The sequence below is a fragment of the Carassius auratus genome, chromosome 12, assembly GCF_003368295.1.
Source record: "Carassius auratus strain Wakin chromosome 12, ASM336829v1, whole genome shotgun sequence".
NCBI classification, from domain to species: Eukaryota; Metazoa; Chordata; class Actinopteri; order Cypriniformes; family Cyprinidae; genus Carassius; species Carassius auratus.
Window position 1 is genome coordinate 13,820,266 of NC_039254.1, and position 288,358 is coordinate 14,108,623.

Genomic DNA, 288,358 nt, shown 5'->3' on the forward strand with positions numbered 1-288,358 from the left:
TTAACCACCATGTGATATGTACTGTATGTGGGTAGACAAAAAAAAAGTTGTCTTTGGAAACTAAACTGAAGTCACTCTGCAGGCAAATTGAGGCAAAGCAATTTGTCATGACCAAAAAATTCAAGAGTAGGCTGAGACCAGATGCTATTCCCACAATCTTTGTACATCGCCCTGTGGTCAAAAACAGGAGGGCCCTGCTCCACGATGCACCCCAGACCTGTGAACATACAAGAAATGGCTGCTGATTACAGCTATGTTATTTCAGGTGATTCATATATAATATGTACAAACTCGTACTAGTTGAAGTAATGTGATATTTTCAATATTTAAAATTAGCAATACCATGTATTCTGCCTCTATCAGTTTCAAAGGAAAAGAAGAAGGAAAAAAGAACGAGGACACTCAGAGAAGGTAAAGTGACAGTGAAGAAAAAGGACATGGCTAGAGAGGAGAGACAGGGACAGGTGACACTGCCCAGTCAACCAGCAGCAAGTCAATCAGCAGCCAGTCAGCATTCCAGTGAACCATCAGCCAGTTACCTGGGTTTATTAAAAAAATTAAAGAGACAAGAAAAAAAATATCAAACAATGCAAAGGGAGCACTAAGAAAAATAAAGATCATCACTGATGCTCCATCCCAGAACAGTCCAGTGGCACCACTAATCCACCCCACCAGCACCCACAGTATGTTACTTTTATACACTAACAAGTTTAAGTATATAATACAGTTATTATATTAATTATTATATACAATTATTATATAATATAGACAGGTAATAGTCAATGAATCACAATGACTAAAAACACTCCACCCATGTTTTTGCAAACTAAATTCACTCTAAATTTATATCAATAGGGTGTATTTTATTATTAAGGAATTTAATACGTGTAATAAGGAACAAACGTTATAACCTCATTTTTACCACTTCCACTCACCGCTGTCACACGTTATATTGAACTAACGTAATAGGCTATGTAACGTTAGCTAACTTTCCCCACCCTGCAAAAAAAGATGTTTATACTCCTTTTTTTCTAATTCCAAACACGATGGATGAAACTGAATTATGAGAACAGATTTTACAATTAATAGGGTGTTCGTTACTAACTTTATTCAGCTCCAATCCTAGCCTAATCTGTTATCTGTTATCTGATAACATCCCTTAAATCTACTCATTTAATGAGTAAAAATCTACTAGAAGGTTTTAACTTACAATTTATTGTTATCTAGATGTACTGGTAATATACAAGCGTATTATTTTAACGTCTTACCTTTTAAAAGTGCGTCGCAAACGGTTTGTTCTGCTGCATCTCTACGGCACGGCATCGGTTTGCTGCTACTTCCAGGTACTATTTAGAGGCTCCACGAGCCGCCATTGCTGTAAAAAAAGCGTTCCATTGGAGTCAATGGAGTTGTCGCAACTCTCACTCTATATGGCTCTGGTTAGGTCATAGCACAAACAGGGGTGCGGTAAAACCTCCTGGAGATTGATTTTTTTTTGTCTCTCTGTAATGGGACCATTGGCCACTGCTCATTATTTGACCGCAGGCCTCTGGGAGGCATGCACAGGAGAGAGCTGTGGTAGGGGTGTGGAGCCCATGGCAGTTCTATAGGCTCTAAACACCAATGATATGGGCTCTTTTGGGTGCAGTGAAAACAAGATGTGTTGCCTCATTTAAATCATCTGCAGAGGTCTGATTGCACATATTTGGAGTCCAGACAGAAGAGCACTGCAATAGTCCAGTCTAGAAATGACAAGGGCCTGGCCAAGAAGCTGTGTTACAAGGTCTGTTATGGGTCAGATCTTCCTGATGTTGTGTAGTGCAAACCTGGAAGATCCTGCTGTGTTCCAAGCAGGTACCATTGGATCATCTGGTTGAAATGAGAGGCAGAGCTGCGTGTCATCAGCATAGCAATGGAAAAACCATGTGCCTGAATGATGGTTCCCAGTGCTATATGTAGATATTTGTAGAAATCACATCAGTGACAAGAAACACCAGAGCTGTTGGAGGATCATCTGTGTCAAGACAGAAACCTCAAGGACCAGAACAGCTTTAGCAGGAAACTCTGAGACCAGGGAGGCTGAGGAAGGAGCTCTGGGACTGGAGCAGCCTTCGACAAAAAGCTTTGGCTGAGGCTATGACAAGAAACACAGGAACAACCATTGATGAAACTTTTTTGGCAGTGTAGCATGAATTTCTGCAACATCATGAAAGGACGCTTAGTGGTAGACGTGATGGACATCAGCCAGTCATGTCAGGAAACTAGAGCTGCTAGGACCCTCTGGAACTGTAGTGGGTTTCTGGTGTTGCAGCAGCAGGAACTTTTGGGCCATGGCCAGAAGCTCTAGAACAAGGACAGCTCTATAAACCATGTACCCTATCAGGTAACCTCTATGGTGCCTATGATCTCAGACCTCGATGCCTATTACTGTAACTCTTTGTACTACAGTATATTTAGAAGATGCATTTAAAATTAAACAACTGCCTCTTGATCTTGGATCAAGACACAAACCAGCATATCTGAGAAAGAGAGCATCACTTTGTGTTGTCACTGATACCAAGAGAATAGCATCACATTTGATTTTACATTATTATAAAAAATGTGAAACTGTGAATGTCCCGCTGTAGGATTTCACTTCTCTTCTGCACAGATACAGATTCTCCCCAGATCTCTTCAGTTTATGGCATTACAGTGGACAACGAGGACCAAGAACTTACCAGAGACCTGCTCAAACTGCTGAGACCTCTGATTTCTCTATACACCCTATATGTTTATATGTTTCATTATTTAATTCTAATACATGTATTTTCTTTATTTAAGAAACTTGTTCTATCTTTATTTTAAATAAATGACACTTGATTTAATATTTTTTTAATGCAAAGACATATTCCTAAATGTGACTTATGGTTTTGGTTAATGTTGTGTGAAATATCGTCAAATGATGGGGTTTCAACCACAAATGGAGTCAGATGGGCTCTCCCCTGACAGTCTATGTCTGGGAACCACTGAGAAAGTCAACAGGGTCAACAAATCTTGCAGAGCACTCGGAAACAACTGCTGAAGGATCGACAAACTGCACACCATCATTCAACATAATTCACAGAACAAGCAGAACTATCCAAACACAACAAAGGAAATGGGAAAGGAAATATAACACAAGGAAGATAGTTCTTATGGAGGGAGGATAACAAGACACCACAAATATTCAGAGAAAAACATGGGAACAAATTAGAGAACTCACTGAGATTGAGAAGTTGTCAAGTTTATGGGAATTTCAATAGAATGTTCAAGGGAACCAGCTATGAAGCAGAGCAGCTCCTCTTAACTTTTTATTGTATGCATTAAGAAAAGCAATGATGCACTAAAAAGGTTTGATTTGGTTTTCTTGCACAAAATAGACCTGGTTATTTAAATGAGTTTTATATATATATATATATATATATATATATATATATATATATATATATATATATATATATATATATATATATATATATATATATATATATATATAAATATAAACATATATAACTCATTTAAGTAACCAGGTCTATCTTGTGCAACCAAATCAAACCTTTTTAGTGTATATATATATATATATATATATATATATATATATATATATATAGTGAATGAACAGTGCTCTCTTCCACCCTCTGTACCCATGGCTGAAGTTCCCTTGAGCAAGGCACTGAACCCCCGGGTGCTGGATATATAGCTGTCCACTGCTCTGGGTGTGTGTTCACGGTGTGTTCACGTCTCACTGCTGTTTGTGTGTGCACTTGGATGGGTTAAATGCACCAATTCTGAGTATGGGTAACCATACTTGGCAAGTATCATGATTTTCACTTCACTATATCTATAAAATATCTATATATATTAGTCTTTCTAATTTCACATTTAATTCAATATAATATACTTGCCATTTATTTTTAATTGTGAAAATTACTAGATAATAATGTGATTGTAGTATGATCATTCTTTTATTCATTATTCATCATGATCATTCTTTTCTTTTCTTTTTTCAGTGAAATACGTTAAAAACAGATGTGCTGTAATAATGTTTGTTGCTAGTTAGTGTTTTTAGAGAATCAAATCAAAAGGGCCTTTTACCCAGGGGGCCCTTTGGTCCTGTTTCGCTTTCCTACAGTATGTATCTGCAACATCTGTCCACATTATGTACAAAACTGTCATAGTCGTGAGAGTTAAGACAACAAAACCAATTCATGACAAAAACCAGAAGACATTTGTTTCCATTTCTCAGGTTCTTTTTCTACTCTTAATTTGATCCAAGGGTGTCTGAGAACATTACTTTTTTTCTGTACAGCAATAAGTATTGCTATCTGGTTGCAGTTTCAGTATTTTCTGTGCTGTGTAAATGCTTTTAAGCTGTCAGAGTTATCTAATGGGATGTTTTCTCTTTTCTTTCAGTTTTATTCTGTTTTAGACTAATTTAGTGTGAGTCTGGAAGTAACTAACACACTCTGGTCTATAACAAGAACAAGAAATGTGTTAAAACACAGATGTTTCATACACTCGTTTAGAATTTATGAAAGAACAAGATTCACTATTTGGACTTTCGTTATATATAATTGATACCTTGTGTATTCTGGAAATGCACATTTGACCTGATTTTGCATATACATTTCTATTTTATTGTATCTTGATTAAAAAATAAATAAAATAAATAATAAAGCAGCCAGATCATAATGGATGCTATTGACCCTGTGACTGCATGGAGAATGATATGAGACAAGAGGTGAAGCGGAGGAGAAGAGGAGAATGTTCCTCAAGCAGTGCTCTGTTCATAGAGATGTTGAAGGTGAGAGGAAACTAGTGTCACACACTGTGTAAGTGTGTGTGTAGGTGACACCTGCTCTATAATTGTGATAAGATACCAAGAACACACACACACGTATGATCTTTCCAACCAGTCCACAGTTATCAAAGGCATACTGTTTACTGCATCAATATTATGGGTGACTTCAAGAGCACATCGTCTTGGGTGTGTTTGTGTGTATGTAAGAAGAAGACAAAAGGAGATATGGATACATTTTAATACTTTAATGTATCTGTAAATGTACATACAGCCAGCCTAAAAAGCATAACAATACTGTAAAGATATCAATGAAAAAGTGACATCTACAAAACAAATACTGTTTGTTTGTTTGTTTTAGTTTTTTTATTATTATTACTTTAACCCTTTTTGTAATTGTATCATTGATTTTTAAGAAACTAGTGTTTTATCATTTAAAACCCAACATTTACAACCTAACCTTACAATCTGAATATTTTCCATGCACGCACAAAAATCATTCTATAAAATAACTGATAAATAAAACACATATTTTGATATTTTGTTTTCTAATGCAATGACATTCATATGTTTTGGGGTCAATGTATGCATCTGAAGTATTTAGATCAGTGTCTGCAGGCATTTTAACCATGCATGTGTGTGTGTAGAGGTGTGTCTGATATCTGCAGGTGTACACAGAGTTTATAAAGGTCTGCGCACTTTTGTGAGGGGCTGTGACAGAGAATATTGCTTGAAAAGTTGGGTCAATTATTGAATACATAAGGTAAGTGCAATTAGTTTCACTATTATTGCTTTTAAATGGTAATTTAGTTGTTTTGTTTTTGTCATTTTTTTATTTATTTTAAACTGGGTTATACTGTTATAGATATATATAGTAATATTTATAAAATTATATCCACAGTAACTGCAATTACATGTTAAAATGATATGTTTTAATTTTACGATGAATTTTCATTGAATGCTTAACAGAACTGAATACAAAATGCATTACCTAATGCATTACCTGAATCCAAAACTAAAATGATAATTGCTATAAAACTATGCAAAAAGCATACATAATGATTTATAAATGACTGTTGTATCAGTTTTGAGCACAAAAACAATAACACAAATTATTGACTAAACATAAATTATTATTCTTGTTCAATTTACTTTATTTACATAATTCTCAGGTACAAGGGTCAACGCAAACTAACCCCAAACAGACACACACACTCATACACACACACACACACCAGATTTAGTGGTTAAATGTATCACTCAAGATATACAAACAGCAACATAATGCTAATCCTTTAACAACAGAAGTCAGAAGGTTAAGTATTGTACTTTTTAAATGATTGAATAATAATAGCTTATACATAGTACATTAGTTTGCAGCATTGCTAGATCAAAATTGCTTGCATGTTATAAAAAAGTTTATGTTGTTTTAGCTATCTACAGTAATGAAGAAACACAAAATTAATTAGGTTTATTGTTGGGGTTTTCATTTCACCTGCATGTTTGCTTATAAATATTATTTCTAGGTGATACATTTCATACGTTGTGTTGACTATTTTGCATGCAGTATCAAAGAAATAAAATGTGGAACACACACCTATAATAAAAACAACAGATTTGAAAGGTTTTAAAGATTTAAATTATTAATTTGTCAATTGTATTGTTTCATGACTGCTCTGAATGGGAACATCTAGAAAGGAAACATGCCCGCATACATCCATATTTCAATTCAATTACAGTTTACCATGATTCTAATGTGATTGTTTGTGAAGTTACTTTGACGTGACTTGATTAATATGACACACAAGCACACAGACACGCTCACTGATAAGTTTCCACATTTGCAGTCTGGCTTGTGCCACTCACACTCCTGGTGTTTAAAGGGTAAACATGAGCTTTAATTTATCAGTCATCAGTGAACAGGAAACACATACTGTACACACACGGTCACACCAGAGGTCCAGCCATCATGTTTAAATTGTCTACACCTCTGCTTTGAATTATATCCTTCAGTAGAGCAAGAAAGACACTTACAGATATTAGTACATGACATCAAGTTTTAACATGCTGTTGTTACCTAGAGAATAAATTTTAACCTTCAAAATATGCAGACATAATTATTAATCAAACTCCTATACTTAAGATTCATTGTGATGTTTAGTGTACTGTACTTACATATGATAGTAACACAATAGTAATAGTTTATTGTTATCTGTGGTCAGGCATATATAAAAATGAATGAGTCGGTGAAGAACCCAAACCAGCAGAGTTATTGGCAGGAGATGGGACGATGGGTGGGCTTTGAGGAGACCTATGATGTCGAAGCGGGCTGCTGGGGCCCGTCACACATCTCCTACCTCACCTTCAAGAGCCTGGTGCAGATACGCAGGACAATGAACACGGGTAAGGTCATGGGGTCAAATCTCAGCTCAGACTTGCTTCCAGTAGGCTGTAAAGTCTGTGTGTAGGCCATACCGACCCAACATTATTTAAGTAATGTGTTAAGTTTATGAAGTTTATTTTAGTGTAATTTAGTGTAAATAAGTGTCATTTTTAGAACAGCTGAATTTTCAGCATAACTCCCGTCTTCAGTGTCACATAATTCTCCAGAACTCATTCAAATATATGGTGAAACATTTGTTATTATTATAAATTATCAACATCAAAATCAATGATCAAAATCAGGAATATTTGATGAATAGAAAGATCAAAACAAACAAAACAGATTTTTTTTTGTAACAATGTAAAAGTCTTTACTGTCACATTTGATCAAATGGATGCATCATTCATTTTTCTTATGTAAAAATAATAATAATAACTTACTGACCCCAAACTTCTACACCTTAAAGTATCTTCATTAAATAGTTTATAGACCGGACACACTTCTATTTTATCCAACATTTTAGTAGCTTCCATAAACGTAATCTGTCCAACATAATCAACAGAATGATGTATATGTGTTTGCTAATGACTTATTAATGAAAGTTAATGAAGGTCCCAGTCCTGTTCTGACAGGGTTAGCATGGTTATTAGCTAGTGTGGAATGTGAGCAAAAATGTAACTTCATGTGCACGCTCAGATGAGATGGTCTCACAGTCAGATAGTTAGTGTCTTGAAAAACCAGCTCAACCAGAGCTCTTTAGCGAGTCCTTAGTGTTTATGTTTACTGTAGTATAGCTCAAGCTCAGAGTCCTCTTCTTCTCTTTTTTGGATCAGGTTTAATGATGCTAGACAGAGAGGAGAAGACGCTCTCCAGTGTTATTGAGAAGATTGTGGATACCCTGGTTAGCAAAAAGGAGATTCAGCCAGGGGACAGAGATAAGGTTCTTCAAGCATTAATGCGCAAACAGAGGTACTACACACACCACACATTTTGACATAGAAAGAAATACTTAAATACTGAGCCCTAATACATACATAAATCAAGTCCATCTTGGAGAGTATTCATGTAAATGCAGTTGGTTTTGTCTTAAGTGAAATACACTTAAAAAAATAGTCATCAAAATATTTGATCTGTGCATCAGAACTTAAAGCAACAGCATAAACCTGCAGCCACCGACTGTCATAATAATAATCATCTATATTTAATGTATACAGTGAAGCTTATTTTTACATTTATTACTTCATGAAATGTATTTAGTAGGTTATTTCTAAAAGCCTTTACTAGGCTACTATCTAAAAAAAACTATTTAATTGTTATTTTTAAAGTAATATATGTATTTACCAATTAGCTTGTAAGTAATACTTGGAGTGTTTAATTGAACTCAGTAAGCTTGAGAATGTTTTATTACATTAGTTTATTATTTTTTGCTTTTGTATTAGTGGCAGTTTCTAGCTTCAAAGAAAAATAATTTTAATTTCAATTAATGTTTTTATGGGTCCAGTATCACCTTGGGTGTGAACTGTTTTCTAATAATTCAAGGACCCATCATCATTTATTCCTTAAATAATGTAATTTATTGTAATTAATGTAACTAATAAAACTAAATAAGACATGTGTGAGTTGCCTGTGACTTATGGAAAGTATAGGCTAAATGTAGGGCTTTTATAGACAGTATGTGCCATTAGACTAGGTTTATTGTCATAAACATCATTATCCTCATTTTCCTCTAAGAAAAAAAATTCAGAATTCGCTTTAGTTCTTGAAATGGGTTTTTTTTTTTTAAAAATTTCACCCTTTGGAGTTTTTATGTTTTATGTCCATACATAAACAGTACACACTGACTAAAATTCAAAAAGTGTAAGAGCATATGGGTACCCCTTTAATGCATTTGAGACCTGTTTTCGCTATCGTTTCTGTCCCGGTAAATGTTCGAAAGTATTTCAGTTTTGCACAAAGGTTTGATCCTCCTGAAATCTAGCAAGTCTCTATTAAACTAGAAAGCACAGAATAAGTTGCTCTTTTGGCTATCAAATTATGCCACCATATGTTTTAATAGAAGGTAGCAAAATCTGACAGGGTAGCAGAAATCGTCAGAACATCGACGGAGCACAATAATTGTGACTAAAATACTGGCTACATTTTTGTTAAATATTTTAGATCCAAAAGTTCTCCCATTTACAGCACCATTAACTGTAGGACGTAGAGTGCTTTGCAGTCTGTTGCAGCATGACCGACATTATTAAGACAGAACTATAGTTAGTTCAGTAGCCTAATCAAAAAGAAACAAGAAGCAATTTTGTGTTGTTTTCCCCTCTGTTGTACTGAAGACAATGAACCGTGACCAAGATACGTATCGAATCATAATTTTTGTGCAGGCCTACACTGCACTCCTATTGTCAAGAAGCCAATGACATACAAGAAGACTTTCATTTACTGTACAAGTGTAACAGTCCCACATTTTATGAGGTGTCTTTAGCTTAAAAGCCTGTTCAAATTCAAAACCAAGATTTTTTTTCTTTCTTTTTCTCTTTCCAGCCAGTCTGTAGAGACCCAGCCTCTGACCTCAGGTGTGGAAATTGAGAAATTCTCTGTCACAGAGAAAGTGAGCACAAGTTTTTTTTTTGTTTTAACTGCTCTGAGTTTAACTTCGATATGTTCATGTCATTTTATTTTATAATACAATAATACAATACAAATATAATAAAAAACATTTTTGTAATACAATAATACATGTCATTTGACATTTTTTGACCATATTCTCAACTGAAGAGGGACACAACTGATACTGCAGAGGCCTCGATGGTGCTTGTAGGTGAGAATAACATCCATTTCCAATGCATATTTTAATGAAGACACTGAGTTTAACGTTTTATAATGTTTACATTGAAAAGTTTGATTTTCATATGTTTAAGTTAGCAAGCATTGATGGTATTTTTTACTCAATAATGTGCTGGTTTGTGTGTGTAAGGTGCTCTGGAGTTCCTGGAGAGGCCTACGATAGCATTTGTGCGTCTACGGGATGCTGTGGTGCTGGAGTCTGCTCTGGAAACTCCTGTGCCTGTGAGGTTCATCTTCATCCTGATTGGCCCAACCGCAGCTGACATGGACTATCATGAGTGTGGTCGAGTGATGGCAGCACTACTTGCTGACAAAGTAAGAGAACTGACAATTTCAGCCTAAAGGAAAAGAGTAATAAACACTGCATTTTCAGATTTATTTTAAATATTAAATTTTTTGTTTTGCCTACACCTGTCTTTCACAGAAATTTAACCAGGCAGCCTTCCAGGCTCAGAGTGACGGGGAGCTGAATGATGCTGTGGGAGACTTCATGGACTGCTGCATTGTGATTCCACCCACTGAGATTCAGGATGAGTCCATGCTAACATCACTCATCCCCTTCCAGAAGAAACTACTGCAAGAGAGACTCCATCCATCTGACCCCACACTCCACCTGGATGTCAAACCTTGCACGCGTAAGGATATATACAGTACAGTACACACACTCCAACACATGCTTAATATAAGTATATAATAACTGTATAAGTGAATATACTTGCAGCAGGTCTTCTACAGCACATGCAATAGATCAGTATTTTCAGTTAACAAATGAAAAGAAGTGCAAGTACTCAAGTGCTTTCAGGCAAACACAAATTTTATGATGATAAATGTGTTCATTATGTAAGAGTATTAAAATTTTAAAATAAATTGCTAAATAATTGTAGTATAAAAGTAGTGAATTTTATTTTCTTGAAATAAGTGACTAGAGAGGTTTTTTTTTTTTGTTTGTTTGTTTTTTTGATAAGGATAAAATTGACCATGATTATTCTGGCTTTCATGTGCACACAATTTTAAGCTAGATGTAGGACTGTGGAAATATTGCTACAACCAATAAATTCATTGGCTCATATCTTCCAATTGACCCAATGGAACAATACAGTTTTTGGCATGACTGTATCTAGATAGTACATTTGAATTTTGTGTAAATTGGACCTGTAAGCTAGGGCAAGTTTGGAAAAGTATGTAGATTTCAGGAAAATAAAAAATTGGCGGAAATATTCCCCTAGCAAAAACTGAAAAGCTTGTTATTCAGGAGTATTAAATATAAATAAAAAAAATTTGATCATAGACAGGCACTGTATACACTAACAGTACAAACATTAAGTGAAAATGTAAATTAAATTTGGATACAATAAAAATTTTACTAGATTATTTCATTCTGCAACATTTCCACTATTTTTGTATAACGACACTACACTATAAATCTCCCAGAATTTTTTTTTTATTTGGTTGTGCTAGTTTCTTAATGAAAGCTAGACAATAAAATACTCATATTAATATTGTGTGAAATAATGTACAGTCATTATCACAAAATGAACCCCTTCAGGTTGATAAAAGTCCCTTCACTGTCAGGGTTTATTTTAGGGAAAAAAATCTCACTGGTCACAAAAGCAAAGCACAGACATCTAAAATTAATCGATCTTCCCACAGCTTCAAAATCCTCAGGACCCCCTCCAGAAGATCCACTAGCACGTACTGGTGTTCCATTCGGTGGCATGATTAGAGACATGAAGAGACGGTATCAATACTATGTCAGCGACATCACTGATGCTCTGAACGCTCAAGTTGTTGCTGCTATCATCTTTATCTACTTTGCTGCTCTCTCACCAGCCATCACCTTTGGCGGTCTTCTTGGTAAGTTTAGCCTAAAGAAGGCTTTGTTCAAGGTGCACACCAGTCCCATTCATTTCCCAAATCTGATCTTTATGACTGAGCATTCACACTGTCAGGCGGTCACTGTCACACTGTCAGTGGAAAGATGTTGTGTAAATTTTGTAAATATTGTAAAGCTTTTAAATTCCAAACTCAGAAATCCAGGCTGAAACAAAAACTAGATCATATTATAATCGAAATTATTAAACTTGACTAAAAATGTTGAGGAAAAAAAATAAAAAATAAAATAGCTATACAATATGCCAAAAAAACAATTAATTTTGTTACATCTAGATATCTTATTAATTCAAATTTGACAAAAGACTTGAGAAGGTTGCATTACTGGATTTTACTGTTTGTTGTTTGACATTTCTATTTTAAAACAGTTGTCAAATATTAAATGTTTAGCTACTTACATCTCGCACCTTTTATTATTTCATACCTTAAAATGTAAGCACTGTTATGTCTGCTGTCTGTGAATATTTAGGTAATAATGAAAAATGATATCTTCAAGTTTTCCACTCCAAATACAGATACTTTTAAATGGCTCATATGATGTTGCTAAAAAGGACATTATTTTGGGTATTTTTGGTGTAATGTATTTCTAGTCTGATTTCTAGTCATGTCCTCTTTCAAAAGGCCAAACAAAGTAGATTCGCTTACACAATGAAACAGAGCATGTCCACGAAATGGCGGCAACAACAATACTACAGCAAGAATAAAAATGACACCTTCTTTCTTTGCGTGAACATTTGGGCGGCGTTATGCAAATCTTCCCACATAGTGATGTAGACATGGGGGAGTGTTAGAATGAGACATTTTAGGTAGTAGGACTTATTGACTCTTAAATTAATAAAGAATATATTTTTGGATTTGAGACTTAACTCTTTGCAACAGATCTTCTTTATTCACCAAGAGCTTGTAAAACTCCAAAGAGAAAGGAAAATTGAAATCGCATCATATGACCCCATTAAAGATATAAAATAATTTTTCATCTGTAGTATATACTCACATTATATACTTTTACTTGGTTCTCTTATGCTTTTCTCCTCAGCGGATAAGGTGGATAACATGATGGGGGTTTCGGAGCTGATGATCTCCACGTCAGTACTAGGAATTATCTTCTGCCTGATCGCTGCCCAACCTGTACTAGTTATCGGCTTTTCTGGGCCACTGCTGGTGTTTGAAGAGGCCTTTTTTAATGTTAGTGTTTCTCTCTCTTTACAACATCTATTTGAATACAGCATCAACCTTGTGTAATTGCTGGTCAGTTCATTTAAATTCTCCCATCATGCCTTTCCTCCTGACTGTAGTTCTGTAAGTCTCAGGACATTGAGTACATCGTAGGCCGAGTGTGGGTTGGTGCTTGGCTGGTGGTCATTGTTGTGGTCATTGTTGCCTTTGAAGGAAGCTTCCTGGTCCGCTTCATTTCCCGCTTCACTCAAGAGATCTTCTCCATCCTCATCTCCCTCATCTTCATCTACGAGACCTTTGCCAAACTTGGCAGGGTACACACTTTTTTATTCGATATTTTCTTCTGTATTCTACTGCATCTTTAACATGCAACCATTACTGTACTTTTGTATCTTTTGGCTTCGTACGTTTTGCCTCATTTCATTTATTTATTTATTAAATTTATTTTTAGGAATTAAGTTAACCAGAGACAGAGACCATGATCAGCTCATATCACATGCACAATGCAAACGACCTAGAGAATATAATTTAATTTACTTTATCAAAATGTATGTGTCCTAATAGTTTTTCAACAGTAATTACTCTAATAATAATACTAATATTTCTCTGGTTTAATTGGACCAACAATTGGGATCTTTTGCCTTGGGGGAGTAATAACCACCTAGCAATTTGTAACCACTCAGAACACTAAAGCAACTACGTAGCAATGAGTTTGCATGGACAAGCGACTTTCACAAAATGATAAACTTTCAATATTTTGAGCGTACAGTACTGGTTAAAAAGTTTGTAATCAGTAAGATATTTTTATGTTTTTCTTATTTTCTTACTAAAGGCTATATTTAATCAAAAATACAGCTAAATATGAAATATTTTTACAATTTCAAATACCTGTTTTCTGTTTTATATACATTAAAATTAAAATCCTTTGATACAAAGCAAAATTTTATATAGTTATTTCTCCAGTCTTTAGATCACGTAAACCTACTCAATTTTTGTTGCTGCTCAGTTATTAATTAAAAACCTTTTAGATGCTTAATGTTTATGTGGAAACCATAAAACATATTTTTTAGGATTCTTTTCACATAAGAAGAAAGTTCAAAAGAACAGTATTTATTTGAAACGGAAAACATTGTAACTTTTGATCGATTTAATGTGTCCTTGCTGATTCAAAATATGAATTTCTTACTCCAAAACTTCTGAATGGTAGTGTATTATGGCTTCTACAAAAATATATGACAGCTAAAACTGTTTTTATTATTGATAATAATAAGAAATGTTTCTTAAGAACCAAATGATTTCCGAAGAATGATGTTACTTTTAAAAATAGCTCAAATAAAAAAATTATTTGAAATTGTAATAAAATTTAACTGTGTTTTTAATTAAATAAAGCAGCCTTGGTTTACTTGGGTTACTCACTCAAGACATTAATTTAATATACTATAATACTGTATAAACTTTTATCTCCATTTCATCCTTAGGTTTTCAAAGAACACCCTCTTATCCTGAATTATGAGCATGTAAACACTACAGCTGAGGACCCCTGGAACTATCAGAGACTCCTGAACAATGTTACAGGCAATATGTCTGTTTTGAGGACCATTACACAGCGGCCTTATCCCAACACAGCTCTTCTGTCCATGTGTCTCATGTTTGGCTGTTTCTCTATTGCGTACTACCTACGCATGTTCAAGAATGGCAAATTCCTGCCAGGCAAGGTAAACAGACTGTAGCAGACTGTGATCAAAATTTGACAAAACTGACTTTATAGCAGTCTTCACTAAGTTTGTTCCATTAATGTAAAAAACGGAATGTTTGATGCATAGATTCGTCGTTTGCTTGGTGACTTTGGAGTTCCCATTGCAATTTTTCTCATGGTTGCTGTCGATATCAACATTGATGACACATACACTCAGGTATGCTTGTAAATATGATTTAATTCTAAAAGAATTCTAAAAGAGAATTCTTATTTTAATTTCAGATTCCTTGTTATTTTTGGTTGATGATGGGTAATGGCTGGTTTTAGACAGATGACACTTTTATGATACCAATTCAGTTCCAATCTTATAAAGTTACTGTCTTGACCTCTCTGACCTTTGACTTGTGTCACAGAAACTGGTGGTGCCTAAGGGTCTTCAGGTGTCCAACCCTAAGATGCGTGGATGGTTAATCAACCCTATGGGTGAACACAAGCCCTTCCCCATATGGCTGATGTTCGCCTCTGTTATCCCAGCTGTGCTGGTCTTCATCCTCATCTTCCTAGAGTCCCAGATTACCACGTGAGTGATGTTTTCTGAAGGAAAATGACTGAAGGTTCCGTGAAGAATCAACGAAGCAAAGTTGAAACAAAAGAAATTGTCTCTGAATAATGATATGATTTATTGGTAACACTTCAGGCACAAATTCTCACTGTTAACAAGTTGCTCATTGCAACATATTGGCTGTTTATTAGTAGTTTTATGAGGCACATATTCTGCATGACCACATTCTACTTCCCAAATCTTAACAACTACTGGTTACACTTCATTCGAAAGTGTCCTTGTTACAGTTTAATTTTACATTGAAGTACTGAGTAATATTAATTGACTTCATCTAGTTATATGGTTGGGTTAGGATCAGAGTTTGGCTTAGGGTTACTTGCATGTAATTATGCACAATATATTGTTATAATTATAGTAAGTATGTGTAACAAAAACACCTTAAAATAAAATGTTACCCAACAACCTTACTATTAATGAGCAGCAAATTAGGAGTTTGTCGAGGCAAAAGCCATAGTTAATGGTTTGATAATAGTGAGAATCAGACCTTTTAATATTATGATTATATTTATAAACGAATCTTTTCACTTGTCTCTTGTTTTTCAAGACTTATTGTGAGCAAACCAGAGAGAAAAATGGTCAAGGGTTCTGGCTTCCACATGGATCTCCTCATCCTGGTGTGCATGGGAGGTCTGAGTGCCATATTTGGCATTCCTTGGTTGAGTGCTGCAACTGTTAGATCCGTATCTCACGCCAATGCCCTGACTGTCATGAGCAAGGGCCCAAAACCTGAGATTGAGAAGGTTCTGGAACAGAGAGTCAGCGGTGTAGTGGTGGCTTTGCTTGTTGGTATGTTGACTTCTATACTTCTTCTAAACATGGTTCTCACAATCCTGCACTTTCTTAAGGTACATTAACATCTTCATTGTCTGTCCTTTTGCAGGACTGTCCATTTTAATGGAGCCCATTCTCAAAATGATTCCAATCACAGCTCTGTTTGGAATCTTCCTCTACATGGGAATCACATCCCTCAGTGGGATTCAGCTTTGGGATCGAATGCTGCTCCTCCTTATTCCCAAAAAGTATCACCCAAATGAACCTTATGCTACAAAAGTATGTGTCTCACAGGAGTTCTCTATTACTCTGTTGGAGTACACTGCATTTCAGTTGTCCTTCTTGTAAATGTTACATTCTCGAGGTTGTTAAAAAACCAATTGATCCTGGTCTCTGTCTCCCTCTACAGGTCAGCACCAAAAAAATGCATGTGTTCACTGCGATCCAGATGGTGTGTCTGGCAGCCCTGTGGATGGTGAAATCGAGCCCTGTGTCACTGGCTCTACCGTTCGTCCTGATCCTCACCATCCCTCTGCGCATGTTCATGACCGGAAGACTTTTCACTGAGCAAGAGATGAAATATGTAAGTATGCACTGACTGAAACAAACACAGAAGTTAATTGCAAGTTAAAGGCAAAGTATTCAAGTATTCTCTGTTGAATAGAAAGTTCACAGGAACAACAGCATATATTTTAACATTAGAAATGAGTCCCAGATGCATATACAGTATTCGTTCAATTATACATTCACTCTTATTCAAAAGCCTAATAAAATGTTTATCAATTAACTATCAATTAACATATCTCAATCTTTTCCTTTCTACCTAATATCTTCGATACAGCTTGATGGCGATGAGACAAAGGCAACATTTGAAGAAGAGCCTGGAGTGGATATGTACTCTGAAACCAAGATGCCGTTATAGACCATTTTCCTGGAACCAAACTCAATGTTTCACAATCAACTTTTTAGAGTGCATCCAATACAATTTTGAAAAGATGATACCCAACTTCAACGCAATTTTAATGCAACTTTGACCAAATCAAGTTTTATCGTTTTTAGTGTTTTTTGGGAGAGGGGCTCTCTGTTAATTGTCGTTACAATGGTCCATTACAGTTCTTACAAGATGACATATCAGCATGACATGCAAAATTGAATGTATATTCAAGTTCCTTTTATAACATTTGCACTGACCTTCATTAGTGCATTATGAAAATACACAGATAACCAGCACATCACAAAGATATGATATTGTTCTTGCATTATAAAGAAATATTTTTTTTAATAAATACTTTGTTTTTTGGAGGAGTAGATACACTTCTCCCTAAAGATGTGCTATTACCAAGCAAGCAATATCAAACAAGCTTATTTCCTTCCCATGTTACAGGCAAATAAGACAAACAGCCAAGGTGACAGCATAAATGTGAAATATTTAAAATATATATATTTAATAAATTCTGAAATAATATGCCTGATAGTTTGTTGTTTTGCTGTATTATCAAAACAGTCAAAAATGATATAACTTATTGGAGCCTACAGTTACCTCAACATTTCAGGTGCAGCTTGTCATTCACACGAACAAACCAATGAATTTTGTATTGAAAAACCACAACATTGTACATTCTTATGGTTGTAAAAAACATAGAAATGTATGGTAGGGTACTCTGATGAGCAATAATATTTAGAAGAGCTTTAACCAATATTATTTAATTATCTACAATATGCAGAATTATAAGCATTAATGATAAACTAATTCATGTAAAAATCAGTTGCATATTATATACAGTTAAGCTTTGACAGGCCTTTACTGAAGCTGACTTCAGTAGTTGTTTGTTTGTGGGTCAAGTGCAAGTGATGCAAATGAAATGCATTCTCAATCGGGTTGAGATCAGGAGATCATTATATAACTGTAACTTTAATATGTTTTGGGCAGCAGCTGTAATAATTAAAATTGTGCCTGTGTCCAAATATATATGGACACTTACTGTAGATATTCTCCATAGGTTGCCAATACAATAAATAAATAAATAACAAGATAAAATAAATTAGCATAATGCAAATCAACTTTTAAAGGAAAAATCAAATACAAATCATTGAAAATTTTTAAAAAGTATACATTAGTGAATAAATAAAATTAAACAAACAAATAAATAAGAAAACAAACACAAAAAAAAGTAAAACAAAGGCATTTTCAAATGACAAAAACAAATCTCCTAATGTAATTATTTTCAGTTAACTTAATTTTAATGGAAATTAGATTTCAGTCAGCATGTTTGATATGTTGTTAGTATATTTGATGTGCTCTATGTATGCGTATTGTTCCAAATGTAGCTATATCTAATTAAAAGGCTAAGTTAAATCTGTTCATTAGGCAATTGTGTCCGTGAGACATTCGATTCGTAGGTCTTTTATGTCTTTATAATATTTGTGTAATGGTCTTTCAATAGAATGACAGAAGTTTATTTTAGGGTTCATTTAAAATATTTAACTTGTGTTTTTCGAAGATGAATTATCTTTTTATGTGGGTGGTTTGGAAAGACATGAGGATGAGTCTTTGAAGAGAGGTTTTTTGATCTCTTTTAATTTCAGATAGTTCCTTCACTTATTTACTACAAAATCTAAATACACCATGTTTCGATTATAGTTTTACATAGAAGTCGACATTATTATGTGTATTGTTATATAATAGCGAAGCAAATAGCTAATTTTGTGCAAATTCCGAATTAAACCTGACCAAATTACGAATACAGGTCAAACTTTTATCAGTTTGTTTCAATTTTCCTTCTATCAGACCTGGCTAGGAGATTAATCGGTGAGGCGTTCGGAGTAAATTGAGCGGGGATCGATTGGTCAGGTCTGGGTAAAGGGAAATGGAAGTCCGCAGACGGGGATAAGAGATTGAAATCCGAATGTGGAACTTTTTTGTTTTTGTCTGTGAGGAAATACTTTTAGGGAAATGTCTCTTCGGACCTTTTGTGTGTGATACCTTTCATGTGCAGACCATTAATTGGACAAATAACTAGTAGATTCCTATCAGATTTGTTTATTGATTTGATCAGATGAGCAGCCTCAGTAAGTGCAGTGAACAGACCGACAACAGAAACAGCCTCCATTCCAGAGCTGGTGAGTGACAGTAGTGAACATATAATGCAGATAAAAAATATAGATCACGTCAAAGCATGTGTTGGGATTTTCGTAGTCGTTTTTTTTAAGTATAAATTCGTACGACTTGATTTCAAGTCCGCTAAATCCACTAACGTTAGACGCAAACCTTACCTTGTGAACTTCCTCATAATTATACAGTTTTTGCATCAATCATCTTTAATTATCTTATCTTGTTTTTTATTATCTTATTCCATTAAAGATCTTTAGTTTGTGTTAAAGCTACTGAACGGAACCTGATATTTCAGTATGTACGTTAGGCGAGAGACGGGGTGTAATCTTACATGTTATTGTGATCTGTTTGATTTATGATATGATGTTTCTTAAAGCTTTTACTATGAAACAGAATTTATCATTGCGATAGTCGTGTGTTTGCAGTGTAAACGTCTGTTATTCAAGGCAATGCAATGATGTATCATTGGTTCCTCTAGCTGCAGTTGGTTTATACAGTAGCGTGTATCGTTGATATATTCGGTTATTCATAATATCACAAGCAAATGCAGAACTACATGGTCTGGACTTTCGTTTTCTATTACTTTTTAAAGCCAGGCGGAATCATACATTGCTGTCTCATGCCCTGCCTGCGTCTTCCTTTGTTTGGGTTGTTGTTGTTGTTTCAGCCTCTCCTCAGCCCAAGACTGCTGCACTACAGCATGTAGACTGCAGTGCTTTCTCCTGGAGCTTTTGCAAATGAAAATGGAGGACGTGTCTCTGTCCAGTATGGACAACAGTAAGATGGAGGTGAGTGGGTACGCCTTTGTTTTCCATATGTTATGTTCTGCATAATTAGATCTGTGTTGAATAAACGAACACATGTGGGTGTATCACCTCTGCGTCATTAAGCCCCGTGTCCCGTGGTATACATTTTACACACATTTCATTGGTGTCCCCAGCTGAAGTGTCTTGTGAGCGCATTGTGAATGTGATGTTTATCCTTCTGAAGGTTACAGTGTGTTTCAGTGTGTTGTGGCTTCTTCCACAGGGCGTTGCTCAGGAGATCCTGTCTGACCTGGTGGAGGATGCCTGTTTGGGGCTCTGTTTTGAAGTTCACAGGGCTGTCAAACAGGGATACTTTTTTCTGGATGATACAGACCAGGAGAGTATGAAAGACTTTGGTGAGAATCTCACGTTTCTTAAATATGACATTGAATTTGCATTCAGGGTTAGTTCACCCAAAAATGAAAATAAGCCCATAAATTACTCAGCCTCAAGTTATCTCAGGTCACCTAGGATAGGTGAATGTAGCCCCTTTCACACTGTGATTCTGGAAAATTACACGGGTAATGTGTCCTGGCAATTGTGTCCTGGCTAATCGCTAGATTTTGCCCCTTTCACACTGACAGTGATTATGCAGAATATGTGCGTGCGTTCACACACAAACCGTAAAGATCCTGTAAAGACACGTGACATCAGGATGTTACGTGTACAGGGCTTCAAGCTCTCTGGTACCGTGCCACATCTCCTGCGTGCAGCGTTTGTCTGTGGAAAAAAATAATGCTACGTTTAAAAAAAAAAACTTTTGAGGCCATGTTCGAATGGTATGAGAGAAGCAGCTTTCACTCTCAACCAAACTAACATTACTAGCCAATCAGAATGTTTTGCTTTTATAAACACGAGACGTGCATAATGGTATCCAACTGCACTGTCGCGGCCCTGATGAATGGAGAAGTGTGACAAAAAGCTGCGAGGCGCAATCATTAAAGATGTCCATCTAGTGCATATTTATATAGAATAACTAATTAAAAGGCAGCAGAGCTTGTAAACAGCTCAGAATAATCATGTCATCTCCATAAAAAAAATATGATTGTCAGAACATATTTATTGGGATTTTTTAAATGGTCCTGTTCACAAAAGATCTATTAATAGTAATTTACCATAGACTGTATAATCGAAAATGGGCAAAAAGGTGGGAGCTGGTTGCTGAAGCCACAACCACTCTGTCACTCAAGTGACCACGCCCTTAATTATGCAGAACTTTAAGGCTTAATATAATTTAAATGGATGAGTTATAAAAAAAATTCACCCTCCTCACAGTTGTCATCTAAACATGTTTTATCCTGCTGTAAAGCTGGCCATTTTAACATGGGGAGTTTAACAATAGGATTGACTCCCTTTTGCAGCCAGCCTCAAGTGGCCAGTCGATGAATTACAGTTTTAGCCACTTCCTTGTTGGCTTCATAGAGAGAGCAGGAGGTTGCTGCTTGTAACTTACAGGCGGCAAGGAAGTCGACCGGAAGTTGAAGTTGGCCGCGTGCCGCCATCTTGTAGCAGAACTTCACTTGCGTTAGCATCCCATTGACATCCTATTCATTTTGGCGTCACTTTGACAGCGAATAACTTTACATCAGAGGCGTTTAAAGACTCAATTTGTCCATTATTTATTTCTAAAGATGCACAACAATGTATAAAGGGCTCCATTACCTTCTATGTTACATTATGGCCCCGTAGAAACAGTTTTTGTAAAAATAGGCTAACGATTGCGTCATAACCACTCGACTCTCTGTCGCAGAGTAGAGAAATTACCGTACAGACAGGAGGAGAAGCTCGCAGGCAATTAACTTAATATGGCGTACTGGCGTTACATTTTAAAATACTATACAAAATAATTAATCAGAATACTTACTCCTGCTCACTCACGACAAAGAACTCCCTGCTCAAGCTCGCCGTCTCTGCAAGATTAACGATGGCAGTTTGCACGCACAGCTACTAGAAGATTTACATCTGTCAGACAGGTTGCTGACGTCACGTCATCAAGCTTAGTTTGAGTCTGCGTGTCAGAAACGGAAGTGCTAAAAAAACGCGGTGATTTAGCTCATAATTTTCCATGTGTATGATACAGTTTTCAATCTTTAGGTCAACCATATATTAATGAAAAAGAAAATCAGTTTGAATAAAGAAACCAATAACTTTACCATGGTATCCTTTCAAATGTTAAAGTTGTCACAGTCATTGCATGTATTGCATATGCTGCCCCACCCCGTTCTGCACCCGGAGGAAAGTTCAGGCTCAGGATTTTTCGGGTCCAACATGCAGTGTGAAAGGGGCTTATGACTTTCTTCTTTCAGACGAATCCAGTCAGAGTTACATAAAAAATTGTCTTTGATCTTTCAAGCTGTTAAATGCAACTCAGTGGGTGTTGTATGTATCTGTCCAAAAAACATTAAATAAAAAGCGCCCATCCATAAAAAGGGTCTCGCACAGCTCCAGGGGGTGAACAAAGCTCTCCTGTAGCAAATCGATGCGTTTTCGTGAGAAGAATATCCATATTCAAAACATAATAATCACTTTAATAAACTAAATAAACTTTGCTTCCTTTGCTCATGTTAATAAACATTGGTTTTCATGAGACTCATCAGCACATGTGCAACGCTGACCTCAATACGTCATTTCCCTTGAGCTGCTTCCATGTACAGCTGTTAATGCTAGATTAAAGTGCTTATGATTTGAATATGGGTATTTTTATTACAAAAATGAACCGATTTGCTACTGAAGACCTTTGCTCACCCACGGAGCTGTGTGAGACCCTTTTTTTTTATGGATTGGTGCTTTTTATTTAATTACTTTCGGGCTGATGTATGCAAAAACTGGCACTTAACAGCTTGAAAAATCAAAGACAGTTTTTTAAATAACTAATGCCTGGATTCTCTGAAAGAAGAAAGTCATATACACCTAGGACGACTTGAGTGTGAGTATTTTATGGGCTCATTTTCATTTTTGAATGAACTAACCCTTTAAGGCCCGTTCACATAAAGAATGCTAACTAAAACAACAGCTTTTAGTGTTAACACAAAGACACAATAATATCCCATCTATTATAAGCACTTTGCTTGAGCTCTTTAAAGCAGGACGGATTCTGTCAAGTTCAGTGATATCAAGTTTAGTTATAACTTTAAGGTGTGATCACAGCTAAATTTTTCATTTAAAAATGTCCATTGTCTACTGTCATTATTATTCTAGTGTGGGGATGTATAAATCACAGCTCACACAGAAGTCACTTTCAAACTAGTCTTGTGTAGCCAGACCATTAGACTGGCAGCTTTCATTGGCCAAGTCCCACCCATGAGGCTGTTTGACCAACATGTCAAATAACCAGTCACAGTTAGTTTCATTCAGCTGAGACTATTTTCAAACTAAGCAGCTTTCAGTTGGTCAAAAAACAAAATGTATTATTTTATTTTGAACCTATTACTACTATTATTCTGTGAACCACAAAAACGTTGTTTTGAAGAATGTTCACGCTGCTCTTTTCCATCAGAAGAGTTGTGCATCCGGGTTGGTTTGGATGAAGTGAATACTTCCGTTTTTCAAACTCTGATGCACACTTGTAAACTCAAAAACTGTTTGCCAAACTCACATTTATGGCATATTGACATTAACAACCCCATAAACATTATCGTCAGATTGTGTTTAAAGGCATATATTTCATATATTAGTTTAGCCAATGTGTATGTGCAGGACCAAGGGCAAGTACTTTCTCCTGTTCATTGGAATATGAGAGAGCCATCTTGGTATATGCAGCTTTTTGGAAGAAGCCACCTTTAATCTTGTTTCCCACTATTATTTGTAGAAATCGTGGACCAGCCTGGAGTAGACATTTTTGGGCAAGTGTACAACCAATGGAAAAACAAAGAGTGTGTGTGTCCCAACTGCAGCCGGAGCATCGCTGCCTCACGATTTGCTCCTCACCTGGAGAAATGCCTTGGCATGGGCCGCAACAGCAGTCGTATTGCCAACCGCAGGTATTATGACTGAACATTGCCATAAGAAAAATTGAATGTAGATGTCACATGAACTCAAGGCAAATGTTCATGAAGGGTTGGTGCTTGCCTGAATGTCTGGGATCCGTTTTTGATAATGCTGGTCATGTAACTGCTATTTTGGAACATGTGAAGGTAATATGTGTAAATGTATATTTAGAATTGCGAGCGGCAACAACACGAACAAATCAGAGAGTGATCAAGAAGACAACGATGATGTCAATGACAATGACTGGTCTTATGGGGCAGAAAAGAAAGGTGAGTCTGTTATATATCACCTTTCTATGCAATATTTGTTATATGATCAGTAAACCACTCAAGTGATTTCACTGCATAAATATTTATGAATGTATGCATGTTGTATTATTTTAACATTTAATATTTTGCTTTCTAGCCAAGAAGAGAAAGTCAGATAAGGTATTTTTACATTGTTTGAAACAACCTGTACACTTGGTAAGTTTGTTTTAATGTTACAGATGTTCTGTTTGCTCTTAGATGGCCTCTCAGCATTTGTAGCCACAGGATCTGGTGCAAGTTAGATGTAGAATTAGTTTATTAAAGGACGTAGAGTTCTTACCCACAATTCCTGTCAACAAGAATGCTTTAGCTACTAGCTGTTCATAGATTTGCTTTCTAAAAAGTGTTGGACTGTAGCATATTGTACCTGCCTTTTACCATTACTTTGTCCTTTTAATTGGTTTAATTTGCATATCCTGGCTACAGGCTAATGTTTGATTGTTATTTTTCTGCTCAGAATCCAAATTCACCAAGAAGATCCAAATCCATGAAACATAAAAATGGTAGGTATCTGTTTGAAAATTGTGTGTGAAATTGGTAATATTACATTCAATTTAAGGGCCCGATATACTCACTGCAAAGTTCTTTTTCATTCTTCGGTTAGAGGTTAAAACAAGTTTGAAAAACTTGAGCAGCAGTGGTAAACTGTTATCAAACATGCCAATGCTGCCCACGCTGCTGCTGATAGTGGCATTTAGATCAATATGTAAATATGTACTGCATGCTTTTCTCGCAAATTAAAAAAATGAACACAACAAAAACAACAGCAATGCGGGGAAGAAAATCTGATCATGTTGACGTGAATGTCAAAAGTCAAGTAAAATTCATTATAAAGCATTTTATACAACAGATTGAAGTGAAAAGCTAAGCGTTGGTAAGAAATTCGTCATTAAGACATTTTAAACATCAGACTTTTGCTTGTGGCTAAAATATGAGTCCTTTATCTATAATATTGCTTTCTCTCTTGAAAATATTGTCTTTTGTGAATCAAAAGAGAAATATGCACTAGGGATGCACGATACTCGATTTTGCCGATATCTGATATACCGATATTTTTCAACTAATTTTGACCGATATCGATATATTGGAATTAACACCTAGTCTCTACTTTGCAGAAAACAAAAGCAGAATATTTTTTACATTTTGGTTAGTTTTTTAACAAGAACTTATTTGTTATAATTAAATAAACCGTAGCTATGTTTCCATTCACCTATCTCTATGCGTATTTTGGATTATTGCACAAAATAACGCTAGATGGAAATGCCAATATGTGCATAAATTCTAAAAATGTGCATAACTGAGTAGGATCATATTTTTAATCCTATTAGAAAAAATGTGCATAAACTACGATGGAAACACATTTACCAATTTACACATTTGGACCACATTTATTGATATATATCTCTCTGAAGCGCAAGTAATCTATTACATATAAAAAATATTATATTCAGTGGCTTCTTCTAGTTTTCGTAGAGATATTTAGTGCCAGTTTATCAGGAAGTGATGTTTTTGTTCTCTTTAACTCGTTGGATGGAAATGGTGCTTAATTCACAAAAATTCATGTTTTGCGCATAAGTTAAATTTGCATATTTGGATGGAAACATAGCTAATAATAATTTTTTTTTTTTTTTTTACAGTACACTGAAGCTTTCAAAATAACTAAAAAAAAAACTATATATCAATCGCTGCATTTTTTTCCCCCAGAAAGATGCAGTGTTAACCCTAACATTTTATTTTGATTTAACATTTGTACTGTAGATGGTGTAAAGTAAGAGTTGTAAAAATTCTGAAGCTATGATTTGTTTAAAAAAATAAAACGTATTACACGTAAATTAATAAATCAGTATATATAAAATTATTTACAATTTACAATTGTCATGTTTTTTTTTCATGAAATATATAGCTTTTGACCTTTTAAATCAAAACATACTCATTATTTTATGACATTAATTACTGATTTAAATAATCATAAACAGTTTAAATGTTATTTGTGTAGGCTATTTTAAGTTTCATTTAATTAGAAGTTGGCCAGCAGCGCAACCTTCAGATTAAAGCTTCAAGAATGAGTCACACTGCTGAAATGATCTAATCATCAGCACACCCTGAGCACATACGAGTTAACATACTGCTCTTATCAGCAAGACATATCGACACAATTTTAAATATCTGGCTGATGCCAATATTTATATTTTAAAGCCATTATCGATAATGCTTATATCTGCTGATTCCGATATCACACAGATCAAGTACCATTTGCAACAGTTCTAAACATTAATATCAGTGGGTTTTGATTTGAGAGGACAACTGGAAATTGACTTTTTTACTGGAAGAAGAGTTATGAACTTTTGAATTATGAATATTCTTTGGTGAACTATTCCTAAAATGTCCACTGTGTCAGTGTTGTTTACAATTTCTGCTATAAAGCAGCTCTCCAGTGTGATCATGTATTTACTCACTTCTAACCTCGACAGACTGAACAGAAGAAAACAAACCGGAGAAAATTTCATCATCAAAGATGGCGGAGCAGCAGAGTGCACCTACTCATTATGTAATCGTCACGGACCATTGGTAGTTCGAAGGTGTTTACCAGCCTGAGCAAACTTTTCCAGAAAGTTGACTTTGGATTTTGTTCAAAATGGCATCACAGCAGTGCGTTCTTCAATTTCGCTTGAAGTATACGGGGCCTTCAGGGGCCATTCACACAGCGTGTGTTTTTGCATTGAAAAACATGAAGTGGGAAATGGGGAAAACGCAAAGAAGTTTTTCTTTAGCTCAATTATCAAATATCCATCTAGTGCATGTTTACAAAGGAAAACAGTGGAACGCAAAAACACAGTCCGTGTGAACGGCTCCTTAAGTTACATTCAGCAAGTTCGAGGTCCATTTTAAATGATATACAATGCCAGTTAAAAATATTATAAGCGATAATGTATGCTAACAGTCAACCGTCTTTAAGACTTTTAAAGTTGACAATAATTTAAGACATTTTAATTAACTGTCTGGTGAATGGATTTCTTGAAGCTTTGCTGGGTCCTAAAAGATGTGTGGAGAACCAGGACAGTTTGTGCGTGTTGCTAAGGGAGGAGACATTCTCTCAGTAACACTGTGGGTATCAGGAGTCACTCACTACCCACAATGCCACACTGTTCACCTTATCACGGGATTATGCTAATCAGTGGAGGAGATGTGGACTAATTCTTCTGTCATTCAGTTTACATAATTTTTTTTTACATTTTCAACTTCAGAATTTTTTTGCACAATCTCTCATATCCTGCTCGTGCAGCTTTAATGGCTGGTTTAAAAAACGACACATCTAGAATAGAGGAACTTGCACGATTCTCTCAGGGAGGAAGTTAGAACTCATCATATCGGCAGACAGACGCTGGGCCAGTTGAGCTCTCCCATCACTAAGGTGCAGGATTCTTTCTAAATGAAATTGAAATGAAATTCTCATTCTGGGAGGATTTTACAGCAGTTAATAATGAAATCGTTAAAGATTTAATAGCAAAAAAATTAAGATCATAAATCAGTGTGAACAGTGTTCCGTCGGGTAATTACTACACAGTTTCTTATTACAGTGTTTTGGAGAATCATGATCCATTGAGTATTTTCTTTTCTCCGTAGTTTAATAGCCAAAGTGTGATACAGTTGTACTGTATTATGTCACTAGTTCTATAGCACATTATCATACTACATTTTTTTTTTTTCCTCAGTAGTAAGTTATTGGTTACAAAGAGAGGACAGACAGTTTAGCATAGACCTCCAAAAATAATTAAGGCTTCAGAATATGTTTATCATTGTATTTTTTTTTTTTCTTTTCTCAATTTTTCTATGTACTAGATGTTTACAGTGTAAGGTGTCCTGTGAGGTCTCACTTTGTGACAGTGTATATTTGACTAGGTGAAAGATGCTGCTATCCTGACCATGAGCCATACGCTTATGGGCATGTCATCAATGTAATAAAATATCAGAACTCTGAACATGCTTCATGTTGGGCTGCAAATAGTTATTTCTGAAATATGGGTGTTGTAAAGGCAAAAAAGAAAAAAAAAGTTCCAGTCACTTCATTTGGTAAAATGCTATGCTTGAGGCTTTGGCTTCTTTTGGAACCTTCATGTGTTGGCCGACTGTATGAGCTACCATCCCAAGACTCCTGATATTTAATACAAGATTAGGGCAATTGTAGGAGGAATGCAATATGTCCAACAATGGCAACATTGCAGATGTCGAACATCCGTAATTCATTACTACTACTCATATGCATTTGTTTTAGAATGTATGCTTTTTATCAGCCACAAAAGTCTTTATGTAATGTAGTACCTGCTCTGTCTGTGATTTTGAACGCAATGTGAAACTTTTCACTGATCAAGGGAAAAATGTAATATGGAAAAACATCGCTTTTGAGTAAGAAGGGTAGGACAGATACCCTTAGGAAAAATGTGTTTGTTTGTTTTACTGGTCCCAAAATATATAATAACCACTACAAATTAGGAAAACTTAATTTCTTAATAATTATATTATATTTCTTGACAATATTTAATTACTTAATCCTTGTGCGAATATTTTTGACGATGTTTTGAGTAACATTTGAGTAAGTACAGACTGAAATAAATGGTAAAACACCTGTTTATTCAACCTCTTTATGCCAATTTTTTTTTTTAATTCTGCATAATTTTGCATGCAATAAAGAAAGAAGCACAGTAAACGCACAAGAACAAAAATATTTTGTAAAATAATCATTTGAAACCGTTTGCCAGTATTTTATTTTAAAATAAGCACACATTTACACTTGTTCATATCCCTAGAATGTCGATTCTCTAACTAAATTAAATAGATTTACTTGGCACTGAGACAGACCAGATTAAAAATTTTACTCTTAAAAAATTGTCAACAAATTGAGCAACACCAAGAACTGAGCGAGGAAACTACACACTACACAGCCGCGTTTTCATGTTCAAAATATCTTTGTATACTAAATTAACCCGTTTACGAGTATAGAAGCCTGGAGGATTTGAGGGAAAGTTATTTGGCAACCCAGAGGGAGGAGATCTGAGAAGGCACACACACTGATGACTGTAGACATTGGTCAGGATTTTAAAATGTTGTTGAAAGGAAACCATTATGATAAATGGGTGGTTGATATGCTTTTTGAGGACGAGTTGACACACTCAACCGACATCGACCGACACTTAGCGACAGAAGAATATATAGAAATTTGAACGCTATGCGGAAACACGGAACTTCAAAAAAATAATTGAGTGGCAGTAACAATTTTGGATTAGTTTCTTAATTATTAGAGGGGCGGAAATAATATAAAATGGCTTCTAGATCGGTTTTGTCAGGTTTCCCCGTTAACCCCAGTACCCCGATAAACCCCATGACCTCGGGTCACAGCAGCGCCATGAGAATGCCAGCAATGCCGCAGAATTCACTCTTCAGAGTGATGAGCAGTACCCCAAACCAGTACCACCAGGTAAGTGAAGGGACCATTCTTTATTTGTTCTTTGAAGCGTTTAGCATCACGCCTTAGCTCCAAATCCCTTCTGCCATATATAGGAAGTGTCATTGCATTAGCAACAATGACGATATTTATGAAAGTAAACGTTGTCATAAAATATAAGGATGCTCCTTTTGTTTCGTTTTTTACAGAAATATAAAGAGAAAATACTGAAATTTTGAATTCTTTTTAAGAGCTCGAAGAACAAACATCTACTTCCGCGTTTGAGTCACACCATGAACACAACACGCGTGCTTTACTTTGAATATAATACCTGCAAACTATCGGTTCAGCCACTGACAAAAAATTGGCATGGTAATGCTATTACATTTTGTAATATAAAGTGGTGATACTTTGGACTGGACATTGTAATAAGGTGTTCGAACGTAAACCATGTAATAGTATTTACTGCATTGAGTACCATGAGTATCATTAAAGTTATCTAACTATCCCATTAACTTAAAAAGTTAAAAACCATTTGTTATCATTACTGTACCAACCAGGTATTTTGTAAGTTTCTATTACTTAACAACTAAAAAATCAACAAAAGCGTATTATGTTTCTTACAGTATTACTCTTTGTTAAAAATTCTATAATAACTTTGTTCTTTGTAAGAGGCCTAGTTCACTCATACATGGAAATGTTGCCATCATTTTTTTTCACCTACCACTTGATCCAAACCTGTATAAGTTTTTTCCTTTTTCTGTTGAACACAAAAGAAGATATTTTGAAGAATGATGGTAATTAAACAGGTGACGGTAACCACTGACTTCCATATATTTTAAAGGGCTCATCGGATGCACATTTTCCACAAGTTGATATGATTCTTTAGGGTCTTAATGAAAACTCTGTAACATAGTTTGGTTTAAATTTCTCAATGGTTGTGTAAAAACCACCTTTTTTACCTTGTCAAAAACAGCTCTCTTCATAGCAAACAGTTTTTAAGCTTTTTCATTTAAATGTTAATGAGCTCTGCTGGCCTCGCCCCTCTCTTCCAAGCTGCTATCAGAGGCACGGTTTACTTTAGCTGCATTCATCGTGAAACTTGCTAATTAGCACATTATTAGGAAAGGTGATTTGCAAAGATGTATTTAAAAAAAATTATACTCACTTAACTGTATTCAAAGCTGGACCACGAATAATTTGCGCGAAGATAGACACATTTTGGTAGATCAGGGGCGCATTCCCTTCAGAAACAAATATAATCCACTGCATCTTCAGCGGCTCAGATGTCAGGAGTCGATGATGACTGCTATGTTCATTATTACATTCAACAACGAAACACCTCAGTCGCTTAGCAGACATTCTGGTCTACATCTGCTCTGGCGGTGAAACAATGGCAATATAATTTAAACTGAGGAGTTATAAAAAAAAAGTTCACCCCCCTCACAGTTATAAATTAGCTATATAGGGCAAAATTAGCTGGGGGGGGGGGGGTTCTTTTGGATTGACTCCCTCTATCGGCCAGTTCACTTCCGTGTTGGATTCACAGAGAGACCAGAAGGTTGCCACTTGGCTACAACGCTACTGTAAATCTAATTATCATGGGAGGGGCCAGTCTGTGTGACATCATGACATGAGATCGGCTCAATTTGAGAAAGGGGTAAAGAATTTAGTATATTTTAACAAAAAAAAAAAAACTCTGGGTGGATTTTTAACATCATAGGGTGGTTGTGTTCACACACTGCCAACACACATTTCAATTTAAAGGTGCTGTATGGAACTTTTGTAAAAAAAAATATTTTTTACATATTTATTAAACCTGTCATTATGTCCTGACAGTAGAATATGAGACAGATAATCTGTGAAAAAAATCAAGCTCCTCCCAGTGGTCCTATTGCCATTTGCAGAAAGTCATGCGCTCCCGGTAAAAAATAACCAATCAGAGCTGCGGCCCTTAACTTTGTTTGTGTTCAAAATGTAGAAAAATGAACATAATAAGCGAGTACACCATGAATCCATTTTCCAAACCGTGTTTTTGGCTTGTCCTGAATCACTAGGGTGCACCTATAATAAGTGTTTATATTCAGACTATTTTAGATTGCTTCTGGGGTACCGCGGCGGAGTAACCCAGTACCATTGTGATTCTTCATAGACATAAACAGAGAGAAGTAGCTCCAGCTACTATGTTCTTCCGCAAGAAGCAAACAGTTCTGTTTATTAACCGCTAGAGCGTCAAAAGTTCCCTACTGCAGCTTTAAATAACTTGTAAAAGTGCATGTAGCATCCGATGACCCCTTTAAGTCAGTGGCTACCATCAGCATTCTTCAGAATGTCTTCTTCTGTGCTAAACTTGATGGTGAGTAAATTACAGAATTTTCATTTTTTTAGGGGAACTATCCCTTCAGGTAAATTATGTAATTAGCTAATTTAGTTAGCTCTTTCTTGTTAACTTAATGTTGGCAATGTTAAAAATGGGTACATTGCAAAATTATGGGTGTAATTGTCATACTTAAACTATGATAAGTCTGCTATTTGTTAGTGTCACAGTAGTAATCACAACAGTAATCCTCAAATCCTACAGCCGTACCCACAGCGCTCGAGTATGTCACCCAACCGAGGAATGCCAATGGGGGGCATGGGGTCTATGGGTTCCCCTCTGCCCGGTCCGTCTTATAGTGGAGCCATGCCCATGCGACCCGGGATGCCTCAAGCTGCGATGGACCCTGCACGGAAGAGACTCCTTCAGCCGCAACAGCAGCAACCCGGGGGTCTTATGGGTCCAAGGAGGGGGTTAGTACATTTTGTATCAATATTTGTGCATGTATGACCACACATTTAAAGATACAGTATAGGGCCGGGCGATATATAGAATATTAGCGATAATATTATAATAATTTTGATGATGATGAAAAATGTGAAAATATTGTGAATATAGAATATTTCAAATTGAAGCATACTTTCCAAAAAGAAAACGCCAAATGTCCAAAAAAGGGAACATGTTATTGCGGACTGCTCTTCACTCCTCTATGTGAATGCTCATACGTGCGGTTGCCAGATATCAAGAGTTAAAATCCCTGAATCAGAGCTTCGCTGTTTTGCATGTTTTGCTTCTTTTAAGCAATCTGGCAACCATGCACACACAAACGCTCGTCCCTCACTGCAGAAGCGCTGCCGCTATATATATATATATATATATATATATATATATATATATATATATATATATATATACATATACATATACATACATACATACATATATACTTATCCCAGTTTAATTATTTCCCCCAGTTTTTGTATTGTTTAAATGCAAACATATTTTGATAATATTTGACAATATCGAGATATAATTTGTTTTCATAAATCGCCCAGCCCTAATACAGTAGCATTCATATCACTTCAGAGTTCCCATTGAAGTCTGGGTAATGAGGCCTTATAAACAAAGGAAGGTTTCAGTTTTGGAGCCCTCAGTAAAGTTTGTATTAGATGATGTTAATAATGTCGCATAAAGTGGTCTGGTTCTACTATAGAGCAGGATGTCAAGTATGATATTAAATATAAGCAATACTGAAGCCAAAAAGTGTCATCTGCCAGGGCGGTTAGGCATTTGTCTCTGAAGACCAAAGACTTCTTTGTCCTTCTATCTGAGAGACTCATTTGTTTCGTTTTGCCAAAGAAGCATGGCATAGCTGTGAATTTAAAAAATGGTTTAAAGATTATATTAGAAAAAAATGCTAATGCGCAGGGCAGATTAATTTCATATTATTGATGTTTGCTGAGGCATTTTGAACACCCCAAATGGTAATGTATTAGTTGCTCACCCTCACTATGTTCCAAACCTGCATGACTTTTTTTATTCTGTCAGACATAAAAGAAAATGGTTTAAGAAATGTCTCAACGTGGTCACCAAAACTGTTTGGTTACCCATATTGTTCAGAATATAATCTTTGTGTTCTCCAGAAATAGTCATAAAGGTTTGGAAAGACATGAAGGTGAGGAAATGATGATGGAATATTTATTTCTGCGTTAATCATCCCTTTAACCATAAATATTAAATTTGGGGATTTGCGATACACACATGAACAACTTGCATTTCAAATTAGTATCAAGTTGAGGAAAGATGGGCTGTTGTTGATCCAAGCAGTTAAATGATTTTTGGTTTCCACAGATATAAGGAGCATCTTGAAAAAATTTAGCAGACAAAATAATCCGGTCACTTTAAAAGGAATCCATGGGATTATCAATTTCGCATAAGGCCAAGGAAGTTGCCTACCAAATTTTGCTCATTCAAGTTGGTCTCACAAAATCTCTGTATTGACCAACATAAAAATACTTGTTTTGAAAGAAACATTTGTGAAAAGTGACATGCATCACCACTTTAGTGAAAGTGGCAGTGGACCACTATAGAGTAGATGTGACCACACCTTTACAATTATGGGTGGACCTGAGGATCAATTGTTTTACTTTTTTGGTTATTAGCAGGCCAAATGGAATTGGTTAATTTGTCTCTTTCTTGTTTTTTGTTTTGTTTTGTTTTTCTTGGTCCGGAGAATTATTTATAGATACAAAACATTACTAATTTAGACCAAAATATTTAATAAAGTATTTCTGCACATTTAAGCTCAATCAGAACTTAAGGAAAGATGCAGAATAATAATTGTTTCACTGTTAAACTTAAGAGGACAACATTATATTTGTTTAAGAGTATTCATGTGGCAAACATTTCAGTACTTTAAACTGTGCACACTGTAATTGAAATAATGTTTTAACATATGTTGTTGTTGAGTCATGTTTCTTACACATCTGCTCTACATTTTCAGGGTGAAGAGGCGTAAGATGGCTGACAAAGTTCTCCCACAAAGGGTGAGTTTAACCAGAATAGTACAAGTCTGTTTTTTTGTGATGCTGAAGTACATAGTTTCTCATGATTTTGGTGTTTTTCAGATCAGGGATCTGGTCCCAGAGTCTCAGGCTTATATGGACCTTCTGGCCTTTGAGAGAAAGCTGGACCAGACCATTGCACGCAAACGAATGGAGATCCAGGAGGCCATCAAAAAACCCATCACGGTATATGCAGTGTAGTAATTCAGAAACCCATTCTTAGTTACATTATACATTATAGTTGTTCCAAAAACAATTTCTGTCATTTACATGTATGCCTCACATCACTGTCATTATATACTCAACCTCATATCATTGCAAACCTATATGGTCTTCATTCTTCCGTGGAACATAAATAATTTAAAGAATGTTGTTAACCAAACCACATTTTAATGACCCATGACTTAGAGTGACATGGGTTGAGTAAATGATGATAGAATGTCCTTTACCACTCACATTTTTATAGGAAAAGTAAAAATCTATTTATTATTTAAATAAATAGATTTATTATGTATTTATTACCTCACTGCTCTTTGTTCTACTCTTCCAGCAAAAACGCAAACTGAGGATATATATTTCTAACACCTACACGCCAGCCAAGCCAGAAGGAGAGGAGGCTGAAAAGGTTGCATCCTGGGAACTTCGAGTGGAAGGCAAACTCCTGGAGGATGTATGTAATGAGTTTGATTATGTGTGTGTTTATTTGCATGTGTGTGAAACAAGGTGAGGATCACACAGTAAAGAACTCCATGTACAGTGTTTCATGGCTAGTTAACAGTGTTCGATAAAGCTGAATGTGCCGCCCCTATGCTTAATGCCTTTTATTTGGCAGTCTTGAGTGTCTTGGTCTGTTGGCCCGCTTAACTGCACTGGCTCATGTCCTCTGCTCACTCCTTCAAACCAGATGTACTGTAAGCTGTTCCATGTTCCCAAACTCTGAGGAAAAGCAATTGAAACTTTTGGCCATTTCGTGAAATTAATCCAAAAAAGGGAGGGACAGGCAAGGCATTGTGCAAGCACCTACTGATGCAATAGCTGTTTGTGACTAAGTGTGTGCTGCTTCTAAAATAACTTCCTCCAGTGCGGTCAGCTCCGAACAATGCAGTATCAATCAATAGCATGAACACATTGAAAAAAGATCTTGTGTTCTCTCTCCCATTTTCTCTACTTATTTATCTTTATCTTTGTCTTTATCCTTAGCCTGGAAAACAGAAAAGAAAGTTTTCATCCTTCTTTAAAAGCCTGGTTATTGAACTGGACAAAGAACTTTATGGCCCAGACAACCACTTGGTAGAGGTATGATATAATTGAGTTATATGCTCTTATTTTATATATTACAAGTCTGAGTTAATATGTCCCACAATATGAGTAAATCTACTTGAATCCCCATGTTCATGATGACCTCATCAAACACAACATGAAAAATCTGGCATTATTTACTCACCGTCATGTACTTTCTTACAGTAAATTCAGCCGTTACTTCTGAAATCATATCTTTTTCTGTATGTTTTAGTGGCACAGAATGCCTGCAACTCAGGAGACAGATGGATTTCAGGTGAAGAGACCAGGGGATGTGAATGTGAAATGTACTCTCCTTCTCATGCTAGACCACCAGGTATATCATACACACACACTTATAAAGTCTATTTATCAGGCTTGGGTCTAAAGATGCCATCAAAATGAACACAAATGCTACCCAAATTCAAGATAAGGGCAAAAAGGCAAAATATGCCCATGCATAGTTATATGACATGAAATGTATTAATAAGGTTCGGAAGGAGCGCATCAGATGCTTAGCCTAATTAGCACAGGGGGAGCGCACTTAAAGGGTCACTTCATCCAAAAATTAAAATTATGTCATTAATGACTCACCCTCATGTAGTTCCAAACCCGTAAGATCTCCGTTCATCTTCGGAACACAGTTTAAGATATTTTAGATTTAGTCTGAGAGCTTTCTGTCCCTCCATTGAAAATGTTTGTACGGTATACTGTCCATGTCCAGAAAAGTAATACAAATATCATCAAAGTAGTCCATGCGACATCAGAGGGTCAGTTGGAATTTGTTGAAGCATCAAAAATACATTTTGGTCATTAAAAGTCATTAATGACAATTTTAATATTTGGGGGAACTAACCCTTTAAGTTAATCAACACCATGGTATAAATACAGCTGACTTACCTCTATCCATTGACGGTTTGTCAGTATCCATCCTCCGCCCCATCTTCTCACTTCGAATTCATATTTCACTTATATGGGGGGTACTCTAGGTCCGGCCATTCCTAAGTTTGGAGCCCTTTGCAGACAGCACGCCAAATATGCATTACCATACTTCAGCTAATTATATGTAAGTGTGAACTTGTGAAATTTATTGTGATGGTTGTGCTTGAAGTGAAATTTAATGAAAATTGTTGATAACGAGATTACATTCAGTTGTAAGTTTTTGAAGTATAATTTTGACCATTAGAACACAGTAAAAAATATGAATGCAATGGCAAATCAGAGCTATGTAGTTTAGTCATCAATTATGATTTTCTATTTGAGGGATTTAATAAATGTACATTTTAACAGCTAGACAACAAACTCTTAAAAAAAAAAAAAAAAAGTTACTTTTTCAGACACAGACTAAAAGCCAAAAAACTAATGGGGACTTTAAAAGAAAATCAGACTTCAGTTTTATTCATTTCCTAAGTTTTTTTGTTACAAAGTTTATAGCTACATCTCTAATGACATGATGAACTATCATCTTATTTCTCCTTCTACTTGACTTAGCCTCCGCAGTATAAGCTGGATCCACGCCTGGCACGACTGTTGGGCGTGCACACTCAGACCAGAGCCAGTATCATGCAGGCCTTGTGGCTTTACATCAAAAACAACAAGCTGCAAGACTGCCATGAGAAAGAGTACATTAACTGCAACCGATACTTCAGACAGGTACCAACATTTTTAGCCCTCTTAGCAAGAAAGTACATTTAGCTTATTCACACAATTAAAAATTTCTTCACAAAACCCAAAACACTAAAGCTCAGTTTAAAACTTATGAGAAAAGAAAAACTCTGCTGAAACCCTATATCTAAGCTTTTTATTTGGCACTGTCTGACACAACTTGCTTTCACTTGCCTCTAAGCCATTGGTATTACTGGAACAGCTGTGCACTGGTTCACATTGTACCTAAGTGATAGATAGCAATTTGTCTTTTTCCAGAAGTAGAAACTTTCCACTGCTACTGTCCAGTCAACAGAGGCATCCCCCAGGGCTCGGTTCTTTGCCCACTTCTCTTTGTAGTCTATTCACTTCCACGTAATCAGAATTCCTTGAAACCAAGGAATCCGATTACTTGTTTTCACTTTCCCATGTTATGTTTACACTCAAATCTGCAGTAGTTCTTGTCTTACCAACTCCTAATTCAGAATCTTATTTATCTTTAGAAACCATGATCATTTCCCTTTATGAATTGTTTTTATTTTTTAATCTTATGTAAAGTGAATTATGATAGGAAGTTTCTGTAAAACAGCTCTTGAAATTAATGAAGACTTGGTAGGTCCCACCTAGCAATTCCCCCTTCTACTTTATTGAAACACCTTGTTTAGTGCCAGTAGTTTTGCTCCACTCTCATTGTCTTCAGAATTCCGTACCAGTTTGGCTATACCCGCTGTAGAATAGGTCATTCCAGGATGATATTCTGTTTTTAATACTAGCAGTAGATCCTCAAACATGTTCTCTCTGCCAAAACCCTTTATCTCTAAAGCATTTTCTATTAGATTGTGCTGGTTTTAACCCTGTGAGAAAATGTTTTTTTTTGTTTTTTTGAAAATAAATTTTGAAAACCTAATATAATTTGTTATAATTTTATTTCTCCATGAAAATAGCCACAGAGGCTGGCATGGCATTAAACACAAACAACCAGACAAACTTCAGAATCAGGTTTAGTACTTGATATGACATTATTATTGCATTCCTTATGCAGAGGCAACAAAGGGAAAGGTGGTTATACTCGGTGGTTATACTGCGTCATGAAACTGAACCGAACTGCTGTAATCCTGCAGATTTTTGGCTGCCACAGGATGAGATTTTCGGATATCCCCATGAAACTTGCCAGCCTCCTTCAGCACCCTGAACCCATCATCATCAATCATATCATCAGGTGTTTGTACAAAATATCTAAATATTTAAGTCCGGTGTTCGTTAACATTAATGTTTCTGAATACAGTTTGTATCTCTATATGAATTTCTTATAAAGAGTAAAATTTTGTCTATTTTAACATGTGAACATGTGAACTCTTTTAAGAAAAAACTTTGTAAGAAATGTTTATTTGTTTAACAGTTTTGGTATACAACTGTCATATAATTCCCATACCTTCATCTCATAGTTTTAATGACTATTCTAAAATCTAAAATGTGTAAAATTGTAAGGTATAGATTTGTAGATTGATCTGAATGTTGTTGTTTTTTGTCAGTGTGGATCCCAATGATCAGAAGAAGACTGCATGCTTTGATATCGATGTTGAGGTGGACGACCCTCTGAAGGCTCAGATGACCAGCTTCCTGTCATCCACAACTAATCAGCAGGAGATCAGTGCCCTAGAGATGAAGGTGTGTGTGCAGGAACATAAAATAGACCTAATGTTAAATATCTGACACCAATTCTGATGTTACTAACATATATAGTTTTTACCTAACTTTTTCATTCTCCATAAGATCCATGAGACCATTGAATCCATCAACCAGTTGAAAACCCAAAGAGACTTCATGCTCAGCTTCAGCAACAACCCACAGGATTTCATCCAGGACTGGCTCAAGTCTCAGAGCAGAGACCTCAAAGTACTTTCAGTTTCCCTCAATGGATTTCCTTCAGGCTTCTTTTATTTGCCATCTGAAATTCATGGATGTTTTGTCTTGGTTTATGCAGTTAATGACAGACACTGTGGGAAATCCAGAGGAGGAGAGAAGAACCGAGTTTTACCACTCACCCTGGGTCAAAGAAGCTGTTGGACGCTATGTATTTTCAAAGGTGAGCATTACAAGACACATCGGTGGTCAGTTGCATAACCTGGTTAGACTAGTCTTAAAAAGTTGGTCATCATTTTTTACAAAGAAGTAGATTGGTGTAATGTGACTGGTCTTAACATAGTTGCTGTGTTTATGCAACTGCTATAGCATCTATAATAGTGCAATGTTTGATTTCCAGGTCCAGCAGAGGAGACAGGAATTGGAGCAGGTACTGGGAATCCGACTCACTTAAGAGGACTTAAGATCTCAAATCAGCAGTCAGCCGAGGAATTGGCTCAACAAATACAGATGCGAATGAAGCTTTCTGTTTGAAAACCAATGGAGGAACTTCATGTAGAAGTTTGAGTGCTGGCATTGTTTAGTATGTTGCTTGTCAGTTTTAGCACTTGTACTATTACACATATCTGGCCATATACATTTCAAATGGTTTTACAGTAACCGGAACTTCAGTACATACTATGTATTTTTCTCTTTGCATTCATTTTCTGATCTTTTCTGATATATTATAAAATGAGGCATCATTTTATATCACACTCATCTTTGCTGTTATTACATATTTTGTATATTTTACAGTAAGATATACAGTACTGTAGCTTGTTGGCTAAAACCCCTATAGGTAGCTAATGCAACACAACTCTTTGTTCATAAATGTTGTGTTTATAGTAGGAATTGCCAAACTCAATTAACATTTGCCATTTAGTTTTTGAAGGTTTCCAATTCTGACTGCAAAGGGTATTTTTTACAATTCAATTGCACAGTTTTTGAGTTTAGATGCAGTTACTTTTAAATAAGTATACTAGTAATGAAATGCTGTTTTTCTTCAATTTTCAATATTGTGGAGTGTTCCATTTGGTCTCTCAGGAAAATATGTGCTGCACTGCATTCAAGAGCCATGTTTTTGTATTTCCACCCCAGCGGGAGATCCAGCACATTTGGTTGTCCAGCTGTTTTAGTTCATTGTACCAGACTTTCTGTCTTCATCTTGTTGGTGTGTTTACAGAATTTTTTTTTTTTTTTGCGTTGGAAGTCCGCTGAAGTTGCAGAGACCATACAGCAGTGACCGAATTTGTGACATTTAGTGCATGTGAACCATCAGCATATTCTTATTTCTTTCAAGTATTCAAGCCATAATTTAACTTTGCTAGTAAGTAGTTCAGTTCAGTTCAGTTCAGTTCAGTGTATACTTCTACATTCCATACAGCTAATGGAAAGTTTCTCTTTAAGTTGGATTGAATATGTGTATGCATATTGGTGGAGTCATTTGTGTTTTAAAGTATCATTAATGACAGCAAATTAAATTTTCCTTTAAGTAATATAGCAGGTTTAAGCTGATTACCACAGAAAATACTTTCAGTTCATAAAGCGGTCAAAAACAAAATGTGTTGATATTTATGTTATTAAAATGAAATTCTAACTTTTAAATGCATTTCTAAGGAACGGGTTGAAACAATTCTGTGTTAATTGACAGCATGTCACAGGTGTCGTCCGTAGAGCTGTTCTGAAAGGCAACACACTCTTGTTCGTTTGATTTTTGTATAAATGCATTCTTACAACTTTAGTTCTGTTTTATATTTTTGTATCAATCAAATGCTTACCTTTTGTACTGGGAAATCAAAGTATTTTAATAAAGTTTCCATAAAGGGGAATTCACAGGTGAATGCATTTTTTGTATAACATATTTTTATTATATGTAATGTTCTGAAAGACTGTTAACTTCAATTAATTTTAAATGTTATCATCAGATAAAATATTGAATTCAAAAGTAAGAAAACCAGGTGTGTTTCTGTCTACTTGAAGGTAGACCATTTGCTGAAGCCAAACACTGATCATGTTGATGCATGTAGCGTCTGGTTAATCTGGTATTACCTGTCTCCATTAATACCTCACCTTTTCTACAGATTTGGAGTGGTGCATTTTAGAACTGTTTGGGGGGGTACTCTCATAGTTACTGTACATCTTGTAACACAAAACGAATATGGGAGACTTATTTTGCCCTGACCCCATTCAGATTGATATGTCATGCACTGGAGACAGTGAAGGTAATTTCACCAAGTACATGTTGCGGTAAAGGATTTGTGTGTGTGTGTGTGTGTTTGAAGAGCAGAGAAAAGCATTTGACAGCTATTTGTAGACAAAACACTTTTGTACGTTTTAAATATCCTGTGCATGTAGTGCTTCATCATTTATATCATGACATTTGGGCCAAGTGTATTAAACAGCACCCATATACAGTAGCTATAAGAAATGTTACAACTTGTAAATTGAGGAAAGCATAATGCTATGTACTTACTGCCTCAGCGCTGATCATAGCGATGATTGGTTACGTTCAATAGACAGCATGCACATGCTGAATGTAAACAATGCTCAATATATTGATTGTTATATATTCAGTTCAGTTCTGACTAGTATACACACACACAGAGATTTTTGACAGATCCCCATAGAAGTCAATAACAAACAATGGAAGTACTAGTCACTATTGACTAATTAACTACTATCTAGTAGTAACTAGATACCATTTCACTATTGAGTAACTAATTACTACTATCTACTGTACAAAAACATATTTAAAAAGTAACTAATAAAAATGAGCTCTTCCTTAAGAATAAGCACTAGTATCTATCTAGTAGCCTACCCAATGAAATAGATAAGCAAAAAATAAGTACTAATAGTATAAAATAGCATGCAAATGGAAACTAGTACATTTCAAGAATTAAATGTTAAAAATGCATGCCATAACTCTGACTGGCCACTTACCGTTACCAATTCTGCATTATTCATCGTGGTTAATGAAACGTCAGGAAAACTCTCCAGCGTGACGATGGCGCTAGAGGGCACATCCTTCAGTCGGAATTCTGCCCGAGGAAAACAAAACGGAAATAGCGCAATTGACGGACGGAAGTTTGTATGTTCAAGATGGCGCTGGACGGAACCGAGCAAGTAAGTGATATTTTTCTATTAAATCGTAAAATATGAACAGCAAAGTTAACTGTGTTTTATAAATCAGCATCAAATATTACATATTAGGAACCTGCTATAATTGTAATGTTTGGAAATGTAAGATAAAACGGCTGACGTTCAGACGCGTTGAAGCAGAGTTTGCTGTCTCATTGTGTCACACTCACTGAGACTGATCATAACATGGTATCACTGGTTATAACATAACATATGTTTGATGCATGTTTTGTTATAGCACGCGAAATCACTAATTAAAACAAAAGAAATACGTTATGTCTTGTGATAAGAGAAGACATCTCCGAAAATCACATACCTGAGTCTAATCATCTTCACACAGAATCGAAATCAGTTCATAACATCATAACCGAAATCTCGAAATTACTTTCGAGGCATAACATGAGAAATCTCAAATTACTGATCATAACATGTTAAATGGATCATTTCTAATAAAACGTCGTGAACAGTCACATTACTTTACCTGGCACTGACTATTATTAATATTATTGTTAATATTTTTTTACAGATGGATATTGAGGACAGTAAAGGAGGATCTGGTCTCCGACAGTATTACCTGTCTAAAATTGAGGACCTTCAGGTAAGAATTTAATCTGTAGATATTAAGGGCTTTTCTTTTATGTTTATTACGAAAATAGTGTAATTTTAAAAGAATTTACGTTAACTGGATTTAATGTTTTCAGGCACTTAATTGCATGTTATTTTCATTTTAAATGAGAATGTTTTATATTTTAAATGTGGGTAGTTTTTTTTAAGCCCAGTTAAGTATATCTATGTATTTTCATAATTATATTGTTTTAAAATATGGTTCAAATGTGTTGCTGAATGTACTAACTAGCATTTATGATAAACTAAAATATAGTTCAGTGTCATATATTTAAATATTATTGTAATTGCATGTTTGGTAATGATGAACCTAACATTTAGAACATTTAAAATATTACTTTTCAGTGATGTATCAAATAAAATGCTAATCAACAGCTTTACATGTGCTTTGTTATTCAACACATTAAAGTTCTTTAAAGCACAACAGTGATTTAAAACAAAACGAAAACTTTAAAATCTCCTTAAGCACACTTAACTGGCCTTTTATTAAATTTTTTCTACAACTAAAAAATATACTTTTGAGATCTGAAGTATACAATTAAGCACATTTCTTTTTCACATGGGTATTTTATGTCTGAATGTTCCTTTCTCTTTACTTAGTTGACAGTGAATGATAAAAGCCAAAATCTCAGACGTCTACAGGCTCAAAGGAATGAGTTAAATGCCAAGGGTAAGGCCTTTTTAACCAACTTTCTCATGAATGTCACTTTGTGGGGTTCAGTTGCATATGCCGAATAGAATATGTTAAGACTGTCACCAGTATGACATGACCTGTTTCTTTCAGTGCGCCTCCTGCGTGAGGAGCTTCAGTTGCTGCAGGAGCAGGGCTCTTATGTAGGAGAGGTGGTGAGAGCCATGGACAAGAAGAAAGTGCTGGTCAAGGTTGGACAGCCATTGTTTACTGCTTAATCACATGAGTATGATTTGTGTTGACATGTTGCAGTGCAGTTTTGTTAATAATTCGTATTTATGCTATGTTTTTAGGTGCACCCTGAAGGAAAGTTTGTGGTGGATGTGGATAAGAACATTGATATCAATGATGTAAGTGTTTTGTTTTGGATTAGCTGTTTAAACTGATGACCATGATTATGTTTTATTACGCATTTATAATCGCAATTATTAATTAAGATTATTCTGATTTGAGACATCTCTTTTTGCGTTTCCTCACAATTATTGCACTTTTACGTAAGCACAAATTAAGAGAGCGTCAGCTCGTACACAGGGTTTATTTGACCTCATCTGTTTTCTTTGTGTGTTCTTTTTAATCATAGACATTAACACGTTGTCTACTTTATAAAAACTTGAAAAACAGTAAGAAATATCTCTCAAAAGATAAAACCATAAAATTCCATTTAATCATTTATTAAGAAACTATGTTAGCATTTTTCTCTTAAAATAAAGACTTTATATTGTGGCACACTGAGGTTGCATAAGCATTCATTCAGCAACCACAATTGCAAACAATATAGTTGAGAATCATGAAAAACAATATAGTTGAGATTAATATATTGTATAAATTAGTTCATCACTTTTGCTTGCAGATTTAGTCACCACAAAAAGCATGCATGTGTGTGTGTGTATATTAGTGGTGGGCCGAGACTCTTATTTGGCGATAAAAAAAAAATATCGCCGTTAATCTATTCTCAAAGTTGGGTTGGGAGCTGGGTCTATACTAAGCAAGCTATGATGACTTTCACGTTGATATTTTATATAACCGACCGGCTGAGGCCAGCCTAAAAAGATGCTCAGGACAGTTGACGGGCCACTGCTGCGCATCGCCACGAAAGCTTATCTTTTTCACGTGTTGTTAAGCCTTGTCGATTTAAACATTAAAAACATCCAAACACAAGATTTGGAAAAGATGAACAGAGTAGCTGTTACTCGCGTGCCGTGTTTGGTGCAGAGAGAGAGAGAGAGAGCCGCGTATCACGGACAGCAACACTGAACCGAGCTCTCTAATGTATATATATATATGCCTGTATGCCTTTTATTAGAGCAGAACATCACAATTTGATTTATTTTTATTGTATTTATTTGTTTGTTTTTTTGCAGTGCGATAAGAGTGCATGTGTATGGTTGTCAAATTAAGAAGATAAAGTAAAAATGTGTCCATTTGGACGAAAAGTTCTAATTGGAGAATTTAAAATCTTAACATCTGGCAAACCCAGTATAGAATAATAAGTATTAATTTATCATAAACAGCCAAAATCTTAATGTCAAATTACAGTTTTTGCATCCTAGTTTTTACAGTCATACACAATGCCTCAGAATTTAAGAAGAGGATGCAGTTTTTGCCTGGTGGCTAATAAAATAGAAAACAAATTCAACCTTTACTGATATTGTAGCTATTTTGTATTAATGTTGATAGTAAACTAAATCCTCACTTTCAACAGGTAACTCCAAATTGCCGTGTAGCACTTCGAAATGACAGTTACACACTTCACAAAATCCTGCCAAACAAAGTTGACCCGCTCGTCTCACTGATGATGGTTGAAAAAGTGCCAGATTCGACGTATGAGATGATCGGAGGGCTGGACAAACAGATCAAAGAGATCAAGGAAGTGATTGAGCTTCCAGTCAAGCACCCAGAATTGTTTGAGGCTCTAGGAATTGCACAACCCAAGGCAAGTGATGGCATAATTAATTATTTTCAGGATTATTATTATCATTTATTATCATGTAAAAGAGTGCTACCTTTTCAATAGTTGGTCTATTGGCCTACCAGATCTGCTTCATGTTCTGTGATGTGTTGATCTGCAGGGAGTGCTGCTGTATGGACCTCCTGGAACAGGAAAGACTCTGTTAGCCAGAGCCGTGGCCCATCACACTGACTGTACCTTCATCAGAGTGTCTGGATCAGAGCTGGTGCAGAAATTCATAGGAGAAGGTTTTTATTTATTATTATTTTATTTTATTTTTTTATTTTTTTGTGTAGCCCAAAAAGAGATGTTTAGTAGAATGTTCCTACTGCTCTTTTTCTTATTATAAAAGCATATATTGACCAGAGCCTGTCATGCTCCAAAAAGCTCTGAAAGCTTTTTTTTTATTATTGTTAACATTTTTCAAAATTGTTCTGATATGTTCTGGTTTGTCTCTGTGTGTATTCCAGGAGCACGTATGGTGCGAGAGCTGTTCGTCATGGCCAGGGAACACGCGCCCTCCATCATCTTCATGGATGAGATCGACTCCATCGGCTCATCTCGGCTGGAGGGAGGATCAGGAGGAGACAGTGAGGTGCAGAGAACTATGCTGGAGCTCCTCAACCAGCTGGATGGGTTCGAGGCCACCAAGAACATCAAGGTGAGAAGCAAACATCTGTAACCTATTTGCTGATGCTTACATGAGAAGTCTCTCATCTCTGGTTTTAGAAGTTGGTAGCTTTTGATTGAAATCTTAAAGTCCATTTGGTTTTCTGTTAGAAATAAAATCTCTGTAGTTCAACATTTGAAAGAAATTTGCAACCAAAATAAAAAGTTATAAAAAAGTATTATAAATAGTGTTTCACACAGACTTATATATATATATATATATATGTATGTATGTATTGTAAATATAAAACCACAGGCTTATTGAAAATGCAAGTTCATTCTCTGCCAGCAGGAGGCGCTTAAGAAGCGGTAGAAATAGTGTTTTCTCCTATAACGGCTGTAATCAAAACAGCACTGCATTACAGGAAAGATGAAAGGAAAATGACATCAAAACTTTTCTGAAGACAGTCAGTTCCCTTCAAAGATACTTTCAAATAAAAACACACGTGCCGCGTTTTGAAACGTGCAGTGCTCGTTTATTCAATGAAGCCAAAGCATTTTGGAAAATTTATTTCTGGCTGTCAGTGTTGATATTGTGGCAGGCCGCCACAAATAAATCAATGTTTACAAATCACTGAAATACTTAATTTACCATTTAAAATGTATATCTATAATAATAAAAATAGTATTTATTATTATTATTATATTACTATTCAAATGTGATCATTTAAATAAAAAAAAACTTAAGCAGCAATTAAAAACCATTTAATGACAATTATTATTAAATGCTCTGAATGAGATTTGTTTAGAATTTAATTTTTTTTTTTTTTTTTTTTTTTTTTTTTTTATAGTCATACTAAATAGAGAGCACTAAGCATGCTTTCCTTCTTTTTTTGTCTTTTGCTGATTACATGTCCTAGTACTATATAAAGTTGTTTGCAGTTAGCACCAACTGGTCAAAGGGTATGATTACCATTGCTAGGTATGGTTACATTGCTCATTCAACTGCCTTTCCAAACATCACCAACAGGGGTGCTGTGACAAATCAAAACTACTCGATCTTCTATTAATACTTTTTCTGTGCTTGGCTCCAGTTGTATTTTTATCCTTTTCTTTAAGGAAAGTCTGAGTTTTCCTAATGTTCTTTTTCCCCTCAGGTTATCATGGCAACAAACCGTATTGACATTCTGGACTCAGCGCTTCTTCGACCAGGCCGCATTGACAGGAAGATTGAATTTCCCCCTCCTAATGAAGAGGTAGGCTGGAATTGTTATATATTTTTAAATTTTCGAATTACACCCGACTGTATTAGTCTGACTCTCTATTATTGAAAGTGTAAATGCAAGCATTAACCTTGTAGCATTATGTTGTTCTGCTCAGGCCCGTTTGGACATTCTGAAGATCCACTCCCGGAAGATGAACCTGACGCGTGGTATTAACCTGCGCAAGATTGCCGAGTTGATGCCAGGAGCGTCTGGTGCTGAGGTCAAGGTGAGGTCACAGTCTCAACCTGCGCATATTTCCAGGCATTACGTATTCAACAAGCTGACTTTATTTGTGCTTGTCTGACAGGGTGTCTGCACAGAGTCAGGGATGTATGCCCTGAGAGAGAGGAGAGTCCACGTAACCCAAGAAGATTTCGAAATGGCAGTAGCAAAGGTACTAAAATCATTTTCTTATTTGTGACCCTGGACCAGCAAATAGCCAACTTTACATTTTATGGGTCAAAATTATTGTTTTGTTTTTTTATGCTAAAAATCATTAGGAAATTAAGTAAACCATATGTCAAAGGAAAACTTATTTATTCAGCTTTCAGAGGATGTATAAATCTCAGTTTCAACAAATTGACCCTTATGACTGGTTTTGAGGTCCCGGGTCACATTTGATTGTGCCCTTGGTACAAATGATATACAAACATACCAGTTCTTATAATGGGAGAATGTTTGTTTTCACTGGATATCTCTAATTTATAATTTCCTGAATGTTTATAGGTTATGCAGAAAGACAGTGAGAAGAACATGTCCATCAAGAAACTCTGGAAGTAAACATTACTCCATAATCTGTTCTTTTTTTGTGTCTTTAAGTTGCTTTGTCACCCAAATGTATTCAGAATAAATTGATTCTCACTTCGAACTATCTGTTTTTCTTGCCACTTATTGTAAAAACACATCAGTAGAAATCCACTTACATTAACACATGTTGATTGTCACATAGACAATGTATTTTTTAAGACTAAGGACAAGAAACAAAGCGCAGAATCATTGAAGTGAAAGTAACCTCAACCTGAATTATAACTTTTTTGGAAGCTTTGTGACTACATTTGATGATTAGGAGTATGCATTCGTTATGATTTAGTTTGTTTCTGCTCTCTCTGGGGCATCATTTTTGGAATGATGCGTTTGCTGGGCTTCATATGAAAGCATCTATGCATTTATCAGAGAAGAGGAAACATTACCCTTTTTCAATTAATTGGTCTGAATTGTTTCATTAGTCCAATGCTAGTTTTATGGTAAAACATTAACTATTTGTTCTCAATGAGTTCAAAATTGTGTAAATCATTAACACTGTTCTCCAAACACATTTTTATTTCCGCATAGAGTAACAGAAATGACTTTTACTTGGATTTCAGATTTTAAAAAGGGTCAATATTGATTGCATAATAACTAAAGCATTGTGGGAAATGAAGTCTCCTTTAACCATAATGCTTAAAACTAAAAGAAATGTTCATACAATCTAAGCGATACATAATTACAATTTTTCATGGTTTAAAACTGTTATGTAATAGAAATTAAAAATTAAAGGTATTATATGAGACACCAGATGTATAACTTAGTTCAGTTGATTCTAGTTCTATTGATTTGAATTAAAAGTGCACTGGAAATGAGGTGGAATTGGAAGTCGTTGTCAGTTGTGTATGGTGTAAAGCGCTGTGTTTACAAACCCAGCCCTGGATGACGGCTGCCAGTCAGTGTCCAGCTCAAAGTCCTCTGCAGAAGTTCCAGTCACTGTTAGAAAACACGTACAGTCTTCCACTTCCCTCTGCTCTGGGTCTGATGACATAACAACGGTGAGTATATCATTTCTACAAATACTACAATGTGAAAACCTAGTACGTACTTTTACTACATAGTTTTAATTTGACATATCTAAGTTCTTGAGGGGAAAAACCCTTTCGAATAAATAGAGGTTCGGCTGTAAGGAACTTGCTTGAGGTTATGTAAAGCACATGTAGATTTAAAATGTTTGTTAAACTGTATTTGATGTCCACACCAACTCATTCATGTGTTATTTAAATTAAAATGTTAATTTTATGAAACATTTCTCCTGTGGACAGTTTATGTTCACCGACAAGCTAAAATAAAATAGAAGCCTTTTGGTCAAAAAGGTTTTTAAGATCAAGACACAAATTCAGTCATGTAGTTATTTAGTTTAAAACACTTTTTAAAAACATATTTCTGACATTTGACAACCTGAACTAAATGGGCCCTACATATTACTGTACTCTGTGTGTGTGTGTGTGTGTGTGTGTGTATATTATAATTTTTTTCCATATATAAATATATATATTTATTTTTTTACATTTATTTTTACTATTGGATCTTCACAATTGAAAATATATAGCTGCCTTTTCAATTTCAATTTTAGGATCCTTCACACAAACATTGATTTAGGATTGATATAATTTTAATAGTTTTTTTTATTAAAATATTAATTTTAGGGATGAAAATTTGCATTTGTTGGAAGTTAAGGTAACTTGTCTTGATCATTTACAGATGCACATTAATATAGCATTTTTCTCTGCAGAGATTCCTGGCCACTTCAATGGCTGATTATATGTTATATTATATCCAGTAAGTACGACATTCATAAAATCTTCATAAGATCTTTCTATACCCTAGTAAAAAAGTAATATACTTCAAATACGTTTACTTCATACTCAGTAATGTTCAAGTCTATTACTACATTTACTGACATATTGCTTAAGACTTATTGATATAAAACTTACTTTACTGGCCTACTTGTGCACAATGCACATTTATTAATATCAAGCCTTAAATGTGTTTTAATATCACTATTGATAAGGATTCTATGATCTATTAATAACATCTGTCTTTAAATGCTAAAGTGTACCTGAAGTATAGTTCCACTTTAACACAGTCACATATACTTCAGCACTACCTCCACACAGTTACAGTGCATTAAGCCCAAAATCAAACAGACTTTAGGTAGCCTATATTCCTACCAGTTTACTATAGCAGAAGTACGATTGCAGGGTGTTTTTATTAATGTTAATGTATTTGTAATATACTTCGCTTTAAATAAATGTATAGTATATTTATTTTTCACTAGGGTATGTAGGTAATAGACTGAGGTAAAGGTGGTATGTCTGATGATGTGCAGGACGTGGCTGACGCCGCTGCTGGTTCTGACTGTGAGTCTGTGCTTGCTGAAGTACTGCTGCAAAATCTGCAGTAAATTCTCAGACGCTGACTCCGATCTGGACCTGTCAACCAGCGACCATGTCTATGTGATTCCCAACCCCATTCACACGAGAGAAGAGAGAGACGAACAAGATGAGATCAGCTCTCACGATGATTCCGAGTTCACACCACCACCATATGAACTAGTGTGTCCACCACCGTCATATGAGGTAGGCCTACATGTATCTAAAAAAGCTGAACTGCTCTTAACTAGTCTACTGGCTTATTTTTGCAATATTGGGTACATTTCAGCAGGTCAGAGTTGCTCAAACCAGCTACGACCTGTTTAGGACAGCTTCAGCTAGTTTTATCTAAACAATATATCACTCTATGTATGCTGAAATGTTGTTTCAACGGTCTTCTAATACGGTTGTTGTTTTGTTTTTTTTATAGTCCAGCTTTAAATTAGATATTTCTGACGTTCGAGTGACTCCAGGCTCAGAGATGGACTCTTCCAGCATGCCACCGCCACCGTACTGCCCACCTTTGCCCACCGCATCCAGTCATCAACAATAGACACTTCTGAATATATATTTTTGTTGGTGTAATGACTAGTATTGATAACTAATTCATGTTTCATAACTGGAGTCGTGTATGTGAAAGTTCATACCAAATAGGCAGGGCTATAAGGATTTTCCCTTGAACTTGGAACTTCAGTTTTCCAGAATAATCATTCAGCACTTTCAACATCAGACAAGATAAGATGCTGCTTCGTATTAATGAGCAAATGAACCTAGGTCTGTCATACAGTTATTCAACCGTCTAAGAGCTTTACAGTTTCTACGTCAGAGATAAATCTTATCATAAGAACAAAACGTTTACTGCTTTTGTGAACCATGCGAGAGAAGGGGCTGAAATCTAACCATATTTCCATTTATCTATGTAAATCCCGAATTAGTAAAATGCCTAAAGTGGACTATTGGAATAAAATGCAACCAGATAAATTCTAAAATGATTGCTATATATTAAATATACACCTCGTGGTTAGTGCATCTGTAAAGCCAACTGCACTCATGGCGACCCGAGCTCGATTCCCGTCTCGAGGTGCTTTGCTGATCCCGTTCTCCTCACAGTAATTTCTCCTATATGAATAAAAAGGCCTAAAAATAACTTTTTTTAAATAAATGTAGCACCATGTTAAATTATGTACAATTGAAGAAATTCTTTTAGCTTCATTTTGGATATATTATTTGTTCCAGGACTGAACAGAACGGTGCTTTCATCTAATTAGGTATTGCTTTGTTTGTATTAATCATAACTTGAACTTCATAAAATACCCAAACCATTCTTTGACACACACAATGTTGAATGCAACTTCTGTAAATTATTTTGTATTGTTAAATCACTATGTGAAAAAAGTGAGGTGAGAGGAGATGTGAATACATGTATTGTGAATATTTTGAAAGGTGTTTTGAAATATCTTCAGGAAGACAGGGTCTGCTCCATGCACTTAAATGTGCTGCTGATTTTCAATAAAATATTGTATCTTCTGTCAAATTTTTGGATGACTGTGTATGCTGAATAACATTCTGTTACAGTAATTGAATAACATGATCTTTGATCCTTGGGAAGAACTGACCAATATATCCTTGTGTCTTCTACTACTGCATAGCAGTCTCTCACACAAAAGCTCACAGAAACAAAGGCAATCATGGAATAAAATAATAGGAAAATGTTTTTTTTGTCTTTCGCTATGGAAGCATATGGGTAGCATTATTCAATTTGGGATGTAATATGCAAAATGACAATGCAATATGTAAAATGACAATGTATGCTTCCATATTTCGCAAAGTATCTAGTTTTTTAATACATTTTTATTATAAATATAACTTGAAACTATATAAAAATCTATATGTGCACATACTTGTGAGGGAAAATACTTTTAAGAGCACTATATAACAATTTGGCTACTTGTCAAATGAATAAATAACTAATGATTTCAGTTGATAATATTTTATTATGTGAGGAGAGTGTGGAAGTATGAAACTAGTACAGCCACGTCATAAATCACTTTCCTGGGCAAAGGTCAATTATACAGTGTACCATCGCTATAGAAAAATATATGACTGCAGAACGCTGCGATTGATTAGTCACAGTGAAACATTTTACAATCCTTGTACTGGAATGATAAATTAATAAGTCGTGTGTGTGTGTGTGTGCGCGCACGCTTTTGTTTTTGTGACATATCAGAACACAACTCTGTATAATGACATGGGTATGACACAGGTATTACAAGAAGAGGGTGACTTATGAGGAGGACACAACCCATGTCCCCATTTTTCAAAATGCTTATAAATCATACAGACTGAGTTTTTTTTTTTTTTTTTTTTGAGAAAGTAAAAATGCACAAAGTTTCCTGTGAGGGTTAGGGTTAGATGTAGGGTTGGTGAAGGCCGATAGAGTATACAGTTTCTAAAGTATAAAAACCATTACGCCTATGGGGCGTACTTTTTACAAAAACAAACGTGTGTGTGTGTATATATACTGTGTATATATATATATATATATATATATATATATATATATATCCTTATATAATGCAAAAAGACTAATCAACTTCAAATGACATATCGTGACACATTTGTCTGTTTTCATTTTCTGAACTGAAATGGATTTTGTACTAACGAATCTTACAAGAAGTAATGCAAACGAACCAAACATGCACAGGAATATGACACGCCATAACACTCATCAAAACTAAACAATCCCTGCAAAACACTACATAATCATATAGCATTGATATATCCAACATTATTCTGAATAGCTTTATTGTAACGTAAGGGTGCTAAAACATATTCTACAGCTTCTATACAAATATACAGCCCTACACTCACAGGTATAACCAACGTACAGCACTGTACAGAACTTCTTCAGAACAAATACAGATATACAGATCAGCTTCGTTTCTTTACAAATTAATAAACTAGCTTTGTATCATCGTGTTTTTCTTGTGCAAAAATCTACAGAACAGGCAAGTTCACATAGATTACAGCAGACTCCTAGCCACTTTGAGAAATGCAGACTGAAGAAGCCAACTGCTCTCAGAAGACCCAGCTGACAGGAACCCACTGGTGGTCTGTGTTGAGTCTGTCCAGCGCCCTCCTGAGGTTGCGGTACGCTCCGTCCAGGTTGTCATTCAAAATGCTCAGGTCAAAATAGTGACTGTACGCCCTCTGGATCCTCTCACTCTCATCCACTGTTCGTTTGAGCTCTGAGTCCTAGAGAGAGATAAAATGAGAGAGACTTAAGGAATATAGTCAACATTCAAGGAACTAATCATTCTGAGAGTGTCAAGAAACAAATTACCGTCATCTGTTTAGTCACAACACCAGCCTCGATGGCAGATCTGTTCATGTCTTTCAGGACCTCAAAGTTTGGGGCTTCGATGAATACCACATATGGAAGAAACTCAGCTGTTCGCAAAACTTTGAGCGCCTGTAGGAGAACAATGAACCAAATGAAATGAGGTGATAACTGTAGAACTAAGTATTTGAATAGAATTTGTAAAATTGCCATTTAAAATACAAATAATCTGCATCAGGTATTAGTAGTATTTATATATACACATAGTCAAATTTTGTAACTAAAGTGCAATAGTTGGGTTCCAGAAGTGGAATGGACATAAGGGAGATTTATATGTCACAATTAAGCTGAATACATAGGCTTTCCTTTGATATTTGGTTTGTTAGGATAGTGGCCGAGATACAACAATGAAAATCTGGAATCTGAGGTTGCAAAAAATTTAAATATGGAGAAAATCTATTTTAAATTTAATCTCTTAATTTTGGCATAAACTACTTAGACTGGTTTTGGGGTCCAGGGTCACAAATTGTTTTATATTTCTCCAAAACACCCAAGGAGGCTTGAAGAACACAGATTTGTTGTGTTTATTGTCTTCGTGTTTGATCAGTTACAACAGTTGGACCCCTTTGTCCATATTAGTGATTTCCTGGAACATCATAAGTTATATTACTTTTGTCAGGTATATTTGGAGTTTCTGCACAAGGACGCATTACACTATGAATGTAACATACATTAAAGGGGTGGTTGACTGGGTTTTTTCTAGGCTTGATTGTGTTTACCGGGTGCAGTCTAACGTGTTCATGCTTAATTTTTTTTTAAAAACAATGTTTTTCACATATTTTTACCTTTATTCCACAACGATCTGTCCCTTCTCTTACAGGCGCCTCGAATATTTCCTGTTTTTATGAAGCCCCTCCCTCAGAAATATGCAATGGGCTGAGATTGGTCAGCTGGCTCAGTGTGTTGTCATTCGCTAAACCGCCTTGAGCGCATCTGAACATCCCGCCCCCCTCAAACTCAGAATGTGCTCAAATGACATCCTCTGTATTGCTTATCAATTTGATCCAGATTGAGACGCAGAGAATATTAATGAAGAGGATCAACCTGTGCAAGCACGGCTCTTAATGGTATGTTTATTTGTTGTTGTCTTATACTGTTAGATACACTGTTGCTTGTAAAATTCACGGCATCTTTGCTTCCAGACAGAACGTTAAAGAACGTGACACACGTTTTTGCGCCCCATATGCATCAGATGTTTAGCCAACAGTCCATGGGCGTGACATCTGAGGCTGAGACTAGGCAGTCCCCAACAACAGGTTGCCTTTCATGCAAGGTCAAAAAACACTCATTGTATTATAATATGCCATTATTCTTACCTTACTTGCTCAACGACTCTTAAACGATTCGCTCAATGATTCATTTTTCTAAACCCCTCCTTTGCGTGATGCTAATCGGCAGTAATTTGTCCGATTGGTCTCATTTTATTGTCATCATGCCTGCAATGCCTTAAAAAGCAGCATTTGTGAGCGCAGTGCTGCTTTATGTACAGCATTACCAGGGAAACTGCTATTTTTAACGCTGTAAAAGCATCACCTAGTGGCAAAGAATGAATTTGCATTTTCAATCAGACCAACACGAAAAGACTAACAAGTGGGTGGGCAATATGCTAATGTTTCATGTTGACATCAACATAAAACAGCTTGGGATTCGTTATAAAAATGACTCGTTTCAATGATTCAGAGTCGACTCTTTTTTTTTGAGAGACAATGTGTACTTTCATATTTATAACTTTGCAGGTTGTTTTAATTGACTTAGAGCTGTGTTACACACTGCTTGAAAGATAATTTTCAAAAATCCATAATAGGAGCACTTTAAAAATCTAATTTTATGCCCTTAATGTTATGGGAGTTTTTCCCTTTGGTATTGAAAACGGTATGTAATATATATATTTTTATATAGTTATTTAGATTTGTAAAAATCTAGTACTTTGTTGCTTTAAATCAAAGTTTGCATGTGTTTGAATGTTGCGATTCACATTTCCCTATGGGAAAATAAAAGGGAAAAATATTTCAGGAAGCAGCACAGTTGAAAAAGTGGCCACTAATGCCCTCTTTAGGATATTAAAGAGCACCTGCGGATTGACATCCAGAATGCAAATCTTGCCGGAGTCCACAACTTCATGAATGGAGTCGATCTTGGTGCCGTACAGGTTTGCGTCATATTCCCCGTGTTCAAGAAAACGGCCACATTTGATGTCGGTTTCCATCTCGCTGCGAGACATAAACAAGTACATCTGCCCCTCCTTCTCGTCCACCTTGGGTTTACGAGATGTGTCTGTCCAGAGGGACAAAAAGGTCTGATTAACATTCCTACTGCAAATAATCAGATGTATGTTTTATTTCTTAATTATAAAAACATTTGTAATATTTAAATGTAATTTTTGGATGGTTCTGAGTTGGTTGGTTGTTTCTGTAGGGATTGCATTACTGATAAAATATAATAATTTTAATAATAATAATAACAGTATATGTGGCCCGACTTTAATTACATCCAACATAAAGTCAATTTGAATATTTAATGAATAAATATTAAATAAAAATATTTAAGGTGTGGCACTGACATGGTGTGGTGGTTCCGTAACGGTGTGGGTCCGACACCAAAAGTTTATTTTTCAAGCTGCGGCGGCCCACACCCTGTGCTCCAATCAGAATCAGTGTCTTCCTGCGGAACGGAGGCACCTTGGCCACTTCCTCATAGATCCTCAACTCATGTCGGTCGAACTCTGGTATGGTGAAAAGATCTCATCTTTTGTTAGTCTGATTTAGTCACTATATTGAAATGTACTGTATCATTTGTCAGTTCCAGTTCAGCGTGTCAGATAAATATGGCTTTTAGTGAGGTTCCATTTACTGTATTTCCCTGAAATGGAACTGACTACAAACTCATTATACAAACAAACGACTGCCATTTATTAACATGAAACAAACTCAGAGAACTGACTTCAACAACAACATTCACAACAGAGAGCAAGAGTACTGGACAGCAGCCATCTTTACCGGCATTCTTGGTGGTCAAGTACATCATCTTCTTTTTCTTCTTACCCCCAATCCCTGCACACAGAGGCCCTGCGGACATCAGCACACATCCTGGTAGTATAAACACGCAGAATGACTCCTGTCTACTACAGGAGACACACACATCACTGTCCATTTAACCTCAGGTCATACTTATGAAATCTTTTAGATCCTTCCAAGGTAATTACTGTATAACAGCATTTGGAATAATTTGAGGATGAATAAATAAAGGCCTTTTCCTATAATTAACAGCGAAGGGATCTTCTTTATTACGTGAATCATGCTGATATTCCTCCAGGGTGCACTACTCTGTAATAATTAGGATTAAATAGGACCATTTTAATGAACCTTTAGACAAAGCATAAAAGAAAATCTTTTTTATAAGTATGCATATGTGTTTTACATTTGGTATCATATTTGATATACCAGGTTTTTATGATTCATATAGTAGGATACAGGTGAATTTGGAGCTCTTACTCAAGGAGAAAAAAAAACAGATTTCTTCAAAGAATAATATTCTATTTGGTGCATATGTCACTATTTATATCTCAAAAATATTAAAATTAAATTTTTATTTGTAATGTAAATTAATTAGTTCTTTACAACAGTGTAACGGACTACTTACATAAAATGCAAATAAATTTAATTTGTCGCTCTATATTTCTCAAAAATATGCCTTATTAAAATTACATTTATTTTGTAGAGCTCTGTAAATTTTATTGTGAGGGCAAAACATATAATGCAATGCAATACAATGATGACTGCGAGAAAAACCCTCCACAAACGCCTCACTTTTTAGATGATGCTCATGATTTTAAAAACAATTTATGATAATAAATTAAACTTAAGTTGCTTCAGTCCAAAAAAATGTTCGCTTAAAAAATATTCATACTAACAATATAAAAACTATTACAAATTTTACAGCATTATATATTATATATGAATATCTTTAGTGCCCTGTGTCCTACCTGTGCTAGATAGCTCCAGGTCTCTCTTGACAAATGCTTTTCTCTTCTCCTCTAGCAGCTGACTGGGGATCAGGCCTGCACTGCCTCCTTCCAGATGACAAGCCTGCAGGTGAGACCAGAGTCAAGGAATCACACCATACAGAGCTTAAAGATCACCAACATATATTCACACACACATGTGCACGCACCTGCCACCAGTTGGGGTCCTCCTGGTTGAAGATCTGAAGGATGTCTCCACTGCTGAATTTGAGTCCAGCTTCTTTACAGGGGATCAGGTTGTCGTGAGAGGGGTCATAGTCAAAGTGACACTTTACATAGGCCTGCAGATAGACAGACAGAGAGAGAGAGAGAGAGAGAGGGAGAGAGAGAGAGAGAGAAGAGTAAAGACATAGAAACACATGGTTTTTATTATTGAATATGTCCATCAATCTGAGTGTCATACTGACAGCCTGTTGAAAACTTTAGAGGTGTATGTCTAGCATAAATGAAAGTAGGCACATCTATCTCTACTGATTACGTATATTGTCAATGTAAATATACACTCTCTATTCAACGAAAGGCACTTTCATGTTGATTTTCAGTTTATGTTGATTTTAATACTTTTTTTCCCTGTTACATGAAGGTCAAAAAAAAAAAAAAAATATATATATATATATATATATATATATATATATATATATATATATATATATATATATATATCATGCCATAATACTAATTATTAAAAATTTATAACAACAATTTATAAAAAAAAAAATTTAAACATGAACTATGAAAAAAGTAAAATTTTACACAAAAAGATTAAACATCTCCTCATTTGTGCAATCATTTGCTTATACACACACACACACACACACACACACACACACACATAAATATTCCCAATGAAATTATGTCCCATAGAAGGGATGTTTTTCCCCAAAAGTTAGTAGACAAGAGTGTCAGTATCAGCATGAAATGAAATCTAATTTGTCTGAGGGAAAAATAAATCGATATCATTAGATATTTTATTGCCATTCAAACTGTAATCTGTCAAATTAATTGTGAAATATTATGTTCATAATTAGAAATTATAAAGTGAATACTAACCCTGGTGAAAAAGAAGTGGGCTACTCTTTAAAATGTACTGCCAAAATACACTGACAATCATTTATATTAAATAAAATAAAGGCCTACATTAAATATGATTTTTCAAATAACACACTACAGTTAAAATAATCAAATATTTACAATTGCTTTAGAATGCCAGTCAGCGCATTAAAATAAGTGCACTTCTGTAAAGAACAACAAAAGATACCTAAAACGTAATTATTTCAAATGTACTTTAGGGTAAAATATTTTAATTTGACATTATTTACAATTAATAATATAAATTACATTTTTTTTCTTTTTTTTTCGTATATACAGTATACTTTTCGATTTGAAGATTTGACGTACATACAATACAAGTAAACATTCTATATAAATAGGCACACCTCTTTGTCATGTAGATGTAGGAGGAGAAGACTTTCAGCAAACAATTCATAAAGAAACTCACATGGGTTTAAAATAACAAGCAGGCGAGTAAATTAAGATAGGATTTTTATTTTTGGTTGAACTATCCCTTCAAGAGACATTTCAGTGCCTAAAATCCTGTTGTCATGGCAACTGTAGTCACCTGCAATCCAGTGGAATGTTTCTATTATGTGCTGGAACGTCAAGACACTGAAAATATGCTTGGATTACATCATTCAGACAGTCAACAACAAGCATCTTCCACACACAACACAACACAACACATGCCAACAATACTATCTGCCAGCACAAACACCTAAAGCAGATCGCAAAAACATGAATATTCACATCATAGAAGCGTGCATCACATTAGTAACATGACACTGTGATGTCCAGTCCCATATTGGCAGCAGGCACAGGAAGCTGTTCATTTATTTTGGGATCAAATAAAGACGGAACGCACAGATGGAACGCTCTGAATATGGCACCATATGGGCAGAGAAACAGAGCTTCACTCATTTTATTCTCATTTAATAAGATGGAGATCTCAGAAAAGCAGAAGGCGGGAAAGATACGCAGTATAACACAGCTGAAAATGTGAAAGGACAGACTTGAAGATTGTCAGTGTCTCATCTCATTAGGTGAGGTGGCACAGCATCAAAAACAGGAAGGGCTATGGCACTATGCACCAAATCTCCCAGCATGCTTTGGCAGAGAGACAGGTACACGAATCCGACAGTTTGATCTCAAACATGTTGAAATAGAGGCATTTCGAATCAAGGTTATTGCAGTAGATGTTAGTTACATGTGTGTTCACATGTTTGTGTCAGCATGTGAGTAATTTGGTTCCATGACATCAGGTATTAACATCCATCTGGGTCAGATTAATGACTGACAACCTAAATGGCCAATCAAATCACTGTGACAGGTCTCGTTTTTTTACATTTTTTTTGGCAAATTCCTTTGACTGTTCTAAATACCTTTGTAATGGCACATTCATATAGAAAATATAGCAGGATGGATTCAGATTGGCTGTCAAAATCTGCTTGAAAAAAAACAATATAGTTTCTCTCTGTCTTCATGGTTATTGTTGTGGTGTGAACTGCTATTCTTTAATACGGAGTATGATTTTTAGAACTATATATTTATCATTATTTTTATAATTATCTTGCTTGGTATGAACAGGGTTTAAGGGGGGAGGGGGGTACAATGCTGTTTCATGCATTCAGAATTGTTTACACTGTTAAAGTGTTAAATTTGGATTCTCATACTAAGTATGAAAAAATTTTCAAAAAAAGAAAAAAAACTTTTTGGATGTGTGATGGAGTATTTCTTGCCAAATATCTTACTTATAATTTTGTTCTAGTTTCAGAGAGTTTTTTTCGACTGTTTCTCTTCATGACGTAGACAAGGGTGGAACTCCTTATATGGGCTTTTCTCCTGGAAACACGTGCCCGCGTACTCATTGACCAGAGTTAGAGCGAGAGCGAAATCGCACCCATCAATCGCTTCATCCGGCGGTAGCAATGCAAGGGACTTGCTCGGGAAGAATATATATCCAAAGAAGTGTGTTTTTGGTTGTAAGGGAAAGATAACTTTGTTCAGCTTCATGAAGAACCCAGTGTACTGTAAACAGTGGATACAGTTTGTTTTTCCGTGGCAGCAGAGGAGTTTCACAAATGTGTTTGTTTAAGAATGCTGGATTTGCCCATTGTTTTATACTGAAAGACGGAGCGGTCCCAGCTATAAAAAGATTCCGGTCATGATTCAGAACTGCAGACAGTAAGTGATGATCAAATGTCTGTTTTGTTTTACATTGTTTTTGGATTGTTTTTCTGAACCATTCTAGTTGTAACATTCGTCTAACATTTTTAAAACATAAATTAGAGAACATTCAAATGTAACATTTCATATTTGCAAAATAAAAAAATTGACTAATGCCTTTCTGTTGTCTTTAACATTCACATTAACAAGTAAAAAACATTTAAACATTTAAAAACTGGACATTTTAAGCATTCAGACAACATTCAGAAATAACTGGAAATTTAGGTGATAACAAGAATTTTTTTAATAGCGGTGTGCTTCATTGTAAGAATATTTAAGAACAATTTTGGATTTTAGATAGGGTAAACATCTGTGTACTAAATGCACATGGGCTTCATCAAGAGCTGTTTATGACAAGTCGAATGTCTGACTTGACTGTGAAACTTAGGTAGATTTTCCCTTTTATTTTCTCGTCTTCTACCATTATAATTAGTGTTTCAACATAATAACCTGATATACAAGCTTGTGATTTCTGATTTATTCCAAATCATTAGGTACATCAGCAAGTGAGCTGACTCATATTATCATGTTTTTGTTTGATGGCCAAATATAGAAAAGTGGTAAAGTAACGGCTGTTTACACCTGGAAGTACAGTACAGTTTCTCAAATGTGTCGTGTGACCACTTGTATTGTGATTGCATTGAAGGTCTCCGAACATTTATTAACAGTCACTATGTTTTGTTGGTTATAGATCAAAAATAGATCTGAATTTTGCTCACCCGTCGTGGTGTGTGTGGTTCTTGGTAACTGGGGAGGATTTTGAGGACCACGCTGCCGCTGGACTCTTTTAGCATGTTCTGAAGTACCTTCGGGTCACTCCCCACCTCTTGTCCATTCACCTCTTTGATGATGTCACCCACATGCAGCAGGGCCTGCTGATCTATCATGCCTCCGTGCAGGATCCGAGCAATCACCAGCTCCCCACCCTCCACCCGAAATGTCACACCCTGGTAGAGTGAAAAGAATGTGATTCAAACAACATCATGTTCAAATGTAACATTTTCATATTTGCAAAATAAAAAATTGAATGATGCCTTTCTATTGTCTTTAACATTCAGATTACAAAGTAAAAAACACTTTTTAAACATTTAAAAACTGGACATTTTAAGCATTAAGACAACATTCAGAAATAACTTATTAATAGTTAGTAAGGTAGTTGTTAAATTTAGGTATGAAGTAGGAATAATGGATCTAAAGTAAAGTCATGCAGAATAAGGCACTAATAATTTTTATTTATTTATATAAAAATATATACATAAAACTATAATTATTATATTTACAATGATTGGCTTTGTCACTGTTATTTTAGTATACCTTCTATAATAATATAGTTTTTATTAATATTTAGAATTAGATAAAATTTTTATCGTTTCTTTTTATACTTTATTCCTTATGCTTATAATTAAAATCCCATAATAATTGTAGTTTTTCTTTTTTTTCAGTTTTAGTTTTTATTTATTTTCGGTTAGTCATTTTTGAACTTCAACTTATTTCAGTTAGTTGCCAAGGCAGCATTTTTAATTTTTTTCTTTTAGTTTTTAATCTTATATTCATATTTATATTTTGTTTCAGCTTTATTTCATTTAACAATGCATTGTTTTTAACTGATTTAGTTAATAATAATAACCCTGGCCCATGTACCTGGCCATGTTTCACTGTGTACAATATGTACAATATCTATTTTATGAAGGGTAAATCATTCCTCACTTAATTAAATATTCAGTTTCAGTTCAATTTAACTACAAAGCACTTCTCACATGTCATGCAGGTATAAAAACAGAATAAAAACAAATAACAGCAAACAGCCATTTTTCTGCAGTTCAGGTCTCACCAAGTGCTCTCCAGACACTTTGCGGATGCCCACCATCCTGACAGCATCCGGAGGCACAGGCTGGTTGTTGAATGCAGGGTCCATAAATGCACAGGGGCTGGGAGGTGGAGTCTCATAGCTTTTGGAAGCTACAGAGTCATGTGTTTCAAGTAAAGACTGTAGAAAATAAAACAGGCATTGAAAGATATTTAAAAAATTTTTGAAAGATATTTTATATTTTTTTATTTTTTGCTCAACTGTTTCTGCTTGTACCTGAAAATGCGGCTCTTTGAGGATACAGGCGAGCTCATTTGCTGCCTGACTGTGAGATGTGAGAGTGGTGAGGTCTCTCAGGATATCCTGCACTAACTCCACATTATTGTCCCTCACCGCCTCCAGCTTCGGCTCTTCATAGTGCTCACGAGACTGCACGCCCAAAATATGGGGGGAAAACATGAATTTGCATGAACATGAGGGTGGGTAGATAAGGTCTGAATTTTCACATGACCTCTCAAGGTGTGATTTGATTGGACAGACCAAATTCAGACATGAATGATTTTTGCCATTGTGGTGAACATTTTTAAAACATTATGAATTTTTAATAGCTTTAACACAGGTAAAGTTGAACTAAATGAGTTGAGCTACTAACTACTGTACATTTTTCAGTAGCTTTTCTAGTTTTTCTAGAAATTATGGAAGCCAGCAGACAGAGTCCATGGTGAAGAAGGGCTGACGACTCTAGGGAGCCAGCCAACAGCGGCGGAGGAGGTGGCAGAGGAACCTATGGTGGAGACGAAGAGCCCATGAGCCAGGGTAATGAGAAAGATCCAGAGGGCCAAGGTGGAATAAATTACTCAGGCGACTGAGGTGGAGTCAGGGGTCTGGAAGGCCGCAGTGGAGCCAGAGCGACAGAGGAGCAAGGTTGAGCTGAAGGGAAGACGATCCAGACAGAGCCAAAGAGGGGAGGCACAGCCGGAGAGGTGGAGTCCTGAGGTGACAGATGGTTGACAACAGATCAAGGCGGGGCCGTAGGGACGAGGAAGTCTGGCGGAGCCAGTGGACAGTCGGGCCATGGCAAAGAGGTGGGAGCTAGGAGCCATGCTGGAGTCGTTAGGTCAAAGGATCAAGGTGGAGTCCTGGACTCAAAGGCTGAAGATAGGGGAACCTCCAGCCACGACACCGATGGAGACTGGCAGACCTTCGATGATCCCACTGCACAGATGGTGGGCTAAGGGTGAGAAGAGGGGCTGCCAGATGACAGCAGGGGAGGAGGCAGGAATGGACGGACTGGTGGCTGGGCATTTGTGAGTATCCAAGCTCTCAGTGCTGTACTCCAGAATAAAAGCCCTTCCTGCGCTGCCCTTGGGAACAGAATCTCTCTCCTGCCTGGAAATGGGGACACAAGTCTTGTCGTGGGGTGGACTCGGGAACAGAACCACTTTCTGGACCGGGCATGGGAACAAAAGCCCTCTCCACGCTATACTCGGGAATGGGAGCCTTGTCTTCGGCAAACTCAGGAACAGGAGTGCTCTCTGGCCTGGATATGGGAACAGGAGCCTTCTCAGTGCTTAATGTGGGAGAAGGAACCCTCTCTTGGCTGAACTCAGGAACTGAGGCCCTCCCTGAGCCATACGTGGGAACCGCAGTCCTCCTTGGGCTAAACTCAGGATCTGAGGTTTTTCCTGGGCCAGATGTGGGAATAGCAGCCCTCTCTGGGCTGGACTCGGGAACTGAGGGCCTTCTTGGGACATACGTGGGAACTGCAGCCCTCTCTGGGCTGGAAACGGAAAAAAGAGCCCTCTCGGGGCTAGCTCTCGGGCACTGAGGCCCTCCCTGGGCCCTCCCAGATGTTGGAACAGGACTGACAGAGGGCTCCTACGAAGGAAGGAGGAGAGGGTTCAAGTCTGTCCATAAATCCAGTTCGGGATCTTATTCCGCTTTCCACATACCCAGATCCACAAAAAGCTCACCCTCATCCATGGTGCAGTGGGCAGAGCTCCTCTCGGCGATCTCGCTGTCCACTGCTATTTTCCTCGTGGCAGCCATTGTAGCTGGCTCTTGCACCTGGTCAGACATCATAAGCAGCTCTGGCTCCATGGCAATCCTCAACTCTGTAGCCCAATACTACTATGGTTCATCAGGTGCAGCAGGCTTGGGCTCTCCGTCATTGATGGGCTAGGCTTTAGCTCCGCGCAGTGAGGTGAAGGTGAGCTGGGCTTTGGGTCTGGAGTGAAACTGGCGAGATCATCCTTGGAACAGGTGGTGAACGGCCATGCCAATATCCAATCCAAAAAGACTGCAAAATCATCTTTGTACAATGGCAGAGCAAAATATCCATATTCAAAACATAATAATCAATTTAATCTTGCTTGCACTCACTGTTGTAAATGGAAGCAGTTATGGGTGGATGATGTATGAGTTTGGCTTTGCGCATGCGCCGCTCAGAAGTGATGCACACGGAATGCAGCAGAGAGATTAAACAAAACAAGACAAACATTGAACATGGAACTCGAGCTGCGTCGAGTGCTTTTGGGGAACGCCTTTGGCAAGAACAACTCTGAATATCGTGTGCAATCAGTTCAATGGAAGAGCGTGACGTCACAGACGGGGTGACGTAGCGACCAGGAAGCTATAAAGGCACGTGCCACGCAGCTGGCCTCAGCTTCGCGTCTTTCAGCAAGCGCTCTGTGTGTGCATGTTCATAAGTCTGTCTTGTAAGTCTTATTTACTGTTGTCTGTCCAGTATTATTAGACTAAGATGCCTAAGTCTAAAGCGAAGACCAGACATTTGAAGGGCGAAACCAAATCGCACTATAAACTGTGTGTTCCTCCATGCCAGCGCTACATCACGGCTGGAGACAAACATGATTTATGTGTGGTTTGCCTGGGGTCGAAGCACGCTGAGTCGGCTCTCGAGGGAGACAGTTGGTAGGGATTCGCCACCCCTTTCACTCCAGTATGAGGATCTGCTGGAGGTGGTTACTCGCGCAGTCGAGAAGTTAAAAATAGACTGGCCCCCAGAGAAAAAACATGAACCGCAGAGAAGTAAACTCGATGAGCGGTATCTCAGGCCCAGACAACCACCTCCAGCCCGGAGCATTCCCTTTTTTCCCAACCTCCACGATGAAATAGCGAGGTCGTGGAAACGACCCACGAGCGTCCCTCCCAGTTATTTCCGCCCGTGAGCTTAGCGGAGCTGGGAAGCTCGCCTCCCCTTTGGGGGCCTCTTACACCAGAGATCAATCTCGAGAGACTGATTCCCTTAGTACATTTTCGAGCAGCGTGGAAACTTCTGCCAAATGTATCTCAATGGGTCCTGCACACAGTAGAAAGAGGCTATGCTATTCAATTCGGCCGTCCACCGCCGAGATTCAATGGGGTTACACCGACAGTCGTCGGCCCCCAGCAGGCTCTGGTTATGGAACAAGAAGTGAATATCCTATTAAGGAAGGAGGCCATCGAGGTGGTCCCTACTCTAGACAGGGAATCCGGGTTCTACAGCCGGTATTTCATAGTTCCAAAGAAGGATGGGGGGGTTGCGTCCGATCTTAGACCTACGTCAGTTAAACCTCTCAGTTATGTCACTGAAGTTCAAAATGCTTACTGTCAAACAGGTTGTAGCTCAAATCAGATCCGAGGACTGGTTTGTCACGATAGATCTCAAAGATGCATACTTCCACATATCCATCCTTCCACAACACCGTAAGTTTCTAAGGTTCGCTTTCGGGGGCAAAGCTTATCAATATCGAGTACTTCCATTCGGCCTTGCACTCTCACCCCGCATGTTCACGAAATGTGTAGATGCGGCTCTGGTACCCCTCCGTATGCAGGGCATCTGCATTCTAAATTATATCGACGATTGGTTGATTCTAGCTCAATCAGAGCAGATGGCGGTTCGACATCGAGGTGTCGTTCTCGCCCATATGGGGGAGCTGGGTTTGAGACTGAATGCCAAGAAGAGTGTACTTTCTCCAGTTCAGAGAACCACCTATCTAGGCGTAGTATGGGATTCGACCACGATGCAGGCACGTATGTCTCCTGCTCGGATCGAGTCGATCCTCACATCAGTCAAGAGAGTCAGAGAAGGCCAGTCACTCACTGGGAAGCAGTTTCAGAGACTGTTAGGGCTCATGGCAGCTGCGTCCAACGTGATACCTTTTGGTCTCCTGCACATGAGGCCCCTTCAGTGGTGGCTCAAGACCAAGGGGTTTTCCCTGAGGGGAAATCCTTTCCGAACTATTCAGGGCACGCGGCGATGCCTTCGTGCCTTAGACATATGGAAGAAACCTTGGTTCTTGAATCAGGGCCCGGTGTTGGGAGCTCTTGGTTGCCGTGTAACGCTAGCGACAGATGCGTCCCTCACCGGTTGGGGTGCGGTCATGAGTGGCCACCCTGCCCGCGGTCTGTGGAGCGGTCGCCATCTGACATGGCACATCAATTGTCTAGAAATGCTAGCAGTAAATCGAGCTTTAAAATATTTCCTCCCAGACCTGAGAGGCTGTCATGTGTTAGTGCGCACCGACAACACAGCGGTAGTCTCTTATGTCAATCACCAGGGGGGTCTGCGTTCACGCCCCTTGTACAAGCTGGTGTACCAGATCCTCCTGTGGTCCCAGGGCAAACTCCTCTCGCTAAGAGCAGAGTATATTCCTGGGCGATTGAATGTGGGAGCAGACATGCTGTCGAGACAGGGGCCGAGGCCAGGGGAATGGATGCTTCATCCCGAGGTGGTGAAGCAGATATGGCAAATATTTGGCAAAGCTCAGGTGGACCTCTTCGCGACTCGAGAGACATTGCAATGTCCCCTCTGGTTCTCTCTAGTTCACCCAGCTCCACTGGGACTAGATGCCATGGCACAGACTTGGCCGAGGCTTCGTCTGTATGCCTTTCCCCCCATCGCTCTGCTCCTGGGAGATCTGGCGAAAGTATGCCGGGACGGGGTCAGTCTGTTGTTAGTAGCCCCATTCTGGCCGGGCCGAGTATGGTTCGCAGATCTGATTTCTCTCCTCGACGGCTCTCCATGGCAGATTCCGATCAGGACAGATCTACTCTCTCAGGCGCAGGGCAAAATAATTCACCCTCGCTCGGAGTGGTGGAAGCTGTGTGTGTGGCCCCTGAGGGGGCACATCTGTTAGCAGCTGGTCTCTCAACCGAGGTTGTTGAGACCCTACTCCAATCCAGAGCTCCCTCCACGAGGAAACTGTACACCCTGAAGTGGAAACTCTTCACTTCATGGTGCAGAGATCACCACCTTGACCCTGTTAACTGCCCAGTTGGTACAGTTCTGGAGTTTTTACAAGCTAGGCTCTCTCCGGGGTTAACCCACTCCACCTTAAAGGTGTACGTGGTGGCCATAGCTGCTTACCACGTCCCTTTCAGTGATCAGTCACTGGGTAGACACTCCCTTTACACGTTTCCTCCGAGGTGCACTGAGGCTGAGACCTCCAGTATGGTCCCGTATTCCCCCATGGGATTTGGTTGTGGTGTTAGAGGCTCTCTGGAAAGCTCCATTTGAGCCAATTCAAGAAATCTCAGACAGACATCTGACACTTAAGACTGCCCTATTACTGGCTATTACCTCTCTAAAGAGAGTTGGAGATCTTCAGGCCCTCTCGGTGGCCCCTAACTATCTAGACTTTGCCCCTGGTATGGGCAAAGCATTTCTATACCCTCAAGCGGGTAACATTCCTAAAGTTCCCTCTGTCACACCACAACCTGTCGTACTGCAGGCCTTCTGTCCTCCTCCCTTTCGGGAGCCAGACCAGGTGAAGCTAAATTGTATGTGTCCAGTGTGAGCATTGGACGCATACATCCACAGAGCTCCCCTGTGGAGAAAGTCTGACCAATTGCTTGTATGCTACGGTCCTCCTAAAAAGGGTTCTCCTGCCTCTAAGCAGACCCTTAGTCGTTGGATAGTCGAGGCTATCAACGTCTCCTATGAGTCCTCTGGTCTTCCCCTTCCTTTGGGAGCCAAGGCTCACTCTACGCGGAGTATGACTGCCTCTAAGGCCTTTTAGCAGGTTTGTCCCTCTTGGACATCTGCAACGCTGCGGGGTGGTCCACACCCTCTACATTCGCCAGATTTTACAATCTTGATATGCGAGCCTCTCCTGGCTCTTCTGTCCTCTCATCCTAAGCTGTGCTCTTCGGATACACACTAGGCAGGGGCTTGGTAGTCTGGAAGCGTTGGCACATCGTTCCCCAAAAGCGCTCGACGCAGCTCGAGTTCCCAAAGAGGAACGTCCCTAGGTTACATATGTAACCCTAGTTCCTCGAGGGAACGAGAAGCTGCGTCGCCGAGCCATACTCCCGGCACCCCTGCCTGCGCTTGCTTCCCAACTCGAAGCTGAGGCCAGCTGCGTGGCATTTGCCTTTAAAGCTTCCTGGTCGCTACGTCACCCCATCCGTGACGTCACGCTCTTCCATTGAACTGATTGCACACGATATTCAGAGTTGTTCTTGCCAAAGGCGTTCCCCAAAAGCGCTCAACGCTTATTGGGCGTGTTTGCATTGGGAAGTGACGTCACTCACAGTCGATGTTAATAAGCAATTATTAATAGATGATTTTGAAAGTAAATGGAAGTAATTGGTGAAATTGTGGAGGACATTTTAACACTCGCAGAGCAACTTGACGACAGTTCATACGGTACAGATTTCCTTTTACTCAGAAGCCATTTGGTTTTGGACAACAGCTTTTAATACAACAGCTGAGGTAGTGATAGCAAATATTATATTTTTCTCTCTTTTGATCACCGTAATCAATCTCTTGAATCTCTTATCGTTCACTGCTGTAGAAGTTTGATCATCTATGACAACTTCTGAGAACCCCAGAAATTTTAAAAGGGTCCATAGGTTTAAATTTTGATAAATGGATTAAATATAACTTTCACAAAGAGGGTCCTGTTGACAGACTCATAATTAAAGACCCATGTGGACACCTGGACATCAAGTTAAGAAAGCCGATAACTCACCACTGGACTCTCCATGATTCCTTTGAGGAAGATGAGGTCCAGGTCATTGGCTGTGGTGGAGCTAGTGCTGTCACTCAAGGTGTCTAGAAGACTTTGCATTGCTGAGAACGAAAAGACAAAAGGGTTCACATATTACAAAGAAGACATTTCTCCATCCTTTCATAAAGAAACAGGCCACTCAAATGTACAGTAGAAATGAGTCCATCTCAAAAAATTGAAATTGTGACAACCAAAAATGTGTGAATAAAACATGATGTTGAGATTATCATCTTTATCATTTCAGAAGCACTCCGCAATAAGCTGTTCAAATGACGGAAATGTTAATGGGAAATAAATGTATTGTTTTCAACTTTTGCCCACTGATCAAAGACAAATATTTTCTTTTCAATGCGAAACAAGCAAATTATCTTTTAAAAGAAGTCTCGTTAAAGCCCGTTTTACATCATGTTCCGGAGCAGATCAGAGAGACAGAGGATGATTTATAGTCTTCCATAAATCGTTTTGCAAAAATAATGTTTTTGGATTGCTTGAATAGTCCCCATTATTTATCCATTGAAGTGCTTGTTTGTACATATTTAAGATTGCTAGAAAAGAAAAGGTTATTTTCTTACTTTAGAAGCACTCAAATATACATGAGAAAAAAATCAGAGCAGTGGAGAAGCATCAAAACTGAATCTCCTAAAACTCAAACAGAGTTTCATGAAAGGAAGTTTCTAGAAAGATTCATGAGTCCTCCATGGCTCCTGTGTAATAGTTCTCTTAAATTCCCCCTGCAGCAATCTTCATCACTCGCACAGAACACGTTCATGTATTCCCTTGTATTGTATTCCCTTGTTCAGTTTTCAGACATGATGCATAGTCCTCTTCCAGCCAGAGTGTAACATAAAATGATGTGTGACAAAGCAATGATTGCTGGATAATACAAAAAACAGATTATGAGGAAATCCAGAGATGTACACATTATTTTTTTAAAGAAGAAATTAAGGTGAAACTTTGGATAAAAAAGTGGAACCTACTTCAGTTTCTCGTAATAATTTTTTTTAAATAAAAGCATAAGTAGGCTAATTTAATTGTTTGTTGTAAGGAATTTAATATATACATTTTTTATTTAAATTATAAATTGTTTATGTATTTATAATTATTTTTATTTTTTTACACAAAATTAGGTATTATTTGAATGTCAATGCCATCATAAAATATTAAGCATTGGAATTTAAAATATTACTTTTAAAAATTCACACCCGAGTCTCCCTGCACATATTTTATTCTTCCCTTTTTCAAGGACACTGAAAAAAGTATACCTTGAAAGCTATATTGCTTTGGGTAAAAGAAGCTGCTAAAAGCATAACTATCAAAAATAACATTACTTTCAATGCAAATAAGAAATGTGAAAGAAAGGTGTCCATCCTAAAAAGTTATATATTTAAAAATACATTTATTTTCAAGTACAACATATTTACTGACATATTGCTCTGATATACTTACTGGGATAAAAAATATAATTACATTTATCTGGAGTATTTATTTATTGCACAATACACATTTCTTAAGATTAAGCCTAAAAATGTGTTTTGATGTAGCTATTGATGAGGACTTTATGATCTTTGAATAATTGTCTTTAAATACAAGATATTTAAAGTGTACCAGAAATATCCTTGCAATAATTCCACTTTAGCACAATAAAAAGTATACTTCAGTATGTCTTTAGTTGTACTAAAGCACTACTTCTGCACAATTAAAGTGCATTAAGTACAAAACCTGTTGCTGCAATTTAGCAGGCATTAAAGGGGGGGTGAAATGCTATTTCATGCATACTGAGTTTTTTACACTGTTAAAGAGTTGGATTCCCATGCTAAACATGGACAAAGTTTCAAAAATTAAGTTGTACGTTTGAAGGAGTATTTCTGTTCCAAAAATACTCCTTCCGGTTTGTCACAAGTTTCGGAAAGTTTTTTTCGAGTATGGCTCTGTGTGACGTTAGATGGAGCGGAATTTCCTTATATGGATCCTGAGGGCACGTCTGCCGGAAGAGCGCGCGCTCCCGTATAGCAGAGCACTCAGAGCACAACAGGCATTCACTGATCAGAGCGAGAGCGTCGCGAAAAGTCACAAAAGGAGTGTATTTTTGGTTGCCAGGGCAAGACAACCCTGCACAGATTACCAAAAAAAAAAAAAAGCATTAAGGGACCAGTGGATGGAGTTTATTTTTACAGAGCATCAACGGAGTTGTGCAAGTGTTTGTGTTTGTTCCCTGCATTTCAAAGATGCTTGTTTTAAACACAAGGCCCAGTTTGACGACGGATTTGCGTATCGTTTATTTCTTAAGGAAGATGCAACCCAAGCGAAAAAGGGTCACGATCGTGTGTTGGAACCGCAGGCGGTGAGTAAAACTGCTTCAAATATCTCTGCCTTCTTCTTAGTGCGTCCCCTCTCATGCCGAGACCCGGGTTCGAGCCCCGCTCGGAGTGAGTCGTTGCTGCTGCTGCTCTCGTTCAGTTTCAGCCTCTGGATCTGATTCTGGATCATAAATATACGCTGAATCTGACTGTTAGCCATGGTTTGTTTTGGATGATGGTTTTTTTCCTCAAGGTAATGTCACAGCTTCCAAACGCTTTCAAGCCTACTGGCGCTTGTGATTCTTTAGCTCCGCCCACACATCACGCCTCCAGCGGTTCGTGTTTTTCCGGGATAAATTGGTACTGACTATCTTTCTCTTATGAATATAATAAAACTAAAGACTTTTTGGAGTTATGAAGGATGCAGTACTACTCTATAGGTACTCAAGATTAACAGGATATTGAGTGAATACGAGCATTTCACCCCTTTAAGTATATCAGTTTAGTATACAAAAAGTAGAATTTCAGGATATTTTTATTAAGTACATAATATATAAATGTAATTGTAGTATACGTAACATGAAATATATGTATTTCAAATACATTTTAGTATATTCATTTTTCAATGATGGTCTTTTGAGTCTTCATATTGTGTTTAAAGGGAAAGCTCAGTGACTATCAGATAAGCTAAAACCTGTGTTTGACAATTAATATGTAATAATTACAGCATGCAGTAAATATGAATTTATAGACCTTGTAACGCATATGCAGGTCATCGATTCATCGGTTAAATTCAGGGATATAACATGAAACCTTTTTCCACTAAATACCTGAAACCCCCACCCAAATTCCTTAACACACACAAAAAGAAACCTTTCTTAAAGTTCCTTACTTTTGTAAGTCCTTATTAATATGTATTGTGAATGTTTGTGTATTGTATAAAAATGGTTAATCCTGGGTAAATGGTTAAAAGTGCTGACTTATAAATTGGAAATGTTTCTCCTCATTTTAACTTTTTCAAAGAGAGCCATGTTTCTGCAACCCCCACTCCTAACCAGGTCGTGAAGCTTTATGACCCCACTGGGCAACAGGACAGGAAAGAGTCCATTCACTGGTACCTTTTTGTCAATGTATCCTAAGCTATTACTTATTCAATGTGGTCTCAATGTGTGAAGTATTGTTTTTGGTGTATTAGAGATTCCCCATATAAATTGGAGAATCTGCAGTTTTAATCGTGTGCTAATCAAACGTTAAATGTGTGTAATTCTGCATTTGAATGTAACTTCGTGTTTCTATCAGTTATATATGTACTGCTTGGTGTTTTTGTAATCGTCATGCTTTGACAGACCCATTTATCTAAAGCAAAGTAATGAAAAATTTATTAATCTTGAATTACGAACTTGCTAGAATATCACTGCTGAAGTCTGATAAGGCTAAATCATTAGGGTGGGTGTTTCCACAGAGACAAAGGAACTTTTCCCCGCTTCAGATTGCGGACGTTCATTGGTTGTTCACGCGAAAAGAGGCGTGAACCATCCCAAGCCATAAGAACCGACCGAACAAGGTCCGCCTCGCTCTTCTTACGCTGACTCCCTTCCCTCCTGCATCGACCCCGTTCACTCCCGCTCGTATCTCTGCGTGGACTTGGGCCTTTACTAAGTTTATTCAACTATTCGCCTCTCCACACAAGGAAGACGAATTCTGGAACATTGTTTGTTGAACCTTACAAATACCACGCTGACGCCAAGATCCAGCGATGCTCCAGCGCGTGCCGGTCTCCAGCACGCACATGCAGGTTTTAAAAGACCTGCGCACAAAGCGTCACGAAAAGACCACACTCACGCACACTGGACACTTTGCAAGTATAATTTTTCTATGGAGATTTAAATGCTGCATTCTGTGACGTCATTCATTTTCTCTCTCTCTCTCTCTCTCTCTCTCTCTCTCTCTCTCTCTCTCTCTCTCTCTCTCTCTCTCTCTCTCTCCTTTATTTGGATTCCGTTATGTCTTGTAAAAAGTTTACTGTCTGTATTGTCGTACGCATATTTACTCTGTGTGACTTGTAGTCTGATGTATTATTAGTCAATTATTAAAAACCCATATATTCATGATTCTTGTCTCCACCACCCGCTCACATTACGCGTCACTGAGATGTCTGATCTTTAGCTACAAACTTTAAATTTAGAAACTAAATTTATCATAAGGATAGGATAATGTTTTCATGGCCAAGAGAATATTTTTCCTTGAATTATAAGAATTGATAACTTTATTGAAAATTGATTGGTTAATCTTACGGCCGTTTGCTGGACAAACCACTGTTCGATTTGCAGTAATTTACAGTAAGAGATATCACAATAAAATTTAGTGTAACTTTCATATGAGATAGATATTAATCATATTCCTGATTAATTATTCAAATTCCCTATATATCATTTGAGTTTATTATTCTGTACAACTCACTGTTGTTACAACCTATACTGTAGTTTTATTAAAAGTGTTATTCCCAATCCTGGTCATGGGCATAATTGGGATGCTTGGATATGTCTAGGTGGGTTCACCTGATTCATCTCATCAGTAAAGTGCTCTCAGACTGAATTGGGAATGTCAAATAGGGGACATATACGAAACAGTGCTGGAGGAGCTCCAGGATTAGAATATTAAAGTGTATGCGTAGGTGTCTATTCATTCACATGAATACATTTCAGCATTGGAAAACACAAACAATCTAATTTTTTATTTCATGGAATTAAAGCTGCAGTAGGTAACTTTTGTAAAAATATATTTTTTACATATTTGTTAAACCTGTCATTATGTCCTGACAGTAGAATATGAGACCGATAATCTGTGAAAAAAATTAGAGCCCAACCGATATATCGGCCGGCCGATATTATCGGCCGATATGAGCTAATTGCATTTAAATCAGCATCGGCGTTTATAACGGCCGATGAAACTTGAGAAACAGTCTCACGCTTCACTCATGTTATGAGTGTTGCATAGTTTGCCCACCAGAGGGCGGTCTGCAGCTCCAGAGTTGCAACAGCGCCAGAAATCCACAAAGAAGAAAGCGATCAGCCAGCCACCCAGGTGAGTCTGTCATTCGTCATGTGAAATGATTGTAGATTTAGTTCATACACTGTATATAAAAACGGTGTGGTAGTTCTAGTTAACAGTCCTATCATTATCACTTCTAAATATTCTGTAACATCAATTAACAGCCGCTAATGCATTGCTATATTAGATTAGCCACAAAGCTAATACCATGTTTATCAGTGGAAGAGCGCGAACGTTAATAAGAGGTCGAATTATAACGTTAGCGTTTAACTTATTCTTATTCTATTGCGGTGTGTTTCCCACATAATGACCGCGTAATGGGCCTTTCACACAGGACACGATATGCACGGCGCTTGCCCGCTGGCTTTAGCGTTGCCCTTCAGTCACAACGCGATTTGCGCTGCGCTGCGCTATGGCGTAGGCGGAGTTTTAAAAACTTTTAGCGGGAGCTCTTTCATAGTCTGTTGTTCCTCCTTTCGGTCAGCAGCAAACATGTATCTGTCCAGTTGTAAGAAGCGAGTGATAGCGCTAGTCCAGCTGATGAGAATTAAGAGAGAAGCAAGAAAGAAGAGGCTATACCCTCAGGTCCAAGGAACAATTTGGTGAATTCAGGCTGGTTACGTTACTCTAACGCTAATATAGCTTCCTTTTTAGCAGGCCCCTTGAATGCTTGCTATTAACTTGTTTGAAGGTGGTTCTTCTCAAAATTGACAGCGGTGTGTTCATGACACTAACGTTAACCATTCAACTTCGAATGGATTCCATAATCTTCCGGTAACAGTAGGCTAACTTTACGTTCGCCAGCGCATGACGATGTTTTGATTCAGACTGCACAAAGAGAAGAGGAGAAGATATACGGGTCCGTTGTGAATGTGTCTGTGAGAGCAAATGTAGTGTAGTTACAGTAACTACAGTAGGTGCGTCAGAACAGATTAAACCAGAAGGGACATGTAAATAAATGTGAGCTGAACAAGCGTTTTTTTCTTTTCTTTTTTTTTTCTTACATATTGTTTCAAAGCAGCTTTACAGACATAACAGGAAAATGTTGAAATAATATTGTTAAATATAAGGAGGTTAATACCTATTGCTTGACAAATAAATATATATATATATTTCTCATTTTTGCCTATGTAGGAGATCCCTGTTTATTCTAATTCTAATTCTAATTATGACATGAGTAATGATACATGTGTCACGGTTGGGTTTGGGAAAACACAAAGAGAGGGTAGATCCAAATGCAGGTAAGGGTTTTTATTTAAACAGAGGGGTAACTACAAAAATAAACAGTCATGAGAGACAAACGTAACCAAAAGAGGGAACCGGATGAAACGGGGAACTCGGAAGAATGAGAAGGTAGAGGAAGTCTCGGGGGAACGAGAGCATGAGACACATAGGGTAAGGACTCCATGATGACAACAGAGAACGACAGCTTTATATAGGGAAACTAATGACAGAGTATTGTCAACACCTGTGCGATTCTAATTGGAGTGCAATTACTGTGAAGACACAACCAGACTAGCGGAATTAAAGTGCCTATGGTGAAGTGCCTAAGGGGAAGTGAGCTCACTAGGGAACACCCAGGAAAACAAAGACTGGCAGCGTGACATTACCCCCTCCCTACGGAGCAGCTACCAGATGCTCCACCTAAACCCAGGAAAACCCCAACAGAAAAAGAGGCAGGAGGGAGGTGGAACGGCGGCGGACCAGGGGGAGGGACGGAGGGACAGAAAACAGGGACAGGAGCAACCAGGAGAAATGGAAAGGTGCAACACAAAACAAGGAGTCCAGGAGGGAGGCGGACAGGTGGAGGCTCAGGGGGAGGGAAGGAGGGCCAGACTAAACTAAAAGGAACAGACAGAAACAGAACTCAAAAAACACAAAACATAAGTCCATGAAGGGCATGTTGAGGCGTCCACCAGGACGGAGCAGATGACCACCACATCTTTGTGGTCGAGGCCGGAGTCCACCAGGGCGGAGCGGAAGACCACCACGGCCTTGTGGTCAAAGTCAAAGCCCTCCAGGGCGGAGCGGAAGACCACCACGTCTCTGTGGTCGAGGCCGGAGTCCACCAGGGCGGAGCAGAAGACCACCACGTCCTCATGGTCACCGCCGGAGTCCCCCAGAGCGGAGCGGACGACCACCACGTCCTCGTGGTCACCGCCCGAGTCCCCCAGGGTGGAGTAGAAGACCACCACGGCCTTGTGGTCACCGCCTCGGGAACTGTATCGGGCACCGCCTCTGGAACAGCCTCGGGCACCGCCTCGGGAACAGCCTCGGGCACCGCCTCGGGAACAGCCTCGGGCACCGCCTCGGGAACTGCATCGGGCACCGCCTCGGGAACTGCATCGGGCACCGCCTCGGGAACAACGTCGAGCACCGCCTCGGGAACTGCATCGGGCACCGCCTCGGGAACTGCCTCGGGCACCGCCTCGGGAACTGCATCGGGCACCGCCTCGGGAACTGCATCGGGAACAACATCGAGCACCGCCTCGGGAACTGCATCAGGAACTGCATCGGGCACCGCCTCGGGCACCGCCTCGGGCACCGCCTCGGGCACCGCCTCGGGAACTGCATCGGGCACCGCCTCGGGAACTGCATCGGGCACCGCCTCGGGAACTGCATCGGGCACCGCCTCGGGAACAACATCGGGCACCGCCTCGGGAACAACATCGGCCACCGCCTCGGGAACAACATCGGCCACCGCCTCGGGAACAACATCGGCCACCGCCTCGGGAACAACATCGGCCACCGCCTCGGGAACTGCATCGGGCACCGCCTCGGGAACTGCATCGGGCACCGCTTCGGGAACTGCATCGGGCACCGCCTCGGGAACTGCATCGGGCACCGCCTCGGGAACAGCATCGGGCACCGCCTCGGGAACTGCATCGGGCACCGCCTCGGGAACTGCCTCGGGCACCGCCTCGGGAACTGCCTCGGGCACCGCCTCGGGAACTGCCTCGGGCACCGCCTCGGGAACTGCCTCGGGCACCGCCTCGGGAACTGCCTCGGGCACCGCCTCGGGAACTGCATCGGGCACCGCCTCGGGAACTGCATCGGGCACCGCCTCGGGAACTGCATCGGGCACCGCCTCGGGAACTGCATCGGGCACCGCCTCGGGAACTGCATCGGGCACCGCCTCGGGAACTGCATCAGGCACCGCCTCGGGAACAGCCTCGGCCTCCGGAGCAGCAGCGGGCACCGCATCGGGAACGACCTCGGCCACCGCCCCGGCCTCCGGAACAGCAACGGGAACCGCATCGGGAACGGCTTCGGCCACCGCCTCGGCCTCCGGAACAGCAGCGGGCACCGCCTCGGCCTCCAGAACAGCAACGGGAACCGCATCGGGAACGGCCTCGGCCACCGCCTCGGCCTCCGGAACAGCAGCGGGTACCGCCTCGGCCTCCAGAACCGCAGCGGGCACCGAATCGGGAACAGCATCGGGCATTGCCTCGGCCTCTCGAACAGCATCGAGCACCTTCTCGGGAACAGCCTCGGCCTCGGAAACAGCATCGGGCACCGCCTCGGGAACTGCATCGGGCACCGCCTCGGAGACTGCATCGGGCACCGCCTCGGCCTCCGGAACATTAGCGGGCACCGCATCGGGAACGGCCTCGGCCACCGCCTCGGCCTCCGGAACAGCAGCGGGCACCGCATCGGGAACAGCCTCGGCCACCGTCTCCGGAACAGCAGCGGGCACCGCATCGGGAATGGCCTCATGGACGGCAGCCGCCCGCTCGGGAACGTTCTCCGGGTCCTGAGGAACAGTAGCTGCCTGTCTCCTCCTCCGTCCTCTACGATGGAGAGTCGGTGGCGTTGAGTCAGCCATCTTGTGCTGTGGTGCTGGGCTGGCGGCCATCTTGGGCTGTGGGGCTGGGCTGGTGGCCATCTTGGGTTGTGGGGCTGAGCTGGCAGCCTTGTCTGGAAACTCTGGTGTGGTTGTTGCATTCCACTGAGCACGATGGTGCAGGTAATTGGTAAACCCCCAAAAGTCCAGGATCTCTAACCCCTTCATCTCCCATTGAGGTAAAGGATCATCCAGGCAATTATTAAACCAATCCTTTAGTGCTGCATCATTGTAACCTAACCCGACTGCCAAAGTCCAAAACAATTGCGCCAGGCCACCCACCTCCCTTCCCTCTTGATGAAGGGTGGTTAAGTTCCGGAATCTCCCCCTCCGTTCCTCCATGGTGGCTGGGGAACCGATTCGAAATCTCACACCGCTGGATCTAGGCATGATGGAGTCCTTCTGTCACGGTTGGGTTTGGGAAAACACAAAGAGAGGGTAGATCCAAATGCAGGTAAGGGTTTTTATTTAAACAGAGGGGTAACTACAAAAATAAACAGTCATGAGAGACAAACGTAACCAAAAGAGGGAACCGGATGAAACGGGGAACTCGGAAGAATGAGAAGGTAGAGGAAGTCTCGGGGGAACGAGAGCATGAGACACATAGGGTAAGGACTCCATGATGACAACAGAGAACGACAGCTCTATATAGGGAAACTAATGACAGAGTATTGTCAACACCTGTGCGATTCTAATTGGAGTGCAATTACTGTGAAGACACAACCAGACTAGCGGAATTAAAGTGCCTATGGTGAAGTGCCTAAGGGGAAGTGAGCTCACTAGGGAACACCCAGGAAAACAAAGACTGGCAGCGTGACAACATGGTGATATTATTAATACACATGCTTATTCTTTCTATGTCTCTCTTTCTGCCCTACCGATGGCTGAAAAAGGTGAATGCTGTAGCAGCAAAGTGTGGGACTACTTCTGCAAATACTTTAACTTTAGTATTATAATTTATTTACAGTACACACACAGACTGTTAAAACCAGCTTCAACTGGAAGCCAGACTGTTTTTTGATCATTAAGAAATATATACTTTTGATGTGCAATTGTTTAGTGATTTAGACCGTAATCTAAGGCTTTTTTCTTAACATAATCCCTTCTAGAAAATGGTTTATACAGCCCACATACATAGAGCAGGCAGATATTTTGCTATTGAATGTTGTGTAAGTGCAGCTTATAGGAAATGGGTCTAATATCCAGTTTATTTTCAAAATCAAAATATCGGCTTATAAATAGGCTCTTTTCGAGTTAATATCGGCATCGGCATCGGCCCCCAAAAATCCATATCGGTCGGGCTCTAAAAAAAAATCAAGCTCCTCTGGCTCCTCCCAGTGGTCCTATTGCCATTTGCAGAAATTCATCCGCTCTCGGTGAGAAACAACCAATCAGAGCTGCGGTCCGTAACTTTGTTTGTGTTCAAAATGTAAAAAAATGTATTTAATAAGCGAGTACACCATGAATCCATTTTCCAAACCGTGTTTTTAGCTTGTCCTGAATCATGCATTATAATTTTTTTCCTTCTTGTTTTCTCGTTATCTCGACATAAAGTCATTTTCTCATTATAACGACTTAATTTTCTTGTTATCTCGACATAACGAAAGTCGTTTTCTCGTATAACGACTTAATTATCTCTAAGAAGTTACAAAACTGCGCCAGCAGGTGGCACTGTAGAACTGAATATAACTGATGGGGTACACTATCTATGGGGTACACTGTACACTATCTACTTTACTGTATGCTGACCTTCCTCGTGATCGCTATAATTTGTGCAGTGTTGTTCATTACTGATAATTAATTCATAAATGTTAAATGCTTGAATCAATCTGATTATTTTGTATATTAAGTTCTTGCTAGATGCATGAGTTTCACCAATGCGTTCTGTGTCTGTGTATTCTGTTTGCATCTATATCTTTATTTGTGCTTCTTTTAGGCACATGATTAGGTAGTTAATAAGCGGAGATGTTCTGTTTATCTACAGTAGGATGGAATTTAACGATGCAGGCTATTTGTGATCTGCTTCTTTTCCTTATTATTAATCTTTATTGTTAATCATATTGATGAGAAATGTGATGTATATGTAAAGTGCATAGGCTAATTTAATTCAGTTTTGTTCTATGTCTAATGTTGTAATACACACACACACACATACCATGTTGCCATTTAAACATGTTAATTACAAAAACAAAACGTTTGGTGTACTGTCTCTGGAAAAATCAACAGTGATTGGTCAGCCTTTATTTATGTACAGTATTGTAGATGTTATTACCTAGGCGAAGCAAAATTTGCTGAAATATAGGCTACAGTAAGAGCACCTGCATGGTTGTCCATCAGATGCCTGTCAAAGTTGAGTTGGTTACTATAGCAACAGTAAAAACTGTCATGTCGTTATAATGAGAAAACAAACTTCCGTTATGTCGAGATCACGAGAAAATTAAGTCGTTATAATGAGAAAACGACTTTGGTTATGTAGAAATCACGAGAAAATTAAGTCGTTATAATGAGAAAACAACTTTGGTTATGTCGAGATAACGAGAAAATTAAGTCGTTATAACGAGAAAACGACTTTCGTTATGTCGAGATACCGAGAAAATTAAGTCGTTAAAATAAGAAAACAAGAAGGAAAAAAATTATAATGCATAGCCGCTTAGAACTTCCGTAGAATAAAAGAGTTATTAAACAATTTATATTTACGGGAGGCGGGGCTGATCATAAAGGGATTATTATTTTTAGGGCGCACCTTTTTATCAGTTCCTTTTAATATAAACTATTATAGCAATTAACATGCATTTTAACATTTAAAAACTTCAAATCAGTTAATTCAGACTGCTCTATAGTATATTGTAAAGTACATTGTTTCCATAATTAGCATTCTTTTAAAAGTAGCTAAAGTGTAGCAACTGATTAGTCTTTGAAACAGAGTTTGTGATCTTGCGTCAAATAAGACAGTGATGCAGGAAAAAAAAATCTAAAGCAGCGATTGGAGTTTTGCTATAAAAAAAATTTATCAATTGGTGCCACATACTGTGTTTTGTTGTTGTTGTTGATATTAAAACTAAAAAATCCCATAAAAAGTATGCCCATGAGCTAAGAGGTGGCAAGTAGGTTGCATATTTCGAGCAACTACCACTGGGATGAATGGAAGCGCTAACGAATAGCTCTCTCCAGGTATTATAGAACTCCTTGCTACAATTAATACATCAGGAAGCTTAATGTATATCTCTATGGAAACACATGTACAACTGGTCTATCTCTGAGCAGCAGGATTAAGCTCATTACTAACTCTGTGTCGACATCCTGTCGAGACTGAGTGACATTTAAGCTGAAAGCACACACCAAAGATACACACAGACATGTTTTTGAGTCTGACCCCTAAGACCTTTAAGCTATGATGGATTCGAATTCTGAAACATTGTTTGCATTGACTGTATATGTGACTAATTTTGCCACATGCTCTGATGTTCAGCAAGCATCTGCCACTGTATATGTCTGTTTCACACTGAAGCAGCTCATTGCTGGTCACATTAAAGTCTCAGATTCCTGAAGTGCTTATCTTGACAAAAGAGCTGCATTACTGTTTATTTTCCTAGCTCAGGACTCAGGACTACCGCTGAGTGTTTGGCTTCTCACTCATTTCCATTCCACCCCTCCTTTAGAAACACTGAAAGCCTGTAGTATTTCATTTTCACTTAAGTACAACACTCATTTCCTGAACATCTTGCACTAACACTAATTCAAGCTTTGCATGAACCCTGTTTGACAAAACAAGTTTAGTTGCAATTTGACATTTGTTACTTCAAAATCTATTTCTTCATTTATTAAACTGAATTATCCTATGACTTTAAAATGTCAAATTGTGCCAGAGACCTTAGTTTACCATAATTTTGGCCTTCATTTGTTTTTCATTGTGAGGAAGTTTACCCTGCTGTCACACTCATTTTCTCACCTGGAGCTCAGACTCTGTGACTGATTGTTTCTCCTAATAATATACAGCCAGTAATGCTCAACTCATTTCCGAGCATATTAGCTCTTTATACTGCATAAGTAACCAAAGTTGAGCTTAGCAATCAGTTAATGATATTTAATATATGTATACATTTTTAATCTTAAATGACTAAAAAGTGCAACTTTTAATCCATTTATTGCTACCAATCTTTGCTTAAAGCAAAAGTAAAATATAGTAATATATATATATATATATATATATATATATATATATATATATATATATATATATAGGGTAATAATAATGGCTTGCTATCAACAATTTTAATAACAGCTTGGATTATTATTTTATTCATAAGTCTTTAATTCTGACTTTGCTACATCAATCAGGCGCTTCTGAGTCAGCTACTTTAAGTATGTTGTTAGTTTAAGTTTTTGTTATTGACTGTTCAAATGCGGAGTTTTGCACATTGTGTGTGTGTGAGAGAGAGAGAGCGAGAGAGAGAGACAGGGTCACACAATGGAGTCAGCTGTCTTAACGGTCCGTGGCTTGTGTACTGCAAACACATACGAGCTTCGTCATTGTGTCTGTCACACCACTCTGTTCCCCTTTCAGACTTGAACTGATGGTAAAAATAAGGACATTATTATCTGTCTTTACATTTATTTTGAAAGAAGAAGCTTGCGATTATGGAAAGGTTAGTATTTCCGACGAGTGCTTGCGGTGTTCGGCCAATCACAATCCACTGGGTCAGTTGGCCAATCAGAGCAGACTGCGCTTGTCGGAAGGAGGGACTTTGTAGAAAATGACACGTTTCAGAGAGGCTGGGCATAGAGGACCTACAATACTGTACAGTATTTGAAAAATAATGTGTTTTTTTAACATTAAAACATCGTATACACAAAATAATGAGATTTAAAAAGCATCATATGACCCCTTTAAAACTGTCAGAGAAAGATGCAAAAATCATTACAAGCACCGACAGTGAGAGACCGTTTAATATGGCATCTAATGTCTCAGATGAAAAATGGTTGTTGTTGGTTACTGCATGATGATTAAAATGGCCTTAAATCAGACCCGTAGCCAGCTATGAGGCCAATGAGGTCTGGACCTCAGTAAATTTTTCATGTTCAAAAATAAAATTTGTTCTCTGAATGACTAATTTGCTGTTAAGCTCCTCATATTTAGCTCCTCATATTTATTCAGATTTAGCTATTATAATCATTTTTGGACTTGCCTTTTCCACTTAATTTAACCCTTTAGAAAGTTAATAAAGTAGGAAATTACAGTTTAGAGTCAGCAATATCTTTATCTTATATTTGCCTGGAAACTCTGTTGGTATAATGTCTGCTAAAATGTAATAAAAAAAATTCAGTGCATTGTTTTGTATTGGTGTACAATGTTTAAAAATAATAATTTATTCAATATAGTGTCCATTCATTTCACATTTAATATTGGAGGCATGTAAGTTATTTGAAATATTTGATTATTTATTTATTATTATAATTTTTTTTTAAAGTAATGCAATAGCTACTTTCACTGGAAATTGGTTACTTTTATAATGATGTAACTCAGTTACTATTTGAGAGAAGTAACTAGTAACTATAATGAATTACTTTTTTTAATTAACTTGCCCAACACTGGTCACTACTACTGCACTATAATGCTGCTTCTGCCACATTTTGACAATAGATTTACACTTCAAGTCATTAAGGATGGAAAATGCACTTCATTGTGTTTGCACTAATAAATGCTGCTGCCTGCCAACTGCAATCATCAATAAAACGTTGTTCCATGCTTTTTTCTGTAACGTCATAAATATCATCACAAATATTCTTGGAATATTGTTATATAATTTTGAGGATATATCGCCCACCCCTATTCAGCATATCAACAAAGTATATTAAAACTGAAATAACTTAAACCTGCACCTCATTTCTCCAAGTGATCTATTAACTGCAATCTGTTCATTCCCTGGAGCCCAAATTATTTCTCAGAATTTTTCCTGTTCTCATTTACATAAAGATGCCTCAACTCAATTTCTAATTACATATTTCCAAACCCCTCATGGGTTTTAATGGACGCCTTGTAATCTTTCGGGCTTATCAAACGTTTCTTTGCTTTAATGGTTTCCGTCTTATCTTTTAGAAATGATCATATCTTAGTTTTTGCATTTGGTCCTGTTCACAGTACACACTCACTCATAACAATGCCTACCTTTAAAAATCTCAGAAAAGCCCTGAAATTGCATATACTAATATCTATCTATCTATCTATCTATCTATCTATCTATCTATCTATCTATCTATCTATCTATCTATCTATCTATCTATCTATCTATCTATCTATCTATCTGTCTATCTATCGAGTTATCTTACATGCAAGGTTACAGTCATTCGGAATGTTTTTATGCATTTCTCCAAAAATAATTTCAAAATCATTCCACAAACTGTCCAACAATGCAGAGACAGACAACATGGTAAAACAAGGGTAAACACTGGCTGTGCTTTTAAGATCTAATTTTTTTTGTAAAGTTTGTTGTGCTTTTGGGAAATAAAATAATATTTGTACATTTTTTTTCTACGATCTGCTTATGATGCTTTTGGGAAACTCTGCCCTGTCAGTCTTTCCTCTCATATTCTCATATTCTCAGGAAATGAAGCATGTAATCAACCTTCTTCTAAATCCCTTTTTACCCTATAAACCTCATAGCATACAAAAATGTCTGGAGAATATTGCATTATAATTAAATTAATGCAAACATGGGTAGATCCAGTCATCTGAATTCTAAATATACCATAATAAAATTTTACACTGCAAAGGTGGCATGGGAGCACTTCTGAAGTGGCATTTAGGCATCTTTTCAGAGGTCAATGCTACTGTGCCTGCTCAAAATTCAGTGTAAATGTGCAATCATGCATAAAGCCAGACTAAATTATGCCTGCTTTGACTCACATCAACCTTTAGCATCAAAATACGCAGATATAACTGCAACGTAATGCATTTATGTCACCTCTGAACAGCAGTCTGTGTAAAGACACATAAATAACACTTCAGAAGCACTTCTGTGCCACCTTTGCAGTGTAAATTTGGCAATGGACTATTGAATGCTAATCAGAGGTACAGTAGCATAAATACATTTACACAGCAAATATAAATGTACACTTTGATGCTTCATGGATCTGCAGGCTTAATTTAGTCTGGATTTTGTGCTGCATTACATTTGATCAGGCAAAAAGCAGCATTTAATTGGCTGTGTAAACATGCCTTAATTCACCTAATCACAGACCATTACAACTATCCTTACTTGTTTTTATTTTTTCTTGTTTATAAATCATTCCATAAAAGCATGTGCTAAATGAATAAACGTAATGTAAAGCCCCATTCACACTGACAGTGATTTTATCCACTGAATAAAACACACACAAGCTTTCCACACAGCATTTTGTTATTACATTTCTGCAAGTGTGAAATCACATATCACCACTAGAACAACTGATCAAATCACCATCACTCCGTACGCAATCTCACTGTAGTAATGAAATACAATCTTTGCGTTCCTTAGACACAATCTGTTATTGCACCCATAATTCTCTCAACAGCTTGTATAAACAAAGGACACATCGCACCTACAATATTAAAAGCTAGTCTCTCTTGCTCATGTTTTGGATTGGAGATGTCATCCCTGCTTTTTTATTGCAATATACACAGCTGTCCTACAGGTGTGTAAGAGTGTGATTGAATGTAATCATGCATTATTCAAAAAGAAAACTGAATATTCATGAGGCTGACGTTGCTTACTGTGTTCAGGAAAGATATGTCGTCGTTATATATTGTCAGCCTCTCAAGTGAAATGGGAATAGAAGTTGAGCGGACAGTCCTATGAGACTGCATTATGGTCAAGGAAACTGCGCTTTTGTGAAAACATGCAATGGAATGTATTTCACTTGACTGTAGTTTGAACCTCAAAGAAAGGGAGCCGAGAGAGAGAGGTGAAATCTGAAATTAAAGGAAGTTGTCAGACTCATTCTGTCCAGGCAGCTGTAACAAACACAGGATGTGCACTCATGCACAAAGCTAATTGGACACTGGTTTGTCACCTCTCTTTCAGTGCACCCCTCCTCATCTCTTCTCTCCACATGCACACACACATTATGTGCTGGAGGTATGCAAAAATAATAATTATGAAGCCTGTATGTATAAGTTTATTCTTAGTGCATTCTTAATGTCAGTTGTATGTTAAAACCACACAATATACTTTTCAATTTTAAAATTGCTAATTTTTTAATTAACACTGGAAATAGTATTCCCTGACCATGTTATCAACTACAGTGATAATATGATGCTTCTTAATAGGCATATCTAACAGTTCTTCCATCATTACATTCTGTTCTAACTGCAAAACCACAGTAAAAATAGTCAAATCACAGCATGCTTTTAAAGATCTTCTGCTCTCTGTGTCTTACCTCCTGGACCCTCTAGAGAGCTGATCGATCCAATCTCCTCCAGGGACATTCTGTTATAGATACTCCCAGCCATAGTTCAATCTCTCTGAAGCCTCTTTTCCTGCCTCTAATTCACATGCGTTCCTTCCCTCTTTTCTGTTCCTTCACTTTTTTCACCTCCTTGACGTCAGCATCGGTTTTCAGAAAGCCTCCCCACCTCTCATTCTTCCTCTCGCGTGTCCCTTCCTAGATCTTTCATTTCTTGATTGTTCCCTCCCTGTTTTGTGACACCTCAGGCTTCCTTGTTATTCCCATTTTTGTCTTCTCTCTTCATCCCCCCTGTTGTAAGTTTAAAGGCAGTTTGAGGCAGTATAAATGGCTGGGCTTTCTGCCTCCTAATTTCCTTCTATCTGACTCTAACAACACAGATTCCAGACACACAGGTTGGCAGAGAATTTCAGCCTCCTCCCTATCATTCCCTCTCAGCTGCTGAAGACTGTGACAGACTCACCAAGAAAGCTCAACATAACCATAAGATCGAACACAGAGACCTAATAAGAGGAGACAATGAAAGAGAGAGAGAGACAGTATGGAGAAAAAAGGAGGAGGAAGAGAAAATGTCTCATGCGAACAAAGAGTGAAGAGGAAATTCTCCTTAGGAAAGAAGAATCACTTGAGAGCTCTCTACAATATCTAATCTCCTTAAATGTGTCTCCTATGAAATTACATTGAAAGCTGAGGCTTATTTAAGACTCTTGGATCTCTGTGGTTTTATTCATGAGAAAATGTTTTAGGTGAGCTTTAAACAATGTCTCAAGCCCTGCCAAGATACGTCTGTAATGAGAGATCAATATGAAATTTCTATTTGAAATATTTCTTGTGAGGTACCTCCAAGTTGATCTGAATGATCCTATGCACAGGTAATATATTATTTTATAAACAGTTAAAGTGGTGGAGTGTTTGCAGTGGTGGTTGTTATCGCTGGTGACCTTTTAACATAAGCTCAGGCATGCAAAAATACCAACACCAGGCATTGATTTAAATAAAAACAGTAACTGATGTTAATTTATACAACTTGAAATATTTAAATTCCATAAGTAAATTAGTATGCATTGGTCACTAATGTCAAATATACCTTGTTGTAAACTGTTACCCAAGTAACTTAAAGCGACAACAAAAACCGCTACAATAAAATAAACCAAGAGGCAGAAAACTGTGACTGTGTACTGTATTGATCCTGCAATGCATGCTGGGAACCCAAGTGCCAGTTAGGTACTGGGGACATCACACTATTACAGTTAATCTGTAAATAAACACAAGATGTCCGTAATACAGACACAAATAAACACTGAGATTCTACAGCGCAATGCTGCTACATCAATTATTCCGTTTCTGTTCAATGTCAAGACACAGTAAACTATTTATTTCATTTTAGATTTAATTGTAATATAGAAATAAAAGTACAAGAACTATAAATTCATGCAAATGTTATACAGTCTGCTTTGTAAACACACACACTGTAAACAAACTCTTTAACTCTAACCTTGTAATAATGAATAAATGCAAAACAAAGTGGAGAGTCCCTATTTGTGCACATTTCTAACAGCTGGTTAAAGGAGTTGTATGTATGATGCTCAGTTAGCTGTAATAATGTCTGCAGCTTGTGCTAACCTGTGGCTAACTGGACCTCATTATCACAAGTGTCAACTGAGGTGAAATGAGCCTTGTATCCTTTAGACAGATCTAGATGTGTTCATGTTCTGCTAAATTAGGACTCTGGATGACAGTGTTGGCGATCGGGTCAAGAAAATGCATGAGATGGAAGCTAGCACGTCTTAAGGGTGATGATGTACTGAAGTCCTGAAGGACAGTGCTCACAAGCTAAGTGGAAAGTTGTTTGGGCTCTTGAAAGGGCTATTGTAAGTCCTTGCTAGTGCCATTGACCAAGGACAGGCACCAACAACTGGAGTCACTTACATTCCCTATAATAAAGAGCCTGGACAGTCTTGTCTAAACCCACTTTAGAACCTGGATCAGCTCAAGACATTCTGTCCAAGCACCACTTCACTCAGTAATTGAGTAATGGAGCAGACCTTCTGGATCAGCATGTTTAGGTGCTTACAATCTGCTGAAATGGCACTGCTCCCTCAGCAGAAAGGCAGGCAGGATACTACAGACTAGTAAAGCTACAGGTTCAAAAACTAAGCATCTTAAAGTACAGGCACATTTCTAGAACATCCTAAAATAATTATTCTAATCTGTCTGTTCTGAGAGCTGTAGTCACTTTGTCACTTTGGATAAAAAGCATCTACCTAATGGGCACTTGGGTCAATGACATGCCAAATTCTTAAAAATGTGCACTTTGTATTCATCTTGGCTTCAGATTGTTTCTAAATCTTTTATACCATTTTCAAGTTTAAAAATAATGACTCTAATGTCATATGTTTTAATTATTAACTAATTAACATATTTTCCTCACAACTTGATGTGTATCTTATCTCATCTAAAAGTCTTTACATATATTTTCAGAGGTAAAAAATATATTTTTACACAATTCTTACATAATTGTTATTGTGTGTGTTGCACCACATGAGATTTTACTATCTGAACTGTAAGGTCCAGGCACTCGGCCCAAGGAAGGTATCCGGTGCTGGATGAAGGTTTGCTGCGTGTTCTGTCTTTCACCGCGTAGAGTTATTCATTTTAGGTTAAACTCAAATCTGACTCCATTTTATCATTTAATCTGACTCCATTTTCTTATGATCTCGAATTTAGGTTGAAGTGCAAATTGGTTGAATGCCTTTTTAATGAATATTCTTCTGACATTTGATTATTCTAGTTAACTCTGTTTTTATATTAACTCGTTCATTTGGGTGCTCATGTTGCTAACAAGGATACAATGTAATCTACTAGTCAATAATTACAGAATAGAATCAAAATGTAACAAAATGTAACAATTTATTAACAGTCAGTTAAGTCAGTTTTTTTTTTTTTTTTTTTTTAAAGGGACAATGCACATTAATGAACATAAGGACAATGTCCAAATGTAAATGTGCCAGATATAGCCGTACAGACTAATTTTCATCTGGAGTCCCTGACTCTTCGGATCGGTATTATCTTCTAATCTACTTTTGTGAGAGTGAGACCATTGTACCAGTTGCACTGAGACTTTTCCAATGATACTAGACATGAGTGTTAGTTCACTTGCATTGACATTTTCATGTAATCATTTTGAGCAGACTGAGTAGAAGTAAGAATGGGTGAAGGGATTTAAAATGAAACAAATGGCCAGAAGGGGAGGTGGTCTCCTGCTCCTCCACTCTGTGGGGTGTCTCGAAGATGCCTGTGTATGTTTGTATTGTCTGTTTCTCAAGAGATCAAAGTATCTCAGGTTATTTCGTCCTTACAGAACTAACCTTGCTTTGTCATAAAAAGGTGTGAAATGATCTGATATTTTAAGAGACTAACTGACCTTAACACACAGTCATGGGGGTCTGCTGTTTTATGTTTTTCTGCATGATGATGAATATATATTTATATATTTAGAATTTTTTTCTTTTCAAGAATTTCATTCATTTAATGAAGCTTTTTTCATTTCCTTGATGTTATTGTGACAGGTTGTATCAAGCTGACGTTTTTTATTTTAAACATATAAAATGCATATTTTAATTCATTTTAATTCAGAAAGGTCGAAAAGCTCATCACATATAGGAACTGCTCCAATATCATGTCTAAAGTCCTTTTTTCTCTTATTTTACAGTCTACAAAACCTCCTGAGTAGACATCAGAGGACAGATAGCACATGGCCTAAACAAATGTCCTGAGGTACTGTAGGTAGAGGGAGTAACTCAATATTTGGGTCACTAACCTATGAATAAGAGTAAAGTGTTCCAGGTTGCACCATTTATTATTCACACAAATGAGAAGTTCACCTAATTTATCTTTTTCTTTTCTCTCTGTGTGCACAGTCCATTCAGTGCCATCAAAGAGCTGAAAGTAATTTAAAAAATGTTACAAATATATTAGTATAAATTAACATTCAGTAAAAGTAATGCTCATTGTTAAGTGCATTACACATAATTAATTAACTAATGTTAACAAATTAAACTTAATTGTAAAATGTTGCAAATTAAACTTTTAATTTATAATTTTATTTTCTCTATTCTAAAGTCCTTTGATGTAATTAAATGGAAGAAGAAAAAAATTAAAGTGACATGTAATATCTGCACCATTAGAGGCACAAACTGAGCTGCAAAAACACTTAACCATCTTTCATTGTTCAGAAAAATACAATCCCACCTCAAACTAAATAAAAATTGCACACTACTCTTTTAATTACGATAAGAAATTCTGATTACACTTTATTTTAAGGTTTCCATGTTAACAGTGTAATTATACATTTAAGTACTGAGTAATATACATGTACTTAGTATATGTTTAGGGTTAGGGTTTGGTTAAGGGTTACTTGCATGTAATTATTATATTAATCATAATAATTAATTGTTATTGTAATAGTAAGTACATGTAACGTGTAACAAGGACACCTTAAAATAAAGTGTTACAGAATATCTAAAATCTAAACTATTGAATACCTATATACTTTTTACTCTATAATATAGTCTTTATACTTTAATATATTTTTACTTTTTCATCATCCCTTCTCAACACCAACTCCCCCATTCTCAGAATAGTTCTTGTACAGGAGGATGTGATCATCTCTCAGATTTTGTCTTTGTTTCAACAAAAGTTGTACATCATAACAGAACAACGCATTGATTTCAGTCTGTGTAGCTGTCCAGAGAAATACAATGATATTGACTCAAATGTCTCTTCAGTGAAAGCTAGGTCTGAAGCTTGGCAGATATGTGGATGTTCAGTGAAGCACAAACATTTAATCCCGGTTCATTGTGGGGTTTCAGCCAAAAATGTCTGACTGGCTTGTTATGGTTGTCACTGACATTCCCACCTCATTATATCACAAAACCCTTTTGTGGATTAACAAGGTTTTGGACTGGTAACAAACTCTAAATTCAGTAAATCATTAAGATAACGCATCTTACCTGAGTCAGAGCTGGTGGATGCTACTGGCATTTTCGTTTTCTTTGAGCGTCTGTCCACGTACAAAATTTGTCAGAGGAAACTAGAGAAAGAGAGAGAGAGTTTCTGTGTAAAAATCACATGATCAGCCCAAGTATTTACTCCAAATCCACCCTCTCTGCAAAGAGCGGCAATACATTCAGTCCTCGTTAGATTACTAACAAATTGTAGCTCGTTACTGAATACAAATTACATGACAAAAACTGTAGTTAGTGGCATAATTGTCACGGTCAGTGAAAGAAACAAGGAGGAAAGATCTAAATGCAGATTTTGTTTTAATAATCATCTTTAATAAGCAAGATACTCCAATAAGACCAACCAAAAATCGCTTGCGGCAGGATTGATAAATACAGGAAACATAAACATAAAATGAAACCAGACTAGAAATGGAATATAACCATTATGGTAATATAAACATTTTAGGTAATGTATTCTGATTACTTTTAGATTACTTTTTATTTGTGCTTTCAAAACAATTAATTACGATTAATCCAATCCGAAATAAAAGTTTTTGTTTAAATTAATTAGGGCCGGGACTCGATTAAAAAAATTAATCTAATTAATTAGAGGCTTTGTAATTAATTAATCGAAATTAATCGCATTTTAATCGCATATAAATATTTGATCCGAGAACAGTGAGGAGTAATTTTTTTTCACATGGATTTATAGTATACCATTGAATAATGACTGAATACATAAGCTTAAGCAACAAAATATTGTTTATTTTTGTTCAACCAAGTCTAGCAGACCAGTGCAATTTTTGCCATGAAGTGTAGCAATAGAATATTTAGAAACAATTTATAGTACATTTCAGAAATTCAGGAAGCTTATAGGTATATATATATATATATATATATATATATATATATATATATATATATATATATATATATATATATATATATATATATATAAAACATTGGAAACACTGACTATTAGAAAACATCTCTCTGTTGCTTCCGAGGCCATAACTTACTAAGTCCAACTCTCAATAACCTTGGCCAAAACAATAAAGAGTTCAACATAAACTGTTGCACCAACAAAATAATACATAGTTCAACATAAAGTGTAAAGTCCACGCTAGCTGCTATATGTTTTGCGTTGAGGTGATAATTGAGGCTCGTAGATGTGCTGCGGTGATATGCGAACACTAGTTGGTGCTTCAGTATAATCGGTCCGCCGAAACTCATCCAGTGAGAAACGTTCCGCGGTGCAAAAATAAGTTATTAAAAATGCGGGAATTTTTTTTTTGTGTAATTAATTAATCTTAGTTAACGCGTTATTTTTTGTGTAATTAATTAATCTCAATTAACGCGTTAAAGTCCCGGCCCTAAAATTAATATATGTATGTGTACTCTATATATTTATTAAGTATATAGAAATACACACATATGCATATAGAAAATTATGTTATGTTTATATATGAAATATATTTATATATAGAATATAAAATATAATATATAAATGCATATGCATGTAAATATTTCCAAAAAATATACTGTATGTTTGTGTATTTATATATACATAATAAATACATAATATACTTAATTATCAACAACACGAAGTGCCAAGGTTTCTCAGGGACATTGTGATTTGATAATAAAGCTTACTATTTCAGTCGTGCAAATGTAAATTTAAAAATAAACATTTTTAGAGTAAAAATAATACTTGAACACTAAAAACACTGACATTAGAAAAACATGAATATGCTAATGCATATAAGGTCATCGTGACTTGAAATATATCTTTGAGGTCAAAATAATATGTAAATATGTAATTATGTTATCCATAAAACACAAGTGTAATCTAATTACAAGCATTTTATAGTCTAATTATAAATGTTTTGACAAAATAATTGTTAATTCTACATGAGAAACTATCAAATCATAATTTGAAGCAGAAGGTAACAAGCATTTATTCTAGACTTTCCCATAAACATAGTCTCTTGTTCTCTCTTAAGAAAGTTTTCCTAGTGGTAAAATATATGTGTGATGCCATGTACAAATTTGGCCACTCTTTCACACTATTTTAACTCCACACGTGGATACAAACAAGGTTAAATGGCACTTTATACAGAGGAGTTTAAAGGTGCTATCTTACGGCGTGACACATCTACACACACAGTGAGTTAAATATAGCTCTCACTGAAACTGTTACACTCTGACTGTGCACCTCAGCAAGACTTTGCATAACCCAGCGGAATGTGCGTAAAAGATAGAGAGATTGTGTAAGTGTGTGTGTGTGTGTGTGTGTGTGTGTTATGCTCCAATGCTCTTTACCAGTCTCCTTAGCTTATTGTCAAAACCAAACCCTAAGCACAAAAACATGACAGCATTTGAGCATGGAGAACTACTAACGTGGTAATACAGAGTTTCTGGAGACCATGACCAGGGTGTAATATTAATGATAACATCAAAACATAAATAAAGAGGTTTCCCTTTGGTTTACAGGCCCACCAAAAACACAAAATCACAGTGTTGCTCTCATTGAATAGATGCTATTTTTGTTTTCTTTGTGTATTCTTGTAGCTTTATAACATCACGGTTAAACCACTGATGTCACATGCACTATTTTAACAACATCCTTACTACTGTTCTGGGCCATAACATTTTTCAGTTTCATTGCTGTCTATGCAGGGTCAGAAAGCTCTCGGATTTCATTAAAAAAAAAACATATTTTTCCTGAAGATGAACAAAGGTTTTGAACGACATGAGGGTGAGTAATTGACAGAATTTTCCTTTTCAGGTGAACTTTCTCTTTAAGACTGAGTGATATACCTCTAAGTTATCTCTGTTCCCGTCTCTCTCTCCCTCTAACTTGTCTGTTGTGACATTGGCTTCCCTCAGTGGCAGATAACCCAGCAATCAGCACAGAAGCCTGAACACAGCTGTGTGTTAGTGACAAGTGAGAGATAAGACACAGGAGTGATAGACAAAATTACATCTCTTAACACAAGAGAAGGACGAGAAAAGCATCTCTTACTTAAAGCAATGAAAGGACCCAAAATAAAGGCTTCGTCCTGAAGCAATTCTCATCTCAGTAAAGACAGGCTCTATTCATTCGTAACAAAGCTCTGTTATCTCTACAAAAATGTTGAGGTCTGTGCCAACAGTGTCACTAAATGAGATTCCTGGTCTTATTGTTCTAGATAGATTCATCAACGTAAATATCTTGCTTAACACAATCTTATGGCAATTCATCACTTTTTTACCTTTTGGCCTCATTTTCATACAAACAAGTTGAGCTCCACTGATGTTAATGTTTAGATATAGATTGTGGTGAAATCTTTTTCCAAAAGTCCTACATTTTCTGTACAAATTCCATCATACATATTGCATAATAAATCACCACCTCTTAAAATATATTTTCTTAACTAACTAAAACCATAAAAAGCATTTTTTTATACTTAAAATAAACATTAACTGAACAAAAATGTAAATAAACTTTTTTTCTCATTTTCTTGTTTAACTTAATGCATCAAAACTAAAATAATGAATAATGAATAATGAATAAAAACTATGTATACACATTTCATTTTAAAACAGGAAAGGTTCCAAACAGTCTACCCAAACCGACCCCCTGCATTAAAAAGTATTTACTTCACATTATGTAAAATGGCCAAATTTCACACCATTAACAATCAATTTTAGCTCCGTTTAAGAACACAACTCTAAGAAGCCAACATTCAAAAAAGGCACAAACCCACAGGTATGATGAATCTGGGCTAAAAATAGCCCCTCTCAGCTCCCTCAGGTTGGGCTTCTCAGTACTTTACATGGGGGAATGGTTGTAACCAAGACCATAAGCGCCTCTCACACACAGCCTCTATTTTTTTGCTTTTCTCCTTTGTGCCGGTTCGGTGTGGGGTACCGTTTCTGATATAAATAAGTCCCTCCTTCTGATAAGCACAGCCTGCTCTGATTGGCCAACTGAGCACTCGTCGGAAATGCAAGGCTCCTTTCCATAATCGCGGCCTTCATCTTTCAAAATAAATGTAAAGACATTTAATAATGTCCTTAGATTTACCATCAGTTCAAGCCTGAAACAGGAACAGAGTGGCATGACAGACACAGTGATGAAGCTTGTATGTGTTTGCAGTTCACAAGCCATGGACGGTTAAGACAACTGACTCCACTGTGTGACCCTGTCTCTCTCTCTCTCTCTCTCTCTCTCTCTCACACACACACATATACACACGCGTGCATGCGTGTATGCACAAAACTCAGCATTTTAACATTCAATAGCAAATACTTAAACTAATAACAAAACATACTTACAGTAGCGGATTCAGAAGCATCAGATTGTCGTAGCAAAGTCAGAATTACCTCCTCTTCTAGGTTCATGAAACAGTTGTCCATCAAATACATTGCTGTTCTGTTGTAAGTAATCTTAAAGATTCCTAAAAATGCATCTACTTTCAGAAGGCCAAATAAAGTGCTTTTGCACACAGCAAACAGCATCTCCCTGACATGACTGCTTCAACACTAACTGCGGTTACTGAAACCACGCCTTCTTTTTGCATTAATATTTGGGCAGCATTACGCAAATATTTCCACATAGTGATGTAGACATGTGGCGGAGTGTTGAAATGAGACGTTTTAGGGGTGTGTGGCAGAGTCTTAACTTTGATAAAGAATATCTCTTTGGATTTGAGACTTTAGTCTTTGCAACTTTACAGATCTTCTTTATGCACAAAGAGCTTGTAACACTCCAAAGAGAAAGTAAAAATTGAAATGGCATCAAATGACCCCTTTAAAGATTGGTGTTCCAAAAGAACACTTATTCCTAATCACAACTCAGGAAGGAGTTTGTCAAATTTGGGACAAGTAACCAAGATTAATGTTCAAACAGATGCACATCATGACCATCGCATGTAAATCTGTGATAGAAATCAGGAGCTGAAGACTTCCTCGGATTGGTTTCCAGACCTTTTAACCTTATTGTTCCTCACAAAGCACATCCTCACAATATCCCCAGAACTACAGAGAGACGTCTTTTACAGATATAAGTGCACCAAAAATGATCTCAAAAGGACTTATAAATGAATATTAGTCTATTGCTTAACTCTATATCATGTATGCAACTCACACATTTGACTAGCAAGTCCAAATCGCTTATTGTGTATTTATTTTGAATAACTATGGTATAGTTTATAGGATTATATTCATGTTGGGTATGTATGAGTTGTATGAATTTTTATGCTTTAAATGTTTATTTTAATCAGCACTTTGTAAAATGTATTTTATTCTTGTTATAGAAATCATACCCAAATTATACTCTGCAAGAGAGGGAAATTTTGGACCATGTGACTGATAAGATAACATGCTGATTTATGTATTATGAGGAGAAACAACACCCCAATCTAAGACGATGTCTAATTGGTCAAGACACCACTTGGGATGTGTCCAACACCCCGGTTTAAATAATCAAATTAGGCTTTTAGCCATGCTTTTTGCCTTGTCGGCTTTTGGCCATTGCTTTTTGTATTAGGGCTTTTAGCCATGCTTTTTCCCGTACATTCTTTGAGCACCGTTCCAGCGTGTTCTGGCTTACATGCCCGTAGTTCCTCTAAAACTATGAGTGGAAACGCCAGTCTCATCAAACTTTACTTTTCTTTCTTTTATTTTAATTTCTTTATTCTCCCATTGAGAGTTTTGTGTTCAGATTTAAGTTTTGCCACAAGGCTGTCTCCGAGTTCACCTCAAGTCTGTGACCGCCTCAAAACTTCAACCAGTCCACAACTCCACATCTTCAGCCGACGCCCAACTATTGGCTTCCCAAGACATCACTTCAATGACTACTTCCAGCTAATCAGCAACCTTGGGAAACCCCTTTCTGCAAAGACTACAAAAAGGGAACCCCCTAAACAAGCAATGCAAGCACCTTCAGATCCTAGCTGAACTTAATGTGAGGGTTAATTAAGTGATTGACGGTTGTAATAAATCGCTGGCTGATTCAGTTGATCAGCCGTAAATTCCCTATTCTGTTCAAATTCCCTTTAAAATAAAAAATAATTCTCTTTGAGCTAAATTGACCTGTTTCCTGTTTACACACACACACACAAAAACTTTTTTTGCATTTGGCCATTTATTTACTTGACAGCGGTGTTTTGGGAGCCTGAAAAGGCAAGCTCATCACTTCATATAAACTACAAAAGTGGCAGTTTTTTTTAAATGGTGCTGTCGTGCCTAAATATATTACATGTTCAGTCTATAGGTATATGTACATGTGCAGGTGCACAGTGTTTCTTTACAATGCAACATCACTAACTGTTTTCACGGATATAGGAATGCAACGTACACTAGATTCACTTAAATATTTAAATTCACATGTTTTTTTGTTGTTTTTTTTTACTTTACAGTATTTCACCAATATCCTGATGTGATACAAATCACATTCATACAAACACATTCAGACAAGCACTGATTTCCTACAGTAGTTGTGTTTCATCAATAAGAAACACAGATGACATATATCAAAGAACTATAGTTTGTAGTTTAGAACACTAATTGTTTTATTTTAGAACAGTAATTTAGAACGTTACTTGATATTTTAAATTTGAACATAAAAAGCAACATCTTATCAACCAGCATATTGCTGGAAAATTACATAACTAATAAACTTTTGAGCAGCCAAATACACAATGACAACAAAGGATTTTCTACTAGCTGCTGTTAGCCAAAGGTAGGGTAGTATATATCAATAGTTGTCCGATAATTTATTGTGAATTTACTCATGACTAGTGCGCAAGTGCTTCTGAATTACTCAGATACAGCTGTGTTAAAGATACACAGTTACACACATAATCTGAATTAGCTTAACCAAAGGCAGTCAGGACAGCAGATGACAGTAGGAGGTCAGCACTAACAGCACTGTAGCATTAGCTCTCCGGCTGCGCAGCTGCAGCGATGGTTGCCAGGCAACACACAAAATCCCAAGAGCCTCTACAGTAGGGTATTTGAATGGAGCAAAATAACTAGGAAATTGGAGAGTAAATCTTGTTAATAGTGCTGCTCCTTGTTTAGGGCATGTCATTTAGAAATGTAATTGATGTTCTTTATTATGTTCTTGCGATGTACATTACTCAAGTAAGCGGTTTCAGGACAAACTGCGGTCAGAAGTATTCATGGTTTGGCTTTGTGTGTTTACACACAGATAATTAAATAAGCAAATTTTCTTCTTGGGCAGCTGTTGTGCCACCTGGTGTACAATAATGTGCCAAATGAGTGACAGAAAGCCTCTTTTCATTGCACATTGATGTGTCACAGTATAGCAATATTCCAAGACGTAGACGTAGATTCGAAGACGTATAAACCATAAATTACCTTATGGCTTAACTCAGTTTTCAAATCAAAACATAAACAATCGAATCAGAAATATGAAACATGTTAGACCTTTTGAGGTCAAAGAAGACGTCTTACAATGTCACTCCTTTTTATTGAGTGCACAGATACAACACTGGTTTTCATGGAAACAGTCCCTGGAGCTGCACACATGGGTAAAGCTGTCACACACAGTGAGTGGAAAAGAAGCTGAGAGGGCATGCCATGTCTTTGAATGAGAGACACAGAAATGAACGTGGGAGTTGAAGAGGTGTCGACTTTCCCACACAAAAGCCAGAAAACACATGTTAAAAGAATAAGATATCTAGGAGAGGAGCTACAACTAGCAATCAGATAAAGATATACAAATCAAATAATAAGAATAATAAATAATAAGAATAAATTAAATAGTAATAGTAATATAGTAATAGAAAAACAAATCTGTGGTATTTTAGTATCAAAGACCAATCATTGTTATTTTAGTATCACTGAAATATTAGTAAGCCTATATATATATATATATATATATATATATATATATATATATATATATATAAATCTAAGTGGTCGTAAAAAAAATAGTCACACTCATGATCTTCAATCAACGAATGGGAAATGGGAATGACTAATCGAAAATAGTTATATTTGTTTGTGTACAATCTACAAGTCCCTCACAATGCAGAAAAAAAATCTAGAAAAAATAATGCGCTGATTCACACTTGTACTTGTTAACACGTACACACACACACACACTAGGGCTGTGCGATATGGACAAAAAAAAACCTATCACAATTTTTTGCTAAATTTTGCGATTTCTTTTTTAAATCGATTTTAAATCGATTTTTACACACACAGGCATGCTTTACAGTCATAAATGCATTCAGTATAAATTTGAAACATATTTCCAAAAGAAAACCATTGAGAGCTTTATCAAAAAGTTGTAACATGTCTCTAGAACAGACTTCTGTAGTCAAAATAATCACTAAGTAAAGATGTCAAACAATATCTAGACATATGGCAATTAAAAAATTAATTAAAAAAATTAAATAAAACCCCTGTTCAGGGAGTTTTTTTTTTGTGTGCCTTGCATAAACCTCACTGTAGCAGTGCTTCAGGTGTTATGTTTTGCCCAATATATTTATTGCCCAAGGTTCACACGTACTCTGTCTGCAGTGCATATACAGTAAGTTATGTGTACGCGGTTCAGAAGCAGCAACGTTACTGAATTAAAATAATGCATGAGCGCGAATCTATCCGCTCGCACGCAGATTTCCTTTGCTCTGCTAACAAAACCAGATGCACATGTTTAGATCATAGACTGTATAAGGCTCAGATACACGCTGCCTTACAACATGCCTCCTCTCGCTCAACCAGTGTCCTTTGCCCACACAACTCTCTCTGTGCTCATGTGCAAGATATTAAATCTTTTCACACCATTCTATTTATAACCTTTTCTGTTCTCATCTTTTACCATGTGCAGTGTGAACGTTCTGTTCCGTTAACATGGGCTTGAAAAAAAAAAGGCCACGCATCACAGACAGAGTGTGTGTACCTGGAGTTAGGCTTATGCCCAGTCTGCTCTGTTCTCGCGCTCCACTTAGGTGCGCTGCATCCTGATTGGTTCAGATATCATAGGTTGGGGCTGCGGAAATTCGTGCTATAAAAGAAATCGCACACACTCTAATCGTGATTTTATTTCGATTTCGATTAATCGGACAGCCCTAACACACACACACCTATGAACTGGTGTGACTGTAAACTATGTGCAACTATGTAAAATAAACACAATAATTTGACTACAATGCAGTAAAAAAGTGAACAGCAAGGAAGAGGTTACACTCTAAAACATCAAGTGTAAAACGGGTAGATTCACCCCCACACACTTACTTACACACACTCACAGACACACACATACAGAATTATACATACTCTGAACTGGTATGGCTATAACCATATAGGCAAGGCAAGTTTATTTATATAGCACATTTCATACATAATGGTAATTCAAAGTGCTTTACATGAAATAAATTAAAATAATAATAAAATAATCACTACAATAAAACAAGAAATTAAAAAAAATTTGAAAATGATTTAAAAATCGATTTAAGAGGTTTTAAATGAGTTTAAATCAGTTAAGAATAGAAAATGATTATACATAAAATACAGTGCAATCAGTTGGGACATCGCACAGTGCTCATTCAGTAAATGCACAGCTAAACAGATGAATTTTGAGTCTGCAATTAAACAGCGAGCGGCATTAGAACTAAAAGCAGACTCCCCTTGTTTAGTGTTAACCCTTGGTATGTTTATGTTTTAGTTAACTAATAATAATAATAACTAGACAGAAAACTTCGTTAAGACAAACTTTAAGTTTTTTAGAAAAAAAAAAATCCATCAATAGAAACTTTGGACTAAGCATCATGCATTGGCCTACAGCTGCATTTTTGCCATTTACAACAGCTCATCGTTTTCTAACCACTTGTGAAGTGAAAACAACTAAAATATAATAAAAGCTCATAAAACCAGTGTGATAAAAAGAATCTGACAAAGTCTTCATAATAGGTTACGTCATTCGGAATTATTCGAACTGTTAATTAGCCAACTGCAAAAATATAGGCCGATTATATCAATCTACTCAGCACAGCATGATTTTCCTTTAAAAATAACCTAAACACATTTACCTATGCAAGGTATGGTAATTTACAGTGATGGAATCAGACAGTAAAGCACATATTTCAATGGTAGCCTACTGAATAATTTCCATTTTCTAGAAACGTTAGTCTTCTTCTTCAAAAAAAAATATAATCTAATATTATTACGGTACCAGAAGAGCCAATGTAATAGCCTACCATGGTATTTTTGTGCGAGCATCTTAGATAAGCACTAATATTAGTAAAATAAGACTGAAATTCAGTCCAAATCAAACTTAAGTTACTTGAAGTACGTTATAGCCTACGTTACTTGTTTGTCGCGTCGCGTCTCATCGCATCGCGTCGCTCGCAGAAAGGGCTGTTATGTATGGAAGCATATGGGTAGCATTATTCAATTTGGGATGTAATATGCAAAATGACAATGCAATATTTAAAATGGCAATGCATTTCTGTATTTACATTTACATTTTCCAATACATTTGTGCAACGTTTGTTGCAAAATGAAAATGAAAATTAAATTACATAATTTTCATTTGCCATTTCCTACACCAGTTTTAATATGTAAAATGAATATTAATTTTAACGCTTTATAAGTTGCAAAATTAAAATGAAAATGTATTACAGAAATGATTAGATATGTCTAACATGTTAAAGCAAAAACTGTGGCAAAATGATCATTTAAATGCTATTTTTCTTAATTGCATTAACACTCACAGTCAAGACACTTACGATTGCATTTTCATTCGGTGTCCCGCAATGAATGTAGCAAAACTCAATGTGCACATTGAAAATGCATTCCGAGCCGATCACGTGTCCCCGCCCTCGCGCCACGTCAATCATTGTGTGAACAAGGCGGGGCTTACAGAAGGTCAGAGACTCAAGTCTCAAGAAGAGGATTCAATCAAGTGAGACAACATGGACAAGACAGTTGGTCCGTGTATGTATTGATCCTTTCGGTTTATGGCTTCAATATTTCATTCGGACTTATGGGCGGAGCTGAAACGCTGCTTTCATCTGATTGGTCGAATCGGATCGGTTTTCATCTGACAGCCTTCATCTGAAATGTCTGAAACTACACTCACTGTTAATTAGCATAATATTTGAATCAGATGTAGCTGGGCACATAATTCGTGCTGCTGAGACCTGCAAATTATTTCTAGGTTGTAGTATTGTATGAATATTGTCCCACTGATAAAAACAGTGTAAATAGTTCTTTCCCTTTGGATAACAGTAAAGTGGAAATAAATATAGTTAAATTTATGAAATAAAATTAAATAGGATATTTTGGGAAGGTAAGTCTGGCCAGTTATACAAGCAACACGAGTCGGACGAGTCTAAAGATATGAGCTGAATTGGGTGAAACATTAAAGTTCTAGTCTGTGTCAATTACTCTCATAATAAATAATAATAATAATGTTAACTGTATTTTTCGGTATAAGTTGCATCAGTCCAAAAATACGTCATGACGAGGAAAAAAACATATATAAGTCGCACTGGACTATATGTCACATTTATTCAAGACCAAGAGAAAACATTACCGTCTACAGCCGCGAGAGGGCGCTCTGGGGTAGGCTACAGGAGCACTGAGCAGCATAGAGCTAATTTTACTATTTTTATTTAGAAATGTAACTATATTCATTTTTACAATTATTTATTAATGTCTCTCACACACACACACACACACACACACAAACATACCTAGTGCCTTATGACTTAAAAGATGAGAGTGGTAAATGTTACAGACATGGAACTGTTCAGTCTATTATTGATTCTAATTTCCACTTCACTGTTATCCAAAGGGACAGAACTATTTGCACTTTATTTATCAGTGGGACAATATTCATACAATACTACAACCTAGAAATAATTTGCAGGTCTCAGCAGCACGAATTATGTGCCCAGCTACATCTGATTCAAATATTATGCTAATTAACAGTGAGCGTAGTTTCAGACATTTCAGTGCTTCACTTGCACTGACTCTTATTTTGCCTGAAAGAATGACAAGACCGAGCTGAAGGCTGTCAGATGAAAACCGATCCGATTCGACCAATCAGATGAAAGCAGCGTTTCAGCTCCGCCCACAAGTCCGAATGAAATATTGAAGCCATAAACCGAAATGATCAAAACATACACGGGACCAACTGTCTTGTCCATGTTGTCTCACTTGATTGAATCCTCTTCTTGAGACTTGAGTCTCTGACCTTCTGTAAGCCCCGCCTTGTTCACACAATGATTGACGTGGCGCGAGGGCGGGGACACGTGATCGGCTCGGAATGCATTTTCAATGTGCACATTGAGTTTTGCTACATTCATTGCGGGACACCGAATGAAAATGCAATCGTAAGTGTCTTGACTGTGAGTGTTAATGCAATTAAGAAAAATAGCATTTAAATGATCATTTTGCCACAGTTTTTGCTTTAACATGTTAGACATATCTAATCATTTCTGTAATACATTTTCATTTTAATTTTGCAACTTATAAAGCGTTAAAATTAATATTCATTTTACATATTAAAACTGGTGTAGGAAATGGCAAATGAAAATTATGTAATTTAATTTTCATTTTCATTTTGCACCAAACGTTGCACAAATGTATTGGAAAATGTAAATGTAAATACAGAAATGCATTGCCATTTTAAATATTGCATTGTCATTTTGCATATTACATCCCAAATTGAATAATGCTACCCATATGCTTCCATAGTTATGAGCTGTTTAGCTTTCATCTGTCATGAACGTATTTGACTCACCTGTGATGTCTGTCAGGGAGAAATAAACCAGCAGTGCACGTCTTTCACTTTTTGTAGACGGTGGTCATGATGCTGGTCGCTGAATTAACGCGTAACGTTATAACGTTAATCCATCTGCTCTCGAACCGTTAATAAATTTAATAAATTCACGTCTTATTTACCGCAAACACACCTGATAACACAGCAATCAGTGAAATAGTCAGCAAAATTATCAGAACAGAACACTGTTAACTGGATAATCTACTCAGTTATTATCTCATCACCTGATGACTAAACGAAGATTTAAACAATCTGTGTAACCGCTTTACATCACGTCTCTAACCGGCGGCGATGCGCTTTTGTTGTATTGAGAGGCTGTGAGTCTTAAAGGGGCAGCACACTCCACGCCTCTCTGCGGACCCCACCACATCACCTCTTCTACCCAGTCTCAAATCACTCAGACCTTTACAGCTTTAAAAGCAATTCACCATATACCGCAATCTCTGTCTTTTCCCCTTACTATTACATTATATTTATTCTATTAGTAAACACTCTAACCAACAGCAAGTTTGATTCTTTTTCCAAAAATATACTCTTGAGGCGGCAGACTTCTTGAAATAAAACCATATATTACCATATATGTCCAAATATATGATCATAGCATGGAAGATTTTTAGTCCTGGACTATTTTTATTTATAAAACTAGTGTGTGTGTGTGTGTGTGTGTGTGTGTGTGTGTGTGTGTGTGTGTGGGCATGTTTTTGTGATATATCAGGACACAACTTTGTATAATGACATGGGTATGACACAGGTATTACAAGGAGAGGGTGACTTATGAGGACATAACCCATGTCCCCATTTTTCAAAACGCTTATAAATCATACAGAATGAGTTTTTTTGAGAAAGTAAAAATGCAAAAATGTAAAAATCCTGTGAGGGTTAGGGTTAGGGGTAGAGTTGGTGAAGGGCGATAGAATATACAGTTTCTACAGTATAAAAACCATTACGCCTATGGGATGTCCCCACTTTTCACAAAAACAAACATGAGTGTGTGTGTGTGTGTTTTTTTTTTTTTCAGCGCAATATGAATAGTATAGCTAATTATATAAATTATTTTTATTAATTATTATATAACAATAAAAAACTAAAGGTTTCAAACCGTGATTCATGAAATAATGAAGATGGCCAAATATTTCAAATATTAAAAATATTGTTGATTTCCCCCATCTAGTGGTCTACATATGCACTAGTTTAGACACAATCTCACTTTATTTAAGAAGAGGTATTTAAGAAAGAAGAAGAAAAAAAAAACATGTAAGATGTATAAATGAAGACAGGAATCAAGAGTTCAACATCCAGTAATTTTTTTATTATTGTCAATTTTGTCATTGAATAATAAATTATTTACAATTGTCTTTCACAAAGCATAAATCAACTCATAAGAGAAAGAGAGAGAAGAAAGTAAAGAAAGAAAGAGGCTGATAGAGATGTATAGATCATGAGGTGTTTTCGGAGCCTCATTTTGATGAGGGTTTGGCTTATGCTGGTTTCTGCTGTTCAGTAAACTCATTTATTATCATAGAGATTAATGAATGAATAAAGCCACTGCAACAGCCACAGAGAGGAGTCACGTCACCATAACAAGTCTTCCACACTGCACAGAAAAAAGAAAAAAAATTTTAATATCTCCACCAGGGGTTTGTCTGATTCTCTCGCGACTGACATTTGTATCTATGTGACTAGATATAACATGCAATGATACAAAACTTCAGAAACTAGATAGATATTGTAGTATGTTCTTTCACTGCTCACCGGGGCCTGACGTCCTGTTCATTTTCACCGAACAACAGTTCAGCCACGGCTTCCTCAGGGGTGGATCGCTTCCCATATCTGAAGAATGAGAAGATGATTTAAGCCTGTAGCACATTACATGCTTAGTGTTTGTTAATTTACATTACTCTAAGTATGAACATTAGTATTAATGATGCTGGCTTGAACAGACAGCACCAAAAATAATTACAATGCATCTTCCCGATTCAACTAAAAGAAACTGATCTTCCATATAATTGTACATCAATTCACAAACATAAGGAAATCAACAAGAAACAAACCCAAAATAACACATGATCGTCGTTTAATTGTGGCCTTTTAAGGTTAAACTTGTTGCAGAAAATATCAGGGTACATCTCTAGAATGCATCATCAGAGACAAAACCAGACATGTTAATCCCACTTAATAACAATCTATCTTAAGGCACAGCACAATAATGAGGGGTTTCATACAGGTTGAAGGATATCTGGCAACTCAGCCCACCCCTCGCAAACATGTGAGTGTTCGGGTAAAACCAAAGCAATGCACAATTTGGTAAAATCATTAACACACCCACTAAAGTGATTTTGTTTAAACTGTAAACTAGAATGAGTTCATTCGCCTGCATGGGAACCTTTTTGAATTGCTCACTGGGACTAAATGTAAATCAATTCAATTTATTTGTTCAGGGCTTTCGCAATACAGCATTCATAATAGCAGCTTACAAATAAAAAAGCCTTATAAACAATTCTAATATATATTTAATTAATTTAAAGTTGTTGTTTGTTTTATTTATTTTAGTACATCAACTAAAATAAAATGTATGTCTCCTTGGCAGCTAGCTGAAATAAAACATATTTATTTGTCTCTAAAATATAAAAAAACAAAAAGAAAAAAAAAAGAAAGAAAAAATGCAACACAGTGTTTCAGGAAATTACATCAATATGAGAGAGATGTGCTAGAAATAGTGCCATTAGTATAGCCATCATACTCTCCATTATCATCTGAGAATCATGTTTCAAGAATCATCTGAATGGGCTTCAAACATAAAACATGAGCAGAACAAATTTGTGTATAAATTGTTTGTAAAACCATCCTTACATGTTTTGTCACATTCAGTCCAGTGTGGTCATTTATGCAAGATACTTTTACAAACAATTTACACAGAAATACAATCTACTGACTTAATAAGTATTAATAACTTATAATGAGACACGAACAAACATGATTTATCTAGGTTAATGTTAATTTACACATACTATTTTTCAATGTTTAATGTTTATATTTAGTAGATTAACTAATGTTAATTTATAATATAACTTAAAATGTACATATTTATAATTTATTATCAGTCTATATTAACCAATGCTGTAAAAGGTTTTTCATTAATAATTCATGATGACTAATGTATTAAATAATGTGTTGCCAAACATAATTAAATAATAAATTATGTAACATTAGGCCTTTTTTGGCTGTGTTATTAACATAAGTTATTATTAAGTAATCAGTGCTACTATTAGCCTCTAATACTGATTTATCTGACAGAATCAGCCTCACCTCTGTCGTGTGATGAGGTTGATGTAGTGTCTTAGAGCCGTGTGGTAGTTGGCCATCTCCTCTGGACCCACATCTCCCGCTGGAGGTTCTGGTTTTGGCGGGTAAGCTTCAGCCAGGCTGCTGAGACACACGACGACACACAGCACAAGAGCCAGCGGCACAGTCCAAGATCTCAGTGCACTCGCCATCTGATTACACACAAACAACAAACCTTTCGGAATTGGGATTCATACATGTAGATTGCACTTTTGATTCAGATGGACTTTGAAGAACAAGTGCCAAAGTCTACAGAACCTTTAAACCAATTAATAGAAGGTAAACTCAATGCTAAACAGTTCTGTCAAGTTCACTCGATGCACTTTGTTATGGAGCTATCCATGGTTCTGAATCCAATGTCATTATGTTGAAGTTATCATCTACTAAAGGCTATTTGCTTTAAACAGTGAAAGAAGCAGAATGCTACTTACTCTGCAGTAGACGTTCAGGCCCAGAAGGATTGTATAGAGCTGATGTTGGCTGTTGGCGTTGATCTGCTCCTCTCTCACTAGACCAGGATGCTTTTATAGCTTGTGAGACCCCAGAGGGAGGTCCAAACCCCACCCAGCGTTTACACACAACCGGAGTGTTAATGATAAACTAATGAGTCACTGGCACAAGCCATCCAACCATATGACCACAATGGTACTCTGAACATTAACAAGACTACTGCAGAATATGGATTAAAAATTGAATGGACAGAGAGTGCAGCCAACGGTTTTATAGTATAGTCAATTTAACACTGCTAAAAAATTCAACAAAGTTAAATACTGATTATCATTGTAATGGACACTGGTTAAGTACAACACATTTAGCTCAACATGCATAAGTATATTCATAATACAGCACAGCCTTAAGTGCCTTATTGTTGATATAACATGCTTGGAAAATAATAAACACACTACTAACACAAAATTTCATTCAAACTGATTGGTTCAGCTGTGTTTTAAGACACACATCAGTCGAATTTTACAATAATGTAGGCTTTTTGCTATGGAAACAAAAATTTTACTACAATTTCAATACTTGTTTATTCTGATTATTAATAGAAATTAGTGCTGTTGAACAATTAATTGTGATTAATCGCATCCAAAATAAAAGTTTTGTTTACATAATATAATGTTTGTGTACTGTGTATATTTATTATGTATATATAAACACACACACATACGGTATAGATATATATATATATATATATATATATAATAAAATTATTTACATGTATATACATTTATTTATGTACAGTATATTTTTATATTTTATAGTATATACCTGTATTACCTTTTTCATGCACCAATTCATATTCTGTAAAGGAAAATGGCTCTTTGAGGAACTTACTGTCTTAATTTTCAAATATAACAATCTTCAAAATAAAACACATTTCCCGAGCTTTAAGCAGCCAGATTAATTCATTAGCCTACTCAACTTACTTACTTAATTGAAAGTTGTAGGCCTACAGTAGGCCTATTTTCATGAGTCAGAAGAATGATCAACACCTAGACCTTCGACAAGTTCAATACAGCGACCATTGAAAGATTTCTGAAAGAAGGGAATGTGTACTGCAAATAAGATTTATAAATCGCATTGGATTGAATAAAATAGCAAAAGTAAAACGGTTGTAAACCTGCTAGAGGACGAGCAACGTGTAATGAGTGTATGTGGCTTGACCCCAAATTGCGTCTGACAGAGTTAAATTCCAATCTTTGTACACTATTGTCTTAGACATTAAACCAGTTGTACAAATGAAGTGATAAGCTAGTTTGTTTGGATAAATACCTGATCTTTTGTGTGTGAACGTGTCCTGTCGCACTGACACAACTGCTATGATGGGGCTTTTGATTAAAAGATTTTCTCTGAGAGCTGGAAATGTTAATTATACCTCATTGATTACTAACAAAGACAGGGGTGGTTAATCAATACATGGATCAGTTAACTAGCCAGTGGAATTAATCTTCGAGTGTTTTTAATGAGACCACCCTAATTATCAGATCCCCCAAATGACAAATATTGACAAACAATTCAATTCTGTTCTATCGTAATTGTTGGGAATTTGGGAAATTTAATAATAGACTATGCAAATAGCAGCCTATGGAGGAATAGACAAATCAACACAATCTCATGGCAGTTTGATTCTTGTACTTTTTGGTGAATTGGTGGCTAATTTATATGAATTTGTACAATCTCATTTGTTGGTTTTCTTATTATTTTCAGCTTTCACCCCTGTGATGGTTATGTTTACGAAATTCCACCTTGTGTTCCTGTGAGATCTGTCTGGACAAATCCCAAATTTGTCTTGGTAATTCATAACTATTTTAAGTTTTGGGTGAATTGGTGGATAATTTGTAGGACTTGCTTACCCCACTGACGATTAGGACCACCACGCTTATGTTTTTCTAAAATGGCACAATTTCATACAATCACATCATACAAATTCATTTTAAATCACCACCTTGTTAAATAGTTACATTTGTGATCCGGTTGGAGTAAAAAAAAAAAAACTATATATATATATATATATAGTTTTTTTAACTCCTTGCTTTGATGACATATATTTTTTTAAATCAACCCGGAAATTACTATCACCTTGGTTTCCTCTTCAAAACCTAATATGATTTTGCTCTGTGGACAGCAAAAGTTTATGATTCTTACATGTTTTGTTCATCATGATAATGAATACAGTTTTATAAATTTTGAAGCCTAAAATCGAAGTAAATTTTCACAGTAATTCATCAAAGTGCGTAATTTTTTCAATGGATTCATATGAAAATGCCACCTCATAAAATAGTTAAGATTTTCCTGTTAAATCAGGTTGTATAGTTGTATTTAAAGGTACGTGGGCAATTTTGCTCTGAGCTCCCATAAATGCAAGAATAGATTAAAGTATAAATCCTTGAGTCCTGGCCGCTAATAAAAGGCATAATAGACTACAGATTATATAAATGTCAGTGGTCTTCTGCACATTGCTGTTTTTTCTTGTGGACATTTTCTTTATCAAATATAAATATGATCAGCCTAAAATGTGTAAGAACTCATCTGCTGGTACAAATCGCTCATTTCTATGTTTATATTACGCATACAGTTTACAGGAACATTTACTGAGGCTTCTGTTTTTAGGATTGTCTCTGTGGCTGGAGTCGCTCGCTCCTGGTCGCTCAACCTGTGCAATAAAAGTCAATGAGGAGACACAACACACAGTATACTGATACACAGTATACTCACACTTCAGCTTATCAATCTGAACAAACACTGAGAAAGCCACGGCTGATAATACAAGCACAGACTCATTGGAAGAGTGTTTACGCTATGATAACTCTCCAAATAGCGGACAGTGAATAATGTCCTCTGACGCAGTGATTGTCGCGCAGATGAGAGAGAAGCTCAGCTCATCCCAACAGAACACACTTTTTGATTAGAGAGGACGGTAGATATTTATGAAAATGAATGGTGTTATATTTTCTGATCAATAATAGAAACACCTTTCTAGTATGGAGCATGTAATTGAATTGATTTTAGGTTTTGTGTGTAATAATTCCACTAGGTGTAAAATTAAGTTATATGAAGTATCATAAAACTATACTTGGGGAAGAGGAGAGGCACGCAGAATAGACATGACAGAATAAACAGATTACAACAGGAAAACTAAATCAAGGAAGTAAAATGTTTCACATGGCAATTTGTTTGTTTGTTGCTTTATTATTTACATTATTCATATGTCATCATTATTTAGAGTTTGAGTTGAATCTTTTCCTTTTGCTATGACTTAATCTTTTGTCTTTAAAACATACAATGAAACATATGTCTAATTTGAATGAACGTGTTTGATTAAACGGTTTTAAACAGTTTACACCGAATGTTTAATTGGTGCTTTTTAAGGGTAACTGACATATGTTGTGATGAAGCATCTGTACTGTCCTGAAATGCTACACTATAGTGTGCACACCACTTGAAGATTTTCGTATTGCTTTCAAATTTTATGCAGTTTTATGACTTAATTAATTCAATCGACATGTATTATTTGATATCTGAAAAATGCACAGTGCTGATAAACTAAGGCACAAACACTATATCTTAATACATTTGTATAGTATAATAGATTCCATTCTGAGGAAATGGCAAGAGTTTTATTGTCACTTTTTAAAAAAGGTTACAACTGAAAACTATATTTTCCCACCACATTCAAACTACCATTTTTTAAGTTCTGATTTTTTTTTAATTATTATTTTATAATTGCAATTTTGTCACAGTTGTATGGAACTGACGTACATATTCCAAAGAGGGAATGAATGAATATATATATTCATTATATATGGATTATATATGAATTATATATGGAATTATATATAAGAAAACTCTTTGAATGAGAAGGTGTGTCCAAACTTTTGGTCTATACTATGTATATATATATATATATATATATATATATATATATATATATATATATATATATATATATATATATATATATATATATATATATATATATATATATATATATATATATATATATATATATATACATACATATATATATATAATGCTTATGGGAAAAATAAATTCAGTCAAGTTTCAAGTGCGTTCAAACCCTTACCTTCTCTGTTAAATTTACAACACACTCAAAAAGGGTATAAAAACAAACTGATGTTAAATGTTCAAAATCTTTGTAAAATGAACATGTATTATATAAGCCATGTTTGTATAAGGCTTTGTTTGTGAAGAAGCCTATAGCAAACACATGGCAAACAGACACACACGGACAGAGGCAAGACTGCCGTCTCTCAGACAAAAAGGAGCCGAAGAAGAGAACTCTACAGTAAAAAGCCATTTATGACCATCTATGAAAAGGTGCAGTCGTTCATTATTTTAACTTTGCTACCGTGCGCCTGCCATATACACGCACAAAATCCTGAAACTTCCTGCATTTATGGCTGTCCTCCTGTCTCAGGGATAATGTAACAGGGAATCAGAGGAAAAAGATGGAATTATTATCAGTCTTATCATGCGTTATGGCCTCGCTAATGTGAGCAGAGTGCTTTGGTAGCAGCCTAGCATGTTTGCATGAGCTGATTCACGACCTGAGAGACACAAAGTATAAGACTGATAGCATAATGTCTAAGAATAAGACATTAGAGACAGTGGGAACATTTCCAGCTAGCGCTTTGAATGACTTTAATGGACATTTCAGATGTGTGAAACTTAACATAGGCTTCAGTGAGTGGCCATGTTGTAATAAAGGCTGCTAAACATGCTCAAATTAAGAAGGCCATAGTGAAAATTGATACTGTTTTAGTGCTGAAACTTTATAAACCCATTAGAAGTATAATGTAGTCCTGCACTGATTTGATTTCCTCTTTATTAAAAGTTCTAATAATAAACTCCATTCTCAGGAAGTTTTATTATAATTTCTTTAGAAAGGGTTACTGCTAAACTCTAAACTACAAAGACAGTAACCTCCATCAAGGGACCACATTATTGGACACATCAACTCAAATATTCAAATTACCAGTGAACAAATGTGTTTTTTTTAAAGTATTAAAGTCTAAAGTATTATTAATAAATTTAAATGTGGTAACAGCCTATCAAATGTTATTTTATCCTAACACTAACATATTTACTTTTCAAAAGGTGCCTACATCTTTTATGAGCTTGACAAAGCCAATATACATAAACTTAATTAAATACTGGTAAACACTGCAAGATGAACTAACCATTGTTTGAACAATGATGTCACATCTTTAAATATGTCATAATCGTCAAACCATTGTTATTGTCAGGTTGAACAGAAATTACAGAGACAAAGACAAATATATATATATATATATATATATATATATATATATATATATATATATATATATATATATATGTATGTATGAACGTATGTATATTAAGAGTAAATTCATATTTTATGTAAATTTAAAATATTTAAATAACAGTTACAACAATTAATTTACAATTATATTATTTTTAAGTAAATTACACTATTTACACTACATACCTCAGTAAAAAGAAATGGAGATAAATGGGGCTTTCTTATGAAAAAAAATAATTATTATCAATTTCCATCCATTGTATATCAAATAATGACAAGTATTATTATTATTTTTTTTATTTTTTTTTTATAAGATTAGTAGTAACACTGTCATTGTTAAACTGCACAAAAGTAAACCACAAAATATATTTGAAAAACTTGTTTTGGAGGCTGAGAAAGGCTCTACAAGTGTTGCTGAAGACACTGGCTACTCACAGTAAAATGGCGAATAAATGTCCTCTTCACACTTCTAAATGCTTGCTATCAGGTAGCTGTTTTATTGACATATCTTAATTCTTCCTCTGTGAGATAAATAACAGTGAACAACAAATCTGCTGTGTACTGAGTCAAATGCATACATAAATTATATAACCCCTCATGCAACACATTCTAATTTCCCAAGAGAATCTACCTCAAGTTACAGGACCACGCAACTCTTTCTTCTTCAGTTAGCATCTAATTAAAACAAATACATACCAGTTGATGTGCCATTAAAGATTTACAGGTTAAATGTGTTTTTGTGACTGGTCCAGGATCAATAAGTTGTTGCCATTAAATAATTATGAGGTGCCTCCACTTTTAAACAATAAAATACATCAAGACAGACACTCTGAAGTCTGAAGTGTTTTTTTTTTTTTTTACTTCCATTGAGACTTTATTTTAATATGTATAAACCTATTTTTATGTAAAAAGTATCCCTACATGTAACTAATAAAAACTGAATGCAGAATTTTTTTTATCAGTGTAAATGTGAGGTTAAATCTTTAAATGTTCTGCCTCATTAATACTGATTGCAAAATACTAGCACATAAACCTAAAGTTCCGTATTCCAAATATATGAAACAGATCCAATTGGATTCATTTAATCATGATACACTATATGAAATTTTATAATACGTTATCAATTCAATTTAAAGTGGAAGATTTAAAATAAACTTGAAGATTTGCTGTTAATCGTTTGACGGCACTAATAGCAACATAAATGGTTACCGTTCTGTTCAATTACTGTTTTTATTTAATATTTAAATATGAGTTAATTTATTTGAAAATAAATCTAGTTTACTAAATGATTTGGTAACACTTTATTTTGATAGTTCACTTTAGACATTCTACTAACAGTAAGTAACTTTGCAGCTGTCAACTAGAAAGGGAGGAAGTCGTGGCCTAATGGTTAGAGGGTAGGACTCCCAATCGAAGGGTTGTGAGTTCTAGCCTCGGGCCGGACGGAATTGTGGGTGGGGGGAGTGCATGAACAGTTCTCTTTCCACCTTCAATATCAATACCACGACTTAGGTGCCCTTGAGCAAGGCATCGAACCCCCAACTGATCCCTGGGCGCCGCAGCATGAATGGCTGCCCACTGCTCCGGGTGTGTGTGGGTGGGTGTGTGTTCACTGCTCTGTGTGTGTGCATTTCGGATGGGTTAAATGCAGGGCACAAATTCTGAGTATGGGTCACCATACTTGGCTGAATGTCACTTTACTTTAGCGGTTAGTAAAGTATTAGTAGACTGTCTGCTTAATATCTTCTAACACTCTCTGTCAACTTATTGTCAATTTATACTAAGCCTAAACCTACCCCTAACACTAACCCTGAGCCTACCCTAACAGTCTACTCTGAGAGTTAGTAGATATATATTGCAAATTTAGTCGATATGTAGTTGACATGTAGTAACAAAGTTACTTATAGTCAGTAGAATGTCTAAAGTGGAGTATCGAAAAATAAAGTTTAACCAATGATTTTAATGTTTATTTAAACCGCTGATAGTCTTCTTCCTAATTTGACACTCTGATGCAACCTCTAAAGCCAGTCTTTCAATTAACAGAAGTCACAAATGACATAATTTGTAATGCACTATAAAAAAAAGCAGAATGCATGGATCTATAATTGCTCAATACCAGCTAATATATTTTGTGTATCACTCCTACATTTCCCACAAACTCTTTTCCAACAATACAAAAAAAAAAAACTCATGTAAGTTTTTACCTCCTTTATTTTATCTTTATTAATTACGTTTGCATGCACATCAGATTGCATGAAATAAAGCAGGATGTGCTGTTCATTTGTAACTAATCCTTCAGTGTCATATACAGCAGCTGTAATGAAGCAGCATGCCTCATTGTGTAATTACAGTCATTTATCTCTGCACACGCCTCTTAATTCTCATTCCAGGGCACTCTCAGCTTTCCCATTCTAAGCATGTCTTACAGCCATGATGTCCACCATATAGACAGCAGGCTGATGGGTAGAACAGGTCCTGAACCTTAACATGAAAAAGAAGCTGCAAAAAGTTATTAAGGGGAAAGGCCACAATGAGGTGTGTTATTGATTTTACAACAGGTGAGTCATTTCTGTTATAACATACATGTACGTTTTCATGTCACCATCAAGTCTTATATGTTTTTTTTGTTTTTTTTTTTAAATCATATTAGTCACATTTCTTATCCAACATCACACTATCACTGCTAAGAGCACATTTTATACCATATTTGCCATTCCCCTAGATTCTAACATTAGAAATTGTATTAATTAATGTATTTTAATTTATTACGTGTTCTCTTTCTTCTTTTAAAATAAAAGCTTCAACCAAAATGTGTTTTTATATATTTTCTGTTATAAGTTTCTGAATTTTTTAACCATCATCGAGGAAGTTACCTCTTTGGACATCATCAAATCAGTACAGTAATTACAAAATATCTCAAAAAACGGTAAGAAAACAAAAAAACAAAAAAACATTCCACACTAACCATTGAGATATAAGAACTGTCATACAAGCTTTATAATGTATTGATATGGAGATGAAGTTTAAGTTCAATTCCAGGTAATTTTATACAATTTATAACAAATATATACAATTGTCAAACCAAGATACATGTATATAGTTTACAAAAGCCACTGTAGACTTCAGCCAGTATTTGGTGTATTAAACAAGGATATATTCAGCATGCACATGCAAATTTCAGTTTCTTTAAACAAATCATCTGCAACAGATCTTATCAGATTTTAAAATCATAACTATGTTTAATAAAGAGTACAAACTTTAATGTGAGTGTTCACATTTATTATATTTACATTATGGAGAGGCAAACATGCCAAAATAATGGGACGATTTTTTTTAAATCAACAAACACCTTTAGAAAAATAGATGTGTGCTTTAAAATCTGATTATTAAGCACATATTTTGCATGACTATATTCTACATCCCTTAGCATACCCAATACCTTAACAACTACTTACCAAATATTTATAAGCAGCAAATTAAGAGATTGAGGCAAGTCACATTTAATGGTTTGTTAATAGCAAGAAATAGACCTTAAAATAATTTGTAAACCATATATTTAACTATATTTGGATAGATAAATTCTATATTTCCATTAAGATAATAGGCAGAAGGGCAGTCCCAGAGGAAACAAGGAAACTTCCCCACAAAGGATACATGAAATGCTGTCTTTGATTTTGATAACAAGGTAACATCAAACTAGCTCAATTTTGCTGCTTCCTGCTGTTTGTTACAGCCTTTGTGTTGGAGGACACCTGTGATTATATGTAGGTAGGGAGCACACTAGGGTTTGTAAAAAAGCAAATGAGATACTGAGCATGTTTCCAGGCTCATCAGTATGCTGACGGGTACAAAAAAACATCTAACATCAAAACAAAGAATATTTACCATAAAGATTATCCAACAATGCAAATTTCGATGTTAAAGCAATAAAAAGTATTCCAAAAATCAAGAAACTTGCATGGACTTGCATTCTACTATGTTTGCAGTTTCTAGAGATGCAGCAATGGGTTTTTTACTCTAGAACTTCTCCATCTGCTGCATGAAAACACAGTGTACAATTTATTGTCTCATCCTCTATTGACTATCGTGAAACACAATTTTGTCTGGATGTGAATATATAGTCAGATGTGCACTTCAATAAACATTAGTCAGGGTAGTGTTATATTTATTTTTTGACAAATAATGCGTCAAAGATGTGAGGGTCAGAAGTACAGTGTTTTTTATTGGTTTCATAAAACATTTTTGAAGGTTGAGGGTCTTGAAAATTATTCACCTGCACTAAAGTCTAAGTACAGAAAGACAGTAAAGGGGTTAACATGACGGAAGAATGGTGTTTTTGCTGGGTGGTACAATACAAGGCTGACAATTCCATTCCTCAATAATACACTCTTCTTCCTCACCTGCACAAAAAAGCCATTATGAGTTTGGATCTCAGGCTTTCATGACAGATATGGTTTAGTCTGACATCCTCCTGTTACATCTACAGATAATACTTCTTTAATAAAAAGTCAACAAAAATAATTCATAAAATAGAGAGAAAAAAAAGATTGAGGAAGTTAAATAAAGATTAGTCCTAGTTAACACACAGGCCATGTTCTTTAGCTGGTTCACAGAGGGAAGCACAGGAGGGTCTCGATTCTACATGTGAATCGCACCAAAACTGTCAAGAAATGTGCAGGGCATTCATATAACCCCAAAATCAAAAGAATATTTTGAGTTAAAAGTTTGAGTCTAACACTTAACACTGGAATATAAACAATGTAATAAATTATTTAAATCGTAAAAGTACAGTTCAAAGCATACATAATGAAGGTTCTGCATTCCTGAATAATTTTATTAAAACATTATATTTGAAGATTTATTACTGTGCTATAGTCACATCAATTTACGGTCACAAATTACTTTAGAATTATAACTATTAATTTGCTGACAAAAAAAACTTTACAGCCCTAAATAGAAGAATTCATGTGGTAAAACACAAAAAAGCAGTCATTTTTTATCTGATATTCACAATTTAAATGTCATGGACAACTTTATTACCCACTAATTGTTTCTGCTTGGCCCATAATCAGATGCACTCGTCTTTTCTGGTTCATGTTTTAGTTAAGAGAGAACCTAGAAAGAACACTGTGAAGATTTCCTGTAGCAGCTGAACTAGAAGATCTCTCACTTTTTTATCATTGTCTTTCAACTCGAAACTCTCCACCACCTTCACCATCTGCTCATCAACCTTTACACACAAAAATGAACATAAACATAAAAAAAACACATTTCATTGCGCTGTCTGAATGTGAAGCGCGCTCTTACAGATGTAGCCTTGCAGAGCTCACAGTTGAGTTTGTCCAGGCAGATCTGACCCTTCAAGTTAGAGGGTCAAATAAAGATGGAAGAGATGTGTTTTAAACCGATTCTTGAAGATGGCTAAGGACTTCAAAAAAGATTGAGTTGGGGAGTTTATTCCACCAGAAGGGAACATTTAATTGAAAAGTCCGTAAAAGTAACTTTGTGCTTCTTTGGGATGGCACAATCAAGCAACGTTCACTTGCAGAACGCAAGCTTCTAGAGAGGGCACATAAGTCTGAAGTAACAAATTTAGGTAAATGGGTGCAGAGCCAGTGGTAGTTTTGTAGGCAAAAATCAATGCCTTGAATTTTATACGAGCATGTCTCGGTGTTCAAAATCTTCCAGCTCATGTAGCACATATGAAGTCAAGAAGTTGCGAGCAAAACCATCACATACTTCAACTGCACTGCTGAGGAATTGAGGACATCAGTCAGGTTCTTGGACACCATGCGGACACCAGTCTCCTGAATGACCACGTGATACCTGACGGAGAAGTTCAGACGTGTCAAATAAGATGAACAGGTGACGCATTAAGAAGAATGAAGTGGATGCTCAGATGCTCACTGTTGTTGGGCAGCTTTGAGTTCCTCCTCGGCTTCCTCACATCCCTGCGTCATGTTCTTTTCCAAACGCTTATTGTGAGTTTCAGCAGAGTCCACCTTAGCTGCCTACTTCTCGTCGACTTTAGCCGTTGATCGACTCTGCGAATTTGTTCCTTTAGATGCTTGATGTTTTCTCCATTCTCCTTATCAAAGGTGTTGGACTTCACCTAATAAACAGTTGGAATGGTGATATGCACTACGTTACAATGCGAACACCATAAATGAGTGGAATTTATTGCGAACCGCTCTGACACTGTGGGACTGTAGAACATGAAATTGTGCTGCGTTTGACTTGCAGCACTCAAGCAAGAGTGTGATTCCTGTTCCATCCACAAACTGAATACCATTAATGCTTAAAAGATACTTAAAAGAGGTCGCATGAAAGTCTCGCACCTGTTCAACAGTCTCTTCCAAACTCCACTTCACATTGGTGAGTCTGCTGTATTCGTCCTCCACATCTACCATCATGTTGTTCAGAGGGTTCTACAAGAGTTAAGAAAAGAAGAATTAAAGTCCTTAATCATTACAAAAATGAAGCCTCTTTGATGGACAGCTGTAGTGACAGTACCTGTATCTGTGTCTCGTACTGTGTGATGGTTGTGGAGCTGTAATCTGTTCTGATCTCAAAGTCATGACCGCAGGCGTTTTCTGCTGGCTGTGGGATGAGCTTCAGCTTACGACCCAGCAACCTTCAACTCCACCTGCAACAAAATGAGAAAAATTCTAATGTTTACTTAATGTGTTAGCCTGCATTTTAACTGACTGATTTATGTATTCAGCACAAAAAAACACACAAAACAAGCTCTAATCTGATTGGCTGGCTCCTTAAAATGATTAATAGAAACCAAGCAATTGTCATCAAATCTTTAGAACAGATTCTTTCTATTTGATACTGTAAGATCTAGTTCTACTATGTTTTCTTGAGCCACTAATTTCTTCCCTTATAGTTTCTGCTGGTTTATTTATCATCTTTTCAGATTTATGTACATGGCAAGTAAAAGCAAACTGTGGATGGTCACTTTACATTCCTCGTTAACCTCATTAACCCTTATGCTGCACTGAAGATCCTTTATCTAATTTGTCCGCGATCAAAAAAATTACCAGACTTTTAAAAAACTGCTCGTATATTTCTCATTATGATATATTAGTTTGGAGGTGAGTAATGTCATGGCCTAGTGGTTAGAGAGTTTGACTCCTGACTGACTCCTGACTTGTTGGGGAGGAATACTAAAGAAGCCAATGGCTACTAGGAACTGTTTTGTTACCCACATTCTTAAAAATATATTTGTATATATGTTCAGCAGAAAAAAGAAATTGCTGTGCCTTACATTATTATTTTAAAGGGGGGGTGAAATGCTTGTTTTCACTCAATATCCTGTTAATCTTGAGTACCTATAGAGTAGTACTGCATCCTTCATAACTCCAAAAAGTCTTTAGTTTTATTATATTCATAAGAGAAAGATAGTCTGTACCGATTTTTCCCGGAAAAACACGACCGGCTGGAGGCGTGACGTGTGGGCGGAGCTAAAGAATCACGAGCGCGGATAGGCTTTTGTTGTTTGTTTAGGCCTTGTTTGTAAAACAAGCATCTTCGAAATGCAGGGAACAAACAAAAACACGTGCACAACTCCATTGATGCTCTGTAAAAATAAACTCCATCCACTGGTCCCTTAATGCCGTTTTTTTTGTATCTGTGCAGGGTTGTCTTGCCCTGGCAACCAAAAACACACTTCTTTTGTGACTTTTTGCGACGCTCTCGCTCTGATCAGTGAATGTCTGTTGTGCTCTCAGTGCTCTGCTATACTGGAGCGCGCGCTCTTCCGGCAGAAGTGCCTTAGGACCCATATAAGGATTCCGCTCCATCTAACGTCACACAGAGCCATACTCGAAAAAAACTTTCCGAAACTTGTGACAAACCGGAAGCAGTATTTTGGGAACAAAAATACTCCTTCAAACGTACAACTTAATTTTTTAAACTTTGTCCATGTTTAGCATGGGAATCCAACTCTTTAACAGTGTAAAAAACTCAGTATGCATGAAATAGCATTTCACCCCCCCTATAATTTATTATCTTTATTATGAACACTGGTTTGTAGTAGAAACAGTTATACTGTACATTTTTATTCTTCTCGTTATTTCCCTATAGCGGCTAATGAAATGGAAGTCTCGCACATAGTCTGCGTTGAAGAATAAGGTGGATAAGTGTATCCCTGCAATATTCTTAATGTACACATAATATCATACTTCACAAAGCTGCTTGATACACTGTAGGACAAAAGCTTTGTCATGTAGGGGTCTTGGGTCCTTCATCTTCTCTGGGTCCCTGGGTCGTATGGCATTATTAAGGATTACAATGCACAATGACAAATCACAAAATCACGATCATGCAACATTTGTTTAACTTTCACAGTCAGACTCACTTTCCAAAAAAGCTTGTTCATCTCTCAGATGTGGTAGACTGAGGTTTAGGTATGTTCAGCTTGCCAAAGACATTATCCTTACTGTAATGAAATCAGAGTTAGTATGTTATATAATGTAACATAACTCATGTATCCCGCTGCAAGCATTTTAGGTCAACAAAACAACATCAATGTGTACTCAAGAATACCCTCAAGTCATATAATAGAAAAAATATATTGGTTGTACTATTGAGGTGTGCCATTGACCAAACTTGTCCTGCGGTCTGTCACACAGTATACAGGGCATCTCAGTATATCTGCTGCTGGTTCGCAAACTCATTTTTACTTTTATAAACACTCCCTTCACATATAAGAGAGAAAATGACATTATACCTTAATTATACTGATAAAATTCAAGATTCAAGAGAGCTTTAACTATTATCTATTAACTTATAGAACATGAATGTTTAAAAACTGAAGTACGCAGATTCACTAAATACTTGATGTTTTTCAAAGCAAAACTATACTGTAATTGTACTATGTGCCTAATATGTTAGCAATATAAAAGTGTAGCTTGTTTTCACATGTGGAAAATAAGCAATAAACACACACACACAGAGAGAGAGAGAGAGAGAGAACAAAACAGATTAAAACCTAACTCGGTTCACAATACAACAGACTATGTGTTCTAGAGTCAACCATTAAAGAGTGCCAGAACACACTATATTATCCTGTTACACTAGCTGAACTGTGCGATAATATACAAACAATTGAATCCCAAAAAGCATGTGGTATTGATAGAATTCTGAATTTAATAATTATATGCACCAACCAAAAATTCAAACTGGCCCTTCTTAAACTGTTTAATATCATCCTTAGTGCAGGTGTATTTCCCAGCACCTGGAACCAAGGCCTCATCACCCCAATTCATAAAAGCAGAGACAAATTCGACCTTAATAACTATCGCGGAATATGGTTAAACGGCAACTTAGGTAAACTCTTCGGTAACATCCTAAACAGCACACTCCTTCATTACCTTACTGAGAGAAATGTCCTAACCAAAATACCACACATCAGACATATACACTCCATTTACCCTAATTGGCAAAGAAACCAAAAAAAAATTGTTTTTTAATCTTTTCATGCGTTGTTGACTTCAGAAAAGCTTTTGACTTCATTTGGCATGAGGGTCTTTTAATTCAATGAATCCAAAGCGGCATCAGAGGAAAAACATATGACATCATCAAATCCATGTACACTAATAACAAATTTCCAGTTAAAAAACAAACACAAAGAGTCATGACGTAACCCTACTACTACTAGACACCAAAGTTAAATGTCTTCTGTTTGCGGATGATTTAGTGCTGCTGTCACACACAAAAGAGGGTCTACAGCAGCACCTGGACCTCCTGCACACCTTCTGTCAGACATGAGCCTTGTCAGTTATACCTCAAAAAGACTTATGGTATTCCAAAAAAGGTCAAGTTACGAAAAGCAACATCACTGTTCGCCCTTAAACATACTCTTAGAACACACTAAAATTTAAACGCACCTCGGAATAAACACAGGAAACTTTAACAAGGCTGTGGACAACATGAGAGACAAGGCACAAAGAGCTTTTTACACAATCAAGAAAAACAATCCCAATTGGAATCTGACTAAAAATAATCCAAATTAGTTACAGAACTAATCTATGGATGTGAGGTCTGGGGTCCACTCACAAACCGAGACTTCACCAAATGAGACAAACACCCAATAGAGACTCTGTAGGCAGAATTCTGTAAAAATATTCTCAGTATACAACGAAAAACTCCACACAATGCCTGTAGAACAAAATTAGGGCTCACCCACTAAATAATTAAAATGCCATTAAATTCTGATCCCTCAGAGGACCCCAGATGATGCTAACCCTGAACCCTTGCAATAAAGAATTAAATCAGAATTTTGCACCGAACAAAACTTCCGATATAAACTTCAGCTGGGGGACGATTCTCGGTTTGTATTTTAGCATACCAAATGTATAAGGATATAAAATATACTACAGTCAATGGGGGAGATATATATATATGGACATATATATATACATACTAGTACATTCTTCCATCGATACTTCGGTTGGATTTCAAAATATTCCGCGAACGAATATACCGAATATATTGGATTACGTCACCGCTTCCGTTTGAGCGGCTGAGCGCCACCTGCTGTTGAGGCGGATACTGTGCGGCAAGACTGACGGTTCAACATAAAATAAACAATTTTATTTTTACTGGGTTGGGTGAATTTTGCACCCAACTCAGTGGTTTCACTAACTTTTCGCTTTAAAATGACAAAAATACATCACTATACATAAGTAAATGAATTACTGTGTCCACAATATATGTAAAACCTATTATTACTCAACGAATGCAAAGATTTACAAAAACATGATTTCTGAGATCATTTATGCTGTTGCACATTTGGTATTGTAGCATTTTTTTTTTACAATATACCATGGCAATTTAACTGCTGTAAATGCAATGGATATGGACATACAGTTTTTCGTGTAACAGGTGCCCCCTGCCCCCACACAAAATATGGTACTATTGACCTACTATTGTCTGTTTTCTGGCACACCTTCATTGACAATGTGTTACAACCTATACAATAAATGGTCTCAACAACTTCGCAAGTGACAGACTAATTTAAAAAACTCAGGAAAAAAATAAAATAAAATCAAACATGAGGTGACAAGAATCTTTTATTTGAAAACTTTCAAGCATGTCACATGTACACTATCTACTACAGCATATTACACACTCTTGGACTTGGAATTGTGATCGATTAAGTCTGGTTTAGCACCCCTCACTTACTTTATTCTTTTAATAAAATAAAAAAATATAAAAACACAAAGGAAGGGAATATAGAAGATAAATGTTTTTGAGCGACGTTAACAGTTCAAAAGTAGAAATTCTTTAAACATTTTCTTGAAGTAAAAACAAGTCTGCATGTCTCAATGCCCCTTTCCTCTTGAGTTTAAGAGAACACATCTGATAAATCTACACAAACAGTTTTCCCTAAGATAAAAGCAGCTAAAATTACACTGGAAAAAAAATATAGAAAAAGGCATGAAATATTACAAATATATAAAACTAAACCTTTTTAAGAGATTATAGAGAATTGATAATTAAGACCACGCTGTAAGATCAGTGCTTTACTTCCTCCTGGTGCGTCTAACAGGAGCTGCCTCTGTAGGGACATCTACTTCCTCTACTTTTTTCACACTCCTTCCTTTTCGAGTGGTGGTTCCTGTGTGAACAAAACGTTACCATTACACTCTCAACAGGTGAATAGTACAGCATAGCATGAACACAAAACAGAAAATCTAATTATTACATATTCTTAAACATAAGACACAGGTCTAAACTTACCAAGCCCATTAGTTTTAGTGTCACCACATTATTGATTTAATCAACCCCAAACTATGTTAGCTCTACGCAAGAAAATTTAATACATTATTTGAAGGCTATTACCAGGCAAGACTGAAGTGACTAATTCACTGAACGATATAGCTATATCTGAAAAAAAAAAACTTATCCACAAACTACTTAATAGTCCCATGTTGCACAATCAGGTTCACTGAACATCTACTTCTTAACAAACCACAATGTAAAGTTCTTGAACCCTTCAGGAATACAGAGAACAGCATTTACATAATGCTTACCTAAAACAGACTCTTGAGCCTTGGCAGGTGCCGGATCTGGTTCCTGAGCTGTCCTTTTCTGTCCTCTTGCAGCTCTATTACCAGTTTTCTTGGGAGTTGGTTCAGCCTTTTCTGGTTCAGCTTCAGATATTTTCTCTTTGCTGGAGACCTCTGCTGCAACTTCAGCGCTTTTGGCCACTCTGCCTCTTCTCTTTGGCAAAGGTTCCTGGTTTACTGACTCATCCGTTACCTCGATAACCTCATTCCTTTTCCTTTTGAGGGGAGTTGATGTCTTGCTATCAGTGGGCTCTGATTTGGGTGCAGAAGGAGCCACTGCCTTTCCTCTTCTCAATGGCTTGGCAAGTACCGGAGCTGCTTCTTTAGAGTCTTCAACAGGAGGTTCTTCTTTTTTCGCACCCCTCCCTCTGCGGCCTCTGGATGGCAGATCAGCTGATTCATTTGATTCTGTGGAGGTTGTCTCAGATGGCAATTTGCCTAATCTTTTAGATTTCTTCATTAGTGGTTCTTTTACATCTGTAGAAGTTTCAATATCTTTACCGATGACCAAATCGGGGCCCCAGTTAACCGTTTTTGAGGGTTTCATTTCATTAGCTTCCTCAACTGCAGCAGATTCTTTGATTTGGTTTTTAGAGATGTCCTTAGTTAAATCCTTCTGTTTTTTGCCACGGCTCCCTCTTTCCACTTTAGCCAGTGCAACAACTGTTGTATTCTCAACAGCAACAAATTCAGAATCTGCTTGTGTCATGGTACTTTCTTCTTTCTTTGATTCGGGTGCTTTTGCTGTTCTCCTGGTATGTTTTACAGGCTTAACTGGCTCTTCTGATGAAGCCACATCCTCGGTAACCTCAGACTCTGCCTTGGCAACTGCTTTACGTGCACGGCTAGATACTATAGCAACTGGTGGTGCAGGGTCTGCAACAGCACGGCGACCCCTTTTGACAGAAACATCTGCTACCATTTCAGGTTCCTTTGCAATTACTGCCCTTTTTCGACCAGGTTTTACAGCAGGGGTTTCTGCTTGTTCAACTGGACTGACAATGTTCTCCTCAACTGAAACGGTCATCTTTGACTGCTTTGTCTTCCTATTGCCTCTCACAGATTTGACCAACATTTCAGTGGGTTCTTCAGTCACAGGCAAATGTGTGCAGGTTTCTATAGCAGTTTGCTCAACAACCTCTTCAGCTATTTGTGGTTTCTGCAGTTTAGCCTTTCTCCCTCTGCCAGACTTGACCACAAGTGTTTGAGTCTCCTCTTTGTTGTCAACATCTGCCTCTGACACAGCTTTGGAAACAACAGTGATATCATCCAAGGGTTGGTCCTTGACAGTTTCTTTTTTACCTTTCCTTCCACGCCCTGACTTTGCCACAGGTGTCAGTGGCTTCTCAGCCACTACAACAACATGAGTGCTTGGGATTTCACTTTCTGAAGCAGGGGTTGGCTCGGTTTTCAAGTGTTCCTTCTTTGTTGGCCTACCCCTCCTAGCTCTAGTTGTAGAGACAGTTTCAGTACCTAGTGAAGTCTGCAACTTCACATCCTCTGATGCAACAGCATTTTCTTCACAAACAATCTCAGTTTTCTGTTCAGGTTCTTCTGAAGGTTGGCTTTCTATTTTTTCCATCTTCTTTCTTCTCCCAGGTTTCACAACAGGAGCTTGGACCTGCTCTTCGCTGGCATCAGGACACTGTGGGTCAACAGCATTTGCATCAACAGTGGGCACAACTACAGCATCATCTTGTTTAGCTTTCCTTCCTTTCCTGGTTTTGGTAACAACAGGCAGGTTCTCTGGTATCTCAGTATTTATGGACTCTACAAGTACTTGGGAAGCCTCAGTATTCTTTGCCTCTTCTTCCACAAAGCTATGCTTGGGAACTCTACCACGGGCTGATTTTCTGACTGGGCTGGCGGCCATTTCTGGAACTTCAAGAAGTATCTTGCCTCTCCTTCCTCTGGCAGGGCTAGCAGGAATTGGACAACTCATATTTTCCTCTTCAATTAATGACAACACAGCAGGTGCTTTGACCATTTCATTTTTGGATTTCTGTGCTGCTCTTCCTCGACTGCCACGCTGAATTTTGTTGGCAGGTGGAGACTTGATTAGCTCCTCTGGCTCAGCAGTTGGGGTAGCTCCAACTGTTGCATTGGTATTATCAGATACGCATACAGCTTCTTCAGACTGCTCCTGGGTTTTCTCATCTGCCCCAAAAGAAAAGACATCAACAGCTTCAACTGAAATTGACTCTTCATTCTGGTCAGGGTGTCTTTCCTGGGGAATTACAGTCTCAACCTCTTGATCACTCTGATTAGATTCAACTACTTTAGCTGTGCACTGAAGATCCACAGATTTTACAACTTCAGTCTCCATGGTTTTAACTGGACAGACATTTTCTTCGTCATGTTCCTCATCCAAACCTATGAGTCAAGACAAATTCATTTAATACAACTAGTTAACTGTCAAGAACAATAAAATAGATGGGAATTACCCAGATTTAACTTACCTTCAACTGGTATGAATCCAGAGCCACTTTCCACTGATTCTTGTATCTAAAGATTAAAAATACAAGGTTTAATTAAATTAGAAGGAAATAAAAACAACTCCCACTTACTTTGGATTAAAACAGAATGAAGTCAAACATTACAAAATGTTTAGTGCGTTAGTAAAGCATCTATCCAAAGAAGCATTACATTTCTACAATGCAAATAAACAGCATGACAAAACTCACATTTGTCAGCTAAATTATCTACTGAGAAAACATGGTATGAATGTTTAATGGGGTAACCTGGCCATTTACCTCAGTAGGCTCAGTCACTCTGCTTTCTGTTGTCAGGGAAGAGCTATTCTCTGACTGAAATTCTTTAAACCCAGAATAATCCTCTGCCAATGATTCTTTAAATTGAGGGGTCCTCATCAGGTCACTGATTCCAAACTGACTGCTGACAGGATCTTCTTTTTGTTTGGGAGTTTGAATTAACTGCTTCAAACCAGAGATTTCTTCTACAGGTACATCTTTCTCTTTGGGAGTCTGCATTAGCCTTTGTACACCCATTTCATCTTCAACTGGTTCTCCTTTGTGCTTAGGGGTCTTCATCAGTTGTTGAACACCAGTTAGGTCCTCTTCAACTTGATTTCTCTTCCGCTTAGGTGTCTTCACCAATCGTTTTGGCCCTAACTGATTCTCCACTTTAACTCCCTCTATTTTTGGTGTTTTCATCAGTTCTTTCACACCAGTCAGGTCTTCATGTTGCTCAACCTTTTCTTTGGGTGTTCTCATAAGCCTCTGAAGACCAGCTGTGCAGAGTACAGGTTTGCTTTTCTCTTTTGGTGTCTGCATCACTCTTTTCACTCCAACCATGTCTTCTACTGGAGCTCCCCTGTATTTGGGAGTCTTTAAGAGTTCCTTAACACCTTCTAGACTTTCATGCTGGGAAGGTTTAAATACCTTGGGGGTCTTGAGCAGCTTTCCTCTTAAGTCCTCAATTGGTTCTGCCTTCTGTTTGGGTGTCTTCATGAGTCGCTTGACTCCAGTGAGGCACAAAGATGGTGCTGCTCTCTGTTTTGGGGTTTTGACTACTGCTTCAGGTGCAGCAGCCTCTTCCTCCATTTGTACATCAGAAGGTGTCTCTACGTCTGGAATGATGTCATGGAAACTTGCCTCATTTGAGTTCTCAGGGAGCTGAGAAAGACTTTCGTCTTCCAACAAACTATCATCCTGGTTGTCCAAAAGAAGTCGTGTCACTGCTTCATTGTTGTAGCCACCACGTTTGGCAGTGGAGACCACACTTAATGGTGAAACCATCATTTCACCTGCATGGGAAATGAAAAACAAGGGCATGAAATCAGAGTTATATCAAAACAACAATCTGTAGATCACTTGTGACAAAAATCTGAAACATTTACCCAATTCCTCTGGTGTTTTCATCACTGAAATCTCATTCAGAAGAATCTCTGGACATTCATTATTCACAAGAACTCTATTCTTAGACCTGGTGTTGGCAGGTGTTTTGAAAATCTCTGCAACACCTAACATTACACAAAACGTATAGAATTTGAATTACAATTTTTTCAAACATTAATTGCATACATTGTTTTCTTCAACATTGAACAAACCTGTCAAGTCCTCATCCATTTTCATGTCCTTCTTGAACAGTGCTATGTTTGGCACTATTTTAGGTGCAGCACCAACAGACTGGTTAGTCTTCATATGGGCTTTGCCAACAACAATGGTAAGTGGAGATGCTGCATGCCCAGTGCTGACATCATCTTTCAGCCTCCGTGCAGGTGTCTGTATAGGTAACCAGTTAAATGCAATTTGTAATGGTCACAAATTAATGATCCATTCATTGAATAAAAACATGAACAGAAATTTGAGCATTTCAGAACAAAAAAAATTTTTAGACTGATAATCTTTTGTATTTTACCTTGGGTTTTGGGACTGCAGTTTTCTTCACTACTATGCTCTTCGTAGATTTTTTCTTAGTTGTAACTTCCATCTGAGGTTTGGTTTGACCAAACTTCACAATATCAGCCCAAGAGGTCAACACTTCAAACAAAGGAACAAAAAAAAATTAAATATTTCAACTGATGAAAGATTTACTATTCGAAAAAGTAAAGCACTGACATAACCAGTTTAAATGTTTCACCTTTTAGATTAGCCCGTGATGCTCCACTGCGTCTTGAACGCATGACATCAAGTGCACTTTTAATTGCACTTTTGGGTGTTTTTCTTGCAGAAAACTTCATGCTCTTCCTCCTTAAAGGTATCTTTGGTGTTACACATTTCTGGGGCACATCTACAATGGTTGACTGTGGTTCAGACTCGTCCCCTTGGTCCTGGACAGGTGATGGAGTACTGATACGAGAGATTGAAAACCGCCCCTGCACCCTAGGTGTCACAGTTAAAGACATGTCACCCACAGACTCAATCGCTGAAGATGAAGCTCTCTTAGCAGAAGAAGGTGTCCTGGGTGTAGCAGGAGAAGAGGATGGTGTTGGAGCCTTGGTTGAAGCAGATGGTGACTTTTGAGGTTTAGGTGATGGAGTTTTAGCTTTGGAACATGGTGACTTTTTGGCAGGAGATGGAGTTCTAGCCTTGGTACTTGGTGACTTTTTACCAGGTGATTGAGTCTTCGCTGGAGATGCTGTCCGTTTGGGTGAAGCTCTCTTTGGAGAATGTTTTTGAGCCTCTGGAAAGGTTTCTGCAAGTCGAAGAGCCTAAAAAAATAAGTGGGAAAACGGATTGGATTAATGTTTAAAAAATGTAATAGTCCTAAAAAAAAAAAAAAAAAGCTGTTTTATGCATTACCATAAGACCGATGGTGGATGCTCGTCGTAGGAGAGATTGGGGCTTTTGGGAAAGACCCAAACTACGTCGTGGGGCTGCCCCACGCCGAAGGGGGGAATTTGGAGGCAGGCGTTTATCAAATAGCTCTGGGCTTAACTGACCACCAAAGGACACTCGCTTTTTCTTTGATTTTGGAATGGTTACTTCATTGTAAGATTCATTACCATCACATAGCTCATTACCTGAAGTGTCATCTGTAGGACAAAACAAAAGAATGATGAATATGACTTAAATAGGCACATATATTTGCAACATTTTCCTAAATGCGGAATTCAGAATGCAGACACTTCTAATACGCTACAAATTAATCAATAAGGAGAAAATCAAGCCATCTCACCTTGCTTCTTAGAAGCTGATGTGGTAGCCGTAATTTCAGGCAGAACATCTTGGACTTGAAACCTTTTGCCAGCATTTGCTCTTGGAGATGTTCTCTGTGACATTTTCACTTCAGTGTTTTTATCCTCAGAGCCTGGAGTCTGAGGCTCGACTGAGGGTATTTGATGAGAAAGGCTTTGATTCTGTGATCCACCACTTCTCCTTCCTTTTGGGGATTTAGGAGTTTTCTCTTCAGGCTGTGGCTCTTTGACAATCTGCTGGACTACGTCATCAGCACTGAACTTCTGAGGTGATTTCAAGGGTGTTCTCTTCTTCTGGGAGACAGGAGTTATATTTTTCTCCGTCACTGAGGGGGTACTGGGCCCTACAGATGGCATATCTTCAGTGGGTTTTTCTTCCACATTTGCATTCAATGAGCTCTGAATAAGAGCTGGTCCAGTTGAATCTTCAGATTTGGATTTCGAAGATCTTCGCTTCTTGGTAGATGTGGTTGGGACTGGTATCGGACTACTTTTAACATCTGCAGCAAGAACTTTCTCGTGACCAACCTGAGGTCTTGCAAGAGGTGTTTTTGGTAGCTCAGACTTCCATGGTGATTTTGCAGCAAGGTCCTGTTTGACCATTTGGTACAGCTCACAAAAAGGTGACATACTGTCTTTTTTAAGTTTGCTGCCTTCTGGTTCAGTCTCAAAAGTTTGTTCCACAGATGGTGGCAAATTTGACCCATCTTTTAAACAAGTGTCTGTAAATACAGTACACATAACCATCATTGATATGAAATCATTTTAAAAACAATAGTAATTAATATTAATATTATTCTACTTCTAATACAACAGAAACAGGATAAAGCCTCAAATCTCATGATCACTAACCAAACGAATGCTCTGACTTCCTCTTGTCCACAGGAACAGGTGTGCTTTTTTCCTGCTGCTCCTGCAAAGCCTATAGGAAAAAAGAAACAATTAAACAAAGAAAAATAATAAATGAATAAAAAATACCAATCATCTGTCTCGCAAGACTTGCATAAAGCACACACCTGAACTGCTTTGTCTTTTCCAGGTGTGGACAGCGTCTTCTTCGGTGTCTTAGGAGGTGGGTACTCAAACCTGACATTTTGACAAGAACAGAACACATAAAACAAATTCTACTTAACAAGGATTGTCCAAGAAAGACTTATTTCCCAGCATTGAACTAATATCAATAAACATCTGACTCACCTGAAAGAACGATCAATGATTGTGATGAGATCACCATGCTTTAAACGTTCTGATTGATTAAGAGCTTGTCCATTAATACGTGTGGGGTTCACAGAGCTCAAATTGGTCAAAATGAGCTTAAACAAGAGATACAAGTCAATAAATAAATAGCCATAGTCATTTGTGTAAATAAACATTTTTCAAAAACAAGACGTTAAACTTAGTTTAACAAAAATATAATTACCTCCTTGTTCTCATTCAGCTCAATTTTGCAATGCTCTTTAGACACCTGCGGCAGCTGAATCCGAATATCACAGTCCAGCTTCCTAAAGCAATAAAAAGAGTCCACATTAGAACTATGCCCATTTGCCTTACTGGTAAATATGAAATATGATATGTAGTGTAAGACATCAAAGACATGGATCTCTCTCAGATTTATTGGGTCATTCTAGTTCAACTACACAATACTCAAATATACATCATTACTCACTCAAAGTATACATTAATCATTTGTTGTTCAATTTTTTTTTATTATACACACTAAAACAGGCATATTTAAAAATGTTTAAACATCAATTCAGGTTGGTTGAAAGTTGAGTTCCATCAAAATGATTATATAATAATAAAAAAAGACATCAGTGCTTCTTTATGTTTTTTTCTAAGTGTACTTCCACTGATAATAACACTTTATTTTCTTCTATTTTGCATAACAGATCTATAATTTTAACAAAGACTCATACAGGAGTTATACTCCGTCAATGAGCATGAACGCATGTCATTTAGAGTAACATATTCTGATTGGCTAAAGTGGTTGCTGCGTCAAATTTGACATCAATGAAAAGCCCGCCTGGCAGCAATCGAGCTGAACAGCGCATGCCCCAAATATTTATAGTTCTTTGTATCAATTGCAATTAAGATGATGACAAAATGTTAATCTTTTTAAGCAATTGCACTTAAATTTTACTTGCAGTGATTGTGTGCATGTTTTATAATAGTAGTCTTATACTTTTTATTCATTTTACCATGCACCTCTGCATTTAACTTGGCATAACTTTAAGTAAAAACCTTCACAGCCATATAACGTTGAGTTATGATTACAAAGAGTGTTACTGACCTTCCGAACAAACAGGACGCTGTGAGGGGAAATTCAGTGCCATCTCCTCCATTTCTTTTGATCACCACGATCTTTCCAAGCAAAGGCATTTCAAATCAACTTACCTTATTTAGAAAACAAAAACAACAAAAAACCGTGACTGGTGTGAATTTTTCATCGACGTAAATGCAATATTCACTGTAATGTTTCATGGAAATCTATCTCGAATATCATCATTGATGTTAAATACAATATAAAGTTACTATACAATAAAAAACCATGTTTAGACATCAACATCTACATTAATATATACGGTATTATGAATTAATGGATAATATTAACATTTTTCGATCACATTCATAATTGAAGACACGAGATCAGCACATGGCCAACGGCATTTAAAACACTAACCTTACACAACATGCAAAAAGCTCAGAAATAAATCAACATTTACAACAACAAAAAGTGTTGACCACATTCACTGAAAATAATGTTACCGATTTGTTTTGTTAATTGTAACTAACTGTTACGCATCTGTCGATAGCACAATGCGTCAATAATGTTTGAGAAGTTCCTTTGTATCCTTGAAATGAAAATAATCGAGGATTTAACTTAACGTTACCTGAGGTTGCGTATATAAAAACGATCAAATATATTCCATCGATGTCTAACCCCGGCTTTTAAAACTAGTTTAATCCAGCATTTAGATAACTGTCCAGTTGGCTCCCGCCGTAACTAACTCAAACTACGTTACTACCAAACATCAGCGCGTGTTTCCGTCTTGACTGACGGCATATATCCCTCCGCGAAAAAATCTAAACAACTGCTAGTTTTTTACACAGATATAATATAATGTCGCATAAAAGATGGAGCCAGTGTACTGGAGCCTTGTTAAATGGTTAATTAAGCGTGTAATGCATTATAAAAATGAAGAACTATTTTCTTTGTCAATCGGCGGAGGGATATAAGACGGATACCTACCAGTGTTTGAAAACCATTCAAAATTCCGCGCGAAGGCTTCTGGTTGGTCAGTAGTAATACTTTCTACTTTCATAGCCAATAGGATTTTGTGTCGACACAACCCGACAGAAAAGGTGGCCAATTAAATCACGTTAAATGTGCAACCGCTCTTTTAAACTAGATACGATCCGCCCTAAGCTCAAGACGGCGGAAGCAATATTGCCATGAGTATGAAAAACTAGTGAAGCTGTTCGTGCGCCCAAATAGTATTATGGCAACACAAAATCACTTAAGTATCCTATTTAAAATACATTAGTGTATATTATAATACAATATTCAGGGTTTTCCCTTTATTTTTAATTATTGTATAATTTACAGTAACAAATCCAATATTGTGGTGTACATCGGGAGTAAAAGACGTAATACAAATTTAGATCAAATAAAGGACCTACCTGTGTACAGTAAAGAACATAAACATGGATAAATTAATATACAATACATTAAATTATTACAAAATATACAGAAAAGGCAAGCGTCAGTATTTGGTCCTATTGTAATAATATTAAACATAAACCTAGGCGTTTAGTACAGTTAGGTTTAGGCTAAAAGTTTGTAATTGACTCTAAACCTAATTTTATTTCACTCCAAAATTAATTATTGAGGCAGAATTTAGCAAGTAGGTCCTATAGGTCTCTGTAATGCATAGTCAAATAAGATATTTACAGGGATTGCTATAATACACCACTTTCAAAATTGTAAAAAGAAGAAAACTTAAAAAAATAAAATAAATAAAAACTAATTTTGCCCGGCGTCTCAGTATAAACTAAAAAAACAACATAAAATTCGGGCTAAACAATGTGTAATGAGCCATTTTTAAAAAATAATTTTATTGTTTCTTTGTAATCTTGTCACCCTTTGAAAATAACCTTTAAAAAAAATGATCACACTCACTTTTGCACTTCTTGATTATGATAAATTATGAAAGTTTTTTAACAGTCAAAACAGAACAAGTTAAAAACTCAGCAATAGATATTGATGCTTAATATTCTAAGACAATACTAACAATAAATTTTACAGAAGATCAATCATCAGTAATGTTATTTTTTTTTCACAACAGTCACAACATGTTTATTAAAGATGCATCCTTTTGTTCTTTTAGAAACAAGAGAAATAAATTATTGCCAAGTAATACAAGTATTCCCATCAAACAACTTGAACAAGTCTGCAGACAGTGCAACTGTTCTCGTTTAAAAATGAACCAGGATAGTATGCATATTTAGCACCTCAGTATACCACTGATCTGGAATCAGCACATGCCCTTGTCTCATTCATTAGAAAACTGATCTAATATCAACATTACTTCGCTTAAGTCAAAGGGACCCAAGGAAAACAAGGCATTGAAAACAGCATGTAAACAGAGGCTGTGTGAACAATAGGAACCGTTTTCATGCTTTTTTCCACACCAGCACTTTCATTCTTCCATAAAAGACCATGCTTCCTCTGCTTTCATGTAGTACTGATTGGCCAGTCTGCCCTTCATGGCCTCCATAGCTGCATCAGCAGCCTCATTGAAAAGATCACCTACAAAATATAAAGACATTATAACTCACACATGTATACAATTCCAATTTAAACTGTTACAACAAATTCAGGACACATTTAGAAAGCAAAACTGCCATGATACTGTAAAGGAGCCAAGATCCCTACACTAACCTGTGTTTGTCATTTCAAGAGTTCCCGAGAAACACTCACCTGCTCTTTGAGGGTCTGCATCCAGGTTGTGCCCTCCCTCCTGGTACATCTCAGCCAATCGTGCCAACAGAAGGTAGCGCGGCTCATCCTTTATCCCATCAAACTCTCCCCCCTCATCGTAGTCTGTCATCTTAAGGGCAGAGTCATACCAGTGCACGGCTTGTTTCCAGTCCATAACCCTGCATTTTTAAAGTCCAAAATGAAAGTTTCAGCTCTAAACACATCTTGGTCCAAAAAGAAAAAAACTTATCAATGCGTTTCTCACCTATCAGAAGGGAGGCTCAAACCCGTGTCGAATGCTCGTGCTACTAGAATCATACTCTGCCGGTCTCCTGCCTCAGCACCCTGCAGCAGAAAGCGGAAACCCTTCTTGCTGTTTTCCTCAGATGCCTGAGATGAAACAACACGGATATGACAGAAGAAGATAAGCAGGACCACCAAAAAAGATAATTAGAAACACAACAAGATAATTAGTAAAAGAAAGCACCTCTAATTCGATTTCTGGTAGAATGTGATGTGGCAGCTGAAGGTAACATTGGCCAAGGGCAACTATGGCCTCAAGCTCCCCACACATGGCAGCCCTTTCCAAATGGTACATTGCAGAAAGCTGGTCCCATGGTTCATCCTTCTCACAGAAGCGCCCGCCCTCATGGTAGTTAACCACGGCTAGATGAACCTTAAAGGAAAAGTTCACACAAAAATTTTTTTTTTTTTTCCTTATCTACTTACCCTCATGTGATTCAAAACCCATTCTGTTCATCTTCAAAACTCAAATGAAGAAACCTGAGTGGTTTCGGTCCCTCTATTGAAAGCCTGCACAACCATAATTCTGGAGAGCATAAGAGGTCATAAATGCATTGTAAAACTAATCCAAAAATGAATGGTGTGGTTTAATCCAAGTCTTGTGAAGAAATACAATCGCTTTATATGATTAACAGATTTCATTCAGGTTAACTTTTATTAACCCTGACAATAACGAAACAAATAAATAGAGCACATCAATTATGCTAAAATTGGAAGCTTAAATGTACATTATAGCATGTGACAAGCACATCTGAGCTTCTGTATCATATAAAGCAAACATATCTATTCAGAAGGCTTTGAATAAACTGCTTTATTCAATATGGATTAGTTTTAAACCACCTTTCAGATGTTTTTGGATCTTCAAAGTTTTGTTTGCGTAGACTTTGATTAGAGGGACAGTAATCTCTCAATTTTAAATATTTTTTGTTGTTTAAATAAAGGAATCATTTTATATTGTCAGTTCATTTCAAGATCAGGTTTATAAAACACAGTTTCTTACCTTGCCTAGGATGGATTGACCAATTTTCTTTTCGAGAAGCATAGTGTTAAGTCTCTCTACTTCCATTGCCACACAGGAGGGTCTGTGTATGTGGGAGCGAGATGAATGGTAAAAACTCCATTTTTCATCTGTCAGCTGAGAGATACAAAAGAAAAAGTATATTATTAAGCAAACAGAGTAATGACTGGCAAAAAAATGCATCATTATTAGCTGGGTTTCCATCACCCTGCTTTTATGCACATTTTTAAGTACTGCATTAGAAACTAAAAAAAAAAAAATGCCTTTTTGCGTAAAAAAATGTTTTTACGCTCGCTTGAGGTGGTTTTAGACTTGTGCGAAAAAGGATTACGAATGAGTCATGTGACTTTGTGCTGTGGGATGGCAAAACCAGACTAACCAGCAGACCGATCTCGTCCCATAGCATCTGAAATTTTATGGTCATTCTGAAATCCCTGAGAAAAGTCTATCATCAAAGTATTCCTGTATTATGGTCTTACATGACTGCGTTCACAAACAGCAGGCATCCCACTCCGAAAGCAACGACCACATTTACGTTTTTTTATCTGCTCGCTCAAGTAATTTATTATATATGAAATTATTATATTCAGTGGCTTCTACTTTTCTTAGTTTTATATGTAGTGCCAGTTTATCAGGAAGTGACGATTTTGATCTCTGTGACTCATTGGATGGAATCCGTGCTTATTCGCAAATGTTGTATGCAATATTTCAATTTTGCACACAAGTTAAATTTACATCTTCCAAATTTACATTTACATCAGCTTATGATATTGGTCTGTTGTGACATCAAATAGAGTGCATAGCTGATCTGAGAATTGTTCTTGTATTGTCAATGAAAACAGATTGTCATTTGAAAAACTGCTTTTATATGTAACCACTTTAAATCTAAAACATTTCTATGAGAAGCAGTAGAACTAACATTTTTTAGGAAAACCAGAAAAGCAAACACTTTAAATATAGCTGCACAGAAAAAGCAATGCATGCAGGAAATCACACGCAGGGTTCTCACAGTTATGGACATAGGTATTCATGATTACTAGGAATTTTGAAAGTCATTTCTAAAGACTTCAAAGCAATTGCTAGTCAATTAAATTTTTTTTTTCAGAGAACAACTACACACATTTCATTGAGTTTTACATGCCATTCAAAATCCCTGACATTAACATGAGAACCCTACATATGGGTTTGTGGGAAAGGAGATCTTGCCACCGGTAAGAGTATGAAAGTGAGATGAGATTAGGGTTAGACATTAAATGAAAGAAGAATGAGATGAAAAGGTTTAGAGGTTTAGATAACAGGTGGATCACAGAAGGGCACCACTCTATCAATGATCTATGAGAAGAAAACAGATTAGGAATCAATGGGTGATGGGTGACTATCATGATTAGATACAGGGAGTTCATCAATAGTTTTGTAGTTACCCGACGAACACTGTCCTCATCCGATTCTGAGTAATGTCCGTTGTAGTAGGGACGACCCTAAACAATGGTGTAAAAACCTATCATCACGAATCTCAGGAGACCAAATGGCTGCTGCATTTCATGTTGCATTTAGGCATAGCACACTACAACAAGAAGTTTATAATGCACTCTAACAGAAAGGAAACATTGCCGGGGGAGTAACAAAGAAAACAAGCAAGATTAGCTTTGCATTTAAATTTCTTATTTAAATACACCATTTTAAATTCTTAGTTCAGTTTAAAATGTTCTGTATTTACTTGGGTTTAAGTCTGACACCCTCAAAGAAATGGCTCAATCATCAAAAACCTTCACTGTTTTTGTGCCAGATACAAATAATGTTTTGATATAATACATTTTTAATTTGCATTGTCTAGCCAGTTGATAATCTGTACCTGACTGTGATGTTCAACTAAGTCTCCTTCACTGCGTTTTTCACTGGGGCATCCACTGTCTCCTCCATTCTCTGAATCCTGTTAACGCAAGTACGGTTCACAGTACAAAACAGCTTTGCATTGCTGCTAAAATCAACTTACATTTCCACAAAATATCATTGAATTAAATGTCACTCTTAATGGTGGATATATATTCTTCTTCATAAACTGACCTTGTGATCTGCGTTAGCTCGATGTGCCTCATTCATTTCATTCATGAATGACCAGCCTGTAAACACACATAGATAGAAAGACATAGTAGTGGTGACATGAATAAAATGAACGCTCAATTGTCCAAAAACAAAGAAATGCAGTGCTAAATCTGTATGAGCTTGGCATACGAGCACAAGCTTTACATTTCAGCTAGAATGTTCGAAGAGCTGTCAAGTAAGAGGACGAAATTCACAAATAAAATTTGTTGTGGTTGGTTTAATTTGTATACATGAATTGAGAAAAAAATTATTGTGTATTAATTGAACAGAATATATAAAACTACCAATCAGAATGCTGTTGATATTAATTGCTTGAACACATTTGTTAATGCTGTTTCCGATCGTAATATTAAATACTCAACATGACAGTTTTGATGTTTCAAACAAGTATATACTCCACTGAAGCCTTATACGGTCATGGCCAAAAATATCGGCACCTTGGTAAATATGGTCAAAGGCGGCTGTGAAAATTAATCTGCATCCTTTTGATCTTTTATTAAAAGAATTAACAAAAATGTATCCTTTCATTGGATAATAAGAATTTAAAATGGGGGGAAATATCATTATGAAATAACGTTTTTTCTCTAATACACATTTGACAATTAACGGCACCTTTTATTCAACTTTTTTGAAAGTTTAACAGGTCTAAACTTTCTCCTATAATGCCTGATGAGGTTCTGTTCTTCAGAAAAACCTTTATTTCATAATGATATTTCCCCCCATTTTAAATTCTTATTATCCAATGAAAGGATACATTTTTGTTAATTCTTTTAATAAAAGATCAAAAGGATTAACAATGCAGATGAATTTTCAAAGCCTTCCTTAATCATATTTACCAAGGGTGCACATATTTTTGGCCATGGCTGTATATGCAAGTTAGGATGTGTTTGCTTATAATTCTAAACAAAACAATGAAAGGGTGGTGTACACTGATCTATAATAAATACAGATCAGTGGTGTTCCACACTGGCCCAGGTTACCTAGCAACTTCAACAACAGCTAATTAATATTCATGCAGTAAGCCATAGATACACCATCAACGTGTATCATACTCTTGGCAAGAACATAATTGTGCATTAAGGAAAACAAGCACTTATTCCCATAGTTACTATTCTGTCTATAGGGAAATTAAAATATGGCTATATTTAGATAAGCCACACTGCTGCAGAAATTCATGTTTAAAGGAAACCCTTATTTTAACTACCGTTTTCTGTTATCCATATTAGTATCAAAATACAAAAGGATGATTCTGGATTTTTGCTTTATAAGTGTCAAACAACACACTAAACTATTAAGCATTTTGAAAGTACAGAGAACGTTCGGTCTAAAAATAGCCAAATGCACTGAATATCCATTTATGCTTTCCCAGTGAAAAGAACTGGTAATTTTAGTAACATCACAACCAGCCAGTCAAAGGTCTACTTAAGTTCTCGGCCAGCTGACAACAAGTGGAAGGACTTCTTGTACTTTACTGTACAAATATTTATATTTGAAAAAGTGTTTCAAGATGGTTACAACATCCTGACAGCCAACAGACCATAAGAGATGTCATTCATTATTTTGTCTGTTTTCTCAAGTTGGGGGTAACTGTAACACATTCATATAACCATAGACAGTATGTGGAAGAGATTGACAACTGTATTAATATCTTTAACTAAATCTTTAGGTTTTGATACCTAAATGTATGATACCATTGTTGTCAGACTGTATGGCTCACTATAGATGTTTTTTTTAATACCAACTTTTTTATCCTTTCAGTCTTTCTCCATTCAAATAGGTTGTGACTGTATACTTATCTAGTAATCTAGTATTATTACCTACATAGAAAATAGAATGTTTCCAAAGTGATTGAGGCGTTCTGTTGTTGATGTAATAAAAACATAGCAGTCGTCATTTACTCCCTACATCTGAGCCGCTGAAGACACAGTTTGTTTCTGAAGGGAATGCGCCACCGATCTACCTAAATGCGTCTATGTTCGCACTCATCAGTCGCGATCCAGCTTCAGCTACGGGAAAAGTGAGTATACGTTTTTTTTTAATGAATCTTTGCAAATTGCATTTCCTAATAATATGCCAATTAGCAAGTTTCATGATGAATGCGGCTAAAGTAAACAGTCTCTCTGAAAGCAGCTCAGAAGAGAGGGGCGGGGTCAGCAGATCTCATTTGCATTTAAAGGAAAATGCTACAAAACAGCTTGCCCTGAAAAGAGCATTTTTTGAAAAAGTAAAAAAAGTTTTTTTTTTTTGCACTACCACTGAGAAATTTTAACCAAACTATGTTACAGAATTTTAATTAAGACCCTAAAGAATCATATCAAAATGGACATCCGATGACCCCTTTAAAAGGGATCCGATATTACTCTGCTGGGTCCCTCAGGTGCATTCACACATAGTACCAGGTTAGTATAGTATTACCCATGGATGATCGGCCTGCGGAGATGCCCGAAGTAAGTGGAGAACAGGGAACAGAGTCTGTGTCACTGCTTTCATCAACCAAGGAAGTCTCAGAGAGCCGGGAGAGGAGCACAGGTGTGTGGCCGAGAGAGGTCGTCCGGACCCTGGGCGAACCACAATGCTCTTCACATCCACGGACGACAGTCTGAGCTGACTGCTGCTTAGAAAAAAGAATTTATTTAGAAAACCTGCAGAAATGAATAAAGAGTTGCAACAGTTTGTGAATGCAGTGCCAAGCGATAATTTTACTCTGTAGGCCTGATCAGGCGTGCGTTTCCTAAAAGCAACTATGGTTAGTTCCATCAATACCCATAGAGTTTCTCATGTGTTTCTATGTGAGCACTTGGCAAAGAGCGTGAAGCAATGATCATTGAAAACAATCACAGACATATCTGATGAGCGCATGAACACAATGACCAATCAGTGCCGTTTAAGAATTTGCTCAGCAGCGATCAAATCTTAGCAGGAAATTGACATTTTTTAAATTTCAGTACCGAACATTAACACATTATCACTTTTAACAACACTACATTGGACCCAAACAATTTTATCCAATCAAAATGTTCGGTCATTCAAAATTCTCTCATTCTGTAATTCAAACCATCAAGGAAAACCATCAAGCACTGACTACACTTACATAAAGATTTTTTTTAATTATTATTATCCGATACAAACCAGCATTTTGTTGGTGCGGTCCAATCGTGCAATTTCAGAAGGGGACAGGTCAAAGCGAGTGAGGCTCATACTCCTACAGATCTTATTACACAGGTGAGAGTGGAAGAAAAGAGCCATGCCACGCACACCTGAAACAAACCCACAGATAATAATTACACATTTTTATCATGCTTACATTAGCCAACCTTAAGACAAATCAAGTTTCTAAGGAGAAAAAGAATGCAGGATGTTGATAAATACCTAGGTTGCCATCTCCAAAGTCGGTCCCCTTCTCAGTGTGGATCTGAGGGTCTGTGTAAAGGTCCCCAACACCCTGAATGTCCACCACTATCAGTTGGTGTCCAGAGCGCTCAAATGTGAAATGACTGAATGCCTAAAGCCACAAAAGAATAATTGCCAATAAATAATCACACATCATTTGACTGAGACAACAGATTCAGATTTGTTACGTCTTTAACAATACACCTGGGGAGTAAGCCGTATGTTATCGTCCCTCACAAAACCAGAGTTGGAGTTGTACTTTGTGTACTTCCCCTCAATGTAGTGTTCCAGGTGAAACAAAGGGCTCCCAGGCCGACTAGTCATTTCCACAACACACATCTGCATGATGTCAACCTAATAATGATGGAATACATTAAATAAGTATATAATTCATATCTGGGGTGATTGTTCAAACCTAGTTTACACACAATAAAAATTTCAATGTTTTCTGAACAAACAATATCCAATGAAGTAGTACCTTTTTGGGAGGCCTGTAGCGATTGAACTCCTCGCCCCATAATTTAGCCACCATTTGTAACTTCACATCCTCAAAGTAAACAGTTCTGTCCACGGTGTCCATGTATCTCTTAGCCACGTAGTTTGAGGCCGATTTCCAGTTGCTGCTGTGGGAAAAGTTAGACAACTTCTTCCTGTGAATGAAAGACAACAAAGCCACAGGTCAAAAAAGAACAAAACACTTTTAAACCAAGATGAGAGCTGTAAAATTACCACTTGAAAAATGGAAGACATACCACTAAAGCATTTAAAAAAAAATTGTTATAAAGCATAATAAATATTTGAAATTAAATGTTGATAGGCTGGTTATTGTGGTGAATGTGCCTTCAAAAGTACAAGAGTGTCAAGCAGCGTCAGTACTGTCATGCAGTGTAAAACTATTATAATATAATTTTCTAATGCTTTTAATATTATAATGTGCCATTTTGACAGCAATTGAACAATTAGATGGAATAGTTGTACTTTTTTTTTTTAATTAACTACAAAAATGAAATACTTTACAAGAAATGGTACAATGTTTTTTTTACTTTTTTTTTTTTTTTACTTAAAACCAATACTCATTAGGTTATATTTATCTAGTCTAGTGTATAAACTGTATGCTTAAATTGGCTTGACTTACGCTCTGTAGCATTCCCTCATTGCTCCTTTTCCAAATGGCTGTGAAAGAAATAGAATAAAATAAATACATTTAAATATATATATACATAAATAATAAGTATTAACACATTAATGTTGTTGTTACTGACACAAAAAAAAATTGTATTATTATGCCAAAATACCTGAGAGGAAACCTTGATAAATATGTCATCTTTTGCCCATTCACCAGTAATCGCATTGAATCTAAAGAGCAAGAACACACGTTTACAAATCAATCACTCTCAGGAAGTAGTTATCAAACCTTTTTCACAGCAGCAACTAGAAATTAGCCTCAAACTATTTGGCTACATGGAGATGCAAATGTAAACACAATTTACCCTTAAAAAAAATATTTCTACATTGTGAAGAAACCAAAATACACAAAAGTGATTATTTGTCTTCATTAGGGTAGTTAATAAAAAGAGTTAATGGAGCAGATACTGCACAATGGACACAGCCGGAAAGCAAACGCCCAATATTTACACAACTAAGTGCTGCTTTTTTCCCCCAGAACAACCAGAACACTGTGTACCATGCAGACCGGGGCCACCAAACATAGTTGTTTAATGGCACACTCAGCAATTGGCTGGAAGTCAGGGGATATTTTAGAGGTGTGAAGTTACAAATGTTTAAAATTAGGCTCTAGGATCGAGGAGCGGATCTAATTTTTGTGTCCAACTGATATCATCCTTACAGTGTCTCTTATGCAATGACATGTTCTGAAATCATTCAAGAATGATTTAGAGTTGTGTCAGGTGTCTGTTAGGTGGCAGCATAGTGGTAAAATCTTAAGACTGGTAACAGGAAAACACCAAAGTTCAGTAATTTCTCAGGTTTGTTCTCGTGCATCAAGCAAGTACAGCTGAGCTTCTGTTTACCATATTTATTATGCTCCAATGTATGCGAATTGATCAATATGCTAAATTAAATCAGTTCATCATATAAAAGACATGTCTCTGGATCTTATGGATTACAACCACAATCGCTTTATGAACTTTTTAAACCACCAAGGGTTTGGTCGTGTGGACTTTTTAAATGGAATTTCAATTGTGTTTTAAAGATGAATGAAAGTCTTATGGGTTTGGAACGTTTAAACCCAGAGATGCTTTTTGCTGGTAGGCTGTAGTGTAGGAAGAGAGTGTAATGTGTGCACATCCAAAAACTTAGTGAAGGGTTTCATATAATCAAGCATCTGGCCAGTCAATAAACAAAAATCGGCACACTGCCACTATTTCTCTCAAAAATGTCAATTATTTTCCAAAAGAATAGCTTGACCTAGCTTGTAGCTTGGCTGTCTAAAGATTCAAATTAACCTCTCTAACATGGCTTATGTGTTGCCTCTTGATGGATTCAAACCTCCACTCCTTGAGCAGTAGGTTAACAATTCAAAAGGCCTCGCTTTCACTCACCTGTATCGAGTGCAGCGCTCTTTCTCAATTTCTTCCAGATGGAACTCAGCCCAAGGATCTGGCATGGCTTTAGCTTTCTCAATAGCATGTTTCCAAGTTGCCTGACCAAAAGAAATTTAAATTGTTTGAAAAACTTCAAATGGAAGATCCACATCATATTTTAGGGTGGTGTGCAAGCACAAAGCAATGGTTGGGAAAAGGAAGGTAGGTGCTGGAGGAAAATCGGTATGCTGCAATAATGGTCATGCAAGAATAAAAGGACAAAGAAAAGCTTGAATCAATTCTGAGAGCATTCAGTAGACATTAAGTTATGGATCCCAGTATTTAAAAAAAAAAAAGTAAGAAATGCCATCAAAAAAATGGTTATCAAGACACCTTGTTCCCTTCAGGAATCAGAATTGGAACAAGATCGGTTACATTCCTTGATTCCCATTCCTGTTGGACAGGTAGGTTTACTCCAACAAAAAGTTGCTGTTATGTGATCTTGGTAAGCATTTGTCAGGAGCAAACACCAGGCTATTATTTGGTTATTTCCTGAACTTTGTGCTTTGCAAATTCTAAATAACAGCTGTAAGAGATATAGTTTACTGTACTAGTACTAATCTCATCATGGACCAAGCATCATCAGTGAAGTAACACTGAAGTGCGGAATACATGACAAATTATCTCAAAATAACCAGTAAACATAGATCCTGTGGACAAGTACATTCAGCAAATTATTTATTTCTTTTCGAAAGGTCAGTGAGATGGCGAGTAATAATATACATCAGATGCCACCAAAGTGTGGGCTCGTCTTTACAGGGAACCCTGTAAGTATGGAAACATTATCCATGTGTCATAAGACATAGCGTGACATAGCTATCCATAAGCCATGGGCATCTCCTAAAGAGTACGCACGTAAATATAAAAATTCATAATTTTTAAAACAAAAATGTTAATGCCCATATTAATATTAGACATGAACAGTATTTGCATTGGTAGTTTCTTAACTTGTTTTTTTTTTTATTTCTATTGAAGTAGAAAGTCTTACTATGCTAGGTTACAAAAACACTAGATATTAATAGATATCTAAAATGCATTTATAAACTATAAAGTAAAATGTAAAAATATTATTGTCTGTACGGCATCAGACACACATTCTTTGCAACCATTATAGATATTATTTTTACAGTGAGCAAATGCAAGGAATGAAAGGGAAAATAAGGTGATAGGAGAAATATTGAAAGAGTGTGTATTCCAGCCTAGATGCTACAATGACTCAGGGTAAGAGGGGTAAACAAATTCTGGGAGAGAAAAAAAAGTAAAGTGGAAGGGTAGAAACTGAAACGTTTCTAAACATACCCGGCCTTTCTCAGTTAAAGAGCCAACCCTGACAGAGTGCCCATCCTGCTCGGGTTCATTTTTGTTCTATATTGAAGGAATAGACAAGACCCACTTTTTTTAAGCACAAAAATATTAGTAGAAAGGCAATCTGACTTATTTACAGTAATAATTACAGTACATGAGATCAAGGAAGTCCCATCGTGAGAGCTTGAGAGAGCTCCATATATGGAAGTTAGTGTGTCACGGAGATGGAGAAAACTATTTTTGCATACTGCATATTAGTTCACTGCTTCTCTTGGTGACAAAGCAAAAAAACTCTGTGGTTAAGAAAAAACATTCCTTCAGTAGTTCTCTGTGGTACAGGCAGTCTCTCTCACCATTACAGAGAGGTCATTGTCTAAGTGGACATAAACAAGATAAGGACATTGTTGGATTACCACCAAAATAGGATTATGAAATGGATAGTTCCAGTTCTGGATAATGATACAGCATTACAGTCATGCTAAAACACACAATGTATTCATCTATGATGTAAAACGTAGCTACTGTAATAGTAAGATTTGTAACCGTATGAAATAGTCTGTGAAACATTGTGCATTAAGCAATGATGAATGTTTCAAACACTAGTATGCCACATTGTTCTCACGACTATTTTAATAATTTGTAATTCAAAAATAAAAACCTATTACACCTTTTCCTATGTAATTTGTTTCAGAGGCATTTACCACCATTTAGCACAACTGCTGTATACTGCACCTTTTTGTAAATCTGTAATTCTTTTGTAAAAAAAAATGTAAGCAAGTACCATAAAATTCTTATACTACACACAATAAACATGCTGTGTACTACAGATATAGAACAAATACTGGTATGCTGGTCCAAAAATAGCTTTTGTTTACAAGCTAGGGAGTACATTTGTCTAGGAAGATGCTTCTCAATGTATTGGCTTAATACAATAACATTGTAATGAATGTTTGTGTCCTTAATATTTTTACTATGTAGTAACAGTCTTATAAAATAAATATGGCACTGGAAGTCATGCTGTATTTTACACATATGGCTATACTCAAAATCTAGCAGAAGAAATTTTTTCAGTAAAGTGTTACAGCTGCAGATTAACTGGGAAAGACTCACCCTGTACGTGAAAGAGTTTTTGGGCAACGAATTTGAAAGCTGCTGGTTGCAAATGACGTTCTTTTGGTAATTAAAGCAACCTTTGGTTGGGCTTATGGGGTCGTCAGTGATGGGGCAGATACGGAAGTCATCTTCATCATCGCTTGCATTGGAATCTTGGAAAGACTGTGTACTTTCAGAACATCCATTCCTAGGTCCATCCCGAGCACTTCCCACCAGCTCCTCCATACTAAACATGAGCTCCTCGTCAGCCATGATGTCCCACTGTGCTGTGCACCAAAACTACAAACAAGCACATTAGAATATATGTCAAATACTGCTACACCAGCAGAAGCATTGCAATAAATAGAAAAATCAGTTTTTGTTGTTGTTGTTTTAGATGAACGAAGAACAAATGATCCAGAACGTTGGTCAAATTGTGAAGGTATTCGTTAATGTCAGTCCGAGATAAACCTGTTCCTGTTCATGCATTCCATTGACCCATCAAACAGTTGTTGTGCCAAATAACCTTAAAACACAGGATTGCAATAGCAAACTCATTTCATTTAAATACGTTAAAATGCAACGTCATTCATTTCAAGCTTACAATTTACATTTATCGAATGCAATTTGTAGCAAATTACTCAAACCAAAAACGCATAACAGCTCAAGGTGTAAACAATACAGACTACAATAAAGAATAATCAAAAGTGCAAGTAGCATACCTTACTCTCGAATCAATAAAGCTGCTAGAATGAAGACATAACGACAACAGTAAACAGATATTTAAACCCTTTCTAAAAAGGAAGCCAATTCAACAATGAATTGCGCGTTTGAACGGAAGTTTCAGCTGCGGCAGTTTCTCAAGCACACTGCACAGTGACAGGTTTACTGTGCCTCTGCACAAATGTGTACTACGTGTCCTGGAAAGCAAGCAATGTTCCCTCGTGTTGATTCCTCCAACCGCGCATATCTCCAAGGAACAACACCCTTCGCCATAACTCATCACAACGTCAAAGCTGCTTATTCAGCCCTCTAGTGGTCTTTATCAAAAATACATGAATGTATCTGATTATATGGAAGTAATACACAAAACAAATTTGTATAAGGAATAAAACGTCAAAATATTTTTCGAAGACAGCCATGTGCCATGGTCAATCACGTGGCCTTTTTATGGGGAGCGCATGATGTTAATCAATTTCAGCGTAATGTTTCGAATCCTACTAAAGGCAGGGGCATGGCTCATGAATATTAAGTTATTCATGCTGACGTTTCCTGTAAATAAATATTTATAAGCCAAGCCTTCAAAAGCGCCACATTCCAAAATCAAATCAAATGATCGCACTAGATGAACGTCACGTCAAGTAATTAATATTCATTAGAGGGGCCTTGGCCATAGTAGAATCGCGAGTTGTGGGGGCAGGGCAGTGCTCCACTGCTAGCTGCACGTAGCCACTGTGATGAAGAACAGACCTGCTCATCCAGTTCTGGTTGCCTGCAAACCAAACCGAGCGGATGTTTTCGTGTTTTTCACTTAAATGAAACTTATGACACTTAACAATAGAACGTGAAGTTGTTAAGCGCGAAGTAATGTAATAATTATTTGAGAGTAATTATGTTAGCTATGTATGCTAATATGTAGCATATGTAGTTTTATGGTAGCGTGGCCGAGTGGTCTAAGGCGCTGGATTTAGGCTCCAGTCATTTCGATGGCGTGGGTTCGAATCCCACCGCTGCCAATACATTTTAGAATTTCCAAATTTTTTCCTGAACGCGGAAGTGTCGCCCGACTGGAACAATAGTGGCCCTGTCCCAAATCGCACCCTAAACCATCACGGTCTTGCTCCGAGTCAGCACTTTCGTGATTTAATACAATCAGAACTTATACAGAACGTTATTATTAGGTTATTTTTATAACCCTGTAAAACTATTTTTCCAATTAAAACGTTGTAGATGTTGGGGTGTAATGACCTACACAAAGCCCTGAAATTCGTTTAATGCAGAATTTATTAAGATACAGAAATCAGATCAATCAAAACTATTGTTATTATAGATGTCTCTCTTGTTTATATTAATGTATCAACCTTATTTTTCCCGTAAGAGCAGGCATGGCCATTTATAAATGTTATGAGTCTGGCTTCCAGTTCCATTCGCTTTCAGCTATTTTAGCTGTACAAAACAGCTCGCTCTGCTGCTTGAGAATGCAAATTGGTGTCTCAACATTATTTTAATATATTATCTGAATTATGAACACATTGGTTTGTAGTGCAAACAGTCTTACCATTTACTGCATGTTGTCTTAAACATTCACAGAAAACAGCTTACTTCCACACAGAAAAATAAGGTCCTGAAGGGGTGGATCTCCCCTGACGCACCTGTTCCCTCTATCTCATTACTCAACCTATTTATTCTGCTTGATTTTCACCCATCCTTGTCAGTGTGTTCTGTGACCTTTTGGCGTTTGGCTTCAGTTCTGTTCTGTCCTGTTCTGGTCAGTTCGCTGGTTGGTTTGTCTGCCCAGTTAGTGTAACCTGTGCTTTGCCCTCAGAGGATTTCGGACCGCTCTTCTGGTTTTCGACCTGGACTGTTTTTGACTCTGATACTGCCCGCCGTTCTCAGCCCTGTCTGCACCTCGCTTGACCCCTTGTCTGCCCGACTATTCTCCTGCCTGCCGTTTTGGATTTGTTGCTCCCTCTCTCCTGGCGTTCTCGGAGGCTGAGCGCACGACCTGCCCGCTGAGCAGTGTGAAGTCAAGACTGACCCCCCCCCCCCCCCCCAGAGGGGTTTTGTTGTTTTTTTGACGCTAAGTCGTCCTCTTTAATAAAGCACTATTCTTCAGCCTCATTCCGCTCTTGGGTCCTCATCTGTCCTGACACCACACACCGACCAAGAATGGACCCAGCGGAGAGCTCAACTTGGCAGGCGGCTTTGGAGCATCAAGGAGCGATGCTGGGCCATCATGAGATGGAACTGTCTTCCACCCGTCACTCTGTGGAGGCCTTGTCGGCTCAGATCACAGATTTAGTGGGTCGTCTCGATCGTCTCACCCGACAGGAATTCCCTTCACCGCCTCCCGGGCCTCTCCCGTCTGCTTCCTCCTCTGAGCCGAGAGTGAACAACCCCCCCGTGTATTCCGGTGAGCCTACTAGTTGCAAAGCTTTCCTTATTCAGTGCGAGGTGGTGTTTTCCCTTCAAGCTCGAACCTACACATCAGATGTCTCCAAGGTGGCGTATGTCATATCCCTGCTTTCTGGTAGAGCACATGATTGGGGGACTGCGGTATGGGAGTCACAGGCCACGTGCTGCTCGGACTTCAGTTCCTTTAAGGAGGGGATGGTCAAGACCTTCGATCAGTCTGTTTTTGGCAAGGAGGCGTCCCGACTGTTAGCGCGCCTTCAACAGGGCAGGCGTTCAGTGGCAGACTACTCCGTGCAGTTCCGTACCCTGGCCGCTACCTGTGGATGGAACACCGAGGCCCTTATCGCTCGCTTTTTAGAGTGTCTCAATGACTCATTCAAGGATGAACTGTTCTCCCGCGAGGTTCCAGAACGCTTGGACGATGTTATCAGCCTGTCCCTCCGCATAGACGCTAGGAGAGAGCTTCGCCGTCGAGTTCGAGCAGACTCCGAGCCTGTCACGTTTGTCCCTCCATCCCAGGCTACCGAGGAGTGTGAGCCCATGCAGGTGGATCGCTTGCGCCTCACGCCCAAGGAGAAACAGTGCCGCCTGTTGGAGGGTCTCTGCCTGTATTGCGCGGCTCAAGGACACCGAGCCCACTCCTGTCCAGCTAAGACTGCTCGTTCGCCACAGAGGGTTAATCTGAGTGGTACTGCCATTTCCCCTGCTCACAGGTCACGCACTCTTCTGTCTGTGTCTCTGTTTACTAAACACACTTTGTTTAAGGCTTCAGCACTCGTTGATTCAGGAGCAGAGGGCAACTTCATAGATGAAGAGTGGGCTCGCGTTCGGGATATACCCATCCAATCCCTGCAGTCACCAATAGTCGCTCACGGACTCGATGGCAGGCCACTTATGCAGATCTCTCGGATCACTGATTCGGTGAGTCTTCTTACCTCCGGGAACCACCGGGAGGACCTCAGATTCCTAGTCTGTAAATCTCCATCTGTCCCTTTGGTATTGGGTCATCCTTGGCTCGTTCGCCACGGGCCAAACATTAACTGGGCAGACAATGTAGTTTTGTCATGGAGTCAGTATTGTCATACACATTGTCTTCTGTCTGCCTTCTCCCCGGTCTCTGTTTCTGTTTCCCCACAGGAGGAGGAGGCGGATCTTTCTCGAGTTCCTGCTTGCTACCATGATCTGCGGGCAGTCTTCAGCAGGTCCCGGGCTGTGTCTCTTCCTCCTCACCGACCGTACGACTGTGCCATCGATCTCCTCCCTGGTGCTTCTCCGCCTCGCGGGTGGCTGTATTCTCTCTCCGCGCCAGAGCGCGAAGCGATTAAGTATTTAAGTGATTCTCTGGCAGCCGGTATTATTCATCCCTCTTCTCCGGCCGGTGCGGGGTTCTTTTTCGTGAAGAAGGATGGCTCTCTGCGCCCCTGTATAGACTATTGAGGGTTGAATGACATCACAGTTAAGAACCGGTACCCTCTGCCGCTGATGTCTTCGGCCTTTGACCTCTTGCAGGGGGCCGAGTTCTTCACGAAATTGGATCTTCGCAATGCTTACCATCTAGTGCGGATCAGGGAGGGGGATGAATGGAAGACAGCGTTTAACACGCCTCGCGGGCACTTTGAATACCGGGTTCTACCCTTCGGCTTATCCAACGCTCCAGCTGTCTTTCAAGCACTTGTCAACGACGTGCTGAGGGACATGATCGACAGGTTCGTTTTTGTTTATTTAGATGACATCTTAATTTTGTCCTCCTCTTTTCAGGATCATGTCCAGCACGTACGACAGGTGCTTCAGCGGCTGTTAGAGAATCAGCTGTTCGTTAAGGCGGAGAAGTGCGAGTTCCACGTTCAGTCAGTTTCGTTCTTGGGCCACATCATCTCGGTGGGGGGGATTCGCTGCGAAGGTGAGAGCCGTCTCCGAATGGCCGACACCTGATTCCCGCAAGGCGTTACAGCGGTACCTGGGTTTCGCAAATTTCTATAGCCGATTCATCAGGAACTTCGGGCAGGTGGCGGCCCCTCTGACCGCGCTAACCTCCACCAAGATCAACTTCCGTTGGTCAGCGGATGCCCAAGCGGAGTTCGATGAATTAAAACGCAGATTTACTTCAGCCCCCATCCTGGTAACTCCAGAGACTTCCCGGCAGTTCGTGGTGGAGGTGGATGCGTCAGAGGTTGGTGTCGGTGCCGTGCTCTCCCAGGTGTCCCCCGTGGATAACAAATTACATCCTTGTGCTTTTTTTTCACACCGTTTGTCTCCCACAGAACGAAACTACGACATCGGTGATCGCGAGTTGTTGGCTGTTCGACTGGCTTTGGGGGAGTGGCGCCACTGGCTGGAGGGAGCGGCCGTTCCATTTCTGGTGTGGACTGACCACAAGAATTTGGAATACATTCGGTCTGCACGCCGGCTAAATGCCAGACAGGCTCGGTGGGCGCTCTTCTTCGGGCGCTTTGACACCCTCTCTTATCGACCCGGGTTCAAGAACCGTAAACCCGATGCGCTGTCTCGTCTTTTTCGCTTCTCCAGGCGATCCGCCCCCCGACACTATAATACCTCCGCGGTGCGTGCTGGGGGCGCCTATTTATGTTCTTGGAGGCTGAGCGTATGACCTGCCAGTTGAGCAGTGTGAAGTCAAGACTGATTCAACCTCCCCCCCCCCCAGAGGGGTTTTGTTGTTTTTTTTGACGCTAAGTCGTCCTCTTTAATGAAGCACTATTCTTCAGCCTCATTCCGCTCTTGGGTCCTCATCTGTCCTGACATTGTAATTATTTTGATGGTTTATAGCACCATTAGATGATGTTAAACTATGATGGAAAAACATGTAGAAGTTTGTGTCAGTGCTCAGTTCCATTAATGTGCTGCAGTTCAACCTTGATGGGAAAAGATGCTGTTCTATCTAATGGTGTATTATGATAGGCATGTGACCATGCCAAAGGAGCAGTATCCAGGAGTATCAACAGCTGCTCAGATGAGAAGATTAATGACTCACCTATGACCCTTACAATAGTTGCTTACAAATGTAACTTAGTGTTGCCAAGATACTGTCTTTAAATTAACGTGAAGAAAAAAACACGTTTGGATGTTGCTAGAATTATTAGTACTGCTAACCCTTCAGAACCTGTAGAAGTGATGTAATATGATCATCCTGAAGGATTCTTTCTAGCAACCTGTGTGTGTGTGTGTGTGTGTGTACACTTGTTTATGCTACATTGTGGGCACCAAATATCCCCATAAGGATTAATTTTGGAGGATTGGACATTTTGGGGACCGGTCTGCTGTCCCCACGAGGCAAATAAAAATATAAATGAAAAAATAGTAAATTATGTTTATCTGAAAGTGTAACAATTCAAACGGGCTTTCTGCAATGCTTAGGGTTAGGGGATAATACAATATTTTTTGGTAAAAGTAATAGTAATCTATGGAAAGTCCCCACAATACACAGAAACAGATGTGTGTGTGTTACTTCAAGAGACCATACATTTGTGTTGTTTTACATTCTTTTATTTTCATTTATTCATTCATTCAGGAATGATCTAACAATCCATATGATAAAGTATCTATTCTAAGTTAGTTCAAGGCCGTATCCTCTTACTCATTTTCTCTGGCCTTTGGAACTGTGGAGAACTCTGTAAACTTTCTGTCAACTGAACAACCTGCAAATTTGACTTCTTGTCTTCATTGGCCATATTGGTCTCTCTATGCATAGGGTTTAACTGTCATTCCTCTACAGTTAATGGTGGAGAATGCACTCTTTTCGGTAGAAAAGATACCAGGACCATCCAGTGGGGTACGGGACACCCCCGTAGTGTGTGGGGGCCCCATCACAGAAGGGCAATCACAAATGTTTTTGCTGTGAAAATGCAAGACGTGACAGTGGGATTTGATTAAAAAAAATACCAGGTCTCTTCGTTTAAACTTTTAAACTTGTTTTGACCTGAGTGCCCAATTTTTTTGAATGCTGTGAGACATTGCAAAATACGCAAGACACAAGCTCAAAAGGATTGCAGTTGAGTGGGAAAGCACAAGAAAAAACTATTCTAAAACAACAACCAGGGAAATCAATTTTCTCTCACATTTTACTTTTCAGCCACTGGTCTCTTATATTAATGTTGTTTGGAAGTCCTGATGTATTTTCCTGAAATCCATCGACTGAACAGCATTTTCTCTGTATGTCTCCATGTTGTAGTTGCACAGCAATGGCATGGATGCAATGTTGTCTGGTGGGACGGTGGGCAGTGCTCAAGTTGGTGACTAAGTAGTCCTGACGTCAAATTTTACGGAAGTCACAACAGCTCGTGAAAAGGCACAGCTACTTTATGCAGGCTGTTTGCATTTTACTGTGGATTAACTGTTTTGAAACTCATATGGTAGTTACATAGCCCCTGGACCTCAGTTATCATGAAAAAAAAAAGCCAGGAAATTTTAGTTTTGACAATATGGGACCTTTAACGTAGCTTATGCATTAATATCAAAAGATCAAACTCTACAGAAGATCGCAGAGTATATGAACACAAAGCACAACGTTTTATGTTAGGTGCAGCTGTGACCTAATGGAGAGCTGAACTAGTTACCAGCCGGTTGCCGGTTTGAGTCACGATGCTGGCAGGAGTTGTAGGTGGGAGGGAGTGAATGAACTGTGCTCTCTTCCACTCTCAATACCCATGACTGAAGTGCCCTTTAGCAAGGCACTGAACCCCCAGTTGCTCCCAGGGCACCTCAGTCAGGTATTGCCGGCCCAGGACTCAAACCAACAACCTTAGGGTTAGGAGTCAAACTCTTTAAGCCACGACTTCAAGTTAATATATTGTACAGGTAAAATGTTATAAAAACAATTGAAACACAAATCATTGTTTTATGTCTGTATATTTTTGGTGAGTAGCCATGTCATAATTGGGATATTGTACAGTCCGCCAGTCATTACTATTAAATAAACCCCCTCAGGGCAATGCAAGGATGATTTATTTAGTGATAATGACTTTATGACTGTAGATTATTGCTATGTAAATCTTTTGTTGACCACAATATCATTATAACATTTCCACTGCAAAAGGCCGTTATGAGTCAGTGAGTCAGTGAGTCATCCCTTTGAAGTGTTTGGATTTTTTTTTTTTTTCTTGGTCATCATTTAAACCACACTCGCATTGTTAAGGTCAAATGTGTAACAAACATTTTTTTGTAAAACCAGATCATTTGTCAGCCAGGCAGGCAGACTTTACCCGCAAAAAGAAGTCCAACTATTGTAAAAAATATTGATAAAACAAACAGTACATATGAGGACCCAACCACAGTATTATTGGGTAATTTGTAAGGTTGTCCTCCAACTTGATTGATGTAAAATCCAACTGGAAATATGAGAGCGGCCATGCAGAAGAGGACCACTACAAAAAAAATTAAAAATAACACAATGTTGTTTAAATCACTAAACAGAATTGTTTGTGCATATTAAATTTCCTTTATGTGTGTAACATACTTCCCATGAAGGCGATCCAGCGGGCATATTTTGTAGCCTCTCGTCTCCAGTGTGAGATCACAAGCAGGCCACATGTGATAGAGAGTGAGATGATGCCTAATATGATGAAGAACAGGGTAGTGATCCATACTGGAGGAAGGCTTGGGGAGATGCATACCCTGGTTCGACCATGGATGGTCTGGCATTGCTTGACTAGACCCAGAGTCAGAGCACCTATGTGCAAAACACAGGATAATGTGTCATGACTATAAACTGTTAAAACAAGTCTTCATTTAAACACCACATAACACAATATATCAATCCGTGCAGTTGCATTTATAATACAACCACTTTTTTTAATGATGCTACACCACCACAAAAAGTAAAATACAAAAAAAGTATCACAAACAATGTGAATTCCTTTCTGGAACATGGACAAGAACATGAAGAACAAAGAGTTTAAAAAAAATAAAGAGTCTCCTCTTATAATATTAGGGATTCCACTCTAAATTGCATAATTTATGTTGAGGAAGAAGCATGCTTTAGTGCTGCACAATCCTCTTGCACAAATACACCGACAGTGGATTCAAATACATCTCAAATCATGCCATCTTTGAAAGCTTTGTGACTCAAGACGTCAGAAAATCTTTTGTATTCACAAAGTTGCATACAGTGAAATGAAATAATATAAGAAAGACCAATAAAAGTTTCAATTAAAGGTACAGGTTGTAGGACCTGCCACTAGAGGGTGCACTACCAAAACAATAACAATCGCATGGTTTGATGATGCTAAGAAGGAGCATGGAATGATGGGATTTGTTGTCTTCCACCCAACCGCTGACGACCATCAATCAGACAGAAAGATAAATCATGGATTTACCGCGAGTTCAACGATTTGCATGAGTACATTACATACAAAGTCAATGCAAAGACTCGATCAGACTATGGATCAGACGCGTCCTCGCGCGGGTCTAGAGATGCAATGCCCCGCGTTTGGCGTGTATACCCCATAATACTAATCTTGTTGATTGTTATAATATCATACGTTTTCTGTAAAGATACGAATCAAAACAACTCACCTGTCGAGTAAAACACAAGTGAGATTGGCATCTCTTTCTAGTTGAAGTTTGATGCGAAGCTACTTCCGCATTTGTCCACGACACTGTTGTCATGTGGTTTCCACGTCAGTAAAGGCGGTAACAAAGGGTAACTAATGTCATTGACAGGCGACTGTACTGCCCCGTGGCACTGTTTAGAATGGGAATTTTCTCATGATTTACAAGTAGTTGAAAACATTAGAGATATTATTAGTAATCAGCTGGACAAAATATATAACACTAGCCTAATGGTTTTTAGTTATTTTACTGCAAATATCTTACAAATTGTACCTTTAAGTCATTTCATTTTACCCGTCATCTCAAACAGTCACTAAGTCAGATTAACTTTACCATATGTAAAGCATGGCATAGGAAATAATAGTTAGAAAAGTAAAAGTAAAAAATGTCAATAAATGAGATATTAACAACAGTGTAGCAAACTGCTTACATAAAATGCATATTAATATCAGTTCTCACTCTAAATCTCCTAATAATATGTCTTACTAAGATGCCTTTTTAAAAAAACCTTTTACTTGCTAAAAAAAGTATAAACCATTAATCAGACAATTGAGGGCATGTATATTGTGTTCAACATTTTCTTCAACCAATTTTGATCATTTTGATTTAGAGGCCTGAAATGTATGAATCAAATATATACAGTCGACTTCATTAAGCCTTAATTGAGCTACATAAACTATTAAATGTAAATCCAAAGTCAGTATCTTTCTGTAGTGGAAGTCTACTGGATACAAACTCTTTGTAAAAATCCTTAAAAAAAAATCTTTAATGTGGGAAATGCCTCCACAGGATATCTTCCTCTATACACATCTGTAGAGTGAAGCCGTAAAGCACAACTATGATTTTATCTCGTGTACCCACTTGGATCAGAATCTGCCACCAGCATTGTCAGTGCAGTATAGTGCAGCTTTTTCTTTTTTGGATAATTTTGAGTAAATATTGTGTAAAAAGAGTGTATATATTTGCTATTTCTAATGTATGTGTGTGTGTGTGTGTGTGTTTGTGTGTGTGTGTGTATATATACAAATAAGGACATGGAAGCAATCAGAATCTAACTTTCAACATTATTCGATTTAAATGTACCTAAAATAAATTGTTTGCAACCACTAAAAATGTATTTATTTATTTATTTTTGTGTAGAAAAAGAACAAATAATGAGTAGAGGTCTTTTTTTAAATAGAAAACAAGCACTTAGAAATCAAATACAGTACAAGTCTTAAAGGGTCATGTTTATTTTTTTTAAATAATAATAAAACAAAGAATAGATAAAAAAGATTTAGAATAGAGAGTGCTAGAGTTTAGAGGGGCAAATAAAAATGGAAGAGATGTGTTTTTAGTCGATTCTTGAAGATGGCTAAGGACTGAACTGCTCGGACTGAGTTGGGGAGGTCATTCCACCAAAAGGGAACATTTAATTTAAAAGTCTGGGAAAGTGATTTTTTGACTTTTTGGGATGGCACAATAATGTGCCATTCACTTGCAGAACGCAAGCTTCTAGAGGGCACAAAAGTCTGAAGTAGTGTTTTTAGGTAAAGTGGTGCAGAGCCAGTGGTGGTTTTGTAAGCAAACATTAATGCCTTGAATTTTATGCAAGTAGCTATTGGTAGCCAGTGCAAACTGAGGAACAGAGGTGTGATATGTGTTCTTTTCAGCTCATTAATCTTGCAGCATTAATATTGCAGCTGCAAACTGCTTTTTGATGTTGAATAAAGCAAATCTGCAGGACACGTTTTAGCAGTGTGTTCTGAGAAATTCAGCTGATCATCAATTACATCTCCAAGGTTTCTGGCTGGTTTTGAAGGAATTATGGTTGATTATGCCTAATTGGATGGTGAAATTGCAATGAACTGATGGGTTCGTTGGAACCACCACAAACAGTTGGCAAGGTTAAGTTGAAAAACTTTCTGAATGACAGAGCCTAGTGATGCCATGTAGAGAGAGAAGGGAAGAGGCCGAAGAACTGAGCCCTGAGGCACCCCAGCAGCTAGATGTTGCAACTTGGAAACCTCAACCCTCCAAGATACCTTGAAGGACCTATCTGAGAGGTAAGATTCAAACCTGAAGTGCAGTTCCTGAGATGCCCTTTGCCAATAGAGCGTTTAACTATTTTTATTTTACTCCCTGAGATTAGAGAAGCAGTCGTCAGAAAAATTACATGTTTGTGGGAGGGGTCAAGTTGTTCACTGCCGATTTTTTATTTTTGGGAGACAATACCTTTATTTATAGTGCACTTTCAGCTTTACAACTTTGCTGATTGTTTAAATTCACATACACAGACAGCAACATTTACATCCCGTGGTAACTAGGATTTACACAAGCTCCAGTCTGGATCCAGAACACCTGAGAAGAGATGATGCTGACCCCTCAGAGGACCTCAGATGATGCTAACCCTGAATCAACAAACAGAACTAACAAATATTCCTACAAGTGTGATTGCATCATATAATAATTGCTGACTACATCTTGTATAAATTTTTCAGAAAAATCCTGTCATACTCGCACAAACTGACAGTCACCACTTATAAGCTACTACTAAATATTGTAGAAACCTAATTTTCTGTAAAGTTGCATTGTAATGATTTGTATTCTAAAAAGCACTATACAAATAAACTTGAATTGAATTACACACTGCATACACACTTTAATGCCCAAATAAAAATAAAAAATCCTTTAAAAGTATAGTGGTAAATATGAGGATCCATATAAGATCATCTGCAGCAACAACTATTAATATTATTGCCATTTTTACATAACAGAACAATTTTCCAACTAATTAACTGCTGGTAGATCTCATCTCTGTGGAAGGCAATTCCCAACAGACTTCATTAATACAGCAACAAACACACTGAGTAATCAACAACACATTTGCTTAAAAGCATTCGTTTGTGCATCTTACTAAGGCAAAACATTTCATCACTGGCTTTTATCAGCTAATGCCAGATGCTTTTACATATTTATATGCAAAAGCATCTTTTCACCTTTTTCACTTTTTCATATGTTCTACCCATAAATGGATGTGTAGAGAAAGGAAAATAATATGTTCCAATCTTTTTTAGTACAATGTGCCCAACTGCAGCAGGAAATGCATGCTTGATGCATAAATAATGATTATAAAAAAATCATAAATAATACATTACAGTCGTATGAATTTTTTGTAATGGACTTTTTGGATTTTATGCTTTGATTTAATGATTTTGTGCTTGATAGCACAAAAAACATTGCACATGCAGATACACGAGTGCTCTAAAGAGTTACCATGGGATTCAACAGAACATTAAGTTTCTTACCCTCTTGACCACCTGTATTGATCCAGTCTGGATTTGCAACACTTGCAATTGCGAAGATATCTGCCACGAGAAAGAGACATCCTGAAATAATGGTGAGTTTATCCATTTTCACACCTCAGTCTGTGAGTACATGAGTAAAGGGCTACTAGACGTTTGGGATTTTATGAGATGGACGCAACCTTCACTCCCTCTTTTCAGAGGGAACCTCATGGAAATGCTCTTCATGCAGTTCTAGAAGACAACATCTGAATGTCAGTTGAGGGATTATGATGCAAACACTAGCAGTATGACATTCAGCAATGAACATCATCCCATTATGAAACATTAACGTTACCCCCTATGAACTCCACTAAAAACAGCCTTAAAGGTTAGCCCAAACTTGAGCACGGCTCCGAGGAAAATCCCAAGTATTCCGATGTGTTACATCCTTGTTGGATCTTCGCTTTTGATTTGTGGATATCATTGAAAGAGGAAAATAATTCCACAAAGCACGAGTCTGTTCTTGCATCAGTATCGGATATTCAGGTAAATGTCGTGCTGTATCGATAACTACAGTTGTCCTTCTTGTCCTGCGCTCTTCCGCGTTTCAGTTTGAACTAATGTACCGTAAAACAGCATCCGCGAGCCTTTCAAAACACACAACCCTACTCGCGAGATGTTTTCCTTTTGTAAGGAATAACGGAGTGGGCAGGAGAACATGACGCAGCATGTGACGTCACCACCCTGCCTTTGACAGTTCTGGAAACGTCACTGAACAACATAGTTTCTTTAAAAAAAAAAAAACTTAATATAAGCATAGATGCTTAATTTGAACAGACACAAACTGTAATAAAGAGATAACAACAATTTACAACTAAGTTTAATAAATTTAAATTTAATATACCAACGAAATTAAGAGATTAAAATATTTATTTTAATTTTATACATATTAACACTGTAGTGAACGCAATGAGGATATTAAAGAGCGCCATAGATATAACTAAATAAATTGTTGGACACGGGTTTGTATGTTCTTACCTGCTATTTCAAATCTGTGACGTGTTGTTCATTGTATGAATGAACAGTTCGCTCCATGATCTTAATAAAAAAAAAATATATTACATTACATATATTACATCCTGACATTTTTTCCCTGTCATTCTCGATCAAGATGATCTTTGACATTCTAATTACTTTTTTCCACTTCAATATAATATATTTCCAAGTTTTTGTGTATGTTTGAAGCCTGTTTATTGCTGAAACAAAGCAGTTAAACACTGCTAGTCTGTTACCATTAGTTTATATACAGTTTTTAAAAAGGTAATATATTTAATTTGATTTTAGTGCAGCCTGAGAAGCTGTAAGAGGATCACAAACCACAACTTGTTTCATAAATGGTTGCAAGATACTTTATTAATTTATACATTTCAATCTATACATTTCAAATGGACAAGTGCAGAGTTTTTCTTTTCAGATTACGCCACTTTGTATATTACAAACAACAAGACCAACTGTTGATGACAACTTTATTATTTTTATAATTATTATTCATTTTATTTTATTTTTTTGGACAGAATAATAAAGATATCGTGAACATGTCCTCATTTCATTATAATTATAAGAGTTAGCCACAGCTGAAAGATAAAATGTTTGAGAGTCCTGAAGTAAACCCATCAGATTTCATCAACAAAAGGTGTGTTGACCAAGTGTCCACTGGAGGCCATAGTCTTTTTGCCAGACATGAATTTTTTTGCAACCTGAAAAAAAAAATGAGACCCATTTTGTTATACAAAATCCAAAATCCTTAAAATGAGATAAACTAACAGATACACTACAACAATATAGATACCTACTTATTGCTATTTAACACAAAATATATTTTTAAAACCGCCTTTTAGTACAGTCAACTATCGCAAATAGCACCAAAATGAAAAAATGAAAATATTTTCATTTTCAAAGCAAAAAAATGAAACATTTTGTAAAGTACAATATGATTCTCTGAGCTATTCTTTAGTTCACAGATTGTCAAATACCCAGGGTTGAACTTAAGATTCAAGCTTTGTTACATTCCTTAGGTCTTTACACTGTGTTACCATTACCCTAAGAAACAATAGCTGCTTACGTTGACAACATCAGCTGAAGACACAGCATTGATTTTCTGCGTCACAGCCTCGGGGGAACAGTAGGTACCATCGGCCAGCACTTGTGAACCAATGGCTTCCATTAATCCCTCAGAACTCTCAAGAGACATCAGGTACTCAGCCGTCAACTGATTCCTGCTCAAACAAAAAGACAAATCATTAATAATTACATGAAAACACAGGATGAATAAAATAAAGTATAAAAAAAAAAACTCACTTAGCTCTGCTGAGGTCAGCTTCTGCAAGGTTTCCTTGAGCAATGTCATTTACTTGAACGATTGCTGCTTTGATTACCTGAACACAAAAAAGAACAGTTTAAGAACACATTCTGTAGCTCTCAAAGGCAACACTGCAAGTTTTTTTGTTAATTGACTAGACTTAACAACTAAATGTTGCATGCATATCAAAATCACTGGCTATTTTACACAGACAGACACCCTTTGGTTATCAGATTCATTCAAAAACTTGAATTTATCCAGGTATGAAACAAATGACTGGATGTGTGTGCATCACTGAATCATGCATTCATGAATGCTCATCTCTGATTGAGCAAAACAGTACATGGTATTATTGTGGTACATTATATAATGCTATATTCATTCATTGTTTACTGAACTATTGCTTAAGTGTGCCTTATTTTTGATTGTGACTTAAGACTTTTGATTTATGACTACTGATGTTTCCTGTGAACAAACTAAAACGCATTATCGAACGCAATGACGCATTGGCATTAAACAACAGATTCCTATGGATGTGTCCGCATAGGCCATGAACATTCGCACATGCTAATGTTTTTTTTTTTCTTGTTTGTTTTTCCTCGTAAAAAAACACAGAAGCAGAGGACTTTTTTTCCCGCAAGAGAGAAGAATGGATGCTGAGTTCTTGTTATAGTTGGCATTTAAGAACCGATTTATTCTCACATGTCCTTTATACAGAATAACATTTCTATGAATTCTTCACTGAATTATGTGATCTGAAGAGCACCGTCCATTTACTTCCACAAGCACGAGTGTTAAAGCAAGGTCACTCTAGACCTGTCAATCCTGTAATAATATCTCGCTCTTCAATATATATAAAAAATTGTAATAAAAATTCCTACACATGAAATATGAAAGCAAATAGACCTATGATTATGCAGATATATTTTCTGTATACGTTTTTATGCCGCTCCTGTTTTTCTCTTTATTTTTTTACAAGAAAGATGATTATGGCAGGTCAAGCAGATAGCGTTTAATCCATTATAAAACATACAAAGAGTCCATTTTAGATCACAACCTTAAGTTATTACAAGCACTCGATGATGCTTTCAAAGTGTGATTTGAGCAAAAACTTTAATAATTACATACATTTTTGATGTAGCTTGAGGCTAACTGGACCTTTAATTATATCTTCAGATGTATTCTTTTAAGCATTATGCATAGTACTAAAAGTTATTTATCTTAATTTAATGCTGTATTTTGAGCAAGGGGATGATGAAATCCATATGAGATATATATACGCTACATGAAGAAAAAATGCAATGCTGGTCGGCGCCACCTAGCGTGCAGGCTTGAATTAGCAGAAGGCGAACAATCGTTTCATTGGCAATTTGCCTCGCTTTTTCGCATCGTGATCAGAGTGAAACGTGCTTAAGGCACAATATAAATCACACGTACATCTTTAGCAGCGTTAGCCTGGCAGATGGTGTAAACTCCAAACAGACCAGAATCCGTGTAGTTGGCATTGAAGGCAGACACCTGCAACAAAGCAAGCCAGAAGGTTACAAAGAGTCCTTGGTTTGTAGTCTTTTTTAAGGCTGAAGGTCAGATAAGGTGATACTCACATCAAAGGGCTGAGCGGTGACCTTCGAGATGGCCTGACTCAGTTTGCTCGTAGTGTTGGAGCCTCTCTTGACACGAGGTCCTGCTCCAAGCACATGCTGCAGTATACTGAATGCAGTGGCCTCAGCTGAGGTTACACTTGCACCTTCACTCGCCACGACCGCATGAACCAGTCCACCTCCAGACTGATGCCTCAGCTCACCTGCAGAACACCCCCAGAGACTAACATTACACAGCGTTTCAGAGGCAGAGCACTTATCTAGGAGCTTTTGAGACTATTAATGCACTTAGGTTATAGAAAACAACAGATTTTAAGTCTAGCTTGAATTATTTTTAAATGCATTATCATTCATTTATTTAGGATCAGACTTTTCCAGCATTCGTCCAGTGACACTAATATGTGCCAATGAGGTGTAATATGTGACCCTGGACCACAAAACCACTCTTAAGCCACAGGTATATTTTTAGCAATAGCCTAAAACACATTGTATGGGTCAAAATTATCGATTTTTCTTTTATGGCAAAAATCATTATGGTATCAAGTAAAGATCATGATCAATGAAGATATTTTGTAAATTTTCTACTGTAAATATATAAAAACTAAATTTTTGATTAGAAATATGCATTGAAGATTTTCAAAAAGTATCTTGGCCAAATATTGTCCGAACCTAATAAACCATACAAAGCATTTATTCAGCTTTCAGCTGATTTATAAATCAAAATTTTCGAAAAATGTACACTTAAGACAAATGGTCAAATATAGGAACCATTTTGGTTTTAGAGATGTATAAGATTTATTCCAAAACATAAATCCAAACATATATTAGCAGGACAGAAACAAAGATTCTAGAAGAGCTTTTTATTGCACAATATATGTGTAGCTGTGTACATGAAGATATTGGTTTGTTTCCCCAGAACAGAAAGTCTACAAAGTGGAAAAAGCATAATACTAAAAGGTAATTTTGTCAGCTTTTAAGACAAATATGACCTACAAACCACAAAAAGTTAATTTTTTTTATCAGAATATTGCATTATTTTTCATCAAGATGCTAACTTCGAACTCAACGGATCTTTGGCCTCTAACGTGATTTATGAGAAACACTCCTTTTGCAGTGTGTTCCTGTAACTTGGATATTACAGCATGGTGCTAGACATGTCAAAATTTTAGGCTTGATTCCCAGGGAATATATAAACCTATAAAACGTACACCTTAAATTGTTCCTGTAGCTCAACTGGTAGAGCGTTGCGCCATCAAGGTTTCCCAGGAACACATGATAGGTAAAAATTGTTAGCCTGAATGCACTGTAAGTCGCTTTGGATAAAAGCGTCTGCTAAATGCATAAATTTAATTTTAATTACATTTTTTAGTTTAAATGTGCTGCAAACTGCTTTGGGTAAAAACAACAGCCAAATGAGTAGATCTAAATAATGTGTGTGCCCGTTTTTTCCTGCGGTCCATTTACCATGATTAAAAACTGTCACATATAAAGGTCCATTTTAGTTTAGATAATGCCTCAAAAAGGTATTCTATGTAGACAGCAGACAGTTCCCTAGGATCTGCGGTAAAGCAATAGCCATGTTCATGTTGTAAAAACTACATTACTGACTTGTAGCGACCTGAAAATGAGACTTTCAATGTGTTTTATTTTGTATTTTTAATACTGTTCTAGTATTAATGATGCACTCTACCTCCTCGGTACACGGCTTCGGAGCCAACAGTGCCTGTTCCACTGCGGATGTTCAGGAATTGCTCCCCAACCTGCTTAAGTATGGCATGATCCACACCTACACAATAGCATAGAGTATAAATGTCTGATTTAATATCCTTTAATAAATCTTCTCATTTAATAAGACAAAAATGTAATAACATACCAAGACCAACAAGGGCCATTCTTGCACTTGTGAAGTTGTTCTGAACAAAGTTGTGCATCTGCATAATAGGACATAATACAGAGAGCATTAAAATTTGCAATGTCATATATTTGTGCAGGACTGTTACGTACATGTGTGATTTACATGTTGTTTACCTTGGTCAAGCAATGTCGTAATTTGGTGCATTACTATTCTACAGCTCTTTTACAACAATGTGAAACCTTAAAGATGAGTGTCCATGTCGTATACAATTCAGACTTAATTTGTTTGTGAAGTTACAAATAAAAAGGATAAAATCCGATGAAGGGACCTTTAAAGGGGTCATGGACTAAGAAACCAAAATTTCCTTGATTTGTGACATAGAGGTCACTGTACTATAAAAAAACATACTGTAAGCATCATCACTCAAAACTATGGAAGCCAGTTTCCGCCACTGAATAAAAAAAAAATTGTGACTTTTTATTGTGATATATAAACTAGTGGTTGACTAATATGTCTTCAAGTCCGATAAGTTTTTGTGCTTGGCCAATGTGTTCGAGGTGGGACTGAGAACGGCAGCGTCTGAGCAGACACAGCTGAGCTCACACTCTCCCTCTTGTTCGCGGTCACCATTAACAGTTCTGTCTAAAATGGATAGAAGTTTATCTAATAATCAGATAGAATATAATATACAAAAAGAATTAAAACGATTGCTTTTATATTATTAGTAATAGAAATGGAAACATTATAATACTTTCTCATTTGTCGTCAGCATTAAGCAAAAACAAATATTTGAATGGCTAATGAACATTTAATTTCACAAACCTGGCAAACTTAGTTGAACCCAGCCGTGAGATTTTGTGAAGTGTGCATTTTTATCCAGGATGATCGCGTGTTTTCTGTGTGACGGTCGGTCCATGTGAATTGAATGCTTTAAAATTTAAACTCGTGATTTCAAATTATGCTGCGCTTTATGCATTTGCCCTGTCATATTCATGTCATTTTCTCTGTGTGCTGTATGTAAAATGAGTATTACCCTAGCTTAATTTGAAAAATATGATTCCCAATGCACACAAGCTTCCCAGAATAATGAGTGTCCTGTTGGTTACAGTGTTTACTTCCTTTTTAATAAAATTTGTATTAAATATTTATTTGAGAAAAATACTTTGTTATCTAAAGTATAAGTATGTTTATTTTACACATTTATTTTTCAATCCATTGTCAAATGATTTCAAATTTCCTAAATATTAATTAAAATGTAAAAAAAATCATATCGGCCCCCTGCTTTCCAAGATATCAGCATCGGTGGTCCAAAAAAATAATGTCGGTCCACCACTAATATAGATATAAACTCACAATTCTGACTTTTTCTCAGAATTGCATGATAAACTCACAATTGCAGTTATAAAGTAAGAATTGAGAGGTATAAAGTCAGAATTGCAAGATATAAACTTGCAATTGCCGTTTTTATCTCACAATTTTGACTTTTCATTTTCTGAAAAAGTCAGAATTGCGAGAAAATAAGTCAGAATTTCTGAGGAAAAAAAGTCAATTTTGAGTTTATATCTCGCAGTTCTGACTTTATTTCTCAGAAATGCGACTTTATGTCTAACAATTGTGAGTTTATATCTCACAATTCTGAGGTCTTTTACTCGTAATTGTGAGTTTATATCACACAATTATGATTTAAAAAAAATATCAGAATTGTAAGAGAAAAAGTCTGAATTACCTTTTTTATTTTTTATTCAGTGGCAGAAACGGGCTTCCATACAAAACTTTGTTATTAACTTGTATTGAAGGCAGTCTGCCAAAACAACAGCTTTTGGAATGTTCTACTATTTGATGTAATAATGTGGATAAACAACGCCTTCGCAAAGGAAGACTGACATCCCTGCCTTTTTAGCCCCACCCACCTATTCGTGCATGTAGTGTTTATGAGAGAGGTGAACAAGCTGGTCTATGCAGGAACAAAACTATAAAGATGCGTCTGAAGACAAGATGCTGTGCAGTGTCAAGTTGTGGAAAAACAGTCTTTGCATTCCTTCCTTCTGATCCCAACATTAGGAAAGAGTGAATTAACTTTATTTTTTATGAAGATCCAAACCGTGTCAGTAAGAACACTTCATTTTACTGCAGATTCATTTACAAACAAGGCACAATTCGACATGTGATTTTCAAAAAGCTTGAAAATAAAAGATGATGCTGCGCTGACTATATTGGATCGTACAGTCATTTCGCAACACACAAATGTGAGTAAATGTTTTCATTATGTGATCACTATTGCTTTTTCTCTTCTTACAGATCAGATCGTTTGATATGTATTGAGGTATTTATTTTTTAAACCTAATTCACAGCGGCGTCCATCTATGAGGATTGAATGTAAGCTGGAGGCCAATTATAGAAGTGTATTATTGTTAAGTGTATCAAATTGTTACTATGATATATAATGACGCATAGTTTGGACAAGACTCAAATGCCACATGAAAGATTCAAATGAATTTGTACAACAATAAAAAAAATAAACATCAATGAGCCATATCCATGTTTTCCCTCCAAAACGTTGCCTTACCTGTTCTGTGGTGATTTGGCCGAGCATGTAGTCTGGACAGTATAAGGAATTGGACAGGGCATTCTTATAAGCTGCAGCGTGCAAATTCTCAATGACACCTGAGGGACAAACAAACAGATGAAGAATGAAGCAGAGACATTATGACCGCTAACCAACCTCCGTCAATCATATTAAAAATTTACTGCATTATAAACATTATTTTTTTTATATATTACATTATTTATCAGAATGAACCCTCTGGGTCCAAACAAGTGATACTTATTATTTTTAAAGAAATTAATGTTATATTTTGTATAAATATTTTGTATTTTGAAAGGATTTTTATGGTAGTAAACAATATTCACCTCTAAATTATGCACTAATTATTTATATATAAAATAGTTCAAATATAAGAAAATATATATAACATTCATCATTATGTTTTCTATAATATTATAGGAGTAGTGTATTTTTATTTAATGCCATGTCAGCATTTTAGGCTATTTTCATGGCAAAAATACAAGTATAACAAATACAATAAAAATCATCAAGCAGACAAACACAAGATATGTTACGCAAGATTGTTTACATTAACATACAATAAAACATTTTTAATATTTTCTGGCAAAATGATACTTAAATCTTTAAGTGAGTTCACTTCATAATGGAGTTCTATAATATAATACTCTAATATCTATAATAACATTTCTCATTCATAGAGTTTGATTTATATTTAAATATTTATTTATGTCAGGTTTTGTACCATTCTAATGAGGCAAAAAAAATCTAAACCCAAACGCTTTCAGTCTAAAGTGATGCCAGAGGGTTAAACACTGCATACCAATCTGTGGAGTCTGCTTGGCAAGTTCCTTATCCAGTTTCACCCGGCCAGTGAGGTCTAACACTTCCCATGAGCGAAACTCCGGCGCAGTGGTCACATTTATCAGATACTCCATTACAGTGTCACTGCGAGAGAACAGACAGACAGACAACCTATTAGTTTCCAGTAGAAGAAAAGTTCATGCAGAAAAACAAGTGTGTTCTACTCACATATGATCTCTCAAGCAGTCTACAGTGTATCCCATGGTTTCCCTGGAGCTTGACACACTGCATGTAAAAATATAATATAAACATTTATTCACATAACATAAAAGGTTTGTGTAAAATAATGCACCATATATATTTTAAGCTGGTGGTTCTTTACGGTGGAATTGTGAATCAAAAGTGGGTGGCAGATCTATTGTGGTTTTGAGCAGCAAAAAGTATTTAAAAAAAAAAAACCTTAAAGGTAACCTTAGGGCCTGATGCAAAAGCAGCTGAAAACCACTGTATTATGCCACATACCATACATATTATAAATAACTGATGTTTAGAAGAAGCTGTTTAGTAACAATGATAAACTGACCTCAAGCTTCCCCCTACAGCCTCCACACCGCGGCAGATCCTGAAGGCAGACGCTCCCTTGGTTGTCTGGAATCAGAAGTATAGAGAAGTGAATGCTGCACAAAAGCAATACAGCGGTCAAACACAGAGTCATGATGGATATATACCAGACTGGCAGCCAGACGAAGCAAGTGTGAGACGCCGAGGTTGTCCATCGTCTCATATCGACTTCCAGCCCGGACGAGCACACTGATCCGAGAAGCAGGAGAATAGTTTTCCAAGGAAGCAATCACTAACCCGCTAGGCAATTTTGTCACCTGGAAGAGAAAAAAAAAAAGAATGTAATTACACCCTCCAATCTGTACTGTTACGTATATGATAAAATTTACATATATGTTACGTATATAAAAAAAAATATACATATATATACACATATACACTAGCAGACTTGTTTGACCCCTCAAAAAAGAAAATAATATATATTATATATATTTACTTTTTTGTATTATTTGTTTTATTGTTCTGTATAAAAAAAAATTCATATATTTTTCATGTATAAATAATTTTTTTGTGGAAGTCCCAACTGGTATAAAGGATTTGAAATTTTCAAAGTTAATTTAATCAACCAAAAACAATTAAGTGTTGGTTATATTCTGGTGCATTTGTGTGTTAATAGAAATGCAATCAGTTGCATGAAAAGCAGTTGGCATATATTAATGCAATATTTATACACCGGTTGCAGGCCACTGAATGCGATGACATTTTAATCGTATTACAGCACGTTTTACAGTATCAGCATTTTAAATTCAAAGATCCTCTAAAAAACACACAATATTTATTTGTTTAAATATCAAGTGAATACCTTAATAAGGAACCATACTATTTGTATTTATATATTAATAATGCATTTAATTTTTTTCCAGGTTTAAACCCATAAACATTTGATAATATACACAACAGTTGGGCTCTTCCTAGAAAAACATGTTGATATTTATAATGGTTGTAATACTGCTTAAAGATATTTAATTCACATACAATATTTATTCACTTAATAATTAATAATTAAAAATGTCACTTAATCCTCAACATTTTAATAACCCTCACTCAACATTCTTTGGTGATTCGTTAAGAAAATTAGTAAAGATTAATTGTATGCATCATGGAATAAATAAACATAATTGGTTCAAATTGACAAAGCAATAATGTAGACCAGAGGTTTTCAACCTGTGGTCCGCGGCGTGGTATTGCAGGTGGGCCGCCAATTATTTTCTGTTCATTTCCAGTCCATTCTAGGGCTGTGCGATTAAAAGAAAACGTCCTAAAATCACGATTTGAGCGTGCGCATATGCCTAATTCCAGGTTCACACACTGTCTGTGATGCGCCTTTTTTCTGAGCCAATGTTGACGGATCAGAGCGTTCTCACTGCGGTAAAAGGCTAGAAATAAAAACGTGCGAAAATAATTCATGTCTAACACATGAGCATAGAGTGAATTTGTTAGTGAACAGGATGCAGTTTAAGTGAGAGGAGACACGTTTTAAGTGTGCACACTCTCTCCTCGCAAAGCAGCGTGTATCTGAGCAAGCACGACCGGTTTTGTGACAGAGCAAAGGAAATCTGCTGCGAACAGATAGATTTGCACTCGTGCATTATTTTAATGTGTTTTCGTGTTATATTTATGCGCTCTCACTGCTGACCGCATACACATACTGTATACACACTGCAAACACCTGAGGCACCGCTACAATTAATGAGCTCTATGAACAATGCATGGCAAAAAAGAAAAAAAAAGTCCCTGTATACAGGATTTTTTTTTTATTTATTTTTTTTGCCACAAGTCTATACATTTTTTTACATCTTCACTATAGTGATAATTTTGACTTATGTCTGTTCTAGAGATGTTACAACTTTTTGATAAAGCTCTGATTGGTTTTCTTTTGGAAATATGTTTCAAATTAATCCTGAATGCATTTATGACTGTAAAAGCACAGTGGTTGGGAACTACTGATGTAGACAATCTTAAAACTGGAAAACCCTCCTCCTGTCATTGCAGTACACATTTTAATTCACCATCCTGTGGGATGTGGTAAACTTAAACTGAAATGGTAATTCATAAACAGTGCCTAATATGAGAGCAGAAACCCTCCCCAGCAAACACACATACATGAACATCCTGGTACATGAGAGGGGCACAGGCACAGTCAAGGGCTGGTCCCTTTGAGTGGCCGCACAGAAGCGTCTCTGTGGAGAGAGAGAGACAGATCATCTACTGACCTGCACCTCCTGCGGCAGAAACTTCACTGGCTCCACGGCTGCCGCAACATCCACCTTACGGGCAGCCTGGGCTGCATAAAGCCTGCCCTGAAAATCACAAAACACATAACACCTCTGAAGAAAAAGTGCCCAAAAAGAGCAGCATAAAGAGAGGAAGAGCGAGGCATGGGACACTACCAAATAGAATCCTAAGTTTGACACAAACAAGAGAGTAAATAAGAGAGCCACAGGCCCTTCTTTTCATGTGCATTTAGTTTGAAGCCATCATGAAATACGGTAAAAAAAAATAAAAAAGAAAAGAAAAGAACAGAACATTAAACGCCGTATAAAGTCATGGTTTATTTAATAAAAAGCTAAAAATGTAATTAGAAAACACAAAATAATTGGATCACACACACAGATATTCCAACATGGACACTGTTCAGTGGTTAAAAAAAATAAATAAATAATTATATAATATATAAACTATAAGTTTGATTGCATCATATAAGAACTGCTGTTAATAGTGTTGATCATCTGTTTGATTATGTCTTAAAATGATTTTCCAGTACATTTCTGCCATATACACATAAACTGACGGTCACCACTAATAAGCTACAAATAAATTATGCAGAAATTAAATTTTCTGAAAAGCTGCTGTGCAATGATTTGTATCGTAAAAAGCACTATACGAATAAACTTGAATTGAAGTGAATTTTGCATTTGCACATATATACCATAGATTTCCTTCTTAAAGTGCTGTCAAATCACCATGATTGTTAACTAAATGAGTTAATACATTTCAAAAACATTAAACTGGGAGTTATATAATAAGAATAACAAATAAAAAATAGACCTAATTTAAATTAAATACTTCCCAAATAATACTTCAGACATACAGGTGCATCTAAAAAAATGGGAATATTGTGAGTTTTTTTTTTTACTTTGTGAAACCAAAATGTTGAATTTTTTCGATGGCCATTATTTCACAGCGTTTATACAACAAACTACACAGATCCCTTTAAAATTTTAGGATAGATGCTGTGGCATAAAGACTAAGAATCACTGCTCTATATAAGTTAGCTGCATTCAAAACATGAATAAAACAAGGAATGTAATACAATGACATACACAGAGCTGAACTGCCAACTATATCTCTTATCTAGCTTGGCTTTATGAGAACAAGGCCAGCATCTGTCCTTTCTAGCGAGCACTCGTACACCACAACACAACACACAGAGCCATGCAGCAGAACCTCTATCTCATCTCTAACCCCGTGAATCAAGTCCTCACCGATAACTGGCTTATTCCCCGAATCCCCCTCATCTTCTCTCTCTGCTTCTGACGGCTGACCTAAGGATGTCCTACCCAGAATCCTTCACTCTCTGCTTCTCTCCGTCGAAACTAAAATGAAGCACAAGTGCACACTGCCACATGGCGACTCGGAGTTTGCGTCAAATTTAGTGGTTTAATTTACATCACTGCATGTAAACACAAAGTGAGCACAGTCTTAAAAGTGCAAGTAGACGTCTTTTACGAATGTATAACGAAGGTGTAATCTACTAAATGTAATCGACAAATCGTTAAATATAATTTGGTATGAACTCTGTTTATTTTTGTTGTTATTATTATTTTATTCATATGTAGTGCTTGTTTTATGTTTTAGACAGTATTAATAGGATAATATCACGTTTATTAAAATTCGTAAAATTAACTAATTATTAACCAAACGTCACAAAAACTGATTCGAGGTTAAAACCATTAACGCTCGACTCAGTCTTGCTACGAGACGTCGAGATTTTTTTCTCCGACATCAGTGCTGAATTAGGAAAATACATTTTTTTGAAACAAAACAAAAATAATTTAATTTGTTTCGCCGCAAAACGTTTTATTCTTTTTCCATAATATTTAACACCACCTAAGGAATGTCTTTAAGATTAGAACAGAAGGAAAATGAATGAAGCGGTTATTTTAATTACATATGTAGGCTATATAAAATAAAAAGTAAAACTACTACTCATTTCTTCAAATATATAGGCTACATACGGGTCAAAGAGTACAGAAACTGCATTCTATGTTCCAGAGTTTAGTAAACACCCACAGGCATTTGTATTGATTGGAGGGGAATTTAATATTATCTTAAATGTCTTGGTTGATAGATGGCCTCCAAAGGAACCTGGTTCATCCAATATTAATTTAAAGACTTTTATGCAGAAATATAATTTGATTGATATATGCAGGGAAATGTATCCTAATCAGTGCTCTTATACGTGGAGTAACAAAAACAGTACAAGGCAGTCCCTGAGTCCCACATAGATTTCTTTCTGGTTTCTAGGAGCATCTTAATAGAGAAGATGTCAGAAAACATTAGTTTCTGCCTTAACACATCACAAGGCAATTTATATAAATATTAGATCTTCCACTTTTGCAGTGTCATGTGACATGTTTTACTTATTTCTGGAAAATGAATGTCTCTCATCTAAGACATGAGGTAATAAAGTTGGAAATTATAAAATCGATATCCTTTTACTGGGATTTGGCACAATAAGAAGGTACTTTTAGTTGGGAACTTCTAAAATATGAAGCTGCTAAATATTTAATGTCTTATGGTAGTTTTCTTTGTAAATTTAATAGAATTTTGGAGGAGCCAATTGTATCTGAAAGTACCTCTCCTGGTTTGTCCTGATAGACTTTCGGTTGAGGAAAAATACTATTAAGTGATTTACAGTATTAATTGGATGAGATGTATAAATATAATATAATATAGATATATAATATAATATAGATATATGAAATCACGCACCTGAAGGAATTTACCACTGATTAGAGAACCGGCTTTACTGACGATATGCGCATTAATTATCGGCCTATATTTATCATGAACCCCTAAATCCTTTGTCATTAATATCCCAGTGAAAGAATTTTTTTTTTTTATCTAGGTGTGTTAATTACTAAGGATCAGAAAAAAAGATGCAATATTAATTACCAACCCCTTATTGATAAAACACAGGTAAGATTTAACCAGTGGCTTCAAAGGGGTCTATCTTTGAGATATAGTGTACTTCTCACAAAAACCTAAGGCCTTTCAAGGCTTATTTAAGTCACTCAGTCTGTTCTTATGGACCCAAAACTAGGTAAAAGTGTTGACCAGCAAATTTTTTTATGGAAGCATTATATTATACAATACATTATATTAGAAAATATGATGTAATGAACACATATGCAAAAGTGGTTCTTCATTTTTTGGAGTTCAGTACCTCACACTTTCAAGATCAATTGGCTTAAACAGTTTAGAAAGAACCCAGTTTTTTTGTATAACTTTATTCCTAATTATGTTTTCTCTCTGTTTGGTGGACTTGATTTTCTTCTCACGTGTAACTATAAGATTGATAAACTACCAGCTATATTATCTGCTTTCCATAAGCAGGTTTTCTTGGCTTGGTCACTAATCTTCAAGCACAACTTTTCACCCCACAGTCTTTTATTTGGAATTATCTGCATTTTTTTCCCCCAGAGTTGGTTAGATAATGAACTCTCAAGGGTTGTTATTTTCATATAAAGATTTTTTTTAGATCACTTTCAATTTCCTGTCTCTCCAAAAGAATTTTCCAGAGTTATGCGATCTATCCTATCCCATTAGGTGTTGTTGCTTTACTGAGAGGTACCCATCCTTTTTCACTGGTTTCTTCTAATTTGGTTGATACTTTTGTTGGTAGATAATGTTTTGCATCTCTATGCAAAAATAATAATTGGATAGTTTGTTCATTATTTCAGTAGAACATTATTACTCTGCCAGCTGTGACTGCTTATTGAAATAATACTGGAAAAAAATGTGGATGCATCCTCATACTCATATTTACTAACTAACAAAGTCAAGGAGATTTCCTGCAAAATAATTCATAAGTTCTATCCTGCAAACCATTACATGAAAAAATGAAAATGATATTTCCTCCAGTTGCTCTTTTTGTGAAGACTTTGTTGAAACTGTGCTTCATCTCTTTTGGAACGGTCCGTTTACAAATACATTTTGGCAAGATTTTTTAAGTTAAGTTTAGGATAAACATGTATGATGAATGTATTCTTTTTTATATTGGGTTTTGAGTATGAACAATTTAAAAAGAAACAGTTTTATGTAATGAATCTGATTTTGCTTCTTGCTAAATTTCACATCCACAGATGCAAATATTCAATTTCTACCCCTCTTATTTTTAATAAAATATTTCGAGCAATACCTTTCATTAATCAAGTTGTTTAAGAAAAAAAAGCCTTAAAAACTTGATCAGTCTGTAACTCTTTTCTTATCTTTAATGACATGTAAGTCTTTTTTAGGTTGTAATGTATTAACACCCCCTTTTTCTGTTGTTTTGTTGTTGTTTGTTTCTACTTTATTTTTGTTTTTATTGTCTTCTACTTTTACGTTGATTGTTGTATTATTCCATGTGCACTTTTCTTGATTTGATTCAGAAAAATAAAAAGATCCCTGATACTACCGGAATTGGGTTGAATGCGAGCATGCGCACTGCATCTACGACAAACACGTGTTGCGAGACGCGGTAGTAGTAAGATCCCAAAGCTTCGCTGTGCTTTAGAGTGATTTCTTGAGTTTATTTGCTAAACTCTACACATTTGCTGTTTAGTTAAATAGTACTGTCCTCCGTGAAGCTCTTGCCGAGAGGACCCGTGTGTTTATAAGTTAGTCACCGGCCAAATCACAACAAACACAATGGTGAGTAACGTGGGACTTCTTAATGTTAATAGTTTATGATGTTGCTTTACTACATTCAGTGTGTAGCTATTATAATTTTTAGCTGCCGGAATTATAAAACTATATACATTGGATCTTATGTGAATGTTTTAAAAGCATTTGAGTTGTAGATCAGACGTTGACCTAATAATTATTTGGTAAACATAACATAGTGTCGTGCTGATAACGCTTTGCTCTTTTGTCTGTCCTCTTTTTACACAGACTGAAGCCGAAGTGAATCCGAAAGCCTATCCTCTGGCAGACGCCACGCTCTCCAAAACCATCCTGGACCTTGTGCAGCAGGCGTCCAACTACAAACAGCTGAGAAAAGGGGCTAATGAAGGTAAAGTACGCCAGCTTGATGAACGTGTGTCCATTAGGAGCACAACAACAGTGCTTACCCATTATATCACAACATAGTCTTCACACTAACTATCAAACATCCAAGTTATCAGGCTCCTGCTTAATAACAAGAGTGTTACCCACTAGCGCCAGAAAGTGGAAGTGCAACAGTTATTGTTTGACGTAATGTTTTTTATGGGCTGTTGATAACATTAATTATGTTCAGAATTTTAGATGTGTTCAAGATATATTGACATTTTATAATTTTTAAAGGGTAAGTTCACTGATTTTCAGCCAGCTTTGTGTTGTTACAGTGTCACTAAGTAAGTTTAAATTGTGTAGTATTTCATGTTACCTGTGTTAAACATGTCCTTGTTTTTTTTTTTTTTTTGTCAGCAAAAGTCAACTGGATGACAAAAAATTATGCAAAATTGTCTGCTTCAGGACTTTTATTAAAATCTTCTGCTTTTATTCTCAGTGCATTGTGGGTGTTGAAGTTTACTTATCGTTTTTTGCCTTGTTTTCTTTTCTCTAGAAATGTATTGCAGACTAAAAGCAGTAGCATTTCTGCTGCATAGATGGCCAAATTGATTAAAAACCCAGCGGTATATTACCCATTTAGAACTTATTTCAAGCTGTTGTTATTGAGAATGGGCAACAAAGACAAAACAAAGCTTTAATCACCAAAATGAAAAAACCTGATTAATTATCTACATTTTGTAAATGTCACTTTTGCCAGCTCTGATTTGTATTGTCTTCCACAGCCACTAAAACTCTTAACCGTGGGATTTCGGAGTTCATCGTGATGGCGGCTGATGCTGAACCCCTGGAGATCATCCTGCACCTGCCGCTGCTGTGTGAGGATAAGAACGTGCCGTATGTGTTTGTGCGCTCTAAACAAGCTCTGGGACGTGCATGTGGAGTGTCGAGACCCGTCATTGCCACATCAGTCACCATCAAAGAAGGATCGCAACTGAAACCTCAGATTCAGTCTGTGCAGATGTCTATTGAAAGACTCCTAGTTTGAGCTCATACTTTTTACACTTTTGTTTTCAGGTTTTATAACAACTTTTTGTACAATCCCTAAGGACCCCCACCCCCAGAATCAAACAATGTTGAGTGTGTTCCTCAGCTATTGACAGCCGAATAAAGTTTGGTACAAATCAATTTATTGTGTGGGTTCTTCGCACTTGATAGATGCATGTATAACATTAATGTTTTGGCATTTTTAAAATGGAATGAAATATTCTGCCACTTTTCTGTTGTTACCCAATGCAAAGTGAATATAAAACCGCAATAAATACTTTCAGATGTGTACAAATGAAAGTAGATCATGCATTTTAAGTGTTTAGTAAACTATGCAGTTCGTTTTGGTGAAAGTATACTTCATGTTTTTCAGTGAAATTCATTCGTTTAGGGGAAAAGGGAAAAGGTTTTGAGAGTATTGTGCATGGAAAATTGGGTATATAAATTTAATACTGATTTATGTATTACTTATTTGTCCACTTAACGGCTGCATATTATTACATTCCAGCCATCTGAACTGAAAGGCAACAAATATGAGACATTTAATCTTACTGCCAATAAGATAAGTTCAGCATTTTGCTAATGCCTATTGCAACAAAAAGCTATTCTTACACTACATTTACACTGTTTATATATTTTGTTACATATCTTTGACCAAGTAATCAAAAAATATGAGAAATATAAATAAAATGGGACGTCACATTTACTTTAAAAAAAAAGATTTGTGGGCCTTTAATAAGATGATGTGTAATCGTCATGACTACACCATTTAAACCCACAATTAAAAAATATTTATTTTTTTGTAGTTTTAAATAGACACAAAGAGAAGGAAACTGCTCATTTGACTCTAGTGTACCACGTGACTGAGAAACTAAAGTCCACAACAAACAGAGAAGTCTTTGATAGCAAGACCGATCAGACCGGTGAAAAAACTATGAGCGGGTCTCCAGTTTTATTAAACAAACATGAGGTCGAGCGTTTGCTCTCTTATGATGATCTGATTCCCAGACTGGAGTCTGTGATGGCTAAGTTTTCTAAACGGGACAGTTCCGAAATAATCCAGCCTGTGAGATCTGTGGTCCCTATACAACAACACAGTGGGTATGAATAAATCCATATCTCAAAAATATTACGATCGCTTACTGACATAGATATAGGAATAAACACTTGATGCGTTTTTCAGGTTTTTGGGCGTTATGCCTGCATATTTGGCCGCTGAAGGTATTTTATGCACTAAGATGGTGACTTTCTACCAGCGTGCAGAGGGCTCTAGTTTACCATCGACTCAAGCAACTGTGTTACTCTTTCATCCCGAGCATGGAAATGTGACAGCGGTGAGCCTCACAAACCTGACTTTTTGGCATACAGCTTGCCATCAGCTTCTATACACATCTGTTCATGTCGGGGATTTACTAATTAAATAATTATAAAATTAATATAATATATATTTTACTACTCTGTGTCAATAATGTATAAGAGTCTACAGGAAAAACATTTTTGAGACATTTTTTGTTTGGACCAATTGAATCCAAACAATTGAATTGATTTTGCTTGACCATCGTCATAAGGCTGTGGTTCTCTTGGTTGGTTGTGCATCTTTTTCTTCCACACTTTTTCCTTCCACTCATCTTTCTGTTAACATGCTTGGATACAGCACTCTGTGAACAGCCAGCTTATTTGGCAATGAATGTTTGTGGCTTATGCTCTTTGTGAAGGATGTCAATGATTGTCTTCTGGACAATTGTCAGATCAGCTGCCTTTCCCATGACTGTGTAGCCTAGTGAACCAATCTGAGAGACCATTTTGAAGGCTCAGGAAACCTTTGCAGGTGTTTTGAGTTGATTAGCTGATCGGCATGTCACCATATTCTAATTTGTTGAGATAGTTAATTGGTGGTTTTTGTTAAATGTGAGCCAAAATCATCACAATTAAAAGAACCAAAGACTTAAACTACTTGAGTCTGTATGTTTTTAATTTATACACAAGTTTAACAGTTTGAGATTAATTACTGAAATAAATGAACATTTACACAACATTGATTTATCAAGATGCATCTGTATATATATATTTGATTTAGTTCTGTAAATGTATTTCTAATGTCAGATCATGGATGGGGAGGCCATCACAGCCAAACGAACTGCAGCAGTATCAGCCATATCAGCTAAAGTAAGTTCCCCTGAAACAGACCCAAAATTTGTAATGATGTAGGCTAATATATAAAGTCACTTAATCTGAATATGCTTTTCTCTCTCCAGCTGTTCAAGCCAGCTCTTTCAGAAGTGTTGTGCATCCTTGGTTCAGGGCAGCAGGCTAGAAGCCACTATGATGTCTTTACAAAGCTCTTCAAGTTCAAAGAGGTAACCAGTGTGAAAACATGAAAAACGTCCAAGTAATTCAGAACTGTTTGTGTGTGTGTGTGATCCAGTGTTGTATTCACTTCAGGTCCGTGTGTGGAGCAGAAGGAAGGAAACGGCTCAGCGGTTTGTTAATAATCTCCAAGATCCTGTAACAGTTTGTTCTTCAGTGCAGGAGGCTGTGATAGGAGCTGATGTAATCGTGACTGCCACAGGTGCAAGTCAGCCCATACTCTTTGCCGAGTGGGTCAAACCAGGTGCACACATAGCAGGTCAGCTAGTCCACAGATTTACAATATTTTGTGAGATATTTAACCAGTAATATACAAGAGGCTGTGTTATACTTAGAATATAGTCATGACTTAAAGAGAAGGTTCAGATGCAGACAAATGAGCATCATTTCAGAGAAACTGCAAAGACAAAAACGACCTATATTTAGTGATTAATGAAGCACAGCTACAGTCCCTTTCAAACCAAGCTGCTTACTGTTGAAGAGCCTCAACAAGTCAATGTGATAGTTACTACATTGTGTATTTATCTACTGTTTCTTGACAGCGGTTGGCGCTTGTCGGCCAGACTGGAGGGAACTGGATGATGTCTTGATGAGAGAGGCTGTGGTGTATGTGGACAGCAGAGAGGGGGCGACCGCAGAGTCAGGAGACATCATTCTGTCTGGAGTATGCATTACTTTCCATCAATAAAATATAGCTGTTTTGAGTCTTATATTACACCCAAATCATTATTTACCCAGGCTGAAGTATTCGCAGAGCTCGGAGAAGTTCTAAATGGATGCTTTCCTGCTCAGCGTGAGAAGACTACGGTATTCAAGTCACTGGGTAACTTGTTTTTCCACAGCCGTGATCCAAAAATCAAGAACTAGATGTACTGAAGATAGCATTCTTACCACTGATAGAAAGTCACAGTAGCAGATTCAGTCCCCTTGAGACAAAGAGGAAATATCTATTTATAACTTTTCTTATACAAGCTTTAAAACTTCTCTGCCAGCCATGTGGAATTTGTTCAATGTTGTTATCTCCCAATGTTTCTTGCTTAGAAAGCACTAGCTAGTCCTGGAATGATACATTTGTCAGTGGAAGCAAAGCTGTTATGACTAGCTGGATGTTTTGCATTTTTATATGCAGGAATGGGGATACAAGATGCCGTCTCAGCCAAACTTGTGCTGGAGAAGTGGAACAGTGAACATTGAAGACCCAAGCACAGCTTCCTCTGCTGATTTCACAGTTGATCAGTCATTTCATTTTGAACCGAGGCAAAAATTGGAAGCACACAGTTGCCTAGAATATAATTATGCGTGTAAACATTATGGAAATTACTCAAGTAGTCAAACCTGTTTATTAGAAGGGGGTGTCCCAACACTTCCGTGCATGAAGTGTACATGGAAAACCAAGAACAAAGACAAATGTTTGGTTTCTTTTTACAGACATAAAGGTTAATGCACTGTAGCTTTAGTGGAGACAATAAAAGCATGAATAAAGCATTTTAAATGTTTTAAAAAGTTACAGATCTGTCAAAATTAAAATGTCCATGTGGCAAATTCCAACCATTTCGTCTTGAACCATGTCTGAAATCCAATTAGAAGTTTAATACTTAATGTCTGTACCTTTACAACAAACTGCACAGTCTTCAAGGGGATCTTTCAAGAATATGAACCCCATCCCATAGTGTTGCGGTGTCTACAGTACAGAAACTTCTGACATGCTCAGCTTTGCAGTGAAACTCTGGTCTGATACTGATACTAGGCACTGGTAGATCTGTCATCTAAATACAATACTGGGACTCTAAAATGGTTAAAACACTGTCCGACTCCTCCAAAAGCCTGGCTTAAATACAGAGAGAGATTAATAAAAGAGGTTTGCCCTTCTGAATATTCATATACAGTAGTGAAAATATGCTATATACTGACAAAACAAAGCTGTTATATGCATGTAACTACCGTAGGTTTGTTTCTTGTACAGTTAACAAAATAAAATCTCTAGCATGGAAACATAAAATAGTTCCTTCAAAATTACTGCAATCTCAGTTTCTTAGTAGTATGCATGTTTGACACCCCCCACCCTTTAGGAAAAATCAGACTGTTAGTGTGAGCAAATTTAAATCCATGTGGGTTTAACGTTTGGCAATAATTCGTTTTCTACAAAACAGATTGTAAACAAAATATATGGGCTCACAAAGATGGAGAAATACACTGAAAGGAGTATTTAGTTCATCAAAATGAGGGAAGAAAAAAGGAGATCATTAGAAGGCAGCAGGAATGTCTTACTGTACGGGAAGGAAAACAACTATGGATGCCACTCCTCGTCACTCGGAAGCAAATAATCTGGCATCTTAACAGCTAGTTAGTGGTGCAATTCTAAATGCAATGCAAGAGGGAGAAATATCTGTATGGATACACTGTGCAGACTATTTCTTCTTCCCCAACACACATTTCCCATCATCCCCGCCTCCACTGTTCTCCTCTCAGGTGAGCTCAGATTGTAGCTGGCGCTGCGAGTACAGTCAGTTCAGAGGATACAACACTTCCTCTTTCCTTTCTTGACTGGGGGCGGACACAGGACCGCACGGATGGCTTCATCGAACACCGTCTTAAGACCACGTTGTGTTAAGGCTGAGCATTCCAGGTACTTCACAGATCCTGTAGTGAATACAAGAGTACTTAAAGTGGATCCACACATTAAAAAGACTGGTACACTTACATTGCATTTCTTGCACTAAACATTCCTTAGTTACAGTAGACTTTTGGATAAAATGGATGGATGGTTTAAACTGATTCATGAAAATAAGTTTGCATTTGGCTGTAAACCAACTGTTCAGCGTCCCATTTAAATGTGACTAAGAAATTAAGTTGATTTAAAAATCTATTAAATGTATTTAATAAATCAACACTCGTTAACCTTTAAATGTCACAGATTATAACAATTTTATGGATGTTTTTACTCCAATTCATTTATTTTTCTAGCAAACAATCATTAAATGGCTTTGCGGAGGTAATTTCTTTTTTACCCGTTATGAAGTCTTTCCACAATTAAAAGACTGAGTTAGTTCTTGGAACATGCAACATTTCAGTAAGTGTTTAAATTGTTCTATAACTAGTAGTAAATATTCTTAAACTGAGTCGCTAACGCAATCTACCATGTCACATTAAAAGCATCGAAACAGTTTTTACTGTTTAAGTTTCATGCTAAAAGAAGATAATTTTAAAGGTGAGATTTAATATCAAAAGTAACACAAAGCTTATTATGATTATTGGATAGCAGTCCTTCTACAAATTATGTGTAGTGATGTTTCAGTCACGTTTCAACAGAAAACAACAGATACAATTTTTTTATTTTGGAATATAAATATGCAGTCCATAAGTTTTGCCTCGTTACTTTTCTTTTGTGCATCATCATGGCTCCTCAGCGAAGATGAATCTAATGTTTTGAAAACAATCATTACAATTAATCGTGCTACCATATTTATTTTAAGAGTGTGATATGAAATACATATTTTTGTAAATAAGGTTACTATGAGAAATTTCACAATTCTCAATACCACAGTGTATTAGGGTAACTGATATTAGTCACAAACAAACAAAAAAACTCCTCAAAATTATTGACAACAATAAAAAGGGACAATTGCAACAGAATATAAGAGATACAAATGAATGTGGTTTAAGGTTTTTTATGTTCATTTATTACACAACTGACAAAGCTTTATGTCGCATTTTTGTGTGTATTTGACCGCTAGGCACGCAGCTTGACCTAAAGATGACTTCACGTGTCCATGTTGTGTTCCGTCTCTGAACGCAGGCACAGAAATCCTCCGGAGGACGCACAAGCTCTCTTTAGCGCTTTTAAAAATGTGAATATATCTTATACACTTAAATCAAGCACACTTCATTTTGCAAAAGTCACACGTTACATGATTTTACTGATTTTCGTGTGAAATTGGGCTTTTATGGAGGAACAAAAGGGGAGGAAAGGGCCGCAATCATTGTTTTATCTCAAATATTGTATTTTTATAATCGTTGGAGGCCTAAATCAAAATAGTTTTTTGATTAATTGCACAGCCCTACATCAAACCATGGAAATTATTATTGTTATACTTTGTTCTCCGATTGATGTTAACAATATCAGCACTCCGTGACTGTATGTAGTGTGTATTAGCATTAGCAGATTTCAATTTTTGTACAGTCTAATCTCTAATTGTCATACCCTTCAAATTTCATATAAAGAAATACTTTTAACCCAAAAGGGAAATTATTCTTTCTTAGAACTAGTTCTTTAAAATACAAAATTGTGTAATCCCACATACGTGACGACATGACGCAGCAGCATGCTCAAATTTCCCATGAAAACCTACCTGAACCACTCAAATTAGAAAACATTATTATAAGCTTAGGGTTGTGAATCGGGCTTAGGTAAGGAGATGGTTTTGAAAACTGGCTGGTTATGTACTTGCTCCAAAATTGATTTTGGTTCCTTTTTAACCCCCCCAAAAAAGTTACAGACTGCAGCTTTAAGAAACCAGTTTGATCATTAATCATTATTTTGTTCATCAAAACAAAGGTAGATTAAATTTTACACTGTCAGCCCATCCCTAACATACACACATGTGTAAAGGCAATAATAAAATGCATTTAAATAACAGTGTATTAATACTGAAGTGCTGACCTATTTCTTTGGCCATAGCGAGACCTTGAGGGTAGGTGATGGGTGTTAGTTTCTTCTCTTTCAACTTTTCTATAGTGTCCTTGTCGTCTCTCAGGTCAAGCTTAGTCCCAACCAGAATTATAGGAGTGTTGGGACAATGATGTCTGACCTCTGGATACCACTGTTAAAAGAAATCAAAACAGACATGTTGAGCTATGATTGAATGCAAAATCATTCAATGCGTAGAAAAAAACTGGCACAGTGTGCACAGTATACGTAGTCTACTCTATACTTAAATACTAATAGTATGTAACCGTGCCATTTCCCAAGCTAACTGATGTTTTAGCAGTGGATAAACACCACAACCTCCCGCACCCAGCAGTGACTAATGGCAAATGCCACTTGATCTTTTGAAATATACGTCACTGGACATTTTGCAGACACAGAAGATTAAAAAGACCTTGCGTCTGTTTTATTGCAGCTGCATCAATATGCTATTTTAAGGCTTTGAAACCACATTTGTTCAATCAGTCAAGCTGGACAGACTAGCGAAACAGTCACAGTTTCCATTAACTGTGATCATTTCGGAAGTCACATATACTGACTTTGTTTGTTTTTAATGCCATTCCAGCCTTTGTGGCTATTTTCATGGTGAGAAATATTTATAACAAATATAGCCTACATTGACTTAAACCACTAAATATCTGAGCGCTTGCTTACCTTCGCACGGACGTTCTCAAACGAGGCTGGACTCACAAGAGAGAAACAAATCAAGAACACATCCTATAAGAAACAGGGGGGAAAAAAACAATTAGACAAAATCTTCATTTTATGCTAAAATCTTTTAGAATTATTTTGTTATCTGCAAAGCACAGCATTGACTGGGATGTTGCATTAATGAACTGTAAATTGACTCGTTGCCCAAGTGAAACGGAGCAAAAAAAACAAAACACATTGAGGTTTGTGCCTGAATGACATCGGCAAACAATGGAGCCATTCACTCTCTCAGCCTTCACAAGAGAGAGAGGACGACAACAACACAGAGCTGCCATTAATGCTCTCAGCAGCATATAAGAAATCACTTTAGCTTCCCAGGAATCAGGACATGGGCTATTTTTAATCATTTTACCGTGTTAAGGCGTAGTTCTTATTCCGTTTCCAGAACATAAGTCATCAAACTAGTTTCGAGATCCTTCCTGGTCTCATGACTCATTTAAGGCAAAGAGTCAAAACTCCCTCAAATATTATCCATATGACACTGGAACTCAAATACATATGTAATTTTATATATAAAAATGACTATGCATCTGTTTTAGCCCTGTTTTTATGATTGTACCGTCTGAGGATAGGAGAGCGGTCGAAGCCTGTCGTAATCCTCCTGCCCTGCTGTGTCCCACAGTCCCAGGTTCACCGGCTTCCCATCGACCATCACATTAGCAGAATAATTATCAAATCTAAATGAAAGATAGAATACAGTTCAGAGATAAGATATGGCAAATATTAAAATTAACATGAAATGCAACTTGCTACCTATTGTACTTGCAATATCAGACAGATTCATAAGTTAAACAGGTTATGCAATGAGACAAATTCATTTTAGCTGTTGGGAAGTGACTTCTAGAATGGAGTTAGATATATGAAAGGAAGAGAGGGACACAGGAAGCAAGTGAAAAAAAATAGTTTTAGAGGTGAAGCTATTTATCATATCCTGATGAAAGATTTTTTTTTTTTTACTTGGAATAACATGCACAGATGAAACTGGCACAGCAAGACCAGGAATGCCGTTTTACTAAAGTAAATGTTGTCAGTTTTGATGTCTTGTTGACTTTAAAAGGCCAGTTCACAATTTTTTCTTTTTTACTTGTTCCAAACCAGTATGACTTTTTTCCTTCTGCAAAAAATAATTTTATTTAATAAAATCAATAAAATAAAGTGTTTTGACTGCTTCTGTTAATATAATGAAAGTCATGGGGTCTAAAACAACAAAGACGTTTATACCGTTTAATGAAATAATTAGGAATAGCTAAAATACACTGTTCCTGTTCCTATCTGTGCATTCAGTCATAAAGCCTAATATAAATACTTGCAGCTGTCTGTTTCATTAATGTTGATATAACTAAATGGAGAAATACAAAAAATAATCAGTGAAGACTATGTAGTGTTTTAATGGCCATTCGGACAAGTGACTGTTTAATGCAATACTGTGTTTTAAATTGGGCAAACATATAAGTCCACAGGCTCGATCTAGTATGAACATTCGCAATAGTAAATTATATGCACTTCGGCTGAACTGGGTTAGAGTAAGGTCTGCTTACACAGTAGGGATGTATTCCCCGGGAAAAGCATTGGTTGTGTAGCTGATCAGAAGGCATGTTTTTCCCACAGCCCTGAAAAACAACACCACCACATCAAATCATACATATAACACATTAAATGACAGAACTGACCATAACACACTTGATTTTCCAACAAAACAGTGATACGCTTCAGTAACAAAAGAAGCAGGGCATTTACTGGTCTTAAACCAACATCATAACAGCCAGTGTTACTCATGTAAATTATAAAAGTGGGTTTGGATGACTTCTCCGTTAATCTCTGGAACACTCCCTATTGTACATTATTGCATTTGTATGACGTAACATTTAAAAGAAACTCAGGGAAGGGTTAGTTTACACGGGAAAAAAAAAAACACAGAAAAAGGCACTGTTCGGTTCCAGTAACGTTATACAAATATATGGAGAGTTAGTCTTACGTAATTCATAAGCTGTTTTCGCTGCTTTAAAATAACTCATTAAAGTGGAAAACGCTGATTTAACGAGTGTTATGTGTGAAATAAGCGCTTTTAAAACATCTGTGAGCTACAAAGAGCGCCCAAAAGTTTCTAAAATAATGGACCACAAGTTATCTTAACTCAAAACACCACGGAACAAACTAAAAAAAGGTCTGAGACATGTAAAACTTTATTCCAAAACAATTCCCCTGCTGAACACGAGAGTAAACTCACCCGTCCCCGACGACTACACACTTTATGGCCTGCATCTGGGCTCACTTTAGCACGGTTTATCCCGTTAGCTTTCTCTGTGAAGGAATCGATAAAAGCTGCTCTGAACCGAGATATCCCGCCCTCAGAATTCAGCACGGACAAAAGAAGAGCGGAGTCGATAGAAGTTGAAAGGAAATGTGAAATTTCGCTCAAACTCGACTGAGTAACTAAAGTTAGCTGGGCATTCCAGAGCATTTGCTGCTGCTGCTGTTCCAGTAAAACAAACAGCCACCACCCAAAAGTCCCGGGCGCGCGCACACGCGCACAAATCCAGTCCCGTTCCGTTCCCAAACAATAAACACACTTCCTGCTGCCTCCTGATGGACTGGAGCGGATCTACGTCTCTAAATCACACAGCGGTCAACAGATGATTGATTTGAAACAGCTATGAAGACACTTTAATTTATTGCTTATTACATCCAATATTTCATATTTTATTATATGCAAGTTAATAAAAACTAGAGGCATAATAATTATAAAAAGTAGAAAAAAGGTTTTAAATGAAGTATTTTCCCACTTGAAAATGTTAACCTGTAAAACCTTACATATGAAAGTATTGTCAGATGAAAATTGTGAAAAAAATAAAACGGTTGATTGAGCATTCAGAGAAAAAAAAAATATATAAAAAAAATACAAACTAGTTTGCATATATGTTTTATATCATATTTGATACATCGGTTTTTATGGCTCATTTAAGAATATGGGGCTCACACTTAAAACATCCCAATTTCATTCAGAGGCATGAACTTAAAAAACAAATAGGCAGTTTGGTGTAGCCTAGCTGTTGTTTTTATCTGGCCAAAAACTAAGATTACATTCTGAGCTTGTAATGTAAATCAATTAGATCTTTACAACTGTATAGCAGAATACTTACATAAGAGATATAAACTATAGCTGTCAACATTACTGCATTACATTAATTCTTAATGCACTGAAATATATATATATATTTTTCAGAATGTTCCGTCATATGGATTTTATTTGTGTGATAATTTTTGCTTTGTAGTTGTTGGATGTCGATAGGGATATGTACAGTATACAGGAGGACATTTCTGCACTTCTTAAAATGTGCAACATCATAGGCCTACTGTTTTTTTTTTTTTGATTCAGACTGACTGCATATTTTAATACATACATTTGTGATGTTCATTTTTAATGTGCTTATTTTTTCCATGTTTTCTAAATACTTTTTTTGTATTCATATTTTTGTACATCTATTATTTGCTTTTTTATTTGTGTTTGTGCTTTCCAAGTGTCCTTTTTTTCAGAAAAACACCCACATCTAGTTTTGCCAAATCATTTTCAGAAGTTGATCAAAGAAGGATGAAATATGAGAAATACATTTAAAAAATGGCTAAATTTGTTGCTTGGTGCCTTTGGTAGAAAAAGTTCCTAACTTTAGCAACAAAATTGCTATTTTGTGATCGTCATCCTTCAATCTAATCGTCTACTTTGCTAGATATAGCAAATATGATACAACCAATGATAAGATAAATAGAGTAGGTTTAATCTGGCAACAAATGTAAAAACTGACACTACTGGCTATTAAAGTCTTCAGCCTAACCTCAACCCTAATGATGTACTAACTTCAGGTGCAGGGACCTCCTAAAAGACACTTCAAGGCGTTTGGTTGCATTTTTACTGTAATCATACACTATGTGTAATACAATCCAATTTAAACTTATTTTGGGGAAACAACTTCTGCACTGCAAAATAATATCTACAATAATAAACCGATTCAATCCTTTTTTAAAATAATAAAAATTAGAATTTTATTTGAAAAAGCCAACCTATGAAGACATGGGAGTTACAAAATCCTCTGCATAAAGATTATGAAAAGAATTTACAAAATACACAGTCCAATGTCACTTATATTAACTTAAAAACACAAAAATAAATAGCGATTTTTTTCTCTAGCCATTCTTAAATAGGGCACATATTAGCTAGAAAAAAAAAGAAAAGAAAAATAGCACAACTTTTTACAACATACACATTTAGACTAAAATACATTCTTCACTGGTTTGTTTGTAGTTCAGCAATTTGTCAATGCATTTTTTGCTGGTGACAATCCTGCCAAATTATATAATAAAAACGACAGAAAATAAGCATAACCCAGATGACTGACAATAGTGGAAACAGTGTGATGCTTCAGAAGAGTGCAAGTGCAGAATCTGGCGCTCGAGCCAAACAGTACATGTACCAGCATGCAATCCTTCATCAGATGTCCTCAGGTCATCTCAGGCCCGACTGTGTAACTCATGGCACATTATTCTCAAGAGCTCAACTCATTTTTTCAAATCATCTCATCTTAACTGCTTGTAAGTTCTTCATCAACAAGCTTCCCGTGAACCCGGAAACGGTACACACAGGTGTATTCAGGATGACCCCAGTTAGACAGCACTTTCATCTCAATGATCTGAAAAGCTCTCGGGACCTCCTCCTTGAGCAAGATGGAGACAGAATTAAAAGATTAGGCAATCAGTCAAGGATTACAAAAATATTTGCTGGTTAGCACAACCCTGTTAGCTACTGCTGGTAGATGACAATTACAACATTCACAAGGATAAGCCTTTTCCTCGTTTACAATTTTTTTTGCTCCTGTATCGACTTCTAATTATTTATAACAAAAAACAATTCACAAGAAACCATCAGTCAGTTACATCTTGATTTTCATGCAGCTACAGTGAGATAAATGCATAAAACAATTTAAAAATTTATATATAAATAGCCCAATACACAGGTAAACTGTGCTTGTGTGATACTTACAGATACAAAGAAGGTCTGAAGAGCATCTCCATCTTCATCATAAACAAACTGTCCGAGCAACTGCCCCTCTTCCTGCTGCTCATCATCAAGACCCTTTAAATGGAACAATAATAAAATAAAAAAAAAAAATATATTACTTTGACCCCAATTTAAATCTTAGACATGTAATATTGTGACATCTTTACTCCAGTTATGACAAAACTGAATTTTCATCATCATTACTGAAGGATCATGTGGACCTGAATACTGACATTTGCTCAACTCTACTAGATTTTATTTTCTAGAAACTGCTCTTTGAGGGTGCAATCTCTATGATATTATATAAAAAAATATCTTGGTAATATTTATTCTTTAGTCGAGAATGTGAAAACCCCGATATGATTTCAGCTCCATGTGTACTCACATATACACTGAACTCTCGTGGGGCGCTGCTGATGTTGCCGGTGGGTGACAGGGATTTGGGCATATGATCTAGAGAAAAGGCTGTAGGCACAATCTTCATTGACAACCCGACCACCAGATCACCTTGTGAACCTTTAAATGCCCAGCAGTTCCCTGGATGCACATCTGGCTGGAGGGACAAATAAAGAGAAAGGAGAGAGACTATCATTAAATTAATGCTCGACATTAAAAATAAATGTACATAAATGAAAATCAGAATTGTTAAAGTTATCAAACCTGTATGACTACACGTGGTGACTGGGAGAAGTACCACAGTGGAAGGCCAAACAGACTCAGCAGAGCAGTTTTGGTGTCAAAGGACTCTGAACAACGTGTGCTTATGATGCTGCCTCCTACAGACACACACAAAAAAAAACAAAAAAAAAAAAAAAAAAAAAAACACCACCATTCAAATTCACCACACTACACCACCCAGGTATCAAACATGCATGTATGTTAACAGCATGTCTTCCAGTCAGATAAAAAAAAAAACAGTTCAAACAAAAAGCTTTGAGTAAATGTGTTTGCACAGATGCACAAGGTAAAAATTGCACCATTGAGAGAGAGCGAGAGAGAGAGAGAGAGAGAGAGAGAGAGAGAGAGAGAGAGGAAAACAAGCAAAAACAAAACCCGTATGCTCAAGTCACATCAGTGAAATAGTCAAGGCACCAATTTTGGCCCACAAACTACTCTTCTTAAATTCATCTACTCCATGATAGAATATACAGTATGCTACAAAGATTGTATAATTTTGAAATCTGAAACAAAAACAGAATGGTTTGACTTCAGTTTTGTGAAACTATACATAAAAAATAAAAAATAAGAAAAACCCTGCATGAAATTGAAACGACAGATGAGCTGAATGAGATGCAGATTCATTCTCTGCCAGTAGGTGGCACTTACATAAATTCCTTGGTTTCCGCTGTAAACAAATCAGCGCTGCACTCATCAACTTTAATATGCATTATACAGAGCCAAGATGAAAAGAAAAAAAATACCATCTAAACTTTTCTAAAGACCTTAAGTTCACCTCAGACATGCATTCATATAAAATCCTACCCCTAATTGAACTGTGATTTGTTTACCATCTCAACTGATTTGAATCACATTTCAAACAATTTTCAACCACCTCGTGATTAATCGTTACACCCTTTCATAATCAGATTCCAAAAATGAATCTCCTGGTAGTCAAATTCTATCCCATATATTTTAAGATTTTTTATAATTAAAAGGATTACATGTTATTCACGCAACAGATATAGTTAATAACCTATCGATTCTCCCTAGTTCTTTCAGCTTTTAAAAGGCCTTTCTAAAAGAGCATACTGCATATAAACATTCAGAAAGTCTTCCAGTTTTGTGAACATTCACACCGGACGTGTCGCGTTCAATTCAAGCGGCAGTTTAAAACAGTTTATTTAATCACCAAACAGGCAAAAGTTTATTTCAAGAATTGACAGTGTCATAGTTGAGTCGGATAAAGAAAAAAAAAAAAAAAAAAAAAGGTGTTAAAATAAAATTCCCACAGAAATAGAAATAGTTCTCAAATTCTCCGGCAAGTTGTCTCATCAGAAACAAATTGCAGATGTGCATACGAATGCAAGTAATACATTCATTTCTCAGTGTAAACAGCTTCAGTGATTGTAAAGGGAGTTTTTGAGAGTGCTTGAACTCGCTGAACTGAAGTGAAAATGCTCTTTGCTCTCTTTCAGTACAATGAAATTGTTGTAATAAGTACAAATGTTGTTAAACAATTCACATTAAATGCAAAGTCTGTCGTATTACAAATATTTTATGGCATGATGAAAAATGACAAATGAATAATAGGCCTACTCAAAGATTAATTTTGAAAACTGTGCCCCCCGCCTCTTTGTATTTTTTTTTATCATCTCAAAATGGTATAAGATTATCCCAATCAAAATCAATGTGATTTAAAATTCTTTTTACTTTTAAAGTAATCAAAAAGTAGACTGCTTATTATACAAAATGTGTAATGCAGTGGATCATGCTACTAAACATAAGTTGTCATGTACTTGAGAATCAATAACAGACTACAATTTATAAGTAATCTACAGAGCACTGTCAACGCATATTGCTAGATGGAATGCATGCGATCCTTAATTCTGTGATCCTTAATTAAAACTGTAAAATTAACAAACTAGAGCCATAGAGATAAGACCAGTACTATACCTCCAGATTCCAATGCATAGTCCACCAGACCAGTGCGGTCTTCTGAATAGAGCTTTATCGCATTGTTGACAATCAACTGTACATGCTGTGGAGAAAAACAAAAAAAAGGAGCATTACATATCTAAATAGTTATTAATTTCTTAAAACACTCAGAAGTTTTCAATAGCTTACTTCCTCAGAGAGGCCTGCCTCCCCTGTGGCTTGTCGTACAGTTTGGGTGATAGTCTCTTTTGAAGGTGACTGTCCTTCCTCTACCTGAAGGGACAGGTTACCCAGAATGCTGCTCTCCAGAGCGCTGAGTGAAGCCTGCAGTTCAGTGGTGCTCACAAAGTGATCAGAAAGCCACTGTAGGAGAGATTCAGGAAGCTCCAGTTCTTCAGCTTTGTCACTGCCGTAAAACAGAGACCTGATTTCCTTCTCCACCTGCTCTGATACCTGCAGGAGCAGATCCAGGAGTTATGAGATTTTGTTCAAACAGATGGCAAAAAATATTCCATTCATCTCTTTTTAAACATTTATATGTTAATGCAAACATTAGGCCTGTAGACACAGGAGTTTACACATTCCAGTTTTCACCTGGTGGTACATAAACTTGTAAAACAATATTGTATCTGATTAATAACTTCTCATTAATAAGTGAATGTGCAAACATTTCAAATTACTGTAATGCTACCATTACATTTTGTTTGCCATTTTACTGCATTTTTATTATTACATTCGTTAATAAAGTTATATATAAAAATAAAATTCAAATACTTGAGCTATAGCAACCAGTGTGATGCAAGAAAAAAAACAACAACACTATCAATATTTATAGGAAATTGTATTTGACTATATTAGTATATTATACAAGAATTACAAGTATCAAACCCAATTAAAATATAAGAAATTTAGTCCAAATTTATGAAGCATACAAAAGTTCAGTTAATTTGTTTAGTCTTTTACATTAATCAAGTGGAAAGCCACAATTAGAGGGTAAAATTGACCTGAATTTCAAAAAGTTATAATATGGTTATAACTTAAAACATGCAATGTAATAGTAGATTTTTTATTTTAGAAATTGATTTCTTCCAGAATAAAAATGATTTAAATGCTTTATATGGGCTAGATAAGGATGTTTAAATGCCAGGTATGAAAATTAGACCCTGCAAAAACTACAGACGATGAACTGAAATGGCACTTACTGAGACTGAAAGGGAGTCCAGCTGCTCACACTTTTCTCTGCATCCCATCAGCCCCTGCACATCATCTCTGATGCGCTCCAGAGTGTCCTCTAGCCGCCTCACCTCTGCCAGCAAATCATCACTGGAGTTGCTCTCAGCCTCTTCACTGAAGAGGAACAGACACATCTTGAATATGACTTTACTGATTGAGACACAACACTGTTGACCGTTAAAAAAACAGATTGAAGATGATAATGACCTGCGAGGTTCAGGGGTGGGCGCCTCAGCCTCAGGAATATTTCTAAAAGCAGGCTCTTGTTTTTTCTGCAACTCCTAAATTAAACAAGTCAGTCATACAGCTGAATTTGCACAGATGACTCACGTGATTACTGAATCAAAGTAATTTTACATTCAAAAATCATGTGAACTGTGGCCCAAAGAGAACTCCGATCAGTGGTTTAGAGCCTTCCACTACAAAATCCTGCATGCTGATAAAGCATCTTGTGTGTTACTTGTATAATTTGTGTCGCACCTCAGTTTTGCGTGCTAACGTCTGAAGGAGAGCCTCAGCTTCAGCAAGTCGAGTGTTCTCTGACTGACGCTCTTCTGCATGCTTTTCCTGATGCTGCAGACAGAGACAGAATTGAAGATTATTCATCAAGATATTACATAATATATAACTATCAAAAAACATGCCTGTTTAACTGGAAACAATATAAAACAACCTGAGCACCCAATATTCTTTGATCTGTATTTTAAATGTGTGACTCGTGTTTGCATGTTCATTTCTACATACAGAACATCTGCCATTCCTCTTCTAATGCATGTTAAAAGTTGTCCGCATAATGGTCTTAAAATGACTAGCATTTACCAATTACCTGCTGCGTGTACTTGGCCTCTTTCTGCACCTCGCCTTTCAGCCGGCTGAATCGCTCCTCCAGCAGGTCTCCAATCCACTTTCCCAGACTCTCTCGGTCTGTGAGTCTCTCTGTGTGGAGCTCGGAGCGCAGCGTGTTATACAGACTGAGCACTTCAGTGTGCTGCTCCTCCTGCCTGAGCAAACCCCCTGTTACTCGATCCCACAGCTGAGACAAGTTGTCCTCTAAACGCATCAACCTCTCCACCTCTACTGATGACAACGACAGAACTGAGGGCCTCTGTAAAGAGGAAGACATAATAACAGACAGTCAACTTAATATTTTAGTATTGGTAGAAAGCAAGTCAATTCGACAGGATTACAATACACAAGGTAGTACAAACCTGAGTGTGTGTGTCAGGGGGAGTTTGTCTCTCCTCTGAGTCGCCCATGGAGGTGGATGGAGGGGTGACGTAGGAAGCATCACTCCACACAGTCACATTAGCAGAAGGCAGCATGGCTAACAGTCCTGATGGCCCCCAGTAGCACAAAGCTTTCAAGAAGGGCACAGAAGAAATGCATGAGAATGCAGGATCTTATTTTCATTTAGACAAATAAATCACTCATGAACAGCAAGCTCACCAAGAAACAGAAGGAAAGGTACAAGAAACAGGACTTTCGAGAACATGGGGAGACACCTGGAAGAGAACATGGACAGGTTCAAATTTTCATGTGACTAACACACTAGCAGTGTGCCGATAAAAAACAAGTGATCTAGTGATTTGTGACCATTCAGTGTGATTAAGAGACTTTATTATTATTATTATTTTTACATATTAAGCAGTTCTGTTCAAAGCAACAGTAAGGGATTCTTTCATAAACCAAATGTCAAATTTTTTTTTTTCTCATTTGCTACGAGTAAACAATTCACAAAAAATTTAAATGATAATACAATTTCATATAAAATGAAAGCTATCCAGTTATCAGACTTGTTATAATAGTCTTCCTAAATTTAATTAGTCGTCATTTAATTATGAAAAGTTGACAAACATAGGGTAAGACTACTATTATAGTGAAGATTTCAGTTGAAAATACTACCAAGTTATCAAGGAATCAAGAGTTCAATACCAATTCTATAGCCACACTGGATGTGCATTAGACACAGATAGGTAAAGAAAGAACTGATTGGAAAAGAGAGCAAAACTCACTTTGAAAAGAAATCACCAAGCCACAAGAAGCTTCCTGAGGTTGTCTTCCCTGGAAACATACAGAGTAAAGCATCAGTAAAAACAACTGAAGTCTTGATCAGCACGCACTCTTTAGGGTACAGTGCAGGGTTAGGGTGTACAGCGAGAAGTCACACACGAGATTTGCAAAAAAAAGCTGACAAATTGCACATTCCCACATCTTGCAGGCCTCCTAAAATTCTTAGAGTAAATTAAATGCATACAGAGGTCACGAGGCTACTAGTGAAAACTCTTCCAATCATCATCATCTTTTGTTTTGTTTTAACTTAAAAAGAAAATGGCCTGAGTGAAAAAGTTAATAAAAAAAATTAATTGTGAAAATGGAAAAATAAAAACCTCGAGAAGAATTGCACCAAGCAAATAAACTGCTAAAACACCTGGTTCTGAAACAGAGGCTGAAATAAAGGGATGGAGGAGTTTAAAACTAATTTGGAGATGAACCCAGCAATGCAGCATTTATTTCACATGCAAAGAGGTGGTTTACATACATTTCTTAGAGGCCCTTTCTGAGTCATCGCATCTAATGCCGCGTTTCCACCACAGGAACTTTACCCAGGAACTAGGGACTTTGGACTGGTACTTGGTGTGTTTCCACCGCAGGAACCAGGAACTAAAAGTTCCGGGTAAAAAAAAATGCCCCTCAGAAAGTCCCTGCTGGCGAGGTGGTACTTTTTCAAAGTTCCGGGAACTTTCGGGGGCGGGACTTGGGCGCTAAACATCCTGATTGGTTGAGTTCACGCAGCATTGGTTGAGTTAAACCACCAATTATTCGGATCATTTTCAAAATATTACTGTTGTTGTGTCATGAAATGTAATTTTAAAAGTATTTCAGGCGAGAATGTAGTTGTTTAAAACTCAAATCTGTGGTTTATTTATAAAGACAGTGCCTATTTAAAAATGTGTTTCGCCGATCTCAGAGACGGTGAGCTCCACGCAATCAGCGGGAGTTCAGTGATCATCTATCCGATGAGAAGCAGCCTCACCTCGGATAGACCTTCTGATATGTGCCGCTGGCTCTGATGTCTCTGTAGTGGTTAAACAAAATATAATTCGTTTTGGGTAACTCTAACAGGTTATCTTTGGTCTGTATTCAATTCATCTATATGCTAAAATGAAAATAAAAAAGGCAAATTTATATAATATTTAGGGCCGGGACTTTAACGCGTTAATTGAGATTAATTAATTACACAAAAAATAACGCGTTAACTAAGATTAATTACAGGAAAAAAAATTCCCGCATTTTAATAACTTATTTTTGCACCGCGGAACGTTTCTCACTGGATGAGTTTCAGCGGACCGATTATACTGGAGCACCAACTAGCGTTCGTAAACTTCCCATATCACCGCAGCACATTGAGCCTCAAGGATCACCTTACACTTTATGTTGAACTATGTATTATTTTTTATTGAACTCTTTATTATTTTGGCCAAGGTTATTGAGAGTTGGACTTAGTATGTTATGGCCTCTGAAGCAACAGAGAGATGTTTTCTAATAGTCAGTGTTTCCAATGTTCTGAATTTAATTGACAGTATTGTATTTTACTTAAACACTTTACAGAAGGTTCCAGCACCTATAAGCTTCCTGAATTTCTGAAATGTACTATTTCTAAATTGTTTCTAAATATGCTATTCCTACACTTCATTGCAAAAATTGCACTGGTCTGCTAGACTTGGTTGAACAAAGATAAACAATATTTACCTCAGAGAGGAAAATTGCAGTAGCCAAAGCGAGCTGACTGCTGTTATCTAGAACAGCTGCTGTTTGCAGAATTACCGGATGTGTGTCACCCTACCAACATTCACACTAGGTCAACGTCACCAATTTGCTTACATTTGATTATGGACTTCACTGGTGCAGCATACTGAATCTCTCTTCATTTTACTTCAATGTTTTCAATATTTAAAATATTCAATATACGGTGGGTGGTCTTTTGTAATCAAGACCCCATTGCAACCGTAAACAAGAGCTCTAATAGGAATATTGCTTGAATGTACTGAATATGAATGAACAAAAAGGTTGCAAGATAAGAAAAGATGCTTAGTTATAACTACATTTGAAAAGGAAAGAGATTCCCAAATGGAACCAGAGCATCAGCACCACAGAAAACAGAACAAAGAAAAAGCCATGCAAGGTTGCCAGAAAGCTCTTCACAGAGACAAACCCACACCTGCCGGGGAGAAAACTGCCCTGACCACAACCTGAAAACCATCAATGCAGGGAAGGAGCTCACAGCAGCATTAACTAACTACTCCCAAACCATAAGCTTGGAATGACTAAGATTGTAAGAAAGATGATTATATAACCTGTGGGCGACCATAAGGTCACTACAGGCTTCTCTTCCTGTGAAGAATGAGGGTCCGTTGCAAAATTATGCTTCCTTTTGCAGTCATCACCTGTCAGAATCGGTGTACGGTTGAAAATGACACAAACTGAGTGTTAAAGTTCTACTCCCTCAACATTTGTTGTGCTTTTAATCTTGTCTTAATCTTAAATACTTTTTTTTTTTTTTTTTTTTAATCTACACTAATATATACCCTGCGGTGAAAATCAGATCCCCAACACTGGCCAATAAATCAATTAGCAGTCATAACTTATTTGAAACCACGTAAGTGGCCAAAAAAAATTGCAATGCTCATGCACAGGCAATTTGATGTATTGATTACAATTATAATTAATGTTTACAAATGCATTCCCAATGGAAATGTGCAATACTACCATATAGTTTACCCAAAAAAAATGTATCTAAAAAGGCAGCATGATTAACTGGCACAATTAAAACTATAACTTACCAAAAAATGCTGTTATTCAGTCATCATTTACTCACCCACATGTTATTCCAACCCTGTGTGCCTTGTTCCTTACGATGCACAACTTTAAATATGAACACCTAAAGATTTGAATTGGAAGAATATCTAAAAGTGAAGTATGTGTACTTACACAGTACGCTGCTGATCTTCGGTCGTTCCTTTTGCATCACTACCTCTTTAACACTCATACTGCTGAAGTATTTCTCCTTGCCTATGATGAAGAACAGAACAAACAGACAAACATCAGATAAAGCCAAGACTCCTTCGCAGTTCTGTACCAGTCTTCTTCATTCCTCTAATCCCAGCTCTGCATAGACAGACTCCAACAAGAGAGATTTGCATGTAACCAAGGCAGTGCTCATGGTGGACAGGCGCATTTGTTTATGCACGGTGTAATCATGTTTCGAAGAAAAATCTGGAAGGGGGAAAAAACGTTGTAAGTTCTAGCAGCTGTAGGAGGTCAAACAACATGGAAGAGACTAAAGTGGCCTGTTAAAAAAAGTGAGAGGATGAGAAGGGTTCATCAGAAATCACTGTTCAGGTGTAATGGGATAATAAAAGAGAGTTACATTTGCTACTCCTGAGACAGACTTCCACTAAGGGACTACATTTACAAAGACAGAAAGAAGAGACAGGTGCACTAATGCAAAACCTAATAGACCAAAAAAAAAAAAAAAAGTGATTGTCTCACACCCTGTTTTGCATTTGAGCACCTGTCACCTGTCTCAACCAGAAACAGATCTGCAGCTAAAGCAAGAGTTACACATTTTTTTCAACTAAACTATAAAGTAGAAAAACTATAAAATAATTTAAAAGGACGTGGGGTTTTGAATGTTGCATTCAATTTCAGATGTGACTGAAAACCCACTTCAACCTTTAGGGTGACTTTAACATTATAGTTTTTAAAGGGGGTCATATCACATTGCTAAAAAGAACATTATTTTGTGTATTTGGTGTAATGAAATGGGTTTGTGGTTTAACGTAAAAAAAAAATAATTCCATATTCTGTACAATATTGTTTCTCTATGCCCCGCCTTTCTGGCCATTTTACAAAAGCGAGGTGTATGCTTATTTTCCAGCTATCCAGTCCACTGATTGGCTGAATGCCTCTCAGCATGTGACAGAAATGTTACGTCCCTTACCATACTGTGATGCAGAGTGTCCCAGCGGGAACACAGAAGCAATAAAACCCATTATAAATGGAGGCATTTGTTGCATCCAGTGGGGACAAAATTAGATGATAATGATTTACCTTTTCACGTGTTGCATGCGTATCGTGCTGTGTAAACAAAACCATGCCTGTATTTGTGATCCGAGAGACAAACAAGCTCTACTCTACATGGCTCAAAACTCATGTTTGAATCATCAGAGGCAAATCCTTTACATACGAAAACATACTTCCAGGCTGCGAGTCAGAAGCGCCAGACTGTCCGTTAAAAGGTGGAATTGCCGCATTTTATAGAAACAGACACTGGCATTGTAGGCTGCTCTCACAGAAAGCAGTCCTTGTCCTCCACAAAATGCGCTGCACACATCTGAATATTTGGGTTGAACAGTTCTGGAACAGTTTTGTAATTACAACTTAACCTATGATTTCTAGTTGTGTCCTCTTTTGGAAGGCCAAACAAAGTAGCTTCACTTTCACAATGAAACGCCATCTCCACAACATGGCACTGCCAGCAACAAAACTACAGCGAGAATAAAAGTTAGGGCTTCTTTCTTTGCATGAACATTTGGGTGGCATGATGAAAATCCTCCCACACTGTGACATAGACATGTGGGGGAGTGTTAGAATGAGTCGTTTTAGGTAGGAGTGGTTGATTCTTAACTTTGATAAAGAATATATTTTTGGATTTGAGACTTCAGTCTTGTCAACTTTACAGATCTTCTTTATGCACCAAGAACTTGTTAACACTCCAAAGAGAAAGGAAAAATTTTAAAATCCGAGCATTAAATGTTAAAAGCACCGATGCGCGGCAACCACAAGCTCAGTTCATTTTCAACAGAAGAGAAGCGGCAGACGAGCAGAGTTTATTAATAGTGAAGATTCTTTGCTAGGGATGCTTGCCAGATGAAAATAATTTATATATTTTATATATATATATATATATATATATATATATATATATATATATATATAGTGTGTGAAACAGACGTAAGGTTGTTTGCACCTTGTGCAATGTGAAATTAGTTTACAGCTTTCTCAAGCACTTTGTGATGAAATTTTGGAAACCGGAGATGAGCCCCTTGTCTAATGCACCACCTGGCTTGAGAAACCCGTACTAAAAGACTTACTTTTAGTCATTATTTTATTTGCGTAGGACACATATTCTGAATGCCTTTGGCAGAATTCAAATGAGCCATTTTAATTATTAATTCCAAGATTACAGGGAGACTAATCTAGACTAAATTTTTTTTATCTATGCCCACCACAAACAAACAAACAAACACACCAAACAATAATTTATTTATATATTTACACATTTATTTAAACACATTTATTTATTTAGTATTAATTAGACTGTTGATTGCATCATCACTGCTCTTCGGTGTTTATAAACGAACTGATAAGGATCTAACTGTGGAACTACTTTCAGTTTTAGTTGGTTTGTAATTAAGTTTTCCATAAACTTCATCACAATGGAAGTTAAAGCAATAGGTCTAAAGTCATTATTCTCCCATGGACAAGATTTTTTAGGAACAGGAGTAATAATTGCCTTCTTCCATAGAGTAAAAAGAGAAATGAGAAATGGTTTGATTTCCGTTTTTCCGTTTTGTTTAAGTAGAAAATCAAATGACCAAAAGATACACTGACCACTTTAATTCAAGTCCACCATGATAAAAACCCACTTACCAACCTGGTTTACGAACGGATTCATTATTGCAACTTCAATTTCAAGCTGACGGAATGCCAGCAAACCAGATATCTTTTGTATGATGCCTGCAAGGATACCATAAAGGGGCTGTTTACATCAGGGCTCCTTAACTACATTTGTTTTGAGGGTCAGATTATTCAAGTGGAAACTTAAAAATTGTTTTCTATTGTCAAATGAGCCCCAGTCCACCAATTAACAAATTTCTTTAATAACAATTTCCTGCGAACAAATGTGTGAATCAACAATCAAGAGCCTAGTTAAGAACTAACATTCCTATAAAAGCTACAACAAAACAGCCACAAAATCCCTTAAGTTAATGATTTTCTCTTGAAATGACTTGGGAGTGTGACATCATGAGTGTAACGAGTTCTTTAAGAATAAGCAATTGCCTGTTTCTGGCTGTTTGTACAGTGTGAACCGTAGTTCTGTTAATAAGTGGACATAATATCCAGGCACCAGAGGGTTTTAGAGAAAGCGATACCTCCATTAGCACAGCCATTGGTTGCTCTCTTCTGCTGCACAGACTGCAGTGTCTTCCTCAACACAGTGGCTGTAGAGCAAGCGATTCCCTTACAGACTCGCACACACCACTGCAGCACTGATGACAGCAGGCCTGGACAGACATGGACTGATATTAAATCAACACAATGTGTTGCTGATCAAAATATCTGAAAGCGATAGAGTGGTCAGAAAAGACTGTGAACAGAGACTGTGGTTGTGGACAACATCACACATGCAAAGCAGCCTGCTGGGTAAAGAAGTGTGCAGATCTGTACAGGTCTAAGTCCTAAAATCCAAATCCATCTAAACAATTATCCAGGCTTTATAAATATAACACCACAAAACAAAAGTTTCCTCACCCTTGATATATACCAAGGTGTAAAACGCATCTTAAAATAATGAAAAGGCTATGGAAAATGTTTCCATTATTGACACTTGACACTGTAATTCTAGATCATAATTTGAACATGGGCTAGTCTCAAGGTCTGACAGTGACATGCTGAAAAGAAAAAGACCCAAACAGCCATAAACCATCTAGTGAGGAACCCCACAGCCTGGAGAGGTGAACAACAGACTAACCAAGGCTGATACCTTTGAGCAGTGCCATCTGCATCAGTAGTCGGCATATGTACACTACAAAAGCAGCAATTCTCTTTCGGTTATGAAGGCATGTCTCAGACAATATCCCCAGCACACCTGTAGACACAATGAAGTCAAGCCTGCACATTCCCTTCAATAATATTCAGCATCCAAAGACTGAATGACTCCGAGCCCATTTCTGAAGACCAGGAGAAACCTGACCACATCATATAAGGGGTTTGACATAACAGGAAAAGGGGAAACAGCTGATTTCTAGTGCTTTATCAAACTGTCTCACCTGGCTTGTATTTTCGATTCTTGTCCCTGCAGTACAGCGTAGTGTTTGGGAAGGAGGCTGTGCTGGGTGGACCCTGATGCCCAGTAGCATCATGAAGGGAACTGTTGTTCTTGGATGGAGAGGCACTGGGGAAGTCTTTGGAAATGTAGCCATTCTGTGCCGTAGAGGTCTGTGTTTTGGCCTCCACTGTGCTGTAGTGTGCAATGATTGTCTGGTCTGAAATAAATCCAATAAAACTTAATACAGCCCCAAATTTAAAATAAATAAATAAATAAATAAATAAAAACACTTACCCTTAACATCACAGTCTTCATCCAAACCTAATAATGACAAAAAATAAAAAAAATAAAAAAAATAAATAAAATAAAATAAAATCAATGCTTCAGTTGTCCACCAATCTCAGTTCATTTCAACTCAAGGAGTATCATATGATGGCGATCATGAAGGTCTGCTGGCACTGACCCCAGAAGCTGTCGACGAGGGTGTGTTCCTGTATGGAGGACTCCTCTAAGAAAGAGGACAGCAGAGAGGCATTGCTGGGCGCACAGCTGTTCAGGGTGCTGTTATGGGCCTGCAGGATTGACGTTGAGGCAGACCTAGGAGTTTGAACAATCTGTGGTGTCCCTGAAACAGAGTGATGAGCCCTTCTGCTCTTCAGTGTCCTGCAAGACAGAGACCGAACAAGAAAAGAGCGAGGACGGAAAACCGAATCAAAATATTGCTTATACTTGAAGTCAGCTTGTGTCTGTATGGTGTATAAATAAACTGTTTTAGACCGCTCATCGAGTTGAACACGACTTGTCCGGAGTGTGTGACAGGTGAGTTCTCATTGACTCAGCACTGCTCTTTTATGTTAAGTAGATAATCACTTAAGTGTTCAATAACAGAAGCAGTTCAAGTGTGAGAGTAAACATTGTGCTGGTATAAGTGTAGGGCCCTATGTTTCCCGCGATGCAGAAAACGTGAATGGAATCGCAGAATCCATTCATAAAATCTGAATTCACAGTTTAAGGCATGACACGTAAAATTAAAATGGAAAAAAAACAAATCAAGAAAAATAAAAAACCTACTACTACTACTACTACTACTACTACCACCACCATCATCACTACTACCCCTCAGTATTAATTTTAAAAACTATTGGTTAATTAATCAGTATTGGCCAGTGTGGTCCAACCTTGCTATCAGTATCGGCAAAATCCAATATCGGTCGACCTCTATTTAATAATGCCGGCCAGAGGACCTCTAGTGGACACAAAGTAACTGCATCTGTGTGTGGCTAATTCTGCAACTTCATTAGATTTGACTTAACTGGCCACTGGAATCATAAAACAAATAATTTAAATTGTAGCTTTTCTATTTCTACACTTAGTTACATTTATTTTGTCTGTTTCTTTATGCCAACATTTAAGGTCAAACTAAAGTTCCTGAAAAGAAAATACATTTTGCATTATAATAAGATGGCACTAATGGTCTAATTCTTATCAAATTTAGTATAATAATCCCCTGCTAATTTTCAAGGACAAACTGCACTCACTGGTCACGGCTGAAGGAGGCGCTGTGGTTTAGAGATGAGTCAAGCAGACTGTCGTCTCCATAGTGACTTGGGTTGGTGTGCAGACGGAGACTGCGTCTGGACATCCTGGGTGACTTGTAGATGGGCCCAAACCAGAGCTCCCGCTCAAAGTCTTGTTCTGAAGAGTAGCTGGAACTGATGGAGACCGACAAAAAGCACTAATTAAGACTAATTAGGATCAGCTACCATAGAAGAGATTTATGCTGCCTTCGCATGCTATCAGAGATTTCCTATCTCCCACTTGTGATCGATTTCATTTAGATATTCACTATTTGCTTAAAGTGGTCTTGCATTTGAGGTAGGGATGTCAACAATTAATAGATGATCGATTAATTGTCGATAAGAGATGCAATTGATTAAAGCTATCGATGGTCGGTTAACCGATTTAATGTTGGGCTGTGTGCAGTTCATGCGCAGAACACGTGCGAGCGGCTGTGAGTGATGGTAAAAGTTTATAAACTAATCATTTATTCACAATGTACAAACTAAGCTTTTAATGTGGTTTCAACTTTAAAAGGACATTTAAATGGAAACAACACAAAAGTTATTCATGGAAAGCAATAGAAATGTAGTAACTAAGTCATTTCATCAGATACTGGTTTCTTATGTGTGCTTTGCATTTGCTGTGGGACACAGGACAGAAAGGCTCTTACAACTCGTTAATTCATTCCTACGACTTATTAATTTGTGGCAACTGTCCATGTTTCATTAATTTTGTTCCCTAAATAACCCATGATTTAACAAATAAGAGAACAAATGAATAAATTGTTTACCACATAAGAGATGCGAAAACAGTGATTAAAAGTGAAAGATAATAAAAACCTGAGAAATTAGAGGGTTAGACTGAAGATTTAGGAAAAGAAACAATGCCTAAATGTTACTGGATTTGTGTAAATTCGTGACCAACTGGCAAACCAGAACAAAGCTACATATATGTAGGCTATAGGCTCGAACAGCATCAAGAGGCATGATCGCGATCTAACATTTTCCAGTTAACCTATTATTCCTCTAATAAACAAAGCTTTTATACCACACTTGTCAATCAGAGCTTATAGTTTGTAAATAAATAATTGCTGGATTCAAAACAGCAATTAATAGGAGCCGTGACCAACTCTGACAATATGTTTTCCCGGAGCATTCACTGATGTCACTGAACGGTGACGCCACAAAAAGCATCGTTCACAAGTTTCTGCATGGACCAAACAAGGGCACAGGTTCTCAAGCCCTGGGACAAAATGGGATACTTTAAGGAAAATGTATAGCCCATTTAAGTCATAGGCCTAACATAAAAAGAAAAGTTTGTTTTCATACATTTTTTAAATATGCAAAATATCTGATTAAAATAATTAAAATAACGGATTTAAAACAGAAGTGTGGCAGTGCTTCATAATTAATTCAACATCCATAACATTCAAATGCATTGCGAATATGGAAACATTTGGATTTGTGCTGAATGAGACCGGAGCAATAACCTCCAAATAAATCTAGCCAAAGCAGCGCTCGCGCTTCCACATCTGCACCCATGCACTGTCATGATCTAATGCACGGTATGCCAGATTTTTAAAAGCCAAATAGGCCTACCGGAACACAAAAAATAAAATCTGACATTTTCCAGAACAGAATTCAGAAGGATCAAATTAAGTACCGGTCATAAAAATCACATAAATAGATTTAATGTGAGCAACAGTGCGTTTTGCTGCAGAGCACAGCCACACACGCACCACAGTTACGTTTGGGATCATTTTATTTTAAATGCCATAAAGTCAGTTTGAAACATTGCAATTGTGTTTTAAAATACAACGAGCACCACAAAAACATTTAAAAAGGCACGTTCAGCAGTCTCCGTGTGGGATAGGAAACAGTCAAAGTAAAATGATCTCATACTTATGGCACGCTCTCTTCATTTTATCAAATGATTATAATCAAACCTATTTTATAATCCTGCTACTACCATTTTATTCAGATTAAAACAAGTGATTTAGCAGAAAAACACACACATACATATACATACACACACACACACACACACACACACCAAGCAAAGACCAAGTGAACAAGTGAAGAATTTGGTACACATTAAACCTCCACAACAGAGAAAATAAACTCCAATCTCAAACACTCAAAACAAAAGAAATCAAAGCCATCCAGTAAAACTGGAACGATGGGTCTGGTCATTTTACAACTAACTGTGCCCAGCCACCATTTCTAAACTCAAGCCAAGGGTTCAAGGACAGTAACAACTGCCATCTCTCTAGAAACAATCCCAGCATTCACGTCTGAACTTTGGAGCCGCTCTGCTTGCTTGAGGTCTGACAGTGTGACAAAGGACATACAGACAGCAGCAGCTGAGCAAAACATGCTAAACAGTAACCTGACAATGTATAATTAACGTCAGCTTACCGCTGTTAAAATTCCAGCCAGCCTTAAATCGATACCAACAATAGCATTAGCATTAAAGCTAAGGCTTCCTGCAATACACTTGAACACAGAAAAAAAAAACAAAAAAAAACAGGTGTAATACACACAGCAGCGTCCAGCCCCAGCTCTCCAGATCCCATGTGTCGTCACTGGTCATCCCATGGAACAATCACATTACTGCATACACACACGCTTCCACAGACACAAGGAGATCTGGAGGGATCAAGCAAATTAAGAAGGCTTGCTCTACTTCCAGTGTAGAGCTCCTGCATATGTGACATGTGAGCCACTAAACGTTCCCTGTCCCTCCCTCATTATCCTCAGGATCTCTAACACTATAAATTTTAAAGGCACTTCACTGTACTTTGAACATGGGATGAATTGCATCTGTAAAAGTGCTTAAAAAGTGATTCAGCAAAGAAATTCAGAGGGGTGCCCAGTATTCACCCTGTATTAATCTCTGGTGATCCAATCACATGTGATCAGCTAAGACACACCATGGCTTACACTTTGCAGTAACATGAAGGAGTGAACAATGTTTTGCTGATCTAGGGTCAGTGTGAGTGTGTTTTGGGTAAGTTAATGGATCCGTTTTTATGCCTCATTTATACTACAAATACTTGAATTTCTGGATGTTTATTGCAAATACTTCTGAATTCAGTTTTTTGGTTTGGCCCAAATTGCAAGAATAACTGTGATTATCTTTACAACTGTGATAATCAATGCACGAATCCAATCTTTTTAAATCTATAAATTTTTTGGCCCATCTGTTTACATTCCCTTTAGACACGACTGGTATCCGATATCTGCGTTTACATTAATTCCCAGCCAAAAGGATTGTCTGCAGTGATCGCTTTACTATGCACATGGTAGACCCTTGTGTTTTAAATGACCATGCTATTCAAATGAATTATATAATTCATGTCGAATGGCCATTATTATTTACCAGCATGGACAACGGCTGTTATGGATGTTTTGCAGCACAAAATCTGAAAGGATAAAGACCGGAAAAATAATCCCCTCAAGTTATCACCGCATTGCGGAGAAATATAATGTAGCTTTAAGCGGTTGTATTTTCAAAATTCACGGGGCAGGTGTTGAAAACCATCTACTGAACGTGCAATTTCTTATCTATAAAAAGTTTCCATCTCGAAATGCAAGCGCATACAGCAAACCAGCATTTAAACACCATTAAACATCTTTGAGCAAACAGGTCGCCCTCGCATTGGGAGCTGTGAGTGAGAATTGGATGTGAGTGTTTAGACGTATGTCAGATTTCCAGATATCGGATGTGTATCCGCTTAAAATCCACATTAGGAAGTGGCTAAGACGGGATGCAAAATTTCAGTCAGTGATCACCAATGGTCATTCTTCTTGACCTGTCCGGAGACAAATTTGCAGTGGCAAATGAGTGGAAACCAATTCAGTCTTAAACAAAGAACCACTCATCTGTTTGAGGGTTCTGGCAAGATCCCACATGACCATGTGAAAACTAAATGGTACCAATATGTATTGGGTACAACCTATAGAAAAATTTCGGTAGCACTTTATTTTACAGTCCTGTTCCTCATGTACATACTATGTACTTATTATAGTAATTACAATAACTATGTAATAACTAGGTACTAACCCTGAACCTACCCCTAAACCTAACCCTACCCCATGTAGTTACCATGTGTTACCAGAACTTTCTTAGATAAATACACTAAGTACACTATAAGTACATGTTAGTACACGTACTGTAAAATAAAGTGCAACCAAAATTTCAATTGAAGTCTGACTGTATTTACACACACAAACAACAAACCAAAGTAGTAGTTAGAAGTCTACATTACATTTGAATATTATATTTTCTAAGCATTAAATCTGTAATTTGTGCACAGCAGACATTGAACGCTTCAGCCAATTACTTGACATTATTTTGTACTGTAGTCATAACATGATTTTGACCGGTATGAAATCACGCTATTTATCTTTTTACACTATAGATGGCAGCAATCAGGCCAAAATACATGATAAATTCTAATCTTTTCTGTTTCCACTATTTACAAGTATATAGAAGATATGTATATAGAGTTCATCATGACTGTTATTAGTAGGGCTGGGAAAATAAATTGATGCATCGCGAAGCAAGAAATTATTCATGATTTTCCGAGTGCATCGCGATTCCTTCTTGACTCAATCCTGAGCTTAGTTTTGAACAGCAGATGGCACTGCATGCTTTAGAAACAACTGTACTCTGCTCTTTTCCAAATCCTTACACACACTTGAACCTTGAAGTGAATTACAAGGGTGTTCACAGTGGACTGTGTTTACATTAAAGAGCCAGTAAGATGAAAATTCTAAGCTTCCTATCACTGTTTATAAGTCCTGTACATTAGGTTTAAATCCATCCAAGGTTAAAAAAAATTGTAATTTTGTCAAAATATCATTTTAAAATTACATCAATTCTCAGAGATCCCCAAACGGTTCGCGCGAAGCTGTTCAAAAGATTCAGTTTCCTTAAACCCTACCTTTCGGTTGCATACTGTGTTCTGATTGGTCAACTAACATAGTCAGGTTTGATTGGTTGTTCCGCACACACCTCCACGGTAAACTATGCGTTAGCATCTGTTTGGGGTGAATTATGTCTTATTCCTCTCACTGCGAAGCAAACAGTAAAATAAAAAACTTGAACAGTCTCGCTGCTTTTTCTTCTGTGTGGGTGTATTCAAGCCGCGCACTTCAGTTTGAATCTGAATAGCGCGTTCAATGCGGGGGTGTGGTCACATTAGATATAGTGAAGGTAGACGTGAAAAACAGACATCGCGTTGTTTTCATATGGATTAATTTATCACAGAATATCTGTTTTCGGCAGCACTTGTTTAGTTTTAAAGTAGACATGTCAAGCTTTCTATAGATATCTCTCATGTCTCTTCGTTGAGAATTCACGGAGTTACACTTCATTTTAATGACGTTTTTGCAAACGAAGATCAGTGCAGAGAAAGGCTGCAGACAGCACACATACTGATAAGATGCTCGGGAGAGAACAAACACAACATCATAATCATACTTCGCGTTGTGATTCGGAGATGCTCGTTGTTCTAAATAAAGTTGGTAATGAACCCTCTTTTATGGCCAAACGCTTTGAAAATCACACTGTACTCACCGAGATTAGAAAAGCAGTCATCAGTGAAATGTTGTGAACACAACAAGGATTTGTTGTACTGCTCTGGTATTGTGGTAAAAATGAATTTTAGCCATTGGTTCTTCTGATCTTCATTCTTTGGCAGTGAAAATAAAACAAACTTGCCTTTACAATTAAAAACACACTGTCTCCTCGACATAATGCTATCACACCAACCAGAGCGTGTGTGTGTGTGTGTGGTGGGGGAGGGGGGGCAGGTCAGAGCTTCGTTTCTCCCAAGACGGTAGGCGGAGATTATTATGCAAAGTGTTCCTACTGACGTACATAAAGATGGGCAAAAGATTTGAAATCTATAACGACTCGTTTCAGCGATTCAGAGTCGACTCCTTACTTTAGAAGCAAATAACTTTATAAATCATGTACTTTTTGGTTTAATTACTTTGCACATTGTTTACACTGATGGACAGCTACATCATACACTGCAATACAGGTAATTTTTGATTTCCCATCTGTGTGGCTCTTTAATCTTGTGAAATAAAAGCATTCCGTGCTGAGTCGAAATTAACATTACTCGACTTGTCAAAAGCACAAGTGCTCTTTAGCAATTATAAGCATTTGAGAGTGTGTTTAAAATCTAGATTAGAGCTGTATCTGCTGTTAAAATCTAAACTTGGAATAGATTCCAGAGGAATCAATCCACAAATCGATTCTTCATCAATTTATCGTCCCAGCCCTAGTGATTAGACAATGCAAGATTTTTTTTGTTTTGTTTTAAAGAATTACAATGATGCTCTAAAATCCAAGAGCATTTATGAAAACATAAAGAAACAATGTAGGAGAGTGGTAATGTGCAAACAGTGAGAAACTACATTATAATATCGGTCACTTTCCACTTTAACTATTTGTGCAGTGTGCGCATGTCAAAAATCTATTCCTATTTGAAACTTGTGACATTAACGTGCACATCAACCCGATCACTTTATTAAACACTACTGTACATTCAGATTCATTAATCGGAATGAATATGGTCCAAAAATTTTGCATGTAAAAAGGTAGCCATCGTGGGTCATGCAGCAGACTTCTGCTGACTAATAACAGGTAGATCCAGGTGTAGGACAGGAAGAATGGAGAAAGTTCACACTGTTCATCTACATACTACTGGCATTGTAGCAACGCAAATCTGGTTGAAAAATCAGCAAATCCTTTGTGTGATGCAATAGGTTTGACGGGACACTTTCACACGAGTGCATAGATTGGCTCTTCTTGGAACATCATCCTCTCACACCAAGATCACAGTAAATGCTGGACTCTCATGCATCAAACTATAGTGGAAAAAAATCGATGTACTAAATAATGTAGTCTCAAACCCAAACAGAATACAAGACAACAATAAAATAATCAGTTATCTTATATTCTAATTACAATACTAAAAATAAAACTAGGCAATGAAAAACAGTCCAAATAACTACTAAGAAAAACAATACTCTTCAATTCATATGAGAGCTACAAAAATTGGCTACTGATCTAACGTCTAACGATCTAACTAACTTAACAGTGGCTGTGAGATTGCAATAAGCATACGGTTTCACACAATCCAATGTGGATACGGTTTACATATAATAGAAATGATATACAAGAATGTACACTTAAAGCAACTGTGCAGTTAATCGACCATAAGTGCATTACAATGTTCCATGATAATGCGCGGAATGCGGCGTCTTCGCTTTATACAGAAAAACAAGAGACTCACTCAGACAGGTCTGGGGCCCTCCACCTCAAAACCGGCCTCCCACAAACGAAACATCACCAGTATCACCGGCCTCCCACAAACGAAACATCACCAGTATCACCGTTAAACCATTATAATCCATATGTGGCCTTCTCTCATCCTCGCATCATCCAGAGAAACAGCCGATTGAACCAATGAGAAGAGCATTGGCCTACCGCCGCGAAATACAAACACTCATCTCTAACGTTCCATCTGACAGACAAGATAAGACTCAGCATTTCATAAACGGATATTCTAAAGCCTCATGTTACAGAAACAACTAAATTAAATGCAAATAAACCCCATAATAAACACACCAAAAATAAATAATAAAATAAATAATAATAAAAAAAGATACGTTCAGGTAAATATTGACTCAACAGCACCTGTCGCAATTGACTAGCAAGTTAGCAGTACAAAGAGAAGTTAAAGTCACTTACCTGAGCTTAAACGTTTTAGTTTTACTCTCAGATGAAACACAAAGGAATGAACTGCAGTTAGGTTATAAACGTGTGTGCGTTAGTTTGCGTTCACTTCACAGTACAATATTATTCAGCAGCGATAACGGTGTTAAGCCGTTTCTCTAATCACGCCTCAGGTGGCTAATTTCAATATCACGTCACGCACTTGAGCTTGAGAAACAACGTCATATCCGCCAAGTGCTACCTCATTATAAATTCAATTATAACACCTTAAAAATACTAAAAACGCAATTATTACCTTGTTTTTCTTTTTGACAGGGCGTCAGTGTTATTTATTAATAATAATTAGTTTATTGTAATATATGTAATGATAGACTTTTAAAAATAGATTTTATTTTTTTGACATTTTTATTTACAATTTAAAAGATTAAAGTGTTAAGTGATACATTAAAGTGTATTAAAACAATGAAAGCTTTCTTAATTAAATTAAATTCTAATTTAAAAAAGGACACCAAGAATGCTTTGGGCAGAACCTTAGTAATTTCTAAAAATTATTTTTTATACAAAAATACATCAGTTTAATACCAGCCATGAATTTCTTTACCTACAATTTACCATTTATTATTTATACTTATTTGAAATGTATTAATCTTATTTTAGCTAAATGTTATAGTCATTACGAGAAATTGTTTTTTAAAATACTGCACGATGACCATGAAGGTCAAGATTTTAGACAGTAAAAAAAAAAAAAAATGCATATTCACATTAACTTATCAACGCAATTTAACTATTAAACCATATATATTGTTTTCACAGTGTATATTTATATGACAAACTAGACTGTCAATGATAATCATTCATGACTAATGTACATAGTGACACCTAATGGTAATAGAAAGAACAGAATACTGAACAAAATGGTTTTATTTTTATTGTCGTGTATATATATATATATGTGTGTGTGTATGTGTGTGTGGGTATGTGTACATGACATTAAGGCTGTAGTTATATTTCAAGTATTAACTTTGTTTATCGAATTGTTTTATAAAATTTATATTTAATTTCCAATCATAGAAATGTCAGGGAAAATGGCACTCTTGCTTGCATGATATTGCTTAACTATATAAAAGGGTTAATTTCTGACTTTGATACACTGTTATATGTGCACTTTATGCCCTTATGGTTATACAACATAGTATCATAAAAACCATGTTTGCACCAATTTATGGATAAAATGTCATATTCATTTTCAATTTATGTTGGTGAAAATGGCAAAATAACTAACTGAAGTTCCTACTAACAAATATACAGTTTATACAAACATTAACATCTTTATTTAACATTTTTTAATCAGTCAGCTTTAAAATGATCAAGAGGTTATAATGCAATAACAACATTTTTGTCCGCAATAGAAAACACCTTGCATGCACAAATGTTTCTAAACATATCAAATATCAACCAACAAGTGCAAATTCATGATTAATTTAATATTGGTGCAAAAAGTGATTCAAGGTAAATACTTAAACAACCACATGAACAATCACAACATAAACACTGTATTGATGGTGCAAACCCCATTAAGAAAATTGACCATTTCTGAAACCTAGATCATGCCAACTACATGGATAAAATGACAAAAAAGTTGAACTCCTCCTGAACTTAATTGAAGGGTTTGACGATTTTCATGGAAATATAGTTCTGAAAAAAAAAAAAAATGAATTTGCATTGTAGACATTACATCTCAAGTGTAAATTCCCAACAGGACTGATGTAGTGTGTCCTTACCGGTAATGAAAACAACAAGATCCCAATGAATAACAGCACTAAGATTAGCACAACAAGGCCAATGATCACCCACTTAAATCTTCGCCACACTATGAACTTGCACGTCTTGCATGGATTTGAGAACCAAAAGAATGACATTTCAGGTCGCCTGAGAAGTTGAAAAGAGAAACAAATCTTGTGATGACCTTCTATTCACACACAGAACAGGAGAAACACAAAAGGTAGAAATCAATTACTTGGGAGGATCCAGTTTTGGATTCATATTTGGTTCATCTCTGCCTTTTCCAGCAGGTCTCTCATCCGCTTCCTTCTCATTCACAATCTCCAAAGTCAACTCAACCTTTCCCTGAAACCAACATTTAAAGTAACCCCAATTAGGAAAATGACATTAACATCCCAATTTACCAAAATATCACATATTTGCAAGTGACAAGTATTTAATGTAGAGAAGGTTTGATTATATCCATTTGACTTAATAATGAATATTCATACTGCAACAAAGAAATACAGTGTGTTAACTGTTCTTACACCGAGTTCCCTCTTGCCGTCTTTATCCATGTAGCACGGCCACCATCCTCTAACTGACTTCTGGTCAAAGAGAGACTTCAGTTGGTCTGACTTTCCAGGTGTGGTTCCATCAGGGATCATGCTAAGGTTACATTTTTTCGGTGTTTTGGAAGGGATGATGAGGTGGTGCAGATCAAGTTCAACAGCACCTGAGAGCAACATACGTGAGATTAATACACAAACCCCATAATATGACAACGCCAAAATTTCCAAGATCTGCATACACAGGTCTCACCCAGGTAATCATCCAGAGAGAATTTGTCATTATCCCAAATTTGAACAATAAGCTTGGGTGGGATTCTAAACTCGGATTTGTCAAGGCTCCAGAAATGTTCCTTTTTAACAGAAAAGGATGAATATTTTAATACTGCCAAGTGCTCTTCATAATACATGAAACGCATCCAAACTGCATTACCTTTTTAGATACAAGACACAGCTGCTCTGTAGGCAAGTATTCAAATCCGAAGACAAATCTCCAGTTGAAATTCCCATCGCCATCCAAAGATCGGTAATGGACGTCTGTTTTTTGCTTATCTTCTTCCATACCTGGCATCCAACTAATCAAAGGCATAAACGCATGAATTACAACACATATTACTTGTAAAACACATTAAGGGAAGACTCCAAAGGGGAACAGTGTAAAAATCGAACTAATCAATCAGGGAAATGTGGTGATATCTATTATGAATTACAGGTTTTATGAAATGTTATTTAAATACGCAAATTATTGAAATATGGACCAGAAATCTGAGACATATAAATGAGGCAGATGAAATAAACTCCTCTGTAAAAACCTTCAGAATACAGATGGAAATAAAACTGTAGAGTTTGGGTGTAAGTGCTAATGAAGGGGAGAATTCTGGCTCAGTCCCTGAGAAACATTTCGTGAAAGTGGCCTTCACTATATGTACTGTTATTCAAATTTACAGATGCAAAGAGATTTGGGTTGCCAGGTTTTCACAACAAAACCCACCCAACTGCTGCTCAAAACTAGCCCAATCACATTTGTAAAATTTGCATTTTAGGGGCTAAATATCATGTAATTGGGGTAACTCCAACCCATGGACATGAAAAACGACCTGCGGCAACAGTGTTAAAGTAGACCAACACTGAAAGAGATTTTTTTTTTAAGTGTGATAAATATTTAAATATATAAATATGTTATGGAAGCAAAAAAACACAATCTCAATGGTTTTGTCTTAACAGACTTAAATCTTTTACATACCCCTTTACATAGATGTCACTCATATTTTCACCAGTAATGCTGGTGTCATCCAAAACTACTTCAGTAGTGTTCCAAACAATGACGCGCAGAAAATACCTTATAGAAAGAATGAACACGAGTCAACTGCCGATCAACACAAAAGCATTACCAAAATCACCAATTTCTTCTTACTTTTTTGCTTTGCGTGGAGATATGTCAAAAGGAGGTCCAGGAGGCCCAAGACTTTTTGGGAAAATGTCTACCCACATCTGCAGTTTTCCCTATAAAACAAAGACTAGTCAATAACGCAGATAACAAAGCAGTATTCTGGGCTCTGTATGGTATATCACAGGAAGAACTGGCCTGTGAATAGCCTCACACCTGTGGGAGAGTCGGTTGGAAGCTACTGTAAAGAGTTCTGCTTTCAACATGCTCCGGAACCAGGCCTTGGGTTCTCAGGACGTGCAGAGCGATCCGTTCACTTGGAGGACCCAGGTGTTCGTGAATTTCCTTGTTTGCTTCTAAAATGCATACATATACATGTATACTAGACAACTTAACTAAACGTTTCAAACAGCTTTTAAAAAGTTTGACCTTAAGACAACAGTTTTTAGTAGTTTTATAGGACATGTGTGACCCTGGACCAGTCTTAAGTCGCTGGGCTATATTTTCAGAAATAGCCAAAAAAACAACATAAGGGTCAAAATTATCGATTTTTCTTTTATGCCAAAAACCATTACGATATTAAGTAAAGATCATGTTTCATGAAGATGTTTAGTGAATTACCTACCGTAAATATATCAAAACTTAATTTTTGATTGGTAATATGCATGGCTAAGAATTCATTTAGCTATCTTTAAAGGTGATTTTCTCAGTATTTAGATTTTTTTGCACCCTCAGATTCCAGATTTTCAAATAGTTGGATCTCGGCCATATATCGTCCTATGCTAACAAACCATACACCAATGATCTCCATAGCAATATGAATGGGTTTGAGGTCTAGGGTCACATTTACAGTTGCTATAGGACAACTGTCCATTCAATCAATACGACAAGACATATGAAGATGTGTGAATCAGGTCTTAACACAGTTTGGAGTATATACCCCAATACAACAATGACTTTCAAAAAAACAAAAAGCTCTAAAAATTACCAAAGTCAGAGAGGCAGTACAATCGGCCACCAAAGGATAACGTGTTTCCATTGTCTTCACTCCTGGGTGGACTCAATCCTTTCCATCGGGCAAGCTGTCCAAGAATCTTAGATGGACTGAGCTGATCGCGCCACTGGTTTGGTCCAGAGCTATTTAATGAATAAAACCATGAATCAACCAATGCTGTTGTCCTCAAAGAAAATAAATTTGCATTAAAGTGTATGGTTCTCACATGCAGTATGTCTGGGGTAAACCACAGTAGGAACCAAAGCGAGAAAGAAGACGGTTCTCCAAGTCAATCACAGTTTCCCCAACTTTCTCATCACGGCTGAGCAAATCAAAGTCATAGACGGCAATTTTCAGGTCTTTGTCTTGTGGGAGGAAGCATGTCAGTTCAAACATTCTGTTGAGGGAAAACATTTTTAGTTCACAGTTCACTTCTTTAACTGTCTGAATACAAGATAAACTCTCAATAGATCTATGACATTACCTTCCAAACACTGGGTTAAGTGTGTATGGTATATAGTTGTCCCTGTCATCAAAAGACTTTTTCCCCAAAGAGATTTTGATATATGGGTCACACTGAAAAAAGAAAAGGAGCTTTGCCATTTCATTTAACTAAAAAGAAATTCAACACACCCAAATATTAATCATGAGCTTTCTGAAATGCTGAATGAAAGAAAGTAGTACTTTGCTATTGTTGTCTTTGGGTTGCAGGTCGATGGCTTGAGCCACATAGATTCGGACCACACACTCCTGAGAGACACTGTCGGGCAGCTCTCTGAACTGTTGTGGCGGAGGGGGCACCCCTGGGTCATCTGGCAGTGGGTACACCTTAAAAGAGCCCTGAAAACAATCAAATAAACAAAATCATTTAGAAACGTAAGGTGCTGCTTAATCAGCATTACATTTATTCTTAAAGCGAATTAATAAGCCATCTTGCCTTGAATTCTCCAACTACATCGGGGTCATCATCATCACTTTCATTTTTACCACGTTGCAATTTGAAGGTGCTGCAGAAATCATTAAGACCCATGAACTCTTTTACACTTTCAAGCTCATGGTCATATACCTATGAAAACCAACAGAAGAGAACCTCACTACAAATACTAAACCATACAACAAATCTTTGTGGATTCAAATTCATCAATATGAAAAACATGCGAATAAGTAAAATAAGTGAACGCTCACCCAACAATATAATTTGTCATTATTTACCCAAGTACAAATGGTTCCAAACAACTGAATATTGCACTGGTAGTTTTTTGCATGCAATAACAATACAGAACTGAAGCTTTCAAGCTTAAAAATAAGCACAATGACAGAAGTTCTCGCTGTGTGTGTGTGTCTGTCTATATATATATATATATATATATATATATATATATATATATATATAGACACACAGAAACATATATACACGTATATATATACACATATATATATATATACACATATATACATATATATATAAATAAATAAGAGTAAGCATCACATTGGGTGAGCAATTGTTTTATGTAGTAACATTACAATATATTTCTAAATTTAAGGTATTTATTAATTGAATAATAAATAAATATGTATATCTGCAATGTTATCATACAGTTTAGACAGAATTCACACCTCCAATGTATCATAACCTTTGTCAAGGTATGGGCGGCATTTCTCACGCTCTCCAACAGAAGCATAAAACTTACTCCACCAATCAACAGTCTCTTTCTCCTGCAAAGCGGTGACAAAATGGTTAGTTTCATCCTTGTGAAAGAGCTAAAATACAGTTATGATGATAAATTACTTAAAACCAAAGCTTAAGTGGAAAGTGTGTAGAATATTAACACTGAACTCACCTTCTCACGCTGTTGAAACCAGGAACGGCACACATTGAACACACGCACACAAAAAAGATAATTCATTAAAAACTGGTGTAAAGGAGTATTGTTATGCTTGAAAAATCTTTTAAATCTCATATTTGACCATTTTCAGCTTTATATTATTAGTATAACAGACCCAGTCATCATTAAAAGACGTTAATTTATCTAAATCTATGTAAAAAGGAACCTAACATTTCTATTAGCATTTCAGTTTCTGAATGTAAATTTAATACACACACAAAAAAAAAAAACTGATAAAAATGTATACATTAAATTTACATGATCCTTTTCTCCATGAATAAATGTACACACAAGGGAGGTAACTTTAAATTAATTAAAAGTTAGTATGATTCCTCAGAGCAAGTCAGCTGTACAAATCATCATAATGTGAAATGAGATTTATAATTTTGATTGGATACTCCCACAGTTTAACCCATTTGTGACGTCAGAAAGTGAAGATTTACTTAAATCAGAAACAATGTGGGCTACAGACTAAATATTGGCATTCAGAAACTACACACTTTATATATTTATAACTTAGAATTATATTACAAAATGTAGGCATTTTGATTAAAGTGCCTTATTTTATATTTATATAAAATAAGGCTAATTCGAATATATATACATATATATAATATATATATATGAAGGTGACTAGCAGTGGCCATATTGTCAACAGCAGCTGAGATGCCATACAAATACTGAAATTTACAAAGTTACAAATAGCAGCAAATTCATACAGATGTGAGACGCAAGTTCCTAAATCTTTAAAATCAAGCGACTTGGTAGCAGTACCTGGGCTTCTAGAAGAAGCTGTCGGCCGTCATCTATGTTTACATGGAGGTCTGTAGGAGAAGCTGCCATCAAAGCCACTGCAGGAAGAGGGAGAATTTAAGAATGCCAATAATAAATACTCTTTTAAACTTGTATTTTGCAAATTTGCTGTACACAAGAATCAACAGTGTTAAGGTGACTATACTATGGGGAAGCATTGGCCTAATGGTTAGAGAGTCGGATTCGCAATCAAAGGGTTGTGAGTTCGAGTCTCTGGCCGGCAGGAATTGTGGGTGGAGGGAGTGCATGTACAGTTCTCTCTCCACCTTCAATACCAAGACTTAGGTGCCCTTGAGCAAGGCACCGAACCACCAACCATTCCCCGGGCGCCGCAGCATAAATGGCTGCCAGGTGTGTGTTCATTCACTGCTGTGTGTGTGTGCACTTTGGATGGCTTAAAAGCAGAGCACGAATTCTGAGTATGGGTCACCATACTTGGCCGTATGTCATGTCCCTTTTTATTTTTCACGGTTAAATATTTTGGGTCAGATTTAGAAACGTAAGGTGCGACTTAAGTACAGAGACAACATTTCATTTCCATAATGACCAGCGCAATCTACCAAGTGCAGCAAAAAAAGTGTTTACTTCTGGCATTCCAAATAAATTAATGTGGAAAAAAATCCCCTCCCTTCCACCACGCTCTGTGGTGCCTCCTCCTAGCAACAACAAATGCAGCCATTCCAAGCACAAAATAGCTAAAGACATACTTTGTGCATTAAATAATGGAGCAATTTGATGAGCGCAAATGTTAGCAAATCATGCTGCGGGATTCATTTCAATACTCGCCTCACATAAATTTTGCATATAAAAAAAATGCATATTCAATAAGGTGAAGTGCAAAAATAACGGTTCACGCTGATTCCTCACTGTGGTTGTTTAGTGAATCCTGACAGTACTATTTTAACATTAAAAGATGGTGTGTGCTGGTGGAGCAAGATGTTAGTAAAACTGGAACTTAGAGGGATGTAAAAAATGTGTATGCAAATGCAAAATAAAGAGATCAGCCACTATCTAGCATGCAATTACAAAAATATGAAGTTTACAAAATACAAAATATATAGTGCACCTAAGGCTGAATTTATCTTTAAAACAAAGTCTGAATATAATTAATTGTCAAAGTTTAACAGTTAAAATGTTTACAACAAACTAAAAGCAGAATGTTTAGGGAATACCAATACACAATGTTGCCTTACACACACATACAACAGCGTTTTAGAGTCATGTTGAAAAAATTTACGAGATTAAAGTTGTCGAAATATTACGAGAATAAAGTCTAAATGTTTGAAGAATAGTCGTAATTGGCCTACTACGAAAATAAAGTTAAAATATTACGAATATAAAGTCAAAGTATTACGAGGATAAAGTCGAAATATTACAAGAAAAAAAGTTGAAATATTAACGAGAATAAAGTAGAAATATTTCATGAATAAAGTCGAAATAATATGAGAATACATTTTCACATAGCCTATTTACATTTTTCACAAAAAAAAAAAAAAAAAAAAAAAGTTTAATTTAATGAAGGAATTGTTTCACATCAATACAGCAATCTGATCATTAAAAGAGCTTGAAAACACATTGTTTAGACCCAGAATTTGTTTTGCTATAAAACTGATTTTGAAAGCTGAGGCATTAAAAGTAGGTCTAGCAAAAGCACGTATCTTATTACTATTGTGTGACTGGCACACTACAAATAACAAATGCAATGGAAGATATGAAATGTTATTTCCAATCATACTGTCCCTGCGAGTATGCCACAAGGTATGATTTCTGCTAATAATCCCACATATATTTGTAGTGCATTTTAAAAAAGCGTTAAATAAGAGAGCTACAGAGCCCCCCGAAGGAATGTCGATTGGGTGTGTGTGCTGATGTTGAAAAAAAAAAAAAAAAAAATGTGTTCCTGTTCAGTCTGTTAATAAAAATCATATTCTCGGACACGACAATATTCAAATCAATCCAGGTGGCCTGCAACTTCTCCCGGTGCTCTCAATCCAGGACATTTACATGCGCAATAAAGGCCTGCTCTGAAAATAATATAACTTTAATTTATACTATTTAAATCCTCAAAACATTTCGACTTATATTCTCGTAATCGTATAATATTTTTTTTCCCAAAGTGCCACTAAAACGCCGTCATACACACAGACATTGGTTTGCCAAAAAAATAAATAAATAAGGGAATTTACTTTTTGAAGACATGGCCACTTCTGCAACTGTGGCATAAGGGTCACATCGAAACTCTTCCAGGGAATTGATGGTGCATTGCCCCACCACAGGTTTCCGTCCAAAGGGTCTGTGGTCAATGACTTTCAGCACTATAGGAGGAGAATACATCTCTTCTCTGGGTAGAAGCTAAAGACAGAAAACAAGATGCTGAATACATATAGCCTATGACCTCAGAAAAACAGTTTGGACCATATTTAAATATGAATGTCATTGCATTTGACAGCAAAATAGCAATGAAGCAGCATTTATTTTAAAGCATGATTGCACATTTTCTCTACAGGTAGATGCTCACCACTTTTAATAAGAAGACATTCCCTGGAAAATTAGGGCACTTCTTCAGGTTTTTTATAACAGCTGTCTCAACTCTCTCTCCTCCACACTCCACCACCAGACTGGGTGACGTCACAGGAGCCAACCGATACATCTTCATGTTACGCAATCCCCATGCTAGAACCTGCATCCAACAAAACAACAAATTTCAAAAACACTAATACTTTTTTATATGGAGCTTTTCTGCACAACTTTTCTTTACTACACTACATTTATGACTTCCTATAGTTAATTCCTAAGGTTGTGTGCGTCTCATTTCAATAAATTGTCTTTTTGGAGTAGACAAAGTTTTAATAGTCCATAGTCTCAAAAGAATCAAAAGTCCAAACAATGAGACAAAACAGTTGAAACTGACCTCTACGGCAGTGAGTTGCACCACAGGTCGCACCCCTTGAGGAACCATATAGAGTTTCTCTCCTCGTTTGGGAGGAATAAGGGGAAGTTCAGTGTCATTTCCCTAGAGTAGGCAACATAAGATTAATTCGAATGAATCACAAAGCAGCCATAAATGTGGTTAAATAGACTTAAATTCCATTAAGAAGCATACCTTGGCCTTCAGAATGAGCTCTGCAGCCACCAGAATCTCCCCAGCCAGAGCATTTTTGTGTGTTACAGGCTCCCAGAGGAGTTTAGGAGATGCATCCATGCCTGAAGTCAACTTCACCATAGGTACACATGTACTTCTGCCAAGCATTTCATCTTTACCCTACCAGGAATGACAAAACAAATCATTCATGCTGTGTGGACACTTGCACTTAAACAGTAGTTAGTATTTGTCTGGTGTATCTGTAAACTAAAAATAACTGTTTATATGCCGTATGTTCTTTATTGGATATTTTTTTATTAGTTCTAGTTTCCTTACATTTAATATGCATCCTGATACAACCTGGAAAGCTTTTGCCTCAAACTCCTAATTTGCTGCTTCTAATAGTAAGTTAGGTTTAGAGGATATAAAATAGTCATGCAGACTAAGGAATTTAAACATGTTTTTCTAAGTACTAATAAACCGCCAATTTGCTAGAAATATGCATGCAAATTAACAACTAGTTAAATTAAATTCAAGCATTTAGCAGACTAAAAATGCATTTAGGCTAACATTTTTTACCTAACGTGTTCCCTGGGAATCGAACCCACAACCTTGCGCTGCTAATGCAATGCTCCATCACTTGAGAAACCGGAACACTATAGTTAAAAGTACAAAATTGGTCCTTAATCTTAAGTGTTGCCAAAAACAAATCCGACTAACCACTTGATCACTGTCAAAGATTTCCATAACCACAATCGGTGGATTCTGGACAATAGACTGGGGATCGCCACAGATTTCCACATTTTTAAAAATAAGAGTCTGATCCCATGTCGGGTTCAAGGTACTTCGGATTATCTCTGTTGTTTGGCTGTGATGCAAGAATGACACATGGACGTATGGATCTGCAAATTAAAACCAATATGATTTTAGTTATAATAAAAACTTTTACAAATAATTAAAATAAATATATATAGCAGTTTTGATTTCTGATAATACCCGAGAAGCTGTCTCGGTCCAAAGCAGTAAGGCTTCTGGCCTGGTAAACATAGACTCTCAAGTGGTACGTGTTGGATTCTGGCAGAAAAAGTTCAATAGCAATAAAATTGGACATTCTGAAAAAATAAATAAATTCTAAAATTTCTGTCCTAAACTCACGGTCAAATGTGCACGATACTGTTAGTGTGCTGGCTCCAAACTGCTTAATGGAAGTTTCTGCTTTAGTGCCTTTTTCATCACCCTTAGATTCAATGTCAACTCCCTGTCAAACAAACCAGCAGTGAAGAGGTCATTATATGGCTAACAAAAAACAGAATAAGTCTATAAATTAAAATAAAAATTCAGCAGCTTTGATGCTAACCAGAGCTCCTTCCAGTTTGAAAATAGCCGAGGCTCCAATCTGACCAGAAGGTGTCATCTTCCTCCTCCAGCGCCGCCGACGGATCGTGTCAGATGATCGCTGCTTACTGTGAAACTTCCACCCAATGAATGAGGAGTATTCCCATCCCTCTACATCACCAAAATCCTTCTTCTGCATGTCAAACAATCAGGAAATATGCATTATAAAAAGCACAATCTAACATACATTCCTAATTAACTTTGAAAAACCTTTTAAAATGCAGAATATACACTTGCATCAGCAGTTTTGGCTCCAGGAATCCTTTTGCGAGGTCGTATCATTCTTCTGCGACGATGAAAATGGTACATCTTCTCAGCTGCCACCCAGGATTTGGGCTTATCATCAGGTGGAATAGTGAAGCCATATTCCCAACCTAAACTCACAAATACACAGCATTTAAAGCTGCAGTCTGTAACTTTTGGCACTCTAGCGGTTAATAAACCAAGTTCTTCTGTATGCACTCGGTTCTGTTTATGTCTATGAAGAATCAAGCAGGTACTGGGCAACACCACAGCGGTACCTATCCAGTCTGGTCTAAAATAGTCTGAATGCAAGATATGTTGATGCCGCATGAATGGCCAAGAGCAAATCTAGACAGGTGGAGCTGGAGAAGGTGGAGGGTTTTTGAAGAACTCTGATAGCACATTGCAGGATCAGCTTACAGTTAACACACCAGACTATTTAAATGTTGAGTATGCAAGGTTGTAGAATCAGCAGAGGCCAATCAATTTGTGCCATCTTATGATTGCATGTAAATGACCTAACAGCCTGTCATCTAAAGTTTCATTCATCTTTTATGACATGAGTTTAAGGTTTAATGTGCTCTAGTGTGAATATGCCAAGTTTACTGTAAATAAAGTCTAGAAAATTAAGTGCCAGTCGGTTTCTTAAAGGGTTAGTTCGCCCAAAAATGATGATGAAAAATTAAGTCATTAATAACTCACCCTTAATGCTGTTCCAAACATGTAAGACCTCCTTTTATCTTCGGAACACGGTTTAAGATATTTTAGATTTAGTCCGAGAGCTCTCAGTCCCTCCATTGAAGCTGTGTGTACGGTATACTGTCCATGTCCAGAAATGTAAGAAAAACATCATCAAAGTAGTCCATGTGACATCAGAGGGTCCGTTGGAATTTTTTGAAGCATCGAAAATACATTTGGTCCAAAAATAGCATAAATGACGACTTTATTCAGCATTGTCTTGTCTTTATTCAGCATTGTCTTCCTCGGTTCACGAATCGGACGCGTCTGACAGAAACGGTTCTTGACTCGTGACGAGTCAATGTTTTGTTCTGGCTCGGCTCGGTGTTCATCTTCAGTTCTCTCTTCACAGCAGTTCAGTCAGTGTACTGTTTGAGTACATGAATTACTCCGGGATATTGGTTTGTTTGAACTTAGAGGGCAGGTCAGCCACATTAAATCTAAAATATCTTAAACTGTGTTCCGAAGATAAAAGAAGGTCTTACATGTTTGGAACAGCATAAGGGTGAGTTATTAATGACATAATTTTCATTTTTGGGTGAACTAACCCTTTAAATAAAGCTAATGCATGACTTCAGAAGACTTGGAATATTGCATGTCATATGGTCTCTACTGGTTTTTTCCCCATATTTTAGAGGCCGCCTCTGGTCACTGTATATTTTCCTTTCATCATAAAGTGTAGTGAACATTTATGTATCTTTTCTGCTCATACAGGTTTGGAATAACAGGTAGAAAAGTAAATTCTTTTTAAATTAAATGTTTTTTGAAAATTCTTTTAAAAACAGCTCGGTTGTTAAGAACACATGGCAACATTTCTGGCTCACCCTTTTCATCAACAGCTCGGTTGCCATCAAAAGTCCAGTTATCCTCCCACTTCCAGCCAGGTGGGCATTCAATTTCTGTAGGGCTTTGAACCTTTTCTCCATTCTGTAAATAAAGGATAACGGAGAATAACACAGATACTATAAACCATTCTTTCTTGGTTTTATGAAGATGTAGACGTACTAGTGCAATAGAGGCTGTTTATATAGAAATCACAAATAAATGAACGAATGGCTTGATTAGACATCTGATATGAATCAAAGGCTGAAAGGTGGGACTTTTACCACATCAGTGTAAGGCTCTGCCGCAAGCTTCCATTCTCCTCCTGGTAATCGAGTCTGGTTCTCATAGACCTCGTCCACGAAGACTGTGTGTCCTGCATCAGCCTCAGTCAGCAGACTACCCATCCACCCAAGAAAAACTATTTAATGACTAGACCGTAACTGTTTCTGAAGAAAATGAGGTGGTCGTCAGAGAAAAATTTGCCACAGATCCCACCATTATTTAACATGACTAAAACTGCAAATATTCATGGTTGACCAGTTTTAAAAGAAATTAAAACATCTCTTTATAAAATGCAAATGTTTTTGATCATTTTAATAATAATTTTTTTATTACTTACATCTATTAGCTAGATTTGCATCAAATTATTATTATTCTTTTCTCCCCTTGACTGCTTCAACACTAACTGCGGTTACTGAAACCACGCCTTCTATCTTTGCGTGAACATTTGGGCGGCATTACACAAATATTTCCACACAGTGATGTAGACATGTGGGGGCGTGTTAGAAATTCGCATCATAAAATTTCACTGTTTTTGAGCAGCATGGGTTACAAAGTCAAAGAATTTAATTAAAATTCATTCAATCCAATGAAATGATTACTGGTGACTCTCAGTTTATAAAATCTTACACATTTCATATATTTAAAAAAAAATCTCAAATACTGAGAAAAAAAATGGTCTTGCATCCCAGTGGTTTTGCTGTAGATCTTAAATGGTTTAAAATTTTACCAATAATAAAAAGGGGGTAAATATAATAATAACATAGCTACACATGGCAACATTCAAAACGTTAGCATTTTTGAACAATCACTCACAGATACAATGTTTTAGTACTTTTTTTTTAAATTGTGAAAAATGTGAAAGATGTATATAATTGTTTAATGCGATAGGAGAGTTTAAAATGTTCAATGCACTGAATTCTTGGTCTTTAGTATAACACTTAGTGTTGCTAGTTTATTCAAATATCTACACCTAACTATAATAAACAGATATAATGATGCTTGGAAATGTGCCAACTGTTTCCAAATGTCTGTGTTGAGGGTAGCAAACAACTTACGTTTTCTCTGGATCAACACCCCAGTCACCTTCCCATTCCCAACCAACCGGGGGCAAAAAATACTCCTGCTTCAGCTTCACTTTGCCTGTGACATCAGAAAACCTGCTGCGATTCAGCAGACCAGTGGTGCCCCATTTCCCCAGAACCTGAGCCTGGTTCTCATACTGTGAGAGACAATGGTTTAAAATGAGCTTCTAACTTAAGACTGCTTCTCTTCAGACCCAAAAAATAAATCATATTTACCAATTCAGCAAATACACTGAAAATTCCCTCTGCAAAGTGATTGAACTTCTTCTCTTCTGTTGCCAGCCCAAGCCACATGTTCACACGTAACTGGACGGGAATCTTCAAACCTTTTTTGTTGTCCATGGGATACTGTTAGGAAACAGACATCATGGGTTACTTATGAAGCAAATTTTAAACATTACATTTTATGCCATATGTTTAAATACCTTCATAAAGACAGTCTGGGTCTTCCCGCAGTATTGACCACATGCCTGCACACTGTAGGATGAATAGAGAACCTGATGGGCTGGGATGCGGGTGTATGCCACCCTCTTCTCTCCTCTCAACATCCAGATAATCACATCAGGCATGCTGTTCTGAGGCTTTGAAAAAACATGCTCTGAGATTAATGTTTATACTACTTATTTTTAACAGTCAGATTATATTAGTCTGACCACCAATAATTAGCTCAAGTTCTAGCACTAGTCTCTGACCATCAGAAGTATAATGTACATAAAAAAAAAAAAAAGCACCGGTAGAAAACCAGAACCGCGCAACTTCCTGAGAAGCGAGTCTGGAGTTGTTTACGAAGCACCATAAAAAGGACCAAATATGTACTTTACAGGAAGTAGTAATAACTGAATTTCCACAGTTTTTCAGGTTTGTGGCATCATAAGAGACTAAGGGTGCTTTCACACTAGCACTTTTGGTATGCACCCAGGTTCGATTGACATCAGAGTTCAGTTCGTTTGGATGATGTGAACGCCGTCTTCCATACTCTGATGCACACCCGCGAACCGTACCAGAGTCCACTTGAAAATGGTGGTCTGGGGTACGTTTCATGTGAACTCTGGTACAGTTCGCTGCTTATGTGAACGCAATCGTACCAAATCGCGGAAGTGAACCGCTTTTAATGACAAATGATTTGATGAAAATGTGTGTTTGTGTGTGTGTGTCTCACTCACTTTCCTGATGAGCGTGACTGACGCGCTGCAAGCAAAGAGCTGTACATCTCGTTTATGTTCGCCTTCAACGTTCTTTAGAGCATTTTCAGTACATTCATAAGACAGATGTAAGTGCTGTTATGTACCGAAGGTTTATAAACAAAACGAACATTTCAAAAACCTTGCCGCCTTGTCCTGCGCTGTCGTTATCAAGCAACGGGGTAAACAGCTGCTGGCTTGATGACGCAAGCGAACCACGGTTCGGACCACTGATCTAGAATACCTATGAAATAATCAGTACATTTTACTTTTAGGTGATTTCCAAAGATTTCCAATAATTTCTTCTGCTTGTAGCCTTATATTTACTTGCAATTATTGGAGTATTTTCTTTGAGCTGGTCTAATATCATAAGTCTGATGTAGCAGAAATGAGTCGAATCAGACAAATCAAAGAGTCTATCAGAGCTGTGTGCATTGAAACGAGAGCCGAACTCCTCAGGAAGTCATAAATCAGTTCTAGTGCCACAGGAACCAAGCAAGATAACCAACCAACCAACTTGTTCACACAACAGCTTTCAACATAAACACCAATAGAACAATTATTGACAATTTTAATTTGAAGAAGAGATTGTCAAATTTATTGTTCGTGATTGAAATGCAACGCTGGACATCACATGTAAACCCAGGAGATCAAGTTAAATACTTGCATTGACTTCCCCCCACCCAGCAGAACCAGACTGAAATTCCTAAGGGGGAAGGGCTTTAAACCTTTGTCTTCACAGAAAAGTCCCTTTGCCAGAGAATGGCAAAGAAACTGCTTTTTATACATTATATATGGACCAGAATGAACTCAAAAAGACTTCTAAATGAATCGTTCCATTGCTTAACTCCATATTCATTTATGTGTAACCCACACATTTGACTATCATGTATAATCACTTATTGTGTATGTCTTTTGATAACTATAGGATACATAGTCATGTCTAGTATTGACAATCGAATTCCCTTGCTTGATATTGTCCTGACAATCATTTATTTGTAAAATATATCATAATTGTGTTATAGGAATCATGTCCAAAATTAGATCCTGCGAGGCAGGAACCACATGCTTGGTAAGATAAACAAATGATTTATGATCCCCTGAGCCAAGACCATATCTGATTGGTCAAGGCAACATTTCAGGGGTGGCCCACAAGGAAGTTTAAATACTTTGGACATCAGTCATGCCTTGCTTTTAGTTCCAGCCTTGCTCGTGCTATCAGTCATGCTATTAGTCATGCCTGCTCTTAGCTTTCAGCTTGTAGAATTGCTACATAGCTTTAGCTTGTAGCATCTAGCCATGCGGTTAGTCATCATTGTTCTTGGAGCGCGGCTCCAGCGTGCCTGCCTGCTGCTACTATGCCACGATGAGAAGGAACACAACCTAGTCTCGTCAAACTTTATTTCTTTTCTTTTCCGTTTGAGAGTTTCGTGTTCTGAGTTAAGTTTTGTAACGTCCATTCAACTTCAACCAGCGAACACTACTCTGCACTTTCAGCCAACGCCCAACAACCACGGGCTTCCCAAGATGTCACTTCAGAGACTGAACTTCCAGCCAATCAACGACCTCGGGATAGCCCTTTCACCGAGGCTCCTTCTTCACAGGAGATGCAAATAACTCACCTCCAGACTGTGACCTTTACTGGTGTATCTAATATAATTTTAACCTCATTGAGGAACTCAATGCGAGCGCTAATTACGTGATTGATGGTTGTTCATGTTTATGCAATTTAACGTATTGCTGTTAACTTGGGATTCCATATTTCCATTCTCTTAAACTCATCTTTCCCTAACTTTCGACCTTCCTGCAACTTGTGTGAATGTGTGTGTGCGTGCGTTTATGTGTTAGATTAGTTTATATGTCTTAGATTTATCTAATAAAGCCTTATTCATTTTGAAAAGAGAAGTATCTTGCGTTTTGTGCTTACAAGTTAACGTCTTAAACTGCCGATCTTGTTACTGTGCTAATTGATAGTGTTTTCACTATAGTTTGGATATTAGTATCCAGTGCAGATTTGATGTTAAACGGCTCGTTCACTGAACCGCAGGCGCGTCTCCGTGAACAGCCGTGAAACAGTGATTCTGTTCAAATTCCCTTTAAAATCTTAAATGATTCCCTTTGAGCTAAATTGACCTGTTTCCCGTTACACATGTCGATGTCTGTAAAAATAAATTTATGTGGCACATCAGGGATACAATTCATGGATTTGGATGCCGATTTATTCAGTGGGTGATACAAACCTGGGAACTTGCTACTCATGTGGCCAGATTGTCTGCTGTAAATGTTCTTATTATTGTGCAAAATGTATTTAAAAAATTACTTTATGACAGAAGATCGGTGTACAAAGATCAGAAAGAATGATTTAGAAGGATTTTGTGTTAAATGTATTCTTATTCAAAAAGTTGTGTATCCCTAATAGCTCCAATCCTACAAAGGATGACAAAAAAATACCTCCTCAGCGAGTTGCTTGAGTTTGTCTAGCCAGCCTTCAATGATGCTCAAGCAATTATTAACATCTGTGGCTTCCTCAAACATGCGTTTTGCTCCCTTCATGATGTTCTCCAAAGCACTGTCCCGTAACATCTTTTGCTGAATATCCAGGGCCGTGAGATTGGGCTTCCCCTCCATGTCAGGAATTCTGAAACTGAGACGCAGGAGTTTGGATCATTTAAAACATGCATGACAAAAATCCTGATGAGTGTTGAGCTAAAATGATATTACCTGTTGATATCTTCCATTAACTGATTGATGAGCTTCAGCCAGATTTCTGCTAGCTTTGCATCTGTAGCTTTGGACTGTACTGCAGATTTTAATGCATTGAGATTTGTTTGCTGCAAAAGGAGGAATGGTATTAACAGGTTTGATGCACAGAGAATGAATTATACTCCCACAAGTTGAGAACCACTGGTGGTGTGTGATGTAAACAGAGTGTTGTGAACTGCTAGAAACTTTAAACCATTCACTTACCAAACAGTCAGATATATACAGAAGGATATTCAGCGAGTCCAACCGGTGACTGATATCCTCCCAAAAGGATGTGATGGAAATCACAGGCTTGGTGTCGGCCCAGGGCAGGTAGTAGTAATTATTACCTGGAAGAACACCTCAAAACTTAACACCACAGATCTCAATAGCTTTATTTGACACCAAATACGGTACTTTGAAATGTGCATTACCATCAAAAACAGCACAGCTGTATTGTGTGGTTGAAGCCAGAGGTTTGCATGTTAGGTCCATCTTGTTTCCATAGTTGCCGATGCTAACTTCAAATTGAATGGGCTCCCCTGTTTCTTGGATCATAGTTGCACTATGAAACACCACACACAGACAATACTTCCTTCTGCGCTGGTATTTCTATTCAAAGAAAGGAGCACAAAGTGTAAATAAAGCCGTCAAGTGGAAAAACTACTTCGTTTGGGAATTCAACAAAGAGCCTCACCTGAACAACTAAGATATCATCGCTTGGTATTTCTTCCACAGACTTGTCAGCCTTCCCATCAAGTTTAGTGGAGAGTTCAACAAGAATTCTACCTCGGTAAGCCGCCCCTTCACCCTGCGAACGTATACAAATCTTTCAGCCTACTTGAAATGCATTTTTGGTGCAAATAAATTCTCAATACTTGAGAATGGAAACGTATCAGATTCATCATCTGCACTTGCCTTGCCTAAATTAAGGTCTTCATAAGGGTCAGATAAGACTGAGAACTCTCTCGGGCTTCCATACAGATTTATATAGCACGGGCCAAAAGCAGGCAGGAAGCCCATCTCAGAATTCCCAGTCTCTCCTGTGAAAAGCACAATCAATAAAAACTCTTCTAGTGACATGATAGTAGTTGGAGAGATGTTAGAGTTAGGTTTGTTAAAGCATCCCAAATGCAAAGCTCCTTAGATTAGTATTTTGATTAGTATTATACATTTTTTGAAAATGATTGAACTTCATTATTTATCTCCTGCTATGATTTCATGACTACATGGAAAACAATAAAATTGAATGTCAGCAAAATAGGATTGTAAACAAATGAAATATTATTTTCACAATAACAAGATATATACACTACCGGTCAAGTTTAATGTTCACAAAGGCTGCTTTCAAAAGGCTGCTTTTTTTTTATTACTCCAAACTTTTGACCAGCAATGTAAGCGAGAAGCATTATTATCCCATGCCATTTTATTAGATAATCAATGTTATTGTGAATTGCATTATTTCATTACTTGGTGTGCAACATGATGCATAACTTGCCAAAAATAGCTTAAGTGTTTTGTGCTTATGCTAATTCGAAGAGTGTGCGCAGGGCTTCGTATGCCTAAAGTTACTGTAAACCCTTGGGTACCAAATTCTTACAGACCAATAACAATGCATTTAATGAAACTTTAAAGTACTGCATGTTAACTAGTGTTTTTTTTTTTATTATTCCTATATTGTGTGGTTTGGACACAAGGGATTGCAGATCTGGAATCGGTGCAGATATTCAACCTTTATATGTTGAAAACTCGTCTCCTGGATGATCCTCTATCACAAAAGAAAACACAAAAATGTTTTGAGTTTCATAGCACAGTCTCAAAAAGATCAGGACATGACCCTGCATTTAAAAAGTAAAAAGTTTGACATAAAAATTATTTGCATATACCTTCAATTTCACCACCAGAGGATGCTATTTTGGTCAGATCCAGATACGTGGTGCCTATGACATCATTCCTACTGAGGCGATCCCTGAGAAAGAGGGGGAGTCAGCTTAAATGTTCCAGTGTGTCACAGAATCGGTCCAGCTAGGGGCCGTCTCAGCTTTTCCACTGTTCCCTGAGCAGCTCTAGTCTGGTTTATGGGGAGGAATGCATTGTGGGAGAGGGTGGGACGGCACTGCTATGACTCATACTGCCTGCTTGTGTCCTCACAGCTCAAAACACTGACCACATTCTAAGACTAGTTACACAGGGAATTCTCTCAACACAGATTTCAAAAGTTCATATCCGCTGAGGCGGATCTTACACTACGCTCTGATGCTCACCAGTCAAATACAGTCAGCTTGATTCTTTCACACATGGACGGGAACTGTAAAACAAGTGGCACCAATGGGAAACTTCAAAGGACTAACACATTCATAAAGTGCAGAACCAAATCTCTCCCAATCCAGCCAGTTACCTTGACCTGTAGGTTGAGCTGTTGGTTCCACTCTGGGTTTGCGTTTTTCTCAATGATTTGTGTACAGAGCTAAAAGACATAATTAGTTAAGACAAAAGGCAGAAGCAGTAAGTGTGTATGTCTGGGTGGGCTGTACCTTTTTACCAGCAAACCAGGCTTCAACAAATGGATCTACTAGATTTTTCTTGTTTTCTTGACCTCCGAATGCCTCTTTTAAAGTCTGGGTGATGGAATCATCCACTAAAACAGACAAAAAAAAAAAACATTTCAGTGTTACAATCTCAATAGCTTCGGTCACTTTTAAGTAGAATTAATTTTTTCAAAGAATTAAAAAAAAAAAATTGTCTACAAGTGTACTCGTAGTTTATTTCTTCATTGAAAAAGATTCAGAGAAATGTATAATGTGTTTATTATCACACGCTCACCAGTGGATCCTCTGCAGTGAATGGGTGCCATCAGAATGGGATTCAAAACAGCTGATGAAAATGTCACAAGTAATCCACATGACTCCAGTCTATCAGTTAACATCTTGTGAAGAGACAAGCTGTGTGTCTGTAATATGTTTTTAACGTGAAATCACTGCTTTAAACCAAAATCCCTTCTGAATCAGTGGAGAAATATGTAAAGGTCAAGCACTGATCACGAGGGAAACGGTCCAAAACAACTGTAAACAAATGTCCGTGGATTTTGATGTGAGAGGACCACTGGGGATAGAGGTTTATTTACTAGAAGAAGCATTATTATGGATTATACTTTGGTAATTTGGCCAGAAGTGATGATTTGAAATGTCTTAATTGATGTATTTATTTCCTGACGAACACACAGCTTTCCACTTCACAATGTTAATTGATGGACTGGAGTCATGTGGATTACTGTGTTGATTTTATCAACTGTTTGGACTCTCGTTCTGATGGCACCAGAGGATCCATTGAGCAAGTGATGCAATGCAAAATTTACATATCTCTAAACTCATATACGACTAACTTTTCAGTGACTGTTCACTTTGGGAGAACGATTCCTTTAACTTAAATATTTTCAACTACATCAGTTATACTGAACAGTTTCTTGACTAATCATTTTTAAACACGAAAACATACAGTACGATTCAAGTGCTCATTAACATAAAATACTGGCTGCCTTCTGATATTTTCAGTCGTTTGAGAATCAGGAAAATGATGCGTCTCTCAGCAGGGAGCGTTAACAGCCAGAGTGACACAATGTGCCATTTCCTGGACTTACAGTAGACACCCAATCATATGACCCCAAAAAGATTGCCTGCTGTGTTGCTCTGGAAAACATATGCATAAGGAATAACTGTAATACTCTGGGGGACGTCCTCAGCCCGAAACACTTTGAGTTTGAGAGTAACCCATCGAAGAGCGACACCAGCGGGCAGCAGCAAGTTACTCTCCACATCATCCTTGTCATTGTCCTGCTGCTTTCTTTCCACCTGCCAAATAGACATTAACCAGTGGGATCAGTTAATACAGATTGTATAGCATGTTTTTTTTAGTTTCAAAATTAATGACTGGCAGAGAGCAAGGTTTTATTGTTTAAAAAGGATTTTAAGTGTGTGCTATTGCATAAGCATTTTCTTTTTGTAATTTGTCAATCTATAGTATAAAGATGTTATTATGTTCAGGGGACGCACCGGCGGTTCATCACCCGTTCCCAGCACATACATGCTAACTTTGAGATAACCCTTCGCTCCCGAGCTCGAGTCATCTGGGTCATTCAGGAGAATCCATTTCTTCATAATACAGTGAGCTGGGAAGAAAAAAACCAACAACCTTTTGTGTTCAACTACTGATAAAACGTAATGAATATTTTGTAGTAAACTGAAAATTACCTGGTTCATCATAGATGTAACCAATATCAAGCTAGAAAATTAAATACATAAGTTTTGAATTAGAGATGGGTCTCGTACAAAAAAAAAAAAAAAAAAACCTTTTGTATTTCACTGAATTACCTTGAATTCACCCATGAGACAGTCTGCTCTGAAAGAATTCGAGTTATACACCTGCAGAAAAGAAGAATAGCATCAAACATTCATTAATCAATACATTCAATTTCTATTTTTCATTAAATATATGATAATTTTAACATGATAAAAAAAAAGAAAAAAAAAAGGCAACAGCTTTTTTCTTACCCGGAAGCTTACAACCTCATCAAACAGTTCAGAGGGCAACATGTTGACATTAAAAAAGAATATCTGTAAAGAGTTATACATATAGCATTCAGGGACAACAATTTTAATAATAAATAATGCATTTTCAAATAATCAGGCATAGAATATAACATTTCAACAGGGAAAGTTTCGCATTCTTCAAAATATCTTCTTCTGGCTTCAGCAGAAGAAACAAACACAAAGGTTTGGAACAAATTGTCAATTTACAACAAATTGTAAAAAGACAATTTTTGGGTGAACTAGCTCGGAGAACATATATCACAAAAACGTCCATTTATTTTTTTCCACACAAAGCTTTAGTACTGACTTATTGGAATATAGCTTAACTGTGCGGACCACTTTTGAGATTTTTAAAAATGTTTTTTCAGGCTCACTTTAAATAGTTGTAGCATGGAAAAGTGAGGATGAGTGTATAAGTGACAAAATCATTTGATCTACTGAACTATGAGGAACTATTCCATTAAATCTTCAACTTTCTACCTCATCAAAGTACGGGTTATTTCCTTTCCGGACCCTAGTCCTGTGTGTCTCTCTACACACATGCACTTTGACCACAGGTTTGATGTTATTTCCAGGCAACTGTCGTCCCTCAATCACCCGCACGCGGATCTTTAACAGAAATGGCATTTTAAAATGACTCCATAAAGAGTCAGCATTTCAAATAGAAACCATACTGTATTTAATGACTACAGGACAATCCCGTACCTGAAAGTCTTGAGGTTTATTAGCCAAACTATGGCGTTTTCTGATCCTAGGCCAAATTTTCTGGCCGGGCTCACCAGGAGATGTGACTGCGCCCTGTCCCCCACCATCATTGACATCTACCTCTTCACCCTCCGCTGATCAACCCAAAAAATATATAATGCAGAACATCATTGATTAGTCAGACACTACCAGTATGGCAAACATGCAATTAAAGCCAAAATCATTTGCAAAATAAACTTCACAGATTATTGTAATTGACGTCTAACCACGAAGTATCTGAAAATTTTATTTTTTACACTTTATTTTCACACCATCAAGCATGTCATCCGTGTAACACTCATTTGAAACATTAAAGCACACTCAGCTAACCTGTGTTCATACCATTTTGTTGATCCTGTGGGTTTGTCACAGCACCGGCAGGTGGCTCGTAGCCAATCGTCATGCTGATGGATGCCTACAAGGATGCAACACATTATCTCATAATAATGGCAAATAGACTACATAAATACTGACAGTGATGCTATCAATACAAAGCTCATTATTAATTAGGTGATCAGATATTTATTTTTGTTGACTATGTAAACATGTTTCTCAGGTATGTTTGTGATGACTAAATTATAATTAGTCAATTAAGCATGTAAAGTCTGCTATGCAAAATACAGTATCAATTTTTTTAAATAAAGCTGACAATATTACTTATTGGTAGTTGAAAGTTTTTTTTACAAAGTGGACAATAAAATAATTTTAATAAAAGAGCATGCAAATGATCTTAATTTTGTGTAAATTAGTTCTGAGAGTGAAGATTACAAGTGTAACGGCTTATAACAGAAGAAATTAAAAACTAAATATATTTTAGATTGTGTCTTAAAAAGATAAAAAGAAAAAAAAACACCCACTCCTATACTCTTGCCATTTTCGTCCATTAGAGCCAAGTTTTTCACTGGGAGAGATTTAACTTGGCTACTGGCAAGGTTTTTTAAAGAGACCTTTGCAGACCCAATCAACCTAAAAAAAAAATGCATATAATTAAAACAAAGTCCTGTGGAAAATCAAGAAGGCTAACTGTACCACGTTTCAGTAAAGCATCACAGATCTGTCTCATATAATGTTTCAAATGCTGTGTACTTTTCATTTGCATTTAAAAACAGTCTGGGAAAAATACCTGACCCTATTTTCATAATTCATGTTCCTGGTCTTATAGTTAATCATGCATGAGTAACTATTATTTAAAATAATAATAATAATAATAATAATAATAATAATAATAATAATAATAATAATAAATTAATAAATAAAAAGCCTAACATTTATAATATATATATATATATATATATATATATATATATATATATATATATATATATATATATATATATATATATATATATATATAAATAAAAAAATGTAAGTCTTAAAATTAGGCTGGTAAAACAATTTAATACAAATGTTTAATTCAATGCAAAAACTCACATAAATATTTTTTTATAGCTAGGTTAAGGTTAGGAAAGTACTGTCAAAAGATGGAAAAAAGAAAATGCCCAGACAAAAAAATAATTATAAAATCAGGCAAGTCATATGATCAATATGATCAAAATCCCTCTGTTAAAACCTTCGGAATATAGATACAATCAGAAAGTGTATGTAAGTGCTACCGAATTTGAGATTTCTGGCCCTGTGGAAAATGCCTTTAGAGAAAACAGGGCTTTAAAGATATGTATTGTAATGGAAATCTACTGAGGTAAATAGAGGAGTAGTGTGCAATAAAGTAGTTTGGATGTTTTCTTCACATTACGCTAAGCCAAAAACCCCAAAATCTCAAACTGTATCAGTGCAAGAAAAGCAAATGCATGTACCTTTGGTGATCATTTACATAATTGTTTAATGAAGAATTTCCATCTAAACTCATTTTTCCTTTTACCTTGTAGTAATTTACTGTATTTAATTCTATGCAGCATTCATGTCATTGATTTTCAAAAAAAAAAAAAAAAAAGTTTGTGTTACTTGACATTTTATTGTAAGAGCTCTTAAATAAGAACTCAAAGGGATAGTTCACAATTTTTTTTTTTTTATATACAACTCTGTCATTTTAGTCCCCAGCTAATTTGTGTAGCTGCACCAATAGCAGAGTTCCTGGGGACTATTTTCAGGCGCTGCTTAATATCACTACGCCTGCTGCATCCATGGTACAGCAGCAAAGTTCCTTTGATAATTAAAGGGGGGGTGAAATGCTCGTTTTCACTCAATATCCTGTTAATCTTGAGTACCTATAGAGTAGTACTGCATCCTTCATAACTCCAAAAAGTCTTTAGTTTTATTATATTCATAAGAGAAAGATAGTCTGGGAGCGTGTGCTCTTCTGGCAGAAGTGCCCTCAGGACCCATATAAGGAAATTCCGCTCCATCTAACGTCACACAGAGCCATACTCGAAAAAAACTTTCCGAAACTTGTGACAAACCTGAAGGAGTATTTCTGTTCCAAAAATACTCCTTCAGGTTTGTCACAAGTTTCGGAAAGTTTTTTTTCGAGTATGGCTTAATTTTTGAAACTTTGTCCATGTTTAGCATGGGAATCCAACTCTTTAACAGTGTAAAAAACTCAGTATGCATGAAATAGCATTTCACCCCCCCTTTAAGCTGGAATAAGAGTATAGTTCCTAGCCATATCGGCCAAGAAAATCGCAACTTCTTAGTACATGATGTAACTACAGAAGTCAAGTTTTAAATAGGAAAAATATCTAAACCCTTTGGTCATTTTTGAGCGAGATGCTAACATTCTAATCAGATTCAATGATCTATGCTAAGCTAAGCTAAAAGTGCTTTTATCAAAGCATCATATGAAAATAAAATAAAAACAACATTTGCATTGCGCAAAATTTCCAGTATAGTCTCCAACCTAATATTCAAAACCTGATGATACAAGATTCAAACAAACATGCCAAAGCAATTGAAGCAAAAGGTAACCACACCCTACTACATTTCGCCTCATTCCATTTCCTTTATGGAATGTTACTTCTGAAATCCTTAACCTGAGGTGATTCCAAGTATGATTAATGTTTACTAACCTCTAGGTAACAGACATTGTTTAAACAACTCAGCCTCTCTGTTCTTTAGCAGACACTCATTTATCTCATGGGGAATTAAACTCTGAATGTGCAGTTCACTAATATTCTGGGCTAGCGGGAAGCAGTCGTTGTATTAGATCAGTGCCGTGATGCTCTTCATTTGCCAGACTCTCAAATAGAATTGATTTGAAATGCAACAATATTACTTTTGTTCCAAAATAAATATGCACACAACATTTTGCCAAGTCTGTTGCTGGATCAACATCCAGGGGCTACATTCTTAGACAGTCATAACCTATCATTGACTGTTTTATTAAAATAAAGACAAAATATAATTAAATACAAATATTACATGACAAACCCTGACAATTTACTAAAAATACTAAGTGGAAATAAAATCTAAACTAAACCAAACTTGAAATAAACCTGAAATTAAAATGTTAAACCTAGATAGTAACAAAATAAAAATCACAATTCAGGTTTGTAAAAAGGATAAAGATTTAGATATGAGCTGCCCAAGATATTGTGATTTGAATGAGAAAGAAATTTGCTAGACCAGCCCTTTCAGAGTCAGTAAACACACAGGGAGACACTTTACATCCCACTCATATAGACAAAATATTAGCAATATCGGTTTGTTTTTTTTACTCTAATTACCCCATATTAACTAATTGCATGCTATTGTACAACAACATAACTAGTGTGCTTTCAACACCCCAACAGGTAAACAGTAACAATCAGTATAATGGTGTTCTTAAGAGATAAGGAACTGTCACAGCCCAACATATATATATATATATATATATTAGCGGTATAATTACCAAAAACCATCTTAACCGCTCCTTTCTCAGTTGGTCTGCTAAGAACAGTACCATTTTAGCCTGTCTAATTCATATTCATGAGCCCTCTTTTTGGATTAGCCTGTTGGACAGCCAGGCCAATCACAGGTAACTAAGGTCAGCCGATGTCACAGCGCTAGCTGGGAGGCAGCAAAACAAAGGGGAAACTGGAAGTGGCCCATTCAACCCAGTACAGTTTCAGCTATGAAAGGAGCTTAAAATATAATCTTGTTGTGATGTTGGGTGCCAGAATCGATGTAATACAGCCTCAGATTAGAAATTTGATTGCATATCTGCTGCCACTGCCAGACAAACCGATGACAGCTATGGTTAAACACAATAAAACAAACAACGATCATCAAAAATGCTAGTGTTTGCATCGCACACTTATTTAAAATATTCAATAAAGTATAGTCTTTTGTTGTTATGGACGAGTCAACAGATTTCTTGCCTTATGTTTCTTGCATCTCACAATGTCATGTATGAAAAAATGTCTGTGCATGTGTGTAAAACAACATGTTGTGATTTATTGTGGCTGGAACAATAATGTAGCTTTAAAAAGAAGTTGCCTGCTGAATTTAAAATTATGTACATCTTTAACATGACATGATTGATAGACATGATGAGTTTGTCTTTACTATACACTAATAGATGTGATCCACCTCACAATCCTGTCAGATCATCCATCCTTTGAGTGAGAGTGTAACGTTACAGGTGGGCCAATCTGGTTTCATGGTTTTCGACAAGTTTCAGTGCTGTTATTGCTCAATGCTCAGCAATGACACAGACGCGATGTTGTCTAGGGGTTTGACAGAAGGAGAGTGGGACAGTGGACGGTGCTCAGGGTTGTGACTGAAGAAGGTGATTGTGCAGTTCGTTCGTCAACTTTTTCCGGAAGTCACAACGTTTTGTGAAAAATCACAGCTACTTTAAGCAGACTGTGTGCATTTTACTGTGGACTGACGGTTTTGAAATGTATATGGTAGATAAATAAACTTTGACAATATGGGACCTCTGAAGTCAATGGCTACCAGCAACTGACTGGTTACCAACATTTTTCTAAATATCTACTCGAATTCATGCAGAAGACAAAACTCATTCAGGTTTGGAACAACCTGAGGTTGAGTAAAACATGACAATTTCCATTTTTGGGCAAATTATACTTTGGGTGAATTATTAACTGCCCTTAAGTGTAACATCCATTTTGGACAATCTAACTATTAATACAATGACTACATTAATTGATGAAAGTATTTTACATAAGAAGTATGAAGGTGTGGTTTTATATGCTTAGAAAAAAAACCTTCAGAAACATTTTTGGTAGACCCTAAAACAGCCATGTGACATCAACAAAACAATATGCATCATGTAATTGCATGAATGTAAGTTTCAGCAGGAGTTATGTGCATCTTTGTGTTTTCCATTGGATTTCATCCAATGCTGTTCTCACAGAAAAAAAATCTGGAATAACTGACACTGCATGAAATTTATAGCCCTCTAAGACCCCTCTGTTTCTTTCAATTGATGTCTTTATGCAACAACTGCATTTCAGACCAGTAACTAACAATCAATTATTCATCCAGTACTGTGAACCAAACGCCTCCATCCCACCCCTCATGGCATTGTAGAGCAGGTCTGAACACGGTTGTGAGGGTGTGTGAGCTGTAGGGAATTACAGTGTTGAACCAAGATTAACATGGTTTACTATTGCCCTTAAAATGCATGAAGACGGATGTGAATCAATGAATCAGTCAACCAACAAAGTGGATAAGCTGATGCAAAACTTTATTGAATTCTGTCTTCATTTAAAGGTACAGGTTGTAGGACCTGCCACAAGGGTGCAGTAACAATAACAATCGCGTGGTTTGATGACACTAAGGAGGAGTGTGGAATGATGGGATTTGTTGTCTTCTACCCAACCGTTGACGGCCATCAATCAGACGGAAAGATAAATCATGGATTTAACGAGAGTTCAACGATTTGCGCGAGTAGATTACATACAAAGTCAATGCAAAGACGTGATCAGACTATGGATCAGACGCGTCCTCTCGTGGGTCTAGAGATGCAATGCCCCGTATTTGGCGTGTATACCCCATAATACTAATCTTGTTGATCGTTATATCATATGTTTTCTGTAAAGATACGAATCAAAACAATTCACCTGTCAAGTAAAACACAAGCGAGATCGGCATCTCTTTCTAGTTGAAGTTTGTCATGAAACTACTTCCGCATTTTCCACAACATTAGCTGCGTCTTATTTAGAAGGCTGCACCCTCTGAAGGTCGCATTCAAAGGCTGCATACGTCATCGAGGTTGTCTCATTTCAGAAAAGCAAGTAGCACACTCCGAATGAGACCGTCGACTGCGACCTTTTTTCACAGGAATTTCGCTGCTACAGATAACCCACAATTCTTTGCGTCACCATAAATAACCGTTGTTTATTTGAAAAAATGGCGGCGGCAGATCTACACACAAGTGGAGATGTGGTGTTTAAATGTAAGTATTTTAAAGTTTTTCATTTTTTAAAAGTTGAATTACAAGTGTGTAAACATTATTACAAGTGTTTAGCTCCTCAAACACTGAATAAAATAAAACAAGTAAAAAACATTTTCTTTTCAAATGACTTTACAAATTTAGAAATCATTTTCCTAATATTTTTTTCTTTAACAAGTGTGAGAGCGCAACGATGATATATGTGTTGGCATAGCAATGTAAAACTTCCGGTTTCCTTTTCCGTCCATCCTACGACGGCCGCCTCGTTTAATCCCAGGGTTAAGGACACTCCATATATGCATCCTAGAGAGGATTCAACCTCCAGAGGACGTGGCCTTCTAAATGAGACACAGCTACTGTTGTCATGTGGTTTCTACGTCAGTAAAGGCGGTAACAAAGGGTAACTACGTCACTGACAGGTGACTGCACTGCCCCGTGTCACTAATTAAAATGGGAATTTTCTTTAGTTGAAAACATTAGAGATATTGTTAGTTATCAGCTGGACAAAATATATAACACTAGCCTAGTGGTTTTTGAATATTTTACTGCAAATATCTTACAAATTGTACCTTTAAATTAACTGCAACCCTGCAAAATGACTTTTGAGAGGAATGCACCTCTTAAATACAGGAGGTTAAAACTTTTAAATCAGATATGCCCTAAACTTCTCTAGTCACACAGCTTGTATTTGATTAGGGTGGAAACAAAAGTTCAACATCACACGGTTTGTCTTACACTGGTTGCTAATATTGAGGATATGACTCAAATGACTGATGAGCATTTGAAAAACACTTACTTGTCTTTGCCAAGAGTTTCGTAGTCTTTGACAATCACGTCAATGTAGGAGGAATAATCAAGAGGAACACCTTTTAAATCAAACTCAAGCGTCTAAAAGGGAAAACAGCATTCAAAACTTAAACTCGCTGAGAAACTGCAGAAATGCACTATGCAGAAGATTAATAGGCCTATGCAATAAGTAATATGCTCGGTTAATTATAACATTATTAAATAAACAGCATGTGCATTCGCCGTTTACATACACAGTGAACCCTTCTCAATTTAATTAGCGTTCAAGTGTATAAAAACTCAACAGACCTCATTCCACACTGGGTTCAATTCACTGCTAACGTGCTTGGTTTTCTTCTTTTCGTCTAAAATGATTAGAAACACATCAGATTGACCAAATTAATAGTCGGTGCCGTTATTGTACGGTCTAATGGCTAAATAGGAAACACGAGGAGTTCTTACCTTTAAACAACACAGATGCGAAGGGGTCTGGACTGCCCAATTTCTTTTTGGGCAGACCCGCCGCAGACTCGACTGCCACGCGCAACATGACAGAAAAAAACAGGGTTTCATTTAGTGCACTTTTTCATAGTGATGTGCGTCTGTATGTGAAACTGCGTGCTCATTGCAGTGCCCTCATCCATTCGGGAGAGTTTGTGAAGGGTGTGGACTTACTTCAGACTGCCTACCTGTTCAGCTCACTTGTAGCCTAATTGCGGATGTGATTCTCACAGTATTTGTTTTAAATGGTACATTTAAATAAAACGTTTGATTGATCGTTTATTATTTTATTTGAGATTATTCCTTTTGCATGCTGAACCAAATGCACCAAAGTTACTGATCACATTTTAAAGTTTAAGAGCTGAGGCACAAGCGCCACCTAACGGTATGTCGCGCGAATCACAAATCCTTTCAAAGTCAAGTAAAGGCATGTATTGTAAAGCAGGGGTGTCCGACCCTGCTCCTGGAGAGCTACCGTCCTGCAGACTTCAGTTCCAACCTTGCTCCAGCACACCTGTCTGTAATTATCAAGCAACCCTGAACACCTTTATTAGCTAGTTCTGATGGGTTTGATTGGCGTTGGAGCTGAAATATGCAGGATGATAGCTCTCCAGGAGCACGGTGGGACACCCCTGTTATGAGGATTTAATGAAGTCTTCTGTGATGATGGTTTAGGTAAGTTCGGTCCTAAAGAGCCGCAGTCCTGCAGAGTTCAGCTTCAGCCCTGATCAAACACACCTGAACAAGCTCATGGTGTCTTCAGGTTACAGACAGGTGAGGGGTTTTTCAGGGTTGGAGCTGAATTCTGCAGGACTGGGGCTCTCTAGGACCAAACTAGCCTACTCCTGGTTTAACAATTAGGCATCATTATTCAGAGAGTGAGAGAATCCACACTCTTTGAGAGCAGTGTTGCCTTTGCCAACTAAGTTTCAGAGAAATTTGCTAAAGGAGGGTCTATTCGTTGCTTAAAGTTGTTATGATGTCATTGCGTAATCAAGATGCAGAATTCTCACATCAACTCTCACCAACAAAAAAAAAAAAAAAAAAAAGATTTGATATTATTTTAGATGTGTTTGAAAATAATGTGCTTAATATAACTTTATCTTTAAATGCGTTGAAATTATTGAACACTTTTGAATGATTAATTTGTGGGTTGAACAAATCATTCTGTCTTGGTTGGAACAGCAGCTATGCTAATTATGTCTCTGTTTCTCTGTTTGTGTAACTAGGATTTACACAAGCTTCAGTCTGGATCCAGCCCTGGCAAAGACCGTTGCCACGGTCTGTCTTCGTTTGTTCTGTTTTTTCATGTCATTCCAGACAGACTGGAAGATTTTCAGATCAGATCTCGGTAGCACTGGCTGTTGGCAGACTCCTTGTGCAAACAAAAGTCTCACTGGATTATTTAACCCCTTAACTGTTACCCCCGTCCCGAATACAGGACGCCTACATTTACTTCACTATATTACAATCAAATATAATCTAATTTTGACAAACTATATATCGTTGGAAAGGTCTAAGACTCCCAAAAATATAGTTTACCAATGTTTTTTGTTTAAAATTATGCAGGAAAAGTAATAGATTAATTTATGACAAGAGTGCACCCTCAAAAATCTACATTATAACAGGAGTTTTGACCTTTGTTTAAAAAAAAAAAAGACTTCTTCGTTGCCTTTTTCTCTATTACATTTTAGACATCATCAGAAATTATATATCAACTGAAAACTGAAAATCTAAAAATTCATCATTTAAAACCCATTTTAAAATCAGACATTGCATTACCATGTAAAAGGTACATCAATATCATGTTACAAAATGTTTTTTGTAAAAATGAAGATTTGTATCATGCACATTCAGGTCTATCTTCAAAAACGTGAGTGACCGTTAAGGGTTAAATTCATGGAAAAATTAATGTTGAGAAATGTAAACTGATATTTCCTACCAACAAACTACAGCAAAACATAGAAATGATTGGTTTAAAACCATTTTTAAACTGGTGAAGATACTAGTGTTCTAATAATTTTGGCCACCACTGTACATGCTGACAACCTGTATTTCTTTATATATAGCGAACAGCCTAAATTGGGATGTCTAGTGCCATTTAGAGCACTAATAATCTGGATTTGGTCTCAGGAAGTCTATATCTGGATTATAGTGGTCCAAAACAAAAATTGCTTTGAAAAAAAAAAAAGTCACAAAGGTAATATAGATCCTGGCTTGCAGAATGTGGGAATCTTGGGTCCAGTTATATAAAACATAGCCACTATGTTAAGACTGCGCCTTCAGGGCTAGTTTGACCGACTAGCATTTAACCAAAGGGTGATCAGAATTGCTTTTTGGCTTTAAGTTATATTTTTATTAAATTTAGTCATTTAGCAGATGCTCTTATCCATAACGAAGACAAAAGAAGCAATCAGACAATTCTACCAATATATAACTATTTAAGAGTAGTTTAAGCCTTTTATGTAACTGGCCACAGATAAATGTTTTGACCAACTGGGCCGAGGAATTAAACACCACATGTAGCATTTGAAACTGTTTTGTTAGTGGACCAAAAACAGATGTTAATATAGTCTTTAAAATGTAAAAAATATATTGCTCAAGTCAGGCTTAGTTTGGACTGTCAGACACATTCAAGCACATAGTGGAGATCTTTGGATAAAGCAAATACCATGAGCACATTAGCGATCAGTCTTCTCTTGCATTGAAAATAAGTTCGTCAAAGTAATACAGTTGTGTTTAGAATAAGTTAATAAAGCTACATTTTTTACATTATATTGGGTTTTCAGTCAGGTTGAATGCATTAAAACTGTACAAGACCATTAAATACATTTCCAAAAGATAGGAGAAAATTATCAAACAAGACTTTAAGTGCTTTATGTTACAGCACCATGGAATATTACGACATATTTTCATAAAAAATAAAAATAAAGGACAAATCAGCACACTGAACACTTAAAAAAAACTGAATTTTAGAATGGATGATGCTATGCAGCAGTTTTCTGGCTTCTCTCGATAGCCATTCTCTCCGATCTCTCTGTGTAGAAGCCATTGAAGTCCAGCCTATAAAAAGAAATCTCATTATTCATAGCACCTCTGTTGAGCAGACTGAATTTTAATGAGGGTTGCATAAGCTTTTCAAATGTAAGAGATTTCAAATGCTTGCGCTACACATTTCTGTTATTAATGCTCAGGCCAGGTTAAATCAGTAAACACAAATACATGCAGAGGGAAATTGTACCAAAAGCTTCTTTTCACAACTCGCCTGTAGATGATGCTGATCATGCTGTGTTCACAGTCACTGGTACTGTAAATGCTGAGCTTATCCAAAAGATCCAGCAATAATGTGCTGAAGTTACTGTCAAACTTGCTGATAGTCAGATAAAATATGATTATTATTTATTTTAAATGATTATTATTTATTTTAAATGTTCAATTATAAAGATATATATATTTTTTTATTATTATTATGGTGACAGTGATTACAATACACAGCCTGTTTTTAAAGTGTGTTTTTAGTTTTTGTATTGTCAAATAATTGATTCAATGCCAATGGCTCATTTTAGAGGCCAGTCTTTTTTTCTCTGCCTCTTCTGTCTGGTCAGTGGAGGCTGAAGAACCTTCCATAGTGTCGTGCTCGAGAGTCAGGCACTTCATCTCACTGTCTATCCTCATGCTATGAGTGAACCGCTTGCAAAACAATCCAAATAAACACTTCAGTATGAGCATGACAGAATAGTAAAGCTTCATTATGAAATAATAGCAAATTTGTACATTTCACAACACAACATCTTCTGCTCACCAAGCCTGCATTTATTTTATCCAAAATCCAGCAAAAGCAATAATATTGTGAATATTTGTACTATTTAAAATAATCACTTTCTATTTGAATATATTTAAAAAATTTAATTTATTCCTGTGATCAAAGCTAAATTTTCAGCATCATTATGCCAGTCTTCAGTGTCACATGATCCTTCAGAAATCATTCTAATATGCTGATTTGTAGTTCATTATTATTATCATCAATATTTAAAACAGTTGAGTCATTCTTTTCAGGATTCTTTGAAAAATCCAAAGATCTGCTTTTATCTTAAATAAAAAGCTTTTGTGACATTATACACTATACCATTCAAAGGCTTGGAGTCAGTATAATCTTTTGTATGGTGGGGTGGGGGGGGGGGGTTAGTACTGTATACCGTTTTACTGTATTTTTGATCAAATAAATGCATCCTAAGTGATCATAACAGACTAGCAGGGATTTCTCAATAATTTGTGTATTTTTACCTACATGCACTTGGTGAACATAACACAGACAGACATGAGCTTGGAGAAGATGCGGAGCAGCTCAGGGTTGGGGAGCATACAGTCCTTTAGACAGTTATCCAGGAAACTGGTGTGATGACAGCACATCATCAGTGTTGGAAACCTATAACGAGCTGTAAATTAGTTTAAATCCCATTTGTGCTCAGCCATACCTATCATGATTATTACATAACAGCCTGGTTACAATTATTTGAGAGAACTATGATCACTGTGCTCTTTACATTGAAACATATAAGGGATACTGGCATACAAATAAGGAATTTTAATGGAATTAAGTAAGCACTCCAGACATTATAAGTACATGTCATATACATATAAATATGTAAAATTAAAATTAACAGGAGTGCAATTACTGTGATAACAGGACAAGACTAGAGGAAATCTAGTGCCTACGGTGAAGTGCCTAAGGGGAAGTGAGCCTAGACTAGACAGCGTGACATTACCCCCTCCTCCACGGAGCAGCTGCCAGATGCTCCACCCGAACCCAAGGGAAAACCAAAGACACAAAGAGACCAGGAGGGAGGTGGAGCGGCGGAGGACCAGGGGGAGGGACGGAGGGCCAGGTAAAATGGGAAAAACACAGACAAGAGGACCAGGTAGAATGGGGAAACAGAGACAAGACGACCAGGTAAAATGGGGAAACAGAGACAAGAGAACCAGGTACAATGGGAAAACAGAGACAAGGGAAGTGCAACATAAAACAAGGAGTCCAGGAGGGTGGTGGACCGGCGGAGGATCAGGTGGAGGGACAGAGGGCCAGGTCCTTAGAGGGAAACAGAAAGAAAGACACAGACAAGTAACCCAGGAGGGAGGTGAACCGGCGGAGGATCAGGGGGAGGGATGGAGGGCCAGGTTCATAGGAGGAAGACAGACAGAAAAAAAAAAAAAACACAAAAACACAAGTCCAAGAAAGACATCACGTGACACCCACCAGGGCAGAGAAGAAGACCACCACATCCGGGCGGCCGAAGCAGACGCCCCCCCCAGGGCAGAGCAGAATACCACCACATCCGTGCATCCGAACTAGATGCCCCCCAGGGCGGAGCAGAAGACCACCACCTCCATGTGGCCGAATAAACAGGAGGATAAGTCTGATTGGGCAAGTCTGAAACAAAAAACCTGAACAAGTTAAGGGTAGCCTCCGTGGCCACAGCAGGATCAGTCGGGTGCTCAGAGAGTTCAACTGAGACGTGACGAGGCTCTGGAAGTTCCGCAGAAGCGTGGAGAGACTCTGGTAGATCATCAGACACATGGAGAGACTCTGGTAGTTCATCAGAGACGTGGAGAGGCTCTGGTAGATCCATAGAGAAATGATGAGACTCTGGTACTCCCATGGTGTTTCCTTGTTCATGAAGATCAATGGTGACTCGAATTCTCCCCTGAAGATCACCGGTGACTTGACTCTGTCCTTGAAGATCACCGGTGACTTGACTCTGTCCTTGAAGATCACCAGTGACTAGACTTGACTCTGAAAGGTCAACGGCGACTAGCCTTGACTCTGGAAAGTCCATGGTAACTAGCCCTGACTCTGGAAGGTCAATGGTGACTAGTCCTGACTCTGGAAGGTCAACGGTGACTAGCCCTGATTCTGGAAGGTCAAAGGTGACTAACCCTGACTCTGGAAGGTCAACGGTGACTAACCCTGACTCTGGAGGGTCCATAAGCACCTGACTCGACTCTGGAGGGTCCACGAGCACCTGACTCGACTCTGGAGGGTCAACAGGAATCTGACTCGATTCAAGAGGATCAACTGGAACATGACTCAACTCTGGGTGGTCAACAGGAGCCTGACTCAACTCTGGATAGTCAACTGGAATCTGATTTGACTCTGGAAGGTCAACGGTGACTAACCCTGACTCTGGAAGGTCGACGGTGACTAACCCTGACTCTGGAGGGTCCATGAGCACCTGACTCGACTCTGGAGGGTCCACGAGCACCTGACTCGACTTTGGAGGGTCAACCGGAACCTGACTCAACTCTGGAAAGTCAACGGGCACCTGACTTGACTCTGGAAGGTCAACAGGAATCTGACTTGATTCTGGAAAATCAACTGGAACGTGACTCGACTCTGGAGGGTCAACTGGAACCTGACTCAACTCTGGAGGGTCAACGGGAATATGACTCGACTCTGGAAGGTCAACGGGAATATGACTCGACTCTGGAAGGTCAACTGGAACCTGACTCAACTCAGGAAAGCCCACTGTAGCTGCCATCCTCTGCTGTGGCTCCGGGCTGGCGGCCACCTTGTGCAGTGGCTCTGGGTTGGTGGCCATCTTGTACTGTGGTGCTGGCTCAGCAGACGTGACGTGAACAGTCTCTGGATCGGCAGACGTGACATGAACACTCTTGGGAATCTCTAGGATTTTGACAGCATGGAGAAATAATCCAAAAACGTCTCAGCGGCCATCTTGGGCGTTGACGCTAAGCTGGCGGCCATCTTACAATGTGGCGCTGGGCTGGTGACCACTTTGTGCTGTGGCGCTGTGCTGGCGTCCATCTTGCCCCGTGGAACTGGGTTGACGGCCATCTTGTGCAGTGTTGCTGGACCTGCGGCCATCATGGGCAGTGGTGCTGGGCCGGTGGCCATCTTGTGCTGTGGCGCTGGGCTGGCATCCATCTTGCCTCGTGGCGCTGACTTGTGCCTCCTCTCCCCTCTCTGTCCACAATGGGGAGACGGCAGCTCCCATCCGAACTCAGGGTCGACGGGGGGCCACAGTGGAGAGCGATGCCGGACCTCCTCTTGACCACTCACTCCTGAGCGACCTCCCCTGGTCCCACGGAACACGACCAGGCAGGTACCCTCAAAACCATACCTCTCCCACTCGGTGGCTGGGGAGGAAATATGAACAGACATACTGCTGGATCTCGTTGATGGAGTCCTTCTGTGACGATCGTTGCCCAGAGAGACACAGGGAGAGCGAGAGATCCAGTTGCAGGTATTTTTATTAAGGGATAGTCCAAATCGTGGTCAAACAACACTCCAAATGTCAAAACCAAAAATCAGTCCAAAAACAAATGAACAAATAAACAAAAGAGGGAACAGGAAAGGAAAAGGAACAGGAACTCGGAGGACGAGAAGACAAGAAGGAATCTCAGAAGACGAGAAGGCTGAACATACGAACGGAAAGGACTCCATACAAACAACAGGAAAAGACTGGAATTTATAGGGTTCTGCACAAAGTTATAATTCTGCACAAAGTTGAGCATCCATTGTCTTAATGCAAAGGCAGCAGCCATCCTACAATGTACTAGAGCTACTTAAAAGATGTTCACGTGAAGATACACAGTCCAACAGACATTTAGTCTCACCATTTAGCAGAGTGCAGTGAATATTGCTTAGCTGCTTTATTGCTAATCTACACATTACAGAGCAGCCTTTCCACATGCTTGCACTAGAATATGTGCCTGAAGAGCATCTGGTATCTTGTCAAGGCTTTTCTGTACAACAGAACACTGTGTTAAAGGAGTAGTTCATTTTCTCATTGTTTAGTGCTTAACGACATTTGAATGACATTTGAAAATGTGTGACATTTCCAATAACGCAGTGTGTAATGTGCAACATTTCCAAAAATGTAGTGTGTATCGTTCAACATTTCCGATAACATAGTGTGTAACATGTGACATTTTCAATTACACAGTGTGTAACGCTCAACATTTCCAATGACGCAGCGTTTAATGTGCGACATTTCCAATGATGTTATGTGTACGCAATTTTTATCGGGGAACCTCCTGGAAACGCAATTGGGCTAGTTTTGAGAAGCAAGTGGGCAGGATTTGTTTTAAAAACCTGGCAATCCTGATCTGAAAGCACGTGCTGGAGATGTACTTATAATCACAGGAGCGTCTTTACTGACAAGATGCGCATGAAAATCGCAGTAGATTTTTTGCACAGCCTTAGTAATGTGAGGCATTTCCAATAATGTAATGTGCGACAATTCCAATAATGTAGTGTGTAATATGCGTCATTTCAAATAACGTAATGTGTGACAATTCCAAAAAAGTAGTGTAATGTGCTTAATTTCTAATAACGCAATGTGTAATGTGCGTCATTTTCAATATTGTAGTATATAATGTGCAACATTACCGATCACACAGTGTGTAACGAGCAACATTTAAAAAAATGCATGGATTCCTATTTAAATTAAATCTCTTGCTGAAAATTCATCAAACAACACAAAAAATAATAGCACCCTAAGTGCATGAAATAGTGCAACCACTTTGCAAACAATACAACCATTTAGATGGGTGACAGTAGCCATTTTCACACACAAAACGTTAAATTGCTGGATGACATTTTCTCTTGCCAGTAAAAAAAAACCTGCTTTGCTTCATGAATCATCCGTCTTATATATTTATTTATAGTAATTAACTAGCAGACTGTGATTTGCCATAATTGCAATTTCAGCTTTATTTCAAAGCACATAACACATCCGGAGTGGACAGACAAATTGCTTTTTGTTGGAATCTTGTCACATCACATCTGATTAGGGCATGCTGTAAGTGCAGAATAACTGGTGTATCGGCCAGCACAACAAAGACAAAAGATACTGAGTAAAATTACCTGTCTTTAAGCAAAAAATGAAACTGAACAACAATTTGTTTTTCATTTGGATATCTACTCCAAAAGCAATTGTCCAACACCTTTACGCACGACTGTTACAAAGAATACACAAACATACTCTACATATTACGAAGTGCGACTGTTGAAGTAATTGAAGACGACAATTGACTGATGCACATTTGACCTTTAAATTATCTTTGAAGGGTGTGTGTTGGCAGTGCTCATTCTTAGGGCCAGCTCCAGCAGGGCCTCCAGCCGTGGAGGAATGATGTCACAAACCGGCTTCTTCAGTTCTTCCTCCGTCAGATCCATAAAATGCATGAAAAAGTCTCCTGTATCCACTAAGAAGTAATGTTTGATTGACCTCTTCCACAAAATGTAAGAAATTAGGTGATATTCAGTTCACAGCTGCTGAAAATATAAAATAATCTTTAAGATTATTTACTTTGGGCTTTGGAAACAGATGACACTGTGATGCAGCTGCACCAGAATATATGTGGTTTATGCATTTTGATCAATGTTTATGTGAATAATTGCCTAAATTAAAGAAATAGTTCACCCAAAAATGAAAATTGTCTTTGTTTCTTCAGCAGAACAGATTTGGAGAAATTTACATTTACCTTTATTTATTTGGCAGATGCTTTCTTACAAAGCGACTTGCAATTTAGCATTTCATTCTCTGCATTGAATGAATGCTCTCAGAATAAGAGTCCAAACTATTATAAAACATCACAGTTATCCACAGTCAATTAATGTCTTGTGAAGGGAAAATCTGCATGTTACTAATAAATTCATTATTAAAGGGATACTCCACCCCAAAATGAAAATTTTGTCATCACCTACCCCCATGTCTTTCCAAACCCATAAAAGCTTTGTTTATCTTCGGAACACAATTTAACATCATTTGGAGGTAAACCTTGAGGCTTGTGACTGTCTCATTTACTGCCAAGTAACTTACACTGTCAAGGTCCAGAAAAGTATGAAAAGCATTGTCAGAATAGCAGTGTTGGGCAGTAGCGTCGCTACAAGCAGCGAAGCTACTAGTTTAACTACATTTCTCAGTAGCTTGGTTATCAATTATCAAATTATTATTTTTTTGTACTGTTTGGAGGACTTGCATTTTGTTCTGCAAAGGCCTACAGTATATTAAGCATGCCCATGCAACAGGTGCATACACTTCCTTGTGCGCACATTGTTAATAACATGTATTTTGATTGTTTTTGTTGCCAAATTGATAAGGAACACAAAAAACTATTAAACTAAACAATTACACCTGCCTATCTGTTTGACTGACAGTTTTGAGCACTGAGATAGCATTGACTTGTAATAAAACGTGTTCAACATAAACATTTAATTTTAAAAGTAGCTTAGATGTAGCAAGCTACTGTTGATGTAGCTTAGCTTGCTACATTTCCCAGGGGGGTAGCTTCAGTGTAGTGAAGCTTCATTTACTGTAGAGTATCTGGTAGCTTAGCTCACTACATTTTCCAGGTAGCTTGCCCAAAACTGCAGAATAGTCCATCTGCCATCAGTGGTTCGCACCACAAGGATGAGCTGTTTTCTTTCAAATCACAGCGTAAATACTTGTAGAAAACGTATCCTTGTGACACAGAAGAGCATGAGCTGTGCGTATAGCTCATATTCTCCACAATGGGGCTACGCAGATGTGGAGAGACACAGAGGAGATTGCTGAATAAAGTTGTTATTTTTGTTTTATTTGCATACAAAAGGTATTCTTGTAGCTACATAATGTTATGGTCGAACCACTGATGGCAGATGGACTATTCTGACAATGCTTTTCATACTTTTCTGGACCTTGACAGTGTAACTTACTTGGCAGTCAATGGGACAGTCACAAGACTCCAGGTTTTCTTCCAAAATATCTTAAATTGTGTTCCGAAAATGAACTAAGCTTTTACATGTTTGGATCGATTCAGTTCGATTTGGTGAACTGAATGATTCGTTCGCGAACCGGATATCCAGACTGCTTTGTTTTGAACTCTCTCTCACAACAGACACTAGTGGTGGAAATTATGAATCTTTCAAGAGATTCGTACATTTTCAATTCGTTCACCAAAATGATTTGTTCAGATTCGTTTACTGATTCGTTCAGTCACCATTTCTTCATATTACACAAAATATGCCAGCAGGTGGTGAAAAAGAGTGTATTATGTGTTATGTCTTAAGTCAACAAACGTATTCATTTGGGACAAAAACTGATCTGGCTTTATTAAAATGTGTACATAATCACATTCAGTATATAAAGTCTAATTAAGTTGTTCAGATGAACAAAGCACAAGGTTTTCCTGCATAATTAGCATTTTAATTGTTTGGTCAGACTGTTAGTATATTATATATATATTCATACATAAATCAGCGATTAAACATCTAGTTATGTTCTGTTTGCTAAATATGAAAACAAGCCTTTGCATTTTTAGAGCTTGACATGCTAAATTGCCAACTGACCAGGTTTACTCATTCATTTCGCCCTCAAACTGTCACGGAGCCACCAGTAACACCTGCCACACCATCAGAGTCCGATCACCCGACTCCGCCCATCCGCTCATTATCACCAGATTACTGAAGTCACCACACCTGCATCTGCTCATCACTGCCACTTCATAAGCCCTCAGCTCCTTTCACTCTCTGTCTGGTCTCGTCTGAGAAACACCGACTCTACTTCCTGAACCATTCTAAGAATCATCTGAAAACCTACCGTCTGATCATCCAGCTTACCTGCCACCGTCTGTCCTCAGTGTTCTGATCATGTAATACCTGCTTCTATCTCCAATATCTCATTAAACATCTACTTACCTGTATTCCCTGTTGTCTCTCTCTTCTGTCCGTGATAGAAGACCAGACCAACATTATGCAAAATGCCGCTGGATTGGAAGAGAGCCCTCCACGAGTCTCTCTCCCCGAACAAGCGCAAGCGGGTGATCCACCGCGTTTTCACTCTCCTTCAATGCCTGCCTCTCACAGTCCCATGGCCCGACCTGCAACATACACCGGCGAGGCAGAGGGTTGCAGCGGATTTCTACTACAGTGTTCACTCTACTTTGAGATGCAGGTACATGCCTTCCCTACGGATCGTACTAAGATCGCCTATTTGATCTCCCTCCTCTCAGGTTCCGCCCTCCAATGGGCTCAGTCAATCTGGGAAGCGAATGGCCCCCTCACTCGCTCATGGGAGGCTTTCGCCACCCATTTCAAAGAAGTTTTTGGCCTTAACACCTCCGCTCTCTCCATTCATGATCAGTTGTACCGCCTTCGTCAAGGAAAGCTGACCGTGAGTGAGTATGCTTTACGTTTCCGCACTCTAGCCACCAACTGTGGATGGAATGAAACTGCGCTTATCACCTGCTTTCGTCATGGATTGAATCCTGCCATCCGCCATCACGTGGCCGTCTATGATGATGTCGTCGGCTTAGAGAACCTCATTCAACGTACCATTCGCATCTCTCAACGTCTCACCGCCTGTGCTCTGGATCAATCCGCTGTGCAACCTCTGCCTCCCACACCATCTACAGACCTTCCAGCACCTGAACCCATGCAAATAGACTCCTACCATCTCACTGCAGTAGAACGTCAACGACGCATTCACAATGGTCTCTGCCTCTACTGTGGTTCCGAAGGACATCTCCTCCTGCAGTGCACAGTGCGACCACCACGCCCAGCGGTGAGTACAAACCAGATTCCTCCCATGATATCACCATTATCCCGTACTTCAGTCATGCTAGTGACCCGTTCTCACTCCGTTTTAGCATATGCCCTCATTGACACCGGCTCCTCAGGGAACTTCATCTCCCACGAACTCCTCAAGAGGCTCAATCTCCCGAGGAGAAGGATCACGAAGAAGTTAGAGATCCACACCATCTTGGGTAAACCGCTGGGCCGTGGTCAAATCTGTCATCAATCCCCCATAGTCTCACTACGCATTGGATGTCTTCATCGGGAGAAGATTTCATTTCTGGTGCTGGAAGGGTCCACCGTGGATATCATCCTGGGACGCCCGTGGATGTCCGAACACTCCCCGCAAGTCAACTGGACCACTGGGGAAATTACGCAATGGGGTGAATCCTGCTCTTTATCCTGTCTACAACCCGTCATCAAAATCTGCAGTCGGAAACCTGCTCCTGATGAATCCTCCTCTCCCTCTCATCTTCGCCTTAACTCCACGTCGATCGAAAGTCCAGAGTCCAACCATCCATCAGAGGTTCCCCTTGAGTACCGGGCGTTCCAGGACGTGTTCAGCAAGCAACAAGCGACACAGCTACCACCTCATCGGCCATGGGACTGTGCCATTGACCTGCTGCCTGGAGCCACACTACCCAAGGGTCAGATCTACCCACTGTCCATCCCGGAGCAGAGGGCCATGGAGGAGTATATCAAGGAAGCCTTACAACAGCGGTTCATTCGACCTTCCACTTCCCCTGCTGCATCCAGCTTCTTCTTTGTGGGAAAGAAGGACGGAGGCTTGAGGCCGTGCATAGACTACCGAGCACTCAACGAACAAACGGTCAAATTCCGCTATCCCCTTCCTCTGGTACCGACTGCTCTGGAACAACTTCGTGGAGCCAAAATCTTCACTAAACTGGACCTCAGAAGTGCATATAATCTCATACGCATCCGAAGAGGCGATGAGTGGAAGACAGCTTTCATTACTCCATCTGGCCACTATGAATATCTTGTTATGCCGTATGGGCTGTCCAACTCCCCATCTGTATTCCAAGCCTTCATGAACGAAGTGTTCCGTGAGTTCCTGACTAAATTCGTGATCGTTTATATTGATGACATCTTAATCTTCTCCAAGAACCTATCTGAACACCACCACCATGTCTGTCAAGTTCTTCAAAAACTCCGAGATCATCAGTTATTCCTGAAGTTGGAGAAATGTGAGTTCCACCGTACCACTGTTCACTTCCTCGGCTATGTCATCAGCCCACAGGGAATCCAAATGGACCAGAGGAAGGTGGACACCATCAAAAACTGGCCGCAACCCACCACCGTCAAGGACCTCCAGAGATTCCTAGGATTTGCAAACTTCTACCGTCGTTTTATCCATCAATACAGTATCATCAGTTCACCACTCACCTCCCTCCTTAAGGATCGGCCCAAGTCTCTGTCCTGGAACCCAACTGCCATCCAAGCCTTCCAAAAACTGAAGAACGCCTTCTGTTCAGCTCCCATCCTGATCCATCCCAATCCAGACCTCCCCTTCGTGGTCGAAGTGGACGCCTCATCGACTGGAGTGGGAGCGATTCTATCACAACAGCAGGGGAAGCCTCCAGTACTCCAACCATGTGCCTTCTATTCCAAGAAACTGTCCCCGGCGGAGCGTAATTATGACATCGGTAATCGGGAACTGCTGGCTATAAAGATGGCTTTCGAAGAATGGAGACACTGGCTGGAGGGAGCACACCATCAAGTCGAAGTCATTACGGACCACCGTAACCTCAAATATCTTCAAGAAGCCAAACGTCTAAATCCTCGACAAGCCCGATGGGCCCTCTTCTTCACTCGTTTCAACTTCCGAGTTACCTATCGACCAGGAGGCAAGAACCTCAAAGCAGACGCCCTCTCCCGTCTTCATGCACCTGAACCCGAAGTATCACCTCCTGAAACTATACTCCCTCCAGCCATCATTGTCAGTCCCATCGAATGGGCTATAGAAGACCGTATCCAGGAAGCCACCCGCTCCGAGCCAGCTCCGCCGGGAGGTCCTGAGGGAAGGACATATGTTCCATCATCACTACGCCTGTCCCTCATGGACTCAGTTCACACGTCTCCGGGCTCTGGACATCCAGGCAGCCGCCGAACCCTCTCACTCCTTCGTAACCGGTTCTGGTGGCCCTCCATCGCGCAGGATGTCTCCCAGTACGGTCGTGGGTGCTCAGTCTGTGCCATCTCCAATACCCCACAACGTCTCCCCGAAGGGAAGCTGAAACCACTATCCATACCACGTCGTCCATGGTCCCATCTGGGCGTCGATTTCATGACTGATCTCCCACCTTCAGATTCTCACACCAGTATCCTAGTCGTGGTCGACCGCTTCTCCAAGGCATGCAAACTCATCCCCTTAAAAGGTCTTCCCACTGCCTTTGAGACTGCCAACCTACTATTCCACCATGTATTCCGTCACTTTGGTCTACCAGAAGACATTGTATCCGACAGAGGTCCCCAATTCATCTCCCGAGGCTGGCATGCTTTCTTCAGGTTACTTGGAGTCTCAGTCAGCCTATCTTCGGGGTACCATCCTCAATCCAACGGTCAGACTGAGCGCAAGATTCAAGAGATCGGAAGGTACCTACGAACCTACTGCCACCAGAACCAAGGAAGCTGGAGCCGCTACCTCCCATGGGCCGAGTATGCACAGAATTCGCTACGCCAAGACACCACCGGTCTAACACCATTTCAATGCATACTCGGGTACCAGCCTCCTCTCTTCCCCTGGTCAGGAGAGCCATCAGAAGTCCCAGTGGTCAACACCTGGTTCGAAGCGAGTGAGAGGGTATGGGACTCAGCACACATCCATCTCCAACGGGCAGTGCGAAGACACCAGAGCCAGGCCAACACCAAGAAGAGAGATACACCCCAGTACCAACCTGATCAAAAGGTCTGGCTCTCCACCAGAGACATCCGTCTTCGCCTACCTTGTCGCAAGCTGAGTCCCCGCTACATAGGTCCCTTCACCATCGAGAGGCAGGTCAACGAGGTCACCTACCGTCTTCACCTTCCCTCACACTACCGGATCGCACCATCATTTCATGTCTCCCTGTTAAAGCCTTTCACTGATCCTCTCCAGGTCCAGGACCTGATGGTGTTGACGTACCCCCTCCTCCTGAAATCGCTGTAGAAGAATCAATTCACCGTGTGCAGGACATCCTGGATTCCCGTCGGCGGGGCCGTCGCCTGGAATATCTGGTAGACTGGGAGGGATATGGCCCCGAAGAACGCTCTTGGGTCCCTAGGGACGACATCCTGGACCCATCCCTCCTCACCCAGTTCCACAACTCCCATCCCAACCGCCCTGCACCGAGAGGTCGCGGCCGACCCCGTCGACGGGTAACGCGGGCGTCAGGAGCCGCCCGTAGAGGGGGGGGTACTGTCACGGAGCCACCAGTAACACCTGCCACACCATCAGAGTCCGATCACCCGACTCCGCCCATCCGCTCATTATCACCAGATTACTGAAGTCACCACACCTGCATCTGCTCATCACTGCCACTTCATAAGCCCTCAGCTCCTTTCACTCTCTGTCTGGTCTCGTCTGAGAAACACCGACTCTACTTCCTGAACCATTCTAAGAATCATCTGAAAACCTACCGTCTGATCATCCAGCTTACCTGCCACCGTCTGTCCTCAGTGTTCTGATCACGTAATACCTGCTTCTATCTCCAATATCTCATTAAACATCTACTTACCTGTATTCCCTGTTGTCTCTCTCTTCTGTCCGTGACACAAACGAGATAATATGTACCAGTTAATTTCATTCATGAACGACGTGTACCAGTTCAGTCATTTCATTCACGAACGAGATTTACTAAACCATTCAGCTCGTTCGCGAATGACATGGGTATCAGATCAGTCATTTCATTCACGAACGACATCATTTCAATCAACCCGTTCGCGAATGACATGGGTATCAGATCAGTCATTTCATTCACGAACGACATCATTTCAATCAACCCTTTCGCGAATGACATGTGTACCAGTTCAGTCATTTCATTCACGAACGATAAGATTCTCTAGATCTCGTTCAGACTCATGTGAAACTGTTCAGTGGAGGGCGTATTCGTTCACTTCCATTAACAAATCACATGCTCCGTTACATCTCATACTCGAAGGCTATTGGCTCGAGGTTGAATAATGCTTTGACAGGATGAAACATTCATAGAAAGTAAAAAAAATGGACACAGTGACCCCACTGGATCATAGACAGTGGAAACATTTCAAAGATACCCGGTTCACCGAGCTGTGCATGCACTGCTTATAGCGCCGCGCTGCTGTGGAGGGAGGAATTTCAGTGAACGAGAAATATGAGTCAGTGGATTACGTGAACGAGAGCGATTCGTTCACCTAAAAGATTCATTCAAAAAGAACGATTCGTTCACGAACGACACATCACTAACAGACACGGAAGAGAAGACAATGCTAAATAAAGTCGTTTTTGCTTTTATTGGACAAAAATGTATTTTCAATGCTTCAAAAAATTCCAACGGACCCTCTGATGTCACATGGACTACTTTGATGATGTTTTTCTTACCTTTCTGGACATGGACAGTATACCGTACACACAGCTTCAATGGAGGGACTGAGAGCTCTCGGACCAAATCTAAAATATCTTAAACTGCATTTCAAAGATAAACGGAGATCTTACGGGTTTGGAACAACATTAGGTTGAGTTATTAATTACATAATTTTGCTATCTGGGTGAACTAACCCTTAAAATCTATTCATCATAAGGCAAGTATATCCCTTCAGAAGATTTAGATTATCTCATTCAATTCAATATACTATGTTTACCATGTCTTTACGATCCGTTTAAATTGTCAAAGTTTGGTTACATGGACTTTAAATATTTTGAACATAAATGAAAATCTTGTATTTGGAATGACACGAGGATGAGAAAATTATGTCATAAGTTCAAATAGATAAACACCTATGGTCTGCTGCAGTACTAACAATAAATCATGATCCTAACCTTTATCTCCAGATGGAAATCTCAGTTGGCCAGATTTTTCTGAATCATTAAAGTATTGGTGTCTGAAACATTGTGAGAACTGACTTTGCCACACCATTGGCTCAGATTATTTACCTCAGGCGTGAAACAAGCTCCTTTTCCTCCATCAGGAAATCAAGCAGAACCTTACTGGCATAGTAATATGTTTTTTCGATCTGCTCAACATACGCTCTCTACTTAAGCATGCAGAGAACCTCTTTGTTATCTGGACAGGTTACGTCACGGCCGCACTCTCTAACAACATTCAGATACTTGCCTGAAATGAGAAAAAAGTTAGGACAAAGTATTTAGACACTATATCCAGCTGGCATTATAATCATTAGAAATTTTGACCATTGACACCTGCCTTCTACTGATATATATTTATATATACATACACACACACACACACACACACACACACACACACAAACACATAGACTGCTGTTAAAAGTTTAGAATCAATAAGAATAGTAGTGTATATTGTAACACAAAAGTTCTATTTAGAATAAACAGTTCTTTTTAACTTATCATTTATCAAAAAATGCTAAACAAATGATCACAGGTCCCAAAAGATATTACGCTCACAACTGTTTCCAACATTGATTATAAATTGGCATATTAGAATGATTTCTGAAGGATCATATGACACTGAGGACTGGAATAATGATGCTGAAAATACAGCTTTGCTTCACAGGAATAAATTATATTTTACAGTATATTAAAATAAAAACTTGCGATAATATTTATGTGGTATGTCTGTAAAATGTTTAAGGGTAATTCATACTGAAAAGCTAAATATATTATTAACAGATTAAAAAATTATAATTTGAAAAACCCTAATTTAAAAAGTGTTCACAAGAGGGAACCCAATGGCTGCACAGCCCTGTGGGTCCGGGGTCATATTCTACCTGTATGGGTCTTTAATGATGCCCCTATACACTTCTCAAGTATTTCAAAGTAGGGGACACTGGCTGCTTTGGACAGATAGAGGCAGAGCTCTTGAGCCTGGCTGTCTCCGGTGTCATTGAAGGTACGATCATGAAGCAGGCTGATGGTCGAGCCGCCCATACACCTTTTCAACAAAAGTGGCTACATGAAAGAAATGAAGGAGAAATTGCATTAGCATGAGCAAGTCAACAGTGTTGGGGCTATGTGCAGGTGAAGTGAACCCCCCAAAACACAATCTCTACCAAGGCCCCATTCAGAAATACAAACGTTTGTTTTTGGCACTGACTCTGTGTCAACAGTAAAACATGCTAGAAACATAACACCACATGCCAGTGTTAAAAACATGCTAGAAACATGCTAACACCATGATAAATCATACTAGCAGTTTGCTGAACTATACTAGCAACATGCTCAGAAATTTCAGAAACGTACTAGAAACAACATTAAAACATAATTAACTTGTTAAAAACATGCTGCCACCACACTAAAACATGACAGAAACATGTAAACAATTGTGTTAACAATAAAAAAAAAAATTGTTTTAGAAACAGGCTAGTTACGTGCTAATTCATCATATGGTTGTGCAAAAACATATTAATAATACATGATATTTGTTAGAATCATATTAAAACATGCTGGAGACATTAGCAACATGCTAACCATATAACAAAAATGTGGTAAAACATGCTAGCAATATTCTATCAAAATCTTAAAACATGCCATCAATACCTAGATGCTTTTAATATAACATCTGTGTAACCATCAGTAAAACTTTAAAAGTGCTGTATGTTAGTTTCTGGCTCTACTAAAGCATAAAAATAACATAATATGTTTGCAGATGTTTACGAAACATGCTAAGTTAACATACTTGTTTATCTGACAAACAATGCTACAGTCAGTTATTCTCCTTTGAAAATGTGCGTTCCGGGCCAAAATGTCTGTCTCTGTTTTGGTTTGTGAAACCCTCCCACTGCCAAGTTACCCAATTGTATTTTGGCCTGCCGTGTTGCCAGTTGGCGGAATTTCATTCACAGCATATTTCATTTCATTCATTGTCAAGTGCACTTGTTCTTGTTGTGTCATCACTCTGTCAACCTGCGTGTGTGTCAAGTCTGAGGAAAAGGGGCCAGGTGAAAATCAGAATTAGCTTTATTGCCAGATATGTTCACAAATACGAGGAAATTGTTTTCGTGACAGAAGCTCCACAGTGCAACATAATGACAGTGACAGAACAAAAAACACAAAATGGAATAAAAATAAAAAATACAAATAGGTAGATAAGGAACAAAAATATACAAATTGAAAATGAATGGCAGGTATATTACAATGAGCATTATGTATGTACAGGTGCAAGGTATGTGCAAAAAATTTAAGTGTAATCTAAAAATGTGTGTTAGATAAATAAGTGTATGTATATATAAATATAAATAGTGTAGTGTGTTCCACAGTTTTTTTTTTTTAATTGTTCAATTGTTTTTCAATTATGATGAATATTATAATAAGAAGAACTCAGATAAACCACATATTACCTTAGTCATGTTTATTACTCACACTGAATCAATGAAAGCAGTTAAATCTTGTGTTTATTTAGCTGCAGCGATAGGCATTTCCTGTATTTCTTCTTCGGGGCATATTTGAATTTTTTTGCACGAAAACGCCCTCTGGCCCTCTGCTGATCACAGAACCGTGCTTCACTGAAAGATAAGCATGCCAGTCACAGCTTCTGCCTAATTGCGATTTATTGCCTTCACGATTTAATTACGATTATTTGCGCAGCCCTACATCATATGACCCCTTTTATAAAAGCCCTCTGACATTATTAACAAAACTGATTTGATATTGCAGTCAGGGTTTCAAAAGAACACCGCCGACCCACCACATGCGGTTGAAAAATCAACTGTGGCAGGTTACGCATATCAAACCATTAGCCAATTTGGCAGGTTATGAGTCATAAATTGAATGTCCTCCTAACAGGAACCTCCAACTTTAGCAAAACAAAAATGTCTTTAAAAGATCAAACACAATACTTATTTGTATGCGTGCACATGCACAATCTAAAAGCTCCACTCATCTTTAACTTAATTTCCATATATATAGAAAAATGCTACCATTATTATAATTCTTTGTTGTTCTTATTAATCACAGAAAATGTTGTTTTTATTTCTACTTAATTTTATTTGTATGGCATCTGCAAACAAGTCATAAAACAAACATTCAATGAATCAGAAGCACATTTAATAATAAATACATTTTAATATAAGATGTGATTTTGATCAAAGGCTCTGATTTTGGAAAGCCATGTCACATATCAATAGCCATCACGGTATCTCCCACAGGGGTGAGGCTAGTGATGAAATCCCCAATCAGCGCAGGCCGGTCATACACCTAGTTTGGAAACACAGGGTTCTTCTTGTTAATGTCGGTCTCTCAGCATTTTACAGATGACCACAGTGTACACAGTTTTCAAAATTATTTAGAAAGTGAATTTAAGTAGGGATTCAGTCAGTTCAGTTTTTTTTTTTCTCTCATATCATTTTAGTTAACTATTATCAATCTCAGATGGGGTGGTTAAATATTATTCCAGGTCTTCTTAGGTAAATGAAAAACCTCCTACTAAGAGAGGTAGTTCCACATTATTAGGTAAGTCACAATTCTTATGAAATATGATGAGGAAGAAAGATCTTTCTGAAGATGAAAAGCATGAAAGTCTTGCGAAAGGCGCTGAAGGATCTAAGGATTCTTTGTAGCATCCTGTGTGTGTTACTTCAAGAAAGCAACCATACATTTGTGTTGTTTTGTGTTGTTTTACTTTCTTTTCTATTCATTTATTACTCATTCCTTTATAATCATTTAATAATTGTATTATTCAATTTAATTATGTAATCATTAAAACCATTTATATACACATTTTTGTGAAAAGTGGGGACATCCCATAGGCGTAACGGTTTTTATACTGTACAAACTGTATATTATATTGCCCTACACCAACCCCACACCTAAACCTAACCCTAACAGGAAACTTTGTACATTTTTACTTTCTCAAAAAAAAAAAAAAAAAAAAACCAGTATGAACTGTATAAACTAATCTCATTTGATGATTGTAGTATTCTAAAAAAATATCATATATAAGATTTAAAAAAATAAAACTGTTTTTTCTTTTGGTTGCAGGAATGCTGTACCACATGGTGGTGCTGGATGATGCATTTGCAGACATTTCTGATCTCTCCTTTGGATTCTGCTGCAGGAACTTCAAAGTCTGAAGAATACAAGCAAAAAATAAAAAAATAAAGACACTGAAAATGTTTGAGTTTAGGGGGAAATTGTACTCCTTGTGTGGAAACGAATAATGAGTTTAATTAAACCTACCTCTTTATCTTCAGTGAGTTTGTATAGCAGATACACCAGTGGATCGAGGTTGCGTGCATTCTTTGACTTCAATTCGTCATATTTACTCAAGAAGTCTTCAGGAGTTTTGGAGTGTTCTGCTATTTTGATCTGCAAGACATGGTAAATTAGCCTCCTGCACTCACAATACATGGAATAAAAGATAATTAATTTTACTGGTAGTTTTCATGTTCATCTTAGCACTGTCGACAGAAACTGTAGAGGTCACATAAGCAGTCCTGTTCTTCTGCAGTAAATCAATATAAACCTCAGCACCTTCTCCTCCTCGGACATTAAGAAGCCCGAGAAGTTCATTAGCAGCATGATAAATCCTGAATTCACTCATGACTTCAGATGAAATCAGAAACTGAAATCAGAAAGTGCCACCAGCGAAAAACGAGACTAGTTCTAGATCACTGAATTTACTGACAGATGACCGCCAAATCCATCAATATTTAGTTTGCTCTAGTGAATATTAATAAATTATTTATTCATTTATGTAACGTCACAGCTAACATTAACCATCGGTCCATTTGGGTTTACACATGTTGAATGATAAAATAAAACGTCTTGTTTACCTATAATTATATAGAATATGTTATTTTAACCAGTAGAAGTCTAATTAATCCACCTTAATAACATCTACAGCATCTGTTGAACAAACACTAGGGAAACTGACAACGCCACAACAATAGGAAGTCATAACCTGTACTTTAGTAAATGTCCGCCAAATCTCTTAATTTACGAAAATAAAAGCTTTCCTTCTAACTGACTTACTAATATAAAAGAAAACCTTTGTGTGTGTGTGTGTGTGTGTGTGTGTATAGTTTATTCAACCGGCCATGGTATTCAAATACAGAATTAACATTTATTTACAGAATAATACAAAATAATAATACTAATAATAATAATAATAATAATAATATGAAAACAACTAGTATGTGGTTGTTAAAAACAATAAACTAAAAAAAAATAGCGTATATTTATAACATTTCCACAATATATTGATATTAGGTACATTGCTCACCCTATCTAGTTAGTGTTCTCTATGCGAGAAAAAAAAAGGTTTTGCTAGAAATGAATTCATTAAATAAAAGAAACCAAAAGACAACTGAACAAGACATGTTCAATTTGAACTTCCAATTTTACCTCAATTGCCAAAAGACCGTCAGAGTATTGATTCTGGAAACAGTCACACATCTGGACAATTGGAGTTTGCTGTGAATAGAACCCTCTGGTGATTTTCAGGAGAAGTGGGTGAAGATGGCACACATCTTCTAGGCATCTTGTCTAGTGTCTCATTTAAATGAAAAATGTACACCCATCAAAAACAGATCGAGACGATTTTGAACGCAGATGTTTCAAGCCGGAAGATTACTCATGTCAGTGATTCTCCTTTAACTCCCTGCATTTGCAGTAGCTCAGCACAGCACAGCTTGCCAGGATGATAAACACAATGAATGACTCACCATTAAAGGTACCATCTCGTGAAAAACCAAGTGCAATCTCACCAATCAAATCCAAATATCTTGTGGCGCTTTCAGATGGAAACCTTTGAAGAATAAAGTGGGAAGGAAGCTGGCTGTGAATGAAAAATAGAGAGGGTGGTATTCTCAAGCAACAAATAATCTTGAAACTGTCGGTGGATGGTGAAAGAACTAAAGAGCTGCTGCTGGTTTCTGGTTTGAGGTCACTACTCCGGTGAATGTTGAGACCTGACCCATCTGCAGAGATGAAACCTGATCACTCAAGTCTTGAGTGATAACTACTGATACCATCTGAGTTCAAATGACCCTCTTGACTGCAGTATTGTGCTGCTCTTTAGAGTCCTGGATCAAACTGAATGATACTCCTATACTGCTTGACATATAATTAGGTTTTTGACATTGTGTAGAATAAGGATGCATGCTCAATTTTGATGGACAGATTTGCATACATGTTCAACCTCAGTATAGTCAGAAAGATTCCTCCTTTTTCATTTATAATGCATCAAACATCATTCACTCCCATTCAAAATGTCTCCACTTTTGTACCGTTTTCACAAGAATGTATATTTTCCAAACTGATCTCAAGAAGGTTTTTGGTCACAAGTGATCAGTTTGGATTCTATACTAAATGTTTTGAAAATGTACACTTTGCATGTAAAAAAATAACCAAAGTGAAAAAAAAAAATATCTAAGATTAGATGAATTAAACAATGAACGAGAGAAGAAATAAAATAAAATGTTTGATAGTTATAGTATTATGAAAGGCAGTTACTATGAATTACATGTTTATACAGACTAAACACTTATTTTTACTATTTTAACAATTGAAAACATGCTCAAATGTTTTTAAAAAGTCAGTGAAAAGAATTCACTTTATTTAAATGAGTAATAATTATGTCTTAATAATAATTAACTCTTGAGTAATAATAAATAATTAATAAATTAAAATTATCATTTTTTTGGTTAATATTCATTTATGCATAGTTTAAGGTCATCATGTATGTATATTTTAACAGTAATTTATTTATTGTGAATAACATAATTAACAATAAGCAGTTATATATACAGGTGCATCTCAATAAATTAGAATGTTGTGGAAAAGTTCATTTATTTCAGTAATTCAACCCAAAATGTGAAACTCATGTATTAAATAAATTCAGTGCATACAGACTGAAGTAGTTTACTTCTTTGGTTCTTTTAATTGTGATGATTTTGGCTCACATTTAACAAAAACCCACCAATTCACTTTATTAACAAATTAGAATATGGTGACATGCTGGGGTCAAGGCATCAAGAGCCACTACACATAGAATTGTCAAGGAATTTGCTGAACCACAAACAACGTCAGAGGCATCTTACCTGGGCTAAGAAGAAGAACTGGACTGTTGCCCAGTGGTCCAAAGTCCTCTTTTCAGATGAGAGCAAGTTTTGTATTTCATTTGGAAACCAAGGTCCTAGAGTCTGGAGGAAGGGTGGAGAAGCTCATAGCTCAAGTTGCTTGAAGTCCATTGTTAAGTTTCCACAATCTGATGATTTGGAGTGCAATGTCATCTGCTGGTGTTGGTCCATTGTGTTTTTTGACCAAAGTCACTGCACACGTTTACAATGAAATCTTTGAGCACTTCATGCTTCCTTCTGCTGACCAGCTTTTTGAAGATGCTGATTTCATTTTCCAGCAGGATTTGGCACCTGCCCACACTGTCAAAAGCACCAAAAGCACCAAAAGGTGGTTAAATGGCCATGGTGTTGGTGTGCTTGACTGGCCAGCAAACTCACCAAACCTGAGCCCCACAGGGAATATATGGGCTATTGTCAAGAGGAAGATAAGAAAAATAAGAGATCAAACAATACAGATGAGCTGAAAGCCACTGTCAAAGAAACCTGGGCTTCCAGACCACCTCAGCAGTGCCACAAACTGATCACCTCCATACCACGCTAAAACTGACGCAGTAATTAATGCAAAAGGAGCCCCTACCAAGTATTAGTACATGTACACTAAATGAACATACTTTCCAGAAGGCCAACAATTCACTAAATGTTTTTTGTTTGTTTTTTTTTGGTCTTATGAAGTATTCTAATTTGTAAAGATAGTGAATTGGTGGTTTTTGTTAAATGTGAGCCAAATTCACATCACAACTAAAAGAACCAAAGACTTAAACTATTTCAGTTTGTGTGCATTGAATTTATTTAATACACAAGTTTCACAATTTGAGTTGAATTAGTGAAATAAATGAACTTTTCCAAGACATTCTAATTTACTGAGATGCACCTGTATTTCTGTTTATAAATGACCATAATAAAAAATTAATTAATGTTAATAAATTGAAACTTAAAAACTTGAAAAAATTGCACTCACAGAAATTTCTGTAAAAACCCTGCATAATACAGCCATTTCACTTGTGTTTTGAAAATGGAAAAATATCTTTGGAGCAGATTACTAGTACCTTCTCCATTTTTTTTTCTTACAGAGCACAATTAAAATCTTTTCATAAGATTTTACCTTAGTCCCTCACGTTGCTGCAGTGAATGCTGCTTTTAATAACATTCAATAACTGTTATTGACAGGAAAATGCAGGAAACTGCATTAGACAAGTTTAAAGAAGTCATTTAGCAGTGATAAAAACACTAATCCTCAAGCAGTTGACAGTTTTATAATAATAACAGCAGAACACAATAAGACAGCAATTGAAACATCCAAGAAAAATAATCTCTGTGACCATAAAAATCCAATGAGCTTATTGAGTGGGGGACAAACTGCAACGCTGTAGGGCATTTAGATCAGGCATAGCTTTGTGATGCAAGTAAAGTTACAAACATGGGCTATTTGTTGCGTCAGTAATGAATATTGTCAAATAAATGTGCTTGCAAGACAGTGACGTTCAAATCACATCATTTGCCTTCCTATCGACCTTACTCGAGCAATGTTCTTCTAGTGTCTGATATGATGAGCAAATCATTATTAGTTTTCTTATTAGTCATGCTGTAGGTTGGAGCTGACATGTCAGCATGATGTGAATGAGCGAGTTAAAACACTTTGACAGCAGGCCTGTTATGTAAGTCTGTTCATCAGTGCTACTTGGTGGATTGGAACACTGTGTGTTATAGTTTTGAGGTGTTAAGGTATATTTATGATTTTTTTAATTCATAACATATCAAATGTAACATTATAATGACCGTAATATGGCACCAAGTGGCTAATTGCTTTTACAAATGGTGGTAACAGCGATATGACAAAAGACAGAAATGTTCAATAGATAATTATGTTTATTCATAATGAACGATTCCTTTGCCAAAAGATGTAGCTCATTAGCCTCCATCTGGGGCTGTTTATAGCGATGGCTTCGAACATGACTAATGCAATCAGGTTTTATACATGAAACTATTAATTTTATTATGTTTACATATTTTATAAGTAGCTTTTTAAAATGAGCTGGAAATATCATATCTGCAAAACTACTGCAAAAAGGCAAAACAAGCAGCTGACTGGACTGATTTTATGATCTAATTTTGATTCAGCCCTATAAACAGTTAATTTAGTCAATAACAAAGCCCTTTACTTTAGATGCCACCACTAACTGCTTAGCATAATTGATTTAAAGACAGCTGATTTAAGTTTGTTAATATATATATATATATATATATATATATATATATATATATATATATATATATATATATATATATATATATGAATCAATGTGGATGGATGACATCTGGGGGACTACATGTGCAAAGAGAAAGAGGACGTTTAGTGTGTGTGTGTGTGTGTGTTAGAGAGAGAGAGAGAGAGAGAGAGAGAGAGAAAGAGAGAGAGAGAGTATGTGTATGCATGCATGTGTCCATAACTCTTCCTGTGTAGTGTCTGTTTGCCTTTAATGGAGGTATGGAGCAGTACACACTCACACACACATACACGCATTTACTAAACGAGGACATTTAAATTACTTTAATTGTATTTATACAAAGCTAAGTATATATAATTATCTTTCCGGAAATATTCTGTGCATATTTAAAAACTATATATTTTAAAATAAATTATTTTTACATTTATAAAAAAAATATTTGATAAATATTTATGAATATATTAGAATATATATAAATGTGTGTGTGTGTATGTGTGTGTATGCAAAAAGTATATTTAAGTGGCTATTGATTATGGATAGATATTCCTGATATTCCTGAGGGTGGGGGCGTTATGGAGATCCTCAAAAAGCGGATGGTCAGATGAAATGGCACACAGAGGAAACATGAACACCTCGAGCATTTACAGCACATTCGGACGCTTCTTCCCAAACAACTTTTCTCTTTGGGAGCATCTTCAGAAGAACTGGACCAGGCGTGATTTGACGCCTTTCTCCATCGACTTTCTGTTCGCGGGTCATGAACCGGACACTATAGTTTTAATGGTGATGTACGTGATCTCTTTCGTGACCGGACTGGTGGGGAATATCATGGCTCTGTGGGTCCTGACGCGCCGGAGGCATCGTTTATCTGGAGCTTCAGCCACCAGGAGACTCCTGGTCAACCTGGCGGTGTGCGACATGATGGTGGTGTGTGTCTGCATGCCGGTTAACTTGGGACACCAGGTGTATAACGCCTGGGTGTTTGGAGACTTTCTGTGTCGAGCTGTGCCGTTCGTTCAGGCGGTGTCCGTCTCTGCGAGTGTCCTGAGTCTGGCCGTGATCAGTCTGAACAGATACTACAGCGTCCACAGTCCTCTGCACGCCAGGGCTTTCTTCACGGCCAGCAGAATGATATGCATGATAGCTGTGGTGTGGCTCGTGTCCTCGGCGTTATGTCTGCCGTTATTTTTCATGAACACAACTAAGACGCTGTCCCTTCTAGACGAGCTGCATACGGTGACCGTGTGCGTGGAAAGCTGGTCTAAAGTCAAACTGCGCCAGGGTTACAACTTTTTACTCTTCTGCGCGTTGTATGGATTCCCGGTGGTCTTTAATTTAATTATTTGCTTCCTGACCGGTTGGAAACTGAGTAGAGGAGGCACGGCATCAATATCAGATCCCAACCAGCTCGCGCTGACCTCTTCGACATCGCGCCTGAAAACGCGCAAGAGGATCGCCAAAATGGTCTTCGCGCTCGTGCTGCTCTTCACTTTCTCCTGGCTGCCTCTTTACACCGTGGACATCTGGATCGATGCCAACATCGCCAGCTCTCCTGATCGAAACGACGAGATGAGCAATATCGAGCATCGTTGGATTCTCCAGAGCAGACCCTTTGCGCAATGGCTGGGTCTCACCAACTCGTCCCTCAATCCCCTCTGCTACTGCTTTGTTGGAAACTTGTACAGATCGGCCAAGAGGTTCAGAGAAAGCTACAGAGAGAAGATGTCATCGGTCTTGAGTCTGTCCAGTAAATCTTCGATTAGAAATTCGGCGTCTAAAACCCAGCCGCGCAACTCTGGCTCGTCCAGGAGATTTGCTTCGGAACCAAGGAGCTACACAGTTTTCAAGCTGACCAGAAGTAAAAGCGTGTCTTCGACGACCGTGTGTGAGAGTATTTGACTTATAGGGAGGATGAGAATTGTACAGACAGACTACAAACAAAGACGTTAATGTTAATAGATTGATGCTTTATTAACAACTTTCATTGATAGGTCATGATCAAACATCATATGCTGCTTAATAGAGTAGTAGTTCATGTAGGCCTACACTTCAGTCTAAATATATATTTTTAAAAGTTTCTTTGCAACACAATAACATGCTTCTATTTTGCATCTATTTATTATTAGCTTTTTTATAATTAAAGATTAAAAAGACATTCCCAGAATAATTTTACTTTGAAGAGTATTTGGCATGTGTTTTTTTCCAGTGTCGACAAAGCATAATGTAGTATTGTTAAATTAAATTAAATTAAAGAGGTTTTAAAAATGTATTAATCATAGTTATTACTTAGTATAGATGTCAATTATATATTTATTTAGGCTATTTTGTTGTTTTCTTTTGTTATTATTCTCAGTTAAATAAATGAATACCAAACTTTTTCTGAAATCATATGAGTGGAAACTTGTGGTCTGATTTCTGGGGACAAACCCAGAGCGTGTGGCTCAAGTCAAGATTAATGTATACCGCTCAGAAGCTTTAGCCCTGACGTGTGGTTGTCTGTTTTTCTTCTCACCAATTTTCCCCAGCAGAAATCTGAAGAGCTCTAATTCTAAATAATAAATATTCCTAATGCTATACATTATGACTGTATCAACTGAAAGTTATAAGAAATTTACAAAATTAATGACAAATTAGAGTTATATAACAACTTAATGCTTTTGTTCCAGTGTTTACTGTCGCTCACGAAAATGACTCTATTGGAAATTAATATATTTTTTCTATGTAATTTTCTTATTGTAATAGTGTGATTAATACAGATGATAATTTGTTGTCACTAAGCTTGAGCACAGATGTACACTCTCTCAGTGAATAGCAACCCTGTACTTAGACTATCACATCTCCACAATTTTCTGTGCAGTTAAATTAATTTCACATTAGTCCAGATAAAATGGCATTCTAAGATTATCCTCAAGTGCAAAAGATTTCCTGTGATCTGTGCAAGCATGGTAAAGTTATTTCAGAAATGTGCCAGGTTCACTGAAAACTGTCTGTGCATAAATTGCTTAGAAATGAATGCAGGCAAGATACATCAGATTGCAAATGAGTGCTGATTATTGTACATTTGACATAAAGTCACTTCATATGCTGATACCGTTATAAATAAGCTGTCTAATGCTCTGCATTTGACCCATTTTAATGAGTATTTAATTTTCAATCAGTAGTGTTGCCACCACTTAAGCTTAAAATGTGCAAACATCGATCACATGATACATATAATAGTCTCAATTAATATGTCTTAATATTCTGTGCTTAAATGTTTAACATTGCATTTGAATAATGTGTTGTCTCGTTTTTGATAAATCCGTTCAAATTTCAAAACTCATCCTAAGCACAGCGAAACTAGCTCTATTTTTGCAAATATATTACTTATTTTTTTCTCTTTTTTGAATGGCCCTAATGTATTACCATAATTTACATTTTTCACTGTTTATAGCAGGGAAAATAGAGTGACTAAGGCCTCTATTTTGCTTTAAAAGATCTCAAGAGTGATTACATTTACTTAAACTGAATGTCTAGCACAAATGGGCTCCTGTCAGTCACTGAAAACAAATGAGTGCCTTAATGGATGTAGTGCCTCTGTTAATAACCTCAGAGAGCTTGTGCTGTCAACCATTCTCGTTTCAAAACAAAAGGAATGTCGGTGACAAACCGTGTCATTTGATGTGGCTTTAAAAGCGTAATTCAAAGTTTAATACTGAAATAATTACTATTAATTTGAATTGAATTAATAATTCACACCTGATGTAGTGAATAAATGCCACAATATTCAAAGGCATGTTCATAGGCAGTCTATGAATTATCTGAAATTTCCTGCAATAACCACAGTCATTGTTATTCAGTGTGGGTGTTCATTTACTTCCACATTCTGCTTTGTATCTTGAGGATGGAGGAAAAACCTGTGAACATACTCAATAAATTATAGTTTGCTTTTTCATCAGACTTTGGCTGCGGTTACTCTTTCTCTCTCATCTGGACATCTAAAGCTATCCATCTGTAAAACAAGAAATGGGCTTCTTACCTTATATCTCTTCAGTCCAGCTGTTGAGTTTATTTGAATGTGTCAGTCCGCTCAGTGGGTTCTCTTCAAAGGTCCTTTTTTATATTCGATCAGTTTAATTGTCCACCTAAAATGGAATGACGTGGTTTGTAGGAAAGATTCTGTATGATGGTCTTCAAGAACAACATAAAAGGCTTTTGAACCCTCGTTATTTCTTCTGTCAATAAATATAGCAACCAGCTAAAGACTGATATAGGTTACTACAACACCCTAAATGGAATAGTTCCCACATAAATTAATGTTTGCTGGAAATGTATTTACCCTCAGGCCATGCAAGATATAGATGAATACGTTTCTTCATCACACCACAACAGATTTGGAATTTTTGCACTCTCCAATGGATCCTCTAATGAATGGGTGCCGTCAAAGAGTTCAAAAAGCTGATAAATACATCACAGTATTCAACAAGTAATTCAAGCGACTCCAGTGTATAAAGTAATATTTTGTGAAGTGAAAAGCTAAGAAACAAATCCATCAATGTTTAAAACACCACATCAAAGCACATCAAACATATTTGTTTAGAACTCTTTTGGACTGTTTATGCTTATAAACATTATGCTTAGCATATTTCCCACCTGATTCAGATGAGACAACTTTCTTACTGGAGAAAGCAATGTTGATAGAGGACTTGTTGACATTAAGTTTTAATGATGGATTTGTTTATTACAAACACACCTTTTTTTACTTAATGAGACATTAATAGATGTACTCGAGGCCTGTGGATTACTTGAGGCTTATTGTGCTGTTTTTATCAGCTGTTTGGACTCTCATTCTGATGGCACCCATTTACTGCAGAGGATCCATTGTTGAGCAGGTGATGTGATGCTATATTTCTCCAAATCTTTTCCAAAAAAAGAAAAAGACTCATCCACATTTCGGTGGCTTAAATGTAAGAAAGTTTTCAGCACAATTGAAAGGTGAACTGTTCCTTTAAGGAAAGGGTGCCTGAAGAAGTGAATGATCAATGATATATTTATATATTTATATATATATATATATATATATATATATATATATATATATATATATATATATATATATATATACACACACACACTGAATTAAAAATTATAAATGCAGGGAGCGGGTTGCTGATGTCAATGTTGTGGATTGAGTGGCCCATGGGGGGGGTTATAGTATGGACAGGTGTATGTTATGGACAACGAATACAGGTGCATTTTATTGATGACATTTTGAATGCACAGAGATACCGTGACGAGATCCTGAGGCCCATTATTCTGCCATTCATCCACACCATCACCTCACGTTGCAGCATGATAATGCACAGCCCCATGTTGCAAGGATCTGAACACAATTCCTAGAAGCTGAAAACATCCCAGTTCTTGCATGGCCAGCTTACTTAACGGACGTGTCACCCATTGAGCATGTTTGGGATGTTCCTGCAAATATCCAGCAACTCTGCTCAGCTATTGAAGAGGAGCGGACCAACATTCCACAGGCCACATTCAACAACCTTATCAACTCTATGGTGTTTTTATGGTTGCTTTTATTTGGATCCCCATTAGCTCCCACTATGGTGGTTGCTAGTCTTCCTGGGGTCCACTGAAATCACAATACAAAAATACAAAATTCAATTAATCAATACATCAATAAAATCTATAAAAACTATACAATATATTAGCTACCATGACACACATTTGAAAGAAGTACAAATTATGCAGTTATCCAAAAACCAACATCTATTCAACATGCAATTCAAACAATTTAAAACAAAACATGCAAAAATGAAAATAAGTAAAACTTTCACACCTGTAATCTCTGTTTTATTGTTTTCTTAAAAGAAAATTTACTTTTGAGTTCCCTGACGCTGGATGGAAGTGAGTTCCACTCAACAGCCCCTCTGTATACAATAGTTTTCTTCATAAAATTACATCTTGGACTAGGAGTAATCATTATCTTGTTGCTGACTGAGCGTGTCACATGCTCATGACTATATCCACTAAAAAATATTATTTTTTATAAAGTTATATGCTTCATTATCCATGAACGTTGTGCATGAGCAACAAAAGATTATATTTTACTTTTGCCTCTACTGTTAACCAAGATAATTTAATATGCATCTCACGCACACTAGCGCGAAAAGAACAGTGCAGAACTACTCTGGCCGCTCTATTCTGTGCAATTTGAAGTTTTCTTAGATGTTTTTGGGCCGCACTACTCCAAACTACTGGACAGTAATATAAGTGAGACAGAACAAGACTTTGGACAACATTTTTCAATGTAGCAATTGGACAATATACAGAGCATTTTCTGGACATAGCGATACCCCTGCCCATCTTACTGACAATGTGGTCAATCTGGTCTGACCAAGATAATAAATTAACGTATATGCAGATTAAGTGGGGTGATACTTGGTAACATGTATCTATTGTAAAATATCATACATTTAGTTTTGGAAATATTCAGTACCAATTTATTCTTTTTCACCCAGTCTATTACTGTGTTTAACTCATGCTGGAGAATCTCATTGAGTTCAGGTAATCTTGATGCTGCAGTGAACAAAGTAGCATCATCAGCATACATAACAAATGTGAAGGGGATGTGTGGTTTTCGGACACCCTGTGAGGTGGATGGATTATCTCGGCAAAGGAGAAGTGCTCACTAACACAGATTTAGACAGATTTGTTAACAGTATTTGAGAGAAATAGGCATTTTTTTGTGTACATAGAAAAAGTCTTAGATCTTTGAGTTCAGCTCATGAAAAGTGGGGGCAAAAACAAAAAAGTGTTGGATTTATAATTTTGTTCAGTATATACACACACCCAAATACATACATATATATATATATATATATATATACAACAATATATTTTTTGAGAAAGAAATACTAATGAGAATTCATGAGAGCATTTTGACCCATGAGTGGTCTTACTCTAAATATCATCCTTTCACGCATTACATATTGTTGATTTAAAGACCTTACAAAACTGAAAAGCATAAACAAGTCTAACGTCTTAAAATATCTGTGATATTTTCTGGGATTCTCATCAGCTATGAATCTGCCACATGTAAAAAACAAAGTAATTAATTGCTAATGTCTTATTGCAGTGACTGGAAGTGAAGGATCAGGTCAGTTTTACAGCATCGTGACAGACAGCAGTTTATGAAAATGTGGTGGTGTTTTTTGCTGTCATTTGTTGTCAGTCCTTGCCTGTTTCAGTAAGGTTAAGCTATATTCACAGCATACTGCATTTTGTTCTCTCTGTCCCTATACACAAAGTCACAGTTTCCTCTATTCTATCATTTATTTTCATTTTCATTTTCTGGATCTATCCAGGATAATTGCACAGCATCATTACAACAATCATAATTAGAAACAGTGTCTAAACATGGCACTTAAGATTAATTAAGTCAAAAAAGAGGTGCATAGTTCATGATAATTTAACCAGAGAGTTATAATCAACCATAACTGAGTTGGAATAATTTGCAAAGAGGAGCACAGAAGCAGGAGAATGAGGTTTATGACACCAAAAGTAGATTTGCATATAAATGTGAGTTTAATAGTAAAAATCAGGCACATTATCATAATTGCACATGGTTATTTTGTGCAATGTTTATTCAATTTTACAGTGATTATGTTATTATGCCTTTGCATGCTGAATATATTACAAGTTAGCTTTATTTTTGACCTGAATACTTCACTTCTTTTTATACTTTAAAAGTTCACAGTGTTTATTTTGCCAATAAATTAATTCTCAGAAATACTGGAACTCCATTCCCACTGAAATGCTTTTTAATACAAATGAGTGATTCTTTCATCAGTGCAATAATTTCTTCCGCATTCTAATTTTAGAACAAATAGGGTTCGTAATGTGTCAAGTCATCTAAAGAACATTCACTGACTCCTCTCTATAGTGAGAAGCTGATGGGAAACTGTATATATTTCAGATCTGAAATGGAATGACTCAGACTCATGAATTTACTCATCAATGAAGCAGAAACAGATGAATGTTATACAGCTTTGCAATCGCTGCAGTCCTGCTCCAGCATCAGAGAGATCGGAATTTGTAATGTGGTTTTTCTGTAGCATACAATATGTTTGGCATCCTGGATTCACAGTCAGTGCTACGTATAGAAGAGCAAAGATGAGTGGGTCATTGATTGGGGCATATTTCATTTTGTTGGCTTGGTAGATGAAATGAAGGGGATTTTTTTAAATAGAGGGCAAAACTCTTGTTTTGAATTCATGCTTTTTTAGGCATTGTAAGACACAGAAGCAATTTCAGCTGTCAGTCTTTTACTATATACCCTTGTGAAAAAGATATACACTGTCCCATACTTTGAAAAAAAAACAACTTATTATGTAAATAATATGCTTCAACAGAATATACTAAGCACGAATAAAATGTTTTCAGACACTTGCCTACATATACATTGCATTAAATGAAATGTGTTATCATTTAATTTATATTAAGTGTAATTAGTTTTAGAAATTAAAACTTAAGAGTGCTTTTTTTACATACACATTTGGGTTGCACTTTATTTTACAGTACGTGTACATACATGTACTTATAGTGTACTTACAGTGTATTTATCTAAGAAAGTTCTGGTAACACAAGGTAACTACATGGGGTAGGGTTAGGTTTAGGGGTAGTACCTAGTTATTACATAGTTATTGTAATAACTATAATAAGTACATAGTATGTACATGAGGAACAGGACTGTAATAAAGTGCTACCCACATTTGTAATGATGAAATTGCTATTTGGTACAGGTAAAATATATCGAGATAATTATACAATTTATAAAACATATGACTAAATGTAATAATTGAATAATATTGACTATTATGTTAAAATTATATTGCTAATTATGGTAATGGAGTGAATAAAGGCCTCCTGTAGTGAATTCATGTGTTTTTCTAAGAAAAATATACATATTTCAAACATAATAAACACTTTTCTCTCACTTCCGTTATCTGTCATTGCTAAGAACTTCATTTAAACAACGTTAAAGGCGAATTTTTCAGTATTTAGATTTTCAAATGATTGTATCTCAGCCAAATATTGTCCTATCCGAACAAACCATACTTCAATGGAAAACTTTTTTAAAATTATTATTCAGCTTTCAGATGATGTACAAATCTCATTTTCGAAAAATTGACTCTTATGACTGGTTTTGTGGTCCAGGGTCACATATGATTTCAGGGGAGGCAACAGAATTATAGCTTATCTGGTTTGTAGCCTAAATCCTCAAGACTGCAGCTTTGGAAGTCTTTGCCCATCTGTGGAGAATGTGATGTCCTTTTAATCCCGCTGTCAGGCACACGGGGCCTAGGCCAAGCTGAGAAAAGACTCCCAAAAATCTAGTCTCCATAACACACCACATGAGAACAAATCAGGAAGTATCCTCAAATATATCATCCCACTGGATGGTTTTTTGGATGAGCAAGCCAAGCCAGAAATGACCATCTGTGGAAGGTAAACAATGTTAATAAAATAATTTAATTTATAGTTCTCTTACTGGTAGACTAGTCTACCTGGAGACACTCTGCAGTAATATAAACTACCTATAGTTTCCTAATATCATCAATTTAAGATGCCCTGTCCAAAAGAAAAATAATAATAATAATAATAAAAACAATTAATCTGCCATTAAACTGCAAACAACTGCAAGTCATTTTAGAAACAACGCAGGTGCAAAAATAATTTTAAAAAACTATTTTTTTTGGGGGGGGGGGGGCAATATGGAAGCCAGTAGGTGGCGGTATTGCCCTAAATGTTTGCTCAGATTTTAACAACATATTTCAAATCGGCAATAAAAGCCATTGTTTCTGACCCTCACATAACGTTTAAAAGTCTATATTTCATGATATTCTGGCTAGAGCATAGGAACGAGTAAATGCTGAGGGGAAACCTGTCTGGTAACTTATTTGCGACTCAGATCCTAAAAACATAGGAGGTAAATTCCAGAAGAAACCGCAGGACGATTTAAAATGATCCAGCGAAAGCAATGAAGATTCAAAATTGTGAAACATGTACGCGTAACGTTTAATAAGAATACATTTATATTGATATTAATATTTCAAGGTTTAACTGATTATCCATGCATCAGAATTATTTTCAAATGCAGGCCTAAATATCAGGCTTTTGAGAAACGTTTATTTGTACAGATCTATATCTGTTAATCATATTGCATTGCATTGTTTTGCACCCCTCAATTAAAGTTACAGAACTTTGATAATTAAAGCATTTAAATATCTGCTCATACAGAGTGACATCTGATATTTATATAAGTAGTCTGCAATAGGCCTGTTAAAAAGATCTCAATGATTTTTACATCGCATTTTTTTTTTTTTTTACTTTTTCCAGATAAAAAATGTTATGAATGTCTCTTGATAGCTCAAGTAAAATCTGCCTCCTGTAGTAAAACCACTCGAGAAGCACTGATCTGAAGTGCTAACATACTGGCTGTGAAATAAATACACTGCGTTTGTGAGTGGTGTAAAAACAGGCCTGAGAACAAACACTTCCTCTGTGACAGTTCTGTAGCTGTGCCACAGAAGATCATCAGTACAGTCTGAAAGTGTATACAAGAACCACCGAAAGGCTTTTAAGTGACGCCATCTAAATAGCAGTATATATATACTGTATACACACACACACAAACACACAACAACAACAAACAACAATATATATATATATATATATATATAGTTTTTATACATTTTTATATATTTTAGTGCATTAATTTAAAGTAAATAAAAATAAAATATGCTGCTTTAGCAACTACCTGAAATAAAATCTACTTCAGCTTGTGGGAGAAGACTTATTCACTTTGCCTGGTAAAAGGATCTCTTCTATCTGCCGTAATTTGATGTATGGTTAATTTTTTTGACATCAGCAGGGTTTGTGTGTATGATGGACTGCCGCTTAAAAAGGACCATTTGTCTTCTACAGGTTGTTAAACAGACTTTTCTCTGATTGCAAAACTTTGTGTAAATGAAGATGACATATACTACATTTAATGAGTCAGAAAATAACAACCATTGTGAACACCAGCTGCAATTTCATGATAATTATTGCAATAGAAAAAAAAAAAAAAAAAAAGTTTTTGGAATTTTTTTTTTTTAAAGCATCTTTATAATATAATAAGTATAATTCAAAGCTGAAGTAATGTCATTTTTTATGAATATAACATTGTTAAATCTATATAAAAAGGTCTTTACATACAGGTTTTACCTGTATTTTGAATTTTACACTGTATTGTGTTTTAGATCTGTCCATAAAATTAAAGAAATAATGTTCTGGTGATGAGCTGCAACTGCTGTCTGCTATTTTACAAATGTATTTCTTGTAAAGACACTTTCTACACTGATTTCCCATTTTAGGGAGCTAATCATAACTTTTCAAGTACAGTGTTTTATGTTATTTGTCTTCTTTCTTCTTGATTTACTGTTGAAATTGGGTGAGTTTGGGGAGGTCGTGGCCTAGTGGTTAGAGGGTTTGACTCCTAACCCTAGGGTTGTGGGTTTGAGTCTCGGGCCGGCAATAACACGACTTAGGTGCCCTTGAGCAAGGCACTGAACCCCCAACTGCTCCCCGGGCGCCGCAGCATAAATGGCTGCCCACTGCTCCGGGTGTGTGCTCACAGTGTGTGTGTGCACTGCTGTGTGTGTGCACTTTGGATGGGTTAAATGCAAAGCACGAATTCTGAGTATGGGTCATTAGATGGGTTATAATATGATGAAGATCACTCCACCTGTGACTCATCAAATTTCAATTCCATCTGTATCATGACAGAATGTGTAGGGTAAGTCTGTAGATTATATTATGTTCAAGTGCATTTAAAAAAAATAAATACTTTTAAGGTTTAAAATGCACTATAAGTGCACATTCAATGAAATTACATAACATAGCACAGTATTAACATGACTATATGCATGAAACCATTTAAATTGAATTGTCCAGTCTTAATTTACTCTGTTTTTGTCTCTGTATATGATATTTCTTGTTTGTCTTGTTTGTATTTATTGCTCGGTGTCCTTGATATTGAGAAAGACGCCCCTAAATAAAATGTATTATTATTATTAGTTGTAAAAGCAGTTCATAGTGTGCACTGTTCGAAAATAACATGCTATGACCATGTCTATCTAGCACGCTGTTCCTGGAGCTGTTTAGTGACAGTAGTCTCCCTTATGAAAGGAAAATATATTTCTTAAAATATATTGTGATATATTGTAATATATTATTTTCCCTTTTTATTTTCTAATATTTTATATATTTGAATACATTTAATAATATATTGATGATACATATATTATATAATATATTGCAAAATATACAAATGATTGCCGCTTTCAATATATTGCAATAAATTGGAATAAATAAATATATATAAGAATATATGCCTAATATATTACATGATATTTTCCAATATACTGCAATATATTTTTGTTTCATAAGGGCTGGAGCAGCTGAGTGGGTTTCTTGACAACCCCAACCCCAGCTGCTGCTGGACACCCCCAGTTCATCCAGACTGTACAGTGAGTCTTGTCTGTGTCAATGCTTTTCTGGACCCTGGAGAGGAGTGTGACTGTGGAACAGAGGAGGTATTGCACACATATCCTGCGTCTAGTGACTCAGACTAGCCCATCTGATCTATCTCAAATGATCCTTTTTTATGACATCATTAATGCATAAATGTAGGATCATCATTGACTCACATCTGATGTCTCATTGATGACTGTGATTTAATGTTTTGTGTAAGGAATGTGAAAATCCATGCTATGATCCCATGACCTGCAGGCTCTCTGAAGGCTCACAATATGTAATCAGCTAAATGAATAAATGTAAATGTAAATGTGCCCATGAAGACTGCTTTGAGAATTGCCAGGTAAGTGCCTCTTATGAAAACTGTACATGGCCTTCCTATTTTTCTTTTTTTATGTAATGAATATAACACAGTCTTCTCCTGTCCCAGTTTATTATCCAGACACAACTAAGTGTGTACAAACAGCGACACTATCTGATTGTGCGACCAATGAATGTGTTTAAGAAAACCATTAAAAACAGTCATTGTTAGTGCACAATTACTGTTTCTCTGCTTAATTTCAAATTGCTGGAAAACAATATTTCTTAAAGGCTGCATCTGAGTATCACTGGGATTCAAACTTCCTGTTCCAAATTTCCTGTTTGTTAGGTGGCCGCTCTATCTCAAGTTAATTACACAATACCGACATCTAATTTTCCACATGACATGTATGTCCCATACTTGAAATTTGTCTACTGCATGTATCCCAACCAATTGCATACACACACAGCAGTGAGTAGTGAACACACACACACCCAGAGCAGTGGGGAGCCAGTTTTGCTGTTGAGGGTTCAGTGTCTTGCTCAATGATCTCACCTCAGTTATGCTATTATTTCGGGTGGAAGAGAACACTAGTCATTCACTTCCCCCACCTACAATACCTGCTGGTAGCGAGACTCAAACCTGCAACCTTAGGGTTACAAGTCCAATT

At 37.2% G+C, this 288,358-nt stretch overlaps 16 protein-coding genes, 1 long non-coding RNA gene and 1 other non-coding gene across 37 annotated transcripts; 8 read left to right on the forward strand and 10 right to left on the reverse strand.

Moving 5' to 3' along the window:
• The first annotated feature begins 5,466 nt into the window (after positions 1-5,466).
• LOC113111903 (band 3 anion exchange protein-like) lies at positions 5,467-17,470 on the forward strand. Of its 2 annotated transcripts, none has more exons than XM_026277094.1 (17): positions 5,467-5,579; positions 7,039-7,219; positions 8,033-8,168; positions 9,735-9,801; positions 9,969-10,011; positions 10,168-10,352; positions 10,462-10,687; positions 11,688-11,891; positions 12,964-13,112; positions 13,223-13,417; positions 14,582-14,818; positions 14,927-15,016; positions 15,213-15,379; positions 15,966-16,207; positions 16,302-16,471; positions 16,602-16,775; positions 17,034-17,470. In XM_026277094.1, the coding sequence occupies exons 2-17, from the start codon at positions 7,051-7,053 to the stop codon at positions 17,112-17,114; spliced, it is 2,535 nt and encodes an 844-aa protein (XP_026132879.1). In that variant the 5' UTR covers positions 5,467-5,579; positions 7,039-7,050; the 3' UTR covers positions 17,115-17,470. The 2 variants fall into 2 exon arrangements, with proteins under 2 accessions (XP_026132879.1, XP_026132880.1); XM_026277095.1 differs by having other exon boundaries at positions 10,462-10,672.
• A 1,557-nt stretch (positions 17,471-19,027) lies between these two features.
• On the forward strand, positions 19,028-28,392 carry LOC113111905 (ataxin-7-like protein 3). 2 transcript variants are annotated; one of them, XM_026277098.1, is made up of 8 exons: positions 19,028-19,312; positions 19,972-20,092; positions 20,334-20,466; positions 23,919-24,090; positions 24,269-24,366; positions 24,503-24,561; positions 24,863-24,908; positions 26,877-28,392. In XM_026277098.1, the coding sequence occupies exons 2-8, from the start codon at positions 20,042-20,044 to the stop codon at positions 26,879-26,881; spliced, it is 564 nt and encodes a 187-aa protein (XP_026132883.1). In that variant the 5' UTR covers positions 19,028-19,312; positions 19,972-20,041; the 3' UTR covers positions 26,882-28,392. The 2 variants fall into 2 exon arrangements, with proteins under 2 accessions (XP_026132883.1, XP_026132884.1); XM_026277099.1 differs by having other exon boundaries at positions 24,503-24,525.
• A 1,033-nt stretch (positions 28,393-29,425) lies between these two features.
• LOC113111906 (SWI/SNF-related matrix-associated actin-dependent regulator of chromatin subfamily D member 2-like) lies at positions 29,426-41,379 on the forward strand. 2 transcript variants are annotated; one of them, XM_026277101.1, is made up of 13 exons: positions 29,426-29,878; positions 32,439-32,635; positions 34,666-34,708; positions 34,790-34,912; positions 35,277-35,396; positions 35,927-36,022; positions 36,240-36,341; positions 37,496-37,657; positions 38,770-38,867; positions 39,181-39,316; positions 39,422-39,544; positions 39,633-39,734; positions 39,912-41,379. In XM_026277101.1, exons 1-13 carry the CDS (start codon positions 29,723-29,725, stop codon positions 39,963-39,965), a joined length of 1,512 nt encoding a protein of 503 aa, XP_026132886.1. In that variant the 5' UTR covers positions 29,426-29,722; the 3' UTR covers positions 39,966-41,379. The 2 variants fall into 2 exon arrangements, with proteins under 2 accessions (XP_026132886.1, XP_026132885.1); XM_026277100.1 differs by having other exon boundaries at positions 29,427-29,878; positions 32,427-32,635.
• A 1,198-nt stretch (positions 41,380-42,577) lies between these two features.
• LOC113111908 (26S proteasome regulatory subunit 8) lies at positions 42,578-48,693 on the forward strand. Its single transcript, XM_026277102.1, has 12 exons — positions 42,578-42,673; positions 43,215-43,286; positions 43,913-43,982; positions 44,097-44,194; positions 44,297-44,353; positions 45,706-45,936; positions 46,073-46,199; positions 46,422-46,612; positions 47,718-47,816; positions 47,941-48,051; positions 48,133-48,219; positions 48,552-48,693. The coding sequence occupies exons 1-12, from the start codon at positions 42,641-42,643 to the stop codon at positions 48,603-48,605; spliced, it is 1,230 nt and encodes a 409-aa protein (XP_026132887.1). The 5' UTR covers positions 42,578-42,640; the 3' UTR covers positions 48,606-48,693.
• Positions 48,694-53,790: 5,097 nt separating this feature from the next.
• On the reverse strand, positions 53,791-106,289 carry LOC113111909 (MAGUK p55 subfamily member 2-like). Of its 7 annotated transcripts, none has more exons than XM_026277108.1 (14): positions 105,931-106,289; positions 95,985-96,084; positions 93,171-93,250; positions 70,486-70,586; positions 63,788-63,940; positions 63,536-63,691; positions 62,424-62,651; positions 58,575-58,706; positions 58,387-58,489; positions 57,401-57,469; positions 56,965-57,126; positions 56,476-56,678; positions 54,348-54,476; positions 53,791-54,259 (listed from the first exon to the last, which is right to left on the reverse strand). In XM_026277108.1, exons 3-14 carry the CDS (start codon positions 93,199-93,201, stop codon positions 54,083-54,085), a joined length of 1,644 nt encoding a protein of 547 aa, XP_026132893.1. In that variant the 5' UTR covers positions 93,202-93,250; positions 95,985-96,084; positions 105,931-106,289; the 3' UTR covers positions 53,791-54,082. The 7 variants fall into 7 exon arrangements, with proteins under 7 accessions (XP_026132893.1, XP_026132892.1, XP_026132891.1 ...); XM_026277107.1 differs by lacking the exon at positions 95,985-96,084 and having other exon boundaries at positions 105,931-106,102; positions 106,194-106,269; XM_026277106.1 differs by lacking the exon at positions 95,985-96,084.
• Positions 106,290-107,260: 971 nt separating this feature from the next.
• Positions 107,261-109,829, reverse strand: LOC113112238 (peptide Y-like). Its single transcript, XM_026277668.1, has 4 exons — positions 109,743-109,829; positions 109,276-109,463; positions 107,722-107,799; positions 107,261-107,563 (listed from the first exon to the last, which is right to left on the reverse strand). The coding sequence occupies exons 2-4, from the start codon at positions 109,461-109,463 to the stop codon at positions 107,542-107,544; spliced, it is 288 nt and encodes a 95-aa protein (XP_026133453.1). The 5' UTR covers positions 109,743-109,829; the 3' UTR covers positions 107,261-107,541.
• Positions 109,830-120,727: 10,898 nt separating this feature from the next.
• LOC113112239 (uncharacterized) lies at positions 120,728-125,617 on the reverse strand. The gene is made up of 6 exons (XR_003293403.1): positions 125,553-125,617; positions 123,486-123,566; positions 121,634-121,766; positions 121,459-121,548; positions 121,028-121,232; positions 120,728-120,946 (listed from the first exon to the last, which is right to left on the reverse strand). It is a non-coding gene; the product is annotated as an uncharacterized LOC113112239 (long non-coding RNA).
• A 566-nt stretch (positions 125,618-126,183) lies between these two features.
• LOC113111910 (proteoglycan 4-like) lies at positions 126,184-136,023 on the reverse strand. Of its 2 annotated transcripts, XM_026277111.1 has the most exons (16): positions 135,751-136,023; positions 135,150-135,253; positions 134,280-134,361; positions 134,057-134,172; positions 133,876-133,945; positions 133,712-133,781; positions 132,841-133,581; positions 132,465-132,697; positions 131,803-132,373; positions 131,581-131,702; positions 131,270-131,444; positions 131,060-131,182; positions 129,954-130,966; positions 129,660-129,705; positions 127,165-129,573; positions 126,184-126,749 (listed from the first exon to the last, which is right to left on the reverse strand). In XM_026277111.1, exons 2-16 carry the CDS (start codon positions 135,236-135,238, stop codon positions 126,655-126,657), a joined length of 5,955 nt encoding a protein of 1,984 aa, XP_026132896.1. In that variant the 5' UTR covers positions 135,239-135,253; positions 135,751-136,023; the 3' UTR covers positions 126,184-126,654. The 2 variants fall into 2 exon arrangements, with proteins under 2 accessions (XP_026132896.1, XP_026132897.1); XM_026277112.1 differs by lacking the exons at positions 134,057-134,172; positions 134,280-134,361; positions 135,150-135,253 and having other exon boundaries at positions 135,751-136,022.
• A 928-nt stretch (positions 136,024-136,951) lies between these two features.
• Positions 136,952-150,816, reverse strand: LOC113111911 (eukaryotic elongation factor 2 kinase-like). 4 transcript variants are annotated; one of them, XM_026277113.1, is made up of 19 exons: positions 150,377-150,815; positions 149,673-149,954; positions 148,557-148,622; positions 147,216-147,316; positions 145,950-146,010; positions 145,790-145,827; positions 145,133-145,304; positions 144,859-145,008; positions 144,634-144,766; positions 144,394-144,521; positions 143,680-143,875; positions 141,226-141,281; positions 141,014-141,091; positions 140,583-140,639; positions 139,144-139,278; positions 138,328-138,516; positions 138,106-138,230; positions 137,841-138,019; positions 136,952-137,669 (listed from the first exon to the last, which is right to left on the reverse strand). In XM_026277113.1, the coding sequence occupies exons 2-19, from the start codon at positions 149,925-149,927 to the stop codon at positions 137,560-137,562; spliced, it is 2,229 nt and encodes a 742-aa protein (XP_026132898.1). In that variant the 5' UTR covers positions 149,928-149,954; positions 150,377-150,815; the 3' UTR covers positions 136,952-137,559. The 4 variants fall into 4 exon arrangements, with proteins under 4 accessions (XP_026132898.1, XP_026132899.1, XP_026132900.1 ...); XM_026277114.1 differs by lacking the exon at positions 140,583-140,639 and having other exon boundaries at positions 150,377-150,816; XM_026277115.1 differs by lacking the exon at positions 148,557-148,622.
• Positions 150,817-151,308: 492 nt separating this feature from the next.
• Positions 151,309-151,390, forward strand: trnal-uag (transfer RNA leucine (anticodon UAG)). The gene has a single exon. It is a non-coding gene; the product is annotated as a tRNA-Leu (tRNA).
• Positions 151,391-156,279: 4,889 nt separating this feature from the next.
• On the reverse strand, positions 156,280-163,318 carry LOC113111913 (modulator of smoothened protein). The gene is made up of 3 exons (XM_026277117.1): positions 162,641-163,318; positions 158,260-158,472; positions 156,280-158,167 (listed from the first exon to the last, which is right to left on the reverse strand). Exons 1-3 carry the CDS (start codon positions 162,744-162,746, stop codon positions 157,983-157,985), a joined length of 504 nt encoding a protein of 167 aa, XP_026132902.1. The 5' UTR covers positions 162,747-163,318; the 3' UTR covers positions 156,280-157,982.
• Positions 163,319-164,010: 692 nt separating this feature from the next.
• Positions 164,011-176,027, reverse strand: LOC113111914 (cytochrome b-c1 complex subunit 2, mitochondrial-like). Its single transcript, XM_026277119.1, has 14 exons — positions 175,908-176,027; positions 174,636-174,722; positions 172,530-172,679; positions 172,385-172,449; positions 172,030-172,086; positions 171,821-171,945; positions 171,001-171,098; positions 168,453-168,510; positions 168,270-168,365; positions 166,583-166,782; positions 166,416-166,496; positions 164,978-165,054; positions 164,742-164,895; positions 164,011-164,376 (listed from the first exon to the last, which is right to left on the reverse strand). The coding sequence occupies exons 1-14, from the start codon at positions 175,938-175,940 to the stop codon at positions 164,293-164,295; spliced, it is 1,365 nt and encodes a 454-aa protein (XP_026132904.1). The 5' UTR covers positions 175,941-176,027; the 3' UTR covers positions 164,011-164,292.
• A 3,090-nt stretch (positions 176,028-179,117) lies between these two features.
• LOC113111915 (NHP2-like protein 1) lies at positions 179,118-180,867 on the forward strand. The gene is made up of 3 exons (XM_026277120.1): positions 179,118-179,340; positions 179,581-179,701; positions 180,465-180,867. The coding sequence occupies exons 1-3, from the start codon at positions 179,338-179,340 to the stop codon at positions 180,725-180,727; spliced, it is 387 nt and encodes a 128-aa protein (XP_026132905.1). The 5' UTR covers positions 179,118-179,337; the 3' UTR covers positions 180,728-180,867.
• A 724-nt stretch (positions 180,868-181,591) lies between these two features.
• On the forward strand, positions 181,592-184,595 carry LOC113111916 (crystallin, mu). Of its 2 annotated transcripts, none has more exons than XM_026277121.1 (8): positions 181,592-181,827; positions 181,910-182,060; positions 182,830-182,892; positions 182,982-183,083; positions 183,169-183,352; positions 183,636-183,757; positions 183,832-183,916; positions 184,223-184,595. In XM_026277121.1, exons 1-8 carry the CDS (start codon positions 181,661-181,663, stop codon positions 184,285-184,287), a joined length of 939 nt encoding a protein of 312 aa, XP_026132906.1. In that variant the 5' UTR covers positions 181,592-181,660; the 3' UTR covers positions 184,288-184,595. The 2 variants fall into 2 exon arrangements, with proteins under 2 accessions (XP_026132906.1, XP_026132907.1); XM_026277122.1 differs by having other exon boundaries at positions 183,256-183,352.
• LOC113111917 (ras-related C3 botulinum toxin substrate 1-like) lies at positions 184,415-191,066 on the reverse strand. The gene is made up of 6 exons (XM_026277123.1): positions 190,737-191,066; positions 190,048-190,119; positions 189,069-189,186; positions 188,453-188,515; positions 187,754-187,913; positions 184,415-185,733 (listed from the first exon to the last, which is right to left on the reverse strand). Exons 1-6 carry the CDS (start codon positions 190,769-190,771, stop codon positions 185,603-185,605), a joined length of 579 nt encoding a protein of 192 aa, XP_026132908.1. The 5' UTR covers positions 190,772-191,066; the 3' UTR covers positions 184,415-185,602.
• Positions 191,067-192,532: 1,466 nt separating this feature from the next.
• Positions 192,533-216,015, reverse strand: LOC113111918 (SUN domain-containing protein 1-like). 4 transcript variants are annotated; one of them, XM_026277125.1, is made up of 21 exons: positions 215,830-216,015; positions 208,038-208,211; positions 206,963-207,162; positions 206,794-206,820; positions 206,501-206,716; positions 206,215-206,319; positions 205,604-205,735; positions 202,377-202,457; positions 199,400-199,448; positions 198,834-198,889; positions 198,596-198,744; positions 198,214-198,492; positions 197,868-197,960; positions 197,595-197,668; positions 197,357-197,501; positions 196,344-196,607; positions 196,173-196,257; positions 194,220-194,335; positions 193,945-194,112; positions 193,542-193,634; positions 192,533-193,215 (listed from the first exon to the last, which is right to left on the reverse strand). In XM_026277125.1, exons 2-21 carry the CDS (start codon positions 208,139-208,141, stop codon positions 193,084-193,086), a joined length of 2,568 nt encoding a protein of 855 aa, XP_026132910.1. In that variant the 5' UTR covers positions 208,142-208,211; positions 215,830-216,015; the 3' UTR covers positions 192,533-193,083. The 4 variants fall into 4 exon arrangements, with proteins under 4 accessions (XP_026132910.1, XP_026132911.1, XP_026132909.1 ...); XM_026277126.1 differs by lacking the exon at positions 215,830-216,015 and adding an exon at positions 215,372-215,560; XM_026277124.1 differs by lacking the exon at positions 215,830-216,015 and adding an exon at positions 210,602-210,767.
• A 753-nt stretch (positions 216,016-216,768) lies between these two features.
• Positions 216,769-247,933, reverse strand: LOC113111919 (myoferlin-like). Of its 3 annotated transcripts, none has more exons than XM_026277130.1 (54): positions 247,728-247,933; positions 247,575-247,630; positions 247,276-247,367; positions 240,982-241,090; positions 240,467-240,539; positions 240,086-240,219; positions 239,861-239,989; positions 239,342-239,404; positions 239,162-239,212; positions 239,042-239,072; positions 238,844-238,959; positions 238,516-238,642; positions 237,329-237,432; positions 237,193-237,261; positions 237,059-237,102; positions 236,681-236,763; positions 236,527-236,562; positions 235,713-235,837; positions 235,492-235,605; positions 235,229-235,406; positions 235,020-235,144; positions 234,774-234,883; positions 234,504-234,696; positions 231,297-231,452; positions 231,088-231,219; positions 230,845-231,008; positions 229,789-229,903; positions 229,507-229,609; positions 227,939-228,075; positions 227,664-227,834; positions 227,462-227,564; positions 227,303-227,380; positions 227,027-227,208; positions 226,328-226,486; positions 226,136-226,237; positions 225,743-225,904; positions 225,411-225,576; positions 223,186-223,262; positions 222,367-222,375; positions 222,143-222,241; positions 221,463-221,591; positions 221,210-221,365; positions 221,010-221,101; positions 220,752-220,922; positions 220,520-220,668; positions 219,748-219,887; positions 219,559-219,647; positions 219,388-219,483; positions 218,578-218,719; positions 218,398-218,497; positions 218,124-218,311; positions 217,832-217,941; positions 217,596-217,743; positions 216,769-217,509 (listed from the first exon to the last, which is right to left on the reverse strand). In XM_026277130.1, the coding sequence occupies exons 1-54, from the start codon at positions 247,813-247,815 to the stop codon at positions 217,471-217,473; spliced, it is 6,114 nt and encodes a 2,037-aa protein (XP_026132915.1). In that variant the 5' UTR covers positions 247,816-247,933; the 3' UTR covers positions 216,769-217,470. The 3 variants fall into 3 exon arrangements, with proteins under 3 accessions (XP_026132915.1, XP_026132914.1, XP_026132916.1); XM_026277129.1 differs by having other exon boundaries at positions 240,455-240,539; XM_026277131.1 differs by lacking the exon at positions 236,527-236,562 and having other exon boundaries at positions 240,455-240,539.
• A 27,490-nt stretch (positions 247,934-275,423) lies between these two features.
• Positions 275,424-277,015, forward strand: LOC113112182 (QRFP-like peptide receptor). The gene has a single exon (XM_026277625.1). It carries the CDS (start codon positions 275,424-275,426, stop codon positions 276,714-276,716), a length of 1,293 nt encoding a protein of 430 aa, XP_026133410.1. The 3' UTR covers positions 276,717-277,015.
• The last annotated feature ends 11,343 nt before the right edge of the window (positions 277,016-288,358 follow it).

Bases quoted from the DNA above. Each gene is read 5' to 3' on its own strand.
- LOC113111917 (XM_026277123.1), bottom strand. From the start codon at position 190,771: ATGCAGGCCATAAAGTGTGTAGTCGTCGGGGACGG. The intron at 189,187-190,047 runs GTAAGCAGACCT...TCTTTCATTTAG, and splicing joins GGGGAATACATCCCTACTGT to ATTTGATAATTATTCTGCTA. The intron at 185,734-187,753 runs GTCAGCACTTCA...TATTCACTACAG, and splicing joins CGCTATGGCCAAAGAAATAG to GATCTGTGAAGTACCTGGAA.
- LOC113111906 (XM_026277100.1), top strand. From the start codon at position 29,723: ATGGCTTCTAGATCGGTTTTGTCAGGTTTCCCCGTTAACCCCAGTACC. The intron at 34,913-35,276 runs GTATATGCAGTG...CTACTCTTCCAG, and splicing joins CCATCAAAAAACCCATCACG to CAAAAACGCAAACTGAGGAT. The intron at 39,545-39,632 runs GTACTTTCAGTT...TGGTTTATGCAG, and splicing joins CTCAGAGCAGAGACCTCAAA to TTAATGACAGACACTGTGGG.
- LOC113111916 (XM_026277121.1), top strand. From the start codon at position 181,661: ATGAGCGGGTCTCCAGTTTTATTAAACAAACATGAGGTCGAGCGTTTG. The intron at 183,758-183,831 runs GTATGCATTACT...TTATTTACCCAG, and splicing joins GAGACATCATTCTGTCTGGA to GCTGAAGTATTCGCAGAGCT. The intron at 183,917-184,222 runs GTAACTTGTTTT...TTTTATATGCAG, and splicing joins TACGGTATTCAAGTCACTGG to GAATGGGGATACAAGATGCC.
- LOC113111905 (XM_026277098.1), top strand. From the start codon at position 20,042: ATGAAAATGGAGGACGTGTCTCTGTCCAGTATGGACAACAGTAAGATG. The intron at 20,467-23,918 runs GTGAGAATCTCA...TATTATTTGTAG, and splicing joins GGAGAGTATGAAAGACTTTG to AAATCGTGGACCAGCCTGGA. The intron at 24,367-24,502 runs GTGAGTCTGTTA...TTTGCTTTCTAG, and splicing joins TTATGGGGCAGAAAAGAAAG to CCAAGAAGAGAAAGTCAGAT.
- LOC113111908 (XM_026277102.1), top strand. From the start codon at position 42,641: ATGTTCAAGATGGCGCTGGACGGAACCGAGCAA. The intron at 45,937-46,072 runs GCAAGTGATGGC...GTTGATCTGCAG, and splicing joins TAGGAATTGCACAACCCAAG to GGAGTGCTGCTGTATGGACC. The intron at 47,817-47,940 runs GTAGGCTGGAAT...TGTTCTGCTCAG, and splicing joins TTCCCCCTCCTAATGAAGAG to GCCCGTTTGGACATTCTGAA.
- LOC113111909 (XM_026277103.1), bottom strand. From the start codon at position 88,204: ATGGCTGGGAGTATCTATAACAGAATGTCCCTGGAGGAGATTGGATCG. The intron at 70,587-88,131 runs GTAAGACACAGA...TTTCGTTCTCAG, and splicing joins CTCTCTAGAGGGTCCAGGAG to CAATGCAAAGTCTTCTAGAC. The intron at 58,707-62,423 runs GTGAGCAAAATT...GTCTATCTGCAG, and splicing joins AACCACACACACCACGACGG to GCCTATGTAAAGTGTCACTT.
- LOC113111903 (XM_026277094.1), top strand. From the start codon at position 7,051: ATGAATGAGTCGGTGAAGAACCCAAACCAGCAGAGTTATTGGCAGGAG. The intron at 13,418-14,581 runs GTACACACTTTT...TTTCATCCTTAG, and splicing joins CCTTTGCCAAACTTGGCAGG to GTTTTCAAAGAACACCCTCT. The intron at 15,017-15,212 runs GTATGCTTGTAA...CTTGTGTCACAG, and splicing joins TTGATGACACATACACTCAG to AAACTGGTGGTGCCTAAGGG.
- LOC113111919 (XM_026277129.1), bottom strand. From the start codon at position 247,815: ATGTTGCGCGTGGCAGTCGAGTCTGCGGCGGGTCTGCCCAAAAAGAAA. The intron at 227,565-227,663 runs GTTAGCATCAAA...TTTGTTTGACAG, and splicing joins TCAAACTGGAAGGAGCTCTG to GGAGTTGACATTGAATCTAA. The intron at 225,905-226,135 runs GTCAGTTTCAAC...TGTTGGATGCAG, and splicing joins TGCAACTCACTGCCGTAGAG to GTTCTAGCATGGGGATTGCG.
- LOC113111913 (XM_026277117.1), bottom strand. From the start codon at position 162,746: ATGGATAAACTCACCATTATTTCAGGATGTCTCTTTCTCGTGGCAGAT. The intron at 158,473-162,640 runs GTAAGAAACTTA...TTTTGCACATAG, and splicing joins CAATACAGGTGGTCAAGAGG to GTGCTCTGACTCTGGGTCTA. The intron at 158,168-158,259 runs GTATGTTACACA...TTTTTTTTGTAG, and splicing joins CTGGATCGCCTTCATGGGAA to TGGTCCTCTTCTGCATGGCC.
- LOC113111911 (XM_026277113.1), bottom strand. From the start codon at position 149,927: ATGGCTGACGAGGAGCTCATGTTTAGTATGGAGGAGCTGGTGGGAAGT. The intron at 148,623-149,672 runs GTGAGTCTTTCC...CCTTCAATATAG, and splicing joins AAAACTCTTTCACGTACAGG to AACAAAAATGAACCCGAGCA. The intron at 144,522-144,633 runs GTATTTATCAAC...GGTTTGTTTCAG, and splicing joins CTTTGGAGATGGCAACCTAG to GTGTGCGTGGCATGGCTCTT.
- LOC113111915 (XM_026277120.1), top strand. The intron at 179,702-180,464 runs GTAAAGTACGCC...TGTCTTCCACAG, and splicing joins GAGAAAAGGGGCTAATGAAG to CCACTAAAACTCTTAACCGT.
- LOC113111918 (XM_026277124.1), bottom strand. From the start codon at position 210,651: ATGACCAGTGACGACACATGGGATCTGGAGAGCTGGGGCTGGACGCTG. The intron at 196,608-197,356 runs GTAAGTGCCATT...CTGCTCCTGCAG, and splicing joins TGGACTCCCTTTCAGTCTCA to GTATCAGAGCAGGTGGAGAA. The intron at 194,336-196,172 runs GTATAGTACTGG...GTGTGTCTGTAG, and splicing joins CTATGCATTGGAATCTGGAG to GAGGCAGCATCATAAGCACA.
- LOC113112238 (XM_026277668.1), bottom strand. From the start codon at position 109,463: ATGGCGAGTGCACTGAGATCTTGGACTGTGCCGCTGGCTCTTGTGCTG. The intron at 107,800-109,275 runs GTGAGGCTGATT...CTCATTCTTCAG, and splicing joins AACCTCATCACACGACAGAG to ATATGGGAAGCGATCCACCC. The intron at 107,564-107,721 runs GTGAGCAGTGAA...TTTTCTGTGCAG, and splicing joins GAACAGGACGTCAGGCCCCG to TGTGGAAGACTTGTTATGGT.
- LOC113111914 (XM_026277119.1), bottom strand. From the start codon at position 175,940: ATGAGGGGGATTCGGGGAATAAGCCAGTTATCG. The intron at 168,511-171,000 runs GTAAGGCAACGT...CCTATTATGCAG, and splicing joins GCCAAATCACCACAGAACAG to ATGCACAACTTTGTTCAGAA. The intron at 168,366-168,452 runs GTATGTTATTAC...GCTATTGTGTAG, and splicing joins AATGGCCCTTGTTGGTCTTG to GTGTGGATCATGCCATACTT.
- LOC113112182 (XM_026277625.1), top strand. From the start codon at position 275,424: ATGGCACACAGAGGAAACATGAACACCTCGAGCATTTACAGCACATTC.
- LOC113111910 (XM_026277111.1), bottom strand. From the start codon at position 135,238: ATGCCTTTGCTTGGAAAGATCGTGGTGATCAAAAGAAATGGAGGAGAT. The intron at 133,946-134,056 runs GTGAGTCAGATG...TCAAAATGTCAG, and splicing joins ATCATTGATCGTTCTTTCAG to GTTTGAGTACCCACCTCCTA. The intron at 133,782-133,875 runs GTGTGTGCTTTA...TTTTTCCTATAG, and splicing joins GAAAAGACAAAGCAGTTCAG to GCTTTGCAGGAGCAGCAGGA.